The following is a 280000-nucleotide window of genomic DNA, read 5'->3' as shown; positions in this document are numbered from 1 at the left end:
CTCTGAAATAAACACAAACTCTCCTCTCTGTATTCCAGCTCCTCCTCTTCCACATGATTCATTTTCAGAGATCATTTCTGTAAAAGGTTCTCAGTTATCTCCTCAGCTGTTGTCCAACATGTTAACCTGATTAGAGTCTTTATTCATGTGAAAATAAACCCTCAGGAAACCCTTGGAGGTTGTCTCTGTGTTTATAATGAAGTGTCCTGTTGTTCAGAGAAAAATAATGAACTCTAAAAAACAAACTTGTAAAATTTAACTTTGTTATAAAACATTTCAAGAAGAAGGCTTTAAAAAAACTTTGCTCCACTCTGCAGTGGAAACAGATTCTGGAGTATCAGCGTTTTCTCTCTCCACGCTGCAGACTGAGATCGATGCTTTGAATGTGCTGAAGCTGCTGATTCCTCGTCTTCATCCTCCAACTTTATTCCACTCTTTGTTTACCCAGAGAAATGTTTACTGAGCACGCTCGCTCTCTCCAGCTCTCCTCCACCCCGTCTGCAGCCGGTGTGCTTCCTGTACGCTTCTATTTTTAAACCTTTAAATCTTTGAACTCTGAGGATCTTGTTTGTTTTTAATCTTTCTGTTTATTTTCTGTCCATGTTTGGTTTGTTTTTCCTTCCTAAATGTAGGAAGTTGTGTTTTTTTAGTGGCTGATCATTGTTCCTGTGTTTGCAGAGCTCTGATTGTGAATGTGAGTGTGTTTGGATGTGGACAGCTGCAGGAGTAAAGGTCGAACTAAAGGTCGTTTAGATGGAGTCGTTTGTATTCAGGGAGGGTACGTTTTGAAATAACTGGACAAAGCTATTTTAATATGTTTAGAAATCCCTTTTAAAGAGCTCTTTTTATAAACTTCTCTTTTGTTCTTGTGTCTGTAAATGTCTTTTAAAGGAAATGTCTTGATCTATGTTTTCCTTTGAGGAGGAAAACAACAACTAAAGGATTTGAAAAGTCAGAGGATTCAGAGCTTTTCACTTCACAAACAGCTGAGTTCAGACAACGTGAGTCTCACTTGATGACGTCTGGAGGCTCGTGACTATTGTAACCCTTTGCTTTGAATAAAAACCTGGGTTTAAATCCCCGTCTGTCCTCTACAGCCTGGAGGAGAGAGGACTGTCGGCTCTGAAGCAGCCTGAGCAGAAGCTGCTTCATCCTTCACATCACAACAGCTGCAGTCTCTAAATCAGCCAATAAGATCAGGACGATGATATCATCACAACTCTGATTATCTCCAACTCTCCTGTATACCAACAAGTCCCCTCTTCTCTCATTATGAAAGAATACCTGTGGACCTTTTGACCTTTGACCTCCAGCTGTGCTGCAGTCTGAGGGGCTGTACAGGTGAAGTTTAAAACATGTGTCCTCCAGTGACCTCTGCTGGTCTGATGAACTCTTGATTCAGGTTTTACTGTCCTGCAGAGCGGCCTCAGTCAGGATCACAGATACACACAGGAGTTAGTCCTTTTATAAAACCCACATCATGTCTTTGTGATGGTTCAGAGGCTTCAGATCTGGACAAGAGGAACATTCAGGAGCTCTGAAGCAGACATAAATAAGTTCCTCTAATGACCGACTCTTCTAAATTCAAACATAAAAGAGTTAAAATAATCTAAACCTTCATGTCTGTGTGTCGTAGATTGAGATAGTCTATCCACACAGGACGCTAGCATGGCAGCTGAGTCAGAAAAGTCTGTGAAATGAATCATAATCCTCTTTGACTGATCCACATTTCTCTAGGAATCTTAATTAAGTTCAGTCTTTATTGAGAAAATCATTTTTAAAAGATCAGAAATGAAGAGTTCCTTTCTAATCCTCTCCCTCCTCCCTCCTGCTGCTGTTGGACCTGCAGAGGCTGAGAGAGGAGGGGGAAGAAATGCAGAGACAGTGAGTGAGGAGGATGATGAAGATGTGAAGTGCAGCTGCAGAGCTTGTTGTTCCTGCAGCTCGGAGCGGATGGAGACTCTGCTGAGTCATGAGCGGCTCGACTTCAGGTCTCTTCTGAGGAGCGACAGATGACGACTTCAGCGAATCGTTAAATCAATGACTGAAGGAGGAACAGAGAGACTGACAGAGTCCCTGCTGACACTCAGCTTTTCAATCTGTAGATTTACAGTTACTGGTTTTTTGATTTCTCTCAATGGCATTCTGACATATTTTGGGGGATTTCTAGTCTTTATTAGAAAGAACAGGTGAAGAGAGGCAGGTGACAGGAGCAGGGAGCAAGGAAGACATGCAGCTAAAGGTTGAGGTCGTTCAACCAGTGACCGCTGGGATGAGGACCAGTAGGCCAAACCATCACCTCACTGATGTCTGACATTTCATTTCATGAATCAGAAAGATCTTAAATAAGAAACAGAGACATATTGGGCTCTGAAGTTAAGGTAATTATAAAAACATCTCTTTAGCTGTAAAGGACCTAAAGGGGAAAAAGGAGCATGATGCTAAAGATTAGATCACATGCCGATCCATTAGCATCTCTGCTCCATCCTCACAGGTTGCCAGGTTTGCAAACACTGTCCTACAAATCCCCAAAATATGTTTCACAACAGAAACTTCTCAATATTTAGAAAGTTATTTTGAGTCATGTGTCTGAAGTGGAAAAAAAGAGGCTGGAGTCATGAATCCAAAGTCAAAGTCAAAGTTTGTCATTTGTGTCCTCAGGCAAGACCCTGAATTATTCTAATGTGTCTGCAAAACCAGAGGTTGCAGCTTCAGGACGGAAAGTCTGGGACAGCATCTCTAGGACCCTTGTGTTGTTGGAACAGTTAGGGTAAGGCTTACAGATCGATTGCACTAGGCAGGGACGTCACGAACAACACGGGTCTTTAGAGTTCTGCTCCCTGAAATGCATGTGGTCCTGAATCTGCAGCCTCTGGGTCTGCAGACTCACTACCCTTCCCGGTGGCACAGCCAGCAGTGTTTGACTGGGCTTAGTTAAAGCTTCTGTGAGGACTTTCTGACTGGTTATGAAGCAGACTGAAAGAATCAGTGATGCCTCTGTATGACCTACGATCACTAACTACCATTAGCAGAAAGACTGACTCTTTATTTCTGTCACTTTTGATGCTTGTAAGCTCCAAGAGGGGGGAGGTGTCATACAGTCAACTAGAGGATGCTGACACAAGTACAGGACCAGATTAGAAGAGATATAAGAGGTATCACTTTGACCACAGGGGGGCGCACAAGTCAACACAAACAGAAAGTTCCTCACAGGACTTTAACACTGACTGGATTAGTTAATGATGACATGATACCTTGATACAGAGATTTAACGCTGCACTCCGAAGCAGTGTTAGTGAGGTGAAACTAACTTCTTGTAACTTTTTAAGAGCAACAACAAAATCAGTAAGCTGTAGGCTCAGATTTGTGCATCTCAAACTGAAACAGGACTCTGCTTATTACTGCACGGTGAGGAAGACTTCATAAACACTCCTCTTCTGTGGAATGATCAGAAGATAAACAAGAGAAAGGTCAGAGGATTTCAGGAGGAGAGGAGGAGGAGGAAACAGAGCCGTGTCTCTGAGGAGAGGGAGCTGGTTTTAAGGAGTGTTATTACCTGCTGCTAAATAAAGAATCAAACACTGATTTATACAAGAGGAGGTCTCAAAGAGTCAGAGGGTTGTTTTCACAGATCTCTGGGCTGACGTCACATCGGCCCTGTTGTGCTTCAGAACAACACACGTAAACACACTCACATAAACACACACACACACACAGAGGCTGGAATAAATGCATAGTTTATCATATCATATCAATAAATCGTCAAGGCTACAATGTAAATAAAACAGTCTAGTAGGTTTGAAGGATTGTAGCCTAAATGATGAACAAGAGGTGAGGTGAACAAACCGTGTCATCAGGAAGAGGTACGTTGAATATTTATGCTCATTCTGTGAGGCAATGCAAGACAAAAGTTGCTCTAAAAAGGTAAAACTGCTGCAACTACTGAGAGTATAGAGTGATCGCCCTGCATGTCATACAGCTACGAGCTACCGGAGATCACGATTTAGGCTACTTCTGCTACAGTACAGTATCGCTTTAAGTTCCTCTAGATACCTGAATACAAACAGCGTCCTGCTGCCGAAGAAAGAAAGAGAGGGAAGTCTGTCGTTCCTCTGGAGGCATATCTTTAAAAAGAGTCTCTGAAAGTGCAGAGCAGGGTCTCAGGGAGGGTCCACCGGAGGGGTCCTCAGGTGAGGGTTGAATAGTCCTCCAGGAGGCAGATTATATGTCATCATCACATCAGTAGAAAGTGCATAATCTAAAGCATGGAGGGATTACTGAGCGGGTCTGCAGGGCACAGGAGGGGAGTCCAGAGAGCAGGCTGAATAAAAACATGGAGGACATGACTGCTCTACAAAAGTGAAGCCAGAACATGTAGAGCTCCCCCTACAGGTCATATAAATCCTGCCTCATTTTAACAGATGGGACATGAGTTTAACTTTGTAATTGAAATACACATCAGATATCTTTTCTCAAACATGCGTTCTGTCATTCTGATCATGCTGATTTAGTATTCGTGTTTAATGCTTTAAGAAGGGAGCATGATGCAGATAATAAATATATAATACAGGGCAACTCTGTTAACAAATGAGGCTCCTGCAGCGCCTGTGAGCACCAGATTATCAGGAACAGAGAAATGTAAAGAAAAGGAACACAAGAGTTTTAAAATTTCCAGATCACAAGAGACATGACGGATCCTTGAGACTTGTTTCCACCTACGTGTGACTGGTGTCTATAGATCTGTAAATAAACGGATGGTACCTCTAGTGTCTAACACAAAGAAGTGCATTTCCTCCTGCTAGTTGACTTGCATGTTTACATACACAGGTGGAAATGAGGCGCTGCCTTTCTGCCAAGTTAAGCTGTGTGTTTTGGGTTCAGGCTTCACTTTTGTACAGTGGAAGGAGGTGGAGGCATGTCATCCATCTTTATATTCAGTCATTGGTTCAGGGGAGTCTTAACTAAGGAGAAAACCTTCATTTCAAAGTGTTTGCAGATGTTGCATAAGTCAGAGCTGTAAATTTCCTCCAGGGATGTCAGATTCAAGAGGGGCTGGGATCTACAAACTTCAGGAGGAAAGAATCTATTTAAATAGAACTAAACTATTTGTTGCAAAGGAGGATTAATAAAAAATACAGCATGTCTGATTCTGCTGTTTTGACTCGTCTCTTCTGGTTGCAGAGACCTCGTCACGTTGGTAGAGCACTTTCTAATATTTTTTCTTGAAGGTCAAAGAGCTCAGTAGGAACAGGGATGTTCTGATTATTCTGCTCCTGATCCTCCTCATAGTCTTTAAATAATGCATGCATCACTTCTTGCTTATTTATGTAGATCCTGTAGAAACTCTATGATCTATTTTTACAAGTTCATCATATTTTCATCCTAATTTAAATGCAAAATACAGAAAAACATGACCTAAAGAATGAGTGAACACAGCATTCATGTGAAGGATTATTCGTAGAACATCTTAGGACTGAATACTGAAGTTTACCTGCAAACTGTCTCTGGACGTCCCCTTTTAGACTCCTATGCCCTGCAGGAGCTCTTTGTCCCATAATCCCACCATGACTTTAAAGGATGTTTGAGTTTTACAGAAGCCACCATTTTACCCCCAGCATGCAGTCAAACATCCTGACACTAAGCCCAGGACAAAGAAGCCCTGAATAATCTGGAGGAGGTTTAAAGACTCTTTTTGGAGCAGGGAGGTGACATTTTCTCACAAAGCTGAAAAGATCTGCACCCCTGTCAGGACTGGGTGTTTTGGGGTAAAGCTGGCAGACACACAACAACAACCTCCCCTCCCCACCTGCAGCATCCTGCATGCGGAACACTGATGCATCCCGGCAGCACGTGCCCTTCCGTCCTCTCTCAGGTCCTCAGTCTGCATCCCAAACTCTGGATGCGGTCATGTCTCTGTGCGCTCCATCTTCTCCTCCTCTCGTGCATCCCCGCTGCAGCCTCGTGTCAGGTGTCATGTCAGGTGTGTGTGTGTGCATCACCTACAGATCTGCGTGTGTGTGTGCATCACCTACAGATCTGTGTAGATGTGTGCGCGCGTCATAGTCATCCAAACCTGGTGCACTCGTTGCGGCTGGGCGCCTCGGTGCTGGTCAGGTTGTAGTGCGGGTCTGGGGTCCAGAAGAAGACGTAGTAGATGACCAGGATGAAGGCTGCCACGGACACGCAGAGGAAATACACGATGGCCATGGCCACTTTCACCCAGATCTTGTTGGACATGTTGGTGTGTTTGGCCCGCAGCTCTCCGGGGTAGCTCGGCCTCCTCTTCATGTCCCCGTTCAGCTTGTCCCCGGTCCCTGGTCTCCCTGCCGCCTTCATCTCTCCTCCAGCTCTGAGTCCTCCTCCAACGATTTCTCCTCTGCAGACTCCTCTGTGTTCATCTGAGTCCGGACAGCAGAGCCCTCCACCTGCTCCTGTCTGCAGCGCGCCGGGTTCAGGATTTCAGGATCCAGTCCGGAGCGCAGAGTGATGCTGATCCGGTCCCGCAGAATCCCTCAGGGTTTTGTGTGCAGGACGAGGAGCTGCCTGACCCCTGTGAGTCCTCAGTGCGCACCGGGCAAACTGAACTCAAGGAGGCTGGCTCTGTTCATCAGCTGGATGGGACCAGGGACAAGCTGGGCAGGGTTAGAGAGGGGGTTTCCGGTTTGGCTTTTCAAAATAAAACACACTGAAGCCTGAAGGGATGTGTTTCAGATCTAAGACAGTTAAATGAACAAAGACTGAAACATAACACACAGTTTGCATAATATGATGAGCATTACCTGATGTAAACCAGCACAGCTTGAACTTTAATAACACTCAGAATATTTACTTTTAGCTCCATTTTTGAACATTCAAGCAGCAGACTCATTCACCAAATCCTGCTGCATGAAAGAAAATATCAATTTGACAAGTGTTAAGATTATTATAATGAGCTGTTATCAAAACAACATCATTGTGGATTTGTTGGTCAGCACTAAGCTGCAATGGATTTGAAGGAGTCTACCTTTGTTAAGGTCAGAGACATTAATATTTAACTTCCTGTTTTAAAGAATAACGACATAAAGGTTGTTTATTTTTCAAGCTATTGAAGTTTTCTCTTCATAACTCTATAAATAAACCTGTTACTGCAGACTCCAGCTTTTCTAACACTCACCTGACATGTCCTTTATGATCATTTCATTGAATAAAGGTTATATAACACATCTCACCTGCAGGAAGTCTGCAGCTGAAACCTCAGTCAAAGATGATGTTTCTGTTTGTCCTTTATCAGGTTACAAAATAGTCCTCAATCAAATGTTTCTCAATCAATAACTTGATATTGACAGAGCAGATTATAACTCTCAGGGTTTGAGGTTGCACTGACTTTACTCATTGATGATGACATCTGATGACATGAATGCACTAGTTTCTTTTAGTCATTTTAAATCATTAGTTCTAAAATGTTTAACCTCTGATTGTACCTGTTTTCACTGACTTTGTGTAACATTATTTCAATGGTTGTTACATTACTTTTAATTGTCTGTTTTTAATTGGTCATCATTCTTTTAGGGTTACATCTTTTGTTTGTCATGCATTTTAATGTTTCTATTATATGCTTGTCGTCATTGTAAATGAGGGCTTTGCTCTCAATGATTTTCGAGTTTAAATAAAGATGATAATAATCTCTGTTTGCAGAAAGTATTTTGAGTTTTGCTCAATATCCTTGATATCCAGGCGTCAGTCTCCTGTAGTTCAGTCTTTGAAAGCTGCAGAAGTTAGACACTGAAATCCGAACAGCAAAAACTCCAACAAGTTAGGGCCAAAATATCAACAACTGGTTATGCTAGAGGGACGCTCTGACCTTAGAAGTTAGGTATACTAGTGAGCCTTTAATATTTAATGATACAGTGAAGAGTAAATCTTCACTCCTCTGGGTCTGTTTGACCTCTAATAGCATGCACTTTGCAAAAATATCCAATATTAAGCTACATGACTGAAGACATTTATCATATTATGAGTCAATAAGTGAGACTAAGTGTTTGCTTTCAGGTAAAAGGTGTTCAGCTGGTGATCTACTGCTGTAAAAGATGTAAGTTGTGCAGAAAGCTGATGCTGAACATCAGGAATATTGAGTTAATCCACTTCACTGGATTATTATTCTGTTAAAAAGGAAAAGGTGGAAAGCGCTCTTATTCTGAAGGGCAGTTCTCTCCGTTTCCGGCTCTGCTCCCCGTGTTTGAGTCCGGCTTACTGCAGATCCGGACGAGGAGGGGCTGAAAGTACGCAACACCCAACCATTGGGTCATAGTTTGAGAGCAACGTCCCGCAGCAGAAGACAGGAGAGGTGCAGTGTTCAGATTCTCCCCTCCAGCCTGCAGATCCTCACAGGGGGCCTCACCACAGCTCCACACACACATCAGCAGCACCATGAACACATCAGCAGCTCCATAAAAGGCTCCCTTACACAGATGAGTCACAGGCTGCAGCCATTAAACACAGGCTGAGCTTCCAGTCCCTCATTATGTGCTGTGAACAGGAGCTGAAAGGAGGAGCAGTCTTCTTCCTGTCCTGCAGCAGCCAAGGTCAAACTCCTGCACAGGACCGGACTGGAGCGCAGCAGAGAGGCACTCTGGGTATTCAGCGTGTGCAGGGGGGCAGAAGGTTTCTGACTGTGCTGCACATGCATTCATGAGTGTGAGGAGCTGCTGCTGCACGTCTCAGAGGATGAAATCATGAAAGGAGCATGAGGACATGGACGCAGAAATATCTCTGACCTCAAAGTGACACAGAAACATGAAGAGATGAAGAGATCTGACTCCAGACGTCAGAGGAAAACATTTATTGTCTAAATAAGAAAAAAACCAGCTGTGTGTTTTACAGTTCATGTGTGTACACATTTCAGAAAGCTGTACAAACATCAGGGCCGCTTCTCTCCGGTGATGCTGATGGGGACGTTTGTTTCATCGATGGCTTTGAAAACATTTAAAAAGCTACAAGTTCAGATTCATGCGTGTCCTGATTATGAAAACAGCTGCACAGCACTCTGCAAACGCTCCGTGTGCTCAGACAGATTTCATGTATCAAACAGGAAGACATTTTTTTAGAAACACTGACACATCCACTGTTTTTAAATACAATCAATCAGAGCTCAGAAAAACAAACAAACAGCAAGATCCAAAAAAATCAAAGGAAACATAAAAACAAGGTTTAATAGCTCGCAGGCTACGCGTCCAACAAACACCCGAGTGTGGAATGTTCATTTGCATTTAAAAACTGTACATATTGCATTTCTATTCAATCCAAATGCATCATTTCATCCGTCTGAGAGAGAACACAAAAACATTAAAGCATCCCAGAAATCCCTGTGTCCTTAAACGCAGCACGAAGCTGCTGCGACAACTTGATTCAAAGACTGAGCACAAAACAAAGCGAACTGAAGCTCCGGGTCTGCTGAGGTATGAGTGAACGTCTCACTCCAGAAGAAACTCAAACTGCAGCCCGGAGATCTTTTCCTTAAAAAGCAACTCACGTCAGACGACTTCATGAAACCATTAGACCCCCGACGTGTCTGTGGATGATTCATGATTCATAACAACCATTCATGACCCAGACACAGAACATCAGATGTGTCCTGATGGAGTCAGAATCATTGAACCGCTCAGAGGACACCATCGCTGTGTTGTTGATGAGGACACGTGGATGATTCCAGACCCCTGAAGTCACACACCTGATCCTGGAACATAATCCAGGTCAGAGCATCAGCAGCAACGACTGAAAGTGTGTCGACACATTCATGTAACAGCCAGTCGCTCACTCTGATTCACAGCTGACCCACATGATCGCTCGGCTCTCTGCGACGCACGCAGGAGGCCTGAACAGCCGAGTCTGACGGGGACATCAAAGAGGGAACATTTAAAAACACCAGGATGGACCTGCAGAGAGGAGCCCGTCAGACCAAAGACCTCAGACCTCAGGACTCAGTTTAAAAAAAACCTCTATACATATTCATCAGAGAGAAAGGAAGGAAGAAAGAAAGCAAGAAAGAAAGAAAGCAAGAAAGAAAGAAAGAAAGAAAGAAAGCAAGAAAGAAAGAAAGAAAGGAAGAGAGCAAGAAAGAGAGCAAGAAAGGAAGAGAGCAAGAAAGAGAGCAAGAAAGGAAGAGAGCAAGAAAGAGAGCAAGAAAGAAAGAAAGCAAGAAAGGAAGAGAGCAAGAAAGAAAGAAAGAAAGAAAGCAAGAAAGCAAGAAAGGAAGAGAGCAAGAAAGAAAGAAAGAAAGAAAGCAAGAAAGCAAGAAAGGAAGAGAGCAAGAAAGAAAGAAAGAAAGAAAGAAAGGAAGAGAGCAAGAAAGGAAGAGAGCAAGAAAGGAAGAGAGCAAGAAAGAGAGCAAGAAAGAAAGAAAGAAAGCAAGAAAGGAAGAGAGCAAGAAAGAAAGCAAGAAAGGAAGAGAGCAAGAAAGAAAGAGAGCAAGAAAGAAAGAAAGAAAGAAAGCAAGAAAGGAAGAGAGCAAGAAAGAAAGCAAGAAAGGAAGAGAGCAAGAAAGAAAGAAAGAAAGCAAGAAAGGAAGAGAGCAAGAAAGAGAGCAAGAAAGAAAGAAAGCAAGCAAGAAAGCAAGAAAGCAAGAAAGAAACAAAGAAACAAAGAAAGAAACAAAGAAAGAATAAAAGAAAGAAAGAGAGCAAGTGGAGGTTGATTTAAAGAAACGTGTCACCATGTATGATCCAGAAAACTTAGATATGAAAGCAACAAATAAAAGCAAAGAGCGAGGAGGCTGGAGGCGGAGTCTCGTGTCTACGTGACATCAGGCCTCATTAGACCCTTTAAAGGAGCTCTTAATGACACTCTGGATGTAGGTGTCTGTCAGAGTGAATATTTACTGTTCTTATTTCTGTCTTCGGTGATTTACAGTCAATTATGTCACATTATATTTGTGTGTAAGGTCGCTCATTGTTCGTCAGACACTTCCTCTACCTTGCGGCTGTTAGCTAGGACACTCTGGGGAAAGAGATTTTCAGCACCATCGAGTTTCTCCTCCTTCATCTTTAATTTAAAAAGTAGACGCTGACATCCCGAGCTGTGTCTCAATTCAAAGGTAGCATCCTTCGCAGGTTGTGCAGAGCGCTCCGGCTCATCTGACATGAGACTCATGGAGGATTTCATGTGTGTGTGTTACCCTAACCCATGCATCATAAAGCGCTGATAGCTGGCTAACTTGCAAACAGTGCTAGTGTCACGTATCTTAAGCACCATCACCGTAATTCTAATAATTTAAAGTGCACGGTGTCTGTCTTTTGAAGATTTGTATCACTTGCTTGATTCCACCGTGCTGAAACCAAACACTCAAATCTGACAGTGAAAGATAGATCCATGAAGGATGCATGAGGTGCTCATTTTTACAGCACTGACTGCTTTCCTCAAACGTAGATGATTAATCTGCATTTCATGTTAATGTACAAAATTACAAACTTCTATTAGCTTTCAAAAAGCACATTATTTATTAAATCAGACTCAGTCAAGTTGGATTCGGCCGTTAGATCAAAGAATAATCACCCCCCCCCCTCAGACGTCTTTGATTTGAACCCTGAGGTTGAAAGTGTTGACTTTGAGCTTTTATTTTGAAGGTGTCTTACATGCCTCAAAACCTGAGAGCTCAAAGTCAACACTCTGACCTCTAGCTTCTGTGAACCAAAACAAAAACATCTTTCTTCTTCAAACCATCGTCCTGAAGAACCTGAGGGTTCCAGTTTGAAGACACTACAGATGAAACAATGATGCAACAGGAAAGACAAAAGATCCCAGTTATTTGGATGAACGGTGCATGAGGAGCATCCTTCATGGGGGTGATTTTTTGCAGTAGAGTCCCAATTATAGGACCCTTGGGTATGAGACAACCTGCTGTGATGTAATCAGTATTCGAAGGATGCAGCGTCTGGATTGAGACACAGATATCGTCACGAGCTGGCAGACGTGGACACAACAGAGGATTTCAGCTTTAAAGAAACTGGATCTAACTCCAGCTCAGGCAAATAATGATTAAAGTCTGATGAAGCAGATTCATCACCTGACTAACATTCTGGCTCTCTAATCCAACATGAGACCACAGAATCCAACAAATCAAACTGTGTTTCCAGAAGTCGGTGAGTACGACTGCATGCTCTGAACAGTTTGTGCTGGACGCTGCGTTAAGGCCGTCTCCATGACATGAATATACAGCGGGCTCCAAGAGGCCCATTCATAAAACTAAAAACCTCTACGTAAATCAAAGCTGGTTGCCGACCTCTGAGAGGGGGTGAGGGTTTTCCTCTTTCAGTGTGACATCTGAAACGGTCAGCGTGTCTTTCTGGGGATTAATCAGGGGGGGGATAAAATATGTTGAGGCCTCCACTACGAACACACATCATGAAGTGTTTCCACAGTGAAAACCAGTGACTCACATTCACACTCAGAGATCTACAAAGTGAGAAAAAACATGGCGGCGGGTCCAGAGGTAAAAAGACCGTCTGATCCAAAGACTAGAAAAGTGCTCAGAGAGAGAGAGAGAGAGGGAAAGAGAGAGAGAGAGAAGTCCATGATGGTTGAGCACAGCCTCTCCTCCTCCTCCTCCTCTTGTCTTCTTCATCTTCCTGTCCTCATCTTCTCTTCCTCTCTTTGTGTTCGGGTGTGTGATGGTCGCTCCGGTGCTTAGTAGTGTGTTGCTCTTCATCCACCTCATCTTCCCTCAGATCAGAGTCTTTTGTTTCCCAGCAGCTTCAGCCTGTTGATACAAACACAGCGAGGAAGTGGTGGTGCATGCGTCTCTCTCTGTGTGTGTTTGTGTGTGTGTGTGTGTTTGTGTTTGTGTGTGTGTCATTGTCCTCGATGCTTTTATCCAAAGCACTTCACGGTAGCCTAAGTGTGCACATTTCTTTGGCAGGCAGCCTCGGGGGAAAACGCTCACTGTGACTGTAGCAGCATTAACGCTCATCCCTCTGCACTCTCAGCTCCTCGCTGCTCAGAGCGATCACATGCAGAGACTCAAAATCAATACTCAATCATGGAGCTGCAACATGTGAGAATATACCGTCTCCTGATATCTAACTCCTTTTCTCAGACTGTAAAAATCATAAACACAACATGTTTGAATTAACAAAGCGTCCAGTGGAGACACTAAAGCTCAGATCGATCTGACAGATGATGAAGGTTAAGGACAGATCTTCCTTCTTGCAGACAGAACTGAAACAGATCTCTGTCTTCCTTCTTCTGGATGTTTTGATGCTTCTCTCTCTCTTTAATGTGGAGCAACATCAAAAATCTATCGCTGCGTTCACACATGCCTTTAACTCTTGTAAACTTTCACACGTTCTCAGAGTGAGCTGCATGTGTGAACACAGACTCCAGACTCTACCCAGAACTTTTCCTGCAAGCCTCTGTGTAAAACTCCTGCAAGAAGTCGAGTCAAGCCGAGTCATCGTTGGGGAGAACACAGAGGTGATGCAATTTTAATCCTGCGGCAGGTGCAATCTTAGTGCACATGACGGCACAGAGAAGCTGCCTCATTCTCTCTTTTCTGACTCTGTTAACATGCAGCATCAACAAACTGTCATCATAGTGTCGAAAACTCCTCCATGCATTTCTCTTCAGCAGACTAGACTACTGTAACAGGGTCTTTACAGGACTCCCTAAAGTCCATCAGACGGCTGCAGCTCATACAGAATGCTGCTGCTCGAGTCCTAACAAGGACCAACAAAGTAGACCACATCACTCCAGTTCTTAGATCCCTACACTGGCTTCCTGTCTGTCAGAGAATAGACTTTAAATTCCTGCTGATGGTTTATAAAGACCTGAATGGTTTAGGCTGATCTGCTGGTACTGTATGAACCACCTGGACCTCTGAGGTACTCAGGTACTGGTCTGCTTTCAGTCCCTAGAGTCAGAAGGAAACATGGTAAAGCAGTGTTTAGTCATGATGCTCCACATATCTGGAACACACTCCCTGAAAGCTGCAGGTCTGCTCCAACTCTCACCTCTTTAAAATCAAAGATTAAGACCTTTTTATTTACCTCTGCCTTCCTATCTTAGATTATTTTAACTCACTTTAAATTAACAAACGCAAGAGAAGAGGGCATTAGATTTAAACCCCTGATCAAACTTGATGTGACTGGATTTTAAGGGCAATTTTGAAAACGTGAGAAGACATGATCACCATGCTTTGTGCCGACTTCCATCAGACTCACTCGGGCCTCGGCGAGCCTGGATGTTTGATGCTTATAGTCCAAGTTATCTGTGCCTTAATGGTGGCTTTTTAGTGTTGTACAAACTGGCTCCTAACGGGTAAATTAAGTTCTTTGAATTCTATTTAAAATAACCCTGAAGATGAACTCTCTCTCATGCCTGACTAAACTACAACAAGCAAAATATAATCCACATCCGGCTGACTGTTTCATTTGAACTTGTAAAGCATTGATTGAGCGACAGAGGAACAGCCTCTTTCTTTTTCTACATGATTTGGGCGTTTTCTGACACTTCAGTGATTCCCGTCCATCACCTCCTCACAGACCGCGGAGTCTCAGAAACATCTCCAGAGTTAATTCAATCAGACCTCAAACTGTCTCTGTTCTGTGGGCTGGATCATCTGTCCGGCAGGCTGCGGCTCATTTCCTCTGAAAAACCTTTTAAAAACGTAATTGTGTCTCTGATTTCCCCGCTCGGCTGAACTCCACCCTGACACCAGCACACACACCAGCACACACACCAACACACACACACACACACGGCCACATGAGCTCATCTGACTTCTGCTGTTTATCACAAGTGAGTCATCTCCTGTAAATGTGATCTAAGAGATGTTAACAGCCATCTTTCCTCGCTCTAAAGAGGACGCACAGTTTATTTATCCTCTGTGAGTTAGAATTTAAAATCATTCAGCGTCTGTTTTATTTCTTTCTCAAACTGAGCCGCACGTTGATCTAAAACCTTTCTTCTTCAAACTAAACTTCTCCATTAGCCGAAGTGACGACAGCAGACTTCCTCACGTCTGTGGTTTCTTCTCTAAACCGCCGTCTGCTCAGATTAAACATGATGCACGTCGCTGCAGCTCAATGAAGAGACCAAAACACACTGATTCTGACCAAAGTGAGTGCTTCCTCCTCCCTCTGCTGACTCCCAATGTGCACACTAATGACCGGATTTACCCCGAGGTGCCGTGGATCAGAGTGTTTACAGAGCGGTGATATTATGTGGTGTTATTAACGGTAAGTGCTCGTCTCTGGCTGAATCTGCAGCATCGACATCAACGCGGGGACAGAACAAACATCTTCACGTCCATTAAAAACTTCATCAGGGAGAGTCAGTGAGGCTGAACGGGACCAACGCAGAGACATACTGAAGGAGAGGGGTTCAAAGTTTTCACACTTCATGTTGTCCTCATAAAAAGGTGAAGTAGTAAGAATAAAAACATGCAGAGATTCTGATTCATGACCTCTGTGTTTTTGGGATGCAAACATCTGAGGAGCATTCATACGGCAGATGACATTTTAAAGTGTTCACATCTCTCCTTGCAGCAGTAACCTCTCCTCCTTCAAACACATGAACACAGGGAAACAAAAAGCACAAACACAGTTGAAGTCCACACGAGAGGCCGAGCAGGAAGCAGGCTGAAGGTTTGTGTCATTCATGGCAAACAGGAACAGGAAGCTCTCTCCAAGTGCTGCTGCTGTGTGTGTGTGTGTGTGTGTGTGTGTGATCACACTTCACCGTCTCACTGAGATGTGATTTTTTTAGGAGAGAGACGGTGACCCCATTGCCCATCGGATGTTAAATCTACGGTGCATCTCTGCATGACTCACAGAGGAGGTTTTACTTTGTAGTCAGAGGTGTGAAAATATCTGGACTCAGATTCATGGAGTGTCTCAGAGTTACAAGAGTTTTACAAGAAGGTTCCTGCACTGATCTTCATCAAAGAGGGAGATAACTGCCAAGAGACAGATGTAACAATGTGTACTTTGTCATGTGTCATAAATAATCTAGAGTTCTTGTTATATAGGAATATAAAGACAGAAGATTTAGACTTTAGGGTATTTTTTTGTGCATGTAGGACGGGTTTGTAAAAGTGATGAATCTCAGTTGCTGCAGGACAGGAGTATGAAGATGCCAAAAACACCAGCTCTTTAATATAAATGCTTTTAATTAAAACATGGACAAACCTGTTTTGGTTTGATACTCTTGCATTTGTCCGCTTGCAGAAAATGCAAATTCATCAGGATAAGGTTAAAGCTCCAGTAAGGAAGTTTAAGTCTGTGTTGGTTTTGGCGCCCCCTGCAGGCAATGTGTCATGCCTCGTCTCTTTGTTGATCACATCCTGCTCATACTGTATGAAAGCTGTGTTTCAACATTTAAAGGCATCACTCTTTGCTGCATTTGAAACTGTAAAAAGCTGTGTCTTCAGCGCTCTGTCATCTCTCATGTGACCCAAACTCCTGCAGCAGCTGTTAAAGCATTAGAAACTACACCAACATGGTCAGTCTCATATCTAATGGTCTTGTTTGCCTTTGTTGATCAAAAAGAGGGATCAGTACTGCAGTAAAACCTGGAATATAAGTTGCACAGGTTTATAAGAAAGTCTGTTCCTGGAGGGGAAAAAGGTATGACTGTCTGCAGCTGTGGAGCTCTCTGCTAGCTGCTGATACTGTAGTTGAGCTCAGCCTGTGGTAGCACTTAGTCTGCACTTAAACTGAAGAGTCTTTCCAATCAAACTAGCACTCCATTAGAGGTTTGTTTACTTAATAGTAGAGGATTATTGACTTTAAATGTATGATTCTGACCTCATGAGGGAGGAAGCTGTTAAAACATGGCACAGCTAGATCGGTCTGCCTCGCTTTGTGCAGCGAAGAGGCCGCTTTCATCTTCCAGCGTCATCGTCTGAGTAATGTACTGTGACACATTTCTTATACTGGTTGCATTGGCCAGGAAAATCTCCTACAGGAGCTTTAAGATGCAAAGCAGACGTGGTTTAATTAATGAGAGCAGAAGCTATAATAATAACAGATCCATCCTTTCTGCTCAGCTGCTCTCTCTCTCTCAGTGTAAATAAAGAGTAACACTGCGAGGCCACGGCTGTCTGCAGGAACACACGCTCTCCTCTTCACCTCTGACACTCGTCTCTAAAATCATTTGTTTGTTCTTGTTGTTTCTTTCTTTTAATAACAGACTTATTGTCATTCATTTCCTGAGCAGCCCGCCTCTCTCTCTCTCTCTCCTGCCTGGCAGACGCTCGCTGAAGGTCAGGACCCTCTCTCTGGCGTCTGAAGTTAAAAAAGGTGATGAAACAATTTTACTCCTAATCTCTTAAGCAGAGCCAAACATGCGTCACTCTTTGGCCTGATTCTCTCCTCTGAGACTCTCCAGAAACACAGGCCCTGATTTGTTAACAGATCTCAGAGCTCTCATTGGTCGGGCTTGGAAACATGTTGTCCCTTTGTGTTGGCTGAGGCATCGCCCTCTCAATCTGTGCACCATCTTCAGTCCAGATTCAGGACATCCGAAAAGGTGAATCTTGCCAGCTAACAAATTAGCAGCCATCTCTGTGAGTCCTAAACATAACAGGTTTATCTCCTGGGATGTCAGCCAGAGACCCAGATACAGTCATATATCATGTAGCAATAAGCACACAGGCTCCTGCTGATGGAATTAAAACACAACATGGGTTTTTTTGAGCAGCTCGGGAGGTGTTTCCTGAATCCAGGGTGCCATGAATGAACAAGAGAACATGCAGCACAAAAGCACACATCTCATGTCGGCTCCTCTTTTTCTCTCTCCTGAAATCTGAGACACCCAAAGGACTGAAGGAGTGAGCAAGAGAGGCAATACACACAGGTTTGGAAGTGCAGGCAGAGATCAAAACTTCATCACAGTCATGAGAAGATGAAAACAAAAAGGAAACAAATGAAAACAGGAGGAGGAGGAGAGGCGGGCAGGTTTGAACCACACAGGGAGTAAAAACAACACGGATCATCACAGGAGGTGAAAGTTAGTATTTTCAGTCCGTCACAGGAGGAGCAGGAAGACAGCCGGGAGGAGTTTCAAACAAGAGGAGGGTCCTGATTGGTTGCAGGAGGAAGTGATGCAGCGACAGGCTCATGTCAGGGTCCAGAAAAGCAGGCAGGTAAGCGTGTAAATGTATCTTTGGGTTGTTCATGCCTCCAAGACAATTTATGCACACGTGAGAAGAACAAAAATAAAATCAAAAGGCAAGAAATAAAAAGATATAAAATCAAGGGAACAAAACGGGGAGGTTAGCAGTGCACAGAGGACCTCCTACAGTAAGCCACCGTCTCAAAGTCACTGATATAGACCGCACCTGAGGACGTCTGCTCGGAGGACTCCTCCTCCTCTGCTGCTGCTGACGGAGCGTCGTCGGGCTCAGCAGGCGGTGTGGCTCCATCGGTCTCTGTGGCTCCATCGGTCTCTGCTGCTGCTTCAGAGGAGCTCTGGTCTTCTTCTAAAAGAGAGAAGAAAAGAAGTCTGAGCATTACTGGATCTGATCTATTCAACAGATCTCAGCAATATTTTCAGAAGTGGGTTTGAAGTGGAGCCGTCCTGATACCAGAAATTTACACTTCATCAATCATTGTGTGGGGAAAGAAAACACTGAGGGGCCGGTTGGCATCACTGTCTGAGCTTTTCTCTCAGTCTGTCTGCAACAAAAGGTGCTTTTCCACAGCAGGAACTTTCCCGAGGAACTAGGGACCTCTTGAGGAACTCTTTGCGTTCTGGCAGCAGAAACCAGGGCCTAAATTTAAGGCGTTTTCAACCAGAGGAACTTTACCCCAGAACTATGTGCGTTTCAACTGGTGGACCCAGGGTCTAAATTAAGCTCAGGGGTAGATAAGGGATAGGGGGGTAGTACTTTTCAGGGATTTTCGAGGGGCGGGGCCTGCAATGCTGAACGTGTCTGATTGGTAGATTAACCTGGAGTGTTTTTATTCCGCCCTCCGTCCACAATAACATCACACACATCTGTGATTCTCTAGATTTCTCTTACTTACATTAGTTTTTTAATTGTTCTATCTTTTTTGTATGTGTGTGTACTTTTCAAAAGAAGAAGCTGTGATTCTCTTGATTTAGCAGCTTGTAACAGTAGTCTTCTCTCAGCCCACTGTGAATGCGTCTCTCCCGGTGTTCTGGTTTTAAAAGTCACCCTGTACACTGGAGACCTTCAGCTGAATGTGTCAGTGTTTGTGGAGTTTACACAGCTGTTGAAACACAGGCTTCCGGGTCAACTTTTTTGTCAAATTTTTCTTCAAAAATTTTTTTGTCAAAATTTTTTTTCAAAATGTTTTTTTTAAAAAAAGAGAAATTGTCAAAAAAAAAATTGTCAAAAACTTTTTTTTTCCAATTTTTTTTTTTCAATTAAATTTTTTTTTTTTTTTTCGTCAAATTTCTTTTTGTCAAAAATGTTTTATTTCATTTTTTTTTCAATTTTATTTTTTAAGAATGTTTCTTTTTTTGTTTCTTTTTTTTCAATTTCTTCCAAAAACCATTCACAGTCATCGTTTTTTCCATCTGTGATTCAGTTGATTTCTCTTTCTTCAGTAGTCTTCTCTCAGCCCACCGTGAATGCGTCTCTCCCGGTGTTCCGATTTTAAAAGTGACCCTGTAAACTGGAGACCTTCAGTGGGTGTCAGTGTTTGTGGAGTTTACACAGCTGTTGAAACCAAGAGGCAAACTCCGGTCTCAAATGATGAAGCCAATGCAGAAGTGCTATAAACTGCAATACATCGAAAATCCTCTTGAGGCTGGCTGCAGAAACACCGGAAACCACATAGACATGAATGGGAAAAAGACGATCTTTGCAGCATTAATAAACATGTTTACAGCCTGGTTCAAAAAACGTCTTGGCCCTACAACGCTAATCTCTCTAATGGCACACACTGTACAGGGAGTGAATTTTTTCTAACGTGACGGTTAAGAAGATATTAAGATTATGAGTTTTGCCCAAATAAGGACATGACTGACGTGACTCCCGGGCGGGAACACACAGCCATTGGCTAAGAGGCTCACACTAGTCACACTCTGCCTAATTGAGTTCCGCATTACCAATATGGCTGCCGCCGTCGATTTGCTTCAAAACAGCTCTCAGGAACGGATGGGTGACGTCACGGATACTACGTCCATATTTTATACAGTCTATGGTTGAAACCCAGGCTTCGGGGTCAACTTTTTAGTCAAATTTTTTTGGTCAAATTTTTCTTCAAAAATTTTTTGGGTCAAATTTTTTTTTCAAAATGTTTAAAAAAAAAAAAATTGTAATTTTTTTTTTTTTTTGTCAAAAAAAATTTTTTTCAATTTTTTTTTTCAATCAATTTTTTTTTTTTTCGTCAAATTTCTTTTTGTCAAAATGTTTTATTTCAATTTTTTTTTTTTTTTTGTTTCTTTTTTTTTTTCAAATTTTTAAAATTTCTTCCAAAAACCATTCACAGTCATCGTTTTTTCCATCTGTGATTCAGTTGATTTCTCTTTCTTCAGTAGTCTTCTCTCAGCCCACCGTGAATGCGTCTCTCCCAGTGTTCCGGTTTTAAAAGTGACCCTGTAAACTGGAGACCTTCAGCTGAAAGTGTCAGTGTTTGTGGAGTTTACAACAGAAGGAGTCCTCAGGAATGCAAACTAGTTCAGTTTTTATTAAAGTGTCAAAATATCCTCATCAGATAGTTAATGATCGTCTAAAGACGTTTATAAGGGATACATCTGGCTGAAAGTCTCCAGTTAACAGGGTCGCTGTTTAAACTGAAACACCAGTCAATCTCTGCTGTGGCTTTAAAATCTGTCCTCTTGCTTTAAGTCGAGCGTTTAAGGCGTCCAAACATTTTGTTTGTACGTGATAAGGGACTGAAATTGTAAATCTAAGTTTAATTCATTATAACAAACATTAATCACAGCAGCATAAATCTCAGGATGACAGATTTCAGGTTCTTATGAAGGTCAAATGACATCATTACAGAGCGGCTGCAGCGCTCTGTTCCTCAGATGGTGTTTGTGTCTCTTTGATGCGTTTTAATTACCTTGTGATGGAGCAGCAGGTGAGTCCTGCTCCAGCGTCACAGCAGCCTCGATTACATCAGAGGGGGCGGAGTCGACTGGCGGCGGTGGTGCAGTGGAGGAGTCTGCAGGGACGGACTCTGGTTCTGACACTTTCACAGTCTGTTGAGCTTCTGGAGGAGAGGAAATGTTCGTGGCTGAGCATGGAGAACATGACAGAAAGAAGAGAGGAGGAGGGAAAGAAAGCAGAGATAAGAAAGGTAGAACAGAGGAGAAGTCATGCAGAGAACGTCAGAGAATCAAAGAGAAGAGGAGAGCTTCGTTTCAAACACATTTCTACTCTGCAACCAAGTTTGTAACCCGACACGGAGACAAATCCAGGAGAGACATCAGAGAGAGAGAGAGATGGAGGAGAGGTATCAACAAACAGAGAGTAGAAGTATATAAGCAGCCTCACTGAAACAGAGGAACGATCACTGTGTTCCCAACTTATCACTTCATTTAAAACCAGGAGGAATGCAAATGAGCTCGTATCAAACGGTTTCAAAATGAAGATGTGCAAACTGTCTCTGTGAGAAACACGCCAACAACGTGTCACTTCTTCAAAACATAGATCTATTTTTACAGTTTCCTCTACATCTATTTCATCTGCAGGGAAAAATACAACATTCCCTCAAACCTGCCCTTCACTGTCTGGTCTCCTACCTGTTTCCTCCTCTCTCTGTGGCTCTGCAGCTTCACTGGAGCTGGGCGCTTCCTTCTCCTTCTCTGCCACCTTCTCCTTCTCCGCCACCTTCTCCTTCTCCTTCTCCTTCTCCTTCTCCTTCTCCGCCACCTTCTCCTTCTCCTCCTCCTCCTGGTCCTTCTTCTGGGGCGGGCTGGACTCCACACTGGGCGGTTTCAGCGGGCTCTCCCCTCCCATGCTGCTCCGCGGCGACAGCATCTCCATCTCCTCCCCCCAGTCTGTGACAGGCTGGTGGCTGTCCAGCGGTGAGAAGGGGCTGAGGGGTTTCCCTCCCTCTGGTGAATCCTGCATGGCTGACGGAGGAGGGATGTGGACCTTCGGTCTGGGGGGCCGCTGCTCTTTGGGGCTTCCTGCCGACGTGGGTCCGACTCTGTGTGCAGGAGAGGAGGGTTTGCTGCCGCTGCCTCTGCCCTTGGCTGGTTTCTCTTTTCCTTTGTCTTTCTTCTCCTCTTCTCTGGAGTCTGGCTCTGAGTCGCTGTCGTCCTCCATTGCTTCGTCATCCTCTCCATCGCTGGCATCTTCCCATTCCTCCTCGTCTTCCTCTCCGTCTTCAGTCTTCTCCTCCGCCTGAGAAAAGATGGAAGGAGGGGATTACAGAGGATGTGAGTTAAAAGGTTTGAGACATAAAACCTGCAAGACCTCCTGAGTGCAGGAGGGAGCAGAGCTGCTGAGAGACCCTGAAACACTCTGAAGAGCCCAGAGCTGCAGAGACAGGTGATTATATGTCAAGTGGATTCATCACTACATGCAACCTTGTTCACATGTCTTAGTGTGACTCCTCCAGCTTCTTCTTTCTCTAACTCCTCAGCTCTGTTTGACCTGTAATGTTAATAAATACAACGCCTCCTCTACCTTCTCTGTCGTGGGAGATTTGGCCTTCTCTTCCTCTTTCTCCTTCTTTTTGGTCTTCTCCTCCTTCTTTGTCTTGTCCTCCTTTTCCTTGTCCTCCTCTTCTCTGTCTCCCTCCCATCGGTTGTCATGCATGCTGGAATTGAACATCAGGGTTGGAACAATGAGAGTGTTTGAAGCAGCATGAAAGATTCACAACACCAGGAACACAAATTAAACCTCTTAGATACTCGTCATATAAACTCACCTGTAGCTAGGTTTCTGTCCTCGGCTCCTCCCCCTGCCTCGGTCACCTCTGTCGCCTCTGTCACCTCTGTCACCTCTGTCACCTCTGTCGCCTCTATCACCTCTGTCGCCTCGCTCCCCTCTGGGACCCTGACTCCTGCCCTGAGACAGGAAGTCCCCAAATGTTGGAACTTTAGGAGGCCGCTTGCCGTCATCTGGAGGAAACATAGAGGATCAGAGTAAATCAGTTTGCTGTGTAATAACTGATCTAAAGGGAGGGTGGATCACAGAGGACAGAGACAGATGAGAGGAAGTGATGAGTGTTTATCATGTGAGTTGCTTCTCATGTGACAAAAGGTTATTTTCTCTGCAGTAATGGATGCGAATGAGCCGCTTGGGAAAGAATGAACGACTAAAACATGAGTACAGATCTGAGTGGAGGAGCGGAGGCTGTGATTTATCAAACGGGTATAACTTTGGGGGGCTGTAAAGTCTGTAATGCTTTATTGTGAGGCTTCCTGAGGCCTGGTGGAGAACTCTGTTGTTACAAATCTTAGCTCAGTCACTTTTGTGTGAATCACAGTCAGACTGTATAAATAAGATCACAGTTTAGACAAAGAGACAGAGGACGATGTGGCACTCGGTGAAGCTCAGGTAAGTCCTCGACACACTGGCTGCTGCTTCTTTCTACGAGCTGCAATCAATCGGTGCACGTCTTCCCTGCTTTCTCTTCTCTCTCTGAGCTGCTCTATCCCCAAAAGCCAGAAGGTCAAAACTTAATCTTAAAAAGAGTAAATCTTAGATAAGAAGAGAAGAAGAGAAGCAAAACTCAAAGAATAATCACGACTTCTGAGATCAGAATATTTTGATAAACCCTCTGAGAAGTGATGAATGTGTGACGGCCTCCATGATGATGGATAACAGGATAAAAGAGAAGGAGGAAAATGTTTGAGGATGGAAAAGATGCTTAAAGGAAGGGATGTGACAGAGAAAGGAAATGATGAAGTGTGGAGGAGGAGGAGAGAGAGCAGTGAGGTCTGATGAGCAGTGTATGGAGGGATGAAGGAAACAGTAAGGTCAGACAGAGGTCTGAGGGAACGAGAGAAGTGTCAACGTTAAAGAGAGATGTTCTCAGAGAGGAGGAGGAGATGGAAAGGAGAGAGAGAGGAGGATAAGAGCTCTGAGAGGGAGAGAGGATAAAGAAGGTCAGGGAGAGAAGGAGTACAAAAGAGAGGAGGGAAGAAAAGACAGAGAGGATGAAGATGAAGAGATGGAACTGTGAGGAGGACACTCGAGTCATTCCACAAATTATAAAAACACACACAGAGACGAGATGTAGACACACACACACACACACACACACACAGCCAAGGCGAGTGCAGCGTTAACATGAGGCAGGTGTGATGTCATAATCTGTCAAACCCTCTCAGATTATAGAAATGAAGAAAGCAGCCGTCAGAGATAATCCTCAGCTTCTGTTTGAACTCTCTCAAAGTTAAAATAAAGTCTGAAGATTTAACGGACGACTGCTGAGACGACTTTCAGCAGATCTCTGGGAGAGGAGAGAATAAACACCACCCATCACGAGGCCGGGCTTCGTGGACGTCTCACACCGCATCCACGTGATGCTTATCGCAGAGATTAACTCATTACGGTTATCTGCTACACAAATTAATATCTTTAAAATGAGTTTCACACAGGTCTCCTAAAAAATCTTTGGTCTTACCCTTTAACAGCTGTTCTAAGACACGTGCACCCTGCACACCGTGATGACTCGTCTTACAGGGCTTTAAAGTCGTGTTACCGTGCAGAGAGCTCGATTCTGAAAGCTGTGATTTAAACTGCAGACCTGTCGGCGTTCATGCAGCTCCAGAGAGGGGAACAGAACTATTTACAAACCCCGTCTCACAAGCTGAGGATGGTTTGTGTGCAGAAGCTTTTTAAGTGCTGTCAGCCTCAGGGACAGATTAGAGGATCCTTACAGATGCAAACCCAGATCCAAAAGAAAACCCAGAGACAGACTGGATGATGTGTTTGAGGTTACAGCTCTGATGTAAATGTCTGTACAGTCAGAGACAGGCTGAAGGTAGAGGTGGAGGTGAGATGAAGGCTGCAGAGAGCAAAGTACAAAGATCTTTGTACGACTGACGGACAAATAACACCAGATCCGTGTCCGGTCCGTCTCAGCACCGGATAATAGGTTTCTATTCTAGTCAATGTGTTAACTTCCACTGGATCCGCTGAGTTGCATTCCGGCTTGCGTCTCTGATCCGGCAGGTCAGAATGCAACTGATCAGATACTCAAGACTTCTGTTTTGATGCCGGAGCACAACGCATCAATCTCAACAGAGCAGATGGAGCGGGACAGGAAGTCAGGTTTCACCAAAACAAAATGAAAACATCCTGTTAATTTTCAGAATAAAACACTCCAGGCCTGGAGTCAACAGGTCAGAGGTTTTCAGAGGACCAGAAAGACTACATGAATGAGGAGAGGAGGAGGAGAATCCTTGATTCAGTGATTACAGCGGGAAAACCTGGGTCACATGACTCCAGCTGTCCGGCTGTCCTGCTCTGTGCTGCAGCCGGACTGCAGCAGATCGGAGACGGACTGGACATGGATCTGGTGGAAGTCCCGTGTAAGAATGAGCTTTAGAGATGATCACATGACCAGGATAGAAAAATATGCTCATTAACTCTGATGTTTCTGTTCTCTGAGAGCTTAAATTAATCAATAACCTCCATGTTTGAGGTTTCTAATAATGAGTGAGACTCTGGTGACGATGGAAGTGAAAACAGAAGCTTGGTGACATTTTCAAAAGCAGACTTTGTTGATTCAAGTCCACACAGGTTGTGTTGTTCAGTCCGTCTGTGAGTCAGGGTGCTTTTGGGGTTGTGGGTGCAGCTGTTGGCCTTCAGACAGACACACACACAAATGGAGCAACACAAAAAAAGAGACACACAAACACTTTAATCTCAGTCCCATGCTGCGGTCTAACCTGAGGCTTTGCCCCGAGGCTCTGCACGAGAGTTACGCCCCCGGGCTGCAGAGAGGACACACACACACATTTCAGTATGTCCACTTCACACACACACCGCGTCCACACTTCAATAAAACACATTATAGCTGTGTAAGCATCATTGATTTAGACACTAAGAGTGCTGTGGGAGTCTGGGAGGAGATATAATCTAACACTTGATAAACGTGTTGATGATTTAAAATAGAAATATGTGGAGACAGATTTTCAGCAGAGAGATAAAAGATCAGAAAACCAAGAAATAATAAAGATATCTGATAACGCTGAGAGGATGACGTTCTGCTCCTCAGATCCGCTCTGTGACCGGAGAGAAGAGGAGGAGAAGAGGAGGAGGAGAGGAGAGCTTTAAATGCAAAGCCACTAAAACAATGTTTGATGTTGTGACTTTTGCTCACAGCGATGTTCTGGGATTAAGACACTCCCAGAGGAAATTACTCCATCATCCGGATGACTGAGTGAAATTACAAACACGTCCTCACTTAGAATCAGGCCTCATGAAGCCTCCCTGCCGACACTGTGACGCTGTGAGGAGACGATTTCAGGACTTTTAAAGAGAGCTGCTCGCCTGTTTGTCAGGGTGAAAATGTCAACATGCACAAATTCACAAAAGGTTATGTTAGTCTTGATTTGTGCCGCTAATAGTCAGAACTTTAAAGGTTCATTTCATACATTTCTCTGCTCATAAATATGTTTTTTTTGTCTCCAGGTCTTCGGGTCACAGTTTAATAACAGTCAGCTAATATTGGATTCATCTCCTCTGCGTCAGTCTGCACCCAGAATAAATAAATAAATAACAGGGCGCCCGTGAACGCTCCTCTCAGATCAGCTCGAACGCGGCTTCAGAGGTTGATTTGGACTCGAGGGAAATCTGCCAACGTTTGCATAACGAGCTTAATCAAGTCTCATTTACATAACAGCTTTAATTAAGTGGAGACGGGAGGCGGCGGTGAGTCCTGCGGTGTGTGTTGGGTGTTAATGATGTGTGCGTTTGTGTCGACGAGTCAGAGTGACATCCTGTCAGACGAGCGGAGGCCTGAGGTGGAGGGTGTGATAACGTCATGGTCTCTAAAGATGATGAGGTGTGTGTGTGTGTGTGTGCAGACTTGCCTCTCCTGTTGCCATGCTCGGGTGTCATGCCCTCTGCGGCTGCACATGGGTCCTCCTTGAACCTGTGAAAAAGCTGCAGGGTTAATATCAACAAATAAAGATGATGGAGAGCAACAAACTGACAACGTGGGACTTTAATGATCCATACTGAGCCTTTTAGATTTGTTGCAATGTTATTACATCTTCCTGCTTTATTCTGCAAGACATCACTTTGACCTGCATGACCTTTAATGTCTTTAAAGCCAAAGAGGAGCTGCAACAACGACTTGATGAACAATCAATCTGCAGCCGTTTCAATCATGGATTCATCTCTGAAGTCTTCTTTAAAGTGTCTCAGAAGTCAACCTTAAGGTGCATTTTGACCAAGAGTTCCGGGGTCTTTTAGCCCCCAGATCTACTTTCCCCTGAACTAAAAGGTTCCTGGTCCCCCATTGTTGTCTGCGTTTCGACTGCAGGCTGAAGTCCCGGGTAGATTGTGCAAATCAGGCCAGTGACGTATGGAGAAAAAGAAGTAAATGCACTACACCACCAGACCAGTAGAGGGCAGTAACACAAAGAGGAATACCATTCATCACAGATGACACCATAGAAGCAGACGGACAGGCAGGTATCATTCTGAGCAACACAACAGTTAGCCTGTTAGCATGAAGAGACTCAGCTGGTCTGTTTTAGATGGTGCTATATTTCATCACAGATGGATTCACTGAATCAACACGTGAGAGGAGATAAGCGCGAGTAGCAAAGACGTTTCAACACGGTTTTAAAATCCTTTAGAACTCAAAAAGCCGTGATCGCAGAGATCGGCCGGTGTTTTGGTTTAAACAGCGACCCTGTTAACTGGAGACTCTCAGCCGGATGCATCCCTCATAAACGTCTTTAGACCATCAGTAAATATCGGATGAGGATATTTTGAGATCTTAATAAAGAACGCTGCTTTTCTTTTTTGCATTTGATCATAAATTTCACGTGTGTGTTGTTAAAACAGAACACACAATTTAAAAACATCAACTTGTCCTTTTTGTGGTTGCACCTTTCAAGGTTTACTGGCATTTTGTAAACTAACATAAACCAAAAATATACCGTGCAGCTACATGAAAGATGATGAAAGCCGTCGTTAGTTGCAGGCCGGGATCAAAGAGATCCAGCCTTCAGTACTAGAACAGAGAGGAGCAGATGGTTTGTGCTCAGACTTCCAAAGAAACACAGAAAAGTCCTCGATCAGCAGCTTCTCTTTCAACACCTTCAAACTCTTCCTCTGGCAGCATCACAGAGAGTTTAGTGCAATCAAGCTTCAGTGTTTCCTTTAAATCATAGAACAGAACCCTCTCCCCCTTCCCCCCTCGTCTCACATGTTATCCGTCTTCTGTGCGTCCCACTCTCGTCTCCACTGGCCCGTGGCGTTGCGATGGCGAGCTAGTCTCTCCTCGTCAATCTGCTCTCGCTCCTTTTTCCAGCGCAAGTACTCAGCTCTCTCCCGGCCGGTCATAGACATCGTCATGTCCATGGAGCCTTTGGGACCGGGCCGTCGACTCTGCAGAGGAAAGTCAAAACCATGAAAAGAGCGAGACGGAGCAATAATGCAACTATATGTAACTACTTCTTAAAGAGACAGTACGTACAGTCCACTCTTTTTCCAGCTCATTTCCTGTCTTCACGTTGTCAAAGTCCAGACCTCCCCAGTTCCGTACGTGTCTCCGGCTGCCCTCTTTGCGGTCGATGTCAGGAGCCGGACCTGAACGTCTCGGGTCGTCCAGGAAGTTTCGGAGCGGTTTGTCTCCATCGGGCTGAAGAGGAATAAAGATGGTGATTTAAGAGTCTCTAAAACTAAAGACAAGCAGGAACCGTTGTGGTGCATGAAGGATTACGCCACAGGAACTACAAAGAGCATCATGTGCGTGCTTTTTGAAAGACTGGAACTCTATAAAATGTGTGAAAATAACCACGTGAGTCTCGTACCCGCTGTCCTCTCTCATACTCTGCTATCTGCTCCATTTCTTCATTCATCTTCTCGATGTTCTGTCTCCTCTTCTCCTCCCATTCCTGCCATGAAACAACAAAACATCTGGATCATGAAACTATAGGATCACAAGGTAAGTTTTTACAAATACCGGGAGGCTCAAAACATAAAAGAGTTCATGTCCATCATTTCCTCACACGTAGATTAAGGAGAGGTCAATGACTCTGATAAGTAAATACGCCCTTTAGACCGTCAACAGTGAAGTAGTTTGTGTGACCTCACCTTGGATTTTCTGTCCATGCCGCCTGGTGTCCCTCCTTCTCCTCCTCCACCGCCTCCTCTCTCTCCACCTCCTCCTCCTCTTTCTCCTCTATCTCCTCCTCCTCTCTCACCACCTCCTCCTCCTCTCTCTCCTCCTCTACCTCTCCTCCCTCCTCTGCGTCCCGGTCCTCCTGGCTCGCCTGGCTCTCCATCTCTGGGTGTTCTAGGCTCTCCATCTCTGGGTGTTCTGGGCTCTCCATCTCTGGGCGTTCTTGGCTCCCACTCTCTCCTCTCCTGACGTCCTCCTCCTCTCTGACCTCCCCGACCGACCCGCCCTGACCCCGACCTCCTGGGAGGGCTGCTGTGTCCGTCACTCTGACCTCTGTGATTATCACCCTGTCCGCCGTGACCGTCGCTCTCCTCTGACGTCTTCCTGCCGCGAGGAGCTCCAGGTTTCCAGTCGTTCACCACTCTCTTCTCCTGCAGGAGAGACAACACAAGGTTACTGAGCAGACTTTAACTGTTTCAGCAGACATGCATTAAGGAGACAGCCTGAACATGATGATCAGGAGCTTCAGGAATGAAATCACTGCATGGTCATGGTGACAAGGACACATTCGATAATAAACACAGTCTCTGTCTTTGAGTCTCATAAACAACAGGCTGCGAATGACCGATCTGAAGGACACAATCCAGCTCCTGTAATCACAACAACACTCTCTGGATTGCATTTCTTCCAACCCAGCACAGAATGATTCCACAGAGGTTTCGTAGACATGCACCAAACTAATACATCATATTCTTTTAAAGTTCTCTTCCAATCGAGTATTGAAAGTTTGCCTGCCTTGAAATTTAGGAGGTCTAGACTTCCATCTTGTCTGAATGTCTCCTGCACAGACTCAATCAGTAGATTTGTTGCCCTAAGAGAGGCTGAACTTCTGGATTATGCAAAACTACAACATGATGTCAGGTGATGAGCAGGAGAAGAAGAGGCAGTGACTCTGCATCGATTCTTTAAGGAGCTCTTTAAGCGTGTGGATCAGGACTCTAAAGGTTTAACAGACTGATTAATCGTACTTGACCTCCTGACCTTTAATCAATATCCATTCAGACAGCGACACATGTGGAGCAGAGGACACTACGCCGCACTTAAAGGTCTGTAGTGTTGTTAAAGATTAAACACCGGAGCTCTGCGGTCAGCAGCGGTAACTTCTGAGGTAATCTGGATCTCAGCAGGAAGTCAGACCGGCACTTTTACAACCTCGTCTCTGCTGGACTCGATTAACCTCGGTCATGCTGCTCACGCTGCAGGAGGCTGATTGGATACTTTCTGCAGAATTCAACTGCTGGGATCTTTATTCACTGAATGTAGCGTCATTTTAAATAGCAACAAATGTTCAAGAAGTCTCAGTGATGACATCTGAAGCTCCTCATGGACTGAGCTTTATAAAGGAGGATTAAACACTCAAGATATTCCTCAAAAGTTCACAGAAATAACAAAATACCTAAGAGATTAAATTCTGCTTGATGAGTTTGTGAGAATACTTTTTTTCCAGGTCACTAAAAATGTGACAGTACGATGAAAGAAGTTCTCCTGGCTTCCCAAAACATTCTTTTTAAAACGCAGACTTTTAAAGCTACAATTTTGATTTCCCTGATAGCACACCTGAAGAGAGGCATGAAACGTGGGGAGCAGAGTGAAGGAGAAGACATGCAGCAAATGGTCGTGGCCTGGAGTCGAGCCAGTAACTGCTGCGACTTGGACTGCAGCCTCTGTATATGGGGCCTATGCTTAGACCGCTAGGTTTAAGGTGCCCCTAAATTGTAGGTTTAATGAAAGGCCTCTAAAGAGAAAGTGTGTATGCATGTTATAATTTAGCTGACCCTGAGTAGAAACAAGTGAAGTCTGGACTGTGGGAGCATTTCGGTTGACACAAGGAATGACCAAGAACAATAAAGTACCCGTCTGCAAAACCTGCTGCAACTAAAGAGTCATATTTGAAGACTGCTTTATTTTCAGGGTGGGCTGCATGTGAACTGCTCGTTGTCTGCTGCTCCCAGAGGAGGAATAAATTATACTGAAAACATAATAATGTATATTTTTTAAGTCAGTTTTAAAAATATTAAGTTAGATCAACTTAGTTGGAAGGTGTGTGGATACCTGGCAATGATTTTATTTCTCAGAATGTATGACGAAACACAAAGTGAAACATCAATCCACTAAAACCTGCACTCCTTCATTCCAGTTTAACCCAATGCAACTGCTGTTATTGTAGTTAACAGCATGATCAGTTGTTTAGTGTGTGTTCATATTGGGATGGTGAACTGTTTTGTGTTTGAGTATAATTACAGAGCTAACAAACTGAGCTGCATGCTGAGTAGACAGAGATGGATAAACAGGTTACAGAATCGGTTCTGCTGTTTCTACATTAAGTTTCTCTCACAGGTATAATCGTGTCAGACTGTGTGGAAGGGTTTTTGAATGTAATACTTGCAGAGAGAGACAGACGTGCATTAAAAAGGATGCATTATAAACTGTAATGCACTAACTTTAAGTCATTCATCCTGAGTTCTTCTTCATGTTTAAGCCCACAGCTGAAGTGTTCCATGCTCTCTGCTGTATCTCCCTCCTGCAGCCACGTCTTGATTATCATGTTATTTGTGCGTCTTGTTCTCTGGTGAAGGAATTTTGTCTATCAATAAAAATATGTCTGAGGTTATCCCAAAAGCAAAAAGCCAGCCTACGCACATGAGTGGGACGGAGAGCTTGGCAAGAGACCGGTGCAAGGCATGATGGGTAAACTGGCAGGCGAGTGGATGTAAACAGATCACAGTAACGAGAGACTGTCAGAGTTTATAAAACGCTTCCTCAGTCTGCAGGATCATCAGACGTGTACCAGGTAAATCATGTCAACGGCAAACACAATCTGAGGGGTGTGTGTGTGTGTGTGTGTGTGTCTCTGTGTGTGTGTGTGTGTGTGTGAATGTCATGAAAGCAGTTGCATGTTTAAAATAGCTCCTCGTAGATTCACATCACGTCTTACCCCTGCGACTTTAGTGAGGTCGACTGTGACCGTGAAGTTTTCCTTCTCTGCTTTCCTCCGGTCTGTCTCTGGCTCGTGGGGGCGGGGCTTACGGGGTGTTGTGACAGCGATGCCCTCTTGCTCCGCCTTCTTCTTGTCCTCTTCAATTTCCTGTTGAGATCAAGGCCCAGAGTGACAGACAGGAGAGTGAGGCTGAGTCCCAAATCATAACTCTGGACTCACTCTGGACATTTTTACTCAAAACTAGGGAGGGGGAATCTGGAGGTACTCTTCATCTCAGAAGGTTCTCAGTCATCTAGGTCACTGTAATCCAAAGCTTGATCCGAAAAGGCAGCTGGACTCAGTAGAAATTCTTAAAGTTGTTTGGAGTGGATAGTTACACCATGTCTGATATCTGATCTGCTTAATAGTTTATGTGGCGTAGTAACACTCGTACCAAACACCCTGGATCAAACAAAAGCAACCTGTCCAGTACTACAGGAGAGGATTTATAATACATGGATTACAGATCCACCAGAAAAAGCTTCTAGTGGTAACACTCATTTATCTTTTACTAAAAGAGGTGATATAAAGATGTTGTTTCTTAGAAGTCCTCCTACCTGATATCTCTTCACCAGAGCTTCATTCTTTTTCCTCAGAGCTTCAATCCGTCTGTCCAGCTCTGCATCCTTCTCCTCCTTCGTCTTAAGATCCACCGCTGAAGACTGGCAGAGAGGGGAGAAAGTTTAAGAGAGTGAGGATGTGAGGAGGAGGATGCAGCCTGTCCTGAATCAGGTACAAGGACTGTTTAATTCAGCAAGAGCGCAGAGATCAAACAGTGGTCTGTTGCATGCCACTGCACATCCTGTGGCTGATGGTCTTCCTGTGGTCTTGGTGCCTCGAAACAGTGAGGCCAGTTTCAGACATCCACACCAGTACTGTCCACGCTCCCCCACCATGAAGTATGACAATACAATACAAACCAGCGGTCTTTCTTATTGACACTCACTCACTGCAGTAAAACAATATTTGTGTTGTTATTGACAGCAAGTGCAACACTGTGATGTAAAGAAAGAAGCGTGTTTGTTTATCTGGCGCAGCTTTCATGTGACCACGTAGAGAGGCCAGCCTGTTGCAAGTATTGATTACACACGATGTGCTGCAGCACGTCTGGATGGATAGAGGCACAGACGGAGGGATGATGGAATGTTTAGGGTATCTCTGTTTGTAGACTTAGACAGCTGGCAGGTCATTTAGGATAAGCATATTCAGCGACATACAGAGTGGCATGCCATGGGCCACTTTTTGATCCCGCTGTCAGTCCTGTTTGGATGAGCAACAGTCCAGATACACAACACTCTTCCATAGTTTTGGTACTTTGATCCACTTTATTGCACAGCTTCCTCATCTCACTCACCATATCTGCCTCAGACTCGTCTTCATACACCGTTGGCCGCCTGCTTGATTCTCCTGTAGTGAGGAAGATGAGAAAGGATGAAGACCAGTCACTGGGACTTGTGTTTACTGTCACTTGAATGCTTCTTTTTGATTGCATCTTGCATTGAGTTAACTTTCAGTGTAAGGATGTGTGTGTGTTTGGATTTTGATGGATTAGTTCTGTCATTTATGGAGCAGATGAATGTAAAAATGTGGTGAAAAAAATTGATTATACTCCACATGGTAACTAATAAATATTTACAGTCCCTCCTGAGTGATCCACAGGTAAGTCAGATTAAATATCTAATCACAGGTGGGGTAGCAGCCAGGTGTGTGTTTGTGTGTGTGTGTGTGTGCGTGCGTGTGTGTGAGGAGCACTAGAACCCAAATGAATGTAATCCTTCATGCGTTCCCAAAGCTTGTGTAAGCGTATTAGAGCTGCAGTCTGGATGTAAATAAGTTACCTGATCTACAATGATACACAACCCTCAACCTGAACAGGTGAATCAGAACATTACAGCCTCTCTCTCCTCTCTCACAGAGACAGAGGAGTCTGGTGTGTTTGTGGTTCTGTGGTTTGTAATGTAAGCACACTGAGCCATGCCAAGGAGCCGAACCGAAACCAACACGATGGAAACACAACACACTCTCTGCCTGCATCTAATAAACAACAACACAGATTACTACACGTGTTTAAACCTTAATATGTGTGTATTACCTGGATCTGAGGGAGTTGTAGAGGTGTAAAGAGTAATTTGGTCTCGTTGCTGTTTGCTGCTCCTCACTGTGTCCTCATTATTCCACTTCCGGTTAGTGTTTTCTTCTTCGTTGGTTTTAATGGCGGTTGGAATTCTAACGGCTGCAATATCGCCAACTACTGGGCTAAAAATGGGGACATAATTCTCAGAATTCTCTAAATTAAAACAGAAACAAATACAGATTCATAAATAAAATAAAGCCTTTTATCAAACACTTACAATAAGACATTTAAATCTGTGGTTTTAAGATAACGGCTTCCCTCGACGACCTGGATGACTTCCGGTTGCAACTACAAAAACGACACTTTTTTCTTTTCCTTTTTTAAAAAGTACTTTACAACAAAAAAAAAGCTCGACATCATTGTCTGAAGAGTATTTTACATTTCATATAATTTTATAGAAAAAAATGTATCCTGAGTAATGTTTTAGGGGGTAGTAGTTCTTCCACCGTCCACCAGGGGGCACCAGCGGCCAGCAAACGAGCTTGACCTGATGACCCGCAGTGATGAGCCCGCCAAACTCTTAAAGGTATACACACACATAAAGGTGACAGAGTGCAAGGTCTATTTATAACATTGTACCCATGAGATTGTGTTAAATATAAACAGTATAGAAGGGAATTTACAATTTAATTTAATATTATATACATAAGTTTTCTACATTTAGAGGTAAAGGTTACTTTTTGCTCCTTAAATCTGTAGTGGCATACCTGTGCAATTATTTTTAAAGGTGTAGTAGCCTTTTTGAACATTGCTTGATATGTCAACTAATACAATAACTCATTATCTCTCATATGTTGTGTTAACTTTGCCTTATCCTGTATATGTAAACTGACCTGGTTGACCCCATCTAAGTGTTGTTTGTTTGTTATTATTGTTCTTTTTAACCTATTATTGCATATAGCGCCTTTAATTAGCAGTTTTGCACCCTTTTGAGAATTATCAGATCTGTTTTTGTAATGCCAGTGAGTGTGTTATGTCTACTGTGCAGTAGGGATGTTGTGCCCTGTGAAAACATCCCACCTTTGGCACCACCACTTCCCTTAAAATTGTCCTATCATACAGGAACCCCACGACTGTGCACCTTTTTGTTGTTATAAAGAAAAGTTACAGCTGAAATATCAATATAAAGTTATCTATATACTTGATTTGCTGATGTACATCAAAGTTCTAAATTATGCATAGTTAATTAATGCACCATGTTATTCTAAAATTAGACATAATGCATAATGCAACATGAAGCATTGAAAGATTCTGCCTCCGGCCACACAAACACACACACACATACACACACACACTCCCACACAGATGACAGACTATCCTGTGGCCCAGTTTCGGTGTTCTCAGTCAAAACAAACAGCTTCACTGTTGTCAGGCAGCTCACTGAGTAATGACCATGCAGGATTTGTTAATCGCTTGATAAGATCGTGCAACCTGAGCCAAGCGTCTGTGTCATCAAATTATCAGCAGACAGACAGACAGACAGACAGACAGACAGACAGACAGACAGACAGACAGACAGACAGACAGAGGAGACCTGCTGCTGCCACGGTGAAGGTGGAGACAGGTAAACAAACACAACAGACTGATGTCAGAGAGATAGCCAGGGTTTCCTCCAATCAAAATCCTGATCATCACAAAGTCCAGTAAAACCCACTGTGGTGTGTAACTTCCTGTAAAGGATTTACAAGGTATTAATCCAACTTTACATAACATAAACTGACTTAAAGAAGTGTTTTTACTTTGCAGGAAAACAGCAGACTGGAGCAAAACACAAGAGAGACACAGATAGATGCATATATGTCACATTATGTTGTGTTGTGTTATATAACGCTAGTGTGGTTATTCTGACATATCATGTTATGTCATTCCTCAACACATCATGTTGTGATGCTTCTTTCACAATGTGGTACATGACCTCACATGACTTTTGCCTGCAGTGTGGCCTGACATGACATTACATAATGTTTGCATGATGAAGCAGAAACCAGTCATATGAGGTCCCATCTAGGTCAAATAATGTCACATTACATTATAATGTTATGGAAGTTGTATTTATGAGTGAAACTGGAGAGGATGTGATATTTTTAATTCATGTATGATGAAGTAATTGAGGAAATAAAGCAAAGAGTAGGTCACCACAGGATAGCTTAGTCCTTAATTGAAGCACTGATTTACTTTATATGTTGATTTATGTTAAATAAAGAAGCTTGATGATTCTTAAGAAGGATGATAAAAAATAAAAATCAAAGATGAAAAATAATCTGATCAGATCTTTAAAAAGAAACAAAGCATCCTCCTTGTTTGCCTTCTGTTTTATTGATTATGACTCTTATATCATCGACATACGTGGCATGTCCTCTGGTTTAATCATAGTTAATTATCCTGTTGCTGCACTGAAACAGCAGCCCGGTGCAGAGCTGTGGATCCTCTTTCAGCCGTAGCCTGGATGCTGAGGGGAACTCAGCGATGAGCTCATTGTTGTGAGAGCCAAACAGCGGCCTCCCTGGAGGTTAACATGAGAACCCCTGAGGCTCCGATCACGGACGGAGCAAAGTGACGGTGGTGTCTCTTGTTGATATAAACACGCAGCACCCGGGGGTTTACATGGTGATGGAAGCAGAGAGTCTCTGGGCAGAATTTAAGAGTGAGTTATCCAGCTGGAAAATTACAAACTTTCATTTAAGGAAGTTGGGAAGTACCAGACTTTATTCCTCTGGGCTGCATGTTTTCAGTCCTAGACTCTTTATGCAAGGCTGGCACTTCCATATCTTATTACACAACACATTCAGGTGAAATTATTCATCTAACCGTTGCATGTTTATCTCCTGAGAGCAACAAAAAGGACCAAGAGATGATTCATGAACTTATTGTTATCATCCAAAGTATGCAGCAGGTTTACTTGACTCACTCATGATTAATAAGTAGGAGTAGAAGGATCCTTCTTAAGAAATAGTCAAATTTTTTAGGGAATCAGCTGATCAAAAGAGTGTTCCTGTGGAGCTTAATGCATAACTCTGCATGGGCAAAGAGCTTGACTCAGTTTCTGAGTAGGTGTCACTCCAGGGATAATATGTGCTGTAATGTTTCCTCCATGAACGATAAGCTTTTGTATAAATTTAAAGAATATTGGTTAAAAACGATCTGTTCAAGACAAAACTGAGGACATTCACTACCAAAAGTTTGGAAACACCTTCTCATTCAAGGGTTTGTATTTATTGTAATTATTGTAAACACTGTAGATTAATACTGAAGACATCAAAACTATGAAAGAACATATATTGAATTATTTAATTATTAAAAAGTGTTAAACAAAGCAGAATCTGTTTTATATTTTAGATTCTGTAAAGTAGCCCTCTTTTTCCTTCATGACAGCTTTGCACACTCTTGGTATTCTCTCAGTCCGCTTCATGAAGTGGTCTCCTGGAATGGTTTCTAATGAACATGAGCCTTGTCAAGAGTTCATTAGTAGAATGACTTGCCTTCTTAATGTGTTTGAGACCATCAGTTGTGTTGTTCAGAGGTAGGGTTAGCACACAATGGATAGCTCTATTTGACTACTGTTGTAATCCAGATTATGGCAAAACCAGATTACTTCAGAGTTCTGATGTCTTCAGTATTAATCGACAATGTTGAAAATAATTAAAATAAATAAAGAAGGAGAAGGTGAGTCCAAACTTTTGACTGGTAGTGTTTTTGCAGATCAAACAGACTGAACTATAACATCTGGTTTCTGAAGAAGCCAAAGGTTCCTGATGACACACTTAAGATCTGCTCTTCTTCTTCTGCTCAGTGAAGTCGGTCAGTTCACAAATATTCCAGTGAGTTGTGTAATTTGGGAGTCTCATTTCCTTTGCATTGTATGATGACTGCAGAGAGTGTCTCATGAGATCACTCGTCAAATCCCTGAAATACTGCGGTGTCCACATCAGCAAAAACAGGAACAGCTGTTTAGGTTTGGCGTGTTAAAGCTCGTATAGGCAGTCAACCTTTTTTTACTAATTTGTTTTCATCTTCCTCTTCAGGTCTGTGACTATAAACAGACCTACAACCTTCTGACCTACTGACCCTGGACTGTATGAATCATACAAACTGCAACCTATAAACAGAACTTCATCAAACATTTAAGATCTCTGCAGAAGTTTGGCTGTGATAATTCTCACTGAGTATTGACAATCACACAGTCACACCCTCCCCAGTGGTCCATAACCTCTGTATCATCCTCGACCCCACTCTCCTTCAAATCACACATCAGAAACATCACCAAATCATCCTTCTTCCACCTCAGATCCTCTCTCTCCTCCTCTGCCGCCTCTACTCGTACACGCCTTTATAACCTGGACTAATGCAGCAGTATCCTTTATGGCCTTCCCTCCACTGACCTCCAAAAACTCCAATATGCCCAGAACTCAGCTGCCCGGTTACTCACCCAGAGCCCACATCACACCCATCCTTCAGCACCTCCACTGGCTCCCTATACAGCACTGAATCCACTTCAAGATCCTGCTCAAAGCCTTCAATAACCTCGCCCCCCTCATACCTGACTGACTTCCTCAAACGCCACTTCCCATCTCGCCAAGTCACCAAGCAGTGCACCTTTGGTGACAGAGTCTTTGCTATCGCTGCCCAAACACTCTGGAACTCTCTCCCTCCACACATCTGCAACTCTGACTCACTTCAAGCATTTAAAAACCACCTCAAGACCTTCCTGTTCAAAAAAGCCTACAACACATAACCTCTACTCCCACCCCACCTCTGTCTTTGTTCAGAATCAGAATCAGAATCAGCTTTATTGGCCAAGTATGCTTGAACACAAAAGGAATTTGACTATAGTAAACTGTGCTCTTTGTACAAGGCATAAGAATAAGACATACAAATAAAAACTAAAAATATAATAACAATAACATCAGCTATAAATACAAAAGAACAACAACAAGGCATGACTAATATGTACAGGCTAAAATAATAATATAAAGTGCAGTGGTGAGTAGCAGAGGGAGTTTTTACATTATAAAAATAGAAGTTAAATAATAAAATAAATAGAAATATGGAATTCTGCTTGGAGAATTGTTGCATTGTGTATTTACAGAGAGTATTGATCCAACAGGTCTGACACTGTTATGGTTTAGTGTTCATCAGAGTGACAGCCTGGGGGAAGAAGCTGTTCTTATGGCGGGTTGTTTTGGCGCACAGTGATCTGTAGCGCCTGCCGGAGGGGAGGAGTTTGAAGAATTTGTGTCCAGGGTGTGAGGGGTCAGCGGTGATGCTACCTGCCCGTTTCCTGGCCCAGGACCGGTACAAGTCCTGGATGGGGGGCAGGTGGACACCGATGATTTTTTCTGCAGTCCTTATAGTCCGTTGCAGTCTGTGTTTGTCTAGTTTGGTTGCAGATCCAAACCAGACAGTGATGGAGGTGCACAGAACAGACTGGATGATGGAGGTGTAGAACATGATCAGCAGCTCCTGGGGCAGGTTGAACTTCCTGAGCTGACGCAGGAAGTACATCCTCTGCTGGGCCTTTTTTCTGATTGTGTCTATGTGGGAGGTCCACCTCAGGTCCCGGGAGATAGTGGATCCCAGGAACCTGAAAGAGTCCACAGTAGACACAGTTCTGTTCAGGATGGTGGGAGCGGGGCTTCTCCTGAAGTCCACTGTCATCTCTACCGTCTTGAGCGGGTTCAGCTCCAGATGGTTCTGACTACACCAGAGTGGGTTCCACCTCCTGTCTGTAAGCAGACTCGTCTCCGTCCTGGATGAGACCGATGACGGTGGTGTCGTCTGCAAACTTCAGGAGTTTCACCGAGGGGTCCCCTGAGGTGCAGTCATTGGTGTAGAGGGAGAAGAGCAGTGGGGAGAGAACACATCCCTGTGGGGCGCCAGTGCTGATGGTCCGGGTGCTGTTTTATTTATTTGCTTTATTTTTATCTTTTATTTTTCTGTAAAACATCTTTGAATACCATGAAAAGCTCTATACAAATCATATCAATTATTATTATTACTGTTAGTCCTTTAGTTTGTGTGAACTGTCACCTCATTGAAACATTAAACCAGTATCGACTCACACTTAGAATAAAACCACGTGTGAGATGATCTTTCATTTTCAACCTGACTCCACGTGAGAGCAGACACGAGGAGCTGCAGATGCACATTCCTCCACACTGTGTGGATTGGACTTATCATAACAGGGATTTGGTGGTCGCTCAGTAATTGGAGCAGGGCACAGCAGTACACACACACACACACACACACACACACACACACACACACACACACACACACACACACACACACACACACACGCCAGGTCCATCTGTCTGGCTCTGTTTGAGCTGGGACGGATGAGGTAATGGTGTAGCTCTTCAAACGACACCTTCTCCTCATCTTCATAAACCATCCATCAGAAATACTCCACAGAGGGTTTCATCCCTCCATTTATTTCTTATCTTTCCTCTCTTCTGTTTCTTTGTGTTGGTGAGGATGCAACACAGAAAATCTACAACTTAAAGAAGGCTTTTGTTCATGCAACTTCCTTCTTTATCTCAGGTTGATTCAGAGATTCATGTTGATATCAGAAACATTCATTTAAATGTTGATTTTTTTTTATAAATCTGCAGAGCGTTCAGTTTTAAAGTTTGGCTGACACGTCTTTGTTAGATTTTAAACACTTCCATCCTGGATATTAAAGCAGTTTTCTGGGGTCTGGTATTTCTGTGTCACACATCACAGTTAATATTAGCTGTTGTTTTGAATATGAAAACCAGCAGGGCCTCTTTTCATTTTATCTGAGGTTATAACACTCAGCAAGAAGCGTCTTTATCACCCTATCAGCACCCCGCTGGTTTTACAACATACATCGGATGAGCTTACAGAGAGCTGTGGGCTGCAGATGGCTGTATTTTACCTGTTGACAGGTAACTCTGCAGCAGAGACGTTTGCCCTCTGCTGTCTCTCTCTCTCTCCTGTGGTGTCCCTTTAGCAGATCATTATCACACCTACAGCAGGAGCTGGTTTGTGAAACGCAGGTGAGAAAGAGAGGGAGGAGGAGGAGGACGAGGATGATAAACAAATGAAGTAACCAAAGAACAGAGTGATGAACGGGGAGTGAGATTAGATAAGGGTTTCGAATAACACGAGAATCCAAAACAGGTCGAGTTCAGCGCCACAAGTCAGAGGATGTGATAAAAACAAACTGTACGTGTTGTTTTGCGTGAGGCTGAAGATGAGTCTGCAAACGGCAACTTGAGTTTGAAGTACAGACACACACAAAAGGAAGACTTCACAGATATAAGATGAGACACCAAAGACGTTTCCAAACATGCAGAATGACTCACCACAAAGAGATGCACAGTATTTTCATGCACAATATAACACAGCCTTGCAAAACGATGCAAAAAGACTTAAAGACAGAGGGATACAAAGAAGACATAATTTAAGAAGACATAAAAAGACTTTGTTTCCAAATGTGCAAAACGAGTAAAATGCTTCCTTTAATCACCACAAAGAGAAGAATGGCTGCAAAGAGATGAAAAGGAGACGATTAAGCTTGAAAAGAGCTGGAAATGGGAGCATGAAGGACAACACAGAGACATGAAATGACTACAGTGAGATTCAAAATGACTAAACCCACAAGAATGACTGTAAGAGATGTTAAATGATCGGTGTGATGGGCTCTTGCTGATTCACAGGACGGGTGTATGTCTTAGTAAGAGTCCATGCTCTCACAAAATGTGTCATTGATTAATATTTCACATCCGGTTGTTTTCATGCTCTCACATTCATCTTTGAAATCCAGACCCGGGTGGCAGGACGGTGAGGTTGTCAGTGTGTGTGTGTGTGTGTGTGTGGACGTGCTGAGGGTGAAACCGATGATGTCATGGTAGCAACCCAAACACTGGCTCAGCTTTCAGCGGTGTGGACTCATGCTGAGGCCGTCTGTTTTGGTTACGGCAGGACGGACATCAGTCACACAGACACAGGACGGGGATTTCTCTGACCGGTCACAGGGCTCCTCCTTCCTTTAGGGTTCTCATCGGGGTTCTCTACCTGCCAACAATATGATGGCTGAAGAGATGACCCTTGACCTTTGAGTAGAGGTCATGCATTAAACCCAAGAGGAGATAGAAGATTGAACCTTTCCGTACAGTGTGTGCCGATTTTATATGTGGCATAGTTGGAGTTGACTCACTTTTGGAGCCAGCTGTTTTTGGCATTTTCAGCCCTAAAGGTTGCTCTCAGTACGGATGTGTTCATCAAAAGCAGCCACACACTGCTTCAAATACACAGTGTGAAGACCTGAGACCACGATGAGTTCAGGGACCATTCTGTGTGATTCAGAGTGTCTCAAAATGAGCATTGAAAAGGAAACTTGCTTTTGTTTGGAGGTTTTAGACGAGTGATCACAAATGCTTGATGCAGAGATAAAAGGAGGAAGGGGAGACCTAGCAGAAGAGAGACACAAGTCTGCAGATTTCATTTACATGCTTATCAGAGCTGCAGAGGTCTAGATGACCTCGTGCATGTGTGTGTGTGCAGGAGGAAAAGAGAGAGCGATGCGTGTTCACCTTATCTGGTGCCGTCATGTCTCTCTGGTTGCAGGCCTGCACTCTTGTTACAGTGTGTGCAACCCCCCCAACAACCCCCCCTTCCATCACACAGACTCCCACATGATCAAACACACATGCACTCAGACGCACAAACACACACAGACATGCTGCTGGCAGAAAACAATGTTGGTGATGCAGTCTGGAACTGAAAACCTTGCAGGTGACATCAGCACAGATGGCAGCAGCCGTGGATCAGCCTCAGCAGGTGTTTGGGCCGCTCTGTTGGAGTGTGAGTGACCCTCAGCCTGCACTTGATCTCCTGTTGCAGGAATCTACACAAGCAAGATAATCTGAAACAAACAGCTTCAACAAATGTTGTAAATTAACATTTTATCCTTCTAATCTGTGAAAAACGGAGCCTCTAGATTAAGTGATGGCCATCAGACTGTCTCTAAAACACCAAACCTAGTGTTACAAAACTCTTCACACATCGCCTGCTTCAAGTGGAACATGAGGTAAGCAACCACAAAAAAGAGAAGCTACAGCAACATAACACAAGCACTGTGACAGGGTTTCTGATGCTCTCAGTCTTGACCCACATTAGCATTCATTATCTAATCTCTGAAGGCTGACTGTTGACCACATGTCAGGCAAAGTCTGTTTGTCAGTCTGTCTCAGAGCTAGCAGAGGATGTTCGCCCGGGCATGTACCTGTGAGGGGACCCCACACCCCCTCCGACCCAAACAAGAGGGCGTTAAGGGGGGCTTGAGGCAAGCTGCCACTTCCAGCCGATTTAACAGCCTCTGACCCCCGCAGCTGATCAGAGCCGCCCCTGTCTCATTCCCCTGCAGCTGAGGGGTGTGTGCAGCACACAATGATCTGAGGGTCGGGGGTTAAGACAGCAGGGGGGGGGCTGAAGTCAATTTGGATGCTAATGCTATGCAGGGTCCTCAAACAATGGGGTGTAAAGCTAGAACAATTAGACTGCTGTTCCTAGAAGACACTTTTATGAGCGCAGCCTGAACACCAGAATCTGAAGAAAGAAATGCACAAACAGAAAAGCATGCAGTAACTGTACATCTTAGTCACAGTGCTGATGAGTTTAATGGCTGCACATTTGGATTAAACCATTAGTCATAAACGGATGACAGTGTTAACAAAACATGCTCTAATCCTGGATTATATTCTTCATGCCATTACAAGGATCTGAGGATTATTGACGCTTCAAATGCAGAGAATCAGTTTGCATCTCAAAGAAGATCTGATTGTGCTGCAGTCACAGTCGCCTCAGAGGGAAAGTTACTCTGTCTGCTGGGTGGAAACAGGTCATACTTTTGAATCCATCCACTGGACACAAGGTTAACACACATCACTGCTCTGACTAACGTGATTTAAGCATGTTCAACTTGTGACACATCCTCATGTATGGCTGCAGAGACGCTCCAGATTCTTTTTCGTCCGAACGGTTTTCCCGACAAATGAATTATGCAAGACAATCTGCTGTACAACAATCACTCTGCAATACAACACCTGTGCGGCTACAGCAAGCATCTCATGGACCGCATGAAAATTCAATGCTGTCATTCTTTTTACATCTTGAACGGCGTAACCTTCAGTTAAACCACGCCGACCTCAAATCACAAATTATATTTATACTCTTTGGGATTAAAACTAACAACAGACCACAAAGCATGCACCCTTTAATGCCCTCCTGTGGGAAGAAAGCACTTCACGTTTGATGCATGTACACTGTAATAAAAGTAAGACAAGAGAAACAGAGTCATTGTTTGCTGAAGATAAGGAGCCACTACTCTCTACTCTGCAGCCTTTAAAGATCATTAAACTCCCTCTAATGTCAGTTGAATCCAAGAGAAGAAGGATGTGCAGCTGATGTGTGAACTTTAAAGGATGTTTTGAATTTGGTTGCTGAATAAAATGTAAAAAAAAACAGCTTGAGATAGAATGATTTACCCTCTGGATCAAAACAGTGCACAAGAAAACACCTAAGGGGCCTCCAAAGTGGACCAAAGGTGAGTCCTGCGTGAGTATTTTGGACCCACAGGTTTATTTACACTGAGTTGTAAAAGGAGTGTTGTTGACTTAGAAGACATCTCAACCGTCAGAGGTTTATTTCCATCGCATGACTCACAAATGTCAGAGTGATTATAGCTGCTAATGGTTTTGACACTCACCCAGCACTTGCAGTTAGTGTGTTGTAATAAACAGAGCTCGCACTGACAGCTGACTCAGCCCATCTAACACAGGATCACATTGTGTCGGTTCACAGCTGCTGCAGATGTGTTGAATTGAGGAGGAAATTGGGGGAAGGCCAGCTGCATGGGTGGGTGGGTGAGTGGGGAGTGTGTCTGTGTGTGGTGGCGGTGGGGGGTGTTTTGTTGATTCTTGTGTGGAGTCATCACATGATGAGGAAATTACTTTGTCCTGAGGTGAGAGATAAAGTTGGAGAGGAGGTGCAGAGTTGTGTTAAAAGGCTGTTTGATGACAGCACAGTGGACTGAATTGAAAACATTGTGCATGTAGACTAGGATAGAAAAATCAGACTTAGATTTAATGCAAAGGACATTATAACAGAGTCTTGTGTTTTTGGTGCAAAACAAGAAGAAAGCTTATTTTTATATAATGCTGCAGGAAATCTCAGGTTAATGCAAATAAAAGTAAAAGAGAAATAAAAACAGAGACAGAGAGAGGGGTGAAGAAAGTGAGACAGTAGCATCCTGTTTAGGAGCATGTCAGCACTTGTCGAGGAGAAGGCGTGGTGAAGGAAGTCAACACCAGAACAACACTGTGGTGCGGATATCAAAATAAAAGCATGTCAAACACATATTTGCAAATACATGCAGCACAGTCAGGAGAAGCTGCAGCAAGAAGCTCAAATAGAAAATGAAGTCAATTTTGAAAAAAGCTTTACATTGGAGTCATACTAATTATTAAAAAACAAACAAAACCAAAGGCACATGTAAACATTTCCTAGTGTGATGACTACTGATTTAAACTGTTATGTTTTAGTTAAGCAGTATCACATGCAAAAGAAGGATATATCAGTTGCACAAGTTGCATATGTATGAGAATTTGTATACAGGATATCAGTGCATGTGAAATGTAAAGGTTATAAGCCTATACTGCTCATTCCAAATGTTCAATATGACATTTAAGGTCACCATCGACTCATGTAAGAATGCAAACTTGTGCACATGCCAGTCCTGTCAACACATTAGCTTTTTAGCCTTTGTATGTTTTCATGTTTTTATGCAAGAGGAATGTTGTTTTATGCATTTTTGCACATACTTCACTAGTATTCTGGTGATGATTCAGGGGAAGATATGAGCTGTAACAGAGATTAAGAGGGAGGAAAACATTTCTATGTGACAGAGGAAACAAATCCATCTAAAACACACTTTTGTGACCATTTGTTTTACACAGAAACTCAATTAACAATGAAAATGATGCACCGTGGGGATATAATGTACGCAGGTAAATTAAAGTACAAATGTCCATGCAAAGGTTTCTTATGGTTTATTCTTGGATGGTAAAAAATGATGGCTCCTGCTCCTGCTGCCTCTCTTACTCAGGTGAAAACAAAAACCATAGGCCCAAGAAGGAGCATTTGGAAATCCGCCACCTAACCTCCGTCTCCACTGAGACAAACAGAACTACACAAACACATTTTACTGTCTTAGGGATCAGATTTCAGAAAAGAAAATTCATCAGCTGACTTTAAAGCAAAAGTAGTGAGTAACTAGAGGATTGATAGAAATGTAGTGGGGTAAAAGTATCCCCAAAAAACAATACTCAAGTAAAGTACAGATACTCACAAATTTTTTTTAAGTAAATTTACTTTGTTACTGTCCACCACTGCAAATAGCTCATGTTTTTTAAGGACACCAGTTATAGTGTGGTCATATGGCTTTTATTTTGAAAACCCTCACCGGAAGTCTCCATTGCTCCTGTGATAACAATGAGAGTCCTCACCAGAGACGCTCACAGCAGAAGAAGGAAGCCTCTCAGACCGACCAGCATCACACAGAGACCAGGATCACACAGAGACCAGCTGCTCCTCACTGATATCTGTGTTTTGATGGGTTAACCTGAAAGAGGAAACATGTTGAATATCCACTGAGACAATCTGAACTGAGACACTTGAAATGGATTAACGCAGATCTCCCACCCGAGTGGACTCCCACAGACCCCGCGTTGAGACTCTGAGCCGGTGGTTAACTGCTCGATTTGGGAACATTTCCACCCCCTCTGATGTCCACCTGTCCCGGTCTGATTCTGACCTGCAGACAGCCTCACCACGGAGCGTCACAATCAACAAGTAGGTTTATTCTCATGTTTATTCTCATGTTTATTCTCATGTTTATTCTCATGTTTATTCTCATGTTTATTCTCAGGTTTATTCTCAGGTTTATTCTCATGCTTATTCTCATGTTTATTCTCAGGTTTATTCTCATGTTTATTCTCAGGTTTATTCTCAGGTTTATTCTCAGGTTTATTCTCATGTTTATTCTCAGGTTTATTCTCATGTTTATTCTCATGTTTATTCTCATGTTTATTATAGGCCTATATGGTGTTCATTAATAAACAGAAGTTAGAGGTAAATCTGACAGATTATCAGAGTTGCATCATCTGTCCAGCTGTCAGAAATGAAAGAAAAGCATGTTAAGTGTCCTGACTGCTTCTTAAATACACACTTTACTGGAGTTTGTGTCACTTTTTGAACAGATTCACATTATTATTATTATTATTATTATTATTATTATTATTATTATTATTATTATTATTATTATTTACTCTCTTTGACGGCGAGATTATTTACATTCCACCCTTTAGTGTTTTTATTATTTCTCTTTTTTTCTTTTAATTGTTAGAAACATGTCCTGACATGTCTGACAGAAATATGATCACAAAAAAAAAACAGATTTAGTATCCCTAGTTTTGATCTGACCTTCCCTGCTGCTTTTACTTGTCTCTAACAAGTGTCTGCATTTTACAGTCTGTTTTTAACCCTCTTTTTATTCTTACTGCTCTTTAAATTTGTCCTGCAGCACTTTCAGATTTGTTCAGAATGTAAAGTAGGTGATAAATAAAATGTATTATTTTTTTTTTATTATTATATATAAATATAAAGATCGTGGCAGCAGCAGCAGATCTTGTGAACGTGAGCAGCACCTTTAAAAAGTTGTATTTAACACTTTAAGTTTCATAAATGGAGAATTATTGAGTCCAAATCTTGAATTTTCTAACCTAATATAAATAATAATTATCTTTTTTCCTAATTTTCTATATTTTCTTTGCGTAGATTACTTAGTAATTCTCTTTAAAAGTTGCTTCTTTTTTTATTGGCCAAAAAAAACCCCAACCATAAAATGTTATAAATGATCATTACTGTTAATTTAGTCCTTTGCATTGATTTCTGCTCCATAAACAGTCACTGTTGAGTCCCTCTTGCTGCTTCACCTCGCGTGGCTCTCTGGGTTTCTCAGTGCGCCTCCTCGTGCTCTCACTGCACGGATTTGTTTACAAATACGAGTCTCGTGCTCCTGCAGGGGAGAGGACGACGCCCCCTAGCGGTCACAGAGGAATATAGGTCGCTGGGTCAAACAGAGGAAAAAAACAATAGAGCTAAAATTAGAACAGCAGATTTCATGTATTCATCACAATATGATGTTCTTTATTTACTCACACTGACTGAAGAAGTGAAAATCTGTGATCAGGTTTTAATTGGGTAACATAAGATGAGTTACCTCTCTGTGTGTTTATGTCCTTATTATTAATATAATACACCCCATTAAAAATAATTCTCATCAGAATCTATTAAAGTACAACAACACATGGCAAATTGAAGTAATCTTATTCTATTCCCAGTATACAATGTCTCATAAAACAAAAAAAGGTATTATGTGGGGGCCTCTATAACAAGGCTGTAAAGTAGTGAAAAATTAGGGGATCATTAATGAAAAAAATCCTTTATATATAACCTTTATTTGTCATTGTCAGGTGTACAATGACATTAAAAGCGCTGCTCCTGAAGGAACATGTTATAAATTCAAGTAGAATAAAAACAGGTAGAAAATATGAATAAAAGACTATATAAATATAGTAGTAATAATATAAAACATCAAATATATACAGTCAGGTGGGGAGAAGAGGTAATTGGATTTAAAATATTGCACATATATGAAAAGTTTTCACAGTTCCTGGTATTACACTTGACATGAATATTATTGCACAGTTATAAATATAAATATTACACATGAGGGGATTGTTTATGTCAGCTGTTTGTGGGTGTTTTGTTTTTGAGAGGGGAAAAATGACGGGCTGACTATAAAATGTTTCTGACCATATGAATTCCCTTGGAAATTACCACTAAGTGTTATTTACTCATAACCATGATACTCAATGAGGATTACATGCAAATTCCAGGACCACTCTAACTTACCCTACGCCTTACATACAGGCAGGTCAGTAGACATTACACCTGTGTCGTGACTTCCTGTCCGAGCCTTTGGGACAGTCAGCACACCTCAGGGATGATAGCTGTGCATGATATGGGGCAATAAATGATGCTGGTGGAACATTGTTACCTTTGAAAAGTAATAAGATCGCCTAAATTTAATACACAAACACTAACGTTAGGTGAAAATCACTCGAACATGTGCCTGCTGTAAAATCCAGAGATGGTAGAAGGGAAACAGGCCGACCTTGGGTGACATCAGAGAGCATGCAACTCAGACCGCAGCAACATAATGAAAATCACATGACCACAATAAAGTTTATAACTAATGATTTATTGCTGCATCTGTACTTTGATTCTGTTGTTCTGTGTGTTAATGCATGTTCATGCTTTCAGGCTATTCCTGAGATGGCCCGTGCAGAGACCATCGAGAGCGTCGGGGAAACTGGAGGGGGAGGAAACGACTCTCTTCCTCGCCATAACTACTGCCGCATGGAGCTGCCTCGCCCATTCCAAACCTGGCCAGGCCTGCTCACCACCACAACCGCCGTCAGCAGCAGGGGAAGTGGTGCTATGCAGCCTCACCATCTGCACCCTCTGCAGTCTCTCTACATGTCCTATCCCCTGCCTTACCTCCACCCAGAGGGCCAGGACGAGCCCCAGACCCACCGGCAGTTTCCTGCGTTATCCCCATCACCCACGCCTCCTCCTTCGCCGCCGCGCAATCGGAAGGAGGAAACAGGCCGTGCACCCAGTGCCTTCTCAGGAGAGCAATCAGGTAAGGTTATTCAATTAACCTTCAAATAAAGTGGAAATGTATGAGTTTAAAAACAGCACAGAGCAGAATAAAGACCTGGTAGGGGTGCTAGTTTGGTCTAGAGGTTAAATTGTGCACCCCATGTACAGAGGATAGTCTCTCTTCACAGTTTCCTGTCCCATCCTTTGAATGAAAACATAAAAGCCCCAAAATAAACATGTGAAAACAGAAAAAGGACCCGGTTAAAAGAAGAAGCTTGGTATTGTTTGGACAATGTGGGTCTGCCTCCCTTTGTTTAGACTGACAGAGAAAGCAGGCAGATGTGAGACTAAGATCTTTATCAGAGCCTGCATTGATTTATAACCAACACAGGCCGGTTCACCTTCTGCAGGAACAACAAGCTGCACATGTATCACATGAAGGTTCTTACCAATCCTCAGATATGACTCAACCACCACGCAGAACAGTTTCCCTTTCAGACCTCCACCCATAAATAAACATCAGAGTCTGCGGTTAGCAGGACAGGATGGGTCGTGTGTTTCCCCGGGTGTTGTTTCCATGACAGGAGGTCTGTTTGGGCCGTGTTGTTGGGGGGACAGGTGGAGGAGTGAGACCCTCAGACTGTAAAACTCCTCCAACTGTTTTTTTCTCAAGACAATAATCAAAGTTTGATGGTGTTTTAAATCAATTTGAAGATTGCTTGACCCTGAAAAAGGAACAATAATGTTTAAAAGTTGATGATGCTTATTGTAAAATGGATCACAGTCAGTCAATGATTCATCATAAGTCACTAGTTTGTTTAATTCCTGCTCTCGTGTTTGTGTTTGATGCCGCCTTAATTCCTTCCAGATGCATCCATCCAAACTTTATTACCCTGAAGGGAAATTTTAAGGCTGTGAAAAGGAAAATTCAGGATGTGTTTGTTGCCCAGCAGGTTACAGGAAAAGCAGGTTTAGTATTTGGCACTGAGGCGGTGTGTTGTGACAGATTTGTAACAATGCAAACAGATAATTGGCTCCCACCTCTACCACCACCACCTCCTCCTCCTCCTCCTCCTCCCCTCTCAGCTGTAGGTCAGCTGTGCATCTTGGGCATGTTCAGACATGTCCCTGGCGCTCTGTTTGCAGAAGAGAAAAAAAAAAACGTGCAGCATTTCCTCTTGCAGTGAGAAGCTCAGCCAGCGGATCAAAGCCAAGTCAGTCAGTCTGTCGGTCTGCCACTCACAGTTTGATTGAGCCATTAATGAAAGCTGCAGACGTCTCAGCGTGATAACTCATAAGCTATTTATTCAGTGAAGTGGTTGAGGTTGTAGGTGACCAGGCTTATCAGGCATGCCGTCAAAGAGTCAGTCAGTCAGTCAGTAAATCAATTATCTAATTATCATCCCCTTTACTTTCTGCATTGATCTGTCAGACTGATAATCTCTCCTAATCAATTAAGCAATTAGCATAAGTCAGGCGGTGGAGTGAGCTAATGAGTTCATTAGAGCTGTCAATCCCTGAATATGCAGAGTCGAAAGTTTCCTCCTCATTCAAGGGTTTGTATTTATTTTAATTATTGTAAACACTGTAGATTAATACCAAAGATATCAACACTATGAAAGAACATTTATGGAATTATTCAATTATTTAAAAAGTTTTAAACAAAGCAGGATCTGTTTTATATTTTAGATTCTGTAAAGTAGCCCCCCTTTTTCCTTCATGACATCTTTGCACACTCTTGGTATTCTCTCAGTCTGCTTCATGAAGTGGTCTCCTGGACTGGTTTCTAATTCACATGAGCCTTGTCAAGAGTTCATTTGTAGAATGACTTGCCTTCTTAATGTGTTTGAGACCATCAGATGTGTTGATTGAATGAGAAGGCGTGTCCAAACTTTTGACTGGTAGTGTAGTTTGAAACCTGTTTGCATATTAGTCTGTAATCAATCACAAAGTTAACTAATGGGTGTAATACTCCTTTAATTTATTGCTTATTTATTATTAGACATGTAGAATAATCCATCAGCTTCCAAAACAATCAATCAAAACTAGTGAGAGACAGTTGATTTAGCGCTGTGGTTACCAGAGATTTGATAACTCCAGCTTTGGTCTCCTCAGACGGAGTCTAGGTAAGCTTATTGATTCGTACATGAGCTGGTTGTGATGTTAGTTAAGTTAATTGATCATTCAGCTTCCTGTCACGTGTTCCTCTGCCTCACTTTGTTTTGATTTTTAAAGCCCCTCCACCTGCTGACTCCTCCACCTTCATCCCTCCTGCTCCCCGTGTCTAACTCATCCTCAGTGAGCCTCTCTGTCACCCTGTCAGCCAATCAAACAGCCAACTCTACCCTCTTAGCCCTGCCCCCTTTCCTTCCGTCCACCCTATCGCAGCTAAGCCCCGCGCTCTGTCGACCAATCACACGGAGACGTCTCCAGGAGCGCTGCTTCAGAGTTACCTTGGCAACAGGCCAGGGTTTTCCCGTTTGTTTTTTCTCTCCAGCTCTCTCTTTCTCTGTCTCTCTCTCCGTCTCTCTCTCTCTCTCTCTCCATCCTCGTCTAGTCACCTGCATCTTTAAAGGATCAGTTTTAATCCTCAAAGCAGATGCTGTGGTTGCCCGTTTCTGTGGTGGTAGTAGTTGCGGTGAGAGAGACAGAGGTCATTTAGAGAGAGGTGGACGAAGGTGAAGAGGAGCTGAAGGTGTGTCCGAGGAAGAATAGAGCAGGGTATTTGATCGTGTTGAAGAGGGATGGTATTCAAAACTTAGATTTAATTAATTAATGACACTTTTAATGCAAAAAAAACGACAAAGATGAAGAGTTTCTCCCTTTTTTTGATCTTAAAATAACAAAATAATACGTGTGAGAGCTCAGGGAGTTAAATCAATCATGGAGTCATGATGTGACTCTTTCAAAATGATGAATTGAGGATAAAAACACAAACATTCAGAAAGATAAACAACCAAAGAGGCAAATAAAAGAGCATCAATGAATCTAAAGAAACCACATGTCGTCTGAAACGACTCATAACTGAAGAACCGTCACATCAATCTTATTAAATCCAATTATTAAAACAAGCTGAAGCACCCAAACACAAGTACAGCTCCCTCTCTGTTTAGAACTGACAGTCTGTAAACAAACAAACACACACACACACATGGTGCACCTCTCCATACCAGACTTATTAAGCAGATTAAGAGATTACTCTCCCAAGTTCCCTGAGGAGGAAAATAAGTCACCCCATCAGACTCTTAGCTGATATCTGTTTGTGTTTGTGTTTACACGGAGGAGTAAACATCTCCACCGGGGAGCTCTGCGGCTTCCTTTGTTATCTAAATGTCAAAGGTCAGGAGAGACACTCCATCATGAGCACACTCACACACGAATGAAGACGTTTGTTATCTTTGTTTATGAATCATGTCGAGTCTTCAGCCTGAAATCAGGGACGACAGGGTTCCTGGAAAGTGTGTGTGTGTGTGTGTGTGACAGTGTGAGCTGTGTTTTTGGGGTGTGTTACTATGTGTTCACACTCCCCTCATGAGCCGTCTGCATTAGTGTGTAAGGAGGCTATTAATGCACGCTGCTTGTTGAGAATCAATTAAGCATAACCAGAGGCTCCCAATAAAGCACTACTGTCTCTTCATGCACGATCATTCCTCCTCCTTAGAGAGAGAGAGAAGTCAGAGGATGAAGGGAAACAAAGGTAAAGAAATGAAAAAGGATTGTTTTTTTAAAAATACAATGTTTCTGATTCGTCTCGTCTATTTTTTGTGTGCTGCAGACTTGGACGGAGAGGAGCAAGGAGACGCCTCCAGCCGGCTGGGACCTTTGCCCGACCTGCTGCCCCAGAACGAGCACCATCACTTGGCCAACCGAGGGGAGGTGGTGCAGGAGCTGGAGGTCAGGAGGGTGGCTCTGCAGCTGAGGGCCATCGGAGACGAGTACAACGCCACAGTCCTGCGCAGAGCGGTAAGAAGGGGGCGGGGCTACAAGCTGTTATTTAGATATTGAGTTCCTTAAACACCAAAAATGTATCCCAGATCCTGCTGCAATGTCCTCAATATGCTAGTTTAGCCAACTGCATGTACAAAAATTGTCAATTTAGTGCAATAGACAACAAAGAGGAGCAGAAATCCTTCAATTTAGAAGTTTTGCACCAGAAAGGAATGAAACAAGTAACTGATTATCAGAATATCTGCTTTCCAATGACTCATCCATGATGAATGCGGCTCTTCAGGTCCCTACAATGAATGTTGTCTTTGCTGCACATCTTAAGAAATGAGATTTTTAAGGCGTAACAGAAGAGAAACTTTTCTGTGACTTGTTTAAAAAGTTGAACATGAGATATTGATTGTTTTCAGTAAAAGTTGCTGGACGTTGTGTGATAAGTAGAACTCAATAACCTGAGTGTAAACAACCCCCTGACCTGACCTCTCAGTGTCATGTCACCGAGTGCGTCGCCGCACTTGTCGTGTTTTTCCTTCACCTGAGGTGCACCGAGGATTAGTGCGTCCGTTTTTTCTTGTGTCCTTGAATCCTGCACAGTCACATCGATTCTTACCCCAGCTCCTGCATGAGTGAGCATGTGAGTTTGCGTGCCTAATTAGAGGAGTGTGTGTGTGTGCGAGGGCGGGAGGAGGGAGGACGGATCGATACTAGCGTGTGTGGGAGAGAGTGAATCGATGTCATTTGTGCCACTTTTTCTCTCCTCTTTCCTCCCGTCTGTCTTTCCTCTCGCTGGCTTCACTTCTTCTTTATGAGTTTGTTTTTTCTTCTTATGGCTGACTCCAGATCAGATCACAGTCTTACTGAACACCCTGCCTCTCTGCTCTTATCATCCCTCCTTTACTTGTTTAATAATTCTCCAACTTCACAAAACCTCAAACACAAGAAATAATCTGATGTGTTTAAAACAGAGGGATGAATAGATGACTGTATTTTTCTCCTCTGCTGTCTCTCTGTTTCTCTTCATTGTCATGTCTTTATCTCGCCTGCCCCTCCCTCCCTCCCTCCCTCTGTACACTACATCGCGTGAGGAGTTGGCAGCAGCTCCCTACCCCCCCACATACACACACACACACACACACACACACACTCAAACACACACTCAAACACACACGCCTCCCCTTTGCTCTCTCTCTCTCTCTCTCTCTCTCTCTCCCCATCCCTCCCGCCTTATGCACACAAACAAAGATGACGTCACCCACTCTCAGCTCTGACTCAGACGTGGATTGCACTTGCACACACACGCACACACACACACACATGCACACACACACACACTTTATGAGGGCGTAACAGTCTGTTTTCAGACATGTGTAGCAGGTTTCAGAGGTTGCTGCCCTCACTGAACTGTCTCCTTCCCTGTCTGTCAGCTGTGTGTGTGTGTGTGTGTGTGTGTGTGTGTGTGTGTGTGTGTGTGTGTGTGTGTGTGTGTGTGTGTGTGTGTGTGTGTGTGTGTGTGTGTGTGTGTGTGTGTGTGTGTGTGTGTGGGCGTCTGTGTGTGCACGGGACAGACAGACAGAGACTTTATTCTCGAGGGGAAATACAGGAAATTGTGTGTGTGTGTGTGTGTGTGTGTGTGTGTGTGTGTGTGTGTGTGTGTGTGTGTGTGTGTGTGTGTGTTTTGTTTACAACCCAGCAGGGCCAAAAGCACAGTCGGACTCTTTTTGTGAACAAACAGTGTGAATCAAAAAGAAGAAGGGATAGAGAGAGAGATAGAGAAGGAGAGAAGGAGGGAGGGTTTGACCACAAAGCACGTGAGGTTCAGGCAGTTCACAGCAGCATCCTTTACACACACACACACACACACACACACACACGCACACACACACACACACACACACACACACACACACACACTTGTTTATCCTGTTGTTAGAGCCGTGGCAGACATGCAGTCTGAGCCGGTCCTGTTTGTTTTGGTCCATAAATTTGACATCATGTTTGTGATCACATCCACTCCTCTGTTTACTCCGGAGGCTCTTCCTCTCTTACAGATATTTATCTTTAATAACTCGTCTGATATCTCTCTCAAATCTTATTTCACTCATCATCTGAAAACAGTTCCAGGAACACATGCTCCGTCACGAGAGAGTAACAGGTTCAAACATCACAAAAACCTCACTTCAGCTGCTTCATGTCAGACCGGCGTTGACGTGCATGACTCTGCCGTCATGTGATCCAGTCTTTTATGTTTCACGAGCTGTTAGTGGGTCAGCCTGTCAATAAATGCGCATTTTTTAGCATCTCGGCTCCCTTTAAAAAGGTCAAACATAGAATGATCGGCCGTGTTTGTGTTTTATTTGGCTCCGCTCGTGACCTCGCCCACTGCTCCGTGGTTTGACATTTGGAAACCTCAGGTTTTGCATTCTGGCTTTTACGCTATCAAAGTTCTTCGAGACAAAAGTGGTCTCGATAAAAAGGCGTGGGTGAGGACTCAAAGAGGATGAATTCAGTGATTTGTATTCGCTGAATTCACCACAACATTTGTAATGCATCACTTTCGGGAAAGCATGTTTATGTATGCGGCTTCTTTCAGACACAGGGAGGTCCTAAGATAAGATAAGATAAGATAAGATAAGGGAAATTCATGGAGTTACAGCAGCAAGGTGTACAGAACAAGAATTTAACAAGAATATATATAGAAAAGAAATGTCCATCAGAGACGACAGCTTGGCCATAATTCTCCTGTCAGCCACCACCTCCACAGGGTCCAGGACTGAGCTGGCCTTCTTCACCAGTTAGTTCAGTCTGGCTCTCCACAGCAGGTCAAATCCTTCCAATGTGGCGTTCTTGTCCGGTGTTAGCTCTGTTAGCATGATGCTACTCTGGTGCTGGGTTAGCTCGTCCACCTTATCATAGACAGATCCCACAGTCCCCATAACAGTGGGTGGAAGGACAGGACCATGTCGTCCCTTCTTAGCTTGCACCTCAGTACCAGAATATCGTCCCCGCCTCCTTCCCCTCAGCTCGCAGGGAACATCGGGCCTAGCATCGATCAGCATCATCTAGCATCAACATGCTACGGGCTGCTAACAGCTGATCTTGTTTGTAAACAATGTTACCATAGATACATGCAAGATCTCTGGACACACACAGGAACAAAAATAGTTAAAACACCCCTGCAAACATCGCCAGTTTGGTGTCTATGGATAACAAATGAGTCATTAAAAGTCCTGACAGGCTCCAAATACAAAGAGAACTAAACAGATAGAAGAAAACCAAGAGAGAGCTGCTGCAACAAGCAGACACTCGAGCAGCACTAAGCCTTGATCAAAACATGACTCTAAAAAATGTGTGAAAATTCAAAATATTGAATCCAACAAATAGAAGATGAATTAAAGCTTTCATATATGATATTTAATTAAAAATGTGTCCCCATACAGCTACAGAGGAACATGTTTAATCCTGCAGAGAGTCAGTGTGTCTTAAGGAATTCACTCCCTTTTGGAACGGACCCCTAGTGGCCGTTAAATGAACTGCAGTTTCTGACTCTGTTGGACTAACGCTTGTCTGTCTTTCTCTTCCAGCACGCCGCGCCTCACTGGCAGGACTGGAGAGACACCTGCAGAGGACTCCTCAACTTCATCACGCAGTCCCTCAGCACGCTCTACAGGCTCACGTAGAGGAGTCACCGCGGCGGGTCTCACGGCGTTCGATTCAGGACTTACCTGCTGACTGTCCGATTGTTTGTGAAGAGAGAAACTGTGATGTTTCCACTTGAGCTCAGAGGGATTCACACATCCTGAAATCAAACGTTTACTTGAAGACAGAATTTTTTGGAGGATGAGATCAGCAGCTGGAGGTCAGGAGGGTCACCGGTCTGCTGGATCAGGGTGCTACCTGTGGAAACTGGACCCTGCTCGTCCGTGACTCGGTCTGCTGGTTCAGACTGCAGCGGACAGACTCTCTGTATATTCTGTATATTTCTTTCTTTGTTTTTGGTTAACGTTTACGGGGGCGTCTCTTTGTGGAGCAGGCATGACTCAGCTCTCTGTGAGTGTGTGTGAGTGTGTGTGTGTGTGTGTGTGTGTGTGTTTGCGTGGTAGACCTGGGTCAAACATGCAGGAACATCTTCATTCAGTCAGAGGCGTGTTGGAAGGTGAAGGTCTTCAACGTGTTCATCATTGAGCTTCAGTCTGAGTCATGTTTGTTTGTTTATAATGAATTTCTCTGTTTCTGTTGTCTTCATGTTCTCCTCTTGTCTTTCTCAGTTCCCCTTCACCTTCTGACACCCTCTGAATTATCTGAACTCATTTCGATGTCAGTGACAGTCGTGGTTTGACTCATGGTCTGATGTTTGCGTGCTTCTGTCGTGTCGTTATTTCGCTTCCTGTGCCCCCACACATTGTTAAAAACTGTGAAACTGGACGCTGATTTTGCATGGCAGGGAAAAAGTGGGGTGTTAATCCACTATGGAGCAAAGCACAGAGTGAACCTCTCTCCCAATCTGCTTCATCTCATCATACGACGTGCCTTTCTGCTCAATAACCAGGACAATCAACTGCACACATTCAAAGAAACACACACACACACACACATATGCTCCTTAAGTGCTTTGTTTGCAGTCACTAATCTATCATTTGCATCACATTCAAACGATGCTCAGCTTCAGGTCACCACAGGACAGACGGATCCCCTCACAGCACAACAAACACCTTCACACCTTCACACGGCCGGGGTTGGGAGGTAGCAGGTCCGCCTGTGTCACAGTGTTTATACTTCCTTTGTTTGATGTAAATATTGTTTTGGATGATTAATCTAACCGCTATGAAACATGTTGATGGACTTAAAGAGTACTTATGAGAGAGAGAGAGAGAGAGAGAGAGAGAGAGAGAGAGAGAGAGAGAGCGCTCACAGTGTTTGTTTGGGAGATCTTTTTGTATTTCTGAGCAGAGTTTGAATTTAAATCCAGTGGATTTGAAAAGTTTTCCAAGAGTTGAAGTAAATTGTCTGATTTGGATCTTTTTGAAAAAGTATTGATGATATTTGTTAAATGACCCCCTTGGATGTGAGATCATTTTAAATGTAGTGTTTGAGAACATATTCTAACTGCTCACATCAAGAGTATAATTTATTTTGAACGTAGCCTTTCTGTAGCTTTTTGTTTCTTTACTTTTTTGTACGTCTTATTTATTGTTTTCTTACATTCCTGATCAAAACGATGAATGAAGTTGTTTTTGAGTTGTACCTGTTAAAACAGAGATTGAATAAAATGAATGTGAAGTAATATTCAGACGAAGATGGTACATCACGGTTCAGATATTCATGTTTTTAAAGATCGTTAGAGACGCATGAGTTCTAAAGTCTCCTGATGATAAGTTTCTAACTCATTATTACGCCTGTGATGAGGCGACGTGTTAAATACGCCAAACTTAACGTTGTATTTTTATAGGTAGTGCCACCTACTGGTGAAAAGTGTGTAGTGACAGTCGGCCCACTGAGGCTACATTTTTAAAGCTTACTGACTGACTCCTCCCACTCAGGGTCAAAACTCTTCAACATTTCAATCTGGCACTTTGCGCTCATCGTAGTATCGGAACAATCCGACGTGAAAACAACGACGTGTGTTCGGCTCTTAAAGCACTCATGAGGAAATGTTCACAGGACGACTCGGTACCTGAAAGTGATGTATCAGCTTTGTGTATCAGATGAGATGGAAAAGTACAAAAATTCTCCCTTTTTAAAGCACAAAAATGAAAAAGACTGCTAGCAATACTTCAAGTTTTTGCTCAACCTGACTGAAAAGTGAAGAAAAATATGATTTCAAACATTGGCGGGCTGAAAACCTGCGACATTCATGAACTAAAACAGAACTGTGGATGAAATATTCCATCTTAAAGGATCATTTCAACTTTTATTTCAGGACTGATTTGACTTAATTTAGGCTTTAATGACCTAACACACTTTAAATGTCAAAGAATGATTACCTCTGCTTGTTAATGTCGCCCCACACCGTTAATTTCTGTTCTGTTTTTTAGCAAATGGCCTTTTTTAAACATTTTCAAAGCCTCCTTGTTTAAAGTCACATGACCCCACAGCCTGCTCAGCTCTCCTGAGACCTCAGCAGCTTCCACAGCGTCTGTATTCATATTTTAAAAATGGTTTTGTTAGCAGTGCTCTCCGCCATGTTTGCTCTCTGGGTACAAGTGTAAAGACAAAGTGTGGGATGCTCCTCAGATTCACCTGTAAGTACTTAAATTATTCAACCCGTAGGTGATCGCTGACCCGGCGCTCTGAGCGTGTGCAGACGCTCACCTCCGGGTTAGCTTCTCTTGTGAGAGTGCACTTCCTAGTTCAGGGCTCTGTGTCATCACATGCAGTGCGTATTTGCTGTTTTCAACTTTTTTCTAATGTAAACTTTCTACATGAATTTTGTACTGTTTTCTTTTTTATAAATAAAAGATAAGGAGAACTATACTCACTGCTTTCATGTTTTCTGTCCAGAGGTCAATGAAGTCATGAAAGTGTGAATGAAGAGTCAAAGTCCAGAGAGTTTCATTACAGAGCAGGTATGCAGCGGTGTCATGGCTGAACATCGGTTATTTACAATGTTTACCTAGAGCAAATACTGTCCCATGCAGTAGCCAATGTTTGTCTGTATCTTATCACATACAGCCCCTCCCTGCAGAACACGTGCAGCATGTAGGGCCTCGTCATCTCTCACCTCAAAACAAACTCTGCTAAGGGCTCCACTTTGTCCCTGGTCTTATCTTTAGTAGGGATGTATGGACAGAACATCGCAAACTGAGACTATCAGCAAATATGTCATGGATAGACGTCAGCAGCTGATGTGTATCTGTTGTATTGCATCAGTTTAATGCTAACAAGCGAGTGCACCTGACTGCTGATTGAGAGAGGAGGGTTTTTTGGAGCAGAAGAAGTCACCTGTTAGACAAAGAGATCTGTTTTCCAGGTCAAATGTTAAAGATAACATCTGCAGTGTGGAAGAAGAAGAACTAGACTGATGCCCCTTTTCCATTGAGGCAGTTTCAGGGTCGGTTCGGAGCCGGTGCTCAATTGAGAACCAGATTTTTGTGTTTCGACTGCGAGTGAACCGGCTCCCAGCCGGGAAAACCAGTTCCAGAGCGGCTCCAACTCTTTGCTGGTCTAGAACATAGACTGTATAAATAATGGACGTAGTATCCATGATGTCACCCGTCTGTTTCTGAAGCGCTGTTTTGAGGCCAATAGTCGGCGGCAGCCATATTGCTGCTGTCAAGTGATTGTGACATAAAGAGGCGGAGTTTGAGCCTCCTAGCCAACAGCTCCAGAAAAAATTCACCCCATGTACAGTGTGTGCCGATCGAGACATGAGCTATCCAGGCTACACTCGTCTTTTGAACCAGGCTGTAAACATGTTTATTTCTGCTGTAAAGATCGACTGTTTTGAATGGGTGTGTATGTGGTTTCTGGTACTTCCAGAGCCAGCCTCAAGCGGATCCTCGAGGATCTGCAGTTATTAGCACTTCAGCATTGGACTCATATATTTAGACCGGAGGTTGCCGCTTGGTCTAGAACCGCGAACCACTTACGTCAGGGGCGGGGAGTGAGGGGTAAGAGATAAGGGGCGGGGTTACCGTGACCAAAAAGACAATCCTCTCTTCTCATTTGACGTCGCCGTCCATGTAAAGCATGATGTAGCACAGAAGTGTTGGTAAAGTTGGATAGGGACCTCATGTGATAACAAAAAGCCAAGAGCAACACCAGCAAGCATGCTAGGTTGTCCGCCATCGTTGCTATTGAGAGGCAAAGTTCACCCTAGGGCTGCTGGGAAAAGCGTTCATGCAGAAGTGACGTCATGATGGGCTCGAGGGGGTGGGAAAACAAACTGGTGCCGAGTTGGTTCACAAGTTGAACCAGCTCTGAACCAGAGCGAGCACCAGCCTGGAACTAGAATCAGGTTCGCCTCGGTCAAAAATCAGCGGCTTGTAGTTTTTTTTAAGCGGAGGGACGATTTAAGGACATCAAATTAGAGCTTGTTAGAGAAACAGACACAGAATTAGAAAGAGGTAATGTAAGAAACATCTGTTTTGAATCGGCTAATGTTTTATTTTGAAAATGAGCATTGGTATCAGCCTTGATTTTCACAATAAGAGCATCTGTATCACAAGGAGTTTCTGAAATATTATAATAAACAGTGTACAACAGCACCACTTTAATGACAGTTATGATGGACAATAAAAGCACATCATGTGAATCCTGCTCTCACATTTATCTACTGATAAAAATATCTATTGATAGAACATTTACCTGACGTTACCTTAACATGTCTCTGAGGTCATCCTCTGTCTTCATCCTGTTCTTACAGTTTGATTCTTTTATTTAAAGTAAACAAACGTCTGAACTCTTCCCTCACGACTGTAAGTGTCTGAATTAAACATGATTCAGGGCTGTGGGGGGGGTGAAGTAATACTGTATGTGAGCGTCTCATCTTTGAAGAAGAACTAGAGGAGCATCGAGGGAGGAGATGAGAGACAAGAGGAGAGAAGAGCATCTCAGGTGAAGGAGAGAGACTCTGCTGACTGAGTCCACATGGAGGGATTTAGTGATCAGCCTGTCTGTCAGCCCTCTCCTCTGTCAACACTTCACACTGTAAAAAACACAGTCTGAGAGCAGCTGTTTATTGTAATGTGGAGAAAGCAGATGTTTACACATGTTGGAGGCTGTGTGTGTTTGTGTGTGTGTGTGTGTGTGTGTGTGTGTGTGTGTGTGTGTGTGTGTGTTTGTGTGTTTGTGTGTTTATGTGTGTGTGTGTGTGTGGACAGGGAGGGGAGGAGTCAGACGAGCAGTGCCTCTGGACATGCGTGGCAGAGGATGGACACACACTGCTGAGGTCTCATCACATCTGGACGGCAACACGGATTAACAGACACAAGGTCAAGATCCTGGCTGCACACACAAACACACACACACAAACACACACAAACACACATGCACTACAAGTGTTTACAATGACGGTCAACATGACAATCTGGTGCACGGCCTGAATCCAAACAGACTGGACATGTTTTGTTTTGACGCTCAGAGAGAGACCTTGGATAACCTTGGTGTTGACACAGTGACACAGCGGCGGTCTGTCGCTCATTCACGGTCTCAGTTGCACAAATTTGACCCACATGACGTCGCCTCTTTGAACGCAACACAGCAAGAACCAGACCTCCAGGACACATTCCTCATTCATCCTCATTTTATATCATTTAATTTCTGTATCATTTGTTTGCCATACTGTGAAACATTCCTCGACCATTACAAACACACCTTCATAACTGGACCTGGGGTGATCTCTTATATCTTGATCCAAACACCATCTTTATGAAGGGGGAAGTGAAGATGGGTTTGAAGGACACAGTCTGTTTTGTAACATGACCTAGGATCTGGGTCATGTTACATTCATAAAGACCTTGAAAAGTGAGTGATATCCGCTAAGTCGAGCCGAGGTGAAATCCCCTCACATGACATCCAGGAATGATGATTTCATGTTGTTATTTGTCTGGAGGTTTGAGGTCAGGATGCTGAGTTTTTTATATTGTTATTATAATCATCATGTAACGATGTTCAAACAGCACTGGACTGTTAGATGTTCATGGTATGCTCCCTCCAGCTTTTCTACCTCTAACAGTAAACATCATAGTGAAGCAGCAGCGGCTCGGTCTGTGGGGTTACTGGTTCCAGACCGACCCTCTTGCCTGGAAACAGGCTCTGTTGTATATATATTTGTTTGGGGGGGCTTTTACACCTTTATTTTATCTTATAGAGGACAGTGGATAGTGTAGGAAACTGGGAGAGAGTGGGGGAATAACATGCAGGAAAGAGGCCTCAGGCTGGATTCGAACCCAGGCCGCCCGTTACATGAGCGCAGAACTTTACCATTAGGCTTAAATCTGCACCCGATACAGGGCACTGTTGAGGTTCCTCTTCTCTGGGGCGTTTCAAAGGCTCCTGTTGGTGCATGTTTGAGTGTATTTAAGTCTGTGTGTTTCAAAAGAGTGAAACAAATTAATTTCCCTCAATAAATAAAGTTCACAAAACTTATTTCATGACTTTATCAATCTGTAAATTTGAGATAAACACGAGGTACCTGTTCTGAAAGAAAGGATGAGCGCTTCAGTGAAGAAACCCACCCCACTATGACCTGCACTGATTAGTTTAGTACCCTACCACATGGCTCCTGATGTCCCCCAAAGCCTGAGATAGACAGGACAGATGGGGAGCGAGAGCCAGAACATCACTGGGGTTATCAAGTGGGCTCCTCCTTTCACTGATGTTGCCTTTAGTTAGGCCCTCCATGCCAGCTCCCACTGTCCATCATATCCACCAGCAGAACACCCCAATTTAACAACCCAACCCCTACAGTACTGCCACGTTGAACTGACCCAGGCTCCGTACATGCGAGCTCCAGGTAGTGACAACACCCATACTCTACCACCTGGCCCCTCGCAGCCCCCCAACACCCAACACACAACAAGAAGAGTCTGCAGCTAGATGTTAGAAAACATATCCAGCAGCTAAATGAATCTATCAGATAAGCATAGCTGTGTAAAAATGTATGATAAACCTGCGGTTAAGTAGAACAATGAAATGCATTGAATGCAAACACTTGAGGAAAGTGATGTCTGATGTTTAACTTGAGTGAATGTTCCAGATGACATCCCTCCACTGTGAATGAAGGAATACATTGCTTCTATTGTCCCTTATTGCTTCTTAGTTGAAAAAACAACAGTGATAAATAAGATTATTATACTTATACACCTTTATTAAGTAATTATTTTAACTCCTAAGTTTAGTGCAAGACACAGACAATAAAATACAGATAGTAGAGATAGATATCACAGTAAACATCTGGTTTGATGGTGCTAAAGTCTGCAAAATGTAAGCAATTTATTCCTTGATTCACAATTCAAATAAGTTACATTTTGCAAGACTTTAGCATCATTAAACAGATGTTTCCTGTAATATCTATCTCTACTATCTGTATTTTTTTGTTCTGTCTCTTGCACTTAACTTAGGAGTCAAAATAATTACTGAATAAAGATGTATTAGTGTAATTATCACACAAAAACTGTTGCTTTTCAACTATAAAACATCAGCCTGCACCTGCAAATGTCAGGATTCGATGCTTCTCTCTGACGCATATGACGATAATCTGGATTATTTGTGGTTTAACACTTTTAGTCAAATCAAATAACCTACATAAAAAGTCACACAGAGCTGTGAAATTTATTTCTTTACAGCTTTCTGACTCTTCAAAGACAAACTGACTCATCAGTGAATCACAGAACTGGAGGATTCATCAATACTGGAAATGACTGTTAATTCAAGTCTTGTTTATCTTTACATGATGACAGTTTAAATAATACAAGGACACACACACACACACACACACACACACACACACACACACACACGCACAGAGTCTCTCATGGTCTGTTACTGAGTCAACAGGCAGCATTGGGACCAGATATCCTCAGTTAAACTCCTCAGCAGAATCAGCCAATCACGCAGCTCCAGGAGCAAAATCTGGAATCTGATTGGCCGCAACAACAGGCACTTGGTCTTTGCTGCTAAGTGGAGGCGAAACAGAGAGTGACCACACAGCAGGGGAACTGGCTGAGGTTTAAACTGTGTGTGTGCGTGTGCGTATGTGTGGGGGGAAGAAATGAGACGATTGAAGGAGAAGAATGAAAGGATAAAGAGGAAGAAATAAAGTCCAGCACAGTCAGCTTTAAGAGAGTGTGAAGAGTGCAGTGTGTGTGTGTGTTTGCAGATAAGAGTTTAGGTTTAATTAAAGGGGCAGAACAAGCTCAAAGGGACGTCCCGTAATTAATCTCTTTCTTAATCCCAGAAAAAGAGCAGCAGCAGCAGCAGCAGCTCTCTGTGCTGCTAATCACTCTGATTCATTTCAACGCTCTGCAGCGCTCAGTAAACACAGCAGCACTCAGAAGAACACTTCAGGTACCTCACATGTGCAGTGGTTTATTTTCCACCCAGCCTCTCACTCTCTCTCTCTCTCATCCTGTTTTTACTCACTCTGCTCTCTCTCTCTCTCTGAACTCAGAATGAACCCAGTGTGTGAATAGACCCATCCTAATCTAAATTGAAAAAATGGTCACACATTTCTGCAGCAGCTGAAACACAAATCAAGGAATAAATATAGATGTGAGCCAGTTTATGATTGTTGGAGAGGTTTATGCAACGTGGTGCCAAACTGAGGAGCGAGTAAGGACAGAGATGACAGAGGAAGAGAGACTGTCTTTATCTTCTTACAGTAGAATCAATGAAATCTCCTCTTAAAGGATTTCTGGTATACATCATGTCTTCACACAGTCACTCAACAGTAACTTTTTTTTCACATTTTGCTCCATTTTCAGACACAAAAGGTTCATTTCCAGTCCAGGACGTGTTCTGTGTGGTCTCAAAGGATCCTCGTCTCGTTGGATTCCACCGTATGAACTTTGTGTTGCACAAAGGTTTCAGCATTTTCGGGACACTGTGATGATGAAAGTGTCTGCGGCTTGAAGCTTTAACGCTATACAAATGTGGAAACGATTATTGAGCCTCTCTGCTCATAAACACCATGAAGTGTGTGTGGAGAAGATGCTGCAGCCTCTTTCACTTTCCCCTCTCTCAGGCTTTGTCAAGAATAACTGAGCTGAGTTGAAATCACAAGTTACAGAGAGACTAAGAGAAGTTAAAAACAATGCATGACAAATAAAAGTAACACTAAGATCTAATATGTGTGATTTATGTCGTGCAAAATAAAAGATATTCTGCACATGCATGCCTTTGACCTGATGTTTGACCTTTCAGTAAACCACAGAATGAATCAGCTCTGCCTCCATGGTCTGAGTTTTGCAGAACAATAAACCCAGCAGTCAGCAAGACTTTGCAGACGTTAGCATCACAATAAGTGTCATTTTTTTTCCCATTTATGGTAACACACATCTCTGCAGCTCAGGTTTCACAGGTTCAACCAGCTGCCACTCCCAGGGGCTGAGCGGGCTGAGACCGTGTGTCTGGGCCCCCCCCCCCTCGTGCCGCTCTGTAAGGGTCTTGTTGTTTTGCCGTATTTGGGAGGAAAAAAGAAGGAAATGCTTTAAGTTTGTCCCGAGGCTCACTGAAGTACCGCCCCGCCCTTTAACCTCGTCACTGAGACACAATGCTGCCATGTTTGGTTTGATGAGTCGCATGTTATTACCAAATAGAGTCATACACACTGACTCTGTGCTGCACCACAGTGAACCTTCAGCTGCCGTGCCCCTGTTATTCTCAAGTTACACAGAAACTGATTTTGTGTGTCATGAAAAACGCCTTGGTTTCATTACTGAACTTAAATATTTCCACAACACACGCTGGGGCTGTGACGTTGCACAATTTACTTTCATAATGAAATCAAGTTCAGCAGAGCTCAGGGCTCAGAGCTGGCTCAGGCTTAGACTGTGGGGGGACCTGACACACTGGGATCCTGTCTTTCCCTCTCTCCTCTCTCTCCCTGTCCCATTAAAGTTACCAACCATAGACCTTTCTGGAGTCCCTGAGCTCCCTTGTCTCGTAGGTTCCTTCTATCTGTCTCACCACTATCATCTCCCTCTATCCCTCTCTCCAACACGGTCCCAGCAGATGTGTGTCTAACATGAGTCTGGTCCTGCTGGAGGTTTCTGCCTGTTAAAGGAAGTTTGTCCTTGCCACTGTAACTTGCTAAATGCTGCAAAGTGCTCTGCTCATGGTGGATTAAGATGAGATCAGACTGTGTCCTGTCTGTAAGATGGGACTGGATCTGATCCTGTCTTGAGGCAGACACCCTCTCTACTTTTAAGAGTAGGCTTCAAACTTTCCTTTTTGATAAAGCTTATAGTTAGAGCTGGATCAGGCTTGGACCAGCTCTTAGTTATGCTGCTATAGGCTTAGACTGACACACTGGGATCCTGTCTTTCCCTCTCTTTCCTCTCTCTGCCTGTCACTTACTTTAACTCTTCCTGTCCCATTAAAGTTACTAACCATAGACCTTTCTGGAGTCCCTGAGCTCCCTTGTCTCGTAGGTTCCTTCTATCTGTCTCGCCACTATGCTCTCTCTCTCTCTCTTCATCTCCCTCTATCCCTCTCTCCAACACGGTCTCAGCAGATGTGTGTCTAACATGAGTCTGGTCCTGCTGGAGGTTTCTGCCTGTTAAAGGAAGTTTGTCCTTGCCACTGTAACTTGCTAAATGCTGCAAAGTGCTCTGCTCATGGTGGATGACGAAAACTCCCCCACAGTCAGTCAGCGGTGACCCCACCCTCACCAGAAAGTTATTTTTGGTCTTTTTCTTCACTTGGTTCTCAGTGTTTCAGTTTGTCCTCCTCTTATTTGAGTTATCACACTCATAATGAAACCATCCATGCAGCTGAAAACACAACTGACAAACTGGTACAGTCAGCAGTCCTACTTGTGATTTTAGTGTTTGCTTCCTTTTTCATCTTGAGAACCTTTTACTACATTTCCACTCAGACACTGAAACTGTCTGTTTATGACCTTACTTTACTTTGTGTGGTTCAAGTCACTCTCATTTCAGTCTCAATAAAACCACCTGATGTGACTTTCAGTATGAGATCAAGGTAGTGTTAATGTCTCTAACGAAATTATGACGATAAATGTTCGTCAACGACTCTTTTTTTCAAGACGAAAACAAGACTTTGACGAGCTAAAGTGCATCACTGATAATAAAAACTCTGACCATCATATGTTTTAAATTTAGTTGACGAGACGAAAACATTAGTGGCTGCCGCCGCACATTCGAAATCCATGTTTCCTCTGCTGTGCGTCTAATCTTTAAAGGTGACATATCATGCAAAATGGACTTTTTAATGGTTCTCTACCTGAAATCTGTGTCCCTGTCTACAAACCCCCTGAGAATGAAGAGAATCCATTCTGTCCCTGTTCTGATTTCTCCACCTTTCTGTAAATGTGTGTGAAACCAGCCGTTTCAGACTTCCGTGTTTTTGTTACGTAACAACAATATCCGGTCTGTCACGGAGTCAGAGCTCGGAGCTTGTTCAGTCCATAGACTGTATAAAATACAACTCAACCCCTCCTCCGTTTTTCATTCCCTGCACACATGTGTGCTAACAAGGAGCTTAGGAGGGAGGCATGCTAGTTGTAGGCTGTCTTAATAAACACAAAGGTCGGTTTTACTCCCCACGTCTGCAGATTTGAAGATCTAGTGGATGATTTTTATTTATCATGGATAAGTGCTAGCGCTAGTTAGCATAGCCACATAGCTACATGTTCGTAGCTGTGTACCAAGACACACGTCGACATACTGACAAATAAAACAACAAGAAACACTAAATCTGTGACCAATCCTTCAGAAAGGTCCTGCTGCAGGCACCTCTCCGTCAGGATCAGATTCTGGATCAGATTCAGAGGGTTGAAGTAACGTGATCTCTGAGCAGCCAACATGTAAACATTAGATCAACGTGCTGGACAGCTGAGGCACACCCACTTCCTGAGGGGGCGTGGTCAGAGAGAAAACAGAGTGTTCTGAGGAGGACTGAAGAAGAGGGTTTTACAGGCAGACCAAAATCTGATTTCAAAGTGTTTTTTTGAGCATAAACTTTAAAGACATGTTTTGGGGACCTCTTAGACCAATATATGTTGATGAAAAACGCGTGATATGTCCCCTTTAAAGATGGCGTGATGACTTCCTGTGACAGGCTGACTTATTATCTGAGGGGCTCAGTGTTAGCTTGTTCTCTACCTGCAGCAGGTGTGCTTTATGAACCAGCTCTCCCCTCCTCCATGCATCTGTCTCACCTTTTTACCTCCAGTGTGCGTTAGTGACAAAGACAACCGGGGGCTGAAAGGACTAAAATGTGATTAAAACTAACATTTTCATCTGAAGACTAAGACTACATCTAAAATAGACGCCAAAATGAACACTGGATCACGTTCATGTTGAATAAACCCAGAGACTACAGAGAATCCCTTTTCTAAACAATGTTTTATTAACAAATGTAAAAAAAAAAACCTCAGAAGACTTGAGATCAAACGCTGGAAGTGAATCAACAGATTTATCAGGTGATCTGTGGAGCGACAGAACTGGTATAAATAATCCGACAGAGCAACAAAAGTTTGCCTTTAGTGTGAAACTGGTTCAGTTTGGTCCGAAGTAGTCCACCATGCCGTTTCCTTTACGACCGTCGAAGAAGAAGAAGTTCCTGTGAGGAGGGTCTCTTTGGGAGAGAGCCTGGAACAGAAGAACAGAAGAGAGAGAAGACACTTTAAATAAGATATACTGCTGACGTTACAAATATTACTTTCCTTACAAAGAGGTCACTGTATATTCAAAGTCAAAGTCAAAGTCCTCTTTAGTGTCAAAAACTGCAGTATGCACCACACATACAGAGGATTGATGTTGTGTTTCTCTCTCAGACCCTGGCAACAACAACAACAACAACAACAACAAATAAACACAGGAAATACACACAACACGAAGAAACTGGATAAAAATAGAGCTAACAAGAAAAAGAGAAGAGGAATAAACCAATAAATATATTACAATAAAGTAGGTTTAAAACAGTGCAAACACTTAATGACTGAAGTCAATTGAATCAGCTTATTGGTCTGGCAAAGTGAGTGACCGGGTTAAGTCTGTGAAGGGGGCACTATGTGGAGGGAGGGCAGAACAGGGAGAGAGTTCAGCATCCTGACTGCCTGGTGGATAAAACTGTCCCTCAGTCTGCTGCTGGTTCTGGCCCGGAGACTGTGTAGTCTCCTTCCTGATGGCAGCAGGCTGAAGAGGCTGTGAGACGGGTGGGAGGGGTCGTCTGCTAGGCGCAGGGCTTTTCGGGTGAGGCGGGAAGAGTGAATGTCATGGAGGGAGGGGAGAGAAGCACCGACAATCTTCTCAGCTGCTCTCAAGATGCACTGGAGGGTCATTCGGCAGTAGTACTGGGGTTAGGGTTAAGTGATTAATTAATAAAGTCACGCAAAGTAAACATGTATGTTTTTGTTTACCACTTCCTGAGATCATAACTTATCATCTCAGGAAGTGAAAACTCTTTAAACCACAGTATTTGAGCAGACGAGGAGTTTGCACAGGTGACTCAGTTTCCAGTCATCTTAACGTTTCAAAGAAGGATGCAACAAACACCTCAACTTGTTTTTGATGTCCGGCTGCAAAATGTGTCGTGCATCAAGCTCCAGCACCGTCATAATATATTACATAACCTTTATTTATAGAGCACTTTTCAAAAACTATGTTACAAAGTCCTTTACAATGCCTCAAAGGACATGTGCAAAATAAAGAACATTTAGTGCAAGTGTCAGAACTATTAAAAGAACATAAAAGCAGGACCCTGTGCGAGACGCCTTGATCAAATAAAATCAGGAAATGCTCTCTGATAAAAGTATGTACACAGCTGGTGTCCCTGAGGAACTACAGGCTGATTTATTCTACATTTATAATCCCTGACTCTGAAAACTAGCTTTAAATAACACGAGTTAAGCCAATGTTGTGACAATGTATTAGACATTAAACACACTCCTGGCTGACTGAGACATCCAGCTTTTATTCAGCAATCATCTGAGCTATGCCACAATGCATCCTGGGATATGTAGGCACGGTGAGATCTCAGCTATCCGGGTCAGATTAGCTCAGAGGAATTAATTGGTTTAACTGACTACATTAACCATCGACACCGAGGGCGGGAAAGTTGTGGAAGGTTCAGACGTGAAATCAGTGGGATTAACCCGGCCAGACACCGCTCAGCCAGTTGCAGCAGATTTCATCATCATCATCCTCATCATCATCATCATCCTCATCATCACAGGGACGGGAAGTTGGCCAGTATAATGCAGTCTGATGCTTTACTGTCTGTCCCCTCCCTCTCTCACTCTCTGTTTTTCCCTGAACTGAACTCTACCTCAGCCCGGGGTCAGCGAGCACACAGCCCTGTATTGTCAGAGGAAGAATTAGGTATTCAGGTCACACACTGAGAAAACTTTCAGTTAGACTATGTGCATTAAATAATGATGCTGTTTTTTTATCTGTGAGGTGAATCTCAGCAGTCTTAACGACCTCAGTTATCAGACAGTCTGAAGATCGCAGCAGAGGAACCTCGTGAACTTAGACATCACAGTCAGACGGGGCGGTCTAATTTTAAGACTAGCTTTTAATAATTCAACACAAACAGTCGGGAAATTCATGGAAAACAAAGCGGTCACATCACATGAGATAAGAGGCGTTACGTATTCTTTAAGATGATCTAATGTTTAACAAACTTTCAGGAGGAAAGACTCTGAGCAGTAAAAATCTGTAAACAACGCAGGATGAATTCATGTTATCATCACTGATCCTTTTACTGTGCTTATATTTATTCTAAACAATATTAATCTTTATGTTTAGAGAATAAAAAACATTTTATTATTCACCTTGCTGCAAAGTTTGACGTTTAAAATGTATTGTTGTTATGATGCTCTTTACAGATCTACAGTCAAGTCAAGCTTTAACAACCTCAGTTGACCAAAGTGCTGTACAGATATTAAAATACAATATAATCAAACACAAATATAACAATAAATAAAAACAATAAAAGAATAGTAAGAGCTCAATTTAGGAAATAAAAGAGTAAAGAAGTAAGAAGCCAAGGACTCTTGTTTAGCTGGGACTGATAGATGGGTTTTCAGGAGTGTTTTAAAGTGCTCCACAGACTGTGCAGCTCTAACCTGGAGAGGTAGGCTGGTCCACAGCTTTGGGGCCGCCCCTGAGAAGGCTCTGTCCCCCCGAGTAGAGAGTCTGGACCGAGGTACTGCCAGGAGCAGCTGGTTTGATGACCTAAGTGCTCTGGATGTACTGTGAGGCTGTATAAGGTTTAATAAAGACGACACCACCGTCATCGGTCTCATCCAGGACGGAGACGAGTCTGCTTACAGACAGGAGGTGGAACCCACTCTGGTGTAGTCAGAACCATCTGGAGCTGAACCCGCTCAAGACTGTAGAGATGACAGTGGACTTGAGGAGAAGCCCCCCCCTCACCATCCTGAACAGAACTGTGTCTACTGTGGACTCTTTCAGGTTCCTGGGATCCACTATTTCCCGGGACCTGAGGTGGACCTCCCACATAGACACAATCAGAAAAAAGGCCCAGCAGAGGATGTACTTCCTGCGTCAGCTCAGGAGCTGCTGATCATGTTCTACACCTCCATCATCCAGTCTGTTCTGTGCACCTCCATCACTGTCTGGTTTGGATCTGCAACCAAACTAGACAAACACAGACTGCAACGGACTATAAGGACTGCAGAAAAAATCATCCACCTGCCCCCCATCCAGGACTTGTACCGGTCCCGGGCCAGGAAACGGGCAGGTAGCATCAGCGCTGACCCCTCACACCCTGGACACAAAGTCTTCAAACTCCTCCCCTCCGGCAGGCGCTACAGATCACTGTGCGCCAAAACAACCCGCCATAAGAACAGCTTCTTCCCCCAGGCTGTCACTCTGATGAACACTAAACCATAACAGTGTCAGACCTGTTGGATCAATACTCTCTGTAAATACACAATCCAACAATTCTCCAAGCTGATGTTATTGTTATTATATTTTTATTTTTCATTTGTATGTCTTATTCTTATGCCTTGTACAAAGAGAGCACAGTTTACTAAAGTCAAATTCCTTTTGTGTTCAAGCATACTTGGCCAATAAAGCTGATTCTGAAATAAGACGGTGCCAGACCATTTAAACACTTAAACTGGATCCTAAAGTTCACAGGCAACCAGTGCAAAGACTCAAGGACAGGAGTGATGTGATCCCGCCGTTTCTTCCAGTCAGCAGGCGGGCGGCTGCATTTTGTACGATCTGTAGACGCCGCAATGCTGACTGGTTGAGACCAACAAACAAAGAGTTACAGTAATCTAAAGCGTGAAGTAACAAAGGTGTGAATCACTCTCTGGAAATCATTTCTGGGAACATAAGGCTTCACTTTTACTAATAGTCTGAGCTGAAAGAAGCTCGTTTTAACAATAGAGCTTATCTACAGTCAAACGTTCTGTAACAGCACTCAGACATTTCCCTCTGAGGTACCAAAGTGTGTTTTTAAAGTTCCTCTTCTTTCATTAAATTAACCCTTTAAAGGTTGATCCGTTCAGTAATAATGATGACGTGCGTCAGGTTGCATGAATGTAGGTCAGGATCACAGGAAGGAAGTGAAGGTGATTCATTTCTTCCACATGTGACGTCTGAAGCCACGCAAGAACAAATCTGTTTCTCAACCAACCCAGGTAGTTTGAAAATCATTGCCGTTGGAGCCTCTCTCCGTGAAGTCACCCATCTGTGTCTGAAACACTGTTTTGAAGTTAATGAACTCAACATAAGTCCTGTGGAGTTATGTTGAGTTTGAGACTCCACACCAACAGCTGCAGTGCTCCCGCCTGTCAATTAAGTCAGCTGTGCCTCTCATAATGGAAAACTCAGAGTCTTGATATCTTTGAAATTGCTTGGTAAGGAAGGACACACCCTGGACAAGTCACGAGTCCATCACAGGGCTGATATATAGAGACTAACACTGTTCAGTCACACCTACAGGCCCTTCAGAGTCACCAAGCTACCGGGCGAGCACGCTTTTGAAATGTGGGAGGACGCCACGCATCCACAGGGAGAATTTTTAACTGAGGGTTATCCTTATAACAGTTTTATTTCACCTTACTTTACTTACTCCAAACTGTGGAACAAGCCACCCCCCCCCATGTTAGACTGTCCCCAACATTACTGACTTTTAAAACCTGCCTTAAAACATATTTTCACTCCTTGGCTTTTAACCGGCATGAGAGTTGTGTGGTCTCTGTCTCTGTCTGTTCTTTTATTGGATTTTTATTTGCTCTTTCAGTGTTTTTATTCCTTTTAAGTGTTTTATTTTTTTTTATCATTATTCTTTTATTTAATTCTATTTTATTTTCTGACATCATTTTATGTTCTGTGTGTTTTAACCTATTTTCCTTACTGTGCAGCACTCTGCTAAACTTGATTGTTTTTTTAAATGTGTTACATAAATAAAGTGGATTGGATTTATTTATGTATGTATGCATGTATGTATGTATGTATGTATTTATTTATTTACTTATTTATCTATCTATCTATCTATCTATCTATCTATCTATCTATCTATCTATCTATCTATCTATCTATCTATTTATTTATTTATTATCTAGTTCAAATTTTTGTCACTTTTTATTTTATTTTATTTCTTTATTTTAAGTATAGCATCTTATTTTCTTTTAATGGTTTAATATTTTAGTTTTAGTTTTATTATCTTAGAAATGTATTTTATTTTGGTGAGTTTAATTTCCTGTGTTGAGTTTTAACATCTTATTTTTCCTCCAGTGTTTCCTCATTAAGATATCATGAGAGTGTTTCCTCAGTTCATTCAGAAACTTATTTTTTATTCATTTATTTATTGATATTGTTATTAGTATTATTATTATTATTATTGTTGCATATATTGTGTTCTTAACCTTAGGATTGTGGGGTGGGTTTGGGGTCAGGGCTGGGGCTTGGATTAGGATAGGGGGGGGTCTTTTTATTTTTATATATCTCTTTCTTTTATGTAATTTATTCTATTTTAAGTTGTTTTTATGTACAGCACCTTGTGTTACAATGTCATCGTACTTAAAGCGCTTTATAAATAACCCATTTTATTTATACATCACACAATAAAAGAAACAAAATAGAAACACAGTGGAACATTAAGAGTTAAAGCAGTTCTGAGGAGGTGAGATTTGAGGTGGGATTTGAATGTTTGGAGGTCGGTGGAGTTGCGTATGTGTTTGGGGAGGGAGTTCCAGAGGGCGGGGGAAGCAATGGAGTAAGCCCTGTCGCCCCAGGTTCGGTGCTTGGTCCTACAGGGTGTGGAGAGAAGGTTTTCTTTGGAGAAGCGGAGAGACAGGAAGGGTTGTGAGGGTGAAGCAGGTCAGTGAGATAGGAGGGGGCCAGGTGATGGAGGGCTTTTCAAGTCAGGAGGAGGACTTTGAAGTGAATGTGTTGGGGGACAGGAAGCCAGTGGAGGTTTTGGACAGGCAGCTGAGTTCTGGATGTACCAGAGTTTATGAGGACTTTGGATGATGAGCCATATAGGATGCTGTTACAGTAGTCAATTCTGGAGGTAATAAAAGCATGGATCAGGGTTTCAGCTGCAGGGAAGGAGAGGAGTGGGTGAAAGAAGGCGGTTTTGGTGATGTTATGTTTGGTAATAAATACAGTTTTAATGATTGATTGGTTATTCAAACTCCACACAGAAACAAACAGGACCCTCCTTGCTGTGAGCCACCGTGCAGACTCCCTCATAAGTCATGTAGTGTTTAAAAAGCATCAACTAGAAATGGAAACAAGGTCAGAAGCTTGATTTTAAATGTAGAGGACGATGTGTTTAACAAAGTGCTTTCATTCTCCTAAAGGTCAGATCACTTACTCCGTTAAGACAGCGTGTATAAATGTGTGTCGGTGTAATTATTCAGTCACACCTCCTCCGTGGCTTTCAGTGAACGCTCCTCTACCTCTCTTTTACATTAGAGGATGACTCATAACGTTATGAATGAGGTTATTATTTCAGTATAAGATCATTCCTCCTGTCAGGAGGCTTTCAGAGCATCACGCTGCGTCTCTCTGTGGTCAAACTGAAAATCCTCTCCACGCAGAGCAGAGCGGCTGCCGTCTTTCTGAAGCAGACCCAGAAACCAGCTGAGTGGCCACCTGTCAGCTGACTGACTCCGCCACACACCAGACTGGCCCTCTTTAGAGTCAACATTTCAACATGCAGTCAAACTTTTCATGCTCCTCTGTTATCGTAGAGACTTGCAGAAAGCTTCCTAACGTGTTGCTCACCTTGACCACTTCCTGTCCCAGAACTCCGCCCACGACGGCGCAGACAGGAGACATCTCAGAGTAGCAGAAGCTGAGGACAAACAGGAGAGAAGGATGATGTGACTAAACAGAGTAAACATCATCTTTATTAGTTGGATGATTTATGAGTCTGTTCCTGCAGCAGAGCAGCCAAACTAAAGACCTTTCAAAGCAATCACTTCTTCACAAAGATAATCTGAGAGTTCGTCTGTCACAGATCGGTGATATGAAGCTGATAAAAACATGTCTCAGAGATGAGTGTGTGTGTGTGTGTGTGTGTGTGTCAGGGTAAATGAGGTGAGAGGGATAGAGGGAGGGAGGAGGGTTAGAATGAAAGTGTTCAAGGTCAGGATGCTTCATGCAGCTGTAAACCTGACTGTGACCTCAGTGCTCAAAAATCCCCCTGTGGTCTCTCTGTTACCGACATTGTGCTTCAGTCTGAGCTCCACGGTGAGATGTGACAGGAATCAAACCCTCACCTGAAGACGTTAAGAGGAATACTGGTTTACTTATTCAACGGAAAGGTGTAATGAATGTTTCTACACACCGATCTAAAACAGTCAAAGGGGAAGTTTGAACATCGAGCAGCTGTCAGCAGACCTGTCTTCATAGAGTCATCATGTTATCATCTTCTTTCTTTATTTAACTTAATTATCCTATTTTCAGTATTATTCTTTCTCTATCTTTTTTCCCCCCTATTTTAAAATGTTATTTATTTTTTCAAGTCATTTGGCATACAAGTCTGGGAATCATATGCCTTCTATAATAAACATACATTTAATTTTTTAATATATGTAAATGTTTAATCTGTATACGCTCTCTTTGCACTGTTTTATGGATGATGTGATGTTTTATTCTATCTTATTTGATTATATATTTGCACTGTGTTTATGTAGCTTAGTATTGTATTTCAGTATTGTATTGTATGCTATGTTTGTCATTTGTGCTGTTTTTGATCTGTACAGCACTTTGGTTAACCCCGGTAGTTCTAAACGGGCTCTATAAATAAAGTTTGAGTTGAGTTGAGTTAATGCACATTTTCTCTTCTTTGATTTGTTTTTATTTCCTGATTTACTGATTTTTTATTTTTATTTATTTTTTTAAAACACAAATTGCCACATGTTGATATTCTGTACACAATGTGTAAAAAATGAAATAAACAAAGCTTTAAAAAATAAATAAATGAAGTCATTATGTTTACATTAATCCCTCTAATATGTTTGACTTTATTTATAGGGATGTTATAGTTTAAGATTTAAGGTAAAACAGGATTTATTATAGTCTCTATCAACGCCTCCTCACTCATACCCGCTCCAGAGACCACATCACCCCAGTCCTCCAGAACCTCCATTGGCTTCCCATCCCCTTCAGAATACAGTACAAGATCCTACTCATCACCTATAAAGCCCTCCATAACCTAGCTCCCTCCTACCTCACCGACCTTCTGCAGCCATATAATCCCTCCCGCAACCTCCGCTCCACCAACGCCAACCTCCTCACTCCTCTCACCAAACCCAAGCACCGAACCTGGGGGGACAGGGCCTTCTCTGTCGCTGCCCCCACCCTCTGGAACTCTCTCCCCCAACACCTCAGATTCTCTCCCTCACTCACCAAATTCAAATCCGGACTCAAAACACACCTATTTACAAAGGCTTTTAAACTATAATTGATTGATTTTTTTTCTTGTTTTGTTTTATTTTGCTGCCTTGCTCTTCTTTGCTTTCTTGCACTGTTCTCCTTTTGCTTCCTATTGTATAATTGTATTTTCATGTAAAGCGCTTGGAGAACCTTTTAAAGCGCTTTTATAAATAAAATGTATTATTATTATTATTATTAACTGTTGGAATATATTTTTATTTATTACTTATTTATATATATTATTGTACAAAGAAACTTTTATTAAATCTTCAAAATATTTATATTTTTTCTGATTTATATAAACTTTTAAAATGTAGTGTGAACTGAACTTAGTTAGGAATAAATCTGTTTATTGAGTGTGGCATCTTACATAGACTAAGGCCACAAAGTGCTCCACAAAATATAAAATAATAAAATAAAATAAATAACTAAAAACTGATCTTTAAGTTTTTAACATTTATTTAAATGATATTTAATGTGTTTACGTCTCATCATCATGATTAAACTTGAGGTCACTGGGAGAAAAGTGAAGCTGGATAATTCTGCCACCTCGCATGGCTCCTGCACTGGTTGTTGTTGTTTTTTAAGTTATATTTTGGGGCTTTTACACCTTTATTGATAGAGGGGAGGACAGTAGATAGAGAGGGAAACTGGGAGAGAGTGGGGGAAAGACGTGTGGGAAGAGGGTGCAGGGTGGAATCTAAACTAGGGCTGTCCTCTATTTATAAAATGAACTGACTTGTGAAATACTTCGAGGACGCTTCATACCTCACAAACTCATCACTCAGGAGGTCACCGCTCACTGCCAAGGCCTCCAGCACATCCTCACGGATCTGTTTCAGGGTCTGACTGTCCTCTGCAAAGGATTGTGGGTCGGGGTCGCGACCTTTGTCCGTACGAAACTTCAGCAGAACTGTGGAAAAGGAGAGAGAGAGAGAGATGTGAAGAGAAGGAAACGACAGCTCTGAGGCTGGAACAAGTTTCAAACATCATCATCCCATCTCTGGGGCAATATTTTCCATTTCAGCCGTTCTACATTAATGACACTCATCATTTCAACACGCATTAAGTGAGTGCCACACTCAGAGATCATCTCATGGAAAGACATCATCTTAATCCGCGCTGCGTTCTTAGACTCACGATAAGATCAGTATGTGGTTGCACCATCAACCATAGCATGTGATTAAGATACGTTTCCCTACATCGAATTAAAACAAGCATGTCTCCGTGCATGAGAGGACGTTGCATAAATACTCTGCACATGTTGAGTGAGGAAACATGAGGGTGAAAAAACAAAACTCTCTTTCCTGTGTCAGCTGAGGAATCAGACACATGCACTTTATTTGGTGGATTTCAAACAGAAACAGACTTCTGCCACACACATCAACACCTCGCCCCCGTGTTTCCTGTTCGTCCATTAACTTCAACCGCAAGAGGAAGTCCTCCCACGGCCATTTCCACCAGCGTGGCACACACACACACACACACACACACACACACAAACACAAATTAAGAGTCGTGAATCATTTTAACACCCCGACTCTGCCCTTTATCGTCTTCACTTGTTAGTAGAAAGTTAAAGGCTGGCACGAACGACGTCAAGAAAATCAAAACAGAGTTTCATAACAGAAGTTAATAACGGGCACATGGATGGAACAACGATCGTATCTCTGAACGTACACGTGTAATGAGTGACAAAACACAGCAGAGGAAATAATTCAGATGTACCTGCACTCAGGAACTTACGTATGAGGGTCAGACACATCAGACTTGACGCTGTTTCCTCCACGTATTCAAGAGTTATGTGTTATATTTTTAAACCGTGGACAGGTTTCAAAAACATTTCAGCTAAAAAGTGAAAGTAATCTTTTAAAGCTCACTTCAGGAGTTTATCATTAGTCATAGAACAGGCTGAGTTTAATATTCCTGCCTCCATATGAGCCACAAGAAGTAAACAAGACCATCACCAAGAGGAGAGTCTTTCTCTGCAGAGTTATCTTTAATGTCAGTGACTGACGGCGGGCTGCTGTCACACCTTTTCTAATCTTTTCAGCACAGACCCCTTTGTCCACAGGGGGCGCCAAAATCAACACAAACAAAGTTCCTCACAGGAGCTTTAACAGGAACTGTTGCTAACTTTTAAAGAGCGTATTTAAAAACTGTGATTTCTGCAGAACTCTGGAGTTGTTTGTCTGCTGCTGCAGTGATTGTGTTTTTTGCACAACTCAAAATAACAAAAAAAAACATCCAAACTAATCCCTTCAAACACGAATCACACGGTGACATTAAAAATGAACGTGGAAGGTTACAGTAGAGCCGGTGTGATTACAGAGCTGACAGGAGGGTCTCTCTATTTGTTGATAACCATGTTTTGCAAGGAGTTGAGTCCTATCGGTCAAATTCCACCAGATCCGTCTCCGATCCGTCACAGCACTGGATCTGATAGGTTTCTATTCTAGTCAATGTGTTAACTTCCACTGGATCCACTCCGTCTCTGATCCGGCAGGTCAGAGCCCTCCGGATCAGATACACAAGACTTCTATTTGTTCCCGGATGCCGGAGCACGACGCATCAATCTCAACAGAGCAGATGGAGCGGGACAGGAAGTCAGGTTTCACCAAAACAAAATGAAAACATCCGGTTAATTTTCAGAATAAACACTCTGTGTTATCACCAGATCGTATTTCACTTAACTACAACAACAAACCAAAGTCATGATGAGCGGAGCCAGGCCTGGAGTCAACAGGTCAGAGGTTTTCAGAGGACCAGAAAGACAACATGGATGAGGAGAGGAGGAGGAGGAGGAGAATCCTTGATTAAGGGATTACCAATGGGAAACCTTGGTCACATGACTCCAGCTGTCCGGAGGTCCTGCTCAAAACACGGACATGGTGGAAGAACCGGGTAACACATGCAGAAGCAATTCCTAGTAGTGGTCTAGCAACTATCTGTCAGTCTTGTGTTCTTCCTCTCTGTTGTGGTAAAGTTTGCACGCCTGAATCTAAATGGTAAAAAGGGACTCAAACAGCTCGTCAGAGAGGTCTGCACGGTTACTGAGGAGGTCAGGGGGAGCTCTTTGACTTCAACCTGCAAGAGGCAGGTCCTGAGGAAGTCCTGAAAACGTGGACTGCTTTGATCAGCTCTGCAGAGAGACACAGAGCTCCTTACGTCCGACCAGAGAAAGAGAGAGAGAGAGATCCTGCTCAGAGGACAAAAAGACATTTGGCTGTTTTTATCTCTGCAGCTGAAAGCAGCTTGAAGTTGCATAAAGTCACTTTATTTAAAGACATTTTACTGTTTGTTTTTATCTTAAAGCGACCCTGCAGTCTTCTAATCTCTCATTTGTTGCATGAAGAATGTTTGTATGATGAATCTGTAAGTTTCTGTGCCGAGCAGCTTTGATGGATTATAAGTTTGACTTGACTTGATCAGATTGTCCCATAAATACATGATACATGAAGGACTTTATTCAAACACAGTCTAATGCATGTAGTTATTAAAATATTCATCTTTTCTCACGCTTACGTCACAAAGCTGCTTTTATAATCACAAGATAACACACACACACACACACACGCACGCTGCGGTTCAGATCACTGTTCTTAGTGAGACAGGAAGCAGTTGTAACAGAGGAAGAGCCACTTCCTCATTGGTCGCCCCAAAACAACAACCGCTAGCTCCAATTATAGAAGCAGCGGAGGAATAAAAACACTCCTCCTGTCTCACACCGACTGAATTAAAAAACACAAGAAGGCGTTTTCTTTTTTTTCCAAGCAGATATTAACATGACACGCATCGACCTGGAGAGAGGGCGAGGCCGCTGTGGGTGGACGGGTTTGAGGTGGGGAGGGACGAGACTGAAGGTCAAAGACAAGATGTTCGAAAGTGATAAAAGCAGAGGAAGAAGATAAAGACTTCAGATCCTCTTCTCCTCAAATTTAAATTCAATAAATGTTTGTTTTCTTCACTTACTGACTCACAGCAGATCTGTTTGTGTCGCCTGCTGATTGTTCAAATTACTCAAAGTAGAGGATGGTGCAGATTTATCTTTAATGCATGCTTCCTGAGTACAGAGTCAGTGATTTAAAGATGCTTTCTCAAGGTTTTATTGTCTTAAATATTCTCCTGATGAGGACAAACATTCAGAGCTGCATTGATCTGTTTTTGAGTTGTGTTTAAAGACTTCATCTACACAGGAATTTCCCCCCTTTAAAAAACCTCCTCACATGAACCACCTTGCGCTCATATAAACCCTTTTTTTAAAGCCTGTTTGTGTACGCGTGTTGTCTTGCGGTGTCTCGTAGGTGTCGGGCTGTTCTCTGTTCTCCTGCTCAGTGCACATGACTGGTCATGGACAGCCTGTGATGGAAACTGGCGTGCAGAGAGCGAGGATGGTACAGGGCCAGGTGACAGGAGGCAGAATAACAGCTCTGAGTGAGGAGAAGGTCATCAGAAGTAAATAAGCTGGAAACAGGAAGTTACCTTTCACGTTTACTTTAAAGGGTCAAAATGTTCCTTTATGTTAATGCTCCTTAACATTTAAACTTCTGTTCACATCATTCATCTTTTCATCATCACAAACTTCCTGTTCTTCATTTTTTAAAGGTTGTTTATTTATCAAACAAACTTCACGTGATCGACTCTCCGTGCTCGTGCAGCGACGGCTCGTCAGCTTAACTTTCAGCATCACTGCAGAGATCCTACACGTTTTCAGTTTCAGATTTCTATCCTCTTTTAGACCTCTCGGGGATCCTCTTCATCATGGATCATTTCTCTGCACGGAAAGTCTGTTTGTCTGTCCTCCCACGCACAAATCTCAGCAGACCTCGACCTCTTCTTTGAGTTACAGTGTCGGCGGAAAAAACTAAATGTAAAGATGTTTCCTCTGATCCAAAAACACGCCATTAAAGAAGGTAACCACTTTAAACAGCAGGAATCAACACAGAGTAAAAGTGGAAATGTTGGTTATCATGATTCAATTTAAGCCAGCTGTGAGATTTGTGTACTTTACTTACAGTACCATGAACGTCTTAACACCTGTCTCTGTTTCTGATCCTCATAAGACACAAACTGTTTGACTTTTGATCTCATAAATTAAAGGAGAGAAACTCTAAAACTTTGTTTTTCTCTTTATAAAATGAGACTTTAAATACCGTGAAGCATGAAGTAATCCACCGGGGTTCTCTTCAGACCGGCTTTGGCCTTCTCACTCGTCCAGTCGACCTCCAGAGCCTCCTTCAGGGTGCAGAAACTCATCGTCTGATTGGTCAGAGATAAAAACAAACAACAACGATGTAAACAGATGAACTCAAGTTTTACTCATTAATATATCATGACAGTGTTTCTTCATTTCATCAGCAACTCTTTTAGTTTTATTTTATAGTTATTTTTTATCATAATTAGGGGTGACCCCAAATAGTGGAATATTGGACGATTGGTTCTAACGAGTCTTAGTCGATTGCCAATCTCATAGTCGAATATTTGCATATGAAACGTGGATCATTCCATTCAAACCATGGGGGTGCTCAATGTCTAATTTTACATTATTTTCCTGTTTCCCGTAAAAATAGTGTCTCATATATCCTGTTTTGATATAAATATAGACTTATTTAATGTAATTCTGAGAACAGCTCTTGAAGTGTTAAATCTCCTTAAAGTGGTAATTAAATCTCCCCTGGTAATTAAAGGTGGACTCTCCCATTTAGCGGGACCTGTGGAGCAGACGTTCCTCAGCTGGTCTTTAAATCTTTCTGCGTTCATGGCAGCTCAAAATGTCAGGAAATAAAACTTCAGTTGATCCTAAAAACTAGTGATGAAGATGAGGAGCAGCTTCATGAAGAGGACTGTGAGATGAAGGATTACCGGACCACACAAAAACTGTACGGGGCCAAAAGAACCAGGAGGGATACCCAAAGCTGTCTGAAGCCTCAAAAACAATCCACAGCATCCCATCCACCTCCACACCATCAGAGAGGATATTCTCAAAGACAGGATTTACAGTCAACAAAGACAGGAGCGCACTTCTGCCCGTACACACGATGGTTTTCCTCACGTACAATTTGAAAAGACTCAAGCGGACAAAGACGCGATGAAAGACTGTTTTAAAAGGTTCTGTTAAGAGATTTAAAAACCCTTTAGCTGGTTCAGGTTTGATTTTGAACATTATAAACATGTTTAGTCTTAAGTTGGACAAACTACCCTCTGCAGTGCTGCTCTCTGCTGTGTGAACACTGTTTAAATATCTCCTGATTCCTTTCTCTATAGTGGAGCGTTGTTCCATGTTTAACTGATGGTGGCCTTATTTGAGTTTTCTCTCCTTCATCACCTCGTTGTTTTTACAATATAGATTTAAAAAATCTAAGTTTTATACTTCTAATATTCTGTTGTCCCTTTTACTTTAAGCTATGAGTCTCTTAATTGTAAAGGGTTATGTGTAATATTGTCATGCGGTCACTATCATGCAGACTTTGGGTCAATAAGGAAAAACTACAAACATTCCACTATTCATCCACTATGGGCAAAATCTGATGAATCAGATTCCACTAAGCAGATCCTTAGTCGGGCTCACCCCTAATCATAATTATCATTGATTTTCTTAACCTTGCATGTGGATTTTTTTTTATTTATTCCACTTTATTACCATTATATTTCTATGTACAGCACTTTGTGTTACAATATCATTGTATGAAAGTGATTTACAAATAAAGTCTGATTAATGATTGACACTCATCCCGTCCTCTCTCAACCACAGGATCAATATAAATCTGCTTCTGTTGGTCGTTTGATTACAGAGAAGTAGTTTTATGGATCTGATGTAATAACAAAAAAATTCATAACAAATACAGTAAATAGAAAATGTTTTCAAACCTTCACCTTCACTAATATTTGAGGCCTTAAAAATCAAATGACTTATTTCATTTCAGATTTGAGGGAAAAATATGACAAGTGATCCAAAGTGTTTCTCTACTTTATGAAAGTTATTCTAATCGCTCAACTCTCCCTGAACCTGAGCTTACAGTCACCTCATAAACTGTTCATATGATCCTCTTTATGAATGACAGTTACATCAGACAAATAAAGACTTCAAATCAGGACTCTGTGGACGTACCTTCTTCACCATGGTGGTCTCGTTGGGGTCGATTTTGGCTTTCTTCGCCTCCGGACCGTCGTTTGAATTTCCAGTCGGTTTTACCATTTTAGGTTTCTCCCTTTAAAGAGAGAAGGAAGAACACACTTTGGGTATTAGACATCAAAATCAATACTTTGCTTTACTGTTTATGTACAGTACATTTTACACATGATGTATCTTAAAAATACAGGACAAAGTGACTTGAAGGTAAATCAGCCTTCCATCAAAATCTGTGGATATGCATGGCTACATCTTTCTCTGATATGTCGCCATGATCGTGATATTTCAACCACATTGTAGCCCCGCCCCCAACGTATACCATCCCTTACTGTCTATTCTATCAAACTGGAGCATAGTTTATGTAACACACATCATGCTGTGCACGGTGAGACGATAGACGTGTGACTAAGACCATAAACTTATAACAAAAATAAGCACTGAGGGAGTAAAGAGGGGACAGTTTGGGTCAGGTTCTCTTAGATTGAGGACATTTAAACCCTCGTGTAAGAGTCTCAAGTTAGTGCAGAATTAAACACATTCACAGCCTGGAACAAACATTTAGAGGCTGATTGTTCCACTGATGAAACAGGTGCTACATTATTAATAAACATGTGACATGTTTGCATGAGTTTTAGAGAGTTTATCTGCAAGACGTCACCTCGCCCGCTCTGCAGTCTGGTTCCCACATGCCGTCTAACCTGTAACAGACTCACATGACTGTTACGTAACCGTGTGACTGTCACAAGTTCAGAATGCACTCACTCCACATAGTTGTGCTCCTTGCCGAGGTTGCAGAACATGTATCCGTAGTAGCCGTAGACGTCACCGCAGAAGACCTTGATTTTGTGCTGAGCGCAGAGCTTGTCCACGCGGACCATCAGGTCTCTGGAGCAGCCTGTCAGACACACCTGAGGGATAAAGAAACACAGTGTGAGGCCCGTCAGAGAGGCTGCCTTTTACCTGGGATGACCCGTATCACCAGAACACCATGAGTGTTAGTATACGCTGGAGTCTGGAGGGTTTGGGAGAAGCACCGCATCTTCATGAGCGATCCTTTACAGCAAATCAGAGTCAGTTTTTAACAGGCAGCTCATTATGACAGTTTGTGGACAATAATTAATATAAGAGCTTTAATCTTAGGCTCTCAGTCACTCTGTCTCTTTAACAATAACGCTCTGACTAACATGTATTTTATCTAAGAAGAAGGAGGGGGGACTGTTAATTTAGAGGCTTCATCCAAATGATGCAAATATCTCAAGTTTCACGTGTGATGTTCATGAAACTGAACTCCCTCTGGGTTTGCCTGTTCTTTTATTCACTCATCTCTTTTCTAATTAACATAAATCGAACACTGTCAGTGAGTTTAATCTCTCTGGGACAGACAGAAATATTCTACTTCTGAAAATTTGCTGCATAAACCGTTGGATCGTTTCGGTTCTTAGATCCAATAGAAGAAGCTGAGATCAGCGTCAGGTCAGCTGCCAAACGGATGAGGACACACATACAGCGGCAGCTGCAGCAGCATGAGAAGTTCCCCTCCAATCACAACACAGTGACACAGCAGAATAAACCCTCCTCAGCTCTCTGATGAGAACAGATCTGTATCTTTGAGCTCTCTGAGTCTCTAGAGTCCAGAGACCGGGGTCGAGTACCAGCGTTCCTGCAGGATCTGCTCACACACCAGCTGAGCAGCAGAAAAGGGATCTCACAGGAGTCCTCATATCATCCTGATATGAAGAATAATAACTCATAAAGGCTGCAAGATGAAAACATTATTAATTTGTCCATATGTCTGCATCCATCTTTCTTTGTCCTTGGAGAGATCAGGGGAAGTTTTTCAGCATCAGGAAAACAAGGAAGTAACAGAGGAAACCAGAAGAGCAGGAATCTACTTTAAAAAGATGTATTAAGAGGCGCTGTTGGCCGAGCAGTCTTAGTGTGCGTCCCATATAAAGAGGCTATTTAACTCCCAACCTCGACCATTTGCTACACATCTTCCCTTGCTCTCTCTTCTCCCCACATTTCCTGTGTCTCTTCAGCTTTCCTATCCAATAAATGATAGAAAAGCTGCAAAAATGCCAAAAAACACAACTTAAAAAAATAAAAGATGCATTATGAAGTCAAAGGAAACTCTAAATTAGAGAAAGCTTGGACTGCAATACATGCAACAAAATATTGTGATTATTTTGGGAGCTGTGAGGGGATGAGTCATCCTTCAGAAATAGTTTGAATGACTGTTTTTGAGTCAATAAGTTACTCTCACTGCAAAACTCTGCCTCACTACAAAGCTGCTGTCACACACACTCACCGTCATGAATCTGCAGCTCCTGCTGTCTGGATATTTTTCAATCTCTAGTATATTTAGATTACAGCCACAGAGAGTAAAAGTACCTTCATCAAACTCTGCTTTACTACTGAAACAATGTGGCTGATGGGGAGCTCGTTCAGTCAACGCATCATCCCACCACGGTGCAAGACTGAACGCTTCAGGCGCTCCTTTGTGTCCACCGCCATCAGACTGTTGAACAGTGATGGAGGCCACAGACTGCATCACACTGACCTCTGACCTCCTGTCATCCTGTACTGACTCTCTGGTTGCTAGTAATTACCACTATTTAATTCATGTGTGACATTAGAGGACATATCTTAAATTTGTAAATTTGTATTTTATCTTTATTTATCTATTTTTACTTATTTTGTTTTACTTATTGGAACTTCTCCTTGATTGTACTTATGTCTGTGTGTATTTAACCATGCTTCTCTCTTTAAGACAGAGGAAAAAGGGGACTTTTGGTTCTTTATTTACAAGATAACAATGTTACCATATGGAGGTGGTAATAGTTATTCCTCTAGTTACCTTTGGGTGCCAGTCAGCTCATCAACACAGCTCTGATCAAGCTCAATCTTTAAAGTTCTTCTTCTAAGAATCACTCTTATCTTTGCATTTCAATGACGTCCTCATAACTGATCTATAGAAGAGTATTTAAGATAAGAACGAGTCTCCTGGTGTTTTCTAGTGTCAGAAACATGGTTGTATAATCCTCAGCGTGTCATGACGTTATGTGTGTACTACTTTCTGATTCTTCTCTCATGAATCACAGCGAGAATAAAACTTTGCAGTAAACATGCCGACAGAGCGGCCGAGTCGGTCAGCTGCACTCTGAGGAGGACGCAGATGGACAGAGTGTGTTTCTCTTTGTGTCCGTCTCTCTGTAATTAGGACTCTCCTAGAAAAACTGTGACCACACTCCAACTGCTCCACTTTAATCGACGACCGCCTCCCCGCTGAGCCACACGGAGAGGAGATGAAAGAGCGGAGGGTCTACAGCAGAGAGAGAGAGACAGACCCCCCTCTGCTGTCTCGTTTTCAAATGTTATCTCCAGTTTCTGAAAAACTGACCAACCTTCTCCTCCCCTCTCTGTCGCTCTAAACTCCGTCTCATCCCGTCCTCACTTCACTCTGTCCTACTTTTATCCTCCTCCGTCTTCCTCTCCCTCCTCCCCGCTCTCGACCTTTACTTCACACCCCCTGAGGGAAGAAACTGCCGACAATTCAGACACAACAGGAGTTAAAAAAAACCCTCTCTGTGATATTCTTCTGATGATGTGTTCAAATAAACTCTTGCCTTCAAGCGAGGAGAGAGAGCAGGAATCCAGACTGAGAGTGGAGCTGCTGGTGGAGGTGAATACTAAACTGTCAACATGTCTCCCACCAAAACAAGACAGTCACAGTTCAAAACAAATCACACGGCTGGCTGTCATACATTGCACCCATTATGTCATCATGAGGAGATACTTTTTAAAGAAGTGGGATTGAAGCTCCTGCACAGGGAATAAAAACATTCACACATTAGCAGACACGCAAGGAATCCTTTTATCGTGTTGCATCAGGGTCATGCAGCACCTGGACCTGGTCCTGTTTAGTCTGCTTCTTCCACACATTTGGGAACTTTTAGAAGAGTGCAGGAGGAACACATCGGTGCTTAATCTCTCCTCACGCCTCACTCAGTTTGAATGCACACTTAAAGGGGACATATCACGCTTTTTTCATCAATATATATTGGTCTAAGAGGTCCCAAAAACATGTATTTAAAGTTTATGCTCAAAAAAACACTTTGAAATCAGATTTTGGCATGCCTGAAAAGTCCTTTTCTTCATTCCTCATCAGAACACTCTGTTTTCCCTCTGACCACGCCCCCTCCGGAAGTGGATGTGCCTCGGCTCTCCAGCACGTTGATCTAATGTTTACATGTTGGCTGAATATACACGGCTACTCAGAGATCGCGTTACTTCAACCCTCTGAATCTGATCCTGACGGAGAGGCGCCTGTAGCAGGACCTTTCTGAAGGATTGGTCATAGATTTAGTGTTTCTTGTTGTTTTATTTATCAGTATGTAGACGTGTGTCTTGGTACACAGCTACGAACATGTAGCTATGCTAACTAGCGCTAGCACTTATCCATGATAAATAAAAATCATCCACTAGATCTTCAAATCTGCAGACGTGGGGAGTAAAACCGACCTCTGCCAGAAAGGCAGCAGGACCTTTTATGAAGGATTGGTCACAGATTTAGTGTTTCTTGTTGTTTTATTTGTCAGTATGTCGACGTGTGTGTTGGTACACAGCTACAGCTACAGCTACAGCTACAGCTACAGCTACAGCTACAGCTACAGCTACAGCTACAGCTACAGCTACAGCTACAGCTACAGCTACGAACATATAGCTATGTAGCTATGCTAACTAGCGCTAGCACTTATCCATGACAAATAAAAATCATCCACTAGATCTTCAAATCTGCAGACGTGGGGAGTAAAACCGACCTTTGTGTTTATTAAGACAGCCTACAACTAGCATGCCTCCCACCTAAGCTCCTTGTTAGCACACATTTATGCAGGTAATGAAAAACGGGGGAGGGATTCAGTATTATTTTATACAGTCTATGGGCTGAACAAGCTCCGAGCTCTGACTCCGTGACAGACCGGATATTGTTGTTACGTAACAAAAACACGGAAGTCTGAAACGGCTCGTTTCACACACATTTACAGAAAGGTGTAGAAATCAAAACAGGGGCAGAATGGATTTTTTTCATTCTCGGGGGGTTTGTAGACATGCCAGGGACACATATTTCAGGTAAAGAACCATTAAAAAGTCAATTTTGCATGATATGTCACCTTTAAGATAAATGTGAATCCTGCATTTAAAGCTGCTGTTGGTAGTCCTGGAGTTATCATCAGTTCAGACAGAGACTTAGAATGTCAACACGACCCCTCCCAACCAGACTTCCTCTCACTCCCCATCGCCCCTCTCCTCCCTGCTCTCACAGTTCAAACACACCAATGTTTCTACGTGTCTTGCTTCTCAGGAAGCGTCTTTGGTATCTGGTAAATTAAACTACAAGTGTTGAATTTCTTTGTTTTTTTTCTTTTAAAGTTGATTCCTATTCTTTAAAGGCCCTGTGAGGAGTTTTGAACTGGCTGAAGAACAGACTGAAAATGACACTGATGTCTCTTTATGACCTTCAATAGCAAACAAGTCCATCAGCAGCAACACTGACACCTTCTCTGTTGTCATTTTCAATGCCTGAAACCGCTCTGAGGGGGTAGGTGTCAGACCAGATGATGGACATCTTGCTTCAGAAACAGCCTTTATTTGACTGTTTCCATGGAAAATAATCACATTGCCTGATAAAGTTAACTGTTGAACACAACAGGATGAGGCTTTAGTTGAAAACACTACTTTTGCATGTATAGGACAAGAGATAAGAGGTATCACTTTGTCCACAAGGGGGGCGCCAGAATCGATACACAACAAAAGTTCCTCACAGCAGCTTTAAGTAATTTCCATTATTCCCTCTACTTTTCCTGCATCACTGAAATCATAGGGTCTTAGGTATAGTATATTGCCTTGGTTGTGGATTGCCCCTCTCTGCTGACAAAAGCAGAGAAAGACAAGTCTGTTTAAATCATGAAGAGGTCAGAGGCACGTGAATTTTAGTTGGCAAAGTGGTTCACAATGTGCCCTGAGAAACTGTCACTCCTAATGCTGCATTAGCTGGCCATAACACACAGTGTTTCATTTTTTACAAAGAGCTGAATTTTGGCTGTCTCAACTCACAGGAAGAGCAGGATACTGATTAAAGATGTCTGGCCGTGGGAAAAAAGCTGCACCCAAACCCAAATCTTCAGTGACCCGGTCCTCCAGGGCTGAGATCACATTCAGGAAAGGCCGCTATGCAGCGAGGGTTGGTAACTGCTCTGCAGTCTACCTGGCCGCTGTCCTGGAATATCTCTGCGCTGAAATCCTGGAACTGGCTGGAAATGCCAGCCGTGACAACAAGAAGATGTGCATCGCTCCTCGCCACTTCCTGCTGGCAGTGAAGAACGATGAAGAGCTGAACAAACTGCTGGCAGGGGTCACGATCTCAGAGGGCGGTGTCATCCCAAACATCCAGGCTGCCCTTCTCACCAAAAAGACCAAAGGGCCCAAGGATGATGTTCCAGCCAAAGATGTTGAGTCTCAAGACTTTTAAATGCTAATCTACTAACTTTGCAAATTTGAATAAAGTGTTATATTTAAAAAAACAAAACAAAGAGCTGAATTTTAAAGTTCTTCTTCTAGTAATCGCTCTTATCTCTGCATTTAAATGTATCGTGTTGCATCAGGGTCATGCAGCACCTGGTCCTGTTTAGTCTGCCTCTTCCACACATTTGGGAACTTTCTGAAGAGTGCAGGAGGAACACATCGGTGCTTAATCTCTCCTCACGCCTCACTCAGTTTGAATGCACACTTAAGAAAAATGTGAAACCTGCATTTAAAGCTGCTGTTGGTAGTCCTGGAGTTATCATCAGTTCAGACAGAGACTTTGAATGTCAACATGACCCCTTCCAACCAGACTTCCTCTCACTCCCCATCGCCCCTCTCCTCCCTGCTCTCACAGTTCAAACACAACACCAATGTTTCTACGTGTCTTGCTTCTCAGGAAGCGTCTTTGGTATCTTTGCCGTTTTCATCCTTTCATATGAAGTCATCTCAAACTGAGGGATTGGAAGTTTGTGTCGAGGCCGTCAGCTGTCCGACATTGTTGCCACAAACTCTGTTAGAGAACTTCTTGTGCGCGCTCTTTTAACCCTAATCCACAACCATTCACCGTGTATTCCTCTAGAGTTCTCTTTAAGGGAGTTTTATGTCTTTTAAAATGTTTTATCTCTGTATCTTGACTTGTATGTTTTTATGAACTGCCTGTTTCATTTTGCTGCCCATGTGAAGCACTTTGTAACTTGGTTTTTGAAAAGTACTCATATAAGTATTATATTATTATTATAATAAACATATCTATATCAAACCTTGCTTCACTGCTGCAATAAGAACTCTTTTCACTTTCTTTTTAAACGTCTTTCACTCCATCTTTAATAAAGAAAAAGAAAGGACTTTTGGTTCCTTACTTACAAGATAAAGATATGGAGGTAACAGTTATTCCTCTTGTTCCTTTTGGGGGACAGTCAGCTCATCAACACAGCTCTGATCAAGCTGAATTTTAAAGTTCTTCTTCTAGTAATCGCTCTTATCTCTGCATCTAAATTTATCGTGTTGCATCAGGGTCATGCAGCACCTGGTCCTGTTTAGTCTGCCTCTTCCACACATTTGGGAACTTTTAGAAGAGTGCAGGAGGAACACATCGGTGCTAAATCTCTCCTCACGCCTAACTCAAACATAAGAAAAATGTGAAACCTGCATTCAAAGCTGCTGTTGGTAGTCCCAGTGTAATCATCAGTTCAGACAGAGACTTTGAATGGACAACATAGAAGGGCCGCCCCGCAACCAATCAGGACAGAGGGTCAGAGAGTAGCTCTGATTGGTCTCTGATAACGGGAACGAGGGGAGTTATAAAATTGCTGGAAACATAGGAATTGGAAAACACAGAGTTTTTGCAATTGACTTTGATTGCTAATGAATGCTGATGGGTAATATGACATCTTCTCTAAACAAAGCAGAAAAAAATACAGTTTTTACCCCGTTCCTACCAACAGCAGCTTTAAACCTGAAGGTTATTGTCTCCTCTTCATTTCATATCTGTGTAGACTTCAGGTCCTTACATAGAGAGCTTCATTACTCCTCTTTCTTCCCTCTAACTCATCAGCAAATCCATAAATGGTGTGAAGTGGAACATCCCTCACTGAGCAGATGCTGCATGCCTGACTTTGTCCCATGACTTCTTAGTCTAACATGAATGCAAACTATTTACCAGCAAACAAAAATAAGCTCTGCCCTCTGATTTTTTTTCTTTTTTAACAGACAAGTGAATGTGTCATTAACACCTTCCTCCACCCACCGAGCCCTGCTGCAAATCCAACAGGACCATATAAGGCAAACATTGGCATTTTACTGCATCTGTCCTCAGTGTGTAATTATCAGGCGGGTCATATCATGAAGCTGCAACAAAGACGAAATGTCATCATGAATATTTATACAAGAGCAGAATTAAGCTAACATAAAAGCTGCATCAGGACTTTAGAGGAATAAAGTTAATGCACATGTTTTGATCCTGCAGCCTGAAAGAGCAAAACAAGTTGAGATTCACTCCCTGAGGTGAGCTTCAGGTGACACCTAGTGGTCAGACTGGGTATTACAATACATAATGACTGACAGGAGGCAACCCTTCAGATATCACAGGGAAACTGCTGCTGGACTGGACCATGTGTGACCTACAAGATACATTAATAAATAACAGTGTGTTCAGAATAAAGCTTTCTCAGGGGGCCATTGGCCTAGCGGTCTAAGCGTGCCCCAAATACGGCAGTAGCTCAGTCCATAGGGACTTGGCTTTGGAACCGAAGGGTCGCCGGCTCAAGTCCCAGTATGGACGAAGTTTGGCAAGTGGACTGGTGGCTGGAGAGGTGCTGGTTCACTTGCCTGGGCACTGCCGAGTTGCCCTTGAGCAAGGCACCGAACCCCCAACTGCTCGGGGTGCGCTGGTTGATGGCAGTATCCTCACTCTGACATCTCTCCCTAAGCATGTTCACTGCATGTGTGTGCATTTGTATGTATATACCAAAAAAGCTGTATGTGTAGCATGTCCAAAATAGCATGAGTGAAAAAATTGAATTTCCCCCCTGGGGATCAATAAAGTACCTTTCTTTCTACAGAGGCTTTAGCCCTCATCGCAGAGGTCGCAGGTTGGATTCCAGCCTGTGCCATTTGCTGCATGTCCTCCCCAACTCTCTGCTCCCAACATTTCCTGTCTCTCTTCAGCTGTCCTGTCCATTAAAGGTGAAAATGCCCAAAAAATATATAACTAAAAAAAAGAATGAAGCTTTTCTTTGACTTGTTTCACCGTCTGACATCAAGAACATCCAGATTTAGTGTTCACTGATGTCGAATCATTCAGCCTCACTCTCAAATCTCCCATTCATATGATGATAATCAGATTTCTCTCTGTTCCTCTGATGGTGTTTGTAAACTTGTATTTTTTTTACTTACAGCATCAAACTGCAGAAAGAAGTCGTCTGGCTTGTTCTCAACTTTCTCTGAGTCGGCGTGGACCTCCACCATGGGGTTCAGGTTCTGCGCTCGCTCCAGAGAAGCCATAGCTCTGTTCTGACCCTGAGCCGTCACCGGGACCAGGAACTGGGCTCGACACGACTCTTCAGACACCTGGAGGACACAAAACGGGTGATGGAGTACATTGTCTTTTATGAGATTCTTAAGAGCTCTGCTTCAACTTGCAGTCTGGAGTCAGTCTTTATCTGAGTGTCATGTTTTTGTTCTTTAACTGAATAAATATAATCAAATTTTGGACGGGCATTTCAAGAAAAAACACTATTAGATAGTCACAGCTGAATATTCTCTGATTATTCAAACAGTTCCCTGCCTCCCCTGCGGACATAAGGAGATAGAGATCCATTTAAAGACTGTGTTGTTGTAGATAAATAATTAGATTTGATATATGCATGGATTTGATCTAGATGTTCTACTTTTCTCTATAAAGTGTGACTTAACCTCATTTCTTGTTTATTTTTTCCTCCCAGAACTCTTTGATTCTGCAGAAGTCGATTTGCTTTTCTCCTCTTCTGACTCTCACAGAGCCGGACCGGTTTACCAACAACTGTCACTCATTCTTTTGTATATTATCTGTAATATTATGATGTTGTTATGGAAGGTTTTTGTTATTTAATGGCAAAATAAAAACAGCTTTCAGATGCCCTGAAACCACTGTCTGACAGCTGTACCGCATGGCAACCAGGGACTAGAAAAGCACATTTCAAAGATGAGATAATAGTCTCATTTATTATTATGAAACAATTATTCAAATATCACGAGTCATCCTTAATTTAAAGTATGAAATAATAAGTGGAACAGAGCCACAGGAGGCAATCACAGGATAGGATTTATGATCTGGTTAGGGTCCTCACTGGATTATGAAAACAAGTGGAGACTGTTATTTTGCCTAGAGCGCCATCTAGTGGATGTACATAAATATTAATATAGAGGCTGAACTTACTTGAGGGAATCTGTTCTCTAATAGTTTTATAAGTCATAAAAAAATCACCTGAATTTGTCATTAACATCTGAAAACAAGAGTTTCTTAATCACACCAGAAGTCTGCTGTGTGTGTGACACTGTGCTCTGATGAAGACAGAACAGAGAGAGCCTGAGCATGTGTGTGTTTGTGTTTGTATATCTGTGCATGGGTGTGTGCCCTTTGTGAACATGTGTACCTGTTCATGATCCAGCATAGTGAGTCCTTTAACTCCAGCCAGGATCAAATTCTTGGCCACCTCAGCTCCCAGACCCCCTAAACCTGCCAGGAGCACTCTGGACCCTCGCAATCTGCAAAACAGAACAGAGAGAAAACATGCAGAAAATGACTTTATTATGACAATGAAGATGCACATAGCATGCATTGGGTTATGATTCTGTGTTTGAAACAATTAAATAAACCTTTAATGAGATTGCAGATCTGGTTAAAATAAGGACCAAATACTAAATCTGCTCATATAGGGAGCAATGTAGCAACAATATGGAGGCTGTCTGTTGTTTTGTGTAAAACGTGAAGAAACTACAGAAAATCTGTGATTTATAGGTATCATTTATTCTAGAAGTAATGTTAATTGTTCAAGCTCCATTAATATGTATATCCTAACTGTCATAAACCCTTTAAACTGTTATAAATCAATGACTTTAGTGAATACTGGAGCAGCAGGAGCAGCAGGATCCCTCTCCCCTGAACCCTCCCGCTGCAGAGATGAGCCTCTGGCGGCTAACCGAGCTAGCTGACCTCTTTTGGGCATCCAGTCCCCACAGCCGGATCTGTCGGTCGTACTGTGCCGCTTCCTCCTCGCTGATGACCGGGTCTTCTTTCTCGATCATGTCGGTGGTTTTTGTTCACTTAAAGGCAGAGATAAACGATGAAAAGAAGCCTTTTTGTGAGGCTACAGAGGGAACTGATTCAAATGGCCGCGACGGTCCCGCTGAATGGGCGCAGAGTGATGACGTAATCAAAAGGAAACAAAAGATGTCGCTTTATTTTTATTTTATTTAAAATGTTTTAATGTAGATGTTGAATTACCGCCCTGATGTTTCATATAAGAGGTTTATCTGTCTTCATGTTCAATATAACAATATATTACATTCCTTACATTACAATCTGACAAAGGAAGATTCTCATTTAATATTTATTTGTTGATAGTTTTAATATCTACCTTTGACAAGTCCATCTAACGATACAACTTTAAAGATTTTCGTGCATAAGTGAAAAACCCAACCATAAATAATTTTTAGCTTTACGATCCTCAACAATTGATCAAGGTACAGAGGTGGGTTCATTTCTCCCTGAGTTTTGTCTTAAGCCGAATTGTCTTTTATATTTGCTTTTTTAAATGTAGGACACACTGTGTAACAGGACAAAAAAAAATAAAATGCAAATTTTGATACAATGTATTGTAGTCATTTTTTGTATCTATTTGTGCTATTTGATACATTTTTAATCTTACCTCTTCCTATTCCTTTTTTTGCAACAATATACCATAGTAAATTCCTTTAACGTCAAACATTATTCAAGTATGATATTTGGTGAGAGTACAGGATGTTGCCTTGGCAGTAACAAATATGTTTATGATACAAACCCTTGCAAATCTGTTCCCTCCAATCCAATGAATTAATACAACTGTTACATTTAATCTTCACTGCACTTCATCGTATCCTGTTACTTTTATTTGTATTTATTACTTACACTGTATCATGCCTTGTTGATTTTATCTGCCTAATAATGTGCATTTGGGGGCGGCAGTAGCTCAGTCCATAGGGACTTGGCTTGGGAACCGAAGGGTTCGAGTCCCAGTATGGACGAAGTTTGGCAAGTGGACTGGTGGCTGGAGAGGTGCTGGTACACTTGCCTGGGCACTGCCGAGGTGCCCTTGAGCAAGGCACAGAACCCCCAACTGCTCTGGGTGCGCTGGCTGACGGCAGTATCCTCACTCTGACATCTCTCCCAAAGCATGTTCACTGCATGTGTGTGTGCATTTGTATGTATGTGTAGCATGTCCAAAAAAAAAAAAATAGCATGAGTGAAAAAATTGAATTCCCCCGTTGGGGATCAATAAAGTACCTTTCTTTCTTTCTATTTCTGAGATGGTAGACAGCAATTAAGTTGCTAATAATTCCACCACCATGTCAGCCCATTACACAATTAAGATCCAAGACTATTTATTGGGATTTAAAAAAAAAAAATACAAACAAGTATAAACTTGGTCTATTTCATTTTCCAGTTGTTGCTTGTTTAAAAAAAGGAACATATAGAAAGATATTTTGACTGATACACTGAAGTTGGCTCTTGGTTCCTGCGCCTGCAAGTCAAGCTCGGCAGCATATTTCCCCCAGAGGAACATTTTCGGTTATTTCCGTGAGACGCATACTCCAATGTTATTCGCCATGACGTCACTCTCGGAACCCCCCGCCCCTTTTTCTCCTCGGAGAAGACGGTCGGCCATTTTAAGTTTATCAGTCGTCATTTCACATCGCTACAGTAGGACGGAGAACGTCAGGATTCAATTTCATCATATTTCTCTTACAACTTAAGTGGAGAATTGCCTACTATGAATTGAAACTCTTCCTAAAAATCCAACCAAGTAGATTCTAGTGAAGTGACGCATAAGCCAGTAGTTTCCAGTGTCGAGTTGTAATTTTTTTGCACCTCAATGTAGCTAGAGGAAAATGGCTGTGGAAAGCATGACTGTCCATCCAAACTCCCCAACTACCAACCACGAACACAACAGTCTCCTGACTGACGAAAGGTCGAGTAATTCTACAGTCATATTTAAATGAAACTATTTATTTGTCCTGTGCTTTTTTTACACAAAAAGCCCGGGGTTTCTTTTTCTTTTTCTGTCAAGGGGATTAAACTCGCCTTTTCTGGAAAACGAGTACAGAGGTAAAGAACGCCATGTTGACACGACAACGCCAACTTGGGAGGCCACATATCACCTGGGAGAGAGAGAGAACGTTATTCCCTCTATTTGTACCTTATTACCACCAGCGACCAGGCGACTCAAGCCGAGTTATGGGAAGAAACATAGCCGAGGTCGAAAAACAGTTTCCACTTTCACCGCCATTGTAGCCACTTCAACGGTTACAAAGCATCGGTTAACTACCTGCCCCTTCTAACTCAGTCTAACAGCGAGCTTATTAATGTGCTTAAACTCAATATAATGTGTGAATCCGACAACTAATGTAATGCAACTGCCCGGAAATACTCAATTGATGTATTTTTGATAGAAATAGGCCTATTTCCCTGTTAGCTTGTTGGCTAATGCTACCAACGGCTAAAGCAGCAGAAGAAGCTAGCTAGCTGGCTAGCTGCTAACGGTTCGTAAAGTGTAATCTGCTTTTCATTGCTGCCCAGAGCTTTTTCTAACTTTCTTCACAAACTAAAACAATGTAAATCTGTCAGAATAAGATCATATACACATTAATTATCCGTCCACACAGCGTACAACTTCTTAATTAATCAACTGTTAGCACTACGCACTTAAAATGGTCTGAAGTCGAGGGCATTTTATCGACATTACACCATTCAAACACTTATTTCTGGGTCCCAACCTTCAATTACACCCCCAAATGCATTAATATGTATCATCTTTCAAAAAAAGTTGAACAATTTGTGAAATTGAAGTCTTAACAGTGCTTATTTTTTTAAACAAATGCTTGTATGTCATGGAAATTAATCTAATATGTCACTTTTTCCACAGTCGTCACGGTCCCAAACATCCACCAAAGTCCCCCCAAAAATGTGTTAACACGTCTGCAAAGCATCCAAGAAAAGTGCTCAAGTCAAACACCAAACTCCCTTTCTCCATAGTCAATAATAGGCGATGTTTATTTTTATTTACCCAGTTGGCCCCACTCCCAAAGTCCCCCCCACCCCCCAAAAAAGACCCATTTAGTGTCCCTTTTAAAGGTTAGGGGAAAACCTCTTTCAATGTTTTTTGTTGCAAAATGTGAAGAAAACTCATCACAGTAAGTATTCCCCATTTTAATCATGGCCCTTTGCTTATAGAGTAATCATCCACTGAGCTAAAACTGTAGCATAATGCATGGTGAAGCCTTAAAAACCTGTTGTGTTATTCATCTTTCAGGATTTTCACAGTTGTTTGCTTCTGGGTTGTGATTAGTGTTTTTGCACAGTAATGGGAACTTGTTTGTGCACATGGATGGAACACCAGGGACTTAGTTTTCAGTAGTGTTGTTGCTTGTGCAGGGTATGATCTACAGCACTTATCCCGCTTCACAGGTCTCCTAATCCTCAGTTTGTGTGACCTCAGTTTTATCAAGATACCGATGACACAATGTGTTTTTATTTTAGCTTAGAGCAAGCTGGGTGTAGTCTGTTTATGCTGGGTGTTTCACCTCAAAGTGCTGGAAGCAGGTGATGTGTGTGATCAGTATCTGGACAGGCCAAAGGGGCCAACTGTTTCTGCCCATAGTGAATCCCAGCCGTTCCCCATTCATGACAACCTGCTTCCATAATGCAGCCAAATCCCTGTGCTATGAAAGAGAGCTCTCCATTGTGTGAGGAAAGTTTTCCTTGTGATGTGTTTGTGTGTGCCCTGCAGCCTTATAGCACATGCCAACAGTGAGGTAGAGGAGTGACTTGGCCGCTGAGATGAAACTCCAAAGTTTGTTGTGTTTGGCTTTAGAGCTGATAGCTGGTGCAGGACAAAGATCCAGTTGGAGTGGAGTTTGTAAGCTGGGGAGATAAAAAGCTGTTGAGTCATTTTAAGGGGACTGGCATTAGGAACTTTGACTGAAAATACTGAAGTACTGTAGTTTTCTTTCTATTTAGCATAAAAAGTCAGGAAAACATCCTTTAAGGAATTGAGAAACTGCACGTTCTTGTATTTCATCCTGGGTTACTTTCCAGAGCAGAATGAAATGTGCCCAAACATGAACACAGATTTGTTGTGAGTAATCAGGATTTTGACATTGGAGCCACTTTAGGTCTCTGTTTACAATCAAAACAGATGTATTGTAGTCGCAGGATGTCCAAGCTGAGTTAAACTCTGTAAATACTTGAAATCCAGATCATCAAACTACAGTTTCAGTCTTTTTTAGAATGAGCTCCTCTGATAGGACGACCCTGCAGCCCTTATGATTCAACAAATGATCTGATAAAGCATTTAGAAAGTGTCTGATTGTTTTCTGAGGATGAAATGAACTAATGAGGATTATTTCCTGGCAGCTAGAACCCAGTTCTGAATCATTCTCTTCAGATTAACCTTTTGTTCATGACAGAGAGATAAAGAGATGAATTATTAAGATTATTTACACTGATCACTCTGCCCTCTCTCTTCAGAGGAAGCTTGTGTGTGAAGGATGTGGTGGGGTTGCAGTGTTTACACAGAGTGCAGCTGACATTTACCTCAAAGCAGGTCACCCATACCCTGCACACCTGCTTGGTCTCAGCTCCCTGTGTGATCTTCAAAGGCCAAACCTCTTCTGGAGGAGTCGGTTAAAGTGTGGCGGTCGTCATGCCGGGGAATAAGTCCCTGTGCTCTCTCTGGCCTCAGGCCTCTGTGTAGACCGCTTCTGCCAGGACTCATTTCATCTAACAGGGATTCTGAATTACATTAGCATGTGTTATAAATTCAATCACGTCATTATGAGGGAAAATAGCAGACTGGGAATTAATCAGTAACAGTACATGCTGCTGCTCATGCTAAGTGAGTGTTTGCTTTGAGACGTGGATCAGAGTGATCTCACATTTATTCCTGATAGCGATATGTTTCCTGGTTTTGTTATGTGCATAGTGAAAATTGGATTAGGGTTCACCCCCCCACCTCCACCCAGCTGACCCCATACACACACACACACTGCAAGAAGAGGCCTGCATGTGATCCATGTCAATTAGGACCTCATGGTTTTGCCTCATGTGAGGGTCCCGTCTGAGCACCCTTCTCATGTTTGAGGAATAGATTTCAGAGAAGCAGTCTTTGAGGGTTTGACCTTGTTCATGTGTGAAAGAGACCTCGACACCCAGCTGGTGTTCAGTAGGTTTTTTAAGGATTGACAGAAGTCCCTCAGACTGTGCTGCAGACTTTGTTTGAAGGCTTGTGCAGGAAGTTTGTTTTTTCATGTGTTGGTAAAATTGAATCTGAAGGGTCTTCAGAGGTAGATGTCTCAAAAACTTACCATGAATACTTTTCTTTATATTTGATTTAATGTATTTAATATAAAGCAGCAGCATTCCTGCATTATTCTAAGTAATGTATTGCTTTATTATCAAGGCAGTTTGTTTGAGTGATGACATGAATAATAGGTGTGAAGTATGGAGGTCAACAATGAATCAACTATTGATTAATTGATTGTTAAGATCTTACTCAAACACCTTTTTTGTATCGATTTTCTATCACGTGGAACAAACATCATGTGGTCTCATACTTCGTTCAGCTATCAGGGAGGTGTTTAAAGTTTAAAGCATGTTTCAATGTGAATCAGCTGACTGAAGGTGTTGCTCACAGCGGAGACGCTCAGCTGGGGTCTGCTCTCCCGGCTGACACCTGACCGCGTTCACATGTTTATTTTTCTCAATAAGAACGAGTAAACAGAAAACCGGACACTGAGAGTCTGAAATATGTTTCTGATCAGTTCTCTTAATGAAGTCTGAGCCTTCACTTTTATGACTGTGTGTCTGCAGAGATCATGAGCCTGCTCCACACGTTGATTTTGAACACCTCAATACGATCCGTAGCTCTTCAATACTGTCAGTTATATATATTGTGTTGTGAAGGAAAATTTGATTCAGGGGAAAAAACGCATTTGGCATCGTTTTTGATGGAAAACGTTTATGTTTCTCATAATGATTAATTGATAATTGATCGTTAACATGTCCAAAGATCGATCACGGAGAATACTTGTAATTTACATCCCTAGTGTGAAGGGAAACTGAAAAGTTTAAAATAAAACCACACCAACTTTAGTTATGTAACCTGATCCTCACAGGTGTGTCAAGGAATCATCTGTGGTAATTTTATTGGCAGTTTGTGAAGTCATGTGTGAGAGAATGACATCAAGTGCAAAACTTTCAGCCGCAGTTTGAACAAAGAGAAGTCTTTGTCAGTCCTCCTGGCAAAAAATAAACACGCCATCTTCATCATTTTATCCCCTTTACACTGATCACTGACATATCTCAGTTCTCTTCATCAAACCCGTCCAACAGGGTTTTAGTTGTTCTCTTAACATGAAGATTCGTAGCATGTTCATGATGCGTTTGAGGAAAATCTCCATGATAGGAAGCATAAAGTTCTACATGTGAAGTTCTGAAAACTTTTAGCAGGCCACAAGTTTCCAGCATAGATTGTTCTTAAATTCTCACATTGATGCATTTTAAAAAGTTAGTTTGTTTATTTTCACAAATACAAAAAAAGCAGCTTTAGCAGTGATATCAGTTGAAATCAAATCCCCCAACTCTAGTCTTCAAAGCCTCTCTACTCGTTTTTCATGGGATGTAATGGCGACAGGTATCCCCCTGACTTTCCTCTTTCTCTTTAACATTGACCTTTCTTAATGTCTGAAAACTTCAGAGGTGACCACATCCCCTCACAAGATGAGATATCTAACTTCTGACATTCTCACACACACAGGCCAGAGGATGGAGAGCTGGAGGAGGGTGAGCTGGAGGATGACGGGGGAGAAGTGGAGCAGGAAGAGGTCGGTGGAGGAGCGTCTGCAGCGGCGGCGGCAGCAGCAACAGCAGGAGGAGGAGGAGGAGGCGGCGGCGGAGAGGGGGGCGATGAAGCAGTCGCAGGAGGTGAAGCAGAAGGCGAGGCGGGCGCAGAGAGGTCGCGGCGAAGTCGGGAAGGCCACGTGAGCAGCGAGTCGGATGAAGAGAGATCCCACCGTCGCAAGAGGAAGAGGAAGAAAGAGAGGGAGCGGGAAAGGGAGAAGAGGAGGGCCAAGAAGAAACGAAAGTCCAAACACAAAGTAAGAATGTTGACAAACTTAAAGTAGATACACAAAGTTATGAACTTTGTGTTTTATAGTCTCTGAGTTTCTCTGTCTTCTTCTCTCTCAGCGTCATGCGTCCTCTGACGAAGACCACTCAGACTTCAGCGATGACTCTGACTACAGTCCCAGTGAGAAGAGGAAGTACAGAGACTACAGCCCGCAGTATCCCCCAGCTGTAAGTCTGAAGGTGCTCTCATATCTAAATGATGGAGGAGGATGTTTCAGGTTTCTGGATGTATCGTTTTTATAGAAAGTAACATCCGTTTGTTTGTTGAACGTGTCTTTAGTCTCATGGAGGGGGTTACGGCGGCTCAAAGAAGGGCGGCTACATGAAGATGGAGAAGCAGAGCTATGGAGGCTATGATGACTATGAAGAGGAGAACTTTGAGGGAGAGGAGGATGAAGAAATGCCGGAGGAAGACTATGACGACTTCACCAAGGAGCTCAACCAGTACCGCAAGGCCAAAGAAGGAGGAGGAGGCCGCGGGGGACGAGGTGGGTTCATGGGTCAGTGAAGTTCTTTAATTACTTGTTGTATTGTACATGTGATGAATATTCACCCAGCTGAGATTAAACAGCTTTTATAATGTTTCTGTTTCACCTTCAGTTCAGGTTTATTTGCACAGGTGTGAACTGAAAACAGAGCTTACTTATCAACCTGAATCCTGCAGATATGCTCTGAACTCTTCTGCCTCTGTAGCGTGTTTCATCATCATCATCATCGTGTTTGTGTTCACAGGGGGTCGAGGTCGCATGAAGGGCCTGAGAGGTCGTGGAGGAATGAGGGGAGGGAGGAGAGGAAGAGGTGGAATCAGAGGCAGAGGAGGAGGAGGAGGAGGAGGAGGCCGAGGTGGAAAGATGGGAGGAGACAACGACGATGGAGACGGCTACGGAGAGGAGATGGAGGAGAGGGTGAGAATATCAGATGGAGACTTCTCTGTGTTTGTTTTGTTCAGAGTCCAGGAAGTGTTCTCCTGCTTTGTTGTCTGATGCTGATAACGTGATGTTTACAAAAACATGGACTGATGTTGTGAGTCTGCGTCAGCCCCTGCTGCGTAGAGGGGATGTAGAAGTATAAACCAGCCTGTACGATTACACAGTAATGTGCACTTGTAGCAATATTGCAACATCCCAGCAAAACTAAATGCAAAGGATCAGATTCATCAACTTTCTATCTTCCAGTTTTACTCTGTGGTCAAATATCTCTCACTCTTTGGATCACTAAATAAATATTTATCTTGTTTTTAAAGTGAAGTTCTGTTCTGTGAAGCTTCAAAAAGAAGTGACACATGATGTGACGTTGATTCTTTCTCCACAGTATGGGGAGGACGACTATGACAACATGGGAGACGATGACTACGATGACTACTCAAAGGATCCCTTTCAGTACAAGAAGAATAAAGACAGAGGCAGAGGTGAGTTGAGACTTATCTCTGATGCAGGGTCCCTCTCTGATACCTGTACATTGAGTAAATCCCTCACTCTCTCTGGTTTCTCCACCAGGAGGGAAAGGCGGCCGTGGGCGAGGTCGAGGTAAAGGAGGACGCGGCATGCTTAGAGGAGGAAAAGGCCGAAACCGTGGGAGAGGAAGAGGAGACATGGGGAATGATGATGACATGGGCGGAGACATGGACAACGGGGTAAGGCTGAAATCAGTCTGCGGGGTCCAGGTATTCTAAGAAATAAATCTTACAGTCCAAAATAGGTTGATGCAAATATTAGAACAAACTCTGAACTCTGTGTTTGTTTTATTTCAGGATGGAGGTGGAGGAAACGATGGACCAGGACTTGGGAGGAGGAATCAGAATGAGAAGCACCAGGATAAGAAAGGAAAGGCCATCTGCAAGTACTACATCGAGGGAAGATGCACATGGGTAAGAAAGCAAACCTGCTGTTAGTTTGCTGTTAGTTAGTCAGGCGCCTCAGGCGTTTTATTCTTTTACTCCAACACTCTCAAAAAGTTTACTTTAAATTTGCAAAATGAAAAAGTTCCAGTCATGCACATAAACAACATTTAAACTCTAGGATATATCTCACTTTTTGTTGCCTTTTTAAAATCCTCTCTGGTCTTAAAGTTCTCAGTTGTCAGCTCTCTCAGACTCTTCCTTAAAAACACGTTTCATGTGACCTTTTTCGATCCACAGGGCGATCACTGCAACTTCAGCCACGACATCGAGCTCCCCAAGAAGAAGGAGCTCTGCAAATTCTACATCACTGGATTCTGTGCCAGAGCAGACCACTGTCCGTACATGCATGATATCCTTTACTTTGACCAGATATTGAGTGTCTGCTCATCCAGCCTGACAAAAATCAGTAACTTGAGCATGAGGTTACATCATACTTATTCCTCCTAACTTAGATTATGAGTGTCTCTGTTGCTCTCAGTGTTTCTCCTTGACTCTCATGCCACGTGAATTCCCCTGTAAGCTGTTTCACACCACCGGAAACTGTGTCAACGGTGATGAATGCATGTTCTCCCATGATGCCCTCAATGATGACACCCAGGAGCTGCTCAACAAGGTAGGTTCCTTTAACACCGCACCCTGTTTACTCAGGCATTATCTGTGAACGCTGATCTGTATGTGGTTTAAGTTTCACAACAGGCAGTGAAATAGTTTAAGAGTTTAATGATCTCGTGTTTGTAGATGTTGGCAGAAGATGCCGAGGCCGGAGCGGAGGATGAGAAGGAGGTGGAGGAGCTGAAGAAACAGGGAATCAACCCTCTCCCTAAACCCCCTCCCGGAGTCGGCCTTCTCCCGACTCCTCCTCGGCCTGTCCCTGTGGACTCCAACACAGGACCTGTGGACTTTGGAGGGCCTCCACCAGGTGACTTTGGGGGTCCCCCTGGACCTAACCAGGGGCCCATTCCCAACAAATGTCCCCCAGGACCAGGACCAGGACCTGGACTTGGACCTGGACCTGGTCCTGGGCCTAACCCTTGCACTGGACCTCCTGTCATTGGTCCTGATGGAAATCCCTTTCAAGGAGGGCCCCCAAATCCTGGTTGTCCTCCTCCTCCTCACATGGGCCCCCCACCTCCCTGTGGCGGGGGTGGAGGTGGCGGAGGGAAGAAAATCCCATCATTGTTTGAAATCAAAGTTCAGCCGACGGGACAGCTGGCTCACAAACTGGCCGTCAGGTGAGAGATCTGAGGAAGAGACATTAAGAAGAATTCAGTTAAATATGCAAATATGAATATTATGAGTTTTTAAAGGAATAAAAATGTCATGTTTCTTAGTCATAGAGAATACTGCACAGTACTTTATCTCTAGAGTGTTGCACACCTCCACCTGTAGGCTGTAGAGTGAATGACGTGCATGAAAAACATCAGCCTATCCTTTCACTACTAATCATTAAATCCTAACCCCTGCTCTTCTTCTTCCATCAGGGGCCAAACTCCCAGCAGCAATCAGGGTCAGACTCCACCCCCTGGACCCCCTGGAGCCCCCGGTGCACCTCCCACCCACTTCCCTTCCCCTCCAGGCATGATGTCTCCAGATATGCAGAACATGGGCCCGAACCTCGGGATGAATCCAGGGATGCCCAACATGGGCCCCGGTGGTCTCCCTATGATGGGAGGATTTCCACCTGGTGATGGAGCGCCTATGCCCCCCGGTCCTCCTCCGGGTGGAGGAAACTTCTTCAATAACTACTTCAACCAGCAGGAGGGGATGAGCATGGAGGGAGTGGTGCAAGAAGGTGAGTTGATTTTAGTAGTCAAACTGTAAGATGAAGAGATACAACATGTGTGTACCTTTCTGTGCTGAGCTCACCTGCTCTGTCCTCTCAGGTGATAACTACCAGGGCTTTGATGAGAGAGGAGGACCAGGGAAGTTTGGTAATCAGTCAGGTGGACAAGAAGGCTCAGCAAATGGAGCATCAGCCAATCAGGGAGGGATCACTGTGCCTGACTTCCTGCCTCCAGCACAGCGCGTCCTGTTCATGAGGATCCAACAGAAGCAGCAGGAGGAAGAGGAGAGAGCTCGCAGGATTGCTGAGGGAGGAGCAGAGAGGAGCAGAGACACTGAAGGTAGAAGAACTAGTAATTTACCTTTTCTAATGCTCATAGCTTCATCACCAAAACTTTGAGAGGTGTTCTTGAAGAAAGTGTTCCTTATTTGTTAAAATCAAGATTTTAAATGTTTCTGTTTCTTTAAGGTGAATTTTTCCAACAAACTTTTAACTTCAGAGTCTTAAATCCTCTCCGTCCTCTTTCCTAGGTGACTCAGGGAACTGGTACTCCAGTGAGGATGAGGACGGTGGTGGCAGTGTGACCTCCATCTTAAAGACCCTCCGTCAGCAGACCCAGCCTTCTCTCAAACCTGACGGCCCCCCACTGGACCCCCGCCTCCAGAAAGCCCCTCCTGCCGGCGCTCCTCCTCGCCCTGCAGACCCTCGCGTAGCCCGGGACCCTCGTCTTGCACGTGGTGCAGAGCCTTCTGACTCCACCCACCCCATGCTCGCTCCATCTGCACCCGGACCTCCTGCAGACCCCAGGTTAGCCCGGCTTGCTGCTGCCTCAGCTGGATCGTCCCAGTTGCCTCCTGTCTCTAAACCAGAGCCTCCTCTGGTCTATAAGCCTCCACCGCTCACAGCACCACCTGCGGAGGAGGAGGAGACGGAGCGGGTCCTACGGGACAAGCCTGTGCCGATCCCTCTGGACCCACTGATGGGTATGGCTCTGAGAGACCCCCGCTCACAGCTGCAGCAGTTCAGCCACATCAAGAAGGACATTATCCTCCACATGCCGGCCTTCATCAAAACCGTGACTTGGTCCCCTGAAGATCTCCTCCCAATCCCAATCCCAAAGCAGGACCTCCTCCCTCTCCCACCAGGCATCCCTCCCGTCTCCAGCATAGACTCCCGTCTGTCTCGCACTCAGCAGGCCCTTCACACTCCGCAGCCTCCCCCGGTTCAGCCTCCTCCCCCAATGGACGCCCCCGCTCCCTCTTCTTCCTCCACATCCCTCCCAGACTTTGAGCTTCTGTCTCGTATCCTGAAGACTGTGAACTCCAGCCCGTCTCAGACCCCCTCCCCTCCTCTTTTACCACCCCCTGCTGCTCCTGGGTCACTGTTAGGCCCTCCTCCCCCAGTACCTCCTGCGCCTGTAGAGAAACCTGTTGACCCACGTATGGCTCGTAAAATAGCCTCAGACCCCCGTCTCCAGCCCCCGAAGTCGGCACTGAAGCAGCCGTCTGAACCCGCACCTCCTCCTGTCTCCTCTGTTGCTTCAGCAGCAGCACCCAGCTCCTCCCCTCCCACCATCGCCCCCTATGACCCGAGGCTGCTCTCCACAGGCGGGGCAGGGCGCGGTGTGGGCTCAGGGTCACCAGGGGGAGCTAGTGTGCTGAGCGGCATTAGTCTGTATGACCCAAGGACTAGCAAACCAGCCAGCCCTGGTACTAACAGCGGCTCCAACAACTCCCCCAACTCAGCCAGCACAGAGTCCAAACCCAGTGATCCCCCAGCCAGTAAACCTAAGTCCAAGGAGCCCCTGTTTGTTCGGAAGTCTGCGTTGGACCAACCGGAGCCAGAGAAGAGTGTAGAGCAAGGGACCGACCGATACAACAGTTACAACAGACCCAGGCCCAAACCTGCACCCTCGCCTAACTCCACGGCACAGGGAGGAGCTGCTGCAGCCGGAGGAGCTGCAGCTGGAGGCCAGGGTGCTCCTGGAGCTGCTGGTGAGCAGGGTCCCTCAGGGGTCCACAATTTACCCGTGTCCTCTTTATACAGTGTGGCGAAGCAGGCGGCGAAGCCCGGCGGGACGGGGAGCCCTTTTGGAGGAAACAGTCCGGTGCAGACGGACCAGACGAGCACAGAGCAGGATAACGCCTCTCTGAAGGACGTTTTCAAAGGCTTCGACCCCACAGCCTCGCCCTTCTGCCAGTGACCCCCCCCAAACACACACGCTCTGATCTCTGAACACTGAAGCGCTGGGCGGTCGGCCGTGGTTTTGTTTTAACATTATTGAACACTGAGCGGATCAGTGGAAGGAGGACGAAGAAGCGCACTGAGGCAGCTGCCTGATGGACTGATTAAGGAGACAAACCTTTGTGAACAAACTCGAGCTGATTAACTTGTTTCATTAACAAACACTCACACACACTCACTCCCTCTCTGACGCAGTGTTCAGATTCAGAATCTATATAAAGACTGGGGTTATGGGGAGGGGGCAAAGTAAATTCTAAAGCTCTATTTTAAACAGACTTATTGATGTATGATTAAATGTTTTCTCTTCATCTCATCGCTTCATGAAAACAGTTATCCAGACAGCAGAAACATTTACTAAGAATCAACGTTTTAGCTCCACGTCTTTTTCATTTCTAACCTTTCCTCCGTTCCTCTGCTCTCTTTTCTTTTTTTCACACTCTATCCTCACCCTCTTTAAACCGTTTGATGTGCTCCTGTCTGTGTTCGGACGGTCAAAGGTGAGAATGATTTCAGCAGTGGATGAAATGCTGTGACAGACCTGACTTCCTCCTGACAGGGTTTTTCTTATTTGTGGTGTTTTTGTGGTTTAATGAAAAGCACTGCGACGCACAGTCGCTCTTTAAGACACAAATCACATCTCCATCACTGCCTTTGCTTTCTCTGTCCTCTTCCCCTCGTGTGTGTTAGCTCAGCACAAAGCATTTGTTTTATGATTATGACTCATGATGTCACACTTTCTGCAGAGACGATTGCATAAACTCAAATCTATATTCTGTTTTTTTAAGTATTTATTTTCTGTTTCCCCTGAGGGCTGAGTTCATGATTTTAACGTGCGTGGCTCCTCCAGCTGTTCACCTCCATCAATTTGTTTTTATTTAACTTTTACCCCAAACATGTTACCTTTCAGTCGTGCCTCTTTAACCGTCACACCGGCTGAGTCCATGTCACATGAACATTTGTTTTATCTGCATGTAAAGTCAGACGTGACAGCTTTAATTTGCCTGACAGCACACAGAGTTTATTTGATGATGGTTAGTCATGAATTTGGTCGAGAACATTCATAAGTTGAGTTTATTTTCTTGCTGATATCAAATGTTACAAGTTAACACTTTCCCCCCCCCTTTTTTTATCTTCATCAAAACAACACATGTTCGTTTACAGAGCCAGAGAACACCAGCTCACCTGCTCGTAGAAAAATCATCTGAAACAGTTATTAAAGGAAGCTCACAGGAACAGATGTGCAGCCTCGTTCATGAGCTTTCAGCTTTAACAGCTGGTGACAGTGAGACAATCTTCAGCTAGACTTGGACCTAAAACCCTCTTAATGCATGACTCTTGCATTGATCTGTGCAGGTGCTCCCTCTGCTGTCAGCCTGAGCTCAATGTTCAGAGGACCATGGGACTGAAATATCAGATTTTAACTTGTGTTAAAAACAGACTGAACACGGTTTCCTCTCTCAGGCTGCAGAAAGAAACGCACACTTCATGGTGGTGATTATTTCTTTGGTTGTGTTTAAATGTTAAACTCTTCCCCCCGGCTCATCCCATCCAAGCGTAACAGCTGGATCACAACCTCTGGATCACAGTCGCTCACCTTTGACCTCCAGGTGTGCGTGTGAACGTCTCTCACCGGGAGCTTGTAAAAGTTTCAGCTGTCTTTGTATAAATGTTGATCATTTTAATTTATTTTTTTTATACTGGGGTAAATAATACTTCCTCACTTGACATTTTTGAACTGAATCATTTTATATACCAGAAATATGTGATAACCGCTCACCTGGGTGGGATATAGGCAGCCTGCAGCAGTGTGAAGGGAGGAGAGAGAGAAAGAAAGAGAGAGAGAGACTATTTTTTTATTTAGTTTTGTGTACAAAGATTCAAACTAATGACAGATTCACAGCAGCTCCTTCCTGACACGCCGTGACGCAGCCTGTCGAGAAGCCGAGTGTCGGCGACATCGAGTGTGAAATGATTTCGGATCGGTTCTTTCCTTTACGGCTTCGTTGTTTTATAGTTTTTTTTCTTGCTCTGTAAATTGACCAGTATCCTGTCTTTGGAGGAGTTTTCTAACTGTTCACTGTAGGTGAGGTTGTCAAAGTATTTAAATAAAGTTGATACAACATCAACCACTAAAACACACACATCTGTCCTCCCCTCTCTTCTGTCACTTCATATGAGACTAACTTTATTTAATCCACACTGTAAAAAGATGTTATGGTTTGATTTCATAAAAAATAAATATATTAGACACAGACTGGTGTGGTCGTGATGCCATGATTATAATCAGAAAATTAGAATCTACAAACACCATATATAAAACCATATATATCATTATAATAGTAATGACAATGATAGTAATAATAAAATGATAAGATAAGAGATTCCTTTTCTCGTCCCACAATGGGAAAATTCAAGTGTTACAGTAACAGAGTAGAAAAAGCACAAAAGAAATATATAAGCAAACAAGAGCCTATAAATGAGCAATTATTAAAAAGTTATTAGCAAGTAAAATTAAAATCAAAGAGGTAAAAGATAAAGATATCTTAAAAAAAAGATAACATTAAATTTAATCAAAAAGTATAATATAACATTAAAATTAATTAAAAATAAAAATGATAATACTGTTAATAATAATAATAAAATTATAATTACAAATATATATTTAAAGAGCACTTATCAAAACAGGTTACAAAGTGTTTTACATGGGCAGAAAAATAAAAAAGCATATAAAATCAAACTAGACAAGATAAAGAAATTCAACTTATTTAAAAGTCATAAAATTCCTTTAAAATAACTTTAAACAAATAAAAATAATTTCAAATATATTCTAAAAAACAATCAATTGAAATAATTGTTTCACTTTTGCAATACATTGATCCTGATACCGGGCTGCACGGTGGTGCAGTGGGTAGCGCTGTTGCCTCACAGCTAGAAGCTTCCTGGTTCGAATCCCCGGCCGGGCGGGTTCCTTTCTGTGTGGAGTTTGCATGTTCTCCCCGTGCATGCGTGGGTTCTCTCCGGGTTCTCCGGCTTCCTCCCACAATCCAAAAACATGCTCAGGTTGATTGATCACTCTAAATTGCCCGTAGGTGTGAGTGTGTGCATGAATGGTTGTCTGTCTCTCTGTGTTAGCCCTGTGATAGGTTGGTGACCTGTCCAGGGTGTACCCTGCCTTCTGCCCGAAGCCAGCTGGGATAGGCTCCAGCCCCCCGTGACCCCTAACGGGATAAACGTTCAAGATAATGGATGGATGGATGGATGATCCTGATATCCTATATCTAGTCATTAAAGGGGGTCATGAGAAGCCTTCCTGATTTAATTTATTTTTTTAAGTAATCTAAAATGACATATTTTACCCTTTATTGTAAAAATAACAACAAAATAATAGTTTAATTTTAAATAAAGTATGCAAATAAGGACATGTCATTAGTTTTCTGCCTTCCTTTGTTGATGACTCCTTCAGTTAGGGTCAGTGTTAGCTCAGAGTTCATGAATAAGAGCATCAGTGGCAGCAGGTTAATGCACAGCAGCACAGGAAGCACCGCCACATGTGCATGTCAAGTATGAAGCAACCTTTAATCACTTTAAAGAACAGTGGGGGTCTGAAGTCTTTGGCACCTATAGTTGGTGGAGAAAAGTTTGGGAACCCCTCCTCTATGCCCACCTCCTCCTCACACAAACATGACCCTGATTGGATGATTGCACAGCTTGATATAATACATGCATGTTGAGAAGCTAATTGCACAGTGTGTAATCATTTCTGCACAGGTTGCTGTCTCATCCTCACATTAATGACACTGATGAGGCTTTAAACTTCTAACGACTGATCCAGACTTCTGACGTCAGCAGAAGTCAGCAGAGAGGTGAAACCTTCATTTGCGTCATCATTCCAAGTTAAATAAAACTTGTATTCCATTTCTGTCCTCTGTCATCTAAAAATACTCTTTCTAAAAGAGACTTCATTTTATTTCCAGCTGCTGTGAGAATCAGCCGGGTGGAGTTTAGTGAACAGGCGTGTTGAAGCCGTGCTCGGTGAGTTGACCTTTCTCTGCGGTCATTATTAACTTTCTTTTTCCTCTTCTGTTATTGTTCTTCTTGTTCGGTGCGTCAGTTAAATCCATGAATGGCCTTTGACTCACAATCAGTCCTGAATCTGTTCATTCCTCACAATCAGGCGTGCTGCTGTCACTTACTCTGAAACTGTCCCTCTCTATCTTTAGGCCTGTCGTGATTGAAGCTGTGTCGCCGGGGGATCAGCACCACAGCAGCACGCAGCCTGTTTCCTGGTTCACTACGATCCTGCTCTGACTCACTTCCTGCTCCCCTCCCATCCTGCAACACTGGCTCCAGGAAGGCAAACTATTCATCCAGGACCTCAAAGGTTTCCTATCACACACAAACACACACACACACACACACACACACACTTGGAGGTGCCAGTTCATTGGCAACACCTATCTGGCTGCATCTTGCACCTCTGCTGACCTTCAGAGCAGCTGTTGTTTATCACAGATTCTCCTTAATGTGTGTGTGCAGTGCGTCACAGAGAGAGAGAGCAGCCCATCGACTGCAGTCTGACCTGAGACGAGACGTAAGAGCAATAAAACAGAAGAAAGTCTGCACACAACAGGAGGAAGAAAACATGACTATGTTCTTGATTGATCAGCAGGTTGAGCTCTTTATTTTGAAGATGAAGATGCTGCAGGTTGTGTAACTGAGGAAATAACAGATCAGAGTACGATTCAGTGATGACATGTCTCTTCTAACATTGTTTCATGACAAACAGCTTAAGAAAAGCCTCATCAGAGTTTCCAGAAGCAGTGTCTAGTCGATACCCTCGTTGTTAGTCCTTCTCGGATCTGAGGTGACATCACGACCTGCTCGGTGCAGAATTTGTTGGAGGATTAGCGGATCCCTTCTTCTGCAAGTCAGAACAGTTAATGAATAACACTGAGCTCAGAGCTCTGAGGGCCGGCCTTACCTCACACTGTCGCTGCTGCATGAATCATTATGTTTCCCACAGCTACCTGAAACACACACACACAATCACAGACACACACACACACACGCTGGAGACACCTATAATCACCCGTGTGGATTCCTGTACTGAGCAACCATCCTATTGTTGAGTTGTGTAACTCTGGGAATAGTCTAGACCTGACTTGAAGATTCCTTTACACCTGAGTTTCTTTTTCTCCAATGATGCTGTAAATGATGCTCAATGTTTTCCCCTGGGATAGATGAAGAGTTATCTTAACTCCTCTTTTCCAAAACAGCTCAAAAAATATTTTTATGACATCCTCTGAAGAGAAACTGTCTGTTCTATCTTTCTAAAGAAACTGGGTTCATGTTTTTAAGAGTATTCATCATTCACTCCACTCCTCTCTGAGTTTCTCTAAGCTTTAATATTCTTTAACTCCACCGTACAGTGTTCTGGTTGAATATACATCGTTATGCTTCTTTTTAATAATAATATTAATAATCACTTTATTTATATAGCAACAAAGTAAACATTTAGACAGCGAGGAGGAATTTTGACAATGCAAAACAAAATGCAAAGCAAGAGGTTAAAAATAATATATGTAAATTAAACAGGGAAAATAGAGCAAAAATCATCATTTAAGAGGTTTTTCAAGGGTTAATAGATAAAATGAATAAATAAATAAAAATGGAGAAGTAAATAAAAACATTAAAAAGACAACAAAACAGGTTTTCAGAATAAGAGGACGACATCACATCAGGAAAATTAGAAAAAGTGAAAAGGATAAATTAGGAACATTAAAATAATAATAATACATTAAACAATAAATAATCAAATAAAATTTAACACAATTAATTAGTTGGATAAAAACTTAAAATAATAATAAAATTGAACTAAAAGTGTTTAGAAAGATAAAATCATAAAAAGCAAGTCTGTAAAAATGGGTTTTAAAGCTCCTGTGAGGAACTTTCTGTTTGTGTTGACTTTGGCGCCCCCCTGTGGACTAAGTGATCTTGCTTATTTTATCCTGTACATGTGTAAATTACATTATCTTCTTCTGCTTTCAACTAACAGTCAACTATTTCACTCATTAAGAATAATTTACTTCAGAAAAAGGGTTTTTCTTGACATGCTGTCAATCACCCCGTCTGACACCTACCCTCTCACAGCGATTTCAGGCTTTAAAATAACAAAACAGAAATGATCAATACCTTTTCTAACAGTCTTGTTTGCTTTTCTAGTTCATAAAGAGGCATCACTGTTCATTTCAGTCTGTTTCATGACCACTCAAAAACTCCTCACAGGAGCTTTAAGAAGAGATTTAAAATATGTCACTGACTCTGCGTGTGATTTTTGATGTGTGTAATTTAGTTTATTCAAACACACATCATCACAAATATACATTAATATATATATTCAGTAAACTTTTTCACAATGGTTGGATGTGTGGAGAGGGGTAGGGACCCCAAGGAAGCTATTTAAAGCTTTTAATTGGGGGCCCAATTTCCCACAAATAAAGGGACAACAGACAAGGTACAACAACAACAACATACAAACAGACAACAAACACACAGCAGACAATCCCAATGTTGTGGTTACATACATAGATTAGTGGGTGCATTGATGTGATCAGTAGATTAATCATACATCACCAGATGTTGCAGTTTTAGCTTTTTCTTGAAGATGGAGATGGAATGTGACATTTTGAATTCATAGGTAGGAAGATTGGAACGAGCTCACACAAGTTCTGCTTCAATCTGTTGACAATGTGCCACATGTGGACTTCCAACAATATATAAATACAGCAGTGTGACTGATCAGCAAATAAAGTAGATTTAAACTTTGATAACAACATGAGATGGATTCTTTTAAAGTATAAAACACAGTGAGTGATTTGTGTTTATGTGTTGACTGAAGTTTATGATCTGACCCTGATCTCTTTCCTTTCAGTCATCACACACACTTGAACCTTTCTGATTTTCTTATTTCACATCATATATTTACATTTTCCTACTTTGTGTAGCAGCTGCAGCACAGTGTCATGCCTGAGGGTAGTGAGATTAGATCTTATAAGTAGGTCTTGTTGTTGCTCCTCATCTGTGTCCCCTCGAATCCTCTCTTCTTCCTCCTGACATCTGAAACACTACGACTGAACAAATCCTTGAAAAGCACATTTTTAAAGTCTGATATAAAGAGAATAAACTGCTACATCTGTTAACCCTGTTATATTAGAGTCTCATCTTTTTCAGACAGTCACACCATGATGTGAAACGTCATGTCCTCTTTCACAGCCTTGTGTTAAAGCTGTGATTCAGGAGGCATTGTTCTTGTCCTGGTGTTTTCCCAGAGTTCCCTGAATGCGGCAGCGTTGTGTGTCCACTGTATCTTTTATCAGTAATCTTCTTAGCGCCTTGCTCAGAGAGGCTACCTGTGGTGAGTGTATATATAGAAGATCTGATCCTCTTAGAGGATGACTTGGGTCAGGATTTGGAGATTGACAGCTTGTCAGCTTGTAGTTCTTCCTCATCGCCTGCAGGGGCGCTGTGTGTAAACCCTCAGTTTGATGACTGGGCTGAACTCTGTCTCCATTCAAGTTTACTGACTCTGCCTGCTTGTTTGTGTCTGTCTGTCTGTCTGTCTGTCTCTTCATCCTGGGAAGAAATGCTTCATAAACTTCATAATAATGTAAACAGTTCCCACATGCTGCGCTGAGCAGAGACAGGGACGGCAGGATTAAGGACATTATTGAGATTTATTCCCCCCTGAGGGCTGACAGTCACTATAAAGATCCTCTTTACTCAAAAACAATCAGACAGCATTTAACAAGTACTCAGCTCTGCCATCGTCTGCGTCAAACTGAAAATAAAAGCAGTGAACTAATTGTTTTCCTTTGATAGTTTGCCCTCAGAGGCGCCCACGCTGCAGTCTGGGAGTCTGTCTGTCTGTCTGTCTGTGAGCGGCCTGTTATAAACTGCTCCGGATGAGAGCGTCTGTTTAATGCAGAGAATGTACAAATGTAAATTCCTGCCTCTGGTTTCCTCTCCGTCTTTGTCTCCTCATGTTGGGAGGGATTACCAGGACTCTCTGAATCCTGTAAAACTGCAGCAGTCACTCATGGAGAAGTCTAGGAACAAGTTACTTTGTGAAATCTATCAAACGATTACACAGTTTATCATCTGTACGAGGAAGAACTGTGAGTGCTGGAGCTGATATCTTGTGTTATGACCTGATTTATGATATCAGTATGAGTCCTATCTCTGGGGATGACCTCGAATGTCAGCTATTGTTTCATGTCACAACCAAAAAAAGACACATATGGATCAACAAAACTTTGAAGAAGCTTCAATCTGAAGCCAATTTTGTGTATACATGTCAGTCACCCTCAGATTGATATCAGCACACATAAACACTTTACTTTAGAGGACTTTTATGAGCTGAAACAGAAGCATGAATCACTCCTCCAGGGGAAGGAGTTTAATACAGCTTGAGTTTGGTTAATAAAAACATGGCAGCAGGCGGATACCAGGCTGCTCGTGTCCTGTGATGTGGTGACTGTGGTGTCAGACGGCGAGCCAGATGTCTGCTGGTGCACCTGCAGCAAACTTCCACTGTGTGATTCAGCAAATTCATTTCTGAGCATGTGTGATATTTTGCTTCAAGCATGCTCTAATCTAAACATGCATGTTGTCCTGCAAACACCAGCTTGTGATTGTTGGGTATCAGAGAGACAGAAAACGACCTCAGGACAGTCAGTCTGTAAAAACATCTCAATGACATCCATAACTTGGCTTTAATCTGCAGGGAGGGATAAGATATTCAAGTTGGACCATGCAAAACTTAACCTTTAGTTGCATTTGCGTGACATTGAACAACAGAAAACATATTCAAAATAAACAGGAATCAGACACGATGAACAAAATATTACAATAAACAAAAAGAGGTATGAGTTGAGATCAGTTTTGATTCTGGTGCCACTGATTCATCTGAAAATAGTTCTTCCAAATATGCAGAAGAAACACCCCTGTGTGTGTTTGATGTCGTTAGGGATTCTATCTTAGGATCCTTCAAACTAAATGAATCTGATTGAACAGAAACCGGACTAACCCGTGAGAGAGTCAGATTTAAAAAAAGTCTCTGGACCGTGTTTGTCCTTCAGCTGTGGACTTCCTGATGAATGGATCAGCAGTCTGAGGTTGAGATGAACAAACTGACATCACTGTGTTGGTATGTATCTGCTCCACATGTGACAGGGTTCTTTGTGGCAGCCACATGCTTGTGCTGCCTGAGTGTGTGTGCGGGCCTGAGTGTGTCAGTGTGTTCCTATAAGTCTGAGCTGTACCACCACCACACAATTCAGTGTTTGTGTCTGTGTGTATGACAGCATGCGTGGGTGGCCGGTCGACAGCTCACTGTAAATCTTTTCCCCAGATCAGTCTTTTTCCAAAATGCCAACGTTTACGTTACGCACTCTGAGATGTTCGTCTGTGAATATCCACTCATAGTCATCGATGTTATGACTATGGTACGCTGTGAGATCCTGAAAGGAGGAGAAACTCATCCATGTCTGTTCAAATCAATCAATCTGTATTTGTGTAGCACCAAATCACAACAAACGTTATCTCAAGACTCTTTTACAAACAGAGCAGGTCTAGACCACTCTATGTCACATTATGAACAAAGACCCAACACCAAGACAGGATAAGACTCAGTCTGACCCCACCTTAATCCACCATGAGCATTTCACCTTGCAGTATTTAGCTAGTTACAGCAGAGAGGAAAGACTTCCTTTAACAGGCAGAAACCTCCAGCAGAACCAGACTCATGTTAGACACACATCTGCTGAGACTGAGTTGGGTCTGGAAAGAGGGATAGAGGAGGAGAAGTGACAGTGATGAGACGAGTAGAAGTAGCTGTTGCCGCTGGAGTCTGGAACATCCACAGCAGGAGGACGTCTACGGCAGCTCAGAGGAACCTACGAGACAAGGGAGCTCAGGGACTCCAGAAAGGTCTATGGTTAGTGTCACAGTTATCACCTGCCACACCTGCTCAGCCTCTCAGCCCACTACATTTCCACTCCCCTTCGTTTACCTGAACCACACTCTCCTCATTAAGCCAACACAAATCACCTGTTTCTCATTACCTGCTGCCAGTATTTAAGTCCCGGTCTCAGCCCACTCAGTGCCAGATTGTTCTCACTGCAAATGCAAGACTCTCCAGCACTTATCCTCGGACTGATCTCCCGGTTTCGACCCTGCCTGTCCCCGACCTTCCTTCCTCGTTTCTGCCCTGGTAACTACCTCAGCCTTCTGTCCCCGACCAAGAGATTTGCCTGCTCCTCGTCTGTTTCCAGCCTGATCCTCCACACAGCGAAACCAGCATCTCAACAGACATTGTGTGACCGGGTTAGTAAAGACCTGCAAAGACTTGTTACCTGCTGTTTCCTCCGGGCTCCAGTGTGCTGCTTTTGGGTTCACCCTCACACCCGTAACAGTTAGTAACCTTAATGGGACAGGGAGAGTTAAAGTAAGTGATAGGGTGAGGGGGTGAGATAGGATCCCAGTGTGCCAGTGCACTAAATCACTACCCTTGGTGGTTGAATCCTGCACCCTATGTCCAGAGGCAGTAGTCCCTAAAGCAGGCACTCCACCTGCAGCTCTCTCTCTCTGAGTGTGCTGCTCTATCCGCTGTCCTATCCTCTAAATTAAAGCCTTAAAAAGCTCGAACATACACTTAAAAATGTCCTTTAAAATGATTATTATAACTTCATGTTGCATCAGTTTGTGCGTGCAAATCAACGGTGCACAGCCGGTCCTCGCTGGCGTTAAAGATCACAGCCCAGGCAAGAAGTGTTTGTGCACTCCCTTCATTATAAAAACACCCGTCAGCTTAAAAACCACTTAACTGGAAGGATGCATGTCTCAGCAGGATTCAGAAAGCCTGTTTCCTTCAGTAGAGTTGACTTGCGGTTTTAAAAGTAGGTGAACGGTTTTGTAATTTAAAAGCAATGACTTTGAAGAAATGAATCAACTTTAGTGAGAAAGATAAAACATGTCTGTAAATGTTTCCTGAAAGAAACTGTCTTCAATGTAAGAAGAGTTAACCTGAGGGGACTTGACTCCACATTTTTAGTGTGCTGCAGTCCTCACTAAGACAAGAAGAGGACACATCAGTCCAACAACTGTTTCCTCTGATCCTTACATGTTTGAACAAAGCAATACTTCCTTATCTGCACGAGATAAACCCCCAGCAGAAGCCCTTCACTCACTGCCACATAGGCTGCCTCACACTCTGCAGACGTGAGCCTCACCACATGCAGCTGGTGCTCTTTTGACTTTGTCCACCACTTCAGCAGCTAAAGAGACAGATATACCTCAGAGAAGACTTAACACAGAGCAGACAGAAGGCTGGATGCTGGACTTTTACTCACTCAGAGGCCAGAAGTGAAACTCCAAATGAACAGCTATGATGCTTTGGTGTCTCTTATGGGTGGCTTCATCTCACCACAGCCTACATAAAGCAATAGGACAGCCATGATGTTGGATTCAGATGAAATGCATGCACACAATGACACTGCACTTCATTTCCCTCACTCGCCCATGACCCAGTTCGTTACATCCTGAACTTTATAAATGAGGTTGTATTTTAAGTCTTCGGGGCCGCCTCAAAAACCAGTTTGAAGTTAGATGACATAGTTTGTTAATTTGAGCGACCCTCTGATGAATCGGTCTCCCCTAGAGGCGTCTGGACTCAGGGAACACTACCTGACAGACTTAAAGTCAGGTCTGGATCCTGTTATGTAATCACTGTGGACATGGATCCGGTGAGAACTGACAGACGGGTGTTCAGGAAAGCACATGTGGACCACTCAGTTCCTTTGTGTGTTTGTTTTTGTGTGTACATGCATGTGTGTGTGTTTGGTGTTCCTTGCATGGAGGGATAACTGTTTATCCCTGTCAGGCTAAGAGTCTGGGATTGTCAAGTCTGCAGTTCCCATGCGAACATAATTGGCAAACACACACATCAACACACACAGGCCCCCTGTTTGCTACTTCCTGTCCTGTTGAAAGAATTCCAGCCATCATGACTCTCATCCTGGGAAGACTCCTCCTTTCCTTTCTTTAAATCTACTTCCCTGTCCTCTTTCTTTTCCTCTCTCCTCTCTCCTCTCTCTCACTTCATGCTGAGGTTACTCTGGTTCAGGTCTCTGTGTTCCACTCGCGGTTTGATGGTTACTGTCCTCGCGCTCATCAAAACAAATTCCTTCCATATCTCCTCCTGTTTTCCTCTGCATGCTGCGCTCTGGTCAGAGAGGGACGAGCCCTCTCAGCAGCTTGATGGATCACTTTGCAAGCCAACCAAACAATGCTGTGATTTCCTGTTAATGTCTAAAGAACATCACATTCTCACTGCGGCTGCAGCCAGACCGCCTGTCTGTCTGCGTCCGCTGTGAGAGCTGGTTCCTCTTACTTTCTCTTTTGTATCATCAACCATGAACTGACACTTCATCACATCATTCATGTGCCACTTTTTAAGCATCCTGCAGAGTATTTTAAGAATTGTTAACATCTGTGTACGACTGCGTGAGTCTCCATGTCCTGCTGCTGCTCTGCTTGGTTTCAGAGGGCTGTAATAATCGTACATGTTGCATAACTTGTTTTTATATTGATGTTCCTCTTTGGTTATGAAGTCAGATTAATAAGCATCTGGACAGAGTAACTGGAGAGGTTTTATTAGTTTGTGTTCATGCGTTGGATTCAGTGTTTATTTGCACAGCAGATGTAAACAGAGCATGCTCAGTGCAACTCTGATGTCTTCAGGACAAGCAGGAAACAACACCGAACTTTGGATTTATTCTCTCTGAGGTCCAAACTCTGAGTGTTTCTACAGAGTTTTAGCAGGTTCAATGGTTTAAAAAATGTTCTATATAAAGTCATCACATCTTTATCCAGGACTGAACCTGATTGTACCAGCCTTACTGATCATCCAGCATGGAGCTTCTTCACACATCCTGTTTAAGGCGAATATATTGTGCCGTTATTTTTGCCTTGCTTTTCTGTATTTAATCTAAAAAGGCCAATTATCTTACTCAAGAATACACCTTTAGGGCATATAAAGAACATTTAAAAGCAGGAATTTAATCCTAGAAACTCCTTATGGGCGCCCTGAACACCTTTAAAGGGCGGCGTCCAGGAGACATCCTTATCAAATGCCCAAACCAGCTCAACTGACTTGTTTTGGTGCAAAGGAGCAACAGCTTCACACCAAGCTCGCTCCAAAAGTCCAAGCTCCTGACCCTCTCTCTAAAGCTGAGCCTAAACACCTGAGGATACTCATTTCAGCCACTTATTAACGTGACCTCTTTCTTTTGGTCAGTACCCTGAGCTCATGACTAAAGGTGAGGGTTGGAATGTAGATAGACCTGTGAATGGAAAGCTTTGCCCTCTGACTCAGCTCCTTCTTCACCACGATGGTCCAGCTGACACAACATCAATCAGCCTGTCTGAAAAAAAAAACAACAATTAGAATATTGAAGCTTTTATAATTTATATATCTTGTAAACAGAAAGGTTTTCAGTCTTTCTGTACATAGTTGGTGACATAGAGGACTTCTTTATTCCATAAGATGACCCCCTGAACTTTCAAATCCAGCAGTAAACAAAATGAAAAGCCAAAATGACACCTGTGTGAATGAGGGAGTCTGGATTGGGGATTTCAAAGAGCTTTGGATGTTGAGTGTTCTCCTATGAGGTTTCTTTTGTGGTTGTTGGTATTGAGATTAGGCTGAAGGGTTTTGGTATCAGCTGAGGATGGTTATTAAAGGATGAGTGATACCCATCCACCACAGGAGAGTAGTGTGTTTGGTGTTGAGGTAGATGATGGTATGAACTGTCACAGTCTGGTGACTTTAAGCAACAAATCTACTCCCCTTGTTTGTGAAATGATCAGGATTTCAGTCAAAACAATACGTCATAGTTGATTTAACTTTCACACAAACATCCGCCTCATGGGTTTAACAGAAAGGTTTCCTGACACGAGGCCTTGAGGCTAACTTCTCCCATGTGCTGGTTTAGCTGGTTTAGCACTGGCCACAGGTTTATTTTTGGAGTCAGGTGGTTTTGGACCGCAGAGCTGCTCTACCCCGGGCGTAAATAGCACTGCTGGCTGTGGTCACCTGGGTGCTTCTCTCAAGATACACCTGGGTGTAGATAACAACTTTGGCTCTCCATCCTATGTGCAAAGAGCAGCGTTAGCTTCTCACACCCTGGTGATAATGAGCTGGGACTTATTAGGAGAATAAACATGAGTGTATATCTGCTGGAGATGGCAGCTTTACGGCTGACGGCTTCACACATCTGCAGCTCCTGAGATTCAAAGACACACCTCTGAATGTGGATTACAAAACGTTGACTTTGCTGTTTTTATTCCACTTATAATAACTTTATTGATACAGCACCTTTAAACACACGGTTTACAAAGTGCTTAGAGGATTAAACAACTTGACTTCTTATCATTGTGGTTAGATCTGTAAAGCTGTGTCCACACATGCACTCAAAAGTCACATGCACAAGACTCCTCGCCCCCTCCTGATATTGTCAGGGTGTCCTGCACGTGCAAAAGCAAGCAGCCGTAACTTTTACCCTGGACTTTTTCCTGGCAGGTCCCTAGAAATGGAAAATCCACTGCAAGCGAGGGGGCAGGGTTGATGATTGGCATGAGACCGGGAGAGCGACAAGTAACAGCATGAATAAAACCACCTGAGGTTGAAGTGAAAGAATCATCTTCAAGATGAGAACTGCAAAGATTTGCACATCCTTCTGTTTGCACATAGCATTGATATGCATGCAAAAACTGACATACTAGCATCATGTTGCAGATATAACCTCCAGAGACTCAGGCACAGCCAATAAAGCTCACTCCATCCTATAATCAAATATCCTACAAAGAGAGCTCATCACTCATCGTGGTCATTATTAAAAACTACATCATCTGATGTTTCTGGAAGGAAAAGATAAACACACATCAAGGAGAAGAAAACCTTTCACTCAGTCAGATTAAACTGGCATCATGATACGCTCATGCTTCGTTAAACTCGGGGGAATAATTTGGAATGACGTAAACACGCCTTGTGGTTGTGTGTCAGTCCGTCTGTCAGGCCTGGTCCTGGTCTCCCCCCGTTCCCAGAGACTCCAACGTCAACATCTTCACTTCCTGTTGTTGAGCAACTGAACCGTCCACCGGATAAAATTAAAAGTGGCCATGGCTGGCATGTTCCAAAACACATGCCCACTTGAACAAACACACACACACACACACACACACACACACACACACACACACACACACACACACACACACACACACACACACACACACACACACACACACACACTCTTAAAACTGAAGTAAACATTGGCTCTGAATCCTGGACTCACCTCGCCTCTCCCTGTTGTTGTCTAAGAACTGAGACACACACTTCTTATCCTCATTGTCAGACATACACACATGCACGTTTGTCTTTCTATACTTGGAGGGACCCTACCTTACAAACTGCACCACCCTTAACTTAACCTCCACCCTAAAACCAGGTCTGCACCCTCAAACAGGTCTCTGAAGGTCTGAAAGAGAGGATCGGCGACAATCTGTTCATTTTAAAATCTAGATTATTTTCTCTCTGAAGGTTTTAAACTTAAACTGGTCATCGCAAACAACAACACACACACATTGAACTGCACACACATAAACACCACCCACTCCTCCGCCATGATGTGACACAGAGATAAACACTCGGGAGAGTTTAAAGTTTTCCATCTGCCAAGTTTCCCACTGTTTCCTAAAAATGTGTTGCTTTAAAACACACACAAACACACACACACACACACACACACACACACAAACACACACACACACACACACACACACACACACACACACACACACACACACACACACACACACACACACACACACACACACACACACCTTATCTCCTCTGGAATCTTTCCAGTGTAAGTGAGGCTTGAGTTTGATGTTTGTTGGTCTTGCAGTTTGGCCATTCAAGTTCCCAGATTTCCCAGATTGACGTTGTGTGTCAATCACACATACACACACACACACACACACACACACACACACACAGACACATATGTTTGCACTGTAAACTGTGCTTCACTCCTGACGTATGACAAATCGTTTTGACCTTTGAACCGGGTCTTAAAGGAAAGTTCTTGATTTTGAGGACGACATGTTTCTTTTTATTTCTTGAGATCGATGTGATGATTTAAATATGTTCATGTCTCAAAGTTTATTTTGAAGTTACAGCTGAAATACCATCTTCAATTTGCTCACAAATACACTGTACACTGAGGAAACATCTGACCTCTAAATCTCAGAAACTAAAACTTACTGATTTTGTGACATTTTTGCAAAAAGTGAAGCATTTAAATCCTCATTTTAATCATCTGTTTTAATTAAACAGGCCGACTTCAGGCCTCAGTGAGTCTTCGTGAAATCATGATTTGTCTTCAGCAGACAGTAAAATAATGTAAGTGTTCTTTAAAGGTGCTGTAGATGAGTTCTGACACCTTAGAGAGAATGGACCAGCAGCCAAATGATTCCATGAACCCTGGGATCGTACTCTGGAGAAGCATGTCTCATATTTTCCTCTCTTCCTAAAAATCTAATCTCAAACATTTGGACCCACGTACAGACCGAGTCCCAGCTCTCAGATTCAGACTCAGAGATAAGTGGAGAGAGGTGACCATCCGGCCACGTCCCTTCCTCTCTTTCTCTTGCTTTGTCTATTTCTGTGTGTTTGTTCCAGGCGGGCAGGGACTCTGACCCTGTGGGCGACCCCTGAGCCCTGACAGGGAGAGGGAGAGGAGAGAGAGAGGAGTTAGGAGGGAGGGAGAGATGTAGGGAGGGGAGAAGAGTATTGTGGGAACGGAAGGAGGCAAGCGAGGCGGGAAGATCAGCCAGAGAAGGGAGGGAGGATCTGTGGGACAAGTTCATACTGTGGGGCATCGTGGAGGGAGGGTACCTAAACCTCTGTGACCATTCTTTACATTCTTATTCATTTATGAACCCTCTCTTTTTCTTAAATATGTCTCGGCCTCAGGGTCTCCCTCTCTGTTTTGTCCTCCTCTTGCTGGTTTTGCTTTCCTTGCAGCCTTGGTGGATTAAGCCTGAGAACCTTTTCAGTAATGCAGAACACCTGAGCAGGCCGGTACAGACTCCTTCTCTCCTCCCTGACCTGCAGACTGCTCTCACTACACACACACTCTGAACCCTGCACACACACGCACACACACACACTGACCTCCTCACAGACTTCACATTTAGTTATATTTAACTCTTTCTTAAATTAAAACATGTTGCATGAGTTTTCTGAATACGTGTCGTCTTCTTCTTTTGTCAGGTTGTGACAAATTTATGCAGCAGCTCCCTGCAGCCTGGGAAACAAGCCTCTGTGTGTGTGTGTGTGTGTGTGTGTGTGCACGTCTGGGTGAAGTGTTTATGCTAACAGCTCTGTATTTTGAGGCTTGAATGACACATTTATGGTGTCCTGTGTTATTTTGCCCCCTCGCTCCTCTTACATCACTCATTGTTTTGCTTTCCAGCCTCCGGCGCTCTCTGGAAAACAGCGCCGGAAAAAAACCCTCTCTCTCTTATTAAAGACGTCCCGCAGAATAAACCCACTTCATCTTTCCTTCCAAGAGTTCATATGAAAGCTGTGAAACCTGAGCTGCTGGGTTAATTGTATCCACATCAACAGGACAGAAGGAAGATCTTTAAAAGTTTTCTTTGGTGACACAAATGGAAACTATTTTAGGATGATGTTTGAATGTGCTTTAATAACTTTAAGATTCTTTCTTATAATCTTTCCTCCAATTAAATCTGACGATGTGACTATAAATACTTCACACAGACAAACAGAAGAGCTTTAGATCAATATTTGAGCCTCTTACTCGTCAGAGTATCTACTAATAAGTGTGATTTCACTTTCCCTGTTTAAGGAGGAGATAAATAGGTCAAAGGTCAACAGCAGGATGGTTCCATGTTGTACAATGAGTCAGATCACAGTCCTCCTCTGATGCAATGAAACAGCTGGAAGCTTTTCTCTCTGAGGTCGTCCGATCAGGAAACCTCCCTCCTCATTCTCATGTTTTTAATTCTTTGAGTCTCTCTGATCTGTAAACATTGAGCTTGTTAAAACTATTTACCCGCTGCCCCTCGTTCTGCATCTTCTCCCCCTCCTCCGCTGCCACTCACCCCGGAGGCTCTGCAGTTTGCTTGAATCAAAGCAAACTAAACGGAAACACATGACGGCTCGTTTACTCACAGATTCCCAGAATTCTTTGCTGTGAGGTCACTCTGTGTCGCCCCATGACTTTCGCTGCTCGGAAATGGAAATGTAACCCCACGCTCACCACGCTGCGGTCGGGATGTTAGGGCTCTGTGGGTCAGGACTGCTGAGGACTAAACATTTTTAAGATGATCTGGTCAGATTTCCACCAAAGGGACTTGAGTCCAGTTCCAGGGTTCACCTCCTTCAAGTCCCTTTAAAGGTGACATATCACTCTTTTTTCATCAACATATATTGGTCTAAGAGGTCCCCAAAACATGTCTTTAAAGTTTATGCTCAAAAAAACACTTTGAAATCAGATTTTGGTCTGCCTGAAGAACCCTCTTCTTCAGTCCTCCTCAGAACACTCTGTTTTCTCTCTGACCACGCCCCCTCAGGAAGTGGGTGTGGCCTCGGCTCTCCAGCACGTTGATCTAATGTTTACATGTTGGCTGAATATACACGGCTGCTCAGAGATCGCGTTACTTCAACCCAATCTGATCCAGAATCTGATCCTGATGGAGAGGCGCCTGCAGCAGGATTTTTCTGAACCATTGGTCACAGATTTAGTGTTTCTTGTTGTTTTATTTGTCAGTATGTCGACGTGTCTTGGTACACAGCTACCAACATGTAGCTATGTGGCTATGCTAACTAGCGCTAGTACTTTTCCATGACAAATAAAAATCATCCACTAGATCTTCAAATCTGCAGACGTGGGGAGTCAAAGCGACCTTTGTGTTTATTAAGACAGCCTACAACATGCATGCCTCCCTCCTAAGCTCCTTGTTAGCACACATGTGTGCAGGGAATGAAAAACGGAGGAGGGGTTGAGTTGTATTTTATACAGTCTATGGGCTGAATAAGCTCCGAGCTCTGACTCCGTGACAGACCGGATATTGTTGTTACGTAACAAAAACACAGAAGTCTTAAACGGCTGGTTTCAGCACACATTTACAGAAAGGTGGAGAAATCAGAACAGGGGCAGAATGGATTCTTTTCATTCTCAGGGGGTTTGTAGACAGGGACACAGATTTCAGGTAGAGAACCATTAAAAAGTCCATTTTGCATGATATGTCACCTTTAAGTCATATGTGTACCCTGAAGTTCATGCAGCTCTTTGCATTTTGTTGTTTCAGCACCTGCAGCTTTTTTAGCAGAGATACAACACCTCTTCTTCTGCAGAGCTTTCGTACACAATACAAGTTTCTGCTTCTTGTGCAGCGACAAAAACAAGTGTAAAGAATGACACAACACTCGCATCTTAAAGCTGGGGTTGGTAGTCAGATTTAGATCCACTTTTTGTTACACTGATTAAAATGATCTGATGATGATGTCCCGATGGTAATCAATACATAATGTGTTCTTAAAAAAGAGTGAAACAACGCTGCTATCTAGAGCCGGAGTAAACCTGGGAAAACACCAACCAGACCCTGCCATCAGCAGCCACATTAAGAAACCAATCAGATCCCGTCCTGCCGTTCTGCCCGCCTCCTGCAAAGCGTACTTTTCCTGTTTGTTTGTGTTTTTAATTTTCACTATGAGAATGTTTTGGTGTTTGGAGTGAGACATGAGTTGACGTAGTGCAAAACACAAACCATGTAGGGGAGAACGGGGTTGGTTGTCACACGGGTTGGTTGGCACACTCGTTATATCTCGCCACCAGAGGGCGCTGTCTCTCAAATTGGGGTATGGACATTTCCAGAATTAGGATCAGAGCTCACCTACATAGTCTGCTCTGGAGTGAGACAGCTGAACATGAGGTGAGAGGACTTTTTGTGTTTTTCATGTCAAATTGTAAATATTCAGCTCCTCAGTTTTTTACTTCTAGGCTTTTTTAAACGATGGGTTCATAACAAAAAAAGTGTTACCCTTACAAAGTGTGAGGGGAAAGCTAGAGTTTAGAGTTTTATTAGCTAGCTAAGTAGTTGTTAGATGGTTGTGAGCCTTGATGCTAGCAAATAATTCCAGTTGGGGTTGGTCGTCACATTCTCTTTGGGGTTGGTCGTCACTTGTGACGACCAACCCCTATGTTGGCAAAATCATGCATGGTGAAATGAGTTGGAGTGTGCAGACCCTGGAAAATGAGAGGGATGCACATTTCAAGCCAACACCTTAAGCTTCAAGTTAATGTAGGAATGACTATTGAAAGATGTTTTGATGATGAGCAATCATCAGAACAGTAAAAAGTGTGACAACCAACCCCGTTCTCCCCTACTGAGGACCGGTTTTGAATCAGTCACGATCATATAGTCATGAATCAGTGGCGCTCGTGCATGTGAGGGGGGGTTTGGAGTCCTGAGGAAATGCTACATTCAAATTGATGCTAGTTTTCTGTGGCTACCAACCCTAGCTTTAATGAAGTCCAGGCCGTTCTGATTTGTGACAATGGTTAGGTGTTGCTTCATGGGGAATCATTGCACTGACCGCAGACAACATGTTATCATTCTTTCTGTTGCAACACAACCCTCCATACACCCAGTTATATAATACATGATATATTAACAGTCTTGTTAAGTATCTTGAATATGCTAGATCCCGTGGTGAGGCGTACCAGTGGTGCAGTGGTTGCTTCACTGTAAGAAGGTCCCCAGTTTGAATCCCTGCATGTTCTCCCTGTGCATGTGTGGGTTCCCTCCGGGTGCTCTGCTTTCACTCACGGCCCGAGGACAAGCTCCTTTGGTTAATTGGTCTCTCTAAATTATGAGTGTGAGTGTGTCTGGGTGTCTTTCTACATGAGAGGCTTGTGACTTGCTCAGGGTGTAACCCATCACTCATCCTGTGACAGCTCAAGTAAAAGTTGATTTTGTTTAAAGTTTGAGCAACAGGTTGGTAAACTTCATGGGAAGGGATCTGATGTGACTCAGCGCTGCACACTCTGAAGGTTTCTTGTGAAATCCGTGAGGCTGTGAGTCTCATCGGTACAGAGCGTAATTCCACCTGGCTGAGGCAGCCTGTTGCATAATAACCTACAATGAGGACAGATTGGCTCCGGCTGCAGTCCTGTCTGCCATCCTCAGCTCAGAGGACAAACACGGAGCACTGCTGCAGAGAGCGAGCAAACACAGTCTTTCTTCTTCTTCTCCTCTTTTTACTTCTGACTGTTTGTTTTTACACAGCCTGTCAGGGACTGAAACAGACCTCACATTGATCCTCGGTCTGAAACGTGAACCTCCACCCCCCACTTTGTTCCACAGGGCTGGAGAAACACTAATCTCTCTGGAGGTCTCAGCATGGGGCTTCACCTGGGGGTCTGGAGCCTGGCCATGGGGCCTGGTGGAGCGTGTTAGAGAGAGATCACGATGCAGACCCGCCCCACTCTGCACTGATTATTACATCTTGATTTACTTAGGTGATGTCATATGTGTGTGTGTGTGTGTGTGTGTGTGTGTGTATGCATTTGTGTGTGTGTGTGCAAGTACACACGTTTGTCCCTGATGTGTGATATAACCACATCTTTCAGAGTTGGCGTGCTTCTCTTCTTATCTAGTTTACACATTCCTCTGGGCTTCAAACACTGGCACAGAGAGAGTGATAATGTGAGGGAGACAGATAAAGAGAGTCTGTTCTCCTCATGTTAGTCTTAGTACTTGTAAAAAGGTTAAATTTGCAACATAAAGAACACATTTGTTGCACATCCAACACAGAAAACATGTAAAACTGTCATCTGATGGACTGATGAAGCTCTAAGTTGAAAGATTCTCTAAGTCCTTTCCTCTGGAATCCCAGGAGTAACTTCTCATGCTGTTTGCATGTTTGCATTTTTACTCTGTGATGCTGCTTCAGCGGAAAGACGCCCATCTCTCTTTGCAGACGAGCACAAAGCACACACACCAGTGGATGAGTAAAGAGGGAGTGGGTTTAATTTGCCTCACAGGCGTCCCAAAGGAGCTGTAAACAAGATGTGTTTGCAGCCCGACCTGTGAAAAGCAAACGTGTGCAATCTCCATTTGTTAAAATCCTCATTACCTCGCGGTTATTATCCCCTCTGCCAGCCCTTCTGGGGCCACCATGCATGTGCCTCCAAACTTTATGCTCCAGCAGGTCTCCACTGAGCCTGCAGTAAAAAACCTCAAGGCCCATTTAAATGTCTAATTATTCCTTGTAACGCTGAGACTTTATTACTCCGTGGAGAAAACAAAACAAATGTTTAATTTTGTTGACCCAGATACTGCTGCTGCTGCTGCTGCTGTGGACAGATCTTTAACCAAACATTTGGTTTAATATGCACAAGTCTTCAACTCCAAATTTGAACTTCAGCTGTCAGAAACTTCCTTAAAAGTCATCTGCATGCTCCTGTGATCACTTCATATCTGATGAAACCAAAGATATTCAACTAAGCCTGAGAGAGTCGTGTTTCTGACCTCACTGCAGAATTCTCTAAAGAAATTAAAGACAATTCACAAATCAATAAAGGCAGAATGCTTGTGGTTGTTCATTAGCTCAATAAACAACTGTGCAAAAATCTTACACTTAACTCATGCAGCTTTATATACTCAAAGTTGGCCCTGATTGCTCTGTGCTGACTCTTTATACTCAGTCATCTTAGTGCACTTTCTTAAAGCTTGATCCTTTATATCCTCCTGCTGCTCATCAAAAGAAAGACTTGTCTTTTTCTCCCCTCTGTCACAGAGAGAGATCAGCAGTGATGCAGCTCTCTGATTGGCTGTGTCAGGTGGACAGGTGGTCTGAAACATGACCTCACACTTTCACTTTGTAAAGCAGATTAAAAAGGGTCACAGGAGTCATGTGCAGAATGCATCTTAACATAAACAGTTAAAAAGCATTAAAGGGTTTATTTATTTTGACCTTTGACCTCTTGTGGCTTCACTCATGTTGTTCAAAGAGGCTGACAAATGATTATATATTATTTATTTATCTTTTATTTCATCTTATCACAGAGAATCTGATGGTTTCATGATGACAGACTGATTTTAGGACTAATTAAAAGGTTCCTCATCTTGAGTTCTGCATGCTAAGAAAAAAAAACAGTGCCTGTCGGGCAGAAGAACACCGGAAGCTCGTATGAAAATCTTACAAAATAAAAGCATACTCATCTGCATTTCTTAGGTAATACAAAGCATGCACTGTCCTCTGGATCATGGGTTCCTAAACTTTTCAGACCAGGACCCCCAAAATAATGGTACCAGAGACTTGAGACCCACATTGTTACTTAGGTTGGTTAAAAGTTACTTACAGCCATGGGCAAGCACTTATAGGCCAATCCAAAAACAGACATTAGAAATTGAAAGGCCAAAATATCATCATTTTATTTCACAGTTATTTAAAAAAGGTTGAAAGCAGAATGAAAGTAATCTTCATGTTTAGTCTGTAGCAGTGATAGGATATACAGAGTCTGATGTGCATTCATTTTAACCAATATCTTTATTTATATTTTTATAATAATGGATTAAACATACAATTTTAGATATTCAGAAGAGCTTTAGAAAAAACATCATTTTGGATGGGATTTTGCAACCCCCCATCAGTGCCACGCGACCCCCCAAGGGGTCCTGACCCCCACTTTGGGAACCAGTGGATTAAAGTCACCTTCCTATATTAGATTTTATTATTAATTTAAGAGTAAGTAGATTATTTGTTAAGCTTCTTCTCAGCTGACTTGCTTGATGGCAGAACTCATTTTGTCCAAAGAGTTAAGATAAGATATTACTTTATTGATCCCCTGGGGGTGAATTTCAGTTGTTACAGCAACCTAGACATAAGTACAATCAAGAAAGAAGTTTCAATAAATAAAATAAAATAAAATAAAAGAAGTAAAGCTAGAATACAATTTAGATATATACAATGATATAAATGGAATTTAAATTAAATAGAAGTAATTACAGGCAGTATTAAAAAATTCTCAGTAGTGAGTTGTTTCTGATGTCATTAATCAAATCAAATGACACTTAAAGTAACACAGACTATTATATAATCAGAATACAAACTTTTAATTGTAAAGTTTGTATTTGTCATGGTTAGATCCTGACCTCCAGATAAACACATGCTACAAAATGCTTCTGAAAAATGTCACAGAATATCTTATTCTGAAAATCCTAACCGGATGTTGTGTGCGCAGTACAGCTGGTTTAGACGCTCCCCCCTCATGAGGAGCAGATCCCTCTCTGCCTGTCTCAGTCCAGAGCTCTCCAGACTCAGTAAGAGGTTAATCCATGCTGGAGCTCAGGTCTCTGTGGGAGGATTGTTGAACTCTATCTGAAGAATAAAAGAAGGATCGACTTTTCTCTCTCTGAAGGTAAATAAACATCACAGATACGCAGAGGAGGGTTTTGGAGGGTTTTGGGTTATGAAGGGTTTCACGTGATAAAAACTGTGGTCAGGGGTCCGTGGTTGGTCGCTGCTTACCTGTTGAATAGATCTGCTGTTTGCTGTCATTGTGTGAAAAAACAAAAAGAGTGAAAAAGAGTGAAACAGTTCATTTGTATCCATAACAGACTCAGTTACAGCGCGTGGGGCTGACACTCCCTTTGATTTCACCGTGCGTAAAGTGCGCAGTGTGTTACCCCTGAACATAACCTATAAGCACATGTTTTTAACTCATATAAATTATTATATATTACTGTTTCTGCACATGTCATCTGGATTTTAAGTTGTTGTCACTATGCTGTTTAAGCATCATGAACAAGATGTTCTGTGAGAGTCCCTGTGGGCAAAGTCTTCAAGGACTTCATCCACTGCTGTGTATTTATTAAGTTCTAGTCTTCAGGAGGTCTATAGGAAACAAACTCACATTTTAATCTTTACATTGTCCTGTTTAAGATATGTTTATATGATTCTGAGATAGTCAAAAGTTTGGAAACACCTTCTCATTCAAGGGTTTGTATTTATTCTAATTATTGTAAACACTGTAGATTAATACTGAAGACATCAAAACTATGAAAGAACATATATGGAATTATTTAATTTCAACAAAGCAGAATCTGTTTAATATTTTAGATTCTCTAAAGTAGCCCCCTTTTTCCTTCATGACAGCTTTGCACACTCTTGGTATTCTCTCAGTCCGCTTCATGAAGTGGTCTCCTGGACTGGTTTCTAATGAACATGAGCCTTGTGAAGAGTTCATTTGGAGAATGACTTGCCTTCTTAATGTGTTTGAGACCATCAGTTGTGTTGTTCAGAGGTAGGGTTAGTGCACAATGGATAGCCCTATTTGACTACTGTTGTAATCCAGATTATGGCAAAACCAGATTATTTCATAGTTTTGATGTCTTCAGTATTAATCTACAATGTTGGAAATAATTAGAATAAGTAAAGAATGAGAAGGTGTGTCCAAACTTTTGATTGGTAGTGTATATGGACAGATGTTTGGTAGACATTGAATGTTTCTGGTGTTCTCAGAGGCATTCAATGCAAATAAGGGGAGACACATCAGTCATGGAAATGTTTCCCAAGGTGAAGAACAGTGAGTCAAAGTGCAGGGACAGCTACCTGTGGTGCTCCAGGGTAAACTCCTTACTGTTCCAAACCCAGCAGGTCACAGCAGTCAGCAGGGGGGCCAGGGAGTCCTCCAAAATATCACTGATCTGCATGATGCTGTCTATAAACATGGACATGTGGATGTGGATGTATTTCAGAGGATCTCCTTCAAACTATAGATGAGGTTTGTTTGAGTTTAAAGGCAGCATGACATGAGGTTTGTGACGGAGTGGATCTTTATTCTTAGCCTGATTGGAAATAGCTGTGCTGTATCTGTGACTGGATTAGACCAGAAAGAGTTAGATTCGTTCCACTGGTGCCAATCAGCCAGCCGGTGAGAGTCTCCAGGAGGATACAAGGATGATCTCAGCCTGCACTTACATAACACACACACACACACACACACACACACACACACACACACACACACACACACACACACACATGCACAGAGGGGGTGAACTAATTTGGCTCTACTCTTAACCATTACTTTATCTCCTATATTTGGGCTTCTACATTGATCAGTGTTTGATTTTGATAAGAGGTGGCGTTCATGGAGATGCTGGAGGGAGAGAGGTGTGATGACAAACCTGTCCTCCGTTTATATAAACTCATTCAGGACGCTGTCAGAGATGAGTCAGGGTTAAAGATTACTCATTGATTATATTGCTTTATCAATAATGCTCCTGACATTCTACAGCTGTGAGTCAGAGGTAAAAGGACAGAAACGTCACGACTCTGAGCTCCAAAACAAGTCCTCATGATCTCACAGATACAACCTAAAACCTGTTAAGTGTGCAAACAGCCATGTAAACTGAAAGACAGACGAAATCAGCTTAACTTTTTTTTGCTGAAAACAAACGGATTAACAGACAAACACACGGCTTTTGTCAACAGTCGCCTGCTGTGCGCAATTACGCGTGCCACGAGAGGCCGCAGAAGGGAACAACAATGAGAGGAGGCGCCGTGGTGCTTTCAGGCGTGTTCTTTTTTTCACTGTGTGTTTGTCCTAAAGATGACAGGACTCACGGGTGGCTCTGCGATCCTCCGGCCCGCAGCAGAGGACACGGGCAGTAAATGGTGCCTGAGAGCAGAAACAGATGTCAGGTCAGCCTCTGCTGTGGCTGATTGCATCATCAGGAGCAGCAGCAGCGTCCTAAATAGGAAGGGTGAAGAAAAGAGGCGAGGAAAACAACAAGCTGAACTCGTTTCTCACTCGGTATTCTCAGTATTGAAGCTTTGGTCAGCGGGAGGGGCAATTCAGGGTTCACACTAATGACAGGAGAAGGTCAGTGTCAGTGTGTGAGTGTGTGTGTGAGCCTTGATGGATGCACTGTGGGACAAACACACTTTCAACTTTTGCTGCAGAAAGCTTCACTTTCTGATAACACGTTTAAAAAAAGAGCTATGATTGTTTATAAAAAATATGACATAACATTTTGAATTGCATGTTTTTATTTTGAGGTCATGCAGTGCCACTGAAGTTATTGTCTGGGGTCATTAGACTACAGTAGCAAATTAAAGGCATGGTGAGGGGAGTTACTTTGGAAAATGTAATTAAAATGCACTTAAAGGCATCTCAGAAAGTTAAAGCTCCTGTGAGAAGTTTTTGCAGGTTTTGAAACAGACATGAAAGTAATGCTGACGTCTCTTTATGACCCATAAAAGCAAACAAATCCATCTGTGAGGATTTAAAAGCAGGATGAGACTTTTTCTGACAAAGCACTACAGGATAGAATCATCAAAGTGATCAGAGGTGACACTTGGCCAACAGGGGGCGCCAAAATCAACACAAACCATGAGTCCCTCACAGGAAGGAGACCAGCATGCTCTGACACTGACAAATCAATATCAATGAATCCGTGACTGGACATCTCAGGGGATTAAAAGACAATTTAAACTCATGGTTGGATCCTGAGTGTTTTTAACTTTTTAAAACTGTTCAAAAACACTCACCTCTTGTCCACTTGTTGCGATCACTCCCAAATATCTCTACTTTGTCTCATAATGAAGAAATCAGAGGCGGAGTTCAGTTTCAGTCGTTTAGTTTGAAGAAGAAATGATGGTTTGTGTTTTTAGGTCGTCAGCCGACACAGTTTTATGTCTCTGTTTTCCTTATTTGGGAAAATCTTCCTTTAAATGATCAGCTGAGCCCACATCCCATCCCTCCTCTGAGTCATGAAGTAAAACCTTAATGAGGAATACTTTTGGAATAACACAGTAAAACTGTCAAGTCAACACTTGAGCCGGCCTGGCTCCGCCCTCCTGAACCAGTCCTGGCTGGTCCCCTTTCAGAGCGCTGGAGTTTTTTATGTGAATCTGCATTTTTGCGGTCATATTGGTGTCAGATTTAATAGTCTGGCTGTTTCCGTGGACTTCAGACTGAGCTCGTCCTCCCTTTATTGGAAGTGTTGCCTGTCTCTGCTTGAAGCGTTGCTTCATAAACTTTAGTTTGTCTTTGTGTTGAGATGAAGGCTGACAAGTTAATGTCTCTTTTTATGTCTCAGAAGCTGAAATTAGACCGAGCTGTTTAAGAGTGGTCTGTTGTTCAGATCTCTCTGCAGACACACGAGGAGATTGTTTTCCTTCTCATGTGTTGTTGATGGATGTGTCTGCATCGTGTTGATGTAGGGTGAGAGTTAGAGGACGAGAGTGATCCCCTGTGAGCTCTAAAAGTGATCCCCTCTGAGTTCAGGTCAAAGTCGTTTAACCAGACTTGCATGTGTTTGATTTTTAAACCTCACCTCGAACACATCCATATCTTACCTTAACCAAACCTCCTCTTCTTCTCTTCCACAAAACATCAACAATTTTAGGTTTTACCTCAAATTAGATAAGTCCAGTCACAAGAGTTTTGACTCATGCCTGACAGCAAACACAAGTTTTGAGTTGTTTACAGGGATGCACATGTACATGCACTTTGATTCTTTGCAGTAAACAAACAGAAAAAAATTGGATTCATCCCAATAAATAAGAAACAAATCAATCAATCAAACTCTACAGTGCCAAATCCCAACAAATGTTATCTGATGGTATGTTATCTTTCCAAACAGAGCAGGTCTAGACCGTACTCTATGTTCCATTATCAACAAAGACCCAACATCAAGACCAGATCAAATCCAGTCCCATCTTACAGACAGCACTCAGTCTGATCTCATCTTAATCCACCATGAGCAGAGCACTTTGCAGCATTTAGCAAGTTACAGTGGCAAGGACAAACTTCCTTTAACAGGCAGAAACCTCCAGCAGGACCAGACTCATGTTAGACAGAGGAGAGAGAGGGGAAGACAGGATCCCAGTGTCAGTCAAAGTCTATAGCAGCATAACTAAGACCTGGTCCAAGCCTGATCCAAGCCTGATCCAGCTCTAACTATAAGCTTTATCAAAAAGGAAAGTTTGAAGCCTACTCTTAAAAGTAGAGAGGGTGTCTGCCTCAAGACCGGATCAGATCCAGTCCCCTCTTACAGACAGGACTCAGTCTGATCTCATCTTAATCCACCATGAGCAGAGCACTTTGCAGCATTTAGCAAGTTACAGTGGCAAGGACAAACTTCCTTTAACAGGCAGAAACCTCCAGCAGGACCAGACTCATATTAGACACACATCTGTATGTATGTCATCAAGTAAATCCTCCTCCTTCTGCATGACATTGTACATCTTGGATGGAGGTCTGAGCGTGCTAATCATGTCTTCAGCGCTGTCAGATGAAGCAAGGTTAGCTATCGTCTGCTCTCAGATTAATTGCTGCCAACTTAGCACTAAGTGCCGGGATATATGCCGCCATCAGAGCGATAAATGTGGCTCGTGAAAGAGACAGGACTCCAATCAGACTATTTTGGCTTCATTTTTGTACATCAGGAGGAGGCGTGATGGCCATCTTTACATAATCTTTCCTAAACCTCATTAAGAAGTTTGCTGCTTGAATCCAGAGTCCTGTCAGAAACAAACTTAAAGTATCAGATCAAATGGAAAGGTGACCATCAGGTGGAGCCAAATTAAAGGTCTGAGTTTCATGGTTATTACTCCAGGATTATCTGAGCCACTCAGCTCCACAGTCTTCCATGAAGTCTCCAGACTCAGATCATCCTCTGGGAAACATGACAGAGTGAACGTCCTGTCATCCACGAGTTATTGAGAAATCCCAGTCTTCCCCAAAGAGGAGTGAACCATGAGTCTATTAATAACCGTAGTGACTGACGTGTGTTTGTCAGAGGAGTTTATGTTCAGGATGGATTAATCTGAATGTATCATCTAATCTGAGGGGATGAACTCGAGGAGTCTCCTGATGTGTCTGCGTGAGCGCCGCTTGTGTCATCCTGAGCTGATGCTGACAGACGTACAGTAAATCTCTGACGTTTCAGCTTGCGTGTTTCATCACCGTCTTCCCTGAAACGCTTGCTGAGAGGGTTACTCAGCGCTTTATTGCAACAGATCATGACTCAGAGATTTATGTCTGTTAATTGCAGTCAGCTGGTTACACTTAACTCTTATTTAAATGTTATTCAAATGAGTTCATGGCAGTGAGAAAGGATCGTCCTCTGCTCCTTTCTTTCAAACTGACTTCAGCTTTATTATAAATATGATCTTCTTCTTCTTCTGTGATTCCTGCAGAAAAAACAGATTACTGAGCGAGCTTTCTGCACTTCTCTGTAACAGTATTGATTCTGTCCATGCAGACAAACCTCTTCAGTCAATCAGTGCAGCTTTAACAAACATTGCGTAACAAATCAGTGACCTGAAGGAGATGTTTCAGTCTTTAGTCAATACTCAAAGAGAGGAAAACTCAGCTGCTGCTGGAGGAAGAAATTCCCTGAAGCAGAAAAACTCCACCTTTAAAGAAATATTCAGTCATCCCTCAGAGGAAAATCAGCCAACAGCTCGTGCTGTTGGTTTCCAAAGAGTCTGATAAGGAGCAGGATCACAGGATGAGCTCCAGGTTTCTGTAGAAATTCCAGTTTTTTGTCCGTCATCACAGGAAGGAAATATTCAGCTCACAATGAGAGACATGAGAGTTTTTTACGTCATCAAGAAGTGCTCTCTGTGACCTCCATGTGAGCGCTTCAGATGCCACTGTGATGATGAGTCAGTGGAGACAGGAGGGTGTTGTTACTGTCATTAAAACACGACTCCTTCTCTGTCATTCAAATGGAAAGAGTCTTAATTTAAAGTCCTTTTAAAAAGAGACGCATCAAGAAAACAGAGCAAAATGAATCCTCTGTGAGGAGACGTGAGATTCAGCTCCAGACATCCATGATTCTGTTTATTAAAGTGTTTCTTCTGTGCAGTGTTAGCTGTGTTTGGTCAGTGTTTCTCTGTGTGAGGCTGTAAATATCTGAGGAATGCTTCAGAGACACACACATGAGAAACATATCACAAAGACAATAATGCAAGCAGACAAAATAACAACAAGTTACATAAGATGGTCAAAAGCCACAAACAAGTGTGTCTTCAGGTGCTTTTTAAAAGTCTTGGTGGAATCAGCACGGCACACTTGGGGTGGAAGACAGAGTTGGAGCCACACGCTCAAAGGAACGGCCACCTTTAGTTTTTAGCCTCACACGAGTCACAGCAAGCAGATCTGAGGATCTAAGGGGTCTACTGGGGATTTAAGGTAGGAGCAGGTTGGAGATATATGAGGGTGCTTGATGATGTCTGTCCTCCTCACATCCTCTCTGTGATCAGAGACTCTCCTGAGGACCTGCAGTCAGACCGTCATGAGATAAACCTCTTCACACAGATCTGTGTTTTATAATAACAACATGAAGCACACATCCTGGACTCTTACATCCTGGAGCTTCAAACATTAAGAAACTACTCTTCTTAGTATTCCTAATATTTCTCTCTGCTGTGATTCTGCCTCTCTCTTCAGTCAGCTCTGAAGTCCTCGTCCTCTGAACTCCCCCTCTGTTAACCTCCTTTTATCAGACCTCTGAACACTGAACAGAGCTCCTCTGTAAAGAGTTAAATTCCTGAGGAACATTTTTGACGGTGACGGGATCACAAGATCACAGAGCCTGCAGGCTCGACCTGACTGTCGTCCCATAATTCATAGTGTTTGCTCCGGAAAGAGCCTCTCAGATTCTGCTCTGATAACAGGAGGAGGACTCGCAGGTTTGACGCAACAAACTTCCAAACCGACAATTTCTGAGCACTTCTTTGTGTTTCCAGCGCCTCTGAGTGTGTGCTGATTCATGGACTGACTCTGTGTGACAGCAGAGACCTCAGCTCACACGTTTTCACATCATTAAGAGGACGCAGACCCTCTCAGCAAACACTCAGGATTCTTTAAATGCTTTCATCAAATGTCCTCCAGCTCTCTGAAAGGAGGGCTGTAAATCTCCTCCCCCAGATCCTGCCCCCTCCCCATCCATCACCCCCTGCTTTCCTCCCTCTCTTCATCTCTAACTCACTCCTCTCTCTCTCTTGTGTCTCCTCACAGATCTCCAGAGTCCTGATGTCACATTCCTGAAGTTTCAGGCGAGCGAAGAGGCCGCAGAGAGAGTATTCTTCATCCCCTCGCCGCCTTTCTTTATCTGAGAAGGAGAAGAAGAAGAGGAGAGGGCTCGTGTTTGTTTGGAAATGACTTCTCTGTGTATGAGAAAAAAAGGAGGGAGCTGAGCTGAGGTCAAGGCCTTTCTCCTCTCCCCCAGGAGTCACATGTCAGAGTGAGGCAGAGCCTTGGGTTGCTATCACGACACAACTTAAATACTCGTATCCTCGGTCTGAGAAGAACCCCAGACCTGGTCTCTGAGCTGAGAGGATCACAGGAAACTCCCTCTCTCAGGTAAAGACGCTGAATCCTTTCAAGACATCCTTTTTCAAAATGCCGGCAAAGACACCGATGTACTTAAAAACTACGACTCCCAAGAAAGGGAAGAAGCTGAAGCTGCGTGACATCCTGTCGGGGGACATGATCAGCCCCCCGCTGGGCGACGTGCGTCACAGCGCCCACGTTGGTCCTGAGGGCGAGGGGGACATGTTTGGAGACGTGGGCTTCCTGCAGGGGAAGATGAGCATGCTGCCGTCCCTGACTCGAGCGCAGAACGGACACTCACGCTCTCACAGCGTGGAGAGAAACCACGACGACTTCATCTCCAAGGAGGACGCTCACAACTACGCCTACAACGGCTTCCACTACCAGCACACCTCCACCGGCCTGCTGAAGACCACCATCTCCATGCCCGTGTTCATCGCTCACGATCAGGCTCCACCAAAGCCCCCACGCCTCCACCTGGACGACCCCTCGCCTCCATCTCTGCCCTCCAACCAGAACCACTTTGAGCCCCACCCTCAGAGAGACACGGTCCACAAACAGGCCAACGGCAGCATCCACCCAGACGAGCACCACCCATCCCTGTCACTCTTTCAGAACGGTGTTGTGGGTCGTTTGGCGTCGGAGCCGTGCAGGGACATCTCCATCTCCCCAAACCTCCGCAGACTCGTCCCGTCCTCTGGATCCTTCTCAGAGGCGTCCTCTGAGGACTCCATGTCAGAGACCTGCGGGCCCCTGGATGTCCGCCGAGGCCTCAGCCTGGACTCGGACGCCGGTCTGAGCAACGAGGATCTGAGGAGCGAACGCAGCGAGTCGCCCCTCACCACCTACCATCCGCCCGCTCTCACAGCTCCATCAGGGGTGTCCCGGTCTGACTCTCTGGCTGGCTTGAACCTGGATCTGGGCCCGTCCATCCTTGAGGACGTCCTGAGTATCATGGACCGCTACAAGACGGAGGACAACCGCTGTGAGTTGTGAACAGCAGAGACTAACGAGATGTACAGATATTTTTATACATAAAGACGCAACGGGAGGACGGAGGTCACAGGAAGGAGGGCGGAGGTCAGAGGTCACTGACAGACTCGTGAAAGTTTAGCACTGGGACGTTGATGACAGGACAGGCAGCAGGCTGGTCCTGAGAGCCTCCATCAGAGCTGAACCTCAGACTCACAGACTTTAAACTGTCGGGACACAAAGAGAGAAACTGCAGAACTCAAACCTTTCCTTTCTCTGTACAGCAGCTTCACATCCTACTGTCTCTGTATCTCACCTGTGCTGAGTTCTCTGTCCGTTAAAGGTTAATCTAAAGGAGTCAGATATGAACGTCTGTCGGCTGATTCAGAGGAGCTGTGAACAAACTTCAGGAGCAGCTGAACTCTCTTCAAACTGCAGCTACTAAAAGTCCACTTCTCATATCTTTGGATGTTTGTTTCTGTGTTGGAGATGACGCGCTCTCAGTCACACTGAGCTGAGCTGCAAACAGAAAGAGCTTCATGCTGATTTCATCATCTGCTAAATATGCACATGTTTACAGACGAGCTTAGTTTCAGGATAAAATGTGAAGAAGTCCTCCTGAAAGAAACCTAACGTAAGCTAACAAGGTCTCTTCTGCCCTCTAGTGTTTCCTCTGAGTATTGCAGCTCAGTGTAACCGGAGGGGAGCTGAAGACACTGCTCAGATTAGTTTGACTAAAAACACTAAACTTTAAGAAATGTGCTGCTTTGTGGATTCTTCTCTTATTCTGGTCATCTTAACACTCCTCTAAAGTTCACTGTCTGCAGTATCACAGTAGCCTGTTACTCAAATGTCATTTATGCTGCATACATATATAAACCACTGTACGTGTATGAATAAAGCATTCCATAAAGATTAAAGCTTGTTGACTGTTCTTTGCTTTGAAACAGAATCACAAGAGTTACATTTCACTCTTTGGGAGTCTTTCACTTTGGAAACTATGAGATGTAAGTTCTTCAGTATTGTTTTGGGTGAGTGATAATATGATATACATGTTGTATAAGCTTCTGGAAATAAAGAAATAAGACAGAATCACATTAAATCAATTTAAGTAGACTTGTTTTGAAGCATCATGTGGTTGTACCAATGAAGAGGTATCATGGGATCCTACAAGTCCTCTATCTACTTCCCCGGACACTCAAAAGTACCGTAAGTAACAGTAACATCACTTAGTATATTTTTTATATAATGGTTGAATGTTATTTCCCAAAGATATACACAGTGCTAACATAACATGAGCTGAAATATCAAAGTTAATTGATCAGGGATGAAACAGTATGAGTATTCACTGCCCTCTAGTGGGCATATTTGGTTCATACAGCTCAAACCCACGATGGTTGTAGATGTAAATGTATTTAAAGTGTAAAAAGAAGAAGAAGAAGAAAAAGAAGAAGAAGAAGAAGCATCTTTAACAATGAGATTGAAGAAATTCGAGATGAGATTGAATTTAGTTGATATATTACAGATAATTCTGATGATAAGTGTTATAGTTTTTTGTTGTTAAAATATCTGAGGGGACTACTTTAGAGGTAAGAATTTAGAAAACAATTATTTTTTAATTTTCATTTATTTTTAATTTAACTGTTTTTATCTTTATTTTGTTTGTATATTTATTTATTCATATTTCTCTTTTAATTATAAATTTTGTTAATATTTTAGTTGTTTTAGGTACTTTAATTTTATCTCATTTTATTTATCTATTTTTTTCTCTTTTAATCATACACTTTGTTAATATTTTAGTTGATTTATTTACCTTTATTTAATTTAATGTATCTATTTTTCTCTTTTAATCATACACTTTGTTAATATTTTAGTTGGTTTATTTACCTTTATTTTATTTTATTCATTTGTCTTTATTTTTTTGTTTGTATTTCTGTATTTATATTTATCTTGTAATTAAACACTTTGTTAATATTTTAGTTTGTTTATTTATTTGTATTTAGATGACAGCCTGCGAAACCACATCCACCCTCCACACCAGTAGGTGGCGGTAATGCGCCATAAAGCCGTTTACCAACCACCAATGAAAACAGGTGAAGAAGAAACCGCTTCTTCTTCGTGCTTTGCTTTCTTTGTAGCATCGCTGTGTCTGCTGTTCTTATAACATCAGAAGTTTTCAATGACTGTTTAAAACAGAGAAATTAACACAGAGGAGGATCTGCTGCTAAAAGTTTAACAACATGAAGTGAGTGTTTGATTTAAGGCTGTTTAAAATAAACTGTTCACGCGCTGTCTTTAACCTGCGTCTTTATAAGTTTTATTCTCATATTCAGAGGATCCATCTGTAGCCTGTTTAGCTGCTGTTAGCATCATGGCTTTAATAAAGGAACTGATCTGTTCTCTGCAGAATCTGATCCCTCTCTGTGTTCACTCCTTTCAGGCTCAACATAGACGGACTGTTAGTGTATTTTCCATATGACTACATTTACCCTGAGCAGTACTCCTACATGCTGGAGCTGAAGAGGACTCTGGATGCTAAGGTGGGTGCTGCTCGTGGAGCTCTCATTTTATTGTACAGGAGACACATTTATTTATTTATATGATACCAAATATTAATTTAAGTTTATTTAGAAAGCATCTTTCACAGGGCGCACACAAAGGGCTTTACGAAGTATCAATATAAAGACAGAACTATCATTTAAAAGCTGAATAAATCAAAATAAGACTGAAAACAGACAGTAATAAAACACCATACAAAAGTACATCAGTTGGGTCAAACTAATGTGTCTGAAGCTGCTTTTTGGAGATCCAAAGAGTTAAAAACTCAAAGCCTGGTCACCTTCAGTTTTCAGTCTAACAGGGCGCACAGACAGAAGACCTGAGGGGTCTACAGATGATGCATGTAAGGAGCAGGTGCTTGATCGTGGAGCTTCAGCTTTATACGTCAATACGAGGATCTTAAACTGTATTCTGAATTTGATTGGCAGCCAATGTAAGGAGAGTGAAGTGGGGGTAATGTGGGTTTTCTTACTGGACCTGGTTAACAGTCTTGCAGCAGGGTTTTGGATCATCTAAGGCTGGTGAAAAGAGAATCACACGTGTTTTCATTCAGGGTCATGGAGTCCTGGAGATGCCTTCAGGGACAGGGAAGACCATCTCTCTGCTGTCTCTCATCGTCGCCTATCAAAAGGTGAGTTTTCTGTCTTCATGTGACTCCTGCCTGTTCTGGTCTGTTTCTGCTTCTGACAAACAGAGTTTGATAATGTGTTTTCTCTCTCTTCAGGCGTTTCCCTTAGAAGTGACCAAACTTATATACTGCTCCAGGACGGTCCCTGAGATCGAGAAGGTGAGTCTGTGGCTGATGAAGTCACCTTCAGAGAAAGAGAATGTAGGAGTTGTAAATGTATCCTGTCTCTCTCCTGCTCTGGACTAAAATGTGATGAAATAAACAAGAAAACAGAACAACAAATCTAAAGCTGTGGGAGGAGATGTTTTGAAAATACTCTAATGGATTTGCTCTGTCATCTGATCAGGTCGTGGAGGAGCTCAGGAAGTTGATGGAGTTTTATTCCAAACAAACTGGAGAGACGAACAACTTCCTGGCTCTGGCCCTCTCCTCCAGGAAAAACCTCTGCATCCACCCGGAGGTACGAACAGCTGCAGGCCGTCACACACTGTTCCTGGTTGTGTCTGCTTTGGTCTGAAGGATTAAATAAATATGAAATAACCTGGATGATCTGCTTCTCTTCAGGTGAGCGCTCTGCGCTTTGGTAAAGAGGTTGACGGGAAATGTCACAGTCTGACGGCGTCGTACATTCGAGCCCAACGCCACAGTGACCCGGACCAGCCCGTGTGTCGCTTCTATGAGGTGAGAACTTTTCTACTGCAGCGTGAGGAAGACGAAGCAGACTGAGGCAAAGTTTACAGATGTGTTTGAGTCACGGGTTGTTCATTAGATGACACAAAATAAAACAGAAAGTATTGAGGCTAAAGAATGTGACAGAAGAAAAGAGTATGTCTGACTCTGAGGGGTAAAGAAACAGACTGAAATGATCAGAGTGTTTGAAAAAGTTGTTGTAGTTTTATGTCAGTCAACTCATCCATTCAGCTTCACAGCACTTAGCTCAGAGCAGCAGAAACACCAGGAATCTGAATCCATTATGTGGTCTCTGTTCACGCCTTGTAAAGATCTCTAACTAGGATACAACGAACAAAAGGAAGACCTCACGTTGCATATCGTCCTTTCAAACACTGAGGACAGTCTCTGGTTTCTAGTCGTCCTCTGAATGAACTCATAATCCTGCCTCAGGTCCAAACTCATAAAGTGATTCACTATCAGTGAAGACTGGTTTAGAGTGTGTGTGTAATCAGTTACTCAAAGTTCAAACTGACTGAGAATCATCATCTTTAGAGTCAAACCTCGTTCAGGTTCAGATTCTGCAGAATCGACTCAAATCAGATTTAATGAGATTTAGTTTTCTGGTCGTCTTTAGTTCACGTGTTGAATGTTCACATGTTGGTCGGTTGTTGTTTTGCTTTCCTTGATCTTCCCCCGTCATCTTTTAAAATCTTCTTTTATTTTTCCCTTTCTGTCTTTAGGAGTTTGATTCAGTCGGCCGACAGGTTCCTCTTCCTGCAGGCGTCTACAACCTCGACGACCTGAAGGACTTTGGCAGAAGGAAAGGCTGGTGTCCGTATTATCTGGCACGCTACGCGGTACGTTACTCTGAAGTCTCTCTTTGTGTTTTGAGAAAGTCTTAAATGATGATTTTACAGCTGAATTAAAACAAAGGCTGATAAAGTTCAAATGTTCTGAGCATGTCTAGTTCACTTTATAGTAAATATATTGTTTTAATACAGAGAAACGTTTCCCTGCTGCCCTCACTGATCTGGACATAATCCATTGTAAACACATTTTCTGTCCTGTCTGCATCTCCTCTCAGATCCTGCACGCTAACATCGTGGTGTACAGCTACCACTACCTGCTGGACCCAAAGATAGCCGACCTGGTGTCCAAAGAGCTCGCCAAGAAGTCTGTGGTGGTGTTCGATGAGGCTCATAACATCGGTGAGGAGTCTGGGATCATTTCTTCTTGACATGATGAAACAATCTTTAATGTTTCATGTCGTCTCATGTTTTCTGTCGGGCTCCTGTTTGTCCTCAGACAACGTGTGCATCGACTCCATGAGCGTGAACATCACCAGACGGACGCTCGACCGATGTCAGACTAACGTGGACACGCTGCAGAACACCATACAGAAGTAAGAACCTACAGTTTATATTCTTTCCATGCTTCAGAGTCATTTTAACTTTTCATGTGAGGGAAACAAAACACATGTCCTCCATAACAGATCTGCAGCTTTTCATTGGTTTAGAAAGGTTTGAGATAAAGTGGAGGAAATAAACGTCACATCATCTTTTAGACTCGTTTGTTTTCTCTTCAGAAGTTTAGAAAATGTCACAAATAATCACTCTTCCTCCTCCTGACCTCTAACCTTAATAATCCTCCTCCTCAATAACTCTTGATCTCTGCTGTCTCACAGGATTAAAGAAACAGATGCTTTCAAACTGAAGGAGGAGTACCGGCGATTGGTGGAGGGTCTAAAGGAAGCCAACGTCGCCAGAGAAACAGACGTCTACCTCGCAAATCCTGTGTTACCAGATGAAATCCTTCGAGGTACAGACGTCGGCCATTCTGCTTTTACTCTTCATCATCGTCTGAGCTCTGAACAATCATTTCCACAGATTCAGAAACACTTCTTCTTCTTCTCCTTCACTCTCTCTCTCTTTCTCTCAGAGGCCGTCCCCGGTACGATCCGTACAGCAGAGCACTTTGTCTCCTTCTTGAGACGATTCCTGGAGTATCTGAAGTCCCGTCTGAGGGTCCAGCACGTGGTCCAGGAAAGCACCCCTCAGTTCCTCAAAGACATTTTTGACAAAGTCTGCATCGACCGCAAACCTCTCAGGTCGGTGTGAAAATCAGCCGTCTATTAAAACATGAACGTTCCTCCTGAAGACGATCTCTGAATGTGTCCCTCCTCTCTGAGCGTGTCCCTCCTCTATGAACGTGTCCTCTTCTCTGAACGTGTCCCTCCTCTCTGAACGTGTCCCTCCTCTCTGAACGTGTCCCTCCTCTCTGAACGTGTCCCTCCTCTCTGAACGTGTCCCTCCTCTCTGAACGTGTCCTCTTCTCTGAACGTGTCCCTCCTCTCTGAGCGTGTCCCTCCTCTCTGAGCGTGTCCCTCCTCTCTGAACGTGTCCTCTTCTCTGCGTCTCTCCAGGTTCTGTGCGGAGCGGTTACAGTCGTTACTACGAACTCTGGAGATCGCAGACATCGCAGACTTCTCCGCTGTTACTCTCATCTCCAGCTTTGCTACTCTGGTCAGCACCTACAGCCAAGGTACGCTCTGATGTTTACAGACTCACATGAGACATGATCCCTCTCTTTAGACATCAGGTTTAGCTATTTGATGTTTTATTATTGCAATGTTTCTGCAGTCACTGTTTCTGCTGTGTTAAAAAAGTGGTGCTCATTGTAGGCAGTGTCAGTTGTCCCTTTCCTTTCTGCACTACCTGTTTTCTAAATGAAGACAATCTTTAAACTGTCAGACTTTAAAGTCTTCTGTTTATTTATTTGTCTTTGCTTCATGTTTCTTGCACAAATAACTCCCTAACATCTCTGTGAGGGAGAAGGTGTGCACAGTTGGTGCAGGTTTATTCATGTTACCTCTTTCCTCATTCTTTTATTCTCTCGTGTTTTTATTCTCTCTCTCATTTAATCCCTGTAATTAATGTTCCTCCTTTCTGTGAGCCTCTGTGTGAAGTGATGTTCCTCCTGCAGGGATCAGTAAAGCTCACGTTGTCCTCTTTGTGTTCTCTCTCTGTCTGCTGCAGGTTTCACTATAATCATTGAACCCTTTGAAGACAGAACTCCAACCATCGCCAACCCCGTGCTTCACTTCAGGTGAGTCAAAGCTGATGCATTAAAACTGCAGGAAGACTCTGTCTGAATGTTTCTGTTGTGTTGTTTTTACATTTGATGCAAACACCGTGCATGTCGATGATCAGTAAAGATGTGTGCAGATTTTGTTTCATGCTTACAGACTTTAAGTAATTAACAAACACTGAGGACGAGTGCTGCAGGGCGTAAAGACTGAGACGCAGCTGCTGTATATATTTTATTGTTGTTGATCTGCATTAGTCTCTTCTTAAAATCCATGTTTGTTTTAATATGTTTTGACATTATTTACTTCTGCCTCTTTCTTGTTTTCAATCTCTGTAAATCACTTTGAATTGATTTGATTTGCATGAGAGATGATGTTTAAACAAAGCTTGATTGTTTCTTCCTCTCTGCCCTCCCTCAGCTGTATGGATCCGTCTATAGCCATCAAACCTGTTTTTCAAAGGTTCCAGTCGGTCGTCATCACCTCGGGGGTAAGTTAGTGACCTCTCTGAGTTTGTCTGAACCACAAAGTCTCTCCGTTTGATGTTATAGTTCATGAGATTCCCAGGATGTGTATGCAGAGGCTGAAAAGTCACAGTAATTCAGTTTTAAGTGTTTGTGTTGACGTGCACTGACGAGTCATTGCTCTTGTGTCCTCTGTAGACTCTCTCTCCTCTGGACATCTATCCCAGAATCCTCGACTTCCGCCCGGTGACCATGGCGTCCTTCACCATGACGCTGGCTCGGACCTGCCTCTGTCCTCTGGTGTGTGACTAAACTCAAAGACTGAACTGGGCTGCAGAAACTTCACTTTCTTGAGCACACATATGAACTCTCTGTTTCTCCCTCGTGCAGATCGTCGGCAGAGGAAATGATCAGGTGGCACTGAGCTCAAAGTTTGAGACCAGAGAAGACTTTGGTTAGTGGATACATCTCCCATCATTTCATTCATCAATGAGTCCCAAAGGCATCAAACATATCCATGTTTTAGTTTCTTTAAAGGATCATATCTGAGAGCATTATGTCTTGTCTCAGTGCAGCATCACATCATGATTATATTTCATGTTTTGGTTTCCAGCTGTGATTCGCAACTACGGAAACCTCCTTCTGGAGATGTCTGCGATCGTTCCTGACGGCATCGTGGCTTTTTTCACCAGCTACGTCTACATGGAGAACATCGTGGCCTCCTGGTATGAACAGGTCAGTGTGAGGACATACAGCATACACACAGAGGAGACTGAGCTGATCATTCAAACACATCCTCATCTATCTTTGAACTAATGAAGTGTTTAATTATCTTCTCTTTGTGAATGAAAGAAGCACAGTTGTGTGATGTTTCCTGGTATGTTTCCTCTCAGGGTATTTTGGAGAACATCCAGAGGAACAAGCTGATCTTCATTGAGACTCCAGACGCTGCAGAGACGAGCATGGCTCTTGAGAAGTTCCAGGAGGTCAGAAAGACGTTTAACTTCATATGCATTCATATAAGTGACACACAGCTGTAGATATTAGTTAGAGCTTCAGGAGTGCTACACAAACATGAGGGTGGTTAAACAGATGGCACAATGCATGCTGTAATAGATGCAAAGAAAAGTTACATCACATCCTCATGTTCTCCTGTAGCGTCCTACTTTCCTAACGTGGACTTCCCTCTTTCTTTTCAGGCCTGTGAGAACGGCAGAGGAGCGATCCTCCTCTCTGTGGCCCGGGGGAAGGTTTCTGAAGGAATAGATTTCGGTAAATGATCTCAGGATGCTGCAGTTACAGATGCAGGATCTGTTTGGTGTATTATCATCATGATAACTCTGAATCTGTGTTTCCTGTTCAGTGCATCACTTCGGCCGAGCCGTCATCATGTTTGGAGTCCCTTATGTTTACACCCAGAGCCGGATCCTCAAGGTCAGAGCAACCGCTGATCTCCAAAGTGACTCTCTTACAGTCACAGTTTCATTTTATATATTCATCGTTCTGTGAGAGAGGTTTCTTGAGGGGTTTGTTCCAAACTCTATATGAACACATGTTTGTCTCCCATGTTTCAGGCTCGTCTGGAGTACCTGAGGGATCAGTTTCAGATCAGAGAGAACGACTTCCTGACGTTTGATGCCATGCGTCACGCGGCTCAGTGTGTGGGCAGAGCCATCAGAGGGAAGACCGACTACGGACTCATGATCTTTGCCGACAAGGTTTGTGACATTCCCATTCTCTCGACCTGCTAAGTCCCAGGTTTGAGTTATCATCAGTCGGTATTTGATGAGTCCCTCTCTCTCACAGCGTTACGCCCGAGCAGACAAACGTGGAAAGCTCCCTCGCTGGATTCAGGAACACATCAACGACGGGAGTCTGAACCTCACCGTGGACGAAACCGTTCACCTCTCCAAGCACTTCCTGCGGCAGATGGCTCAGCCTTTCAGACAGGTAGGACTCACACCTATCATATATTAATAATAATATGTTCAATAATAATAAGTGTATTTTTATTTATTTAATAATAATAATAAAAAATAATTTAGGTTCCTAGCGGCTGCATAGTAATGAGGCTTCCTTGCTCAGGTACACTCACCTGTTTTGAGCCTAACCTAACCTCTCTCTCTCTTTCTCTCCTCTCCTCTCCTCTCCTCTCCCCCTCTCCTCTGCTCTCCTCTCCCCCTCTCCTCTGCTCTCCTCTCCTCTCCTCTCCTCTCCTCTCCTCTCCTCCTCTCCTCCTCTCCTCCTCTCCTCCTCTCCTCTCTCCTCTCTCCTCTCTCCTCTCTCCTCTCTCTGTCTTCAGGAGGACCAGCTGGGTCTGTCTCTGCTGACTCTGGAGCAGCTGGAGTCCGAGGAGATGCTGAAGAAAATCACTCAGATTGCTCATCAGACCTGAAGGTGACATCACTGCACATCGTCACTGCACTGTAGTGTGAGAGAGGCCGTCACTGTGCGTGTATCATCAGAGCAGGTCACACAGCAGGAGCGACGGAGGTTTCAATAAAGTTTGGGGGTTTTGAACACACACATTCTCTTTATATAGAAATAAGGTGTTCAGTTTTTCACGTCACAGAATTTACTACAAAATAAAATCACCACAGTCTTTATCAACACTCTAAACGTGAAGCTGCAATTAAACACAATTAACCACAGTCATCTGAGAGGTAAAATAATGTACAGCTCACACTTTGTGACAGGATCACCTCTATAAACTTCATCAGCTCTTAAATTGGCTCTGTGTTTAAGAGTTATCACACTTATATAAAACTGCCACTCAAGCTTCACACTGTGCTTATTTATCAAGTCTGTTCAGTTTGTTCCCGCCCTCCTTAACTTCATCCACTCGGTGTTACATGAGGTGCAGGGATCAGCCGTTAAACTGAGGCAGAGATCAGTTCCTGTGTTTTCAGTGTTCAGTATTAAACATTACTTACAGACAAGAACTCCTGAATTAAAGAGCTGTTTTCATAAGTACTGTGTTTGAGAAGATATAATCAGTCATCAGCAGGTCAACATGTTGCTCCATGTGTGTGTGTGTGTGATATCAGTCCATAATGTGTCTGTCATACAGGCAACAACTACTGTTAAGTTTCCTTTGCTACTGCATCTGTACATAGTGGCCTTTTATACCCAGCATGAGTATGTTGTTCAAGCAGGATGTTTAAATATAACATTTTGTATTTAGTATTTTGTCTCCTGTCTTTATTTTAGAGGTAAAGTTCTTCTTAAGATGCAGAACTGAACTCTAAACTTAACATTTTATACAACAAAGACATCAATCACAGAAACAACACAAGGTGAAATGTCTGATGGTAATTTATTCCAGCTTAAATTTTCAAATATAAAATACAACCATTCATGTTTAGAAGAAAAAACAAAGCATCAGAGGAAATACAAAGTCCAGTTCCTACACTCTTATAGTGTTGTGTCTGTAACATTCTCTCTACAGTTCTAACATCGTGCTTCTTCAGCCCTTACATTAACAGCATTGATATGTTCTACCACAGTAAGAATAATAATAATACAATCAGTAGTTCTCTGGCATGATAAAAGAGGAAACAGTGGAAGTTTAGGGGAATGAAATCCATCAAGGTTGAACGGTTACATTCTGATCAGAGAGCGCATCAACCTTTAGTACCTCTTTAAAACACGCTGCATGTTTTTATTCTCACAGCGATGGAGACAAGTTCAAGTAATTGTTGCTACAGTAAAGTGGAAGAGCACAGAGAAGTCTTGGTCATTCAAAGTAATGTTTTCAAATAGTGACTTGCAGTAGTTTGAGGATTTGAGGCATTTCTGTGAACGAGTTTTCTTGTAAAGTTAAACCGACCCTGTTTGGGTTTGTGCTTCCTGTTAGGGTCAGACTCCACCTCTTTATCTTAGTGTTAACTCTCTGATTGGGTCCTGTTTACATTAGAGATTCACAGATCTGAATAATAATGTCAGTGTTAACAGGCCTGATCCTTTCTGTTCAGCTGCATGTCGGTGCTTCAACCTGCATCAGATGCATGCTGAAGAGAAAGATACAGGATGGGTCATTATTCTCATAATAAATAACATTTTGTTAATGTAATGTAATTCAGTTCTTTTTGCAGCTTTTAAACATTAAGATGCCTTTTTTTTTAAGCCTGATGTTTCATGATAGGGACGGGCATTTCAAGCCAAAACACTATTCGATTGTCACTGGCATCTATTCGGCGATTATTCGTAATCAAGCCCCCCTAGTGGCGAGCGGTGGCAGTGTCGGTCTCAACATTTACCCCAGTATTTCTGAGACGTGTGTGTTTACATTTTACAGCCATGCTCAGTCTCTGCATTCTCTGTATTTCCAGCAACTGTCACTACTGTTTTATTTTTATTTTTGCTGTTTACTACAGTCAACATTCTTCTTCTTCTGTTACTTGATGCGATTAGAAAAGTGCTTTAAGACGCTCTATCGCCACCATATGGTGGGAATAGTGTATTACAACCAGGGGCAGGTAAATAAACATGTATATGGTATAAACAATGAAAAACTGTCCATTTAAAGGAGATAATATTCACATTAACTCTTTGACTTTTGTAGGAAGTGAACAAATATTCAAGCATTTGAAAATCATGACCCATCCTTAATTCATAACGCATTAATCCTGCTCTCACTGATCAGTTATGTGTGTTGCGTTGTGTCTGCGTTTAGCTTTTGGCAGTAACTCTGTATGACTTGTCTGAAGATATTTCTTAAACACGCCAAAATTCGTGCCACCTAGAACAATCCCCGTCTCTTTAAGTCATGCTGCTTTTTGTTTAAGGTTTCGGACATCCATGATATTCATGGTCCTCCTCTTGTCAGACACTTCACACAGAGCGGCGTCGAGTTAAAGGAACAGCTCTGTTGAATTCAAGTGAGTCGTCAAACCACATTACCTCAGGCACGAGATGAGAACTGAGGGTTAAAGAGAGCCTGAAGAGACATTACAGTAATGCTACATATTAACATGTGTACTAAGAAGATCATTTATTGATTGATTGTTAAAACATGAAGAGATAATGTGCAAAAGCCTTTCAGCAGTCCGTCTCTGAAGTCAGGTTTGTGCGTTCGTTTTGTTCTCGGTGCGTTCGTCACATTTTGAAGCTTCATAAATAAAAGTTGGTCCTTTAAAATCTGAACGTGGAACAGGAGGACCGGACCGAGGTGCAAAACAGCCGAAGTACTCACATGAAGTTTTTCTTTCTTTGACAATATAAAATAAAATTAGATTGACCTGCAATTTTAAAAAGGCAAAACATACTTTAACATTAAAATATCTTTAACAGGCGAAACTTTATAACTCAACGTTTTCATGGTAAACAAAATGAAACATTAAAATTTTAAATATCAGGTTTTAATCAAAGTGCAAACACCTTTATCTTCAGCTGCTAACAGCTTCCAAACAGTTTCAAAGATCAAAATGCCAAAATATACCTGTTTGTCTTTATTAAAATATCTTTATAAATATATATTCATGGTTCCTGTACTTTTGTCTTTCATGTTAAAACCTTTGTTTCTAAAAAAGGGACACAAATATAACTCTGTAAAAACTTCTTACATGTAAATGCTGGCGTTATGTCAGGAAGTCTTAAAGGAATATGTGTAAACAGATATTTGTGTATAAAATATTATGATCTGGATTTGTTGAAGAACAAAAACATGAAGGAATGATTACATTTCAAGTTAAGAGAGAGAGATAAATACAGTGCAGCTCTGATTTGTTAATAAATGACCTTTTGTAACCCCTGTTTGGAGACACGTGTCTTTAAAGGGGGAAGAATCTACAAACATGATCCTAATTTAATTTTTGAAATGAGCGCCGACTTTCAAAGTTTTGACCAAAGTGTCCGGTGTGATAAATTCTGTGTCTCAGTTTTTACCGGAGGGGGACTCAGTCTTTTCTGTAGGACCTCTGAATGCACCGTGTGACCCTCCGTCCAGTTACCTCAAGGACGCCGTCTGCAGACTCGGTGTGTGTGTCCGTGTGTGTTAGCTGGTCCCACCCAGTGAGCCTCGCCGGGTCAGGCTCTGTGTGCTGGAGCTCAGGCCGCGGACGTCCGTCAAATGACTCGACTGAAGGAAGAAACAAAGAACGCCATGAAGGTTCAGGAAGGTTTTAAATCATCTGATCTCAAACTGTTTCCAGTCTTAGTTATTTAAAAAATGCTGGAGAACAATCTTTAATTTCCTTTATCTGAAATTTGGGTTTTATACTAGATGTTTTAGAGCATCCTATAATATTCATTTTTTTTGCTCCAGAGACAAAACAACAATAGAAATGTTGCACCAAATTTAAACTATAAGGTTTGAAGGATCACTCCTCTAACAGAAGCATGTCATCACAGTTAATAATAATAATAATAATAATAATAATAATACATTTTATTTAGAAGCGCCTTTCAAAACACTCAAGGTCGCTTTACAGACAGATTAAAACACAATAAATAAAACAACACGATAAAATAAATAAAAACAACAAGCAAAGTAACACCAAGTTAAAAATGAAGCAGTGGAAATTAAACAGAGGATGCGGACTGAAACAGATGGGTTTTGAGTTTTGATTTGAAGACGGGTAGTGAGTCAGAGTTTCTGATGTCTGGTGGGAGTGAGTTCCAGAGTTGGGGAGCAGAGCTTTCAGTCGCTCTGCTCCCCATGGTGCTGAGACGGGCAGGGGGCACAGAGAGGTGGAGGGAGGAGGAGGACCTGAGGGAGCGAGAGGGGGTGACGATGTGGAGGAGATCAGACAGGTACAGGGGGGGAGAGGTTGTGAATGGCCTTGAATGTGTACAGGAGGATTTTGAAATTGATTCTGAGTTTGACCGGTAGCCAGTGGAGCTGCTGGAGGACGGGGGTGATGTGGTGAAAGGAGGGGGTTCTAGTGATGATGCGGGCTGCAGAGTTTTGGACCAGTTGAAGTTTATGGAGGGATTTGTGAGGGACACCGAAGAGGAGTGAGTTACAATAATCGATACGGGAAGTGACGAGACTGTGGACCAGGATAGCAGTGGTGTGAGGGGTGAGAGAGGGGTGGAGACGGTTGATGTTGAGGAGATGGAAGTATGCAGACCGGGTTATTTTATTGATGTGAGAGTTGAAAGACAGTGAGCTGTCGAGGATGACACCCAGACTCTTTACCTGGGGGGAGGGGGACACTGTTGAACTGTCGATGAAGAGGGAGAAACTGTCGGCTTTGGATAAGGTGGATTTGGTGCCTATAAGGAGGAGTTCTGTTTTATTCTTTAGTTAACATGACATAACATCTCACCTTGGCGCTGTCTCTGGCACCAACGTTCAACACATTCAACGAGTTCGCCCTCTTCATCCTGGAAACAAGTCAGAACATGATGATGAATGTTTTTCAGACTGACAGAGTTTCATAAACATCACGTTTGTGTTTGTTAAAGGATCTGATCTGAAATATTATTACCCAGGATTCCTCGGGGCCGTTTCCTCCATCCCGACTCCTCTCAGTTTGCGTACCAGCTTCTCGCTGCTCCTCCGTATCGATTCTCTGAGTTTGGTGAAGGAGCCGCTGCGCTTCAGGTTACTGAGTCCGTCCTGTGAACTTCCATCGTCTGCTCCGGACCAGCTGGGACGACCGTCGCCTGGAGATCAGAGAGAGAGACGTCACTAACAAGCGTCTGAACACGCAGCAGGAAAAAACTCACCCCTGTGAACTTGTACTCTTTGCTTTTCTTTCACATGTTAGAGAATGTGCATCAGACTGACTTCAATAAAGAACATGCAGCAAATTCTTTACATCCTCATGCAACAGCCTTCTGCAGAAACAATCAACAGAAGAACTGAAGGAGGAGCTTACAGGTTTATAACTTGAATTTATTATAACCTTAAATCATATTCTTGTGCACTTCTAAATTATAGTTAAGTTAGTTTTATAACAGCTTAGTTTCGTACCTTCTACAGATCCAAACTCCTTTTCGTGTGCTCTGGTCAGGATCTCTTTATAAAGAGCTTCAGCTTGTCTGTATTTCCCCTGCTTCAGATAACACGAGGCCTGAGAGAGAGAGAGAGCAGGAAACAGAGGACGTGAAAGAAAGAAGAGTATGTATTCAGCATTTCATCCCCCAGTCTAAGTTTGAGTTCTAATAAGCTTGTTGTGAATGAGTGAAGCTGGATGAGGTTTGAATCCTCTTCTTATGCATGTGTAATAAAGGGATGTGTGCCAGCCTCACCAGGTTGTTCTTGGTCTTGGCCACGTTTGCGTCGTCCGGTCCCAGTTTGCTCTGGTAGATGTGCAGAGCGCGCTCGTAGTACTGCTCCACCTCCTGGTACTTCCCCTGGTTCTGACACAGCAGAGCCAGGTTGTTCAGCTGCTTCGCCACGTCCGGGTGATCCGTACCGAGAACCTGAGAGGGATCCAGACACAAAAAACACTGAGGACACGAACACACATCATCCCCTCCAGAACCATGACTGTGTCTGATATGTGAAGCTGGCTGGACAAGAACAAGAACAAGTCAAACCCTGAAAGTGAAGAAACTTCTGTGTGTTTATTCCTTCAAAATGTGAGCAGGCCTCTCTTTAAGAGTTCAAATCTAATCTAGGATGTGGACGGTGTCATGGCAGTGTTGATAAAAACTAACCACCACATGTGTGCAGGAATAAAACGTGTGTCTCACCTTCTCTCTGATCTGCAGAGCTCGTTTACACAGCGGCTCAGCCTCCTTGTATTTTCCTCTTTTGCCATAAAGCACCGCAAGGTTGTTTAGTGTCGCTGCCACCTGCACACACACACACACACACACACACACACACACACACACGTAAACACAACGTAAATTAAATAACAACTGCATTTAATATGGAAACAATGCATGATCTATGGAAGAGAAGCAGCTCCAGCATCAAAGTGAAATATAACTTCAAATATCCGTTCTGATTGTTTGTCTCAAGAAGACGTCACACTTTGGAAACCCACTAAAAGATTTGAATTCGTAGATATGCCAGATAAACAAAATCTTATAATAATGTTTAATTATAAGAGGGTTACTCACAGCTGGATGGTCCATACCGAGGGTTTTCTCCCTGATCGCCAACGCGTCGTTCAGCAGGTTGGCTGCTTCTTTGTATTTGTTCTGGTCTCTGAGGAGGAACATGTTCATGTTGTTTATTTACAGTCCTCACAATCTCAAACTTCTGTTACTAAAGCTGCAAGAATCTCTCTTACATAGGGATGAATAAAATACTAAACCACAATACTGTCTTCTCTTCCCATCATGAAAAGTCAACATGTGATCATATATCATCATATAAAAGTAAAGCATTGATTTGTGGTGTGAGAGTGACTCCTGTCTTAGAAGCTGAGAATGAATCTGATAGACTGACCTGTACACCAGCGCCAGGATGTTCAGCATGGTGGCTACATCTGGGTGTGTGTGTCCTGAAGACTTTTCCAGGTCCTCCAAAGCCTGCAGAGATCAAGTATTTATAAGAGTCAGAATAAACACCCTGCAGTGAATCTCCATGATGTGGGTAATCATTAAAGTATTCATCCTTTCTTTCTGTAGATGCACTTTATGATTAATGATAGTGTTATTTGATTGTTTATGATGAGAAGTATTAGCATAAACTAGACGCTTCGTTCATGGTCGGCTCCTCCTGACTATCATCCACACTCTTCATGTAAAGATCTGACGTGTCAACCTGACCCCGTCCTGAGGGAAAGACCCCTCCTCTGAGAACTTGTTGAGACATGCAGTCGACCAGCTGGAGGTCAACGCCCCTCTCACCTGTTTGCAGAGCGGGACAGCGACCTCGTACCGGCCCTGGGAGGCGTACTGGATGACCAGGTTGTGGAGTGTTCGAAGGCGGGCGGGGATCTCGTAGCCGCCCTGCTGAGCTGCTGCTGCTGCGCTGCTGTGATGAGGCTGAGACACTGAGGAGCAAAAAACAACAAGAACAACGACGTGAAGACAAATCTGATACAGAGCAAGACTTTCAGGACTTCAGATGTTCAGGAAGTTTAATCCTGACATCAGTGAATCATTCTAACAGCATGCATAACTCTGAGGACGACCCTGACACTGACGTGGATCAAACTCATTATCGCTGCAGCTGAAATTCAACATCACAGTTTGAAATGTCTTCGCTGTGTGTGAAGAGTTTCAAACATCTCAAGGAGCAACAACAGTCAAGGAAACTAGTTTAGAAACAGAAGGTTGTCCAGTTTACAAGGTTAATAACTTCTAATAACATTAAAACACGTCATCTTTGAGCTCGTTATGACAGAGATATTAAAGGGTGAATTCACCCAAAATCGCCTGTCAGAAATCAAGATGACCTTAGATTCTGTTTTGATGATGCTAACCCATTTTCTTTAAGTGTGTCAGAGTCATACTGTATATTTTCACAGTGTGCACTATAAACCCAGAGTGAAGTCTTACTCTGTGACTGCTCCTCGTCCTCTGTGGGGAAGAGATCATCCAGAGACTCTTTGTTGGAGGTTGTGTCTTTATCTTCCTGAAATGAGACAAAAATCCAACTCAGCAAACATAAAGGTTCAGAAACATGATCCTGTTAAAGACTCTATTTCTCAGTGTCTTCATTTTACAGCACATTTCAATAAGAAGTTAAAGGGACCCTTTCTTTAAAGACAAACTCATCATAACCCTTAAAGGATGTGTGATGCCCTCAAATCTGGATCATCCTGCAGCTTTGAGCCTCTTCAGCTCACAGGTTTGATTTCACAACAAACTGTCTCTGTCTCTGTTGTGAGATGAATCATGGGTAATATTTCAGCCTGGTTTTTCTGGATGTTTACGCTGAATCAGATTCAGACTCTGTGCCAAAAGGTGTTAAATCACTCTTCAGTAGGTCAACCCACGCTGCCGAGTTCTTCCTCCACATTTCATGATTCATTACTCTAAATCTAAGTCTGCAGGTGAAACCCTCTCGAACACACACACACACACACACTCATGTTAGTATCTCTGTTCAGTGTGTCGTGTCCTCACCAGCTGCGGCTCCTCCTGGTCGTATTTGCGTATGGAGGACATGAACTGCAGATGTTTGTTCTGCTCCTCTAAGGTGACCACGTCCTGCTCCCTGTCCTGTAGCCGCTGCTGAGCGCCCGCCAGCTCGTCCCTCAGCCACTGGTTCTCCTGACACAAACGACGCACCTGAGGAGGAAACGGGAACGAGGGGGAGAGAAAGGTTGAGGGAAATCAGGAGAAAGAGGTGAGGGGAGGACAGAGACGCGAAAAAGGATGAGAGAAGAGAACAAAAAGAAGATATGCAGGATGGAGAAGGAGGACAGCAAAGATGAAGGTCAGCGACAGATGAGGTGGAGAAAGATGTGTAGTTTAAAAAGAGCAAAGACGAAGGAGGAAGAGAACGAAAGGGGGACAGGTGACCTGAGTTATAAGAGAGCTCCAGCTGCAGCTCTCGCTCTCTCTCTCTCTCTCTTTCTCTCTTTCTCTCTCTCTCTCTCTCTCTCTCTCTCTCTCTCTCTCTCTCTCTCTCTCTCTCTCTCTCTCAAGAGAGCCATTTGCACAAACAAACCTGTGTACGCAGCTTCTGTTTCTCCGCCTCCAGAGAGCCCAGGTGAGCCGATAACGCCATCATCACCTGCAGGAACGAGAGGCTCATTACACACGAAGGGAAAGTCCCTCAGATATGAATAAAACAGACATCCAGTACCAGAAACATACAAAGAGACGTGGATACTTTTCAGGAAGAATAAGAAAGCACAAGTTTAAAACCGACTTGATGACACATGCTGTAAATGATGTAGTTTCTGCAGGGTCTAAATTCAGTTACAGGGCAGTTCAGGGTACTCCTTTCCAAAGGTGCAGGAACTTTGGGGCCGGGGCCTTCAATGCTGAATGTTTCTGATTGGTGGAGTAACCACAGTGTTTTTATTTCACCCGATTTTATAACTCCTAATTATCGTCTGCTTTGAGCCTGATAGCCAGAATGTGTCTCTGCAGTCACTCTAGAAAGCACCTCCCTAAAGCAGGGGCTTTTCAGGAGGAGATTAAAAAACCCCAGAACTAAACTTAAAACCTGGTTCCTGCTGTTGAAACACGCGGAGTTCCTCAAAAGGTTCCTAGTTCCTGGGGAAAGTTCCTACTGTGGAAAAGCACCTCGTAAGTGTAGACTCAAATCTTTCACGTGTATTTTGAGGGTCTTTATTCAGACCATTATGATTATTTGTGTTTGTAAACTCTGCACAAGTGGTTCCAGGAAACAGGTCTCTTTCATGGCCCTGACTGTGGAAAAGAAAGCTGGTTCTTAGAAGATTCACCGACTTTGAACCAGACCGAGCACCAGGGCCACTGTGGTGGAAAAGGGGGAATGGAGTCATATAAGTCTTGAGAGTTTCAGCCTGACTGTTAGGAAAAGAAAAGGAGGAAACTGAGCTTCTGGGAATTTTGTCTGCAAAGCTGCCGCCACAAAAAACACCGTGAATGTACCAAAAGAGGAAAGATGTCAAATTAGAAACAGCAACACATGAAAGATTCAACACTGAGCCTTAAAGAAGTCAGGAAACACAGAGTCAATGAAAACTCTCTGTGGATTCATCTTTATAAGATCATCTGAACCACAGTTCATGTGAAAAACCTGCCCCTCAAAAACAGAAGAGAATCATCATCACCCTGCCCCTACCTGCGCCTCGCTCAGTCCCAGCTCTATCCTCTCCAGTGACTCCCGGATGATGCCCGTCTTCTCCTGCTCCACGCTGCCGCTCTCCGACGCCGTCCGGCTCTCCGTGTGTTCCTGCAGACTCTCCAGCAGGCTGCGGTTCTCTCCTCTCAGCGCCTCCAGGCCTGCGATCACCTGCTGCGTGTTGCACAGAATCTCCTCTCCCGACAACATGATGCTGACTCTGGGGTTCCTCCTCTCACGACAGCTGACCTGGAGACAGAACAGAGAGAGTTATAATAGAGATAGTTAAAGGACATCTAATAGAAGCTGCAGTGATAATAGCTGCTGTAGTGGTTGTTGTGGCACAAGCTAGAGGGAGAAGTAGAAGTAGAAGTCAGATCCCTGAAAGTATTTGTGGTCTCAGTTTAAAGAAGTAGAATTTTTTAAAGCACGGGTCAAATGCTTTCAAACTGTCAGTAAACATGGGCGGGTTTTCAGGTTCCTCTTTCTCTTTCTGGACTATTTTAAAGAGAAAGGTGAGGTGAGGAAAGCTGAACACAACTGAGGTGCCATTCATTACTGAGCATGAAGATATTTATGAATCCAAATCAGTCCTTAAAAGACTTGGAGGATGATCCATCTGTCTGCAGATGTTTTATTTAAATGTAACTCAGGCTGTTTTTCTGGAGCTTTCTTGGCCAGGACTCTCTTGGAAAAGAGATTTTTCATCTCAATGAGCATTTCCTGGTTAAATAAAGGTAATAAATAATAAATAAATAAATAAAATGTGGCGCTATATAAATAAAGATTGATTGATTGATTGATTGAAATCAACAGCAGAGAGAGCTTCAACAACAATTAAAATCAGACATCAAGAAAACAAACACAAAAGACACAAACAATGATTTAACCTGAAGTCACAGGAACACAAGAACCTGACAATATGTGCATATATATGTCTATATGTCTATATGTATATATGTATATATGTATATGTGAGACCAGAGGGACCAAGAAAGACAGACGAATAAAAGAATAAAAGGAGAGAAACAATAAAAAGGGGCGACAAGAAGTAAAAAGGAATAAAGCAGTAGAAGAGGAGTAAAAGCAATACAGAGATAAAATCATCAATAAAGATAAAACATTTCAAGATACAAGAGATAAAAGAAATTATAACAGAATAAATGAAAGATAAGATAAAAGCATTATATGAAGATAAAAACAGTAAAATAAATAATTAAATCAAGATGAATAAAATCAATAAAGGCAGTGAATGAGATATTAAGAGAAACAATGAAAGGAAAATAAGATGGATAGAAAGTAAAATGATAATAAAGACAGTAAGAAGATGACATCCCATAATGACCTGACAATATCTACATGTATATGTCTATATGTCTATATGTGCGACAGAGGGACAAAGAAAGACAGACGAATAAAAGAATAAAAGGAGAGAAAAAATAAAAAGGGGCGACAAGAAGTAAAAAGGAATAAAGCAGTAAAAGCAATACAGAAATAAAATCATCAATAAAGATAAAACATTTAAAGATAAAAGAGATAAAAGAAATTACAACAGAATAAATGAAAGATAAGATAAAAGCATTATATGAAGATAAAAGCAGTAAAATAAATAATTAAATCAAGATGAATAAAATCAATAAAGGCAGTGAATGAGATATTAAGAGAGTCAAACAATGAAAGGAAAATGATAATAAAGACAGTAAGAAGATGACATCCCATAATGACCTGACAATATGTACATATATGTCTATATGTCTATATATGTGACAGAGGGACAAAGAAAGACAGACGAATAAAAGAATAAAAGGATGGAAACAATAAAAAGGGGGCGACAAGAAGTAAAAAGGAATAAAGCAGTAAAAGAGGAGTAAAAGCAATACAGAGATAAAATACATTAGAATAGAATAAATGAAATCTGAGATAAGACATAAAATGAGATAAAAGCAGTAAAGTATATAAATAGATAATTAAAGCAGGATGAATACAGTCAATAAATGCAGTAAGGGAGATATTAAGAGGATAGAAGGTAGAATGATAATAAAGACAGTAAGAAGATGACATAATGAGCTGTAATGTAAAGTAAACAGTGAGCATGCTCTGTGTTTATTATGGGAGGAGCAGCAGGCCTCAGGGTCTCAAACACTTAAACACTGTTACAATGTAACTGAATGTAACTGAATGTAAATGAATGTATCACTAATGAAACACACACATCCTAAATAAAGGATTGCGTCACACTTGGACGCCTCCCAGCTGATTCCTCTGATAATAACAGAGCAGACCCTCCTGTGTGTGTGTGTGTGTCTGTGTGTGTGTGTGTGTGTGTGTGTGTGTGTTAATAATAATCTGAATATTAATATCTGAATGATTATTGAACTCCACAGCTCGATGTAAACACACACACACACCACACACACACACACGCAGGCTTCCTTTCAGACCGACACTAAGTTATTTATAGCCTACCTGCTAAGTCCGGGCTCCGGCGGCGTGCTTTGTGTTCTGGTCCACACTGAGCTGAAGTTCTGGTTCTGACTTTTAAACCTTTAGAATAAAGAGGAACTGTCCCAGCACGCTGTCTCTCGGTCTGTTTGGAGAACAGGTGGGAAGAGGAAAAGAAGGAGCTGTAAATTATTCACCTGCTGCCTCCTCGGCTCTCAGCTCCTCCTGTCAACACACAGTCATGAGGGTCAAGGCAGCAGCAGGAACACTCCACATCCGGTAAACACCTTCAAAGTAAAAGCCTCACAGCTACTCTTATAATCTCAACTCATTTTTATTTATAAAGAACCTTTTATACATTAAAGCATGCAGCCCAAAGTGCTTCACAAAAAGAGTATTAGGTAGAAGTGGAAAGGAGAGGAATATATAAAAATAAGGGGAAAAAAAGAAAAAATCCTGACGATCAAATTAATAAAATAAAGTCAGAGAAGTAACAGCAAATGAAACAAAATAAAAACATTATAATAAAATCAATAAAATAAAATCATGGCGATCAAATCAATAAAATAAAATCACATAAGTAACAGAAAAATAAAATAAAATCACTGAAGTAACAGAAGAATAAAATAAAAGCATATCAGAGAAGTAGCAGAAGAGTAAAATAAAATAAAATCATTATAATAAAATCAATATAATAAAATCAGACAAATAAATATAAAAGAGAATATAATATAACAGCATAATAAAATAAAATAAATCAAAATTATATTAAAACATTGGTCATACACATGGCATTGGTGCATAGACTATGGGTTCTCTCACATATTATGGGATAACTATAATTATTCACCATTTATATCTCTACTAATCAAATATACTTTGACCACTAATATTAAGTTAAGCCTATCAGGTAAGATCCTGTGCTTAATAAGTTAACTTAAAATGAAACTGCTAATGTGAACAACTTTTAAGCTTTGTCAAAAGTTGCAATCCAGAGTACTTAGAAAAATTGAGAGCAAACTCCTGCACTCTGTCTCAAAATCAAAAAGACATTATCATAAATTTTGCAGAATTGAGATATTGTGACTCTTTGATTTGCTTTCTTTTATATTTCATTGTGAATTAGTTCTTTTAAATCACTAATTATTTTATAATATTGAGATATAACATTACATTCATTTAATTTTAGAGATAAAAACTCGTATCAAGTTAATCCTCTTTTTTTCTCCTAACATATCAAATCATAAACCAGCAGTGACAAACATTAACAACAAACATTTTTAATTAATAACATATTGTTAAATCGTGCAGTTAAAACATGTCATTGTCCCAGTTTTAGAGAACCAAACATTTTTTTTTACCTTCATAAATATTTCTATGAAAACAATCCGCTTTTATTCTGAAGACAAAATCTCCCTACTTCCTGGATTGGCACAGATTCGTCCCAGTGGCTTGATGAAGCCGAAGGGCTTACCTGATCCCATATTTCCCATCATGCACTGCGGCAAAGAGGCTGGACTGTCCTGCCCGGGGTTAGGCCACCTGCCGGTGAAATGAACGGTCAGAGGGAGACAGAGAGCAAACAGGCTGAGACAGAGAGGATGATTATTCATGACTGATATATGATGACTGATTATTGATGACAGATAATCCATGATATACAGTCTAAAGACATATATTTAAAGACAACTGCATGTAATGTAAATAAATGAAATGTATTTATAGGCTAGATAATAAATTCTACTTTAATTAATAACTATATTAATTTATTTTAGTAGGCTCAAATCATTCATTCTCTGTTATTGGATATTAAGTATAACTAGAGCACGGATATGTTTGACTTGCATGGAAAAAATCTACATTTTTAATATCTTAAAATAATGATAATCACAGTACTGAGGATGAATTGTGCTGCATACGATCAGACTGAGTGGGTGGTCCCGTGTGTTAGCCAGCATTAGCCTTATTAATGTCACATCAGCTCAGCCTGGGACGGAGTCAGGTTTGAGGAAACAATCAACTTAAGTGACATTAAGACGTCCTTACAGCAGCTTAACGTGAGGTGACTGGAAACAAAGAGGATCTGAAGAAAACATACTGCAGGGCTGTGTTTGTGTGCACAGAGAGGATTAACAGTTTCATTTGTGGCAGAGTGACGATGGAAGAGAGATAGAAATGAATCTGTAGGGTTTGTTTTTGTGTTCATGGAGGGTCGGTATAGTCCTGTGACTTCAGGGTAAATTAACAGACTAACAGTCCTCTGGTTAATGTATACAAGTACTGAACTTGGGTGCAATTTGAAGATGCTTGTATCTTGGTTGATAAGTGGAAATATTTCACATTTGCTCCCCTGTATTCATCATAAAAGACACGTGATGGGTTCATGATAGGATGCTTTATTTTTGCACTTAAGACTACTTTGCAATACAGAGAATAGAATAATATAGAGTTTGAAATGTTCAGCACTTTAAAGGAATTGCTCCAATATAATGCATCAATTATAAAGACCTGATCAGCAGAACTTCAGTGTTTAAAGACTCTGATGGAGGTCAGGATCAAACCCCGTCTGTAGATGGTGCTCTTTCCTTTATCCACTCAGTAACAGGGTCAGCATGCTGCCCAGGCTGATGACCACACAGCTATAGAAGACTTTCCATACACATTAAACATATCCAGGCAGATATTCCAGGATGCACATGCTTCACTCAAACTTAAAAATGAAAGGACATCATATAAAGAGGCACTCAGAGGGAGACAGTCTGCAGCCTGACACACCAACAGGAGTAAATGTGTGTGTGTGTGTTTTGTGCTGCATGTGCCCGTCTGTGACAGTTATATGAGCATGTTGACGGACGGGTCAGCTGTCAGGTAGGCAGAGGAGCTCCAACAACTGACCGTGGTGGCTGTGCAGGCAGGGTACGGCCATATAGGGTCATCGGTCCCTGGGGAAACTCCTCCAGGCCTCTGTGCTCCAACCGGCCTGCTGCTGCTGCTCGACACCTTCACACACAAGGATCAGGTCTGGAATCAGGGTCAAGGGGTCAAATGATCGGGTTCTTGTAAGGTCTGAAAAAAAAGTCCGTCCCCAAACTGGAGCAAGAACATGAAACAGGCCCTGAAGTGGAGGGACGGATTACATACAGGTGCAGGAAGGAGGGGGGAGCGTTGTTGATTAAAAACATCTAAAATAATCAACAGATTCAGACTCAACAAGCAGTCATACATTCAATATGATTTTGTCTGAACTTAAAGGTGTTCAGATTTGTTGGGTTTCATCTTCAACATTTAACCTTAAATCAGGATTATTACTCTCAGTTTTTGTCGGCCCTACATGTCCCCACATCCCTGATCTCAGACCCTTTTAGGCCGCCCAGTCCTGATTTCAAGTCTCCACGTAGATTGCTAAAGCTTCATTTAGCTCCTCCGCTCAGATTCTTACTAACATATTCTGCAATCTCTATATTGGCTTAAAGGCTGTGCACCAAACTGTGCTCTGTCCACAAACAAAACTTTGATTCATTTATAAAAAATATGAATTTATAGCAGCTGCAGGTTCGACTCCCGGCCTTGACCATTTGCTGCATGTCATCCCCCGTCTCTCTGCTCCCTGAATTTTCTGTCCCTCTGCAGCTGTTCTTTCCAATAAAGAGTTAAATGCATAAAAATATAACTTAAAGAATATATCTAAAGTTATTCACAACGCTTTGCATGGTTGCTTTATGTTGTAAAATGACTATCTGACAATCAACTGAGTCTGAAAGTGTTTGCTGGGAAAAAGTTCTGCAGCAAAATAAGAAGAAATGGAAAAGGCTTAATCTCTTTGCAGAGTCAAGTCATGTCAAACTTTATTTATATAGCACATTTTAAAACAACCACAGTTGGCCAAAGTGCTGTACAAGCTTCAAAACACAATCAATAAAAACAACACATAACACAAGAGAAAGCCACAATAAATAAAAGCTAAATAAAATGTTGGATGTCTCACTCAACAGGTATTAAAAGCCAATGCAAGAGGAAAGATTTGAAATTCTCAATGGTCTGAGCATGTCTTATATTCAGCATTCAGAGAGCAATGATGTGACACAGTTATTGATTAAATCAGAATTTCTCAGTTTGATAAAACATGACAATGACAAGGCTCTCTCTGTTGTTCCCTCACAGCTTTTAATGTGTTTTATCCTTAGTTACAGGACATAAATGCTCCATCATTAGCGCTCAGATACAAACATTTAAAAACATCATCAGCATGTAAAGAGGCAGTAAGTCAAACAGTCACTAACATGTGTCACTACCTCTCAAAGGACTGAAAACGAACAACTGCACAAACAGCAGGGCAGCACTATAAACAGCTGAGGCAGTAAAGAAGAAAGGGATTATGGGAAAGGGAGTTTTTGGTGTCTGTACTGCACACTCTTGAAATACTCTCAACGTTACAACATATAGACATACAGCACAATAAAAATTTCCCCAATATGCAAATCTCCTTCATTGAAAACCCTGCTGAGGTTAAAAAGGCATGATAAATAATTAATTTAATATTCCTTGAAATGTTCATGTGTTTGAAATGTTTGAATGTAAAATACCTCAAACTCTTGGTGTCAAAAGGAGGAACAGTATTTTCTCCTCTTAGCTCATGTGACCCTTTAATGACACATTAGAGTAAATACCTCCAGGGTTAAAAACACACGATGTACATGTTTAAAGAAAGTGAACACAAACATATCAACATGAAACATTGTCCAACTCTCATTCATCGATGCTTTATCGTGTCAGATCCAAAGAGTGCTTGGAGCACACTTCCAAACCACAGGGTGTGAGTGTGAACTCTTCTCTCATGTCACTGAAACGCGAATGGACACCAAAAAATTCCCACAAAGCTTAGCGGGGGTCAGAGGTCACGCCTCGCCCTCCTCTGACCTCACTGCAGAAAATAGAAAAACACTTTATTTGTTCATCTGTTGAAATGAAAACATTATTTTACCTTTAAATACTCGAAGCTGGCGTCCACTGAGGAGACTGTTCTGATATGAACTGAATCATTCATTACAATGACTCAGCTTCCTTTATGGAGACTTTTCCTCTGACGCTTTAATTAATGAGAACGGTTTTCTGATTCTGACAGCTCCGGGGTGAGCCGTGTGTTTTAGTTGGTCTAGACTGAGGGGGACACAAACTGCTAAGTGAAAAACTAAGCCCGGCTAAATCACTTCAGCCTTTAAATCTCTGCATAAACCCCGCTGACCTTTATAATAACTGTTAACTGTCTTTGCTCCTGTGTGCTGCATTATTGACTCTTTAACTATTTGCACACACATCTGAAGAACAGTAGTCTGCAGCTCCTTCATCTACTTTGTTTCTCTCTATCACACACACACACACACACACACACACACACACACACACACACACACACACACACACACACACACACACACACTTGAGTAATGAGACAGCTGACTATTGTACAGTTTCATCTGCAGAGCTGCACAGTCTCTCTCTGAAGACACGAGCAGCTCTGCATGTGTGCTAAAACTTTAAATTACAAGTAGCATCATGACCCTGAGTCGTTCTTCTGACTCCTCCACTCCTCTCTAATGTACACACTCAGGATGAAAGTTTTAAAGGAAGACGATTGCACATGAACTTTATCTTTCAGCTCAATCTCTGATTTCTTCTCAGATTGTTTAGCTACAATCAAAGATGATCAATCATGAGGTAAGAGCGGCGCCCCGTCGTCCACAGACAGATGGAAAGAATGAGAGTACATTCTGTTGTTAGGTGTGTGTAACTAAATCTATGTGTATAGACATGTACATGGAAAAGCAATAAATAAAGAACACAGGCGTGCATGATAGACATGACTGCATAGGCATGGACACGTGAACGCAGGCACATCAAAACATTATCATACACACACACACACACACACACACACACACACACACACACACACACACACACACACACACACACACACACACACACACACAACAGGGGAACTTCAGAGTTAAAATGTTACAGCTGTCTTTGTCAGGCTCTTATGGATTTAAAATTAGAAATGAAAGACTAATGGAGTCAATGATACACACACACACACACACACACACACACACAAACACAAACACACACACACACTGTAAGAAAAAATAACTCTTTTGGTTGCTAGAATTTCACCGTTATAAAAACAGTACAACTTTCTCCTCTTTTACAGTAAAAAGAAATTAGTACTGTTGATTTCACAGTAAAGGTTGGAGTTTGAGTCCATATTTTACTGTAATAATACAGGTTTTTAAAATACAAATAAACAGTGTTTTGCTATATAATTAACATACAAAGACCACATACAATGTCATGAGGCCTAATGCCACATTATGAGTGCTGCATTGCATGTCAAGAGGAGGGTGCACATTCCTCTTGTTTCCTACTCATTCCTCCTGAGGTAGGTTCCAATGATTGGAGAGCTGCTGCCTGATTGGCCAAGTGAGCAGGTGACCAGCTTTAAAAGAAGCTGCAGGAAAATGCCCGCCGGCTCTACTCTGTTTGTGACCCAAGGCCAGGAGAAGAGCCTTTGTTCTTGATGTTCATTTTTCTCCTAGTTTTTGTTATCACCTAAAAATGCCTGGCTGAAAAATACCCTGTTGATTTCACGGTAAAATAACGGGTACTGTGGTTGCCAGAAATTCATTGTAATAAATATGGTATAACCTTTTCTACTTTTATGGTAGAGGTTGGAGTTTAATTTGACAATTCACCATAAAAAAACAGGTTTTTCCCATAGAAATAAACAATGTTTGGCCATATAATTAACATGAAATTACCAGGGTATATTTCACTCTGGCACAAAACTTGTGTTTTCACCCTTTGGTGTAATCCATCTGTAGACTAGCTCATCTTGTTGACAGTCACCATAAAAGAGTCAAGTTTATCACATTAGTTGAATTCTCTGAGAATAAAGTTGACAGAGAGAACGGTTCAGTAGTGAACAGAGTGTTCTGTGCACATCTACAACCTGGCAGAGGTGTCAGTTGACCCGGCGGTGTCAGAGTGTGTCCTGTATGCAGAGGATATCGTCCTCTTTGCAGCGGTCGCTGCTGGACTCCGGGCCATGACCTTTCGCTGCCTGTCATCCCCCCACTCTCTACTCCTCACATTTCCTGTCCCTCTTCAGCTGTCTGAACTAATAAAGGTGAAAAAAGCACCAAAAAGATCTTGAATACTTTGCAGTACACGCATTTAACCAATCACAACAGTTCTCCTCTTACAGCCTGGAATAATGGACAGGAAGGAGAATTATGACGTCGCAGTGAAGCCAACATTTGAGGCTGTGAACTATTTGTACCACGTCTGAAGAAAGGCCTGACTGAGATATCACTCTCAGAAGTATGAGATGCATGAACAGACAACCAAAAAACAAAATGCATGAAAAAATGTCAACATTAGCAACTGATTTAAGTGACTTTAGCATTTTTCAACCATGCATGATTTCCCAGAAGGCCTTTCACACATGCAGTAGTGCAGACATGAAGGCTAGCTTCATATCTAAGGTTATGAACATGGATTAAAGTCTGAGCTGTTTTCTGCTGCGTCCTCTGTCCTGTCGTGTTTTCATTTGTTACGACATGAGTTCTGTCTGTGGTCAGGGGAAGCTGCATGGACAGATGAATGGACGAAAGGATGGAAGGAGGGCCAGACAGACTGATAGCTGAGTCGATGCAATTCAATCAGCAGAGCTGGTATTGGAGCTGGGAGGACCTGGTGAAGGGAACTAAAGATAGAAACCTGTAGTTCATCCTGACCCCCGTTCCCTCTTCATGAGTTACGCAGGTGGCTCGTGTTTCAGGGAGAACTCGCCTCTGTCACCTTCACTGAAAGTTTTCATAAATGAGTTACATAATCCCAAAGTTTCTTTTTTTAAAGCTCAGAGTCGCTCGGCTCAGTTGGCTGAACAATCGATGTGGAGATTGCCCGAGGTGTTTCAGCAGCAACACACTGCACAGCCAATTTATTTCACCAATGTGACAACAGCAAACTGCAAGCTGTCCACTGAGCTGTCAGCTTCTAATGACTCCCGTGTACAAGGCTGATGATGGGTCTCAGTATGTGCACCAGAATATGAACCAAAACTATAAGAACAAAGTTAACTATAATTAATTCAGTTTATGTAATGAATTAGTTACTTTACTATGATGATTAATTATGATATTTATTTAGTAACTTTTTTCCTTTTTTATCTATTTACTTTATATTTCATTACTTAATTTAGTTCATGTATTTATATGTAGTTAATTTACTATACTTGATTACTTTATTTATTTATTAACTTTTTCAAAAACTGTTTTATTTATTTACTTAATATTGTATGACTTAATTTAGTTAATTGAAAATAAATATATACTTTGTTTATCTATTTATTTTTACAATAAAAAAAACATTTAAATGTATTTACCTTATTTTGTATTAATTATTTACTTAACTTAGTTAGTTAAATATATCAATTACTTTATTTATTTATGGACTTTTTATTGTATTACTTAATTAAGTTAATTTACTTTGCTTTTGCTTTAATTCATGACTTTATTTACTTTTTAAAAAACAATGTTTAAATGTATTTACTTTTACATTTTCCTACTTAATGTAGTTAATGCACTTTAAGTGTTTTGTGGTGATTTTTTAAACCACAAATAGTATTTAAAAACATGATAAAATCGATCACCAGATACTCAGAGAGTGCAGAACTAAACATCAACTTTTTATCCTTTTTTTTCCTTTTTAAAGTTTGTATTAGCACAACAAAACTAAAACTAAATACATGCTTTGTTCCTGAATCAGATCCACAAACCCTCTAAAATTGTAATGTCCCTTTCCTCAGTTACTGTTTCACACCTCCATCAAGTTTTAACAAAATCCGTCTCATAGCTTCATCTGTCTTCACATAACCTACATAGAAAACATGATTTCCCTGGAGGTAATAAAGGAACCAACAAACTGAGCAACAGATCTAAATATAAGTCTTTATTTCACACATTCCTCTTCTTCTGTTTTCCTGGCATCTAAGTTACCCTGAGAGCGACCTGCTGGCCTGGATTATGTGATGCAGGAAGTAAAGGATGCAAGAAGAGGACATGATATCCTCAAATCTGGGTTATTCTCTTTGTTGAACTATTAGTCCTTTATCATCAGTTAACCAGTGCAGACTCAAGTTACATCACTTGAGGCAGTTTATGAGACTAAACACTATTTCAATGCAAGTTTTCTACTCATGCATGCATCCTCTCAAACATCTACAACAGACCTTCTCTCAATCTTTACCAAGCTAGGCCTGCAGTGTTTGAACGGTAGAGCAGTACGTCCTGTTATTTATACCCCAGGAGTTGTTTTTTTATCATAGAGTCATCATTTTATAAACTAAATATTATTTTCCTGAAGTTACAATGAAACATGATCTGCAGGCGTTCATCCCTCCCATGATTTATTCAGCGTTGTGCTCAAAGCCTCACGTCTCATTGAACGAAACACCTTCACTCCTTCTCCTCTCGCTCCGCTCATATCCCTCCCCTACTTTTCACCGTGTGACAGACTTAACATGCATACATTGACAGAGTCGTCTTACAGATGCCTGAGTCTATTTGTGGGCGCCTCGGACTGTTAACAGGAGCTTTTTTTCCTGCTCTGGCTCAGGACTCTAATGTCTGAAACAAACTGTTCAGGTCACATCTGAGGAATCCAAAGCAGGCATGAAGGCATCTGGAGCTTCTGGAGATCTGTATTCTGCTTTCCTCTGAATCACATCATGGCTTTATGGAGAGTTTATAAACAGTCTAAGTTTGAAAACTCTCACTCTACAACAAAACAATTAAACTCAGGGATAAGATCCAGCCTTGAACATGAGGTGAATATTTTGTTACACCCTCTACTTTCTCACTTTCACTTTATGTTTTTATTTGTGTCATTCTCTTGTCAGAGAACCAGAAAGATATCACCATGCTTGAAGTCGATGTTTGATGCAGATACGTGCATAAGTAGCCAGGACTGCCAGTTGTTCCTGGCAGCACCCATGTGTGAATGTGTGAATGCGTGTAACCCCCTACTGCTCCCCCAGGCCGGTGCTGTGAATAAGAATATGCAATCAGGCTGAAGGCCAGTTTAAACAAGGCTCAAACAGATACGTCCGGATGACGCCAGCCTTGTGACTCCAGGAGTTATCAAGGAAACAGAACCTGACTGAGAGAAAGAAACTACAGACAGAGAAGAGAAAAACACTCAGAACATGTGACGGTTCGATCACAAACTGCTGCTTTTAACTCTTTAAACTACATATGTCCTGTTCCTCTAACACATACGATGCAGCAAAACACATACAAGAGCAAACAGTACAAAAGTTGAATGAGTTCTTTTCTACAGAGACAAATCAATATGCAACACGAGGTCATATTTAAAGCACGACTTTTGCACACTGTTGTGTAAGTCTCTGCCTTGTGTATGCAGGAATATGCATGCACACAGTATGCAAATTACAAAACACAAACTGCAACTTTCTCACATGCAGTGGTGGACAAAGTACAAAGCTTCATTATTAAGTCAAAGTATAGATACTCCAGGTCAAATATTACTCCAATTAGAGAAAGTTGCTCTGTCAGATTATTACTTGAGTTAAAGTACTTGCTTTTAAAAATACTGAAGTATTCAAAGTACTTCTTAAAGGCACTATGAGGAGTTTTTCACCAGCTGAGAAACAGACTGAAACCAACACTGATGCCTCTTTATGACCTTCAAAAGCAAACAAAACCATAAACAACAACACTGATACCTTCTCTGTTGTCATTTTTAATGCCTTCAACCACTCAGAGGGGGTAGGTGTCAGACCATATGATTGACATTTGGCAGTAGAAACACCCTTTTCTGCTGCTTTAATGGCAAATAATCACATTGAGTGATAAATCTGGCTGTTAAAAGACAGCAGGGAGAGGTTTCTGTTGAAAACACTACTTTTACACGTACAGAACAAGAGATAAGGGGTATCACTTTGTCCACAAGGGGGCGCCAAAATTGATATAAAACAAAAGTTCCTCACAGCAGCTTTAAGATATCTCAGAACGTTGTATTATCATTCAGTTACATTATGTTTATCAAGTTTAAATGATATTTATTGAGGTAGAAATGATAAAACAGTCAATGTTACAGATATTTTCACATGATGTTTATCTAGAAAAATACTTGAAATCTCTAAAAACAGCAACTAAGTTACTCCAAGCCCAGACAACTTAGTTTGAAATGTTGATCTGGAATGAAACAATCTTACATTGCTCGATACGATACGTATCATTCTTCATTTCAAAAACCTCTAACACGGGCTGAAGATATGACCATGTGTGCTCAGGTGGAGAATTAAAGCCATCATTACCACCTCTACATGAACTGTATGATCTGAGTGATGCTCTGTGTTTGCTCCACGTTCAACCATGGAGACGCACGATATACAGGTACGACTAAACCACTGAGACAAACAGACCCAGAGGAAAATTTTAATGCTCAAGGCTTTCCCTTCTAAGTCTCCAGAGACAAAATTGAGATTCTCACTTCAGCCTCAGTCAAGTTTCAAATTGTTCTCATTAGTTTCTCCTAAAATTCACTAGGAGAAATAGTTGAGACCATGACATGAGTCTTATTTGAGACTTAAATGAGAGATCTCATTAATGGCTCATTTTCTTCTCTTTTTTAAATATATTTTTGGGCCTTTTTGCCTTTATTTGACAGGACAGCTGATGAGAGACAGGAAATGTGGGGGGTGGTGAGCGGGGAAGACATGCAGGAAATGGTCGACCAGTCGGGAATCAAGCCGGTGACCCTTGCGACAAGGACTATAGCCTCTGTATGTGGGGCGCTTAGACCGCTAGGCCACCAGCGCCCAAAAGAATCCACCCCTTTAATTGTAACAATCTTGCTAAATCTGGTCAGCCCTTTTGCGGCCCATATTTTAAATAAATGGTCGGTCATACCTGTTGTATGAAATCTCTATCTTTTGCAATTTCTCTCAAATCCACTAAATCTTTGTGAAGTTGTTTTGTTCCAAACAGACTTGTAAAGGAAGGACCATCTTGTGAAGTCAAAGAAGAGATCATTTCACATCTAAATATCTGATCTTGAAGTGGTTCAAATGTTTTAATGAGAATTGTAAGTTTGTGGACAATTGCATTGAAATCTTAATTTTGCAGGGCACTATAAATGTTCATGAAAAGATGAGCTCAGACTCTTTCTTCTCCATCTGAGCTCAACTTGAGACACAAAAACTGAGTCTGACAAAAACAAATGGATGAGGTTAGATTGAGACAATTGAGAGAGCTCCCTGATTTCTCCACCTGAGTTCAAAAGGAGTCACAACACTTGAGAAATACCTGAGAATCATTTCAGATTTTGATGAGATCTCCTTTTGAACTGAAAGGGAGACTAAGCTGAGACTTTTTGCAACTTTTTTCTGGAGGCAAGAATGAGAAACAGGAGACATAAGCTATAGTCTCATTTTGCTTTCAAACAGATCTCATTATTGTCTAGGAGACAGAAATGAAACACTTTTGAGATCTCCTCTCTAAATTTCTTTTCCTATGGGGAACCACACAGACACAGTTTACTGTCTTAGGGTCAGATTTCAGAAAAGAGAAGGAAATTCATGAGCTGACGTCAAAGCAAAAGTAGTGAGTAACTAGAGCATTGATAGAAATGTAGTGGAGTAAAAAGTACAATAATTGTACTGTCCACCACTGCTCATATGTGGCGTGTAAGATAAATAAAACAGTGCAAACCACTGCAGCCTTATCAAGCTTCACTTCTTTAATAGCAACACATCCTCACACAGGTGACTTCTCATTCAAGTTAACATCATTCACTCTGCATGAAGGAGAGTGTTCTACCCTCTGATTTGTTGCTCTCCCTGCTCAGTAGATTCAGATATAATCATTAGAAATGTTTCACACAGAGTTCCCAGTTACATAACTGTCCTTGGTGCCTGCTTCCCCGGGGCAGCTGCCGGGTTCTGGAGCTGTGGGGGTGCTGGTGACATGGGTACGTGTGTGTTTGAGAGTGTGTGTGTGTGTGTGTGTGTGTGGGAAGGGAGTACTGGTGGATAGAGTGACAGTCTAAACTGGGATACTGGATCTGTGCCACAGTGGCATACAAGCCACAGAACTGACTGGTCTAAATGACCAGAAGAGAGAGACACACACACACACACACACACACACAGCACAACATGTGGGTTTGTGTGTTCCTGCACATGTGATGGAGTTCACAGTAAGTAGGTAACACAGGAGAAAGGATATTTAAACAGGCAGGTTAGCCGTGATGCTGGGCTGTAGATTTAGAGTAAATCCCCACGCTCATGAATTCAGCAGCTGATTATTTAAAATGTTTTTATGCACAAATGTAGTGCAAACTTTGAAATAAAGGAAGAATCCCCACAATTTCATTCAAAGAACTGGGTCAGTTGTTGTCATTTGGGATATAAAGCACAATATCTTCAGCATATCATGTTAGATATGCTAATGGAAGTGTCATTTGTGTTCAATAATCAAACGTATATGTCTGTTTATTCTGCTGTGAAAGGCCTGCAATCCAAACATTTGAACTTCTAGTTGTCAGGTGTGCTCGGGGTTACCTGGATCTTATTTAAGAGCGCTGCATGCGTCAATAGACTCTCTTTGCTCCACCCTCCGATTTATACTCCGTCACATGATGTGGGTGTGATTTAATATCTGTCGGCGGTTGGATTACTGCGGTCTATCACGTTACCAGTGGGGGGTAATGATGTTGGCGCAGGTACAGTACAGAGCGAGTCCTGTGGTATTATATACAAAGACAGATCTCACTGCGACTAAAACATCGTGTGACATCGGACTGATGGTGTTCTGCATCGCTCAAAGTAACTCAAAACACATCATGCAGGAAGTTAATCCCATGCAAACACTCACACATTTTAACAAATGTGAAAAAGAAGCTTGGATTTTCTCCCCTGACTCGCCAGATATCTTAAGTTTCTCAAACTCACACATGCAGACACCTCCACTTAACAAACTGCTCGGTGAGAAGGTCACCGCTCAATGAAACCGAATCTCTAATCATGTCAATTACGTTAATGTAATCTAAGACAAAGTGGTTAACTTCACTCCAGAGTTTGGAGACACAGATCCTGGTTACTCTGCTCTTTTGGTACACTTATGAAACCTGCAGGGGAGATTCAGTACAGTACATGTGCACGCATCTTTACACCACCTGCTTCTCTCCAGCTGACAAAAAACAGGTGGTGCTCTTAATGCATTTTCAACATGAAGCTAGGAGCTGTTGCTGTCTGCACTGACAGAACTCCAAATCTTAATCTGACTCCAGTAGAGATGAAACATTTTGATAACCAGCTTATATTTGTTGAGATTTAATGCAATGCTTTTTGATATCAGGCGGGGTGTTTGTCTTTGCTCTGTCATGGCTGGTGCATGGGGGTGGGGGTTGAGTTGGGGGTTGCACGGTCAGAGATAAGTGAGGAATTTCTTTCACCCACTCCAGCACTCAACACAAAGAGGAAAAATATATATATTTAAAGTATAAAGCATCTTTTTGAGCTTGAAAAGGCGTCAAGTTTCAAACAAATATACTTTATTTTGAAGCCCTTTTTTAGGTCACTTTCCCTATCATGCACAATCCATTCTCCAGTGTCTGCACCACCAAGGTTACGTGACGCTTACTTCACACCGTACAATCGCAACTGTTATTTAACACCGAGTATAATGCACCCCCGGATTAATGTATAGGCTCATCATGTCCGCCACCAGTCCATGCTATAAGCTGCTGCGAGCTGGCAGGAGGTGAAAGGTTGGACCGGATGGCTGCAGCTGTTGCCTTGTCTCTCGTCTCGAGTGTTGTGTGAAGTTGGTTCTTGCCTTTTACAAACTCACCGGGGCACAGGAGACCCCCTGTGACCAATCAGAATAAGGAACCCCCTCTCTGCTCGGCCAATGGGGACAGAGGTCTGGGTATAAAAGCTTAAGTCCATCAGCTGGAAGAGTTGGGCAACCCCTATATTTCGTGGACAGGATCTGATCCCAGGATCTTTTACCTTTCTTTTCTCCTAAGCAGGTAAAAGACAGAATCATGCTTTAGTCTGGTTTTCATTGAGGCTATCCGCGGATAGGGTGTAGTATGGACCAAAACATTTCAGGGAAACGTTTTTAACATTACTCATGAGACAGATTTCTTCGTTTGTGAACTCTGGAGCTGCAAAACTTTTTTCTTCTTGTGTTTTTTTTTTTGTTGGATTCCTCCAAAGCGTGGCGTTTTGTTCTGCATTTGGAAACTACAAGACTTATGCATCAAATTCTTGTATCAGTTTAGAGAAACGTTTCTTGCAGGACTTGACTCTCTTGCTTTCTTCTTTCTTGGGTATCGTGATAGTCTGGTGGTAAAAGGATACTCAGGTTTACGGCAGCGAGGTGTCACCCAAACAGCTGTGACTATCTGTCAGCTGCTGCTGACGCTAGCAGGACAGGCGTCCAGTGTCTTTGAATAGTTTAGGAGGGCTTGATTTAGTCATGGAACATATGGAGCCAACCAAGAGGTATGCAGTGTTTGACCTTTACGTGTACGAGAGGTCATCAACCAACTCAAGCTACAGACAGATCTGACCTCTGCTTGGAAAGAGAGGGATCATCATACAGAGGGATGAAGAGAGAGAGAGAGAGAGAGAGAGAGAGAGAGAGAGCTGTATTAAAGAATGCAGTTTTACACATTCATGTTTTTGGATTGTCTAAAATATGTTAATCTATTTGAAAACTTTTATTGCATTCACTTCTTTATCTGCTACTTACAAACAGCAGAGTGACTTAGCAACTAAGTTCATTAGTCTGAGGCTGAATGAAGTCAGAGAAGGAGAAATCATTCATTAAAATCTGCTGCAGCTCCCTGCAGAGATGGGAGGGGTGCAGGAGAAGAGGGGGGCATAGCAACACTATTAATAACCTTGGTTAGGGGGGGCAGGTGACGTGCAGGGAGAGGCAGAACAGCAGGAGGAAGAGCATGTCGACCACACAGCTGAAACAGAGGGGGAGGGGAAAATGAGAAGGTGTCTCCTCTTGGCGAGAGGACTCATTGACAGGACTCTTGAAAAACTTGGAGAGATTCCAGAAAAGAAAGCTGGTACTCTTTAGAACACTGCAGTGTGTTTGTAACATCACTGCAACACAGAAGTATCACATTCAGTCTTTGTAGCTTGTTGGTGCAAAAACAAAAAGTCTTCAATCACTGCAGATTCAAAATAATGACACTAAGAATTCGTCTTTCTCTCAACTCTTTCAGGCGGAGCAACAAACGCAACCATGACGAAGAACTGCCACAACGACTACAAGATGAAGTTCTCTCTGGACGATGAGTTCCCAGATCTGTCCCTGCACAACAACCACATGGCAAAGGTACAAACCCTGCTCTGACCTGCGTCCCCAAGGTCACACACATTCAGAGCGACACTGCTTTGTTGCCTGACTATTCTGTGTGCAACAACGTGTAATCACATGACTGTATGTCTCACTGACCGGCACTGGGTGTCATCTTCTGTAGGTGCTGAACAAGGACATCTATGGCAAGCTCAGAGGAAAGTCCACCCCCAGTGGTTTCACCGTGGATGACGTCATCCAGACTGGTGTTGATAACCCTGGTAAGAAGGAGGAAGTCGTCGACACAGAGATGAACACAAACCAGAACAGACTGGATAAACTAATCGTAGCATATACTTTATGTTTCCAAGGATCAGTTGTGATCATAATACTAGCATGGCAAAGGTGACACAAGACTTTCTCCAGCTCTAGCTTCCTGTTTTATACAGTTACAAGATATATCAAGAATTCCTCTTCACACAGATCAGAGACAAAACAACATACTCAAGTTTTCAATCTGAGGTCATGTCACTAACTTTGTCATCCTCCCAAAGGTCACCCCTTCATCATGACCGTCGGCTGCGTTGCTGGTGATGAGGAGTCCTATGAGGTCTTCAAGGATCTTCTGGACCCCATCATCTCAGACCGTCATGGTGGATACAAACCCACCGACAAGCACAAGACCGACCTGAACTTCGAGAACCTGAAGGTAAGGAGACAAACGATGTTTTCATAAGCTGCTTCTGAAGCAACGAGCTTTATCCCTTCTCTCCAGTGCTTACTTATATTCATTGTTCTGTTTTTTCTGCCTTCCTCTCTCAGGGTGGTGATGACCTGGACCCCAACTATGTGCTGTCCAGCCGTGTCCGTACCGGCCGCAGCATTAAGGGATTCACCCTGCCCCCCCACAACAGCCGTGGCGAGCGTAGAGCCATCCAGAAGCTGTCCATTGAGGGTAAATATATAACTTATAAAAATGAAACACTCTTTCTCTCTTATACTGATGTTAGTGTGACTCTGTGTTCAACAATCAGACACTGACTCCTTCCCTCTCTGCACACCTCCCTTTGTTTTGTCCTCTCAGCCCTCGCCAGTCTTGAGGGTGAGTTCAAGGGAAAGTACTACCCCCTGGACGGCATGACCGACGCCGAGCAGGAGCAGCTGATCAGTGATCACTTCCTCTTCGACAAGCCCGTGTCCCCCCTGCTGACCTGCGCCGGCATGGCCCGTGACTGGCCCGACGCTAGAGGCATCTGGTGAGAGATGAATTAGGTTCTCTAATCAACTGCATCTGTTCACACAATCATCCAGTGAACAGCCTCTGAGCTGAAATCTGCCCATCCCAAGTCAACCCTTAAAACTTCCACCATCTGTCGCTCTGTGCAACAGCTCTAATTTGAGAACCCAACTCCTGCTTTTAAACATCTGTTAAAGTATGTCATGAATGTGTGAACAACTGCAGTCCACACTGCCCCTCACAATGTGTCTGATGTACTGTGAAGCCATCGCTGTGCAGCATGTTTAATTCACAGTATCAGGGTCAGTGGGTTTATCAGGGCCATGTTTTTACTGGTACTGATACTGAGCTGGCTATTCTTCCTCCAGGCACAACGACAACAAGACCTTCCTGGTCTGGGTGAACGAGGAGGATCACCTGCGTGTCATCGCCATGGAGAAGGGAGGCAACATGAAGGAGGTCTTCAAGCGCTTCTGCGTTGGCCTGCTGAAGGTAACACAAACACTTTGCAACAATCAAGCCGCTTTGTGGACCGATAGATTAGAGGGATTGATTACTTCCCTTGTGCAGTAATCATGCACATACTCTCTACTTTGCTACCATGAACTTCTTATCTAACCATCCTGCATTGTTTATCCTCCTCTCCGGACAGATCGAGGAGATCTTCAAGAAGCACAACCACGGCTTCATGTGGAACGAGCATCTGGGATACGTCCTGACCTGCCCCTCCAACCTGGGAACCGGCCTGCGCGGTGGCGTGCACGTCAAGCTGCCCAAGCTCAGCACACATGCCAAGTTTGAGGAGATCCTGACCAGGCTGCGTCTGCAGAAGCGTGGAACAGGTACTAACATTTACTAAGCGGTTAAATGGTCAGGTCTAGAGGAAGGATGGGGTGGTAGCAAACTCAGAAGTGCAAAGATATTCAGTCTTCTTAGGATTAGCGTGCAAAGAAGCCATTGATTAAACTCTAAAAATGCAGTTAACACTCAGTTTTAAGCGTCTAAATGGATAGATATCTTTAAATTGCAACTGTGGTTAGCTTTTGGGAGAATCAAGACATCAGACGGATGATATTTTGGATGATTAGTTGCATTTGTTTTTCGTTTTTAGCATTATTATCTTACCTTATGACCAAAACAGTGTAACTAAGATGAATTTTCTGGAAGTATACCCTCTTAAGCACAGTTACAGTTGTATTAAATATGTACACATATAAAAACACAATTAAAATCTGTCAGACAAGTGTCCATAAGTCAGGGTCAGTGACCACGAGAGAAAATACTCTGAGTTATTCTAATATTTTTGTATATATGTGTATTTATATTCTCATGTGATAAATTAAGAGCTTCAGGGCGTCATAACATCTTCCCCTATCGTCCGTCAGAGTCTTAAATCTCCCCTCCTTCCTCCCCCTCCAGGTGGTGTGGACACAGCCTCCGTGGGTGGCGTGTTCGACATCTCCAACGCTGACCGTCTGGGCTCCTCCGAGGTGGCCCAGGTCCAGCTGGTGGTTGATGGTGTCAAGCTGATGGTTGAGATGGAGAAGAAGCTTGAGAAGGGCGAGTCCATCGATGGCATGATCCCCGCCCAGAAGTAAAGTGGACAGACAAACAACCCGTGACTGAGTGACTGTCTGTGTTTGTTTTTTTATTTTATAAAAAATGAACAGGTAGCCTTGTTGTAAAGTTATTTTACTGGTTTCGGCCAATTTGGCTACTTCCTGCTTACTTCTTTCCACCAAGAAGACACTCCACTTTTCTTTCTGCTACTTTCCTACTAACTTCTATCCACCATCTTTTTCTTTTCCTGCTTTCACTTTATTCCCTCTTTCTAATTTCCTGTCCCTGTAACCATCTCTCCTCCCATCATCTCTGTAACATCCTGGGATCAACCCATGCATAGTCTGGTCGTGGCTATGTGTGCGCACCGAAATATATTTTTTTGGTTGTAATATAAAAACTGGACAATTAAATTCTGCCCCATGTGACAATCAAACCTGGTCTCACACGTTTTCTTTGGATCCTCTGCAAACTAGAGATAGACCGATATAGCCCCAATTAGTTATATCCATTAACGTTTTCTTCTTTAACTCAAAGAGCCTGAAGAAGTTTCAGACTTTAAACTCAGCTATATTAATTTTGGAATGTAAAAATTGCAAGAATTAATTGTTTGGACATTTAGATATTTTGTCATGTTCAATGAACTAGCTTTTTGAAGTTCTAAGTTTAAGAAATAAAAGAACAAAAGAAGTGGGAATAGGGGATTTTGATATAAGTTTATATCTTTTTATTAAGGTTAATTTATTTCCTCTCTGTTATGTTCTTGTACACTTTTCCTATGGCTGTAGGAGGATGCATGTAGTGCTGTTGATAGTTCAGTGAATGGAAAGGTTGGAGGCTTTTAACATTTAACATTTAAATTTAGATTTAATATTTAGATTTACATTTAACATTTATATTTATATTTAGCATTTGGATTTAACAATTATTTTAACTTAATATATTTTTCACAACAAAATTAAATGTGAAGAAGATCACAAATATTCCTCTTAATGTGATAAAAAGAAGTGACTTTTAAAAATTCACTCTACATTTTTATGACGTTTTGGAGCTGAATGTGGAGAAATGTTGCTGTTATTTTCGGTGTGCACAACTTTACAAACGGCGCCCCATTATTTTACTGGGGGGGGCCAGGCTGGGGCCAAGGGTGTTGTCAGAGGGACACATTCAGCCCTGACAAAAGAGACTGAGAAGGGCGAGGACCAGCTGAGAACAAACTGCCAAACATCAGTGCATCCCTAAATACTAGACATATATACTACTGTGCACTATATCAACATGCAGACTGACAGCAGCTGTTTGGATGTTTACACTCAACATGAGTCCCTTAGCGCTCTAAGGGACTGGAACCAAGTACCACACGCATGTGTTCTGCCTGTAACATCGGCGTGATACCGAAGCTTTTTTTATTGTATAATATTTGTTTGGTGTGGAGGGGGGCACAGGGGGGTCCAGGTTTAAGGCTGATTTATACTTCTGCGTCGAATCGACAGCGTAGCCTACGCCGTAGGTCCGCGTAGCTCCCGTACCTACGCAGAGGCCTACGCACGTAGCTGACGTGCACCTCCTCCAAAATGTAACTACGCGTAGAGCCGACGCGGACCGCAAGCTCTGAGATTGGTCCGCTCGACGGCTTTGTCTTTCCCGCATTCACAGCACTTCCGGGATCCCGGACATCGGCCAGACATCGGCCAGACATCGGCCAGACATCGGCCAGACATCGGCCAGACATCGGCCAGACATCGGCCACACATCGGCCACACATTGGCCACACATCGGCCGTGTATTTCATCTCCTCCTCTCTATTCTTCATGTAATCATGTCTGTATGATAAACAGCAACATGTATCAGCTGTAGATTAACAGAACACGCTCTGAATCGATGAGGAAAAGTAAACAGAGATCGTAGCGGGACCGGAAGCAGGCGACCGGCTATCAGAGAGACCGCACTGCCCTCAGGCGTATCGGAGGAGAATTGCTGCGCGACACGGACACATCGACGCACAAGTATGTGGGGCTCATGTCCGCGTCAGCCCCTGCTGCGTAGGGGCCAAGCGCTAACCTCCGGTCTAAAAATATGAGTCAATGCGGAAGTGTTAGAAGCTGCAGTTCATCGAGGATCCACTTGAGGCTTGCTCCGGAAGTACCGGAAGTCACATACACATGAATGGGGAAAAGACGATCTTTGCAGCATTAATAAACATGTTTACAGCCTGGTACAAAAGATGAGTGTAGTCTGAATAGCTAATTTCTCGATGTCCTCTCACTGTGAGGGGGGTGAATTTTTTTCTAATTCGGTAATTTAGAAGATATTGAGATTACTAGTCTTCCAATGAGAGGCACAGCTGCCTGCAGGAACACTGCAGCTGTTGGCTAGGAGGCTCAAAGCCCGCCTCTTTACGTCACACTGGTTCGACAGAAGCAATATGGCTGCCGCAGCCGATTGGTTTCAAAACAGCTCTTCAGAAACAGATGGGTGACGTCATGGATCCTACGTCCATATTTTTTACAGTCTATGGTAGGGGCGACGCAGAAGTATAAATCAGCCTTTAGTTTTACAGGGGCACTGGCCCTGCTTGCCCCTCACCAGAACCACCACTGCTCCTATTGGCCGTCGGATTCTTAAAAAAGGTCAATGCTGATATGCGTCAAAATGCTGAATATCGGCCCGGCTGATAATCGGTCTATCCCTGCTGCAAACACTCAGAGAAAGAAAAGGACATGAAATATGAAAGAGGTTGAAGTCTTTATTTTTGTGTCACACATTATTTCCTAGGAGACATGCAGGATTGCAGGTCGATCATTTAAGTAATTTTCAGCCCATGAGTTAACTTTGTTGATGACAGCAACGTCTTCAAACACACTTTACAACAGAACTGTAGCCTTAAAGCGTGGCTCTAACTGTATCTACAGAGCAGGTTCAGAGAGTGAGGCCCAGTTGTACACAGAAAGAAGTTTGAGAGGACTAGCCCTAAATCACAGCTTCACATTTTCAGACAGTGGCTCCATACCCGCTCCTGTTCAACCAGTGAATTCCTTACGAATCTGCGGTACCATCTGATCCTTTAACAGTGTTTAGTTGAATGCTGCAGAAGTTCATGTTATCTTTGCTTGGCTTTAGAGAGTTACAGGGAAACAACCTTTTGAATCTGGAGTCACATCACATGAAGGATGCAGCTGTCGGTGGACTATTCTCTCAGTCACACTCATCTTCAACCACTTCAGACATCACATGCGTTGAAATGATACAGTGGCGTGACGAGGCAGGAGTATGATTGGTTAACAGTCATTGAACTCTTTACAGTAACATTGAAATCTGTGAGTCAACAGTCCTACATGTCTCAGCAGTGCTGCAGCCGGACGATCCAGCCAGGGGAACGTTTACATTTTCAATGAATGAGAAGTTACAGAGCCTGAAAACAACAAAACTCAACGTAATACTGAACCCGAGGAAACACAGAGGAGACAGGTTGTGTTGTTGAATTTCAGACGTATGGAACTTCAAGTAGGAGTAATGTGCAAAGTGGATGATTTTGAGAAGCCGTTGTAGGTAGGTGATGTGAGTAAAGGCATTTATCAGCGTTTCATTGAGTTGGCTTTGTGATCATGTGATTTTTAAAAATGTACAAAAAGAAAAATCTAATTAATGTGCCGGGACGGTACGAGGCCGTCCTGGTGAAAGCAGAAAGTGCTCAATAATAAATTTAACAAAAACATCATTCAAAATAAATTCAACAAAGAGCCGTCACGTCTGAATCAATGCTGCTTCAAGTCTTGGCTTTGTGGCTGTATTGCACTATATTTGAGGAGAGTGATGGCGGATACTGTGATACCAAAGTGCTACCAGAGTGACTTCTGTGTGTCAGTAAAACCTGCTCCTCACTGACTTCACAACAAATCAGGGCTACTGGAGTCGTGTGGGTGAAGATTATGGAGTCTGAGATGAGAATGAAAGCACGATGCTTTTACAGGATTCAGAGCGAGAGGAGAAATCTGTGGCTGTGAGAGGATTCAGCGGGAGAGACATTATGGCTTCTTGTCTTCAGGTTAGATCAGATTATTTAAAGTTATTAAACATTTTGAATCAATTTAAAAATCATTCTTAATGAGAGATCCCAGATTAAGGATGTGATATGTGGCGAAGAACAAATCATTCTTTAAAATTTGTTGGATAAAAATATGTTTTAAAATCAAATCAACTCTTTAAAGTTGTACAAATAGTTAAAGGGATAGTTCTGTTTTTTAAAGAGCAGTTTAATGAGGCACTTGTCATTTATGTGCACACAGAAGATGCTGTAAGCTCCGCCCCTTTATTAAGAAACCGTCTGCACATAAGCTCAACCTTTCCCCCCTGCAGAAGAAGACATTTTAAACCACTTAATTTTCTGTGACACATTCTCCTTCCTCGCCAGCATCTTCTGTAGGTGCAACATTTACCACTGACACATGCCCCAAACCACCTCTTTAAAACATGAACTACCCAATTTAATTAGTGCATGTTAGTCTCAGAAGAATGCATCCTGATTAGCTGACAAATCTGAATTTAAAAGAACATGCTTGGTGGAGGCATTCAGGTTATTAAATGTAACACAGCTCCTCTTTGCTTGTTGAACTCTGAGTTTCAATTAATACAGACGACATCCTGCTGTGTAAAAAACACTCAGTCAAATTCAGTCAGTCAAAGTAGAGTAATTAAAAGTTTCAACATTTGTCTTGTTAATGATTTTAGAGGGGCTGAACATTCAATGAAGTAAATCAGCCGGGTGTCGTATTACCAGGCAGCTTCACTTGTCTGATAGCAGCTTACCTGCAAGGTGTCAGTCAACAGTGGATTATTCAGTACAGACAGTCAGAAGCAACATTTCCCTAGAAATGGAACAAACAGAGATCTCTAACTGAGCTGAAGCATTGGTGTTATCAGAGGATGATGGGCAGAGAGGCCATGATGCTCTTTTCAGTCCGTCACAAGCTTCTGCATTTCTGCATGTCTCCCTCTGGAGGCTGGGGGGGGGTCGGGGGGGTCACACTGCGCCCTGACTTTTCAAATATGCAACACCTGCTTCCAAGCATGGTGACGACAGAGGTCAAACTTTTCGCCCCCCCATCTTTAAAAAGCATTTAAAGAAAGAAAATAAACTTAAAACACAAAAAATGTAAAGTTTCTTTAAATAGCAGCTCTTTAAAAAGGAATGATGACAAATAAGATCAAAGAGGAATTACAATGTCAACAACAACAACAACATCATCAGTCTCCATCACTCGACACCATCCTTATCATCACACATGAAAAAGAAACAAAAGAACATCGACTGTGGGCTCACACCGTACGAAGGGTCTAAGCAAGGGATGTAGGTCACTGACTGCTCCGGGTTTGAGGGTGGTCTTATGTCTGCAGGTGCGGGTCTATCCGAGTCTGTGCATCCGTCTGTCTGGCTATGATTGGTGGCATCTGAAGAAGAGGGTCCTTTGGCGGAGGCGAGGCATCGCTAGCCACATCAGATGAGGTGGAGCCCAGGGAGGAAGAGAAGGAGTCTGGATTCTGCTTCTCTGTTCCTCCTCCTCCTCCTCCTCAGCCCTCCTCATTCATCATCTTGTCCTGCCTGTCGTCAATCTGCCCCGCCTCCTGTCGCCCTCAGAGCTCCAGCTCCTTGGACACTTTGGTGGCAATGTCTCTAAAGGCTAACGGTGCCCCCCACAGGCGCTTAAACCTCACACCACTGCTTTGGCCCAGCCCGCTGGGCAGCTGGCAGACCTCGGCCTCAAAGGCTACACGAGCGCCGGCTGCTCCGTGGGTGCAAGACAGAAGGAAAGGCCCGGCCAGGTGGACCTGACACCCGCAGCCCTGAGCCGCCTCGCGCAGCGCCAGCACCACCTCGGCCGGGTCGCGGGGGCTCCGCACCCTCACATCCCAGCCGCATCGGGGGGTCCGGGGCTCGGCCGCTTTCTGATGCCCAGATAGATGGCGACTGAAAAAGGGAGGGGCGAGGATCATGCAGAGATGAGGCGGGTGAGGACATGTAGTCATTTAAAAATGGGATGAGGAAAGTGAAGAAGGGAAGATGGTTCAGGTTTAGAAAGACAACACAGAAGAGGAGGAGAGGAACAACATCACACATGGATGAAGAGTAAGTGGGAATGAATATTGGTGTTTGAGTTGAGATGGAAGGTGTGTGTGTGTGTGTGAGGTGAGTGTGAGTGCATGAAGGGTTGGGGGAAGGGGAGGGAGAAGAAACAAAATTAGTATCATACATGTTTGAGTTTGATATCACAGCTTCAGAGGTCTTCATCATGTTCCTCTCTCTAGTCTAACAACATGTTTCTACTCTACAGTGGATACACAACAAATCTAACCCACCTGGAGTTACTGTTCATGTGACGGGATGATGAAATATACAGAAACACTACAGGATGTCACAGTCCTGAACTCTTCATTCTGCTCTGCTGATGTCTATCTATCACATAATAACACTGATGGAAGGTGAAGACTTTCAGGGTCTAAGATGATCCTGATAATCAAATCTGTTTCTCTCTGTAAATGAAAAGGTAAGGGAGGTTTTCTACCACAAGGAGGCATCTAGAACCACATCACGCTCTCTCCACTAACGTGAGGTTTACCTGCTGCTTTTACCCTGAGATGGAAAATGACTCTGAGACTGAGTATGAGAATGGGCCGAAGCAGACGAGGCTGAGAGAAGGTACACACAACCTTTAGTAAGAGTGAGCACAGGAGGAACATACCAGAATAACACAGACGCCAGGAGACTCACAAGCTCTGGATGGTGTGTGTGTCTTTTAGTGGTTTAACTCCAGAGAGTCAAAACATGAGCTGATCTTTGTTGATCTCAGTTCTTTTCAGGGTTTTTAAAGTCTAAATGTTTATTATAAGAAGTCACTGTGAAGCTTGATTCTTTATTTTTCTGACTCTGTTTAAAAAGATTAACATCCGTCTTTGACATAAAACAGCAACAACATGACATCTTCAATTATCTGAAATAATTGAAGTTCAATATTTCCAACTTTGCCTTCACACGCTTCTATCAAATCAAATATTTGTCAGTGTGGTCACAAGTGGTTTTTCTGGTTTGCATGAAAAAATGTGATTATATCCGATAAAAAGAAGGACCAACCAACTGGGATGAATGTCAGCTGACGAGTTATTAAACATGTTGAGTGGATCAAAAAGTCATTCTCAACAAGAGATCCAAGAGGACATGTGATATGAGGCGAAGAACCAATCATTTAAAACATTTGTTGGATAAAATGTTGATGTTTGAAGTGTTTGCTGTATGTTTTTGTTGATTGTTACTGTTCTGGTTTTTGTTTTGTTTGTAACTCTGCAAAGCACCTTAAATTGCTCTTGCATGAATGGTGCTTTATAAAAAAGACTTGCCTTGCCTAAAAATATGAAGTAAAATCAAATGAACTCTTTAAAGACAAAGTTTAGTGAGTCAATAGGCTGTTTCTTTGTCTGTTTGAAGGTAGCTATGAGCGCTTTCAGATCCTCTTTCCGTATGAAGGAGAATAATAAATTAAGAATATTATCACAGAGGAAGAAAGAGTATTTGAGAGATCAAGTGTGAGTGGTCAGATTCAGGATCTCTGCTGGAAAAGTAAGTCTGTTCTCATGTGATGTGCGAAATGTGAGTGTGCAAAAATTTGTCTCAAAGTCTCCTGATGTTAACGAACTGATCCACAGCTGTGCTCAGCATAACTACAAATCTGTGTATAGATTTTTCCTAGGAGGTTAAAAGAATAAATTATAACTTCCTCACAATCCAAAGAAAACTTTCCTTCTTTGGAGGGAAAGCTCAAACTTAAATCTGGCCTGTCTGCTGGAGGTTTCTGCCTGTTAAAGGAAGTTTGTCCTCTCCGCTGTAACTTGCTAAATACTGTGAGGTGCAATGCTCATGATGGATCAAGGTGGGGTCAGACTGAGTCTGATCCTGTCTTGGTGTTGGGTCTCTGTTCATAATTTGACATAGAGTGGTCTAGACCTGCTCTGTTTGTAAAAGCTGATTTTGAAATCAGTAAGATGTCAAACCGTGTGTTTAAAGATAGCCTGAAGGAGACGTAATAAAACCCACCTACCAGATCCTCTACAGCTCACCAGATGATTTGTTGTTTACAGTTTGTTTAATCAACAACAAATACATACAAGAAAGCAATTTCTAACCATGTTTTAACATCAGCATTAACATAATATTTAAATGTAGTTTATTAATTATCTAACTGAGGAGGAATCTGAAGCTGGATGTCTGTAAAATGTAATCCTTCACTCACCTTGTGACCGGAGATCTGCTGATTCTCTCAGGTTCGTCTGTGACCCTCAAGAAGAAGACAAACGTATCTGTTAGGAATCATTCGTTCCGTTGTGCTCCCATATAACCCCCCTCTCCCCTTTCCTAACTCCCCCCCGCCCTCCCCTCCACTTCCTGTTTTAATGCAACAGATATAAGCACGGCTGTGTGAGTCAATCAACATCAAACCAATCCAGTGATCACAACACGGACACGATGACTGGTCCTAAAAGTCACAGATGGATCACCACAATGTGCACTCACTACACTGAAACACTGAAACATTGAAACACTGGATGGATGAGGAACAGCTAAATGAGAGGGGAGGAGATACGGATATATATATATAGAGGGGGGAGAACTGAGCAGTGAGTCTGGCTCTGAACAGACAGGAAACACAGTCTGAAGAAATAACATCTAGTGCTAATGAAACTGGAAAACAAGTCTCATCCAGCTTCTCTGTGTTTGTTTTTATCTGCTGCTTTTATTAACTTCACATTAAAGTGTTTCCCTTTCTGAAACTCTCAGGTAAATGATGAGAATTCATCTCTGTGCACATCAATACTTTCAAAATACCTCGATGTACAATGACATTTCTGAGTGATAGTGTTTTTAATTTTCTTGATTTAAGGGTTGAATGATACAGAGATGATTTGAGAACTCAAACTGACCCTGGATCTGCCATAAATGATCTCTACTGAGATCTATTCAGACTTTTGTCATGCATTAATTTTTGTAATCTTTGTGCGGCTCATTTAATTACTGAGGTTTGGTGATTTTAGGAAGCAAAAGAATATCCTTATTGTGTTGTTAGTAATGCAAACTTAAAGTCAGAGCTCACCTGACTCACTCATAACCATCATACTCCTGCTTTGAGAGAATAATGTGCAGTTACAGCTCCTCAAGTGTGAGTTATTCTGGTTTCCTGGTTTGACTTCTACAAATTAAAACTGAATATTTGTTGCTTTTGAAAACCAGAAGTTTCCTTGGACTCTGTTCCCTTTGATACATTTGATAAAGTGAGTTACAGCCTTCATAAATGCAATGCACAACAGAAAGAAGGCATGTTATCATAAAGTATTATTATATTTGACTCCTCAGACTTAAGTTTTGAGTTTTCTACTGTTCTTAAAACAACATTTAATTCCTGATGTGACCAGACAAAGATAAAGTCACTGCCCTCGCTCCTCTTTGACCACAGGTTGCTTATAGTGAGGCTGCAGACAGCTGTCACTGTAAAGTGATCTTTTGTGTGGCTCATTGAACTCATTGCATCTTTATTTATCTATTTTATTTCTACTTCTTGATTGTACTTATGTCTGGGTTGCTGCAACAACTGAATTTCCCCCCGTGGATCAATAAAGTAATATCTTATCTTAAAACAGGGACACCTTTCTTTCATATGAGGATATTAAAAACTTTTCTGATGCGTTATGACTCAGGGTAGATTACTGATTGATAACACTCTATAATAAAGGGCCTCACACTCTCACACACACGCACACACAGGATCAATATGGAATTTTCCTATTAAGCTTCCTGCAGCTTGTTGCACTTCCCCTTCATGGCCACCAGGGGCTACCGTTGCTATATAATGTATAAACCGTCATCTCTCCATCCTGACTTTCTGCTCTGTTCCTCTGTGGTGGTCTAAAAGAGTGAATTAAGTACTTTTTAAAAAAAATGTAAGTTATATTTTTTGGCCTTTTTGCCTTTATTTTATAGGACAGCTGAAGAGAGACAGGAAATATGGGGAGTAGAGAGCGGGGGAAGAAATGCAGGAAATGGTCGACCAGCCAAAAATCGAACCAGCGACCCCTGTGTCGAGGACTGTAGCCTCTGTAAGTGGGGCGCTTAGACCGCTAGGCCACCAGCACCCCACTTCAGTTCTTTTTAAACTACAAATTAAAGTTTGACTCTTCCCAACACGAGCACCTGTATCAGAGGCTTTCTTCTCCCACGTGCATCCACTCAGGCATTGTTTTTCTGCTGCTGTCACGCAATTTTAACGCATTAAGCGCCACCACCGCTCAAGCTGTGTTTGTTGAAAGGTCAGGGTCATGTAAGTAGTTCTGTGAGATCATCTCATCCTTTTCTAATGTGACCCTGAGCTGTAAGCATCTTAATGTGCAGTCGCTGGCATGTCTCAGCGTTTTCTCGCTGCACCCAAAAGTAGTGCCTCCTCCCTGTACGAAAAGGTCCTCTGCTAATCCTCAGATACACTTCAGTGTTTACCAGTGAGTGTTATTTAAACAGTTACCACGCAGGTATGTGGAGGGTGACTCCTGTTTGATCAAAGACACTGAATCTACCTCCAGTGACTGTGTGCCCTGCGTTTGTCTCTTCATAATGCAGCTGAAAGAATAAGTCACTGGACATGATGCCACTGTCTCTTTGTCTGCGACATGTTCTTTGAAATCTTGCGTCAGACCGTGTCCACGCTCGGCAGCACAGCAGTAATTATGTGACTGTTTTGTTTCAGAAGAATAGAAGGTTTCTTTTAGATTATGACCTCGCCCTTCCTGTCTGGGTAACAGAGGCAAGGTGCTTTTTTGTGCAGAGCAATAAATGACCCACAAGACAAAGCATCAATGAAGTCACTCTGTGTGTTTCAGTAACTGATTGTGTAATGTGTATAAAGTCTGACAGGAAGGGTCGACGGCGAGAAAGCAGAGTGTCAGAGGGAGACAGACAGACAGCTCGCAGCAGTGTAACAGGACAATCTGCTCGTATCTTGAGGGAGTAGCTGAGAAGAGAAGGATAAATCCTGGTTACATAACTAATCCTGATTTAAAACGACAGTGACGCTCGCTCGGTCAGTCAGGATGACTGGTGCGGGCTTCTTACAAGCAGCTGCTCCTGGGGAGGCTTCACAGTTCACACACATGCTGGGCACTTTTTAATGTCACAGGTTCAGCAGAGACTGAACCGCTCATAACTGAGGAGACAGGGAGCTTCATTAAAATCAGAGTTTTGAAGGAAAGGTCGTTTTAGAGTGTATAACTTTGTTTCTGGTGATTTCTTTGTGTTGTTAGGAATGCAAACTTAAAGTCAGAGCTCACCTGACTCACTCATAACCATCAGACTCCTGCTTTGAGAGAATAATGTGCAGTTACAGCTCCTCAGATCTGAGTCATTCTGGTTTCCTGGTTTGACTTCTACCCCTAAGTTGTTGGACCCTGTTCCCCTTACTGAGACAGACTGATGGACTGAAGGATAAGGTAGTTACAGTCTTCGTAAATACAACACACCCCTGAAAGAAGGCATGTTATCATAAAGTATTATTATATTTGACCACTCAGACTCCAGTTCTGAGTTTTCTACTGTTGTGACCAGACAAAGAGAAAGTCACTGCCCTTAACTCCTCACTCCTCTTTGACCACAGGTTGCTTGTTGTGAGGCTGCAGACATCTGTCACTGCAAAGCCACCTCTGCTCTGAACGTAAGAGGCCTGACAGGTTGATTAAACTTGATATCTCTAAATGTATAAATGCTCGGCCATGTCGGAGGAACAGACGCAGGAATATAAATGAAAATATTTACCTAAACCCAGAGATGCACCGCAACTTTTCTGAATCTGTAACCTTCATATCTGTGTTTAACAAACACCCAAACAGCCCTCCCACTTCCTGTCTGTCGCCTGTTTAAACGGAGCCCACAGCCCTGCTGCAGGACGGCTGATTTGTTAACAGCATGGGCAAACATATGGTGTTGATTACATGACTCAGAGTACAGTGAGGATGCACACACACACTCACACACACACATCTTCACGGGGACTTTTTGAGTGTGACTGGATTTGTGCTTACATAAGCTTCACTTAAATCTATGTTTTAGTCATAGAGGCAAATATTAAAACCAACATCTCAAAGTCTAACATCAAACTCAATCCACCCTTTGTTGCTCCAGAAAACCAACGCTGTTGTTTTTTGGAAGAAGGTAACTGTAGTACCACCAATGGCCTCTAGTGGGCGCTACAGAGCAGAGTCCAGCCAGCAGAGACACAAGCAGTCACAGACAGACAGATAGACACTCAGGCAGGCAGGAAGCAGCTGATCAGAGTTTAACCATAAAAACAGATTGTTTAGAGACAGAGCTGCTCCAAGGGGAGAAGTGCTCCAGGAACTGAAGATGTCTGGATTATGATCAGAGTGTAATCTGGGTTTAACTGAGTTTAGATTTCAAGATCTGTCTCTTTAATTCAGGATTATAAACAGACTTCAATTTGTGCCGAGAGAGGAAAACAAGGCAGGATGAGATCATCCGAATCACAGTAGCTGATGAAAATAGATAAGATATATAAAAGAATAAGAGTTTAAGATAAGTCAAATCATTTAATCTAATGCATCCTTTATTTATTTATGTTTTTAATACAAACATCCTAACATCCTTTATTATTTGATTACATTTAATTTATTTATTTAATGTCATTCTTTTGTATTTTATTTTAATATGTTCAAAATAAAAACATCAAATCAAATAATACTATTTAAGAAAGTTTGAAGGAAATTCATGAGAAGGAAGAATTCATTATAGTATAACTCTTTAAAGTATCTCCCAAGAGATGGTTAGAAATTAAATATACAATTAAATTGAATTAAATATAAAATAAAAAATTTAATGAAATTAAATTGAATATAAATTAAAGGAACTGATAGTGAATTGAAGATGTTGAAATCTTAAATGATAGTTTCACTTAAAAATACAGACTTTTCCACTTTGAGATGAGGAGTTTCCTAAATGTCTGATTGTGCTGACGCATCATGAGGAAGTAAACAACTTGCTTCAGCTGAAAGAAACTAACTTTTTGTATTTTATGTTATATATTTAGAATAAGGGATGATGCATACTGATGAATGAAAGGCATGTGAATGTGCCAGATTGCAGCTAGAGGCTTATTTTCATCCTTAACCCCTTTTTTTGAGAACCTGACGTTTTTGTAAATCAAATTTAAGACTTGTAAGGTCTGTTTGAGGACACTGAATTTACCCTGCTTCACTTTTCAAGTATTTATTTTAATGAAATGGATGAGACATTAGCAGGAACGTCATCTTTAGACAAACTACAGAGCCGGGAGATACTTCCTGTGATAAACTGATTTAGTTTAAACCCCTCACTTCTGTTAAAATCACCCTCATCTCAACATTTGAAGAGACAGCAGCTCCAGATAAACACGTGTCATGTGAACCGTGAACGTCTTTCTTATGTCTGATAAAAACAGCTCTCAGAGTTTTCATAAAGGGATCCCTGCGTTGGAATTCAACCTCACACTGACTGAATTCCTGCCTGCAGACCAGCTTTGCTTCAGACAAAATGTTTGTATAACCAAACTCCATCCTGCGGCAGACAGCATGACAAGTAGAGGGGAGGACAGGGCACTGGCAAGCAGCGGACAGGCGGACGGACAGACAGACAGAAGCAGCCAGAAAACATGGGAAAGGAAGACTTACTAACTGTTTTTGTCCCCTGTGGGAGGGTGCAGCCCGACATGGACTTGTTTGAGCTCTGACGTTTAGAAGGGTCAAGAGTGACCCTAGGAAGAGAGAGGAAGAAGAAGAAAAGGAGATGAAGAGAGGATGAGAGGAATGGAAAATAAAGGAGCGTTAAGAGCAGAGAGTCAGAGAGACATTGAACAGAAGAGAAAGCAAGTGAGGAGGAGGAGGAGGGGGAGACAATGTGGAGATGACGGCAGAGAGGCACAGGTAGAACAAATCAAACTTTATGTTCTGGAGTTCTGGAAGAAGAAGGAGGAGAGAAGAAAGGCAGGTGACCGGCAGGGGAAGCAAACGTTTTTAGAAATCAAACAAACAAATAAAGCAACAATGAGCAGCTGAGAGAAAATCACAGAGAAAGATTAACTGCATGTCCAGCTGAGCGTCAGACCTGGGTCAGGTAGGTTAGAGCAGGGATTTTCAACCACTGTGCTGTGACGGATCGTCAGGTGTGCCGTGGGACATTATCCAATTTAACTTAGTAAGAAAACATATATTCATTTAGGCTACTGCAAATAATTTGGCATGTAGTGCGTCTGTGTGAGTAATTTAATACTTGTCCATGTACTGACCGGCTCTACCCGCCCACTGGGTGGTAATAAAGCCCAATAATTACCTTTTTAATTTAAGACAGTAGAATTAATGATGCACACGAGAGGTGTATGTGACAAGAAGTAGGCGTACAACAGTGATGGATAAATATTCAATAAATTAAAACTCCAAACAAGGCCCTGGATAAATTCTAAGCTCTCAAAGCTAGCTACTTAGCAGCTGAATTTGTAGCCAAATCAAATAAGCCACACACTGTGGCAGAGACATTAACAGCCTACTTCCTGCAAAAGCTATTGTAAATGAGATGCTTAACTCTGATGCAGTGAAAGAAGAAGCCAAAGTCCCTCTCTCAGATGATTAATCATAAACTGAGAGACTAAATGTGTCATTTTGGAACAATTTTTTTTAATGTAAGAAATGTGCCTGGGTTAGAGGCTCACATGGTTCCTTTACTGGCTTAAATTAAATGCCTAAAAACTCAAACATGTGAATTTAAATGTCTGTAATGTTGGAAAAATCCTCCATGAATCCAGTTCTCTTCAGATTCAGTGGAGTTTCTGTCGGTCTTGTTTGCAGAGTTTCATTAAGGGGAAATATCTAACGGAGATATAGAGTCATCTGATTGGATAATTGTTGCAGCCTCATGCTCAAGATTTTAAAGATGTTAAATGTGACGATGAGCTTCCAGTGCAAAGGGACAGCCAACGACAGATGAAGGATTAGCATCTACATTTTTGAAACGCTCTTAGACCCAGGTCTGAGATAGAAGAGGACGACTTCTAGAGCCTGTAAAGATGTGTTGTTAGAGAAGGAAGGCAGGTCGGTTAGTGCTGGTTAAGGAAGAGACGGTGAGAGGCAGCAGAGTTAGCTCAGTGATCTTCATGTCCAGGTTTATTTCTGTCCAGTTACAAGCCAAGAAACATACAGGTGTGTGCAGGCAGTCAGTAAAAGGCTTCACTTCATGTGACGGTCAGCAAGTTATCATTACACAAAACACAATCTGTTATAGTCCCACCACCTCTAAAGCCAAACAATCAATGGAGTCGTACAGTCCTTCTCCCAGCTTCTCCCCTTACCTGCGGGTCAGCTTGGAGGTGAGTTTGCTAAGCAGGTTGGACGTGGCCCGAGTCCTTGCGTGAGGCAGCGGGCTGGAGTCATGGGACAGAGTCGGGGAGGCTGGGGGAGCGTGGGAGGGAGGCCGGCGGTCCCTTATCTGACCTCCGTGGAAAGTGCTCCTCACTGTTGTCCCCCTGGAGAGGCGGGAGGAGGGCGTGGAGGACGTGGAGGACACGCCGGATGCACCGCCGATGCTGTGGGTCGAGGGGGAGGCAGGGGGGAGGCGGTGGGATATGGAACTGGAGGGGCGAGAAAAACAAAGTAGTCAGTTTCTGTTGAGATCACTTCAATTAGCATTGGTTTGCATGGATTTAAAGGCCTCTTTTAAGGTCATTTATACCTCTAACATATATTTTACTTCACTTCAGTTTGCTTTAATGCCAGAAATATCAAAATCAAGGACAATATGATTCATTAAGTTCAAAAAAACGATGGGAACACAGTTAACTATCATGAGCTTCAATTAGGAAAGGACAGGATCAAAAAGAGGGAGAGACTCTTCTTCCCAACCTCAGACTTCCAATCTCTCTCCTGCGACTCGGCCATTCAGATTTTCATCCCTCCCCCTTACTGTACCTCTCATTCAGCTCCCTTCTTTGTCACACCTACACGCACACACACATGCATGCACACACCTCTCAACCCCTGACTCTCTGGCTGGCTGGTGGCCCGAGGCTGCTTTTCTTAACGCTCTAGATAACACCCACACACAGAGCTCAAGTGGAGCAGGACCATTAGACGTACGTTGAAGCACAGCCGCTGCACAGCAAAATCGTTTAACGTCGATGTGAACTAGCTGCCTGCTGCAGCTGACAGTGATGGGAGGGGGGAGAGAGAGAGAGAGAGAGAGAGAGAGAGAGAGAGAGAGAGAGAGAGAGAGAGAGAGAGAGAGAGAGAGAGAGAGGGTGAGCAGAGAAGAATGAAGATGAAAGGTTGGATCGGTGCAAACCTGAGAGGACAGCGTGGTCACAGAAGATGCTAAAGGAATATTTATGCATGGACTTTTTAAACCTGTGCTCAGACTTGAGCTTGATTCAAACATTTCCAGCTGAAGATACAAATATTTGTACACTGACATGTTTGACAAACGTGGATAGATATAATTTACTCTAATTCTAAGCTAGTTAAGCTTCAGATAATAAGATATATCTGTCCTGATGTCTCTACATGAGGTTACTTATCTTCCATTTTACACTAGAGTCTGTGTTTGTAACATGTGTTTAAAACAAAGACCTGAATGTTCCCCATAAACGAAATATGATGCACACACATGTCGCTGCACACACATGTCGCTGCACACACACACACAAGGTCCCAGCTGAATGTGCCCGTGTGTGTCCGTGCACGTGTTTCCCCCATCAACCACTCTGGCATGGCATCACATTGACAAGGCCTCCGAGCCTATTGGAGGGTCAGGTGGGCACGATGCCAGTCATCGCCACATCCTGCTGCTCTCCTGCTAACCTCCCCCCTTTCCCCCTCTCTCTATCTCTTTTCATCTCATCACCACCCTCCACCCTTCCCCTCCCTTTACCTGTCACTCTCGCCCTCCTTTCTCCAGCCCTCAGAGCCACCTGTGAAATCACAGAGTGGAGCTGCACTGGAGAAGAGTGGCCCTTAGGTAAATGTTACTTTTCTTTTCTTTTAAGTCAAATAATTTCACTTTAATTTATTTATTTATATATTTATTTTATATAATTTATATTTATTCTAATACTTTATATTTAATTATTTGATTTTTATTATCTAATTACTAATTTTTAAGGCTATCTTAGTGCTTTTATTTATCTTTACCTTCTTTATTGTCTTAATTATTTATGTTTTATCTTTCATTTACTTATTTCTGAAATATTTCCCTTTGTTTTTTATTTATATACATTTTATTACAATTGGGTGCATTAAAATCTGCTTCTAAATCCATTTCTGCCCCATGTTTACTCATTTTATTTGTATTTTTTAAATAGCTATAAAGCCGTGTGATGTGCATTTGATTTGTATGAAAGATGCTCTATAAATAAAGCCTGGTTGATAGACTGATTGGAGCTCAGGTGACAGAGAGGAACCTTTCTAAGAGTAAACATTAGAGTGAAAAAGAGACAGAGGGACGAAACTGGTCGACAGGAACAGAAGTGAGAGAGTGAGAGAGTGATCACAGAGGAGGAGAGAGGGGAGATGGTTCATGGTGACTCTGAGACTGACAAGCAGACAACCATCTGTCACAACAACAGACAGTCCATATTGGTGCATGAAACACACACACACACACACTCACATGAATCCACTCATGCACAGTGTAAGCCCTTTATCTTCTCTTGAAGAGACAAACTGTATGTGAGACTAACACCCCGGGCCAAACACTCTCTGAGCTCTGAGCAGAAAGAGACAAGCTGTACCAGTGGAACCAGTCTCGACGAAGAGCAGCCTCTTCATCTTCACTATGGATGGAACATGTTACAGACAATACAGCAGGATAGACTAAGTTCCTTTTATCTTATCAAGACACTGAAAAGCAAACTAACACAGACGGTTTATTTATAGCTCCTTTTTCTAAAAACTGAATCTGAGTTTGTTTGTTTTTCCGTCCAGTGACGTCTTTCCGACCGGTCTGCAAAGAGCATGCACCTTTGGGTGCTTCCTCATTGACCTCAGAGAAGAAACAAAGAGGCTTCACCTCTTTCTTACAGCTTATGATCTTAACTTTAACCTCTGAGGTCTTCAGGTAGATACAAGAAAAGCTCTAGCTGAGACAACCAGTGGGCTGTTACACCTTTAGTACCTCCCATGGTGTTCCTCTGAGGTCAAACATTCCTGAACAGAGTAAGAAATAGTCTGCATGTTGTTGTGTGACTTTTTTGTCTCCACACAGACACACACTCCTGCGACCTCTCACCTGTTTTCTTTGCCGTTCTGCAGCAGTGAGTGTCTCTCAGTGTTGGACCGGTCTGTACACACGTACGTGTTCCTTCGGGTCATGGCACTAGCAGGGATATTATTCTGCAACAAGAATCAGGAAGCAAACAATCACATGACTTAAAGGAACATAATTCAGACATTATCACAGATTTATTAAAGTCCCACTTGAGTGAACCTCCTCCTTCCTGTGCTCCAAGGAGGTTAAACTCAAACCCAGCAGACGTCCCCGCCCCCCCTCGCCTTGAGTGTCTGACCTCAGACTGTCATGAGTTCAGCTGTGCAGAACATCTAAGAGTTAATCTCAGGTTAATCCTGCTGCAGTCTTCAACTCTCTCTCCCTCATGCTAATCTAAATGAACAACCATAATCTGCACATTCCTCCCCGCTGGGTGAATCTGCAGCTTGTTATTCCTCTCAGTGTGTGTGCGAGTGATTTACTATTCAACTCTAATCTGTGTTGGATTTCATGTTTTCAGACTTCATGTTAGTATCTGTGTCAGAGCAGGCACGGCGCTCTGTAATCTGAGGAAATGGGATTAGGGTGACAGTGTGGATTCTGCAGTCTGCACATGAAGTATTGATTAGGTATTAAATGTGGCGGACCATCTTTACCGTGGTGGAGTTGGCCTCCTTGCGTCGGTCGGGGATCTCGGCTTTGTTGGGGTTGTGAGCGGAGCTGACCATCGGGCTGGAGGGCGTCGGGATGCTACGGGAGCCCACAGTGTTTGTGCTTGGCTTACGGATCGCCAGCCGCTCCTCCTTAAGCCCCGCCGCTTCACCTGTACCACTGGGACTCCGCTTTGGATGTGTTGTCCCTGGAGCTGCAGGGCCACCTGAAAGACACAGAATCATGTCCTCATGAGACAAACTTCTGTCAAAGGAAGATGAGTCAGCCTCTGATCTCAGAGTTCTCCTTACAGAAGTCGGAGTGTCGTCTCTGGCGGTGGTAGGTGGAGGCGCTGCGCTGTGTCTTGTGGCCAGAGGAGGAGGAGGAAGGTGCACCAGATGAGGAAGTGGTGTGTTTGCTGGTCCCGTTGGTCATAGTACCCGGTCGGACTCGAGCTAGGCTTAGACTGCTGCCTGTCCGGGAGTCACTGGTCTCCGTCTGAGAGAGAGAAACAGACGGAAAGAAGGAGGAAGAGTCAGGTACCCATTCAGATTCCTCACAGCAACATCCAGAGTTAGACCCTCAATAAAGATACTCAAACGTATCAGGCTGAGATCAGGTCCACAGACAATCCCAGATTGATTAAATCTTCTGGTCTAACATGTTTCAAAAAGTGTAAAAGATGACATTTTTGAACTGCTGAAGAGGAAAGAGACAATCCCTCCATCCTGAATCTGGAGATCTTTGACACCATCTTACTTCCTTATTTTGAGATGACTCTATGTAGCTCACATTGTGTTCATTCAGACAGGAAACAAACCACCAGCCTGATCCACTCACCTCATTTTTGCGTGCCAGCAGCAGGTATGTGGCGGTGACCTCATTATACTTTTGACTGACCAGCGAATCTCTGACCTCCTCTCTGGTGAAGCCCATCCCGACCATGACATCTGCAAACACAGAAAATTCAATCAGAGACATTTACTCAACAGGATGCAGGATGACCTTCTCCACAGGAACAACAGGAACAACCTCAGTCATATGCATCGTGTGCACACACAAGACATTTGAAGCTCTGATGTGTGTCCCATGTCACTGATGAGCCTCACTGCACACTCATCTTTAGAGTTTAAGCATGCAGCATCAAGGAGGGGTACAAAAAACTGTGTGAAACTGTATTATCTCATGGAATCCAAGTACCAGATCGGGACTGAGTAGTAAAAAACATCGGATCAGGATCAGGGGCCAAAAAAGCAGATTTGGACATCCCTATCCTCTGCAGCAGAAATAAACTCTGCTTTTAATCATGACATCCAAAAGGACATTCCTGTAAAGGACTCCGGGGAGCTGAGCAGAGATCCTGCCAAGAGTCAGTAGTACAAGCTCTGATGATTCTGCAGCCTCGACTCCAACCAGCAGCTTCATTAAATCCCTTCTAACACATGATGCATTCAGATTTTATGACCCTCAACCTTGCGTGAAAGACACACAAGTTATCCATGAAGTATTGTAGGAAAACTTTGCTGAATATTTCTCTTTGGTTAGAATAATCTGTGAATAAATAAATCAGAGGTAAGAAGAGTTTGTTGTTTCTTACCGATGCGGCTTGTATCATTTAAATCCTCGTCCGGCTCCGTGTGAGGCTTCAACTCTTCGCTATCATAGCCAGAGTTGATCCACTTATCTTTCATTATTTGCTGACGGGGACAGAAAGGACACAAGTTTTTAAAAATGCAGCATCAGAGTACAGACAGTACTAGACCTTATTCTAGCTCTGCATTGTGCAGCTCTGTAGAAAAACATGGAGTCAAAACATGCTGTGTAGTGATGCATCCTCCTCACCTCTAGTGAGCAGCGTTTGGTCGGGTTGAGGACCAGGAAGCGGCGTAGGATTCCCTCACAGTCTGTGGACATGTAGAAGGGCACGCGGTACTTCCCCCTCAGAACACGCTCTCTCAGCTCCTGAACACAACACACGTTTATGTAAGGTCAGTTTCTGGAGATATTCAGTGATACAGTAAAATTCAGTCCCAGCTTTTTATCTCACCTTTAAGTTCTGTCCATCAAAGGGCAGCGACCCGCTGACCAGCGTGTACAAGATGACGCCCAGGCTCCAGATGTCCACTTCTGGACCGTCGTACTTCTTCCCCTGGAACAGCTCCGGGGCGGCGTACGGTGGGGAGCCGCAGAACGTGTCCAGTTTATTACCCGCCGAAAACTCGTTACTGAAGCCAAAGTCGGCTATTTTGATGTTAGAGTCGGCGTCTAGGAGCAAGTTCTCCGCCTGCGTGAGACAAAATGGAGAATGAAACTGAATTCATGCATCAAATCTGAAAAGCTGAGTGCAGAAAACAGAGTTTTGCATGTTTGTGAGTTAAAGCTGAAGTCCTCAAGTCCTGCAGAGCATGTAGTGACTGAGACATGCAGATCTTTGTACTTAGCTGTAGCTCATATAATCAGTCTGTTAAGTAAGGGTTCATTAGAGAGATAAACATACATTTCTGCAGATTTTCAGATGTATGAAATTAGAAACAAGACCCTTTTATTTCCTTTCCTCTAACACTGAGCACTCACCTTCAAGTCTCTGTGAACAATGTTCTTCTGATGACAGTAGTGCACCGCTGAGACAATCTAAGAAGAGAGAGATAGAGAGACATCAAACACAGGAACATAAAGACTCTTAATGTTTGTACATGTAAACAGAAACTAAACTACAAGCTCCTGTTTCATATTCTCATGCCCTCCTTTACCGCTGACTCTCTGATGCAGCAAAAGGAAACGACTCTTGCAGTGCACCAACATCTCTGTTTGTTTAACTTGGTGTGAACTTCAGTGGAAAACTTGACTCTCCTCCTGCACTGGTTTGCTTTGAGTTCACACTGTGCAGAGACTATAAACACAAAGTCAAATAATCAACACTGAAGCAGCACAGCTTTCTGCTCCTGTTACTTTTGCTGAGCTCTATGATTCTATGTAAACTTTTCCTCCCTCCAGTCCAGAGTTCACTGAAACCCGGCCCAGTTTTTCCAGCTGCAGAGCCGCATCAGTTTTAGTGTTTTAATCTATAATGCTGCAGCTTTCTTTATACTGCTTCCACCAGTGAAGTTTATCGCCCCCTAAGGTCCCCTTTCCTGTTAGCAGTGCAGGGACAGAGAGTGAGGTGAGGGAGGACTGACCTGTCTGAACTTGGCTCTGGCCTCTTTCTCCTTCATCCTGCCATGAGCCACGAGGTAGTCGAACACTTCGCCTGGAGGAAAAACAAAGAGCTTGAGACACACACTCGTGCACAGAAGTTGTTTCATAGTCGCTTATTTTATATACCTGCCAAATGTACGAGAGTAAAACTATCACTGTACTCTCGGTTGCTTTTATAGCTGCTTGTTTTGCTTTCTTTCTGCAGACGATGACGCTCCCCTCTGCATCTTTACCTCCCTCAGACCTCTGCAGAAACACTCGCTGCACATACTGTATGACTTCAGAGAGTCTCCTCTCTCAGGATGTGTTCATGCGTGTTTAAACGCAATAAAATGTCAAACACTCTGCCAGTTTATGAGCTCAGAGTCAGATCGGGGTCAAGCTTGCATAATGGATTAGAAGAGCAGAAGTAGGTTGACTCCTGGAATAAGTGTCCTGTGGTCATCTGAGGTTTGTTTACATTATCTTTAAAGGCGTTCCCCGGAACTACGTGCGTTTCGACCGGTGGACCCAGGGTCTAAATTTAGTTCAGGGGTAGATAATCTCCCCCATGAAAAGCCCCTGCATGGGGGGTAGTACTTTCCAAAGGTCCCGGGACTTTCAAGGGGCGGGGCCTGCAATGCTGAACGTGTCTGATTGGTAGATTAACCGCAATGTTTTTATTCCGCCCTCCGTCCACAATAACATCACACACATCTGTGATTCTCTTGATTTCTCTTTCTTTCATTAGTTTTTATTTGTTCTATCTTTTTTGTATGTGTGTGTACTTTTCAAAAGAAGAAGCTGTGATTCTCTTGATTTAGCAGCTTGTAACAGTAGTCTTCTCTCAGCCCACCGTGAATGCGTCTCTCCTCCCGGTGTTCTGGTTTCAGACCTTCAGCTGAACGTGTCAGTGTTTGTGGAGTTTACACAGCTGTTGAAACACAGGCTTCCGGGTCAACTTTTTTGTCAAATTTTTTTTGTCAATTTTTTTTTTGTCAAATTTTTTTTTTGTCAAATTTTCTTTTTTCAAATTTCAAAAAAAAAAATTTTTTTGAAATTTTTTTTTGTCAAACTTTTTTTGTCAAATTTTTTTTTGTCAAAAATTTTTCTGTCAAAATTTTTTTTTCAAAATTTTTTTTTTTTCGAAATGTTTCTCTTTTTTTCAATTTTTTCAATAAAACATTCACAGTCATTGTTTTTTCCATCTGTGATTCTCTTGATTTAGCAGCTTGTAACTGTAGTCTTCTCTCAGCCCACCGTGAATACGTCTCTCCTCCCGGTGTTCTGGTTTTAAAAGTGACCCTGTAAACTGGAGACCTTCAGCTGAAAGTGTCAGTGTTTGTGGAGTTTACACAGCTGTTGAAACACAGGCTTCCGGGTCGACTTTTTTGTCAAATTTTTTTTTGTCAAATTTTTTTTTTGTCAAATTTTCTTTTTTCAAATTTCCAAAAAAGGTTTTTTTTTTTGAAATTTTTTTTGTCAAATTATTTTTTGTCAAAAAACTTTTTTCAAAATTTTTTTTCCAATTTTTTTTTTTTTCGAAATGTTTCTTTTTTTTCAATTTTTTTCAAAAAAACATTCACAGTCATTGTTTTTTCGATCTGTGATTCACTTGATTTCTCTTTCTTTCATTAGTTTTTATTTGTTCTATCTTTTTTGTATGTGTGTGTACTTTTCAAAAGAAGAAGCTGTGATTCTCTTGATTTAGCAGCTTGTAACAGTAGTCTTCTCTCAGCCCACCGTGAATGCTTCTCTCCCGGTGTTCTGGATTTAAAAGTGACCCTGTAAACTGGAGACCTTCAGCTGAACGTGTCAGTGTTTGTGGAGTTTATACATCTGTTGAAACACAGGCTTCCGGGTCAACTTTTTTTGTCAATTTGTTTTTGTCAAAATTTTTTTTTTTCAATTTTCAAATTATTATTATTTTTTTGGGTCAAATTTTTTTTTTTTCTTTTTCTTTTTTTTTTTCAAATTTCAAAAATAAAAAAATTTAAATTTTTTCATCAAATTTTTTTTGTCAATGTTTTATAAAAAAAAAAATTTCCATTTCTTTTTTTTTTCGAAATGTTTCTTTTTTTTCAATTTCTTCCAAAAACCATTCACAGTCGTCGTTTTTTTCAATCTGTGATTCAGTTGATTTCTCTTTCTTCAGTAGTCTTCTCTCAGCCCATTGTGAATGCGTCTCTCCTCCCGGTGTTCCGGTTTTAAAGTGACCCTGTAAACTGGAGACCTTCAGCTGAACGTGTCAGTGTTTGTGGAGTTTACACAGCTGTTGAAACACAGAGGGAGTTCCTGGGAATGCAAGCTAGTTTAGTTTTTATTAAGATTTCAAAATATCCTCATCAGATATTTAATGATCGTCTAAAGACGTTTATGAGGGATGCATCCGGCTGAGAGTCTCCAGTTAACAGGATCGCGGTTTAAACCAGATCAGTTAATCATATTTGGAGTTTCAGTTTCTTTACAGTATTAATGTTTACATTTGTACACTCAGGCTGACCCTATGAGGTGGAGTGCAACAGAGCAGCGTGTCAGCTGGTAAGCTGCGTCCTTATTAGGCATTAGAAGAAGGGAACACAACATACAGAGAAAGGGATCATGAGGAGAGAAGACAGAAAAATAAAGACTCTACAGAAATAGAAGACTGCATGGGAAACTGCTGAAAGAGTGGGATGATATATAAAAAGAACGAGAAGAGAAAAGATTGCAGATGAAGTCGTGAAGGGGTTAAGTATTTTTCTAGCAGTGAGATCTGTCTGTGAAAAGGCAAAGGGACTGACCTTAATAAGTTAATTAATCATTTAATGGGTTGTACTGCAGAGTTCAGGCAAAGTAATCAAAGTGATTGTCAGCATTAAATACTTGGCAAGAGCTGAAGGGGAGTCACTCACCTCCGCTGGCGTACTCCATTATCAGGTAAAGAGTCTTCTCTGTCTCAATCACCTCGAACAAATGTACTGAAACACACAGAGGGAGAGATGTAAACACTGCAGGTAGTACAGAATACAAACACACACACACAAACACACACACACACACACACACACACAAACACACACACACACACACACAAACACAGGATGGTTAAGATGAAGCTCACCTATGTTGGGATGGTTGAGAGTTTTCATGATGCGTACCTCTCGGTATAACTGCAAGAGAAATAAGAGGAGAACATTAATCATCAGGATTAAATCATTCTTCAGACTTTTATTATGTGATTTCATAAATGTATGCATGGTGAAGGAGGATCATTTAAAGGGATAATGCCACAAAAAAATGTTCAAGTTATTGTATGATGTGTAACTAACTGCAGTGAGGAGTTGGGACCACACACAAAACACAAAAGACAATCAGGGTTCCCACTCTTTTCCAGAGATCATTTTCCAGAGATCATTTTCAGTGAAGTTTTGAACTCTCTCAGAGATTTTAAGAAGTCTAAACTGTCATCCTGCATGGCGATGTCTACAGCGTGCAGTTTCTGATCAGCTGTGTCGCTCCTTTTGTCCCGTTTGTTCTCACTATCAGGAGTTTGCACTTCTCCTAGCTACAGTACGGTAACTGAGCTCTCAGCCTGCAGGGAAAGTTGTGAGGCACAGACCCCAGAGCTGAACCAGAACCACTCTGGTGGTCACTCTTTAACTTAAATACAGGACTCTTTGAATCAAAAGAGAACTCACAAGGTTAATTTACCATAAAACATAAACAATACACCCCTGTTTTCTGTGAATGCATGATAATGACCAAGTGAGGGAGGGTCTGTGTCACTGTCTTTTCCAGAACAGCGTGCACTCAGCTTTCAATGAATGGGGATGTGTTTTTTTAATCGTGTCAGGTCACACGCAGTCATGTTGGAATAATTTTCCAGGACATTTGACTTTTCCTCCATTTTCCAGGGGTTTTACAGTACTGGAAAACTGGTCAACTGTTTCCAGGTTTTCCAGGATGCTTGGGAACCCAGGACAATTATTGCAGCTTTTATTTTGAAAATAAAATAGATCTGATTGATCTTGAATTATTTAAAATCATTCAGTTGTGACATTTTAACGGCACTATAGCAGTCATAATTAAAGGTTAGTGCCAAATGATTTTAGTTTTACTAATAAAGAAATAATCATAGTTATCATTATCAGAAGATTATATAAATTAGATGTATTCATTTGCATAATCCCTGATTTTCCCATGCTTCTGCAGTGATTGATTTGTTTGTAAAACCTCTTCATGTATCAATAGAAGTCATATGTAGTCTTAAAATCAATATTCATGGTTAACTTTATTATGGCACAGTTTGATTTAAAAAAGATATACAGGGTGCTGCTGCAGCTCAGTTGGCGGAGCAGACGCCCATATATGGACGTCCTCATCGTACTGTACATAGGATTGATTGCCAGTCCTGACATGATTTGTCATTCCCCCGCTCTCCCCACATTTCCTGTTTCTCTCAAGCCGTCTCATTCAGTAAAGGTAAGAAGCCCCGTAATAAAAATCAAGTCAGGCTTTAATTATTTCTTCTTTGTCTCTTCATGCATTCATCAAATGAGCCGCTCCATCTTCCGCTGATTCATTTATTCCCCAGACGCTTCATAGACACCATCCCCAGAACATCCCCCCACTCATCTCCGCGAGCACCCACGACCTGGGACCACCCAGGGGAGCGTCTGATAGGTGCTAGGCTGACAGCCGAGCCTCCTCCCCTGGGTGTGTTTCTGCCTCTGCCATCCCCCCTCTCATCCATCACAGAGCTGCAGACTGCTGCCTCATCCTGCCTCTCTCTCTCTCTGTCTAATTAAAGTAATGTATTCGTCTATGAAGTCCATTTTAAAAGATTACAGAGGGGGAGTGCCAGCGCTGGATCTATCACAGTGGAACACGCTGATGGGCAGTATTACATAACAGCAGACGGAGGAACTGTAAATCGAAGCTCATTTCAACCAGAGGAATGATAAATAACAGGAGTCAGTGTGATGAGGAGAATCAGAGTTAACATTTTTATATTTAAGAGGATTTTTAAACGCCTCTGTGAAGTGTTTAACTAACGCAATGAAGCCGCTCGTCCATCATCAGCTGTTTGCGTTTGCTTATTAGTGACAGAGTGAGACATTCTGACCCTAGAGGGGAAATGGGACTTTACTTAGAAGAGTGTGCACGTGGTGGAGCAGAGGACAAAGAACAAAATGTGTGTGTTGCAAGAGCCGAGTGTGTGTGTGTGTGTGTGTGCAGGAAACTGAAACAGAAATAGAAAACGAGACGAATTAACAATGCACAGGAGGCGAGGGGTGTGGAGGGAGGAAGAGGCATGAAAACAATACGACTGGAAGGAGGAAGGAGGGATTAAAGGCTGCAGAGTAATAACTGAGGTTTGTTTATTTCATTGCAAAGCCTTCAGCAAGTTTGGGTTGTTAAAATTAATCACACAGGAGTGAAACAAGGCAAACGAAGAACAGAGAAGGAAGAATTCAGACACTCCTGTCTCTCTTCATCTCTTCTACTACAACATAAAAACAACAGTTTGTAAAGTTAACTTAAACGTCCTTGTTCTTTCAGAGCCAAACGCCGCCCTCCAGTTTTCCTATGCTCCTGAATGCACCATGCTCCTTTAGATGTTACTCCATAGATGCCATGTGTGAAGCTGGTAGAAACCGTCTTATCTCTGCCCGCTGAGGTTTAGTTGTTCTGACGTTGAGAGCTGCACTGAGCTGAACTCACATTAATGAAGCTCTGTTTGGGTTCTGTGTTTAAGTCAGATACAGGGAGACATCATTCAGACTGACTGACACACTGAAAACTGCAGGTTTAGATTTTCTAATAAAGTGAAAGTCGACACGCGTTCCTTTAATTTCTCTTTCTTCGTCGCCTCTTCAAACATGAAGTGAGTTTCTTTGAGCTGCATGTTCACAGTGAAGTACCGACTCTTTCATGGTGACATAACTGTAGAGCAGCCTCGGGCGATACATGCAGGCCTGCCTGCCTGCCTGTCTGTCTGTCTGTGTGCATGCTTTCACTGTTATCACCTGAGACACATTCCTGCTATTCAATGAACCCAGAGGAAAAAGACCTGTTCCATCTAATCACGCTCACACACGTCGTCTCATAACTGCAGACACACAGAAGTACACTCAGTGACTTTCTTCTACTGTAAAGCACAATCAAACCTGGAGTCAAAATAAGACCACTATGAGTTAATGCACGGCTATTTGGAATGCTTGATTCTGATTGGCTAGCTGCTGCACTCAGAGGTCTGCTATTTCTCTATAGCAGACCGTTGCTTTGAAGAATTGATCAATGGGACGTGGCGATAATCTCAGACCTTGGAGCACTAGCTGTAATCAGATCAGTTTGTAGAAAGACGTCAAAAAGACACTAAAACAGCTGGAGAAAGAAGAAGAAGGTCATCAAGCCCACGTCAATAATGTCACCTGGTGTGTTATTTTCACCTGCACAATATCAACTGCCTCCACCCGTCCCTCACACCTAACATCACCGCTATTCATCACCTCCCGTATTGACTAATGCAACTCCCTCCTCTTCGGTCTTCCCCACAAACTTCAACTGGTCCATAATTCAGCTGCCCGGATCATAACCAGAATTCCTTCCATCGAACACATCACCCCTGTCCTACAACAACTCCACTGGCTGCCTGTCAAATACTGCATAGACTTTCAGATCCTTCTGCTCACATACAAAGCTCTCCATAACCTCCATACCTCTCTGATCTCCTTCAAACATACACACCTACCCGCTCTCTCAGATCCTCTTCCTCCATGCTCCTCACTGTACCCCATGCTCCCTTAACCTCCATGGGATCTCCAGCCTTCAGCCATGCAGCCCCTAATCTCTGGAACTCCCTACCACTAATCATCTGCAACTCAGACCCTCTTTCTAATTTCAAATCCCACCTCAAAACCCACCTTTTGAGAAACTTCATATTCTCTATAAACTCCTCACATGTACCTTTTTATTGCATTTCACCCCTCCTTTTATTGTGTTCTTTTCATTTGTATATTCTTAGTTTTATTGAGTGTTTTTTATTATTGTTGCATTTGTAAGGTGACCTTGCATAAACTGTATTATTGTTATTTTGTCATAAGATGCAAAAACTGAGATCTATAAAAATAAAGTCTGGGCGTTAAACTTGTCTGAAGTTAAACTGAAGAAGATTTAAGTTTCACAATAATGAACTTTAAAGATTGGTGAAAGGAAATATGTCAACATGCTCAGAAACATCGATCTCCTGACTCATAACCTCCAAGCCTTCATTGACTCCACTGTCGCACGCACAGCACTTACCAGAACTTGTGACCCCAACCAAACCCTGAACTCATGCTTCACTGTTCTCAAATCAGCCACAGATACAGATCTGTGATCAGTAGAAACAACACATGGGATGATAAGATGCTGGTTTGCTTTTCTAAAAGTGTCCTGAACTAACTCTACCAACATTTCTCCAATAAACTGAGACAGTATCGTGTTCGTTCTGGCTTTACGTCCATGTTGGATTCATTAGCATTCTTTAATTGTTACATTTATCCACCCTGTTGGTCTCTCTTTTCAGAAAACCAAAAACAACAGATGGATTCATCGATATGAGGATTAAAGATGACTAAACACAAAAACAAAGTCCCTTTAAAAAGCAGAAATACTCTGCTGCAGCTATTTTAGAAGACTGTGGTTAAAATGTAGATGTGGTGCTGAACAACCTCAAATATTAAAAACCATTAACCTCCTGTCTGGTTCCTTTATAGTCCGATTTTAAAACAGGAAGCTGCCTTGTCATAAACACACATCAGGTCTTTTGGGAGTGTGTGTAATTGAATTAAGTGCAGCATGCATCAGCTGTTCATCTGAGCTTTAAGAAGAATTATCGGCTTAGCCTCTCCTCCCTCACCTCTCCTCCCAAACACCCATCCACCTCTCTGTTCCTCCCCCCCTCCTCCTCTTTTCCTCCCACATGTTCTCTCCTTTTTTATTTTATGACCATTTGTTCCAATAACGGAGAGATTCAGTGTGTGACCGACAGCTCTGGGTCTGGAGATAAAAATAACAGTTTCCGAGACGGAGAGGAGGAGAGACTTCAGAGCCACGGACGTCAGCAGCTGGACAGGAAACTGTCGAGTCACTCGTATTGATCAACCGACCAATCAATGCCCGGCTCATCAACGCCGTGACGCTGTGCTGGGAGGCAATATGGAGGGTTTTATTACACATCAGGTCAGATTGTCTCGGTCTGTCTGGGTGCAGCGTTTACTCCTCTGATCCAGCACAGAAACTTCACTCTCCCTCCGTCTCATTTTCAATCTTTCTTCCTGCTTCTCTCCCACGGCGAGGCCTCGCGTCACTGTTGCCAAGCCAACCCAGGTATTAATCCCCGGGGCCGAGGAGGAGGAGGAGGGGTGGAGGGTAGTCATGGAACAGCAGATGCATGCACACAGAGACACTCAGTGCTGCTGTTATGTAAAATACTTCAAAAGCTTTGTTGTTTTTCTGCATTAGAGGATTCTGATTGTGTGTGTTCGAGCGCTCTGATTTAGAGAAACTCCAAGAGCAGCTCTCCTCACTCTCCTGTCCTCCTCTCGTCCGTATGTCCGTCCTCTCCCCCTCTTTTCAGGCGGCATTAGTCAACTTCAGAGTGTCAACATCCTCTGCCAGGAATTATTAATCAACTGCTCCGTCAGAGCTCTCGTTTCTTTTCTAGAAGGATTAACACAAAGCACCTTTAACAACCCAAAGTCAAGCTCTCCCCCTCCTTCACCTCTTTTCTCCTTCTCACTTTAAAAAGCAGAGCCGTGCGGGTTTGATTCATGAGTCTGGTCTGCCAGTCTGCTGACCTTCGACCTGATAATCCAGGCTGTGTTTATTTGTGATTTTAGACGTACATTTGCACAAACACAGAGAGAGAGAGAGAGAGAGAGAGAGAGAGGCAGAGGAAGAGAGAGAGAGAGAGAGAGAGAGAGAGAGAGAGAGGCAAGGAAAGAGAGAGAGATGCACAAAGACAACAATGATGTTGAAAGAGAAATGAGGAAATGGTCAGGCTCGTCTCGCAGGCATACTGAAACAGACATCCCTGTAGCATCTGTACAACACACACTCTTACACACACAACGTGAAACACACTTCCTCTTATCAGCTGCAGCCAATCATGAGACCCGAGAAATTCATAGAAAACAGGGAGACGACAGTGAAAGACAAAGAGCGACAGAATGAGAGGCACGACCGAACACACGGGCCTTTCTCTCCGCTCCCACGTCACAGTACCTCACATGAATAACCCTCTGTTAGTGTGTGTGTGTGTGTGTGTGTGTGTGTGTGTGTCTGTCTCTGTACGCTCTGAATGAGATGTGATCCGTTACAGGCTGCTCCAGACGAAACATTTTACACCACAGACGACGAGGAGTGTCGATCGGCGTTTGAGCTCACACCTGAGGAGAGTCGTGTTTTCTGCAGCAGCTCAATCAGGACCATTAGAGATGATGTGATCATTGTATGTAATGTAAACAACGGTAGGTTGACACACCGGAGCTTAGTCCTGCTCTGAGAGGATTAGATCGGTACAGTTGGCCTAGTATCTCAAGCTTCTGCAGCACCTAATTACCAGGTCAGAGCGTGGAGCTCAGGAGCCTCAAACAAAACACAACCACACCTCAGTGCTCCTGTAACGTCTCAATAACCTCTGAGACCAGGACAGAGAGGCCGGTCACTTCAGACTGCAGCAGTTCTCTCCTCCACAAGAAGACAACATGACTTAAACTCAGAGCTGTGCTTCTTATTTCACCCAAGAGAGTCTCCTGAAAGCTTTATCTTTTGCAAACCTGACCGTCATGATGAAGAGAAATCCACAGCTGTCGTCTACATTAAGCATGAAAACAAAGAAGAATGAGTGACCCTCATCCAGCGGTTCCTTTTAAAAGCTTTTAATTTAAGATCATTTAATTTTAGCCTTGCTGCTTTATTATAATCATTGTTTTAACAACATTTATTTATTTTATTTATTAATCTATTTATTTCTTGTATTTTTCAGATCTTTTGAACTTTAACTGATTTTTTATTTTGCTTTCTACCTTTAATTATTTTATTAATTTTACTGAATTTATTTTATTTTATTTTGAAGCATTTTTATGATCTCCAGCTTCTGTCTTGTTTTATTTTTTCATTATTTTATTATCTATTTTTTTAATTTTCTCTGTTAGCTTGTGAAGCTCTTTAATCTGCATGCTCGTCTGTATTAAAGGTGCTTTATAAATAAAGTTGCATTGAGGTTGCAGTCCTGCTAAATCCACCTCTGATACAATATATAAAAACATTGTTTGTTAGATTACGTCTCCAGAATTGTTTGATGAAGGTAAACAAGGATGTACCTGAGAATTATGTCATCATGAAGCCACAGCATTTGCATGTTCCACCTCTCATGTTTTGTTCTAAACAAAGAGTATTAACTCTAAGCTCAAACATGTAACACTGAACTTAATTTAAATGAGGTAGAGGCTGTTCTAAGCAGGGGTTGAAAGCTCATGTGAGGACTTTTCAGACAAACTGGGTCAAGTCTGTGTGACCTACAGAAGCAAATAAACCATCAGAGAGAGGGCTGACTATTTCTAGTATTTGTAATGATGACGACATGTGCAACTTTGTTTACTTTGAAAGGCAAATGTTCACTTTGAGTGATGCATCAGCTTTTGTGTGTAAAATTTGGAATATTTAAAGATATCTAGCCGTCAGATTCTAGACTGAAACACTCCCCTGCTCACTCCTCCTGTCTGTGAAGCTACGGTGGCCTTTGAGGTCAAGAAGCTCCTGTGATGCATGATAAGTATTATCCTCCATTTATCAAGTTTTACCATCAACAACCGCTCTCTTCTTCCTCCATCAACCGATGCATTTCACATGGAAGCTCACTAAATACAAAAACAAGTCTGGTACTAGTTTGTCCGTTCTGTGCTGCTGTAGGAACATGGCTGAGCAAGATGGCAGCCTCCATGAAAGGAGACCTGCTTGTGTAGATATAAAAGGTTCATTCAAAGTTCACAGAGACACAACTATGTTTTATTACTCACTGTACCTTTAAACATGACCAGGACACGCTTACTGAAGATAAAGGTTTACTATCAGCCTCCTGAACTCACAGCAGCTTGAACTCAGTATCAAACCACCAAAACGCCTCTGTGTGAGAAAACATGACATATGAAAGTAATGCATCTGCACAAAGGTCTGAGAAACATCCATAGACTTGGGGCCATTTCAGCATATGCCAGTCCCTCTCTGCAGCAGGGTGAAAAGCACAGCGCAGTGAAGCGAGCAGTCAGTGTCCTGCTGGATGTTTTGAGACTCTCTAATGAGCAGCATTACTCAAGGACTCGCCTCGTTCCTCTGCTTGTCACCGGGGGACGTTTGAATAGACTTTTGACCCCGTTTCTCTCTTTGTTGCCCGTTGCTGGGAGAGCTGGCCTTCTACACTATCAGAATGAAGGGCCTAATATATGAACACCTCCTCCCGATGCCTCCGTTCCCTTAATGTACAGCAGTAATTGGAGCTCCCAGGCCCATCGATGTACGGAGCTGAATCATTAATGAAGAGTAGCCGGAGTTTAATTCAGGCCTTGTATAGCAGCCTCTGTGACCCAGATCACAAGGAGCCTGACTCAGCTTCGTTAAATAAGGAGGAGTAAATATAGTTTTAAAGATGTTGGATGTGAAGAGCGAGTACGGGGGTGAGAGAGAGGGAGAGGGAGGATGATCAGACATCATATCACTCTTCTATTTTTGTTGCTTTGAAGATGAACTTGTGGGAAAACCTTCTGTCTGCCCTCTTGTCCCTTTATTGTCTGATTATTCCCTTTGCACACTGAAACAATGAGAACAATGCACACAGCAGCAACAATATTATTATGCACAGACACCCACACAGGGACAATATGCTGCACACAATAGCAATGCAGATAATAGCGTTACACGTGCATACAAAGGCAGGGCAGAGACCGTGTTGGGGCTCAGAGTTTATCTGCCTTTTATCATACATGCCTGCCCTAACACACTCCTCCAAACACACACACACACACACACACACACTCTGTCTGTCTGTCCTCTCTGGTTCTACTCTGTATCTTGTCTTTCTCAGGATCCTTGCTCCTGTGCCAAGGCCCCCAACAACAACCCCCCCACCCCACCCCAGCACGACCCAGCTCGGCCGCCCCTTTTGTTCGTCTGTCTGGAATTCAGCCCCTGTGGCTGAGGGGGCCTGAGCGAGGGACAAAACACACTTCACAGCATTAGATGGTGGCCACAGCACTGTCCTGCATGCACACACATACACTTCTCTTTTGTGCACAAACACAATATTGGACGGCGGCCGACGAAAAATCTCCTGTTCCCAAAGTTACACCGGGCTTTGATGGGGCCCTGCATAGTACGGCAGATTATCCAGAGGCTCCCACTGCAGGAGAGAGAGCGCATACTAAACATCCAGTTCAGTGTGCTGCTTTCACATGTAGGATGTTTTCGGCACAGGGACGGACAAAAGCATCACTTCAGACTGATATTATGAGTACAAAGACGTTTTCTGTTTGCTGACAACATACACTTCCTCTTTTCTGAAGCTGTTGTGCATTTAGAGGTGATCCAGCTCTGCTACAAAACCTCTTGCAGACGTATACACACAGGCGATCAACCCCAAAGGAAAATCAGAAGCTAAAATAAGCTGATCACAGAGGAGGAAGCTCTACGTTTGGAGAACTGCTCTGCATCACTTAGGGACGCCAAATGCTGCTAAACTTATCAACAAGAGGTCAAAGAGTTCTGTGCACGTTTGATCATTCCTGAGGCGCTGAGGGAATAACTCTCTGCACCAAAAGAGGTCGATAGACATCAAACTTGAAGACTTAGGATGTCAGATATGAAATATCTGCTTGTGATACATCAGTGCAAACATTATAGCACCTTTATTTTGTACTACAGCTGTCTCTAAAGGAGAATATGTGTGATTAAAGAACCCTGCTGCAGTCAGACCTTCTCCTTGAGGAAGTTGTTTGCTTATTTCACTTTCTCCCGTTCCTTTTCTTGTGCAAAGATTTGCTCAGCCGAATCCAATCAGAGTGATTCCTCTCACTGATGAGACCTTCAACACGCTGAAGGTGGAAAAGCTGCAGAGAGGCAGACTGCTGCCAACAGTGAGGACGCTGCAATAATTACGTGCATATTCGCTCTCTGACGATCCAACACTGGACCGCTGTCTGCTTGTGTCAGAGTGTGAGGACGGCCTCTTCATCCTGCGTTGGTTCTTAAAGTCTAAAATGATGCAATGAAACCTTCACAGTGGAACTTTGGCTTCACCGTCCTCCCTGGAAACCTGAAAGTTTTGAAAACACTGAAACCTCACAGTTTTTATGTCCCCGGTAGAGTCAGAGTCAGGAGACACCGAGCGGAGCGCACAGCCGAGATTACAGTACAGCTACAACCACAACACAAACCCCCCGGGAGGAAGAGGAGGAAAGTGGGACACAGAGAAATAGAGAGTAAAAAGAGAATGAAACAACGAGCTGAGGAAGAGGAATAAAAAGGAAGGAACGGAGGAAGAAGAGAGGAGGAGAGATGGGGGTTGGGTGGTGCAGAGCGTCGACACAGAGCGGCAGACGCTGGCTCTCTCTCCAAGCTGTAAAACCGGCTTTGTTGAATATTGATGGGGTGGAAATTATGATGCTAATTATCTGCTTTCCATAAGAGAGGTAAATAAACGACTCTCTCTTCATAGATAAAAGTGTGATTGATGGAGGACAAGTACTCTTCAGTTACAGCTAATCCTGGACTTTAATCATTGTTTCATTCAAAGACAAAACTATAGACACATCAGATTAATGCACAAAAAGGATATTAAAGACTTAACTGACTTATTGTTTGAATTGATATCAAGAAAAAGTGTCATCAAGAGTCTTCCAGGAGCTGCACTGAAGGATTGTTTCCATCACATCTCCTGTAGAGGCAATATCCAAACTGCAGTTTTTATCACTTCTGCATTGGACTCATATTTTTAGACTGGAGGTTGCAGCTTGGTGCAACATTTCCAATATGGCCGCCACCGCCGATTGGCCTCAAAACAGCGCTTCAGAAACAGATGGGTGACGTCACGGATGCTACGTCCATTAACTATACGGTCTATGTTTTGGACACCTGGTCTGATAAGTCACCTGTCACCTTATTACAATACACATGTTACGAGGTTATGTGCTGTCATGTCATTTCAGTCAGACAACTCACGTTTAAATTGTTTATTGTAGCAGCAAATACATATTCATGTTTGGCGCCCAGGCTCCGGCCTCATCACTCCCTGCAGATAAGTTTACATGCAGACTTTGAGGAGTGATGAGCAAAACATACTAAACACCCCCGGAGCCTGCAGGTGGAAGCTGGGGAGGCGGCGGGGAAGAAGAAAATATCAGCAATGGCATGCAGCAGCAGAGTCGTTGACAGGCAGAGAGAGAGATGGGAGATTTCATTGTTTGATTGCAAAAACAGAAGCATGCATAAAGGCTGTACATGTTGACCTTTATAGATTAAAGGAACAATTGAAGGCAGTAAGGTTGCAGAGAGACAAAGAGACAGTATCACCTGGCAGCATGCATCCTGTCCTAAACTCACCACAGTAATGCTGACAGGACAGGACAGCAACTGGCAGCCACAGCAGCAAGCACTACACTATGCAGCACTCCACCACCACAATGCTGCAGAACACACACACACACACACACATGCACACACACAAAGACAACACTATACCATCCTCATTAAAGCTGTGGTCTTAGCTCAGAGGTTTAAAGAGCACATCGTGGTGAGCAGATATCTCACAGCTGGATCGGAGGGAACGCCTAACACTGACCACAAGGTGTGTGTTCCCACAGGAAGACAACAATGCAGCCACACACACACACACACGTAAAAATAACTCTCCGTCACCCCGCTTTGACCTCTGATAAAGACGTGTCTGAGTTTATCAGGAGGTGATAACACTGACGGGATGTTTACTGTCAACTGAAATGTTTCTTTAAATAAATAGACGAGGGAAAGTTTGATTATTCCTCATAAAGTTAAAATAGTTCAGATAAATCATGAAGGTGATATATCTCTTTATGTGATAACACTAATGAGATGTTGGCTGCTTTATTTTGGCTGTTTTCTTTTTGTTGCTCAGACCAGCAGAGTGATAAATCTGCAGTCCTCCTCAGTATCTAGGCCAGGTGCACCAACACAGGACCACACAGGCCCAGACACCATCAATAACTCCATGTTATCAATCGAGTCAAACCCAGCCTGGACCCGGTTAGCTAACAAGCTGAGTATTCATCAATAGGACAACTGTGTGCGGATGTGTGTGTGATGCAGTATTGATCGGGATGTGAGCGAGTGAACTTGTTGCAGTGAAGGTTCTGATAAAGAAGACCCGTAAGCAGATAAGGCCGGAGTTTGGAGGGGAACAAAGAGAGACTTGTACGAAGAACCGTGAGAACTGAACCCATCACACAAACTTCATACGAGGTCAGAACTATATCTGGGGTGGGACGGCAGAGATGTGGAGCCACAGAGAGGACAGAGTGTTTATAAATGATACATGAACTCCTCTGATACTCTGTACACTTTCAGATTATTCTCAAGCATAAAAAACAAACTATTTGTGTGTCCCAGCTTTTTAAAGGTACAGCATGATAATAAACTGATTCATACTCAGTCCTGAGTCTTTGAAGATGTGAAGCTTGAAGCAAACTCAACTTCAAAACAGCAACAAGAAGTGTTTGTGCATTTTATTCTGACCTCTGCCTCTGCAAGCACAACATGCAGGACTACAACGTGACTCACTTTAAAGTTGATTTTCCCTTTAATGAAACAGAATCTCTGGACTTCATGGTAATGTTTGTTATCAGTCCTTTGGGTTGTTTTGATGGCCTTACTGGAATACTTCAATATTTTTAAGGAAGAGCTTCTTAAAGGTCAAATATCAACAGTCTCTCTACTCACTCAGACCTCTCACATTTTTTGTATCCTTAACATCCCGACAGATTTGACTTGATTTTCCTGCATCATATAATATGTTGTGTAGTTTATTGTAGTCTTCCTGTACTTTTTACCTTCTAAAGCACCTTTTGGTTGTTTTAAATGTGCTGTAAAAATAAAATTGGCATGCCTATCATTGTTTTAGTAAGTTTATCAGACATTAAGAGACATTGAAGATGTCACCTTTGGCACATGGACAGAAAGATGGGCTTAAATCAATAAAGAAATAAATCACTCTAAGCTCTTCTAGGATGCAACTGTTGTTTTAATTAACAGAGATGTTAAATATGTGTACTTTATTTATTTTAATTGTATTTGTTGCACTTCTTGTAAAGCTTATTTTAGTACTTAGAAAAGTACTATTTAAGTCTTATCAACTATTTTTATTATTATTAATATTATCACAACTTTTATGTCTATTATCTTCTTCTTCTTCTTCTTACTATTATCACTATTATTTTATATGTTTCTGTGACTTAGTATTAGATAGTATCTGACAGCATCTCTGGACCGGTTTGTCATCACACACAGAGTTCAGTGTTTCGGCTGTTATGAGAGGGACTCTGTTTGTTTTGCATAGCCGACCTAGAGCTGGAATAAGGGTCAGCTGAAGCACTCATGATTATCCATGCTGTGAATTGTTGCATATTGTAAATCAATGCAGCTATACGTGCAGTTCAGCAGCTACTGTATGTCCCTGCAATCAAAACATGTTGCAAGGGAGCTTGTGTTGGTGGAACATTTGCACCAGTGGACTCATTAAATTGATGATATAAGGGCAGAAGAAGTGAGGACGTAAACTGTGAGGCAATCCAAACTTGAGAGCAGAAAGAAGGACTTCATCTGAACCAGGAAACAACCAGAAGGTTTAAATCTGCTGAGTCAGACGAGTGTTTCTGAAAACACTAAATATTTATCTCTGCAGAAGCTTTTCTAAACAGACGCTCAATCTTGAGAGTTCCATGTTTACGCTGGTTAAACCAAAGATGCTGTAACGCTGCTGTGATGATCGTGCTTTATTATTAAAGGTGAATACACCACTAACCAAAGGGTAGTCAGAGCACTTTAACTTGAACCGCTGGAAAACAGCATGCAGGCCTCAGGCGACGCTTCTCGCTCAATTTTCTTTCATTAGATCACCCTCAGTGAACACATGCATCACACATGGACACACAAATACACACACACAGACACAAATAGCTGCAGGAGGCCAAGTTCAGACAGGAGAGAGTGCTTAATCTCATTAAGGCCATGAATGCAACACAGGTAGTTTAAACATGACCCCAGAGGTTGACTAGACAAGCTCTCAGTGACTGACACGCACATTTAACCTAGTTACTTCCTGTTGGGTTCGGTGGTGAAATGATGGTTATATCACACTGACACGAAGACGAAGCTGACGCCTCTGCAGCGTCTGACATGTCTGCAAAAGACTTGAACTCTGAAAAGAAGCTCTTTCAATGCTCACAACTGAGTCTGAATGTTTAACTGATGCAAAGCTTGTCTCAGCTGCCTGCAGCAGGTTTCACATAACAACAAGGAGGTCAAAGTTCAGCCAAGTACTGTTTTTAGGGTCATTAGAAAGTTACGACTGAAGGCAAAACATCACGTGATGACGCTACTGTACGCAGAGACTGTTTCTGATGCAACACAGTGGAGATATGAGGATGTGAGTTTGCAGAGATGAGAAGACACAAGAGGAAGAAAGAGGTTTTATGTTCTTGTGATGACTGGATATGTTTCTGTGTTTCCTTTGAGAGTCTAACACATTCAAGCTCTCAGATCTGCAGTAACAAGTCACTCACCTTCTGTAGGCTGGTCGGGTTCAGCTGGGTTTTGTCGATGATCTTAATCGCAACCTGAGAAACAAAAGAAAGGAATTCAACAAATCAATCTTTATTTATAAAGCACCAAATCACAACAAATCTTCTCCTTAGACTCTTTCCAATCAGAGCAGGTCTAGACCGTACTCTATGTTCTATTATTAACAAAGACCCAACATCAAGACCGGATCAGATCCAGTCCCATCTTACAGACAGGACTCAGTCTGATCTCATCTTAATCCACCATGAGCAGAGCACTTTGCAGCATTTAGCAAGTTACAGTGGCAAGGACAAACTTCCTTTAACAGGCAGAAACCTCCAGCAGGACCAGACTCATGTTAGATAGGAATCTGCCTGATTGAGTGAAGGGTTGCATGAGTAAAAATGAAACCTGCAACATCCACCAACAGGCTCACTGCAGGATTTATGTAGAATTAAGATGGCTTTATGATACAGGACAAAACTTCTACCTACTCAGGTTTCTCAGGTCCGTTGTCACAAGGGCTTGCACCCGTATGTTGACTTAAAGGAATCAATTGAGTCTGAGGATTGTTCTCTTTGAATGTGCAAGCTTATTGGTTAAAAAGAGGAAGTGCAGAAGTTCCAAAAGCTGCAGTTCCTCGAGTGTCCACTTGAGGCTGGCTGCAAAAGTCCAAGTTACTCAAAGAATAAGAAAGCAAGGCAGCAAGTTTTATCTTAGTCCACCATGAGCAGAGCACTTTGCAGCATTTAGCAAGTTACAGTGGCAAGGACAAACTTCCTTTAACAGGCAGAAACCTCCAGCAGGACCAGACTCATGTTAGACACACATCTGCTGAGACCGAAATCCAGACGTAAGAAGGGATCTGGTCTAAAATGCTTTCCTTGTATAAGAAAATACTTCTTCAAGTTGAGTTTTTTCTCAAATGATGGCTTGATTTTCAAGATTCCTGCAGCGAGCAAATATTGTGGGTTATCCAATTCACATTATATGGAATTATCTATAAATCAAGAAGGAAGGTTGCATCAAAACTGACTTTAACTGATGCATCTTTCGAAATGTGTTTGCTCTTCTTGTAACTTAATCTTGTCAGGCTTTTTGTAATAATTAGGAGAATCTTCATCCTGCAAACTGTAAGGCTGTCTTTGAAAACACCTTCTCATTCAAGGGTTTGTATTTATTGTAAACACTGTAGATTAATACCAAAGACATCAAAACTAAGAAATAACATATATGGAATTATTTAATTATTTAAAAAGTGTTAAACAAAGCAGAATATGTTTTATATTTTAGATTCTGTAAAGTAGCCCCCTTTTTCCTTCATGCAGGCTTTGCACACTCTTGGTATTCTCTCAGTCCGCTTCATGAAGTGGTCTCCTGGAATGGTTTCTAATTAACATGAGCCTTGTCAAGAGTTCATTTGTAGAATGACTTGCCTTCTTAATGTGTTTGAGACCATCAGTTGTGTTGTTCAGAGGTAGGGTTAGTACACAATGGATAGCCCTGTTTGACTCCTGTTGTAATCCAGATTATGGTAAAACCAGATTATTTCATAGTTTTGATGTCTTCAGTATTAATCTACAATGTTGAAAATAATGAGAAGGTGTGTCCAGTCTTGTGTGTCCAGACTGAATAAATAACCTCAGCAGTGTTTCAGATTTAGTGCTGAGGACAAACAAACATGTTTAACAGCGCGCAGCACAGACGCAGATATCCACTGAGCAAATTGACACGGCTTCATAAGAAGCTTAACAACATGTGGTGACCCGGTCAAACTGCGGCTATAAACCGCCGACACATATGAACATCTTCAGTTTTTATGTGAGTGAAACAACAACAGCCATCACATGACTGACCCAGCAGCAGCAGCAGCAGCAGCAGCAGCGCACACAAAGTTTCCACTGAGTGGACGGGGCAATCAACCCGGCTGATGTAGGTCAGGGTTTTACGAGAGGAGAGACGACCGCGTACTTAAACACACTGTCTGTTCAGATGAGATCAGACAGTGTGGGCTAAACTCTGCAGAACAGCCCTTTAAAAAAACCCTGAGTCATCACAGGGTCTGCTCTGGCTCCAAGACCTCATGAGTCCTCCCTTATTCCTAACCTTATCATCTCAAGCATGCGTTATCTTGTTGACGCTGTCAGAGCGTCGGTTTGAGCTCACCTCTCTGCCGGTCAGGATGTGTCGAGCCAGCTTGACCTTGGCGAAGTTGCCTTTGCCAATGGTTTTGAGCAGCCGGTAGTTTCCGATGTGTGGCTGCTCATCCGAGCACAAGGCGATGGAGTTACGACATCTGGCACCGAGGGATCGATTCGACCAGCTCGTACCCTTCTCTGAGCGGCTGGCTGACAGGGAGGTATGCTGAGGAGAGACGGAGAGAGAAAGAGAGATGAGACACCAGAGAAGGAGTCATGATCACATTCACATTCAGCTTTGATTAGATCTTTCCTTTCCTCCAGTCTGAGGTTTAACAGAACATCATCGTGGGCTTCCTTAAAGCCCATTTCACACCAGTTTCAGGAACATATGGATCAATAATGTGATCAGGTTGCACAGGATTTAAAAGAACAAATCTCTAACTATGAAATAAATGTCATACTTTTTGGGGCTTCTGCTTCTCTTTCATCTCTGAAAGGATGAAGTGATGTCTGAATTCTGTCGCTGTAATGTGCTTAAAATCACTGAGTGATGTTTTTACCAGAAACAGAAGAGCTGCACATTTTTATAAGGATGATAAATAAGTGAAGGAGAGGTTCAGTCTGCATCAGAAGGATCTGAAAAACACCTTGTGACTCTGCCTCTGCTCCTGTGGTCATGTGACTGCAGCCTGGCTTGTACCAGACACCCAAAGGTGGTAACCAGGCCACCTATGAGTCTCATCTGACCCCTCAGTCTGCATTCCTCTCATTCATGTACGGCTGTGAGGTCGGCGGTGTGAGACACGTGTTGCGGTGGCTGTCTGACATCATTTGGCGTCGACTCTAAACGCCCAGCGCTCTGCAAGCTCTGATTTTAAACTCTGTAACCCGGAGCTCAGCATTAAGAGCTGCAACTCATTGTTTCCCAACTCCTCAGTGAGGTAACAGGAGGCCAACGCAGCAGACAAACAAGTGACGTAAAATTGGAAATGAGAAAACTTTAAAATCACATGCTTGGTAATGCGTCTAAAACACGTGGGCTTTAACTCCAGATGACATGTTACGTCCTCAAATGTTTCAGATGCATGATCTTCGATCATTTCTCAGATATCTGAGGATGGAAACCTTCAGTTTGACCTCACCCGAACCCTGCATGTCAAGTGAGGTCTGAGGTCGAGCAGCATAAACATCAAACTCTAATCCCTCCATCTGCACTCTGCTGAGCACTGAGCGGAAACGTAAATATCCCCCGGAAACAGACTTGAACTTTTCATCTCGAGTGGAGACGACATGAGGAATAAGGTTAAAAGGAACCCGGGTACAAAGTGTACGAGGTGTTGTTAAAGGAACCTGACTCAGAGGTAGATTCTTCAAGAGATTGGGGAACATGATCGGATGCAAAGTAGGACATGTTTCCATCATGATCCAGCAGACTCAACACTGCTTTCTGTTCTCACTGTCAAATCTCCAAAACAGACCCAAATGTTGATTAACAGAAGATTTTATTTAAGCTAAATCCACAACTCAGAGATGTCGACATCACTCCAACTCACTCCTTCCAATCTTTGCTGCTTCGTCTCCCTGAACCGAGTTAATCAGCATGTAAACAAGGCAGCGCTGGCTCTCTGCACGGCGCTCCATATGCATAAGGCCTCTCAGGCTGAGGACGCTTCTAAGTGGGAATTGAGGAGACAAAAAAAAAACGGTTGAACTCATGATGAGCCCTCAGCACAAGCACCTCTCTATCTATCTGCACACTGTGAGAACCACACATGAAGAAGAGCATGCATATGAAACCACGTCACCTTTAAATGCACCCGGTGGGGTAAACAGAGCGGGGAGATCACAAGATCTGATGACTGTGCTGCTCATACGTGAGAAAGTTCACATGCAGTCCTTTAATGTTGAACTAAAACAAAGGCAGCATCTTTCACTGACATCCATCGCTCTGTATGATGTTAACCTCTCACATCAGAGGCTGAAGGTCGACCCTCCATGCAAAGAAAGCATAACTGAGAGCTGAGCGGCGTTCAAAGTGTTTCAAAAGAAGGGCGCTATCTTACATTAATTGCATTATATTTCCTCAATATTTCCTTTCTTCCACCGCCTTCATTCTCAACTCTTCTTCACCCCTTCCCCCCGTTCCTCTCCCATCCCCCAAGCAAACCAATTTTCCCCCCATCCCTCTATTCTCTGCTGCACGCCCGGACCCTCCCTCTCTTTTTGTCTCGTACCCGTATCTTCATTTTCAGGCACCTCACATCAATTTGAGCTTCATGAAGCCCTCCGTCGTCTCTCCCCTCCCCCCGCCCTGCACACTCCTTTCAAGGAGGCCGGGGCCATCGATTCACACACTCTCCTTCTGATTACCATGCAGTTTCATTCAGGGGGCTCCCTGGTAGTATGTTTGTGTGGTGTGTGTGTTTGTGTGGTGTGTGTGTGTGTGTGGTGTGTGTGTGTGTGTGGTTGGGCGAGGTGTGTTGGGGTCTTTAATGCCAGCAGATCAGGTCAGGGAGAGATATTTTAGAGAGCAGAGGGGTGAAACCTCATTATGGTACATTTTGGGTGGCATTTTGTACAGAAGGTAGATGCAGGCTGGTGTTGGTGTTGGTGTGTGTGTGTGTGTGTGTGTGTGTGTGTGTGTGTGTGTGTCAGGGGGCTTTTGCAGGGTCTATGTAATTTGCACATTCAGCAAACCAGCAGCACCTTGTCCTTGCAAAGTAAATGGAATCAAATTCTTTGAGCCAATCTCAGGACTCTGCTCCTCGTTCAGAGTCTGCAGAGGTCCCAGAGCTGATGGATGAGGCAGATGTAGGGTGACCGTTTTAAAATCACTGTTGCTGGTTTTTTACTTTTTTATTAGACTCAGCCAACACAACACGAAACAATGAAGCCATTAGACTCAGAGTCAGATCTTGTGCACAAATATTTCATAAAAAAAAAGAAAGAGAAAAGTAAAAAATAAAAACTTAAATTAATAAAAATATTACAAAACTATATAATAACTTATATAATAAAAATACATATTATTATACTATAATAAATGTATATAAAATATTATATTATAATAAATCTATTTAAATTTATATAATACATTATATTACAATACATCTATATAATATAATATAATATAATAGGGTATAATATTATATTATATAAAATAAAAATAATAGAAATAGATACATTACTGTTGTTTTAACATTGATTGTAATTTGTGGACTGCCTCCCCTCTCATTAGGACTTTAATATCATTTTGCAGGCTCTTATTTAAAGTAATGTTTGGATTTGAAATCAGGTTTATGATGTCAGGACGATTTAAAATATCACATTTTGCTGCAACATCTGCAGAATTTGTCCCTTTTGACTCTTAAGATAAATAATATTTGCATATATTATTTAACTTCCTAAGATAAAAAGTGATATTTGAATCATTGAGGCTTTGATTACAATCAGAAGTTTCATTGCTAAAGATATAACAGAAATCTTTTCACATGACTCGACCATTCTGTCTCCTGTCAAACAACGTGTTTCTTCTTTTAACATTTTGTGTCTCTGATCTGAATCACAGCTCGACGCCACTCTAACGATAACATGTCAAACATGTGAGCTTGACTGTCTCACATGAAACAATACATCTGTCAGCATCAGGAGCATTATCGTCACTGCATCACATCAGTCAGACGATGAATGAACAGGTTAACGTTTTGTGACACTTCTTTTCTTTAAGTGTTACCTTCAGGTGAAGACGACGCGCCTCTAACTCAGCTTCTAAACCATTCAGGGAAAACATTACATAAGATGAAATTAGAACGTCTATTCACTCAGACACACAAAATGATCAGTTTATATTAAACTGTTCAATTATGCAACACCCAATTTAATGTCTACAGATTCTTAAGAACAATGCAACTGATGCAAAGTTTTTCCAATCAAGTCTGCAGCATCAGAGCGGTAAAGTTAGGCCTGATCGTGCATCATTCAAATATATTGAATAAGAACATTTTGCACTTTTTCCAACAAAGATCTGATGTTATCTAGAAGTTTAAACATCGATGCACGTCACAGTTAGATAACTACAGAGTCTATATGAATATGTGCAAACTGTTACATCAAATTGGAGGTTGCGCTGTCGTGTTTGCGTGTCTGACATTCCTTCAGTTTTCCTGCAGCAGATATCTTTCATCTCGGCCGTCTGCGTGGGCGCTCAGCTGAATAGCTCTGCGTATGAATGCATGAATGAAAACTGTCATGAATCTTGGAACTTACTATGTCTGCTCTGAATAGGAGCCGGATTTGGCTCATGGTGATTCTGTTGTTTACATAAGATTTAAAAAACTGAATGTTCTTAATCTCACTCGCTGTCTTTAAATGATGTCTTCATGTCAGAGTGACAGCTTCATCAGCTGCTGGAAATAAATTTAACATAAAATGAAATGTTCTGTTTTTGTGGTTTTAAATGACCCAAAGGTAAAAGAGAAGAAACAGCAGCATGAAGACTGACAGCGTGACAAACACAAACATGTTTCCAAACAATAGACCACGCCCTGCAGGAGGTGTCCTGCTGCTGCAGTCTGGATGTACTGTACGCCTGTGTGTGTGTGTGTGTGTGTGTGTGCGTGTATGTGTGTATGGGTGGGGTGGTATTGAGTAAAGGCCGGATGTGTGTGACGTCGGTCCCCAGCAGGGAGTGGTGTAACCTTGAGCCATCCTCAGCCCCTGCGACACAAACACTGACCCACAGTGTCAGTCCAGCTTCCTCTTCCCCGCTCTCGCTGCTGTGGCTCTCGGCCTTGTGGCCTCAGACCGGTGTGTACTGACACACACACACACAAACAAACACACACACACACACACACACAAACAAACACACACATGTCCTCTGTCACATGCTACAGCAGACACACTGTCTCCACAACACAACAGAACACAGAGATAACATGTGGAATAAAGAGGGAGGAGTTCTCCTTCAGGCTCAGTGGATGTAACTGCACAATTTATAACTTTGAGTCTTTAACACACCAGTACAGGTTTCTGGACTCTGTGTTCAGCTCAGGAGACGTTATTTACCCCGAAGGACAGCTGGACTGTATCAATCCACCAGACCATGATGTGGTCCGGGAGATTAAATCCATCAGTACGTTGCAGCAGTGCCTAAAGCTACATGGACACAGATGCACAAGTACATGGTCTGCGTTGGCCACTGCTGCGTCTAAGGGTCAACCAAGCTGCAACATCCGGTCTCAAAATATGAAGCCCGTGCAGAAGTGTTATAAACTGCAGTTCATCGAGAATCCGCTTGAGGCTGGCTGCAGAAACACCAGAAACCACACACACACCAATTCAAAGAAGACGATCTTTGCAGCAGAAATAAACATGTTTACAGCCTGGTTCAAAAATTGGCTTCGTTCTATGTAGCTGGTAGCAGAAGATATTAAGATTACAAGTCTATGCCCAAATAAGGACATGAATGATTTGATTGACAGGCGGGAACACATAGCTGTTGGCTAGGAGGCTCACACCCCGCCTCTTTACCTCACACTAAGTTTTGTTGAGTTCAGAATTTCCAATATGGCTGCCGCCGACAATTGACTTCAAAACAGCGCTCAGGACGTCACGGATACTACGACCATTATTTATACAGTCTATGGCAGGGTGTCCAAACTTTTTTCAAAGAGGGCCACATTTGATGTTGTCAGAATGCCTCAGGGCCAGAGGCTCCTACTGAGACTTAGGAATCATAAAAGTTATGAAATCTCTATTTAATAACTAATATTTAAATTTGTTCTCAATACATCAGTAACTAGGTAGTCCTCAGTTCTCCACAAGCCACGTAAACATGATCAAACTTTATCTTCTTCTGGAGGAAAATGTTTTTCATTAGGGTCGGCAATGTGGGAAAAATATTGTATCATTATTTTTCTAGGGCAGGATCACGATGAGGATTTCATCACACTTCTTTTTCATGTTGTTTTTAAGACAAAATAATTATTTTCCTGCGTTCTGAACATTTTTTTATTCACCAAATTTGCCTTTTCTGCACAATTTCATAATTTTGATCTTGTCTTGTGTCCTCTTTTGTGTCTTCTGAACTTTTAGTGTTCATCAAGAACATTTTCACATCATGATAAAAGCATTCATTTGAAAACCTGTCAGCTTTAAGAGTTCTTGTGTTTCTTCTTTATTGCTGTTTTGAAGAATTCCCAGAGCTTTGGCTTTAGAAAAGTAGTCCATATGAAGCTTTTTGAGACGTTTCTGGATTGACTTTAGTTTTGTTTGTGCGCTTCGAAGAAACTGCAAATGTACAGATGATTCAGAATGTGATTAATGTCTGTGCTATAAATAACACATTTTAAGATGGAAGCTTGGGGCCATAATTAAATGGACCATGGGCCGAGATTGGCCCCCGGGCCGTACTTTGGACATGCCTGGTCTATGGGGTCAACGCAGATATATAAACCAGGCTTCATTCTGCGTCCAGTGGGGATACCAGTCATACATGGTCGGCTGCAACCACCAGTGCCTGGCACACATGAACCCAGTATACATTAAAGGTGACATATCATGCAAAATGGACTTTTTAATGGTTCTCTACCTGAAATCTGTGTCCCTGTCTACAAACCCCCCGAAAATGAAAAGAATCCATTCTGCCCCTGTTCTGATTTCTCCACCTTTCTGTAAATGTGTGCTGAAACGAGCCGTTTCAGACTTCAGTGTTTTTGTTACGTAACAACAATATCCGGTCTGTCACGGAGTCAGAGCTCGGAGCTTGTTCAGCCCATAGACTGTATAAAATAATACTGAACCCCTCCTCCGTTTTTCATTCCCTGCACACATGTGTGCTAACAAGGAGCTTAGGAGGGAGGCATGCTAGTTGTAGGCTGTCTTAATAAACACAAATGTCGGTTTTACTCCCCACGTCTGCAGATTTGAAGATCTAGTGGATGATTTTTATTTGTCATGGATAAGTGCTAGCGCTAATTAGCATAGCCACATAGCTACATGTTCGTAGCTGTGTACTAAGACACACGTCTACATACTGATAAATAAAACAACAAGAAACACTAAATCTGTGACCAATGGTTCAGAAAGGTCCTGCTGCAGGCGCCTCTCCGTCAGGATCAGATTCTGGATCAGATTCAGAGGGTTGAAGTAACGCGGGTCTGTGAGCAGCCGTGTATATTCAGCCAACATGTAAACATTAGATCAACGTGCTGGAGAGCCGAGGCACATCCACTTCCTGAGGGGGCGTGGTCAGAGAGAAAACAGACTGTTCTGAGGAGGACTGAAGAAGAGGGTTCTTCAGGCAGACCAAAATCTGATTTCAAAATGTTTTTTTGAGCATAAACTTTAAAGACATGTTTTGGGGACCTCTTAGATATATGTTGATGAAAAAAGCGTGATATGTCCCCTTTAAGTTTGTTACGTAACAACAATATCCGGTCTGTCACGGAGTCAGAGCTCGGAGCTTGTTCAGCCCATAGACTGTATAAAATACAACTCAATCCCTCCTCCGTTTTTCATTACCTGCACACATGTGTGCTAACAAGGATCTTAGGAGGGAGGCATGCTAGTTGTAGGCTGTCTTAATAAACACAAAGGTCGCTTTGACTCCCCACGTCTGCAGATTTGAAGATCTAGTGGATGATTTTTATTTGTCATGGATAAGTGCTAGCGCTAGTTAGCATAGCCACATAGCTACATGTTCGTAGCTGTGTACCAAGACACACGTCTACATACTGACAAATAAAACAACAAGAAACACAGAATCTGTGACCAATCCTTCAGAAAGGTCCTGCTACAGGCGCCTCTCCGTCAGGATCAGATTCTGGATCATATTCAGAGGGTTGAAGTAACGCGGGTCTGTGAGCAGCCGTGTATATTCAGCCAACATGTAAACATTAGATCAACGTGCTGGACAGCCAAGGCACATCCACTTCCTGAGGGGGCGTGGTCAGAGAGAAAACAGCCTGTTCTGAGCAGGGCTGAAGAAGAGGGTTTTTCAGGCAGACCAAAATCTGATTTCAAAGTGGTTTTTTTGAGCATAAACTTTAAAGACATGTTTTGGGGACCTCTTTGATATATGTTGATGAAAAAAGCGTGATATGTCACCTTTAAGTCCCATGATGCAGCTCTCAGGCATGCACATGTCCAAAGTCTTTTTTTAAACCTTGCTGAAGTCTTAGAGGAGACATAGAAGAGGAGAGCATGAGTACCAACATGAATTTGTAATTGTTCTTTCTGCTCTCGTCTTCCTCAATCTTCACACAACTCAGTATCTCAACCTCTCGCTCCTCCATCATCCATCAGGAGAGTGTGTCAAGACCGGCAGGAAGTTACATGAACTTAGCCTGCGTCACTTCCTGTCCTGGAGAGACAGAGATGTCAGCGCGATGACAGCAGATGTGTCAGATGTCCACACAGCAACACTCGGCAGGCGCTTCCTGTCGAGCCGCACGAGGAAGCAGAAGCTGCAGCGAGAGAAATGTGTGAGTGACGGACAGAGTGTCTGACTCTGAGGAGCTGAGCTTCATCATCTCAGAGAGTCTCAGTTTCATCTGATCCAGACTTTTCACAAGGAGTCCCTCCAGAAGAATCCCAGACAGAAGCTGCACAAAGTCAACACTCATTCACAAACTCTCTTTATTCAGAAACCTGGTGATGTAAGTGTGAATCTCTGGAGGCTCCTCTTTCTTCTACATCCCCTTTATCAAACTGTGAATTACAAACACATCATGCTACAGTCATCATCATGTGTGCTTCACTTTCCTCACAGAAAACAATCTCTCAGAGAGCAGACTTCTGTGACTCTTTAACGACTCTCTCTGTTGTCGTCGGGAACAGAAGGAGGAAAGTGTCAGGAAACGGGGGAGGAGAGAACACGATGAATAGACGATGAGAAACGTCTTTGAATTTCAGAATAATTAACATTTAAAAGCTGCTAATAGAACTGACATTCCCCCAGAAGGAGTGCAAACGACGTTCTGTCACTTCAGTCCAACTCAAACAATCTCACCGTGTGAATAACCAAGACAAGTTTCCCACTCCGGCTTCTTAACACGAGCAGTGATTCAATAAAACATCACTAATGATTCTTTTCTTCATTAGAGACGTTTTACAGACGACTGGAGCAGCAGCTGGAACTCATTCTTCAACATTTGTGTCCTCAGATAATCATCTTACAGACGCTGAGTCAGACCAGTTCGTACAGTACGTCTATAAACTGTAGATATCTGTCTCAGGCTGTTCAAAGTTACAGACCGCAACGTTTCAAGACTTTCACTCACAGAAGCACATTTTTACTCCTTCTTCACATCGGATGAAGTTTCACTTTTTAAATCATACTAAGGTTTTGTCTTTAGCTCTTTTCTGAGTGACTCAGCAACACTCACCATCATGCCTTAGGTATTTTCTCCCTGATCCTGCAACTGCATGATATTGAAGTCCTGATGTGGGATTTAATATTGCTTTATCGCAGAAGCACAGTAGGAGACGGACACACAGAGCTGTTCCACCCAGCCTGCTCAGATACCGGGACAGTGGTGGGATGAGTTTCCTCTGAGACATTCACACTGAAGGTGAGACGTTAGAGGAGCATTAATGAATGCATCTTTCTATTCATTCTATTGATTTATCTATCCTTTTTATTTATCTATTTCATTTTTTTAAATCTTTTTTAATTGTATTTATCTATTTAATGTATTTATCTTTTTTATTTATTTATTTATTTTTGTTTTGATGTTATTTTATATTATTTATCTATTTTGATTATTTATAGTTTTAACCTCCCATTTTTATTTTATTGATTTTTCTTTTAGTTTATTTTATTTCCTTTATCTATTTTTATTTTATTTATCTTTTTGTTTTTATCTCTCATTTTTTTTATCTAGTTTTATTTTATTTGTCTATTTTATTCATTTATCTTTTTGTTTTTATCTATTTTATTTTATTTTATTGATCTTTTTTTATTTAATTTATTTTATTTCCTTTATCTATTTTTATTGTATTTATCTATTTTTATTGTATTTATCTTTTTGTTTTCATCTATCTCATTTTTTTAAATCTAGTTTTATTTTATTTGTCTATTTTATTCATTTATCTTTTTGTTTTTATCTATTTTTAATTTATTACATTTTTTCTTTATTATTTATCTATTTTTTCTTCCCATATAAGATAATCTAAGATACTCTTTTATTCGTCCCACAATGTGGAAATTCATGGAGTTACAGCAGCAAACAAAAAGGTGTACAGGACAAGAATTTCAACAAGAATATATATATAGAAGAAAAAAAATTTCTTGTACTACTACTAGCTACCATATCTGTGTTGCTGCAATTCTGGGATCAATAATGTATTATCTTACCTTACATGATCTTGAACGTGAAACATGAAACAGACTTTGAACCTTCAGATCAGAAACCTTTCTCTAATGATACCAGTAAAACTAAAACAACATTTCAGCTCTTCTAAAAACATGGAGCAGAGATGAAGTCATCTGTTCTGACTCTCTCTCGTCAGTAAGGCTTGATTCATTGCTAAATATAATTTGCAAATCACAGTACGATCTACAGGTCAGTCCCCAGATCTTCAGTCCAGACCTCAAAGTGCCAGTTTATGAAATGATGAAGAGCAGGTCATCATCATAAATGTCACATCTTCCTCCAGATGTAAGGCTGGCTCCTCAACGATTAGATCTTAGAAGTAAATATCAACATATGTCACTCTGCTGTTATATCATGATGTCCTCTGAGTTCAGTAAGTTCACCTTAAAGAGGAGCAGCGTGGAGTCGAAGCAGAGCGCCTGCAGTGACGGTGATCACTTAATAATTATCATCACAAACAACTAACAGCAGGCCTCACTCCTCCTGTCACACATCATGCAAAGTGAAACTGGATTCCTCATTCTCGACAGTGCTAGACAGCAGAAACACACACACAGATACACACACACACACACACACGCGAGATGCTTTCTGTGAGCCTCTGGAGATCTGCCACGTTACTCAGCATATCAGTCACTGCAGGACTGTGATGATCAGAGCGGGCCGAGTAAAGGGTCAGATTTATTCTGTGTGGATCAACAGCAGAGGATTAAAGCGCTGACTCACTCCTTGGCTAGACTCTGGGTTCTCTCTCTCTCTCTCTCTCTCTCTCTCTCCGTCTCTGCAGACTGGTTCTGCTCTCTGTAATGACCCGTTCCTGAAACCCTGTGTCACTGCAAGCTCTGAGAATCATTTTAAAGTGTGCACACACAGCCATGACTTACTATTACAACATCAGCCTACAGTGGTTATGATGATTCTGGTGTTAACATCCTGCCTGATGACAGAGCAGCTTTAATAAATATCCTGCTACACATCAGATCTAAAGGGAGGAACAAGGAGGAGAGATTAAATAAGAGTTTGTGTCATAATCTGACTTCATGCATTGAAAACAAAAGGAAGTTTTTGACCCAGATTGCCAGCCAGCCTGGTTTTGCTGACGCTCGTCTTCTGGATTTCATCTGCTGGCAACAGGAAACTTAAGACTAAACTCTGTTAGAGGAAGTCATGACAAAGGAGTCGACAGCACTGACTCAGCACTACTCTCTCTGTCGTTGCTCATGTAATGACATGAAAATGTCTGAGAAGTCTTTTAAGATAAACTCAAATAGGATGCAACAAGTCCGGTCTCTCTGCAGACTGTTGTTGCAGATCTCAGATATGTAAAACAAAAGGAGGGGCGTCTGTTTCTCAAGCAGCATTTCCTCTGGTTAACAAGAATATTACAACACATATAAATAGACCGCATGATACTTTATCACAGAGAGCCCAGAGTAAACAATGACGCATGAAGCGAGTCCACTGAGAGACTAGCTCTCAGGCAGCAGTTTCATATGGACTGATGCATCCTTAATGCAGCTAATGCAAAACAAGGATCCCATTACTGCACAACAAATTAAGATTTGTGCATGAACGTACAGAAGTCTCTGTGAAGATGTTTTCTTTGTCTTGCAAAGTCATTGTCTGTTCCTGGAGTGCTTCACAGAGCTGACAACACATGCACACAACAGATGACAACATGCTTCAGAGAGCAGGAAGAGCAGATAATGTACCTGCACGGTTTAGACCACAGCAGCTCAGGCCTGAGGGGACTCGCGGTAAGCTGACACCTGAGAGGCCGACAGCAGGAGAGCCGCCGAACACGGCGAGCACAACAGTCCGACTGTGAGCGTCTGAGGGACCTTTATTCTCCTCCTTTCTGATTGTGTGTGTGATATGTTTGTCTGCAGAGGTCTGTGGATGTGTGTGTGCCGAATTTTGAGACACACCACCTGTGAAGCACCGGTTGCTGGCTGACCACAAAGCGTACACCCTCAGGAACTAAGTTTTAAGTCTGCTTCAGTATCATGATGATGATGAAGATGGTTTTACTTCAGGTCTTGGCAACACTATGATGGGAAAGCGGCCTTGAAAGGAACCTGAGGATGTCTTGTTCAGACTGTTCTGGTTTCTGCAAGCAAACATTTGCATACTGACGCACACTGCTAACCAAACTATCACTCATAACAATGCTTTTCCTGAGCAGGCACTCCTCCACAGACTCAGCATGAGCTCCCAAAAAAAGGGATTTGAATTCTAAAGTTACAGCAATTAGTCATGAATGGGTCAACTCTTGGAGGATCCTCTGTCTGTCTTTTTTTAACCTTATGGAGCGGTGCAGGGATGGATTTCTTTGCGGCTTGCAGAAACACACACATTATTTGTTGCTTAAAAATTGTCTGCAGCATTTTTGATCATACACTGCAAAAACTCAAAATCTTACTGAGTTAAATTGTCTCATGTTTTTAGTCTAAATGTCTTCTCCCACTTGATTTAAGATACACTTACTTAACAAGGAACATGTGAGTGAGATAGAGGGACTTGTTTTAAGACATCTTACATATCTTGTTAAGTCAAACGATCTTGAAATGATCTTGTTTTGAGTTTTAATTTAGAAGAAACAAAGTTTATTTAACATTTCAGAAATTTTCAAGCTGAGATCTTCTTTATAGAAGGTGGATAATCTTGATTTAAGACAAACACTTTACTTGATTTAAGGAAATTACTTTTATTGGAGAATCTATCAGAAAACAGCTCCATTGATAAAAGAAAGAAAGAAAGAAAGAAAGAAAGAAAGAAAGAAATACAGAAAGAAAGAAAGAAAGAAGGAAAGAAAGAAATACAGAAAGAAAGAAAGAAATACAGAAAGAAAGAAAGAAAGAAAGAAAGAAAGAAATACAGAAAGAAAGAAAGAAAGAAAGAAGGAAAGAAAGAAATACAGAAAGAAAGAAAGGAATACAGAAAGAAAGAAAGAAAGAAAGAAAGAAAGAAAGAAATACAGAAAGAAAGAAAGAAAGAAAGAAGGAAAGAAATACAGAAAGAAAGAAAGAAAGAAAGAAAGAAAGAAAGAAAGAAAGAAAGAAAGAAAGAAAGAAAGAAATACAGAAAGAAAGAAAGAAAGAAAGAAGAAAGAAAGAAAGAAGAAAGAAAGAAAGAAAGAAAGAAAGAAAGAAAGAAAGAAAGAAAGAAAGAAAGAAAGAAAGAAAGAAAGAAAGAAAGAAAGAAAGAAAGAAAGAAAGAAAGAAAGAAAGAAAGAAAGAGGAGTTGTTGTTTTTAAGGGTGGGTTTCAGTTTTCAGACACTGTTTCTTTAAATCAGATATAAATCTTCCTCCTCAAACTCCATGCACACAATGAAACAGCTCCTTTAGAGCAGAGCTGTCTTCTCCTAAAGAACAACATGACTGAATATTAGTATATCCAGCTCACTATGAGAAGACATTATATCTCAAACTGAGACAATTCAACTTTGTGAGCTTATTTCAAGTACAAGATGGTCTTAAACCTAGAGAAGTGCTGCTATAATACAACTCTAATTAAGGTGAATATATCAAATGAAATGTATTTGTGCAGAAATCTTTTTTTGAGTGAAAAATATTAATTGTTATCATTCCTGTTTATTCTGAGACACTAAGCTTTAAAATACTGGTCAAATATTAATTAAAATAAGTTTCCCTGCTCATTTTAAGATCACAGTTTTCTAAATATTACATCTTACTTTAAGAAATCTTACCAGGCAAATTTTCACTTGTTCTATTTGCAGTTTTTTTTTTGCTTATTTCAATGTAAAAGTATCTTCTTCTTGCTTTTGGGGGGGCATTTTTTCCATTGTATGTATTACATGTGTGCAAAAAGAACGTATCCATGTGCAACCCAAGGAAGAAAACCTGATGAAGTGTGATGCTCAAACTCAACAAAGAGAGAAAGTGAGGCGGTGCTTGTGTCAGTAATTCTAATCTGGGCGAGGAAATACCTAATTTCTCCCAAAACCTCCCACTGCTGTGCTCTTGAGCAAGCCATTTACAGGAAAGTCTGCCAAATCTCTTAAGCCCTTTTCCCAGTACAGACCTGTTCCAGTCAGACTTTCAGATTTTTGCTGCCGGATGCTAACAGCTGACACTTATCACCGGAGATAGGTAAACCTGCTCGTGAGGCACCTGAGTAGTAAACGTTAAGGCCGGACAGATGGTAACTCAATCACCTCTCCAGAGACTTAAGCCGGACATGTCCGTGTAACCGGCCCACTTCTCTGACCTTTGAGCTTCTGTTGCACCCAAAACTGCAAACACATTTCAGTGGCTTTAATCTGCAGGATTTACAAAACAGCACACAGCAGCCAGGCATTGTGTCCGATATAGGTCAGCTAATATCAACCAACCTAATTTTACACCAATCATGCACGGATCAGTTGGCCCAAGTGGACCAGATGATTAACCCCCGCAGCGCATTATGACTGTATCTGATGTGTTTCTGGGTGAAGCGGATGCCAGCGGGGGCAGCAGAGGTGCAGGGCGCCGGCTTGTTGGGAAACAAGTCAGGACAGTGTGCTCGGGAATCTTTGTCTTGTCCAGGGAACACAAAGCGCCGCTCTGCCCTGCGGTCGCAAACAGAAAGACACGCTCGCTTCTTTTTGTGCAAGTGTGCACAAGTATGAACCCTCGACTCTTCTATCACTCCTTTTCTCTCACACACGGATGAAACCTCATGACGAGCCCCGAGCCAAACACACTGTCCATCCCCAACAGGAAGCTCACACACATACCTGCTTATTACACACTGAAGCAGCTTCCCTCACTATCACAGCTCTGTACTTAAAGCCTCAGCACCCCGTGTTCATCCTTACCTCGCTGTCTACTATCATTACTCTGAGTCTGAACACATGTTCACGTTAAACTGACAAAAGAGAGCTGATGTCGTCACTTCAAAGAAAAGGGTTTCCTCGTTCCTGTAACCTCGACGAAACAATGGATCCATCAAGAATAGAAACACAGAAACGACAGAGACACAAAGAGAGACGTGTGTTTCATGATCTGTGGTGGATATCCAGAGTGACGAGAGAGTCTGAAGCTCTTGTAAGTTTATGAATAATGCACCTTAAGCCGGTTATGTAAAGTTGTCTGTGTGGAAATGATGAAACAGATCTGAAGATGAATTTTGGATGTTACATTTGGACTCAAAACTGAGATTTGAATGTGAATCAACTTTTTTTAATGTATATTTTTTGTGTCATTTTCACCTTTAATGGACAGGACAGCTGAACAGAGACAGGAAATGTGGGGAGTAGAGAGTGGGGGTGGACACACAGTAAACGGTCAAGGCTGGAATCGAACCTGCGGCCTCTGCGATGAGGACTGTAGCCTCTGAATATGGGGCGCACGCTTAAACCACTAGGCTACTTCTGCACTTGATGAACCACCTCCTTTCAGTCTATGGATTAAATCTAGCTATAGTGCTAATTCTGGCATATTCACATTGAGGTATTCTGCTGAAATGTTAATTAAAGTGCTTTATCTGATCAAATAAATCAAAATAAACTAAAATGAATTAATCAATTAATTATGCAGCATATTGTCACAAAGTCCAAAAAAGACAAAAAGACAACATGCTGCAAAAAGATCCTGACTTGAATTATTTTAATTTGTGGTTTCCAAGATGGCCGATATATATTATTGAACGTTATTGTAGTACTTTGCAAAATTCATATATTTCATTCCCACAAATATTTGTCTAAAAGTCTAAAATATAAAACAGATTCTGCTTTGTTTAACACTTTTTAAAAAATTAAATAATTCCATATATGTCCTTTCATAGTTTTTATGACTTCAGTATTAATCTACAGTGTTTACAATAATTACAATAAATAAAAACCCTTCAATGAGAAGGTGTTTCCAAACTTTTGACTGGTAGTTTGTTTGTCTGTTATATTATTTATACATAATAAAGAAAAAAACATCCTGTCTTTAAGTAAATCTGCAGTTAACAACTTAAATTCACACTCCTGACCTCCCCAGCAGCTTTGTTACATCAACAACAGTAGCTGGAGTTAATCTAAAGGAGTTCTGAAGCGTTTCTTAAACAAAGAGGATCTAAAACTTTCACAACCAGCAGAGAGGCACGTGATCCAGTCACCTCAGGTTCAATATGAACACTGCTCGGGTTATTCTGCAGGTTTAATAAGTCAAAACTAAAACTTATATGACATATTTTTGATGTTTGAATGATTTTCTGGGCGGTTATGTTTACAGAAAGATGGTTGAAAGTTGGAGAAAGATGGAGGACTGGAAAGAGAACTTAGTAAAGAAGGTGACACCAGGAAGAGACGTGAGAGGAGAGACATGTTGGAGAGAGGATGCAAATTATGGATGCTGGTGTGAAATTAATATGAATGATGTGATGACATAATATCTAAATGATAACGACATTTGAGGAAGACAAAGACTCTGGAGGATAGATGTTGTAGCTGAAGCTGTGAAAGGTTTTAATATAGAGGCACATTGTTCACTTTGGTGAAGACATTTGCTCTGAAACTTGCACGATAAGTTCTGGAGTTCATATAATCCTCTGACTCTGCTTCTGTGTGTTATTTAAGGTGTCTTGTACCCATTGCAGGAGGAAGGGGGTGGGAGAGGTAACTGAGGGTATAAAGGACCCCCTGTAGTTGCTATGGTGAGGTTGCTAACAAGAGTGGCTTGTGACTGAGCATGCACAGCAATCACACTGCTGTCTACTTTAAAACATTCCTCCGCGGCCGACCACAATACCCCTCAGTGAACCACATCCAGACCCTCAGATTCACTCTGTGTGAGGGGACAGAACCTCAAACTGATCATGTTAAAGAAGTGAGGCTTTAAATTGATGATTATTGATTATAATATAGTTCACTTTTAATCAATAACTCCTCTCAACTTCAGCAAACTCCTGAGCCGAAACAAGGAACTGCATCTAACCTCTATGAGACACAAACGTTGGTCTGCTTTGTTCAGATAAACCGTTTCATGACCAGAAAAAGTCCGCTCTTAAAATGAGTCGCCACAATAATGTAAAAACAAAAAGGAGAAACTAGAGCGAGTTTCCTGTTGCTCTAAATTCTGACTGAAACTGGAATAAACTAAATGCAGCAACACTTTTAGAAGACCTGCATTTAAACAGATCTGTCTCACTCCACCAGATTCAACAATTACCATCTTTTAAAAGACTAAATACTGATAATATCCTAGAATGGGCGTATAGTAGGGGGCAGTAAAGGTTCTTTAGGTTGGTTGCAAAATTCCTGGAATTTTCAAAGTTGGAAACTTTCCATGGGAATTAACAGGAATTTATGGGAATAAACAGGAATAAACCAGGAAGTTACTAAATTGAAGGTTGGCTCTTAATAGGGAACTTAAATATAGTTGGGGAAAATATATTTTAGCATAATCCTGACTAAAACAACCAGATTTCATTCAAGTACAGTTGAATGTATATGCTATTCCTCAATCACATGCACATAGCACATTGCTTACTGCAGGGCTATTGAGACCACGCCCCCTACATGCACTTTTAATTTAACATTTTGAATGGGACTTGTTTGGAGGGAGAGGGGCTCTTATAATTTAACATTTTGGATGGGACTTGTTTGGAGGGAGAGCAGCTCTTTTAATTTAACATTTTGGATGGGACTTGTTTGGAGGGAGAGCGGCTCTTTTAATTTAACATTTTGGATGGGACTTGTTTGGAGGGAGAGGGGCTCTTATAATTTAACATTTTGGATGGGACTTGTTTGGAGGGAGAGGGGCTCTTATAATTTAACATTTTGGATGGGACTTGTTTGGAGGGAGAGGGGCTCTTATAATTTAACATTTTGGATGGGACTTGTTTGGAGGGAGAGGGGCTCTTATAATTTAACATTTTGGATGGGACTTGTTTGGAGGGAGAGGGGCTCTTATAATTTAACATTTTGAATGGTACTTGTTTGGAGGGAGAGCGGCTCTTTTAATTTAACATTTTGAATGGGACTTTGTTGGAGGGAGAGCGGCTCTTTTAATTTAACATTTTGAATGGGACTTTGTTGGAGGGAGAGCGGCTCTTTTAATTTAACATTTTGAATGGGACTTGTTTGGAGGGAGAGCGGCTCTTTTAATTTAACATTTTGAATGGGACTTTGTTAGAGGGAGAGCGGCACTTTTAATTTAACATTTTGAGTGGGACTTTGTTGGAGGGAGAGCGGCTCTTTTAATTTAACATTTTGAATGGGACTTTGTTGGAGGGAGACGGGCTCTTTTAATTTAACATTTTGAATGGGATTTGTTTGGAGGGAGAGCGGCTCTTTTAATTTAACATTTTGGATGGGACTTGTTTGGAGGGAGAGCGGCTCTTTTAATTTAACATTTTGGATGGGACTTGTTTGGAGGGAGAGCTGCTCTTTTAATTTAACATTTTGAATGGGACTTGTTTGGAGGGAGAGCGGCTCTTTTAATTTAACATTTTGAATGGGACTTTTTTGGAGGGAGAGCGGCTCTTTTAATTTAACATTTTGAATGGTACTTGTTTGGAGGGAGAGCGGCTCTTTTAATTTAACATTTTGAATGGGACTTTTTTGGGATTGCGTTTTTGTTAATTTTTGAATGGGTTGAGTCTGGGGGGGATGAATAATATTTAACTCAACATTCATGTTTTTGTTCTTCAATGAAATAATTGATTGTTCAATAAAATATTTAACACTTGATAAAGTTCGACTTACAAATAAATCTGTTTAAATTGTATTATTTTGGATGGATGTCTGCTTAGAACAAAACAATTATTTATGCGTGGATATGATACTTTTACATTAAATTCCCATCATTTCCAATTTGGAATATTTCCAAAATTCCCCAGCTTAACTTCCCATGGAAATTTACCGGAAACTTTCCACCCCTTTGCAACCCTACTTGCAATCCATAAAACGAAGGGAAGATGAAGAAGAAGCTGCAGCAGAAGAAGACAACCAGTAACCAGCTAGCTAGCTAGACTTTACGGCAGTTTGGTTACGACTGCAGTGTGAATCATGTCATAAGAGATGACAGATTAAAGTGAGGTACTATTCCACACCCCAAATAAGATTTCTGACTGGTTTTGCAGATTTGGTGTTTTTGAAACCGCCTGCTATCCTAGCAGTACGTACTGATTTGGACAAAATTCAGTATGTAGTATGTGAAGGAGAGCAAAATCTGCAGTATGCCAAACTACCTGGATGTCGTACTGATTCAGGAACATGTCTCAGTATGCATCGGACCAGTCTCCCTAAAGTACTGTTTCCCACAATGCACTACGCTAACGTTCTACTTCTTCCTTGACTGGGGGAACTCTGTTTTTAGGTGCTGTGCAAATTATTAAATTCCATATAAACCACTTCTTAACTTTTAAAATAATAAGTGATGCTAAAGAAGCAGTTTCTCTATCAGCTGGGTCATTGTTTACTTCTGCTTTCCAAAACCAGAAATCGAGCGACGCCTGACCCAGCATCCTGTAGACCAGATCCAACAGAACAGTCAGACTACAGACTACCTTAAACACAGTATGTAGTATGTACTGAATACTGTATTTGAAGGTAGTATGTAGCAGGCGGTTTCAAAAACAGCCTGGGTGTTTGTGGTCAACATGTAGAAGAAGAAGTTGGTGAGTCTTCCTTTAAATAGAAGTTTCTGTGGTGTAAATAAAACATTACTTTGAATGTCATCAGAACGGATGATGACATGTAAGTGAGTCAGTTGCGTTCATTAGTAAAGTTTATGTAGTCACACGTCGCTCCACCCTTGCCTTGCCTTTCTTTATTTTGCCTGTTAGCGTTTCTTTCTGCGGTTTCCTCAAATATCGCTCTAAAATCATCATCAGGATTCTTTTGAGCGACAAAAACCATGAGGTGAAAATCTGAAGTCGTGACAGCCCCTCTTTTGGGTGTGGCCTGGCACCAAACCATCCACCAGACGTCAAGATCAAACCACGTCACGGATTCTACCACCTCTGTCAGTGTGTCAGGGACCTGACAAAGAGCTCAGACAATAAACACCTAGCTGGAAGAATCTGCAGGAGCAGCGTCAAAGTCACACGGCAGGTTGCAGCATCTCTCTCACGTGAACAGCCAGAGCTCAACATGCACACACAGTAAATGCCCCTGAGCACACCAGACTCATGTTTATGCATGATTCTCAAATATTTTCCCATGGCTGCCACTCAAGACTCTCAACACAGCCTGCAGCTATAATTAGAAACTATATTTCATGATGTTCCCCTCCTAAAACTGCACAGATTCAACACTGTCACAGTCATAGAAGGTCAATGAAAGCCCTGGAGGGTCCTCAGGCACAAGAGGCACAAAATACATCAAGCACAACAGGGGTTACAGCACCAGTGACATACCCTCTTAAACTAATAGGAGGAAATGAGTCTGTATTTTATCAGCTGCTCATCGTGAGAGCTCAAATCAAAGAGGGGAGGGATGTTTAAGGCAGCTAGGTTGGTGTAAGCTAGGTGCCCTTGAGGTAAAGGTGGGGATCCTCCTCACTGCGAGTAATGACAGAATGTGGTAAAGAGACATTACAGGCTTCATACGAGCAGCTGTGCAGAAAAATCAAAGGTTTGCATCAAAAAGAAATCAAGCTGCGAGTCCTGTTTGAACCCTTGATGCTGCAACAGACAGAAAAACATCAAATTAGGCTAGCCTGACACAGCAGATTCTGATGCCCACTAATCTGCCCTTCACTGTTTCATTAGACTGATTCAGATGGAGAGAAGAGGAGAGAAGAGGAGAGAAGAGGAGAGAAGAGGAGAGAAGAAGGGATTAATAATATCATGGAGAGAAAGGAGAGGATGATGGGTGCAGGGCAGGCTGGGTGTGGAGAGGGCTGGGTGGCCTTGCATCAGATGCATTTATTATTGATCAGCTGGAGGAGCCAAAAAAAACACATGCGCACTGAGGACACCGGTGGGTACAAGAGGTGGAGGTGAAGTCTGTGATATTTGAAGCACTGATTGTGCAATCTGTGCTTTAGTAAGTGATATCTAACAACCACAAGACTTATTCCACATAGTCTCCATCAAGTCCAGCCTCTGTGCCAAATCTCTAAGGGGAGATTAGCGCGTCTGTGTCGGTGTGCTTGATTGCAGCTGCTCTGTGCTCACAGCAGACTAATCTCAGGGCCTGCAGGTTCTGGGGGTAGTTTGATAATGGTCTTGAAAATGCTGCTTCTGAAGGTGACAAACATGATCTACTTACATGGTCCGGGTTTCTGTCGTTTCCAGGCAGTGCCGTGCGTAAAGACATGTTTGTCCCTGAGTGCGCCTCGCCGTCCAAAAGGTGAAAAAAGTGGAGTGGATGGATTTAAAAAAACAACACCCCAGTGTCAGTCTGGATCTGTATGAGGGAAAAACACAGCTCCACTTCTCATACAATCTTCATGGTCACAGTACTTGAAGGCAGCACGGATCACAGTGATCCAGCTTAGATGGATGCGTAAAAACAAAGTGTTTGGCTACATCCACCTCATCATCTCTGTTTGCATGTCAGCCTCCTCTGAAGGGAACAACAACCCCCTCCACTTAGCTCTTCACTTTCCCCCGACCCTTCCCAGGCGTTACCGTGCCATGTCTGTGCGCAATACCCGGATCATTAAAGCAACAATCCCGGTGCCTTCACTTCCACATGAAGCCTCTCATGGCGTGAAAGGACCGGAAGCGCAACCATGGAGGCAACTTGTGAGGGTTAGAAGCTGGAGACACAGCCCTGGTCTTCGTGCGTCCCTGAGACCACCACGGGGGGAGAAAAAGGGGGGAGTTTCTGTTTTCCTGGTGGAGCTAAAAGGGGGTTTCTTAGTCTGTGGATCCGAGGAGGACTCTGTGGCAGGGAGGAGCTTTAAAATCACGCAGAGGTGGACCCAGGTGGAGGGTTTGGATCTGTGGATGAATTAAAGAATTAAAGAAAGCAGCGGATGTTCAGCCTCCCAGCCAGCCAGGCTCCGGTTCTTCCTCTCAGTCCAGTCCGCCCTTAGTTCGTCTCAGTCGGTTTTACACCCAGGGCTTTAGGGGTTAATGAAACCTCCCCGGTGTGGTCGGTCCGGCGGTGTGAACCGGATCCGTGTGTCCCTGGTTTCGGTAAAAGAAGGTTTTTGTTTTCGGGTAAATTAGATGAAAGAAACGGGATCCCCTCTCCGGCTCCAGAGACGCGCAGTGACAAGAGAAAGAGGGAGGGAGAGTGACGTCAGCAGGGCTGCTGCTGCTGCGTCTGTCACCGCGCAGGCGCACAAACACGCAGCATTATTCCTGTTCCTCTCGTGGTGCATTCACGGACTCCTTGGAAAATTCGACTTTTGAAATGCGGAAGTCGCTGCTCGGTGGAATTAAAACTGAAAATACTTCATTTAAAGAGAGTTTTAAACACAAACTGGCATTATTAAAGTGTTTCTGTTGTTTTCAGGAGTAATATGTTGAATTTTAAAAAACAATAGAAAATAAAATCGTTTTAGTTTTCTTCTGTTAGATCAATTTCGCCCTCTGGTGGCTGAAAGAGTCACTTCAAGGGACAAACATTTTCTACATAACAAACATAATAAAGAAGAAGAATGATGATAGTGTAGAAATAATAATAATTAGGATAAGAGTAGTAAGAATCTTTATCATCACAATCATCATCTTTATTTTAGTCTTATTTTACTCGTATTTATATCTTATTTTATTCATTCTTTAATAATAATAATAATAATTCATAGGATTTATATAGCACTTTTCTTAATACTCAATGTCACTTTACCTAAAATAAAAGTAAAAATAGAACAGGTAAAATAAAACAGAACAAAGACAGAGATGGAGCAGGGGTAGAGATCATGTGTTGTATGCTTTCTATTCATATTTTGACTTTCCTACATACTGTGTATAAGAGCATATTGTAATGACTGAATTTCCCCCTGGGGTTAAATAAAGTATTTCTGATTCTGACTCTGATTCATGCAGTAGGCAGAGTGTGTGTGTGTGTGTGTGTGTCTGTTTGCATGTGCATGTGTAAATGTCTTATTTAGTGTAAATGAGATGCCTTGTGTTTCTAGAAGTTTGCAGAGACCCCCCTTAAAGGATCTCTTCCTGCATCATCACCTCAGTCCTGACTGGCTTCAGGATTAAGCAAATTAAATCCTGTTCATCCAACACTTATTCACCTTTCATTATGAATTTACAGCAGGCCTTATCACCTCAGGTATAAGTCTTAAAAGTGACAGTAATATAATTTTCATGTTGCAGCTTTGTTGTATATAAAGGTGCAAACATATTCTAAACTCAAAACATAAAAAGAGATGTGACCTCATGTCACCTGAGAACCATCCAAACAGCAGCCCTGGTGGCACGATGACAAAGCAGTTAGTGAAACTGTCCTCGGGCTGGAACACAAGGGCACAACACCAAATATCAACAAGTATGATCAATTCTGGAAAGCCAACCTCTCTACCATCAGTTTATATAACACAACAACCAAAGACGGACACAACATGTGCGTTACATCATATTGATCCAACTTTAACTTAGTGAACAACATTCAGTTTGCTGCTTTGGAATGCTCTGCAGCTTTTGCTTTATTAAGTTATGCAATACAACCATTAAGATTCTGATAATTACATTTCTTCTGAGACTTCTTTTTGTCCTTTTGTTTATGAATTCAAAACACTTTACAAAAAAACTAAAGCTTTAGCAGGTCTGTTGAAGTCCTGTGATATAAACAGGACAAGAGTTGAGGCTTTTTTTCTAAGTCACATAAAGACAAGTAAAACACTTTATATATAAAACAAAATACAGAAGAAGCCTTGTTTGTGTTTGGAATTATGGAGAAATTAAAGGTCAAAAACATAAAAATTAATCAGCTGCAGTAACCTTGAGTATTTCCTCACCTGTGTTTCTGTTTGAAACAAGGTAAACCCAAAAATCACTCATGAAAACTTTCTTTTTTTCACCTTGCATAACTTTTTTCTCTTATATCCATTTAAGAATGGAAAAAATCAAGATTACTCAAACAAGATTACAAGATTATCCTTTTTGCTTGTTCTAAATTAATAAACACGGGTAAGAGAGAGAAAAATTGATCACCAAACTTGTCTGTCACTTTGCTCTCTGGGTCTCTGCATATTTTATAATTTGCAGGAATAATCTCATGGTCTGTCATCGAGTGAAACTCACAGTAAGCAGAGATAGATCCAGGCTGTGCCCACCTTGATGTTTCAGGTAAGAAGCTTCATGAAACAAAGACAATCTGCAGGCTTTTTTTAATCTCTCAGCCCCCCTCAGAGCCAAACATGATACACGCAAACATATCACCTCAATATTCATCACAATAATGTCAGCTAAAGAAGTGCTGCAGTCATTTGTTTATACGTCACTCTATTGGGGCGTGCTTTTAAGATTATTACTTACAACGCAACATGAAATCACTTTCAGATTATTTGTGAATATTTTGAGTCATTTTTTTCTGACATCAGCTCATTCAGGAGAAATTCATGAAGAGAGATGCAGATATTTGACGGTCTAAAGCTCAAGTTTAAGGCAAAGGCACTTTTCTAAACCCATGAATGCAACATATAAAGCTCTAATAAATTATGCACACACGTAGTTCCAACTTTTCTGTGACAAATGCTGTCAACAAGACTAGAAACCTTTCCTGCAGAGGTTAAGTTTTGTTCTTGAAGTAATATTGTTTATGGACTTTTTGCTCTTGACCCCAAATATAGATGTTGACATGTGATCAATAAATCCATGAAGGGTCGTTGCGTTTCTTTATCAAGCTGCTTATTCACATCCTTTCTCCTCCTTTTATCATTTTTTATTAATCATCCTTTTATTTGTTTGTTTCAATTTAGAGAAAGTCACATTTTATTCATTTATTTAATACAATTCTTAATTATGAATATAAAATATTTTCAGACACAGCTAAAAAAAAGAAGAAGGAAGCACTCCTTTCTTTCATTCATATATTTTGTATTATTTTATTTTATTTATTGAACTAAATAAGAAATGATGAACCTGAAGAAGTCTTACCTGGACAGACCTGGACCTGTTGGAGCGAACCCAGGGCCTCATCCTTCAGGCTCACCCTTACTTCCTCGTTATAAATGAGACCCTCAGAGACCCCTCAGACTGAGAGGTTTAGCTGATTCAAGCAGGTGAGCAACACACAACAAGATTCACTGTCATCCCTCAAAGAACAGACGCAGAGAGAGACAGAGATTTACCATCAGAGCTGAGTGCTGCGGCTGAAATGGGAAGAGAATCGATGCTGGAAAAACAAGCAGAGCAGCGGTCCATATTTCCATGGATTGCAGAGGCTGTTCTGAACACTGTGTAACAGAGTGCAGCAGCATGGGCAGCAACAGCACGGTCAGCTGTGCATAAACCAATTAGGGGAAAAAACACTGGACCAGGGACCATCAATACATCTAATGGGCAATGGAAAAGGAAGGGAGGGGTCGAGTCTGCTTCAGTTGCTGCTACAGTTTGGACCGGGGGAGAGTTTGCGTGCAAGTGAGTGCAACAGTCAGCGGTTTGTGCTCACAGCAGAGATTGATCGAGCCAGTGGTCTGATCCTGAGGATATCAACACACAAATAAACACTTATCCCTGTTCAGTCATACATGCACAGACTGTCACTCACATGATGCCATACTTTAACCTTTCCCTCTCAACTGCATGCCTTACAGCAAACCTTACAAACAAGAGTCTTGTCTTTACTTTAAACCTAAAGCATCAACATTCAGGAGCATGCATAACACACACAGAGACATGGTACTTTACAGTCAAAGAACTAAACCAGCTTTTTAGTTTCCTGGTTCAATGTCTCTGGTTTAATTCAAATGGTCCTTGCTTTATAAAACTTTGGAATTGCAAAAAACAGCATCCAACCTCTATGTAGAAGTTTCTCTGTAAATCTAGTCATGTTTCAATGATTCAAAAACACCTTTGCAAATCATGGAGCTCTCTGCATGCTGTCAAAAACATGACCACTGGATTGCAAACTCACAAAGGCCTTGGTCTTAAACTCTAGGCACAAGCACCAGGCTCCACATGCAGCCACCTGCTGACCAACAGGGGGCAGTGTTGCATTAAAACTCAGCACACAGCCATGCATCACCCTGCACAGTGACAACCATCATCTCCCTCTCACTCTGCCTCTGACCTTCATCCCCTCCTCAGAGCTGTAAACTGACAGACAAAGGTCAGATATGTGATGTGGATGGCAGACATAAAAGCAGCAGTAAATAGTGAGCATGACGTCTAATCGACGGGAGGATTTTGAAGCTCCAAGGAGGGGAGAGATAAACGGTCAGACAGTCACAAAGCGAGTTAAAGAAAAATAGAGACGTTTGCTACAGATTAAAAAAGGGAAAGCAGACTTATATCCAGAGGAATTATTCAACTCCAAGTTAAATATAATGTTGTTGTGTGACATAAAGTCATAGTCATGTTTGACCTTTTAAAATACTGACTGATTCACTTAACCCTACACTGTTTTGGAGATATTTGTGTTCTCTACAGAGCCTTTGCCCTGAGATTAGAAACCTGAGATTTCCTGAGTCCAGGGTTGGAAAAAAAGCACATCTCCTCTGGTTGTTTTTTTTATAGTTAAGTCACAAAGTAAACCTCTCTCCTAATTAGTAAGCAAAGTCAAAATGACCTCCTACATAAAAGCAGCTCATACTTGTCATGTGTCAGATGTCTGAAATGTTAAAAATAAGAAAGGTTTCCTCATTTAACCATTTCGTAGCTACAGGTCAGGACACAGACTGGACTTGGATTCATAAAACTTCCCCTAAGAGAGTATTCATTAGGTCCACATGGCATTAAGTGTTTCAGTCTGTCTGCTTCATAGTGCTGGGGTTGGGGGGGTTTGGTGCATGTGTGTTATTAAGGAGTTATGTGCATGTCTAATGAAGTTAAAAAAATAACAAGCATTTATTAGTTTGAATGAAATAAACATGAAATATAAAGGCAAAGTTTACCCAATCCAAAGAATTGATCCTGCTGCAGATTAATCAAACAAATTACTGTATCTGCATCATTCTGGTCTCCAAGCAGATTTTGAAAAATATGTTTTCTTCACATATTTCAAAGTGAACATATCAGGCATATCTTTCCTCAATGATGCAGATAAACTAGCTCCATCATCCCTGACTTTAAGGCTTGATTTCTGCATGTTCCTTATTATAGGGCTGCACCAATAAGAGAGGCTGGGCTCCCAAATTCTGCAGGAAATGTGCTGCAAAAATAATTCAATTTCAAGTCCTTCTCCTCACCTATTAAGCTCTTAATATTCAGGCACAATATCTTCCAGACCACATGGCATTAAGTGTTTCAGTCTGTCTGCTTAGTGCTGGGGTTGGGGGGTTTGGTGCATGTGTGTAACTAAGGAGTTATGTTCATGTCTAATGAAGTTTAAAAAAAAGAACAAGCCCTGTTTAGTTTGAATGAAATAAACATTATGTATATGCAAATTGTAAAACAACCCAAATAATTCATCTTCTTGCAGATTAAACTAACAAATTCCCCAGAGGGCATCGTTCTGATCTCTAGGACCACCTGAAGGAGTCATGTTTAATCAGGATATGTCCTTAAACTCTCACTAAAGGCACCTTTTCTCTCATATTTAACATCAAACCAATCAGGTACAACCTGCTTCAAAATGATGCAGAACAACTAGCTCCAGCATCCCTGACTTCAAGGCTTGATTAATGCACATTTCTTATTATAGGGCTGCACTAATAAGAGTCCAGACTCCCTAATTCTGCAGGGAATGAGCTGTAATAATAATATAATGTCATGTCCTTCTTTTCACCTACAAAGCTCTTAATACTCATGCAAAATATATTCAAGATCTCATAGTTCCCTGTGACTCCTCTAGAAAATATTGCTCGGATGAAGGTCTGCACCCAAAGTCTTCAAAACTAGTAACGCTGCACCCTGAGGTGAAATCCTCTGAGATCGTGGTCTTGAGTTGTCCGCGTGTATCAGGAGAGTGTGCTGTAAATAATTCAATGTTTGAAGCAGAAAAACCAAAGGCAGATTTTGTTCTTCCTCTTCTCTGCAGCCGGTTGCAACACATGTTTACCAAAGAGTCCAGTTCTGCTCTGCTTTTTAAAGGGTGGGACTTTTTTTTGCTGCTGTTGCAAATGTTTGCTCAGAGGAAACTGACTTTGGTCTCTTTAAATAAAATCACAAATATTACAATCTAGGCGTAAATGTGAAGTTTGATGAGATCAGATCATTGATTTAGTATCAGTGCTTCTTTTGCATTAATGCGTTAGTTGCAAAGTCCAGGATCTACTATATAAAAGACCATAAATAAAGCTCATTTTTATTTCCCTGACCTGAAAACAATCACTGAAATATTTTTGTTTGCTATCACTCCATGTGTTTGTTTATAAGCGCACATTTTCTGTTATCCAATGGATTGCGTGTACGTGCTTTTGTGTCTAATTACTACCTCCTCTGCGTTGTGCCTCATCACCCCCCACTGACTCTCTCTCTCTCTCTGTAGCAGGGATCAGTGGCAGTGAATGAGCAGCTTGCCGTGTCACCATTAATACCAAGAAGAAAGAGGGAGGGAGGGAGGGAGGAGGAGGGAGTCATTTACTCCGGATACCTCAAACCTTAGCGAAGCAGAGGGAGGAGAGAAGAGGAAAGAACAGAGGAAGAAAAAGTCATTTTTGAGAAGGGAGCCCTGGAAGTAAGAACTCAGAGGAAAGAGAGAGAGAGAGAGTCGTAGTGACAGCAGAGGACACAGAAGGCTCTGGACACCAAAGGAGAGGAGATCAGGGGATAAGAAAGAGGGGGTCCCTCTCTTCTTCAGACTCCTTCTGCTGTGAGGATTAGAAGGTTTCTCTTCACCTGTCACCCTGAAGGAAGACCCAACAGTCCACTTCTCTTCTCCTCTGTTCTTCAACCCTCCATCCACCGGAGAGGACATCTGAGGAGAGAGCAGGACGAAAACAAAAAGAGGACAAACAGATTAACAGAAGAAGAAGAGGACAAGAGGAGTTCAAGTCATGCAAAAAGGTAAGGCTTACAGGGCATGCCCCCTTTTTGAATAATCTCCTTACTGTGTGTGAGTGTTTGTGAGTGTGTGTGTGAGTGTGTGTGTGTGTGTGTGTGTGTGTGTGTGTGTGTGTGAGTGTGAGTGTGTGGGATTGAAGGAGAGATTGTGTTTTAAATTGTAGTCTGAGTTCTGTTCTTTAAACTCCTCTTTACATCCCTGAAAATGAATGAATACATCAACAAACACACATCAGTCTTTAAGCAGTTTAATATTCATCATTTTAAATCATTTCAGCATCAAAGAAAGTGACAAATGTTCCTTTTTTTAAAGGTGGTGTGACTGTTTTCAGTCTGCAGCTTTCAGATTGTGACAGCTGATTCAGAGGGTGTCATATTCTCTGATGACAATAATTCATGAATCAACTACTTCCTGTCTGTCAGAAACAATTTGTATGTTATAAAACTACAACAAAGAAAGTGCTTTACAATGGCAGGCTGTTAAAGATGAAGGTTTCAAAATCTGAATTTATGCATAAAGCACATTTAAGAACAAGAGAAGTTGAGCAAAGTGCTGCACAATCAGAACATAAAAAAACAACAACAAGAGAATAAATAGTAAAACTTTTGAGCCAACTGGAAAGAAACAAGGATGAAAAAGGGGACGTCATGCTGAGCCAGAAGCTAAGGAATAAACGTGCACGGCAGTGTGGAGGACAGCTGAACCCGAGGAGGCAGAACATTACAGAACTTTTGGCACTGCAACCGAAAAGGCTTGGCCCTCTGAGGGTTTGTGAAATCATAAAATATATGACATTGTCCTCTGCAGGACACTGAATGAAAACTAAGTCACTAAACAAACACAGTTAAAAGAAATCAATGTGAACTGAAGGAAGAAGCAGAAGAAGCAGCAGTCTTTATTAGATCAAGGTTTGTGTCTCTGTATCGTCACCTTGTGTCCTCCTCTTCTCCAAAACAGTGGAAGGCTCCGACACAAAAACATGAAGAGTTTGCAGACACTGATGATCTTGTTATTCTCACAAGGAAAGATAAATAAGTTCCTTAGAATATCTTGATACATTTTGAACTCCTCAGAATGAGATCTGACTGCAGGAGGCTGCTTGTAACTCCTTGTTCCTCCTTGGTTATCACAAAGCTTTTATAAACTCTTATAACTGAGCATGCACGATCACTTTTTGAACCTTTTTGAGTCATGTTAACGTGCATATGTAATATATATATATGTGCAAAATCTGTTGTTATGAACTAGGTCTGCAACATCAGTTATTTAAGGCTGAAATGGTGGATGGTGAATAACTGTGTTCGTGCACAAATTCCAAGTCCAATATTCTCCCCTGTAGCTCTGTACTGGTCTCAAACAGCTCCTAAGTAGAACATCCGGCTCTCTAGCTTCAGAGATCACATTCAAAGGGGATCAAATCAGATAACTTTATTTTATTGGCACACATCCCACTGGCACAAAAACACCCAAACTACATCTCTCATTGTGGCACAGTTAATGACCAAACACTTTCCATTTGGGTCGCCCCAGAAAGTCGCACTAAATCAATCCCCTCTGGGTTCAATACGAGTCCAGTGCCGTCCCATTGGGGGGTTCCACTCTGCCAGTCTGCCTCTCCCAGCGGGGGGCCGGCCGAGTCTCCCTCAGGCTCAAGAGCGGACGGAGAGGAGAGGGCAGGAGTTTGATACGGGAGGGTTCACAGATTGAAGTGATGATATGGAGCAGATAGAGCAGACTGTGGGTTAATGTGTCTGTAAAGAGTTCGGTTTCACAGAACTGTCACACTCATTTTTAGCAGGTTAGAAAAGGGCTGAAGTTTAAACTTCTTCCTCAAAGAAGAGATGCTCAGTCATTTCCATCATCTTTGATCTGCAGCACTTTAACGTCTTGCAGGAACGGCTGCCTGAACATGCTTTTTTATTCCCAATGTCAAAGCAGCTTTAATCACCATCATGGCTAAAATGAGAGCATGAAAACCACGTCACCATCTCCTGCTTACTGAGCTTCATCCACTCTACTCCTTGTTCCGCTAACAAGGGAACAACTTCTCACTTCTAGTTAACCTCAGTGTGTTTTCCTCTGCTGCAGACGACTGTCTTCATTGTAAAAGTCTTCTGTTCACCACCTGCTCAGCAACAAACCACGGGCAGAATATGTTAGAGACAAGCTGTTGAGACTAGTGGAGCATTCAGCAGCTTAAGAACCAGATATTCCCCTCAGGAGTTAGTCTGGGTCTTTCTTCCTCCTTCATCATTCTCCACCTTCCTCTCGCTCTTTCACTCATTCCTCACTTTTCATCCTGTCCCTCTTAACATTCTGTCTCCTCTGCAGCACATTTCTTATCTTTTGCTTATGTTTTTGGTCTTAAGGTTTTGAATCTGATACGTTGGGATAACACACACACATAAACACACATAAACAGGCCGTGGCGTTACACAACCTTTGTCCCAGACCTCTGCTGGGGTAATTAGATGCTGAAATATTAATAGGAACTGTGTGTGTGTGTGTGAGGGAACGAGGGAGTGCAAGGGACATGCTTACACTGTATGGCCGAGGTCAGTTTGGAAAAGAGCTGAAGTAAAGCTAAACTTTCCAGACTCTTGAAACAGCACGAGGCTGCTCACACAAACTGCTGACACACATCTCTGTGTCTATTTGTTCTGCAGAGTTAATTTCATATTTCACAACAGGTTTCTTTCCAAATCTAACTTACTCAGGTTTCCTCTACAGCTTCAGAAGAATAATACTCTGCCTAAAGTCAATGTTGATGTTTGTGTTCAAAGCTTAACGAGATATTCAGCGATGACCTACAGAATCGCAAGGAACAGGTTTTTTTGTTGGGTTGATTTCCACACAGTTTAATTTTCTGGCTTAAAGTAAATTCAAAGAACATCTGCACCCTGTCTCACCCTGCTTGTATAATCCTAACACTTCTTATGAGCTCCTAAAAACATCCTAGGAATTGTCAGGAGCACATAAGGAGTCTCGGGAAGCAGGACAGGACATCAGAATCACGCTAGGAAAGCTACTGTGTGATGTTTCAGCAAATATATCATGCTAAGTGTTTTCATCAACCTGGATGTTTTTATTCATCCTGTAACATGTCGCTTGTCTGGTTTCACACTAGTTGCATGACACAAACATCATCATCATCTCTTCTTGCTATCTCTGAGTTTTCCTGATCACCCCCTGCTGCATTTTCACACCAGCTCACCCTGACTTCTCATGGAAAATTTACTGAGGATGAGCAGGAAAGAGCGGATTCAACTGGGGTGATTTGTTGGCTTGCACACATGCAGCCTACCTTCAAAACTTCATGAAGTTCTCAGATGTTTTATGCATATGTGAATACAGCTCATGTTTACTTCTGTGCTCCAACAAGTCCTCTGATTCATAAGCCAACATTTACAAGCTTTTTCTGATTTGGTGCCACTCTCAGCAGGATGACAGAAATCTCCTGCACCTTTAAAAATCATTAAAGATCCCAGCTGAATACATGCTGATGACAAAGTTTGGTCACACTTCTGCACGGAGACAGTTTGGTAAAGTTTTTGCTGACAAGACTTACACTATGGTCCATACATGTCTGAAACTGCTGCTCTCTCCTGTGGTGTCCCTCAGGGTTCTGTATTGGGCCCTGTATTATTTGCCTTGTATTTGCTGCCCTTGAGTCACATTATCAGTATATTCAAAGGTATTTCTTATCACTGTTACGCTGATGATTTCCAGCTGTATGTGTCTTTTAGGCCTGATGACACAGACAAGCTGATAGTTTTGCTTGATTGTCTGACTGCCATTAAGGACTGGATGGCTGACAACTTCCTGCAGCTAAACGCTGACAAGACGGAGGTCCTTATTGTTGGTTCTGATACTATAGCTTCCAGGGTTGCTCAGTGTATTGGTTCCCTCTCTTCTGCTGTCCAGTCTAAACTCAGAAATCTTGGAGTTATATTCGATCAGTCCATGTATTTTGATCACCACATAAAACAGTTGTCCCGGTCATGCTTCTTCCATTTACGAAACATTGCCAAACTTAGGTCTGTTGTGTCACATCCTGAACTGGAAATGATCATTCATGCTTTTGTTTCATCCTGACTGGACTATTGTAATTCACTTTTCACCTGCCTCAGTAAGTCGTCCCTCCATCGTCTTCAATTAGTCCAGAACGCTGCTGCAAGGCTGTTGACCAAGTCCAGCCGGACAACCCACATCACTCCGATTCTATCTTCCCTACATTGGCTTCCAGTTAAATTTAGGATTCATTTTAAAGTTCTCGTTTTCGTGTATAGAGCTCTGCGTGGTCAGGCTCCTGAATACATCGCCGACCTGCTCCACCCCTACCTCACCAGTAGGCCACTCAGGTCTTCTGACCAGGGCTTGCTGGTTGTCCCTCGAGCTTGTTTAAGAACAAAAGGTGACCATGCTTTTGAAGTTGTGGCACCGACATTGTGGAACGCTCTTCCTGTTAATGTTCGTTCAGCTGTCTCTGTTGTCGCCTTTAAAAAACTTGTGAAGACACATTTATTTAAACAGGCCTTCGACTCACTGTGTTCAGACTAATGTTCTATTCATGCTATGGTCTGTTTCTTTTAAAGGTGACATATCACGCTTTTTTTCATCAACATATATTGGTCTAAGAGGTCCCCAAAACATGTCTTTAAAGTTTATGCTCAAAAAAACACTTTGAAATCAGATTTTGGTCTGCCTGAAAAACCCTCTTCTTCAGTCCTCATCAGAACACTCTGTTTTCTCTCTGACCACGCCCCCTCAGGAAGTGGATGTGCCCTCGGCTCTCCAGCACGTTGATCTAATGTTTACATGTTGGCTGAATATACACGGCTGCTCAGAGATCACGCTACTTCAACCCTCTGAATCTGATCCTGACGGAGAGGCGCCTGTAGCAGGACCTTTCTGAAGGATTGGTCACAGATTTAGTGTTTCTTGTTGTTTTATTTGTCAGTATGTAGACGTGTGTCTTGATACACAGCTACAGCTATGACATGTAGCTATGTGGCTATGCTAATTAGCGCTAGCACTTATCCATGATAAATAAAAATCACCCACTAGATCTTCAAATCTGCAGACGTGGGGAGTAAAACCGACCTCTGCCAGAAAGGCAGCGGGACCTTTCTTAACGATTGGTCACAGATTTAGTGTTTCTTGTTGTTTTATTTGTCAGTATGTCGACGTGTGTCTTGGTACACAGCTACAGCTTAAGCTACGACATGTAGCTATGTAGCTATGCTAACTAGCGCTAGCACTTTTCCATGATAAATAAAAATCATCCACTAGATCTTCAAATCTGCAGACGTGGGGAGTAAAACCGACCTTTGTGTTCATTAAGACAGCCTACAACTAGCATGCCTCCCTCCTAAGCTCCTTGTTAGCACACATGTGTGCAGGGAATGAAAAACGGAGGAGGGGTTGAGTTGTATTTTATACAGTCTATGGGCTGAACAAGCTCCGAGCTCTGACTTCCTGTTACAGACCGGATATTGTTGTTACGTAACAAAAACATGGAAGTCTGAAACGGCTCGTTTCACACACATTTACAGAAAGGTGGAGAAATCAGAACAGGGGCAGAATGGATTCTTTTCATTCTCGGGGGGTTTGTAGACAGGGACACATATTTCAGGTAGAGAACCATTAAAAAGTCCATTTTGCATATGTCACCTTTAATGTGTTGGATATTTTCCTGTGAAGCACTTTGTGATTTTATTCTGTGAAAGGTGCTATACTAAATAAAATGTACTTACTTACTTACTTACTATGATAAAGATAAAGACTGTCTGTTTGAAGCAGGAAAGAAACTTCAGTCTGCAGAGCTGGGTCAAAGAGTGACTTACTAAAGTTTCAGCTGCAGACAGTCTTCACATTAAGCTTAATGTTTGCACATAAGCTAGTTTTCTGAAGGTTGAAGCTTTAGTGCAACATGCTTATCTTATTCGGGGTTAATTTAGCAGACATTAAATGAAGCATACCTCCACCTCCTGCTCCAGACTCTGCATGATTTGAGTTCTGGTTGTTACGTTTTAAAAATAGAAATAAAAGTGAAACATATGTTTAAAGTTTTGCATGTTTTTTTTTAAATGCACCTAACTTCTGGAGAGCTCTGATCTTTGTGATATGAAGCTGCTGAAAGATTTAAAACTTCCCATGATTTTGTGTCTCTGCTGTAACTCTGACACACTTTCAAAGAGAAGTCTGAACAAAACGTTTAATGAGGTTACGGCGCCACAGCTGCCGTGTGTCAGCAAGTCAAAGGATCAAACTAAACCGTCATTAAGGAAGGATAAATTATTTACTAGGGCTAATACAAAAACACACACACACACACACACACACGTGCACACTAACACACACACATACACACACACGCTCCGAGATAACTGTAGTTAATCCGTCCGTACAGATTATATGCTCGTGAAGCATCTCTAAATCAGCCCTCAATGAATAACACATGAAAGCACGCACAAAAGCACTAAACATTCACACAAACACACACAGAGGGAGAGAGAGGGAGGGAGACACACACACACACACTAAAACATGCACACACACTAAACAATATACAACAACAAAAAGGGTAATTGGATGTCGTGTCATGTGACCCGGGCAGTCACAGGTCATTTGTGAGTCTAATCAGTTTGACCTATAAACCGTCTTATTCTCTTATTTGATCCTTTAAATGTTTGAAGATGAAACAAATGAAGAGTCAGGAATAAGAAGACAGAAAGTCTCTGTCTTTAAAAAGAGATGTTATCATTAATTTGAGCCTTCGATTAAAGACAGACAGAACAGGAAGTGAAGCATTTACAGCAGAATAAGATGTTTGATAAGCATCCACTATGAATCATTACTGAGCTAATGACTCGTTTCTTCTGCTTTCTGTCATTAAACTCATCCATGAAGAAAAGCTCACAGGAGAGGTGTGTAGGAGAGGAGTGAGAAGAAGCTCACAAAATTCAAGTTGCAAGAATCCTGCACATTCTCCAACTCGCAAACAAAAAGTTTAATGTCAACGTTTCAGTTCTACACCTTCATCAGGCAAATGAAGGTCTTTGCAAGTTGGACAGCAACTGTCTTAAACTCATGACACTGATTATAAAACAGAACTTAACTTCATGTTGCTGATGGAGTAACACCAAACACTTTGAATAGTATTCCTCTATATACTGAAAAAAAGACGTTTTCCTGCATATTTTAAATACACACTATTTTCTGTGTTTATTGCTCTGTTCTCAAAAATGGAACAAAACTACCCTCAGCTCTTTATCCCATCTCCTTTTCTTGTCTTGAATTTTAAATAGACCTTTCATTTATTCAGTATTTCATGCACAAGTTTTATTTGTGTGTGTTTTATGTGCATCCCATTAGCAGCCTTCATTTCCTCTAAGAGGTAAACCCAAACAGATGTTAACGAGCGCAGGTTTTATGTGTCTCCTGCTCCTTTGATCTGCTTTATAGCTAATACAACACCCGCTGTGAGTGTGAGCACGTGTGTGTGTGTGTGTGTGTGTGTGTGTGTGTGTGTGTGTGTGTGTGTGTGTGTGTGTGTGTGTGTGTGTGTGTGTGTGTTTTGCTTCTATAAGGCACGTGTGAAGCAGCTCTACTCACTCCTTTCATTCCTCTTGTTTCCTTTCTTTCATTTTTCAACATTTCTCCTCCTTGAATTTGTTTCTGTATTCAAGATTTCTGCCCGATGTGACCTGAAGCACCAGATCACCTGTCCTCATACTTCTGTGTCTTTCTCAGGATCTACAGGCGACTGCTGATGTCCAATCAGAGAGACAGAAACCACAACCATGGTCATTCTACAGCAGGTAAACACACACACACACACACACACACACCACACACAGGCACATAGGCACAGTGGGGCACAGCACGAATATGTGTGTGTGTGTGGGCAGCTTGTTCAATTGGAGGTACAACAAACTCATTAGAGATCAGCGGCTCATTCTGCGCTCTATTGTTTCCACTGAATGCTCTCTGTGGTCACGCACACACACACACGCACACACACACACACACTCAAATCAGACCAAAGACTGGATGCACTTGTGTGTGTTTGTGAGCGCAAGCATGCATCTGACCTAGTGTCGGTAGTTTTGATACTCAGTTAACGCATTGCTGAGCCTGTCAGCCTTTCTGATCGAATAATCAGCTCTGACATCGTCCCCCCGCCGCGGAGGCCCAAACGGGACGAGCCAATGAGAAACCAGGCAGAGGACAGATCAGACGTCACCCCTCACTGTGGAGACTCATCACACACTCACTATGACCTCCATCCACACTGTGCAGGTGTGTTCAAACTGTGCTGGGCAGGAAGTGTGAACCTCAGACTCTGCAGCCACTGGATGATATTTGATCTGCAGCTCTTTAAAACATCCTGGATTCCACATCAGGAAAAGAAAACCTTCTTCCTTTTTCCAATCTTCATTTTGATCTTTCTAAAGCCGAGGACTTCTTACACTGGATGGAATATGCATTTTGGGATGTCTCTGTGTCTCTACAGCGATGCTCTGACGACCTGTTTTCAGCTGTTTAGTAAATAATATCAGCAAACCATCACAAACAAGACTCCTGTTCACTCTGAGAATGAGATGCACATCTTAGATTATCAACCCTGACAATGACAGAAAACAGGAGGGGGTCTCTTTGGGGACTGGAGGACTGGGATGCAAATGCACGACCTCTCAGCTACAGATGCACCACCCTCATCCAGGTAAACTCAGGCTTCACTGCAGCGTGGAAATGACACTAAGTCCAAGTATAAAAGACGAACCTGGAATACAACATGGAGATATTTCTAGTCTGGTTACAGGCTGAATCTTTGTGGTGTAATGTCCTAATCAGAGGGCACAAGTTTAAAACACTTTAGAGATGTTCATAGTTCAAAAGTATTACTGTTTGTTTTATCCAAATGCAAACATAAGAGAAAAGTCTGAATGTTTTTTTACATTTCTTATCCAGTTATAGGGTGAAACACTTGTTCAAACTAGGATCCCTGCAGCAGCACTTCACTGTGATAGATCCTTAAATGTACAAAGTTACCCCCGAGGATTTCGGCTCTTCCTTCTGTTGCAAAAATAATATTTTTTCAGTTCTTCAGTTTATAACTGCGTCACTTTCTGGAAATGACCTAACCGACTTCACCCGTCACTGATTCCTTTAGAAGTTATGGTTCAGTTGCTCGTTGCCGTCCAGTGAGGAGGTGAAATCTGTCCTGACCTCAGAGGTTCTTTGTCCGGTTCAGTCTGTCGCAGGAGAAAAACAAAGCTGGTTGTTTATTAGATTCTTCTTTTTGTTCCTGAGGTTTTTCAGTGTCACTGAGATGAAGAGATGACATTCGTTCATTATCTATTTCACTCAGACATTCATTCATAGTATTCAGCAGCTCATTGTGTCACTGGAAATCCAATTGGAATGTGAAGTAGTGTTATGAAGTTAGTGTGAGGAATGAGCTCTATTTGCATAAACAAGATGCAAAAATGAACACAGTTTCTTGTGTCACCTGGCTGATTTTTTAGATTCAGTCCAGTTTTTACTTTCACCAGCAGAGGGCAGACCTTCACCTGTATACATACACTGTGCACTCTGAAGCAAAACTTCTCTATTTATTGCCACTTTGAGCTTTAACTCTTCTACATTTGAAGGAAAAACACTCTCACTTTAACCCTCAAAGACCTAGACAGCCACAATGGCTACTTGTTCTTAAATGTTTGATAACTTTTGAATCGCTAAGCCTATCAACAAGCTTTAAAAACTCAGTTACAGTGGACATTCTCAGCTTTCCATTGATACCACCTGAATTTTTATCATTCAGCATATTCAAAATAAATTCAGGAGAGTCTGGCGCCCCCAAAAATGATCTAGGTCTTTAAGGGTCAATCAACCTCTTTAATCTGAGCCCTACATGAATTTAAATAATCAAATTTAACACAAAACAACTCTGCCTCAGTGGTTGCAAGTTTGTTTAACAAACCACAAAATATAAAGTATAAATATTCCAATATTTTTCAGGGTTTTTAAATAACTATACATGTCATGATGTCAAAAGGCTCCATTGTTGTAAATTACATCAAGAACGTCTATATCTTATTATAGGAGCATATCAAAAAGGTTAAATTTCAAGGGATCTTTCTCTGTGTGCTGAAACAAAATAGATACTTTATCATCTTTTAGCTTCTTTATAATATAATTAATACTAATAACCCTTCAGAAACTGCTAATGATATAATATACTCTTAGTAAAACACTCACAGTTCCATTTTGTTTTATTCTAATTAAACTTTGTTGATGAATCTTTTTTACTTCACTTGCAGAATCATACATTTGAAGCATTAAGCAGAGCGCCTCGTTATCTTCTGATTTCTTTCATACAAATTGAATGCATTAGTAATATTTTTGCAGCATGCTTCTTGTGCTTTGTTGCTTTGTGATTCGTCCCTCTTTATGAAGACAGCACAGAGATTAAATGTTAACATTCATCGTCCACTGAAGCAGAAAGCAGAGCCCCTCCGTCTGAGTTTTTATGGTCAGGTTAATTCAGAGACAAATACCAACACATTGAACATGTCACTTTATATCACCGCCTGACCTTTGACTGGTGATCTATCTAAATGCAAATGAGACGAGCTGGAAGTGTCTGCATCAATCATGTGGTCTTTTATGGGCGTCTTGTACCCTGACTCTCCAACACACGTTACTCCAATAATTAGATTCATTTGAGTTTCAGAGTCCTGTGATGGTCTTAATGTTCTTTCATTGGATGTTTGAAACACGGCTGCTAAAAGAAGCCGTAACTCATCATAACTCATATTCCCAGAGGTGTAACCATCACAGAGACCAGCCTGTAGTTTTGTTTTTAAGATGCATGGACAGAAAATTATCCTGTTATGACAAACAACTGATAGTAGTGGTTTCAATGCATGTGCATGAGAGCAAAGAGAGTAGTATACCAGCAGAGGGCAGCCCTGTACCTGCAGCAGACTGCTCACCTGCAGACAGATAATACACAGTCTGCTGTCATCCTCTGCAGTCTACACTTACAGACTTCAGAGAGAGCCTGTATAATTTGTAGTTAGCCCACAGTGATGATAACATGAGACCACAAAGCTGTAGTCATGACTTGAAGCACATTATTATCCTAAGCTGCAACAAAGAGACTCAAACTCCCGTCCTGAGCCTGTTTCTCTCTCTTAAAACTCTCTTTTGAAGCTTTGAGAGAAAGCATTATTATTAAGATAACATAGAGTCATGGAGAGAAACAGGGATGATTTACTTCCTGAAGTCTTTTTCTCTCTGTGTGGACTGCTACCTTTCCAAACAGGAGTCACCATCAGGTGTAAGTGAATACCTTGCTCACGTCTGGTCTGAATTATTTAAGCAAGAAAGAAATGACGAGAACACGCAGCTACCACGGGCAGCATGGACATTACATCACTGCTGCTCTGCTAACACCTCACTATCACTGTGGCTTGTTGTCAGTCTGTCTAAAGCCTGCTCTGTTTGGGAGATTGTGATCACAGCTATAGTTGAAGTAAAGAAGAGAACACCTTCATGATCGCACAATTACAGGCCTATGAGTTGCAAAAAAAAACATGCATTAGCTTCATATGAGGGCATGCATTTAAAAACTACACAACCTGAGTTCATTTTAAGCAAAACATGATATGCAGCAACTTGCAAAAACACACGCAAAGACTCTTACATCATGTGCATGATCTTCCCAAAACCTGAGGACCTATGTGCTCCTTTAAACACTCATTTAATAAAACCACAGAGCTAGTCTGGATTTCCTGGTTGGTCCTGTATGATCGATAAGTAAGAAGACAATATAACGTTTTATTTACCTAGCCGACTGACCTCTCTGAGAAGCAGTGGGTCATGAATTATCAGTCTGATGGGGTGTCTGGTTAGTCGCCCTCAGGCCTTCAACCTTTAAACCACTTCAGTAAAAAGCCTATAAAGGCCTGTGAGTTAAAACAACTCTGTGCATATGAGACTGATTTCATGAGCTCGAGGCAAAGACAGATCCGCTGTTTAGCAATGAAAAAGTAATTGTCCCTGTGCTCTTTATCGACTTTAACAAAGTCTACATCTAAAGGATTCATGTGTTCATTTGTCTGACTTCTTTTTCATGTATAACTTTTAATTCCACAAATGGACTTTGGAGTATTTCAAAGGTTGATTCTTAATAACTATCCATTTCAAACTAGTCCAAGCTTGTTCTATTTGTGGTTATTTATCTGCAAGTTGCACCACAAATAAGTTGCTGATTAGTAAAACAGTATTTAGGATGAACTCCTTTCAGTCATCCAACACTCATAACTGTTAGTGATGGAGTTTGACTTAATATGTCACAAATAAGGGATGCTTTACAACTCACTTTTATGTCTACAAACACACCCAGAAGATGAGCAGTAACAAAATAATCACCAGAAGAATTTAGTTGTAAAATGTACTCATATTTTTGCTATGTTTTTGGTCTCAACCTCCAAATTTCCAACTTTTTGAAGGCTAAACGCTCCAGTACGATCTAAAAAGGTTTGGAGATGTTTGTTTTTATGCTGTTTTGTGTCATGTCTGATCACTGGACTCTGATTGCACACATCACAAAGGAAGTGAGTGTATCACTAGGTTTATTTATCCTCTAGAAGAAGTGTTTGAATTTTGTTTGTGGTTCTTAAATTTGTTTTTGAGCAGAGGTAAAAAGCAAGATCATCCACGGGAATGTGCCATGACTTCAGAGTGTAGAGGACAAAAGCCTGGTGAGAGATTAGAGCAATAGAAGAGGGAACTTTAAGGTGAAGGGAGAGATAAAAAGATGATTTAAAGAAGGACAGGCAGAAGAAGACTTATTAAAGAGACGACACAAAAACAGACACCAAACAGATCCTCTGTTCAATAATTCAACACACGGTTTCTGATAGATGCCGTTGGCCCTGCTTGCTCCTATTTACTCTTTCATTGGCTGTGTGTGTGTGTGTGTGTGTGTGTGTGTGTGTGTGTGTGTGTGTGTGTGTGTGTGTGAGACAGGTGCTTGGTGGTGTAATGTTCAGGTGGCTCAGTTTGCCAGACAGAGTATTTACTTAATTAAACTGACATGTATGTAACACACACTCAAGGAACCATTCATCACATTTAAACACACAAAGTCAGAAACTCACATCCCATACGACACACAGCTAGTGCTCTTCCCTTCTTTCTCTTCTTTTAAATCAAGAAACAAATACTGAATGCTTCAAACTGTAAACATCATCACAAGGACAAAGCTTGCACGTTGTAGTTATGATGAGAAAGGCGAATGTTAGCTTTGTATCATATTGTGTTTTATCATGTGTCGTGTTGCATCATATCCTGACTTCCATCCCAAAGTACAGCTAAGACTGATGTTGAATATCCTGCAGGACAAGTCATCCTATAGGAGATACTTTCATATACATTTAAGAGTCAGGCTTCTGGTGGTGCTGATGGAAAAGTCAGAGGACAAAAAAAGTATGCTGCATCCATCATCTGAGATCCAAAAGTCAACAAAACTTCATGATAATCTGTCTTTAAGTTCAACAAATACTTCCGTCTTGACCAATTTAGATGACTTATATTGGCATGGTGCAAATATAGACATAAATATTGGAGAGGAGGTGGAATAGAAACACATTAGATACAGAAATAATCAGAGGAAGAGGATATTCATGCAGACAGGACATCATCCAGACTCTGAATGTCGTCCAGCCTGCTGTGTTTCAGTCCGGCACCCTGTGGGGAGTCGTCCTGCTCAGACTGAACGCAGATCATCATCCAATATTTGGTCTTTTAATCTCTTTAGTTTTTATTTTTATTTTGAAACCTCATCTTTGGGCTTTGCTGATCATCTATCCTAAAAGGCATCAATGACAGAATTTCTCCCTTATTGAAATAAGTAAAGAAGTAGAGAGACTCTCCGTCTATGAACCAGGAGATCATCAGAGTTTATAAGTTACAGTTACTTACATCGGATTGCAGTTAAAGCCTGCAGTATATTTATCATCCAGAAATCCAACACCAGGACACACCTGAGGAGGAGGAGGTGTCTTCTTGTTACCATGGGTGACAGGGGCTGGGTTAAGAAGTGACTGTGAGTGTGTTTGTGTGAAAGAGAGAGAGAGAGAAGAGGAGGATTATTCTAAAATGTTCCTGCAGGGAAAACTTTGAAGGGATCTGAAGTTTTGTGGATTACAGTTTTTTATCCAAGATTTTTAAGTTGATTTTATGATTTTTGAGCCTCTCTCTCATCAGCATGTCAGATACTGGACCTACTTCTTTTGACTTCCCTTTCTGCTGTGCTTAAAGGACATGTCAGTATTTTTAAGATGAACCTAGGGGAGAGAAAGAAAGGTGGCATGAGACCCTGATCTGCTGGATTTAAACCTCTGATGCACTGATCCTGTGGTAGCATGAAGAGTTGGAACACTCCAGAGCTTGTTTGATATCTTACATGGATTATTAAAAGTCTCAGATGTGAGACACCATCCTTCTTCACTGCTGGGTTTTTAATCAGAGTGGATTAACGGTCTGGTATCGTTGGATATTCTCTCTCAGTGTGTGAGTTTGTTCAACACACGTGAAGATGTACAAACGTCGGGAGTATGTGGAGCTCTATGAGAAGGATCTGGCCAAATGGGCGCTACTACGCAACGTCAACACTGTGATGAAACACAGCACACTGCTGCCGGTATGCATGCACACACTGTATGTGTGTGTGTGTGTGTGTGTGTGTGTGTGTGTGTGTGTGTGTGTGTGTGTGTGTGTGTGTGTGTGTGTGTGTGTGTGTGTGTTTGTGTCCATGAGTCATAATTGCATGTCTTCACTCTGTGGGCTCAGCATCATGTTTGAATCCTGCGTGTCTGCCATTTGTTTCATGCATCAATTATCAAAATGTGTCGCTTTTTTGGGATGCTGGTGTGTGTGTGTGTGTGTGTGTGTGTGTGTGTGTCTGTGTGTGTGTGTGTGTGTGTGTGAGAGAGAGAGAGATTCAGCTTTACTGTTAGATATTTAAAACCAAAGGCAAACATTTGTGTCAGCATCTGTGAGAAAGAAACAATTTCTTTGTATTATTATAATACTTCTTATAATAATCTTTATTTATATAGTAGTTTTCAAAACAGGGTTGTCCATCTCCACCAATTCCTGATTCACATTCTGTAATTCCTTCTTGAGGTTTCAGAAGCTTCAAATCCAGACTTTAAATTCAGTCTGGACCAGATTATCCTCCATTAAGCTCTGACAGACGTAGTAAAGAAAGGAAGATGATCCGAGGTCTTCTTTAACCCCACAGTCCGGTTTAAAAGGTTCACATGTCTCTTGATCAGATCTGTTACAGGTTCAATTTGATTGTGTAAGAATGAGTCATGATAATGATCTTACAATCACATCCTCCAGATCCTGAAACTTTCTTAAATGATGAATCACATCTATGGGGAAAGGAAACAAACACAGAAGTCTGATCCTGGTTTTGGTTTAAAGTCTTGGTTTCTTTCCAGGGCGACTATGTCTGGCTGGACCTCAAGACGGGTCGGGAGTTTGAGGTGCCGATCGGTGCCGTGGTCAAACTCTGTGACTCAGGACAGATCCAAGTGCTCGATGATGAAGGGAATGTAAGTGTTAGAACAAATCAACACACACACACTGGTAGTGTTCATACTGAGGTAACACACCATGGAGTGCACTGAGTGTGAAGTTTACACATGTCCCCCCTTGTTCTCCAGGAGCACTGGATCTCCCCTCAGAATGCCACCAACATCAAGCCGATGCACCCGACCTCCATCCACGGGGTGGAGGACATGATCCGCCTGGGAGACCTGAACGAAGCCGGCATCCTCCGAAACCTCCTCATCAGATACAGAGAGAAGCTCATATATGTGAGTATCTCTGTAGGACTGATGATAATACACTGAACAGGGACTCAATCTCACCTCTCCAGCACCGCTCATGAAATATATATACAGACATGGTTTTCTAATCTATCAGTTAAGTTTGTAAAATCTGTAACAATGAACATGTAGGTAGGTCATCCGCTGCAGGACAGAGAGGTTTTACAATCCTTCATTCACAATTTCCTACTCGACAATGAGCTCCTCAATCTTAATCCGAGGCTTCACTGATCTTAACCAACAACATCTCTTACTCCTCCCTCAAACTGGCCTGTTCTCTCATCTCAACCTCTTGCTTCTCCACTCTCTCTCTCTTTTCCTTTCCGACCTTTATTCCCTCCTTTTTCTTCTGAAGACAAACTGCGGTGGCAGGGTAAGTCAGCTCCTGCACGCCAAGCGAGATCCACCCCCAGAGTAAAACATGCTCCCCCAAACGTTTAACGCAAAACCTGCACAGCATCAGAAACAGCTTCAAGCAGCACACTTCCTGTTCAGTTGCATCACTTAACAGCATGAATGTTGCATGTTTTAAATGTTTTTATACACTTAAATCTTATTTTGCCGTACAAAAACACTGCATCCAATTTTTGCAAAAACTACGGCCGCACTGGAGTAAAGATCTGGATATCTCTCATACATGTTTGCTCCGTCTTATCGGTCGCAGAGCTGCAGCCTGGGAACATGTTAATTTGTAACCATCATGGCTGCTTGATCTCTCGTGGCGAACACTGATATGCTCTCATTGTCATCCTTGAACCATCTGAGCCAAGAGACCTTCATCATCATCCTCGTCTACCCTCAGACTGCCCGAGCCTGCTGCTCTATGCCCGGACGCTGCTGTGTGAGCAGGAAGCTCAGCAGCTGAAGTTCATATTTCTTACTTCAGAAACTGCATGCTACATTTGCAGCCTGATTATGCTCTAACATTCAGCTCACAGCAACTAAACAAACACGTGAAAGAAACAGACTCAGGCTTCATGAATAAACAGATTGTTTGCATGCATGCATCCGTTTGTGTCTCAAATGTGCATATTTTTTCATTCATTTAAGGATCTGCATGCTTCCACCTGCAGCTGTAGGGTTTATGTTTTACACATCAACATGCTCAAACGAAGACCTCGGACCAAATCACTAAGAATCACATCAGCCAAGAAACTTTAATCAACTGTTCCCTCTTCGTGCAGACTTACACCGGCTCCATCCTCGTAGCCGTCAACCCGTACCAGCTGCTGCCCATCTACACGGCCGACCAGATCCGCCTCTACACCAACAAGAAGATCGGTGAAATGCCTCCTCACATCTTTGCCATCGCAGACAACTGTTACTTCAACATGCAGAGGAACAACCGTGACCAGTGCTGCATCATCAGGTGAGAAAAGAGAGCGGGCGGCTGCAGCGAGACGCTCACATCCAAAACAGCAGTGTGTGAAATAAACAAGCATCTAAGAAAGAGTGTGTGTTTGTGTTTGTGTGACGTTATAGTGGAGAATCAGGAGCAGGGAAGACAGAGAGCACCAAACTGATCCTTCAGTTCCTGGCAGCTATCAGCGGTCAACACTCCTGGATCGAGCAGCAGGTCCTGGAAGCAAATCCTATACTAGAAGGTAGGAACACACTCAAATGCACGTCAACACATGAGTGAAACTTTACTGGATGTGCTTGCAGAAAAGTAAAGTTCCTCGCCTTGCACATGTCTTTAATGAGGATGTCAAACTCCAAAACCCTGCATCTAACTCCTGACCTGATGATTAAATGTCACCCAATCATCCTTTGTGCTTATCCTCTATTGAAATGCGTGACCATGTCTGAGCCGGGGATCCGACAATGCCACCAGTCTGACCCACTTTACACAGGGAATAAGAGCTGCAGGCATCATTTACTCTTTAATCTAGCACAGTGTAAAAGTCTCACCTGAGAGAAAAACAATACTGCAATGTTGCACCACTCTGCCATGGATGGATTACTGAATGGGCCAACTGGGCACGGTACCAGGGGTTCGAGGAGGTCAGGGGGAACCAGGGGGAAGCCGGACTCAACATTTATTGTATTGAGGTCAACCAAATATGATCCAGAAGGACAGAGATAAAGACACAGACAAAGGACAAAAAGAGATGAAGTGATGAGTTGAATCTGTCCATGCATCAGTCTCCATTTAAACACTCAGTTTCTCCCCACTATCATCTCTCTCTCTCTCTTCATCTCCCTCTATCCCTCTCTCCAACACGGTCTCAGCAGATGTGTGTCTAACATGAGTCTGGTCCTGCTGGAGGTTTCAGCCTGTTAAAGGAAGTTTGTCCTTACCACTGTAACTTGCTAAATGTTGCAAAGTGCTCTGCTCATGGTGGATTAAGATGAGATCAGACTGAGTCCTGTCTGGAAGATGGGACTGGATCTGATCCAGTCTTGATGTTGGGTCTTTGTTCTCTCCTGCAGCCTTTGGAAACGCTAAAACAATCCGAAATGATAACTCGTCTCGCTTCGGGAAATACATCGACATCCACTTCAACAAGAGAGGAGCGATCGAGGGAGCCAAGATAGAGCAATACCTGCTGGAGAAGTCCAGAGTGTGTCGACAGGTACGACACAAACACCTGTCCTCCTGCTCCAATGCATTTACACAGAGGTTAGGGACTGAAAGAACAACCTGAACCCTCTCTCTTTCTCTCTGTGCAGGCGTCTGATGAGAGGAACTACCACATCTTCTACTGCATGCTGAAGGGAATGACTCCAGACGAGAAGAAGAAACTGGGGCTGAGTAAAGCCACCGACTACACCTACCTGACCATCGTGAGTCCAGTTTCACCTCCAGCTTCATGATATCTGTCACAGCATCTTCAAACTGTTCAGATTTTGAACTCTGGTGTCCTTCAACTTTAGTCAGGACAACTATGTGAACTTTGACCTCTCGATACATGCAAAATAGAGATGCTGTGATGAGAAGATGAGGAAGTATCACCAGCTGTGCAACATGTTTGATAGAAGAAAATATCTGCACATGCAAAAACATGAGCAGGTTCTTTATCCAGAGGAATCTAACACACATCTCCTCTCTCTCTGCAGGGTAACTGTACTGTGTGTGACGGCCGAGACGACTTGAAGGAGTACTCCAACATCCGCTCTGCCATGAAGGTACTGAGTTAACACAGTGACCCATTTTTAATCAAAGGTAATGAGTGTTTATCTGATCAATAAATGATCCGCTCATGTTTGAAGGAAACTGGAAGGTGATGAACGCTGTTATGAAATCCAGATTCACAGTTCTCTTCTGCTCCGTCCTCCGTTCCTTGACTTGTAATCTGAGTAATCCTCTTTGCTCTGCAGGTTCTGATGTTCACAGACAAAGAGAACTGGGAGATTACCAAACTGCTGGCTGCTATATTACACATGGGAAACCTCGGGTATGAAGGTAAAGTCCATCAGCTGTTATAAGTCATTGAAGTAACTGATGTCGTAGGGTTTTTTGCAGCACTGGTACGATTACTAGCTCAGTGTCTCTCTGGTTGTTGAAGCTTAGAGGAGAATATTCCTGCAGGAGCAAGAACTGAATGTTAGCTTAAAATCTAAAAGTTCTCATGACAGTAAAAAGGGAATAGAATAATTATTAATCAGAGAGGGTCAGGTATCTAAAACTCCCTGTGACCTCTGACCCTGCAGCTCGCAACTACGACAACCTGGACGCCTGTGAGGTCGTCCGCAGCGTTCACCTCACCACTGCTGCTACACTGCTGGAGGTGATGCAAACACACACACACACACACACACACACACACCTAAACACACACACACTTACACACTGATGTACAAGAGCTGTTAATCTGTTTCAGTGAGGTTCAACCATGAAATACGTGTGTGTGTTCAGGTGGACGGTAAGGACCTGATGAACTGTCTGACCAGCCGTACTCTGATCACCAGAGGAGAGACCGTCTCCACCCCGCTCAGCATGGAGCAGGCTCTGGATGTGCGCGACGCCTTTGTGAAGGTAAACACGAGACTGTCACTGTCGACTTTCTCATTAAACTTTCTTATTCAAGACACAATCACTTCAGTCAGAGCCACTCTCATCAAGAGAAAGTAATATATTCACATGCAAGAAGTTATATTTGGTGGTATGACTCTGTTCTGGGAGCTCCCTGCCCTTCCTTGTGCCTACAACAAATGCCAAAGCCTCTTTTATGTGCATACATGACAAGCAAAGGCAGGGAGAGCAGCAGCAAATGCATTTTATGCATTTTCTGCCACATGAAGCATCTAAAAAATGCATACTTTAAGTCTGGATAAATCCATCTATGTTTACTTGCTACCTAGTGCTCTTCCTCTGCCTTTGTTGGCACCCTGCAGTGTTTCAAAAGAGCACCGTGACCAACACTAGATCAGTGACGAGTGAGACGTCATTTATACCCAACGAATCATCGTAAAGTTACATGCAGATGATTGCAAAAGAAAGTGTGTGTGTGTGTGTGTGTGTGTGTGTGTGTGTGTGTGTGTGTGTGTGTGTGTGTGTGTGTGCAGGGAATTTACGGCCGACAGTTCGTGTGGATCGTGGAGAAGATCAATGCAGCCATTTATAAGCCGACTTCCACACAACCCAAAGCTCTGAGACGCTCCATCGGACTGCTGGACATCTTTGGCTTTGAGAACTTCACAGTCAACAGGTTCGGCACACACACATACACACACATTTATACACACACCTGCAGCTCTGAGTGACCCCGCATCAACCTGACTTGAAGCTGTAATACATCTCTGCTCTGTCACCCTCCTCCTCTCTGCAGCTTCGAGCAGCTCTGCATCAACTTTGCGAACGAGAACCTGCAGCAGTTCTTTGTGCGTCACGTCTTCAAACTGGAGCAGGAAGAGTACAACCTGGAGAACATCAACTGGCAGCACATCGAGTTCACCGACAACCAGGACGCCCTGGACATGATCGCCATCAAACCCATGAACATCATCTCGCTCATCGACGAGGAGAGCAAGTTCCCAAAGGTACGCAGACTCTCCTCTGATGAAGACGAACAGGTCCTGTACAAAGGGACTCTGCAGGTTTCAGGCTTTGGTCTAATGTGTTTCTGTGTGTGTGGCTCATGCAGGGCACAGACACCACCATGCTCAACAAGCTGAACTTCCAACACAAAGTCAACACCAACTACATCCCTCCAAAGAACAACCACGAGACGCAGTTTGGCATCCAACACTTCGCTGGAGTGGTTTACTACGAGACACGAGGTCAGTCTCTGCAAACAGAGTGTGAAGACAAAGATCTGTATCATGTGTTTCTGCAGAAATCACAGTTTAAAGGCACGCCTCTTTAGAGTCTGCTGGTGTTTCCTTAGTTTGTGTGCATGCTCTAACACAGGGTGTGTGTGTGACTTGTGTGTGTGTGTGTGTGTGTGTCCTGCAGGCTTCCTGGAGAAGAACAGAGACACTTTATACGGCGACATCATCCAGCTGGTTCACTCGTCCAAGAACAAGTTCATCAAACAAATCTTCCACGCTGATGTGGCCATGGTATACACACACACACACACACACGCACACACACACACACACTTAACTTAACGTACTGACCTTTAAAGTGAAGTGAAGTCTCCCTCTGAGTTCACAGCCTCAGTCTGAATGTCACAGAAATAGTTCTTCTGAGTAAAGACAGAGAAAGAAGAAGAGGGTTCAGTGTCACCATCCTTGTAATGCTCCTGTAGCTCCACTGTTTCTTCTTCTGCATGTTTCTCAGTAAAGTCCGGCTCAGAGCTAACATCCTCTGTTTCCCTCTGTGTGTGTGTTCCTGTTTCTCTCTCTGTGTGTCTATGGTGTGTTCCTGTGTTTGTGTGTTTCTCTTTGTGCTGCTTCTCTAAAGTTTCTGTGTGGTATTGCTGCTCGTAGTTCTGTAGGTCGTCCTGACAGATCTCCTCTGAAGGTAAAAAATGAAAAAGCCTCAGTCTCTGAAATCACTCTCCATCCTTTCATCATTCATCCCTCCATCTTTGCACCTTAAATAGAATTTGATGTCTCTATTTTTGCAGCTTCATGTAAACCTATATTCAGTGTTATCTCAGCATGTGTCCAAATATATCATCAACCCTCACATTGCATGTGTTATACTAAACTCTACTGACATCAGATCTACATGAAGAAGGTGTTTGAGTGAGGATTACTGCAGTTTTCCCTGGAGATGTTAAATAATTCTTACAAATAATAATATAATGTTAGTATTTAGGTGAAAATGTTTGCATATACTGTTTATTTTTTATTAGACCATGGATCTAAGCAGACAGAAATGTATCCTTGTCCTTTAAAGTCTTCACAAATACATTTAACTATAAACAAAAAAATTAAAAGGCATACAGATAATAAACCTATTAAATCTCACTTATTATTCTATAAAAAATATACGTGATTAATCTCTTTTTCTGGCAGTTCATCAATTATTCGTCTGTTACTTAAATTTATTTTGAAGGTGCCAACCGGAAGTAGCCTTCATCTCTCTGATCATGACTAATATGGCTTGGTGGTAGAAAACTAATGATTTTGATTTTAGGTTAAGTTAATTTAGGGCAACAAAATTTAAAAATTTAGACTTTATAAAAAAAAAATAATAATAATAATCTGCATTCAAAATTTTTTTACAAACCACCATACATCATTAAGGCCGTTACATTAAAATTGTAAAGACTCAATAGATTTAGTTTTATAATTTCAGTTTCATTCTTTACCTGATATTACTTTTGTTAAAAGTGAAATTGAAAGTTTTTGCAATTATTTTCAAGAGTACCCTACTGCAGGCAAGATGGCGCCGCCACAACGTCCACACCGGAAGTCCATACCGGAAGTCCATACCGGAAGTTACAAAGCTAAAAACGTTGCAATAACACCCACACCGGAAGTTACAAAAATAAAAGCCTTGAAAAACAGGAACGTGAACGCAAAATAAAAGCCTTCAAAAACACGTAGGTTTACGCGTAATTCTATGAACTTTTTTGCACTTACATTTTAATCGTATCAGTATTATTGACTAGTTGATTGACTCCAAAAGTGTATAGGCTGTTGAGAATTTACTGTTTTGAGAAGTTACTTAGAAGCCTGCACGAATCACTAAGTTATAGTGTTAACGTCTCAGCCATGCACAGCCTTTTGTTCCGAGTGTGTGTTGAAATACTTAAAGCTGATTATGATGCTGCCGTGATGACATCTGCATATGCCTCTCT

At 42.3% G+C, this 280000-nt stretch overlaps 11 protein-coding genes and 2 long non-coding RNA genes across 23 annotated transcripts in view; 8 read left to right on the top strand and 5 right to left on the bottom strand.

The window, feature by feature from the left end:
- The window catches only part of LOC117825269, a 15108-nt gene extending 13506 nt beyond the window's left edge, over nt 1–1602 (top strand). For both annotated transcript variants that reach the window (XR_004633823.1, XR_004633822.1), the window contains exons 2-4: nt 679–778; nt 892–1001; nt 1098–1602. This is a non-coding gene — a long non-coding RNA (uncharacterized LOC117825269). The remainder of the gene's footprint in view (nt 1–678; nt 779–891; nt 1002–1097) is intronic.
- A 7193-nt stretch (nt 1603–8795) lies between these two features.
- ccdc9 (coiled-coil domain containing 9) lies at nt 8796–34710 on the bottom strand. 2 transcript variants are annotated; one of them, XM_034700763.1, is made up of 16 exons: nt 34605–34710; nt 34346–34509; nt 33608–33660; nt 32811–32915; nt 32212–32361; nt 29189–29647; nt 28906–28989; nt 28569–28733; nt 28299–28480; nt 26950–27011; nt 22830–23022; nt 22586–22718; nt 21694–22300; nt 21012–21185; nt 18311–18451; nt 8796–12730 (listed from the first exon to the last, which is right to left on the bottom strand). In XM_034700763.1, exons 3-16 carry the CDS (start codon nt 33608–33610, stop codon nt 12726–12728), a joined length of 2463 nt encoding a protein of 820 aa, XP_034556654.1. In that variant the 5' UTR covers nt 33611–33660; nt 34346–34509; nt 34605–34710; the 3' UTR covers nt 8796–12725. The 2 variants fall into 2 exon arrangements, with proteins under 2 accessions (XP_034556654.1, XP_034556655.1); XM_034700764.1 differs by having other exon boundaries at nt 21012–21161.
- Nucleotides 34711–46894: 12184 nt separating this feature from the next.
- On the top strand, nt 46895–60556 carry bbc3 (BCL2 binding component 3). Its single transcript, XM_034701930.1, has 4 exons — nt 46895–47263; nt 49799–50180; nt 53916–54103; nt 57667–60556. Exons 2-4 carry the CDS (start codon nt 49811–49813, stop codon nt 57760–57762), a joined length of 654 nt encoding a protein of 217 aa, XP_034557821.1. The 5' UTR covers nt 46895–47263; nt 49799–49810; the 3' UTR covers nt 57763–60556.
- Nucleotides 60557–70094: 9538 nt separating this feature from the next.
- sae1 (SUMO1 activating enzyme subunit 1) lies at nt 70095–97267 on the bottom strand. The gene is made up of 9 exons (XM_034701782.1): nt 97044–97267; nt 96484–96595; nt 95246–95419; nt 86531–86676; nt 85748–85847; nt 83793–83898; nt 79408–79552; nt 76984–77053; nt 70095–70359 (listed from the first exon to the last, which is right to left on the bottom strand). Exons 1-9 carry the CDS (start codon nt 97133–97135, stop codon nt 70267–70269), a joined length of 1038 nt encoding a protein of 345 aa, XP_034557673.1. The 5' UTR covers nt 97136–97267; the 3' UTR covers nt 70095–70266.
- LOC117825834 (late histone H2A.2.2-like) lies at nt 91872–92342 on the top strand. The gene has a single exon (XM_034701798.1). The coding sequence runs from the start codon at nt 91908–91910 to the stop codon at nt 92295–92297; it is 390 nt and encodes a 129-aa protein (XP_034557689.1). The 5' UTR covers nt 91872–91907; the 3' UTR covers nt 92298–92342.
- Nucleotides 97268–98740: 1473 nt separating the features above from the next.
- Nucleotides 98741–112454, top strand: zc3h4 (zinc finger CCCH-type containing 4). 4 transcript variants are annotated; one of them, XM_034701742.1, is made up of 14 exons: nt 98741–99057; nt 103903–104242; nt 104334–104441; nt 104554–104761; nt 105006–105178; nt 105585–105681; nt 105770–105936; nt 106024–106140; nt 106411–106522; nt 106677–106786; nt 106912–107405; nt 107655–107965; nt 108057–108296; nt 108487–112454. In XM_034701742.1, exons 1-14 carry the CDS (start codon nt 98978–98980, stop codon nt 110157–110159), a joined length of 4230 nt encoding a protein of 1409 aa, XP_034557633.1. In that variant the 5' UTR covers nt 98741–98977; the 3' UTR covers nt 110160–112454. The 4 variants fall into 4 exon arrangements, with proteins under 4 accessions (XP_034557633.1, XP_034557632.1, XP_034557635.1 ...); XM_034701741.1 differs by having other exon boundaries at nt 104554–104773; XM_034701744.1 differs by having other exon boundaries at nt 105770–105906; nt 108487–110159.
- A 22167-nt stretch (nt 112455–134621) lies between these two features.
- zgc:154093 (uncharacterized protein LOC777623 homolog) lies at nt 134622–144602 on the top strand. The gene is made up of 2 exons (XM_034701786.1): nt 134622–134775; nt 142396–144602. Exon 2 carries the CDS (start codon nt 142780–142782, stop codon nt 143704–143706), a length of 927 nt encoding a protein of 308 aa, XP_034557677.1. The 5' UTR covers nt 134622–134775; nt 142396–142779; the 3' UTR covers nt 143707–144602.
- Nucleotides 144603–145767: 1165 nt separating this feature from the next.
- On the top strand, nt 145768–154276 carry ercc2 (excision repair cross-complementation group 2). The gene is made up of 23 exons (XM_034701752.1): nt 145768–145927; nt 146123–146222; nt 146795–146872; nt 146966–147028; nt 147216–147329; nt 147434–147550; nt 148282–148398; nt 148626–148749; nt 148847–148943; nt 149226–149359; nt 149480–149648; nt 149964–150082; nt 150577–150646; nt 151047–151116; nt 151289–151390; nt 151481–151544; nt 151704–151825; nt 151984–152076; nt 152290–152362; nt 152454–152524; nt 152665–152808; nt 152897–153040; nt 153393–154276. Exons 1-23 carry the CDS (start codon nt 145923–145925, stop codon nt 153483–153485), a joined length of 2283 nt encoding a protein of 760 aa, XP_034557643.1. The 5' UTR covers nt 145768–145922; the 3' UTR covers nt 153486–154276.
- A 111-nt stretch (nt 154277–154387) lies between these two features.
- Nucleotides 154388–166409, bottom strand: klc3 (kinesin light chain 3). The gene is made up of 14 exons (XM_034701765.1): nt 166191–166409; nt 163725–163973; nt 162618–162683; nt 162071–162235; nt 161501–161576; nt 160847–160992; nt 160443–160525; nt 160112–160199; nt 159737–159838; nt 159290–159463; nt 159012–159111; nt 158524–158701; nt 158362–158419; nt 154388–157169 (listed from the first exon to the last, which is right to left on the bottom strand). Exons 2-14 carry the CDS (start codon nt 163932–163934, stop codon nt 157086–157088), a joined length of 1530 nt encoding a protein of 509 aa, XP_034557656.1. The 5' UTR covers nt 163935–163973; nt 166191–166409; the 3' UTR covers nt 154388–157085.
- Nucleotides 166410–180440: 14031 nt separating this feature from the next.
- On the top strand, nt 180441–185808 carry ckmb (creatine kinase, muscle b). 4 transcript variants are annotated; one of them, XM_034701778.1, is made up of 9 exons: nt 180441–180456; nt 182502–182614; nt 182760–182856; nt 183130–183284; nt 183398–183530; nt 183660–183831; nt 184181–184304; nt 184465–184654; nt 185232–185808. In XM_034701778.1, exons 2-9 carry the CDS (start codon nt 182522–182524, stop codon nt 185408–185410), a joined length of 1143 nt encoding a protein of 380 aa, XP_034557669.1. In that variant the 5' UTR covers nt 180441–180456; nt 182502–182521; the 3' UTR covers nt 185411–185808. The 4 variants fall into 4 exon arrangements, with proteins under 4 accessions (XP_034557669.1, XP_034557668.1, XP_034557670.1 ...); XM_034701777.1 differs by lacking the exon at nt 180441–180456 and adding an exon at nt 181209–181286; XM_034701779.1 differs by lacking the exon at nt 180441–180456 and adding an exon at nt 181747–181764.
- A 2290-nt stretch (nt 185809–188098) lies between these two features.
- Nucleotides 188099–250103, bottom strand: mark4 (microtubule affinity regulating kinase 4). 3 transcript variants are annotated; one of them, XM_034701748.1, is made up of 17 exons: nt 249082–250103; nt 227521–227718; nt 225357–225410; nt 210626–210674; nt 210417–210482; nt 207525–207595; nt 206923–206979; nt 206396–206632; nt 206191–206310; nt 205946–206045; nt 205189–205298; nt 204660–204846; nt 204345–204574; nt 203719–203822; nt 200789–201067; nt 193652–193696; nt 188099–191337 (listed from the first exon to the last, which is right to left on the bottom strand). In XM_034701748.1, exons 1-17 carry the CDS (start codon nt 249127–249129, stop codon nt 191004–191006), a joined length of 2289 nt encoding a protein of 762 aa, XP_034557639.1. In that variant the 5' UTR covers nt 249130–250103; the 3' UTR covers nt 188099–191003. The 3 variants fall into 3 exon arrangements, with proteins under 3 accessions (XP_034557639.1, XP_034557640.1, XP_034557641.1); XM_034701749.1 differs by having other exon boundaries at nt 204354–204574; XM_034701750.1 differs by having other exon boundaries at nt 191262–191337; nt 193652–193688; nt 249082–250102.
- Nucleotides 250104–264689: 14586 nt separating this feature from the next.
- Nucleotides 264690–280000, top strand: part of myo7aa (myosin VIIAa) — a 41112-nt gene continuing 25801 nt past the window's right edge. Inside the window, exons 1-17 of the mRNA XM_034701800.1 lie at nt 264690–264707; nt 269236–269244; nt 271493–271603; nt 272412–272525; nt 272637–272789; nt 273986–274170; nt 274284–274405; nt 275235–275377; nt 275475–275588; nt 275862–275930; nt 276123–276207; nt 276456–276532; nt 276661–276780; nt 277311–277453; nt 277574–277784; nt 277889–278024; nt 278200–278306. Of these exons, the coding sequence (XP_034557691.1) occupies nt 264690–264707; nt 269236–269244; nt 271493–271603; nt 272412–272525; nt 272637–272789; nt 273986–274170; nt 274284–274405; nt 275235–275377; nt 275475–275588; nt 275862–275930; nt 276123–276207; nt 276456–276532; nt 276661–276780; nt 277311–277453; nt 277574–277784; nt 277889–278024; nt 278200–278306 (1917 nt within the window). The remainder of the gene's footprint in view (nt 264708–269235; nt 269245–271492; nt 271604–272411; nt 272526–272636; nt 272790–273985; nt 274171–274283; nt 274406–275234; nt 275378–275474; nt 275589–275861; nt 275931–276122; nt 276208–276455; nt 276533–276660; nt 276781–277310; nt 277454–277573; nt 277785–277888; nt 278025–278199; nt 278307–280000) is intronic.
- Nucleotides 265802–280000, bottom strand: part of LOC117825844 — a 16067-nt gene continuing 1868 nt past the window's right edge. Inside the window, exons 2-3 of the long non-coding RNA XR_004633918.1 lie at nt 278367–278434; nt 265802–266144 (exon numbers count right to left, since the gene is read on the bottom strand). This is a non-coding gene — a long non-coding RNA (uncharacterized LOC117825844). The remainder of the gene's footprint in view (nt 266145–278366; nt 278435–280000) is intronic.

The sequence above is a fragment of the Notolabrus celidotus genome, chromosome 14 (genome assembly GCF_009762535.1).
Source record: "Notolabrus celidotus isolate fNotCel1 chromosome 14, fNotCel1.pri, whole genome shotgun sequence".
Classification (NCBI taxonomy): domain Eukaryota; kingdom Metazoa; phylum Chordata; class Actinopteri; order Labriformes; family Labridae; genus Notolabrus; species Notolabrus celidotus.
This window is presented reverse-complemented; position numbering and strand designations above follow the sequence as displayed.

Coding starts and splice junctions, on each gene's coding strand:
- ccdc9 (XM_034700763.1), bottom strand. Junction 21,186..21,693: donor ACAGAGAGAGGAGGAAACAG/GTAGGAGACCAG, acceptor CTCCATGCTCAG/CCACGAACATTTCCTCTCCT. Junction 18,452..21,011: donor ACCTGCTGCTCCATCACAAG/GTAATTAAAACG, acceptor TCTCTCTTTTAG/AAGAAGACCAGAGCTCCTCT.
- bbc3 (XM_034701930.1), top strand. CDS start 49,811: ATGGCCCGTGCAGAGACCATCGAGAGCGTCGGGGAAACTGGAGGGGGA. Junction 50,181..53,915: donor CTTCTCAGGAGAGCAATCAG/GTAAGGTTATTC, acceptor TGTGTGCTGCAG/ACTTGGACGGAGAGGAGCAA. Junction 54,104..57,666: donor CCACAGTCCTGCGCAGAGCG/GTAAGAAGGGGG, acceptor TTTCTCTTCCAG/CACGCCGCGCCTCACTGGCA.
- LOC117825834 (XM_034701798.1), top strand. CDS start 91,908: ATGTCTGGCCGTGGGAAAAAAGCTGCACCCAAACCCAAATCTTCAGTG.
- sae1 (XM_034701782.1), bottom strand. CDS start 97,135: ATGATCGAGAAAGAAGACCCGGTCATCAGCGAGGAGGAAGCGGCACAG. Junction 83,899..85,747: donor AGACCACCATGGTGAAGAAG/GTACGTCCACAG, acceptor CTGACCAATCAG/ACGATGAGTTTCTGCACCCT. Junction 77,054..79,407: donor CTGAGTGATGAGTTTGTGAG/GTATGAAGCGTC, acceptor GTTTGTCCTCAG/CTTCTGCTACTCTGAGATGT.
- zc3h4 (XM_034701741.1), top strand. CDS start 98,978: ATGGCTGTGGAAAGCATGACTGTCCATCCAAACTCCCCAACTACCAAC. Junction 104,774..105,005: donor GGGACGAGGTGGGTTCATGG/GTCAGTGAAGTT, acceptor TTGTGTTCACAG/GGGGTCGAGGTCGCATGAAG. Junction 108,297..108,486: donor GAGGAGCAGAGACACTGAAG/GTAGAAGAACTA, acceptor CCTCTTTCCTAG/GTGACTCAGGGAACTGGTAC.
- zgc:154093 (XM_034701786.1), top strand. CDS start 142,780: ATGCCGGCAAAGACACCGATGTACTTAAAAACTACGACTCCCAAGAAA.
- ercc2 (XM_034701752.1), top strand. Junction 151,117..151,288: donor CGGTCGTCATCACCTCGGGG/GTAAGTTAGTGA, acceptor TGTCCTCTGTAG/ACTCTCTCTCCTCTGGACAT. Junction 152,525..152,664: donor CCCAGAGCCGGATCCTCAAG/GTCAGAGCAACC, acceptor CCCATGTTTCAG/GCTCGTCTGGAGTACCTGAG.
- klc3 (XM_034701765.1), bottom strand. CDS start 163,934: ATGTTGTCGGGAGAGGAGATTCTGTGCAACACGCAGCAGGTGATCGCA. Junction 162,236..162,617: donor AACAGAAGCTGCGTACACAG/GTTTGTTTGTGC, acceptor TTTCCTCCTCAG/GTGCGTCGTTTGTGTCAGGA. Junction 159,464..159,736: donor CTCTGCAGATCAGAGAGAAG/GTGAGACACACG, acceptor GATCCCTCTCAG/GTTCTCGGTACGGATCACCC.
- ckmb (XM_034701776.1), top strand. CDS start 182,261: ATGAGAAGGTGTCTCCTCTTGGCGAGAGGACTCATTGACAGGACTCTT. Junction 183,285..183,397: donor TGAACTTCGAGAACCTGAAG/GTAAGGAGACAA, acceptor TTCCTCTCTCAG/GGTGGTGATGACCTGGACCC. Junction 183,531..183,659: donor CCAGAAGCTGTCCATTGAGG/GTAAATATATAA, acceptor TTGTCCTCTCAG/CCCTCGCCAGTCTTGAGGGT.
- mark4 (XM_034701748.1), bottom strand. CDS start 249,129: ATGTCTTTACGCACGGCACTGCCTGGAAACGACAGAAACCCGGACCAT. Junction 203,823..204,344: donor ACTCCACCACGGTAAAGATG/GTCCGCCACATT, acceptor TTCTTGTTGCAG/AATAATATCCCTGCTAGTGC. Junction 191,338..193,651: donor AGCAGATCTCCGGTCACAAG/GTGAGTGAAGGA, acceptor TCCCTTTTTCAG/TCGCCATCTATCTGGGCATC.